The sequence below is a fragment of the Delphinus delphis genome, chromosome 7, assembly GCF_949987515.2.
Source record: "Delphinus delphis chromosome 7, mDelDel1.2, whole genome shotgun sequence".
NCBI classification, from domain to species: domain Eukaryota; kingdom Metazoa; phylum Chordata; class Mammalia; order Artiodactyla; family Delphinidae; genus Delphinus; species Delphinus delphis.
The window spans coordinates 43,988,949-44,277,306 of NC_082689.1; the positions used below are offsets into that span (position 1 = coordinate 43,988,949).

Sequence of the window (288,358 nt, forward strand, 5' to 3'; positions counted from 1 at the left end):
GTGGGTAGTGCTTCAACCCTCTAAACTGTGGGATTCAGTATATCTTAAAGATGGCTTTGAATGGGGTGGGTAGTGATAGGAATGGGTGATGATGGGGGGATAGGTAGACATTTTTAAAGGGCAACAGAGTGTTGAACAGGAGGGGTCTGGCCGGTGACCCAGTAGGCTGGATGTTGTTTGTGAGCACACCGGGCCTTCTAAAGTCCTTCACACATCCTTTCACTTCATGGCACACCTAGGAAATAATCTTGTCTGCAGGACCCCAAGTGGGGCAAACAGAGGAGGCTGCTCATGCAGGAGGGACTGGGCCCTTCCACCTTGGAGGGCAGAGGAGACCACTATGTACATATCTATAACTCATTCCGTGGTGTGAAATTAGGAAGCTCTGTTTTAATGTTCTAGCTAGCAGGTTTTCTTATCTACATTTCCCCAAACCTCCTGAGTTGTCAAGTCTTGCTCCTCAGGGCAGTGGGGAACCACCAGGACAGGGGCCTGGGGGTAATACTCAACTTGTCATAGTCCAGGAAATGGTGCTTAAAACTTTGCATCTCCCGGGCGGAACTCATCTTTCTGCTCCCAGCCTGCTTCTATGGTCTCTGACTGAGACAACGCCTCCTTCACATCCCACCCCACCCCATTATCGGGCTTTCACTCACTAGCAAGTCCAGCTGATCCATTCTGTCTTCTCTCTCAGATTCATTTTTTTGGTCCATCCCCTGTATTATTGTTTATTAATCAGTCTAATAATTGTATCTAGTCTCATTTCTATCTATGATGGAAAGATCAAGAAACAGTTTGAACATAATCAACTATACTCCAATATAAAATTAAAAAGTTAAAAAAAAAACAAAAAGAAGCAGTTTGATATTTGGAAGTAAAGAGATAGCAGATACCAGAAGAGTTAGAACGCACAAAGAATTTGCCCCTAGGGAGCAGGAATTGGGTGAGAGGGGGGTGGCACAAGAGACCGCTGTTTCTGTGACACAGCAATATGCCTCTACGAGCTAAATCTGGTCCACTTTCCACTTTGCTGCCATGGAGATGATCCTACATCACACCTCTCAATAGGTTGCTTGCTTAAAAGCTTTCACTGGCTCCTGGGTCCTATCGAGAGCAAGCTCCTGGGCATGGCTTTCAAGGGCTCTCTCCCCCTCGCATCTGTCAATCCTGCCCTCTCACACGTGACATGCCATTTTACCACACCACATCTAGTTTCCTAAATGCACAAACTAGTTTCATTCCTTTGTGCCTTTATACATGTTATTTCTTTTGCCTGGAGTATTCTCATGCTGCTGTGATGATAGCTAATGGCACGAGGCTAAGTGCTTTTTGTGTTTTATAGCTGTTCATTCTTATATCAACCCTGTGGTAGGATTACTGTTATCTCAATAAAGAATAAAACTGTGACTTAGAGAGGTTAAGTAATTTACTCAAATACGTAGCATATGGTGAGGCCAAATTTGAACCCAGCTATATGACTTCAGGACTCACATTATTTTACCTGTTCATACTTTAAAAACTTTTCTCAGACACTAAATTTGAGCAGGATTTAAATTGTAAAATGTTTTAAGAGTCTTCAAAGTACAAGGAGAACATATAAGTGAATTGCTTTTCATCTCAGAGTAAGCATGGAACAAAGGACAAAATTACAAAGGAAAAGTGACAGATTTGACTATAGAATTTTTAACTGCTTTCATCAAAAAGGCCCATAGAGTAAAATTAAAAGACAAGTAAAAATTATCCAAAAATGTGCAATATATATGAAAGATAAGAGAGTAACATCCTCATTTAATAAAAAGGTCTTACAAAGAAAATATAAATACCTTGTTTTTAAAAATGGGCAAAAATGTAAATTAGTTAAATCATGAAAGTAGAATGCAAATGGCCAACCATATTTTTAAGGGAAGTGAAAATGTAAAATGATAATGCACCTTCAAGTTGACTGAGAATAAAAGAATAGAGCTAGTGATTTGGGCCAGCGACCCTTGAGGCAGGATGTATGGCAGATGAGCAAGCTCAGTGCTGAGAAGGGCATAAATTGCTTCAGTGTTTCTGGAGGGCAATTTGGCAGAATGCAGTAAAAGCCTCAAAAATGCTCACACCCTTTGACTCAAAAATTACATTTCTGGGAATTCATAATGCAGGGATTGACAAATATTTTCTATAAAAGTCCAGATAGTAAATACTTTAGGCTTTGCAGGCCACATATGTCTTTCTTGCTTTTCTTCTTCGTGTGTGTGCTTTTTTTCTTTAACCCTGAAAAAACGTGAAAGCTATTAGCTTTCAGGTTGTGGCCTGAAATTGGCCTGAGGTTAGTAATGTGTGCAATGTTGACTGCAAGAAAGTTCATCACAGTGGATTTGGTAATAGTCAAAAGGATAAAGCAACTAAACGTCTGAGGATAGAAATTAGTTACAACCAGGTGTGAAACAAGTTTTTTTAAAGTTTTAAATGTTTAAAAAATTTTCAGAATGATATTTATTGCATGAGATAGTATTCATGATTTGTTAAGTGGAAAAATAAGTTTACCAAAGAATATCTATGTTATCCCCAATACAACATAATCATGTGTATATATGCATAGAAGAAGAGCTGGAAAGATATAAACACCCTAAGATGTTGATAGTGGTCTTGGGGTGGGAGTGAGATTGTAGATATTTGGTTTTTTTTGGTTGTATGTATGTGTTTCCAATAGTGAGTATGTATTGTTTTTGTAATAAGTAAAAATACAAGAAATTTTGCTTGGGCAGCAACAAGGCCCTTAGTTGTCAGTTGGAGAAAATCTTCCCCAAATTCATTTCCCCTCTCTCTGTGTGCTCCCTGAACACATCATGATCCTTCTTTTTTTCCTAACAAAATGATTCTTTTATTGCTTTTTTTTTTCATAACGATCTTTTGACTACCATTATTTACTTAATTGAAGAATGGTTAATACCTTCGTTTAGTTATGCATTCCTCTATTATTGGACATCTGGGTTCCCAGCATTTCACTATTGTAAGTATGCTGGTTATTTTCTACTTGCTGTCTGCTAGATCCATTTTCCTTCCTTCTCTGCCGGACTCTGTGCCTCAGAAGGCAGCACTTTCACAGACTATTTTCTCTGGGTTCTCTTGCCGGCTGGCTTCCGTTAGATTGACCAGTGGGTGATACCAAAAGCAGGTTGGAGAGTGGAAAATGGAAAAAGGTTGGGGTATTTCTTCCCACCTCTTTTGCTGCTGTGGGCCTCTAAGGCTCCGTAAGGCAGCCCCTACCGCTTTGCTAATTTGATCTCTTCCCCTTATCCCTTCAGTCCTAGCAGTGGTAACAGCTTCTTACTGTTGCAAGAGGCTGAGTACCTTCACATCGAATTGTTTCCCTTCACCCAGCCCTAAACCTAACCCAAAACTTATGTAAATAGTCAGTTCAATAAAATCTCTTCTGTCGAAACACCTAAGTGAAAGTTGGTTCCTGTTAGGACAGACTGATGTATTAAAAAACACTGGTGAGGGACTTTCCTGGTGGTCCAGTGATAAAGAATCCGTCTTCCAATGCAGGGGATGCAGGTCCCATCCCTGATTGGGGACCTAAGATCCCACATGCAGCGGGGCAACTAAGCCCCTGTGCCTCAACTAGAGAGTCCGAGTGCTGCAAACTACAGAGCCCACGTGCTCTGGAGCCTGTGCACCACAACTAGAGAGAGAAAACCCGCACCAACTAGAGAGCTCGCGTGCCACAACGAAAGATCCTGCATGCCGCAAAGAAGACCCAACGCAGACAAAAAAAAAAAACAACGCTGGTGAACATCATGGATCACAAATCTTTTATTTCTTATGCAACAGGCCCTGTATTCTCACATTTTACATCTGAGCTTTTGACTATTTGCAAGGTAATTATAGAATGATTTACAAGTTTCCTGAAGCAGGAATTTGAATTACGGTGAGGCCAGTGTTTGGGAATGTAACATTTTGACTATTGTTCTCCACTTCTCCAGACACGTTTTGAGAAGTAAGACTCCATTGCATTTTATTGAAGAAATCATATACTACAATATAGTGGTGTTCAAATTTTGATGTTTTCAGTGGAATCCATAAGAAAATATTCGTAAATATCAAGCCTAACATATAAATGAGATAACAGTCACATACAGATTTGGGGGAACCTTCTTTCTCATCTTTGAGGCAGACTTAGGACATCCCTGCAGAATTCCTGGGCCCCTTGGACCACATTTTGAAAATACAGATTTGGAGAGTCCAAGAGTCTGGAAGATATATCCTTCATAAATATCAAGTGTCTATTATATTTCTCTAGGTTAGATTCCTAGAATTACATGGTCAACCATATGACTTTGCCAATTGCCCTTCAAAACACTCTTCACTGTGAATGATGTTGCTTTCCTCATTACTGCATCTATTATCAAATACACACAAACAAAAAACATTTCCTAATTTCTCATCATAGTTTTAATTGCATTTTTATTATTTTTGAGAGTTTTTCTTTCCTCGTCCATTTGTCATTTGTATTTCCTTTTCTCCTCTTCCTTCCCACCTTTTTTTAAGCTGCCTTTTCATGTTCGACCACTCCTCTATTCATTCAATACATATTAATTCCTTATATCTGGGTATTATGCTAATAAATTTAAATGACAAACAATACAGTTATGCCTCTGCCCTCACGGAGCTCACAAACTAGCAATATTTGAGACTTACTATTTATCTTGTTTAATTCAATTAACAGTATAGTAGTATGGCAGCCCTTTGTCACTTTTGTTATGAATAATTTTCTTAGTTTGCCTTTTATTGAAGGGTGTTTATTATTTACAAATTAAAAAATTTTTAATGTAGTCAAATCTATGGATCTTTGTTTTTATGCCTGGAAAATCCTTTTAAAACCAAAGATCAGATCAATATTCACTTACATTTCTCCTGATATTTTTTACTATTTGAATTTTTAGATTTAAGTCTTTAATAATCTGGAAGTTATTTTGAGAAGCTCTAAACTGATTTCCCCCCACCCAAATACCTAAATTTTTTTTCTAATATCCAAATAGCCAATTTTCCTGACATCATTACTGAACAGATATCCTTTTCCCACTAATCTCTGATGACAAATACATCATGTATTAAGCTCTTTTATAACCTAGGCTATATTGGGTCCTCTGTTTTCTTTCATTCATCTGCCTTTGGATTACTGTGCCAATGGCAAAGTTTTTAATAGCAAATGGGTAATTCTCCACCAAAATTCACTCTTTCCAAATATTCAAAATATTTATGTTTTCAGATGAAATTTATTAACTAACTTCTTATTATAAAAGTAATGCATTATGAAGACAAGTTGTGGAAACTTTGAGCAAACATGAAAAAATATAAAGAATGAAACAAAACCCATACCAAATTCTATGACCATTAACATTTTGGAGTATAACTTCCCATCTTCTCTGTGTGTTTATGTATATGTTATTTCTACAAATGTTACTAAGCATACTGTTTTGTAAACTGCTGTTTAATCATCATATATGAGCATTTCACCATGTCATTAAATATTCCTTTGAAATATGATTTTTAATGACACATTAGCCGAGGCTTCTAGCATAAGGGTCGATGGCAGAGTGTCAGCAGGCAGCTCTCACAACCTCCTAGACTCAGTCATATCCTTTACTCAGTCATAGCAAACTAGCATTGAGGTCACCAATTGTTGTCACATGGATCAACATTGCATGCCTGCCACTGTCATACCTCACAGCTTGAAATCAGCTGGTGGAAACTTGAAATTGGTTTTGACTGTAATTCACTGGATTATGAGTTTTGGAGCATTTGCCACCTATACCTCATCTATTAAGCATGTGTAAAAATGACTCAACCATAAGATATTAGGTAGCTAACAGATAGGCAAAAATGTAGGTTACTCACACAAGAACTAAATTTGAATTGATTTAGTTGTAAGAGATTCCTAGCACCATATTGCACAATCTTATTTTTGTGTTCCTTTAAAACTCACTAACTAGGGCTTCCCCAGTGGCGCAGTGGTTAAGAACCTGCCTGCCAATGCAGGAGACACAAGTTCGAGCCCTCGTCCGGGAAGATCCCACATGCTGTGGAGCAACTAAGCCCGTGCGCCACAACTACTGAGCCCACATGCCCTAGAGCCCGTGCTCTGCAAAAAGAGAAGCCACCACAATAAATGCGTGCACCGCAACGAAGAGTAGCCCCAGCTTGACACAACTAGAGAAAGCCTGCGTGCAGCAACAAAGACCCAATGCAGCCAAAAATAAATAAATAAATAAATTTTTAAAAATCATTAACTAATATAACTCGTTTATACTTTCCCTAGAAAAGGCTGAACAACTCTCATGAAAACAAAGCATATCCATGATTTTCTTAAAGATTTGGGGGAAGAATCCTTAACATTTGTGATAGAATATTTAAAACTCCTTGAGTTTTTCTTAAATTGCAGTGCAAATTTACTAAACTATATAAACTAGGGAGCTTTGAGCGTGGTATTGAGGGCTACATGTAGCTGAGATCCCAAGAAAGCAAAGGGTAAATTTCTAGAACAAGTCATGCAGATATATTTATAAGCACTTTCCAATGTATGGGAACATAGGCTTATCTCTAACAAAGTTTCACCAGGCCTGAGTGTTTATCTTTACTCTCTCACACCCTATACACACAAACACATACACACGTAGTACATATACTTAAAACTTCATAAAATAGGAATTATCTTTTTTTTTCACTTACCTTTCCACAGAAGGGTTGCTTACTGAATTCCAAGATGTAAAATATAATAAATGCCAAAGCCTTGAAGTATATGGTTACTTAGGATCTGAGTTTCCCTCTGTTTCAAGGGAATTAAAAGCTGGAATCTGAGAGCAAAAGGCTCAGGGAAGGGACTCTGGATGGACTTGCCCTGTGCTTCATCTGAACACTTTTTTAGTAAACTGCCCAGCCCAGCCCCTACTGATTAGGTGTAGAATTCTCTGCCATTCAGTACAAAGTTTTTCCTCTGGAACAAGCATATTATCAATGAGTCATTTCCTCCAATTGTTAGACTTTCCTGAATATTTTCTTGTTTACTTAAGCCATCCATGGAAGACCTTAAAATCAACTTATGTTGGAGACTCCCTGATACTCTTTAGTTTGTAAAACAATTTCCTGCATATTTTGTTATCTTGAATATTTATATCCTCATTGCTTATTCCTTTTGTGTATTTTGCTTTGGAATACATTTGCCTAGTTTATTTTTAGAACTGCTAATTTTGTAATCTATCTTTTGGATATTACATGGTAAGTGTGAATATGACACTAATCTCATAGGGAAAAGTGCATTAAAATTCTTTAAACTTCTTAGGCATTCAAAAATAGAACTTTAAGAAGCTTGTTTAAAACATCTAATATGCAGAATCAAATTCTTTCCCAAAACCACACCCTCCATACCTCATGTTACCAAATTATTCTGGTAAAAACTTAAGCCAGGGCTTCCCTGGTGGCGCAGTGGTTAGGAATCTCCTGCCAATGCAGAGGACACGCGTTCGAGCCCTGGTCGGGGAAGATCCCACGTGCTGTGGAGCAACTAAGCCCGTGCGCCACAACTACTGAGCCTGCGCTCTAGAGCCCACGTGCCACAACTACTGAAGCCCGCGTGCCTAGAGTCCATGCTCTGCAACAAGAGAAGCCACCACAATGAGAAACCCGCACACTGCAACGAAGAGTAGCCCCTGCTCGCCACAACTAGAGAAAGGCCATGTGCAGCAACAAAGATCCAACGCAGCCAAAAATAAATAAATAAATATAAAAAACCCCACAAAACTTAAGCCAGCAAGAGACTGGAAAGGCAAGAGGAGACAAGAAGTAGATCTCTCATATGCAAATTATACTGTGTTTTTATTTTGTTAAGTAACTTCCTTCTATGATACATAAAGTTCATCATTATTTAGGTAATCTTAGGAGACAAATATATTTTGCCAATGGGGTTGTACTATTACTCCTAACACCTCACAACTTAAAAATAATTTTAGCTTTCATAATGTATTCACAGATATTGAACTTTTGATCCTAAATGCTTTTCACAAGTTTTTTCTTACAGAATGTACTGACACTGAAATGTTTACTGAAATGTTTGCTTATTGTGATTAATTTCGAGTTTCCACAAATGAAATGTTATAAATGGGAAGAAAACATTGGAAAATTAGAAAGAACATATACTTGTCTCCTGTTTTTGTTGTTGTTGTTCACATAGTTCTTTTTTTTTTTAAACATTAAAAAAAATACATATTTATTTATTTATTTAGGCTGCCCGGGTCTTTGTTGTGGCATGCGGACTTCTTAATTTCGGCATGCTTGCAGGATCTAGTTCCCTGGCCATGGATCAAACCCGGGTCCCCTGCATTGGGAGTGAGGGGTCTTAACTATTGGACCACCAGGGAAGTCCCAGTTCTTTTCGTCATAGATATTTTTCCTCTCCTTTTTTCACAAGAAAAGTTAAATATATTACCTGACATATACAGTTAAATTTTATCTTGGAAATAGCAACAAATGTGGTTCAGCTGATGCTTCTGTGAGGACCGATGAGTTAAATGAAAGTTGCAGACTATTGCTTGACACCAAGATGAGGAAAAGGATGCTAATTCCCAGTCACCATGCACTTCTCCACTGACATTTCTGGTCTCCTGCCCACCATCCCTTTAGATAGTCTTATCTCCTGGGTGATTACGGAGGTTTTGTCCGCAACATACTCCAGGGTCTAGGAGGAGATGAGTGTACAGCAGCAGCTGTCTCTCATTTGTTGTTGTTGAAGTCACAACTTAAAACTTGAAAAAAAGCAATCTTTGATGTTACCATTTACCATAAATTTTTCGTCAGCTGCAAATTATTTCCTACCTCATCCCTGAATCTTAAAAACACATATGAAACATTGTTGGCTTGCCTTGCACTGTCTTTTCGTTTTAAGTGAGTATATTGCTCCTAAATATAGGCAGAAATTTTACAAATTTCGATTGATCTTACCACTAATAACATAGGATGTGTTGTTTTGGTTTTTTAATTTAGGATTTGGAGGCCAGGGTCTCAAAGGAGGGTTACTGAGCATTGCAGCTGCACAGAACACTGATATTCACATTTTCTCTTTCCTTACCCTCTATCTTTATCTTCCATTGGGAAAGCGAACATAGCATTAAGCATAGTAGCAAGCCTCACCAACCAAACACCAGAACAATACAAAAGTGACTCTGAAAAGGACTCAGAGTCTTCCCATATGAGTGGAAAAGCATACTATTTTGACAGTCATTTGATTTTATTTCTCCTCCTCCAAAGAAATAGACATGCAAATAGACATTTGTACTATTATTATGTACCAAGGTTTACATTTTTTGAAAATACAGAGCTTTATAATATCAATGTTATATCTTATGCTGTGTATGTAAGAGTTATGCATGTATTTTAATTTTAATTGTTAAGGACACAGTTTTGCATGCAAAATCAAGCAATGTATGAAAGTTTTTTTGTAAGAAATCTGTTTTGGAGGCACTACCTTATGGAAAAACGTAAGCCTTTCAATCTTCTTTGATGCAATACATTCATCACCTGGTGGCAACTTACTAGAAACCCAGTGCATGTAGTAAAGAAAAAACTCACCCCAAAAGTATTTTGAGCATTATCTATAAAGAAAAATGTGGTAGGTTTTGTGTAATTTTTTAAAAAATAAACTTATTTTATTTATTTATTTTTGGCTGCGTTGGGTCTTTGTTGCTGTGCACAGGATTTCTCTAGTTGTGGCGAGCGGGGGCTACTCTTTGTTGCGGTGCGTGGGCTTCTCATTGCAGTGGCTTCTCTTGTGGAGCACAGGCTCTAGGTGCACAGGCTTCAGTAGTTGTGGCACGCAGGCTCAGTAGTTGTGGCGCGTGGGCTTAGTTGCTCCGCAGCATGTGTGATCTTCCCTGACCAGGGATCGAACCTGTGTGCCTGCATTGGCAGGCAATTCTTAACCACTGCGCCACCAGGGAAGCCCTGTAATTTTTTTATGTCCTTAAAAATCACTTTTATTTTTGTTACAAAACAATTATTTACTCTCAAGAGAAACAATAGAAAATATAAATAATAATAGAGAAGTAATGAGTCTCCCCTATTTCCACCACCAGCCAAGGATAACTGCTGCTAACATTTTGGGTATATATTCTTTTAGAATGTTTCTATGCATACACATACACATTTTTTTCTAACAGAAACCATCTTTGTTTTTGAAATTTCCTATTTTATTAATGCTCCTATCTTTATCAGCTGTTCTTTGAATCAGTACACTGGGCATGGATACTGGTTGATGATCTGAGAAAGAATCCATCATTGCCTGCCAAACCCACCTAATCTTGGAACTCATAAACATCCCCAGTATCCAAATAGATGGTTAAACCCCAGGACCTCATGATCCAAGGTGACCCATTTATAGCTCAAAAAAGTTAAACCAGGCTAATCAGATTGTTATGCTGAGTTCAGAAAATGAGAAACAGATGGGCCAGTTAGTAAGTTTGACAAAAGCAAAATGAATAAGTAAATAAATAATGATTTAAAAGCGATATTGTGAGATGCTGTCACGAAGTAGAGTTGGGCTCAAACAAACCAAAGCAAGTCAAAACCTCTTAAAAGTCAAGTTAGTATGAAGGTGTAGAAAAGATATAGGAAAGGATGTGGGGAGCCAGACAAACTGGCCATGTTTCAAAGTGATACTGATAGAATTAAAATCTGATTTTGTCATGTTTCTGCTTAAATACCCGTAAGGTAGCTTCATAGACCCTTTGTGATCTGATACCATCCTGTCACTCCTTGCCACTATCAGAATGCTGGAGTCATGTTTTGTTTCATCTGTGCAGAGTTTTCCTATATCTAGAACAGTCAGTTCTTCTGAGTGGCCTTCTCTGATTCTTAGACGATGACAGGTGGTCCTGCTATGTGCTTCCATAGCACCATGTAACCTCCAAGGCTGCAGGGCCCAACACCTAACACAGCACCTGGATCATAATAGGCCTTCGGTGACTATACAAAGCACCAAGAGAGAAGCAGACATTCCACAAGTCTGTGTGAGATTCCACGTGACCAAAGAAAGAAGGCAATGAAAAGAAAGAGCACCCAGATGTGGCTCATATGTAATCAATATTTAAAAGAAAATTTTTTTTAAAGTACTGGTTCAGTTGTTAAATTTAAATTAATTCAGTTCCTCAGTTGTACTAGACACATTTGAAGTGCTCGATAGTCACTTGTGTCTGATGTTGAACAATATAGCTATAGACAACCGTGAGAGTTTTTAGCAGCTAAATAAAAAGTCAAAAGTGGCATCCTAGGAAGATTTGTTATCAGTGAAATACAGAGTGAATTGAAGGATGTGAGAGAGAAGAGAGAGGCTAGATCTGGAATGAATTACATGTGGGACTAGAATGGTAGCAGCGGGATGTTAAGAGGAGTGGGCAAATCTGAGAGATGTTTCAAAGAAATAATTGGTATGCCTCGATGACTGATTGGCAATGAGAGAAGAAAAAACTATTCAAGAGTGGTAGCCAGGGACTTCCCTGGTGGCACAGTGGTTGAGAATCCGTGTGCCAATGCAGGGGACACAGGTTCAATCCCTGGTCTGGGAAGATCCCACATGCTGCGGAGCAACAAAGCCCACACACCACAACTTCTGAGCCTGCACTCTAGAGCCCACGAGCTACAACTACTGAGCCCGCTTACCCTAGAGCCCGTGCTCCACAAAAAGAGAAGCCACCTCAATAAACCCGCGCACCACAACGAAGAGTAGCCCCCGCTTGCCTCAACTAGAGAAAGCCCGTGTGCAGCAACGAAGACCCAATGCAGCCAAAAAAAAAAAAAGAGTGGTAGCCAGCCTCCAAACTGCCCTCAATGATCCTTGCCTCCTAGTATTCACACCCTGGTGGGTGTAGTCCCCTCCCACACCGTACTGGGGTAGTATGTGTGACCTATAGAATAAGGCAGTAGTGATGGTACATCACTTCCAAGATTAAGTTATAAGAGATATGGTGGCTTCCATCTTGGTGGTTCTCTCTTTTGGATCACTTACTCTGGAAGAAGCCAGCTGCTATATTGTGAGCAGCCCTATGGAGAAGCCCCTAGGGCGAGGGACTGAAGGCTGCCAACAAGCTTGTCAGTGAGTTTGGAACTGGGTCCTTCTGCCCCAGTTGAGCATTCAGATGACTGCGGTCCCAGCCAACACCTTGACTGCAACCTCAGCAAAGACTCTAAGCCAGAACCACCAAGCTAAGCCTCTCTCTGATTCCTAAGTCTCAGAATCAGAGAGATAAGAAATGTTTGTTGTTTTAAACTGCTAAACTTGGGGTAATTTGTAACAGTAATTGATAATTATTGCATCAAACCTTAATAAAAAGATGACCCAATTTAAAAATGAGCAAGAGATTTGAACAGCCACTTTACAAAAGAAGATAATAAGTATACGAAAAAGTGCTCAATATCATTAGATACAAGGGAAATGTAAATGAAAACCACAATGAGATAATACTATACACACACCAGCAGGATAAAATTTAAAAGACTGACAGCACAAAACTGTCTCTATACATTTGCTTATTCTAGACACTCATATTAATGGAATCATACAAAATATGGTTGATTGTGGCTAGCTTCTTTTCACTTTGCAGGGTTTTCAAAGTTCATCCATGTGGTAGCTTGTATCAGCAGTTCATTTCTTTTTATTGTCAAATAATATTTTATTGTGTGGCTATATCACTTAAAAAAATCCACCAGTTAGACATATGGGCCAACTTTTTAGTGATTATGAATAATGCTCCTATAAAGATTTGTGTGGATTATGTTTTCATTTCTCTTGGGTGTATATCCAGGAGAGGAATTGCTAGGTCTCATGGTAACTCTATGTTTAACCATTTGAGGGACTGTCAGACTTTTTTTCTGAAATGGCCATAGCATTTTACATTCCTACCACCAGTGTATTCAGGATTCCAAATTCTCCACCAACACCTGTTATTCTCTGTCTTTTTGATAGCCATCCTAGTAGGTGCGAAGTCATATCTTATCTTGGTCTTGATTGGCACTTCCCTGATGGCCAAGCATGTTGAGCACCTTGTCATATGATTATTGATCATTTGTACATCTTCTTTGGAGAACTGTCATTTTTTTTCCATAAATTTATTTATTTATTTTTGGCTGTGTTGGGTCTTTGTTGCTGCACGTGGGCTTTCTCTAGTTGTGGTGAGTGGGGGCTACTCTTCGTTGCGGTGCACGGGCTTCTCGTTGCGGTGGCTTCTCTTGCTGCGGAGCACAGGCTCTAGGCGCATGGGCTTCAGTCGTTGTGGTGCAGGGGCTTAGTTGCTCTGCAGCATGTGGGATCTTCCCAGACCAGGGATTGAACACGTGCCCCAGCATTGGCAGGCAGATTCTTACCCAATGTGCCACCAGGGAAGTCCCAGGAGAACTGTCTTTTCAATCCATCGTCCATCTAAAAAATAGGGCTATTTGCTGTTTTTTATTATTGAGTTGTAATAGTTCTTTACATATTGTAGATACTGGCTCCTTATCAAATATATCATTTGCAGATTTGTTTCCCATTCTATGGATTGTCTGCAACTAGAATTCTTAGTCCAAAATAATACAAACATTTTTGAGAAAGGTCCTGGGTTACATAATTTGCCCAAATTCACTAAACTATTCACTAAACTAGCACAATAAATGAGTGTGCTAAAGGCAGGTCAGGACCGACATAACTTGTGGGGCTTAGTGCAAAATGAAAATGCAGAGTCCCTTGTTCAAAATTTATTACAAGCAGAGCATTAAACCAAAGGTAGATTCCGTCTAAGCATGGGGCCTTGTGAGACACAGGTTACACACACATGAAGCTAGGGGGACAGGGAAGATTTTAATCTTGGGCTTGCAGGAAAGCCCTTGGTCTTTCCAGTAAACCATGCTGATGATTGTTCATTTTTTGTGCACGCTGAATGAGGGTGATGTCAAAAAGCAATTTCCCACAGCAGGTTAAAAACTGAATTGTAGGTCAGGAGTTCTTTCTGTGATGCCAGTTTGCCCTCTGTTCAATGGGTATTTGGATAATTATATTTGACTAGGTAGAAAGGTAATTTTTGACCAAAGGCTTGACAGTATATTCTCAGATGTTAACTTGCTAAGGCTAACTCCTTTAAATTCCCTCTCTCTGAAATTCTTCCCTGAATTCCTCCTTCCTGATAAATGTGTCAGTGGTTCAGTGGTGATGAAATGTTTGCTGCTGGACATCTGGGTGTATCTGGATGCAGAGGAACATTCTTCTGTATCTACATAATAGTTGATACTAGTGGTTGAGTTAAATTTGTTTCATTAAAGAGTAGGCTACTTTCTAGATGCAATTTTATGCTTTTGCTGATAACAGTAATTTTTAGTTTAGTTGAAGACATATATATCACCTCTTAAGGAGACAATTCTTGTCTGTCATTAAGGAAGATTGGGGAACTATAACTTTTCCAAAAAACCGGAAATATCTCAATCCTAATATGAAAGAAATTCTGCTATGTTAGGCTAGGAATAAATTACAGTAAATGTCCTCCTCTTATCACGTGTATTTCATCTGCTTGATTCTCAGAATAGAATACTAATCTTAGGGACTTCCCTGGCGGTCCAGTGGTTCGATCCCTGGTTGGGGAACTAAGATCCCGCAAGCCGCACACCACAGCCGAAAAAAAAAAAAGAATACTAAGTTTACTTTTTAAATGTTGTTTGGCCGCACCGTAGGGCATGCGGGATCTTAGTTCCACAACCAGGGATGCAACCCCTGCCCCTTGCAGTGGAAGAGCGGAGTCTTAACCACTGGACCGCCAGGGAAGTCCCAAGTTTACATTTTTAGTTTTAAAAAAGTCTTAAGATTCCAGAAAAGTATTTCCTGTCAGTCTCTGCTAGTCAAACTAAACTGTCTAGGTCACTTGGGTTTTTCCCAGGAGAGCCCCAAGCGAGCAAACTCTTCCCTCCGGTTCAGCCCGCCTCTGCTCTCTGACCTCTCCTTCAGCCCTGCCCCGCCTCGCCCACCGCCTGCACCCCGGCTCCGCCCCTCCCCAGGCCACGCCCCTTCCCACCTCCCATCTCCCTCAACCATTTCCTCAGTAGGTGGCTCTCGCCCCGCCCCTCAGCGACGCGCCGCGGTAAAGTCGTGCCCTAGGCCTCTCTAGCCCTCTGGAGGACTTGCAGTCTGTGTCTGGCGGCGCCGGGCGGCGGTGGGCGGGTCTGACGTGTGGCGTGAAGAGCCAAGCGAGCGGGCTGCCGGGTCGGGGTTGTTTTAGGTTCGAGTGTTTTGGCGATGGGGCTGCGGGAGATGTGGAGACTCATGTCGAGGTGAGTGAGCGAGCGGTCTAAGGGCAGGTTCATCGGCTGCGCTCGCCCGGGTGGAAAAGGTCAGGGCGGTGGGGACTGGCTGGCCTTGACGTTTCGAGTCGCCCTTGGAGGCGCAGCTGTCAGACCCGAGTTCCGACCCGCCTGGACCACCCTCAGCCCTCTTCTGGGTCTCGGTGTCACTCCTTCTAGCACCTTCTTTGCAGCATCACCTTCGTTTTCTGCCTCTCTGGCCCTTAATGCAGACTTGACCCCCGTTTCTTTCTTTTTTCAAAGTTGAGTAAGTTTGGGGGACACGCAGGGTTTCACCTTGGGGGAATTTTGTGGCATGTTTTGTGCTGCTAACAAACGCTCGTGCTTTGCCAGTTGTTATCTGTGCTTGTGGTGTGATTGTTGTTCAGCTGTGTCGCGTAGTTCCAGCGTTAGTGCAGCTGTCTGGAACTTTGAGGCGAGTGTTGCGGCCTCACAGCTTGGCTTGGGGGAGTATGTGTGCAAACGTGTTTAACTTTTGAAAGTGCTACTCAGTGCAGCTTGAGCTCAGCTGAGGAAATCTGGTAGCAATCACTGTAGGAAGTTAGGCTGGAGCAGTCTTGAGGCCTACCGCCTGCCCCCATGCATTACCAGGTTTCAGCTCAGGCTGCTTGAAGGGAGAACCGGCTAATTGCCTCACAGCTGAAATTCCTGGGGGGTTTTAGTCTTGGATTTTTCTTTAGGGCAAAGGGATGGGAGTGGTTTTTTGATTTAAGAATAGTTTCAGTTTTAGGGCAATGTGTCTAGTTGTTTTAACCTTGTATCCATGCACTTGGTTATTCAGTATTTGAAGAAAAATCGAAGAGTTGCTTTCCTTCTTCGTTGTTTTTTTTTTTTTTAGTACCTTGAAATTAGTTGTCTCTGTGCCTCTAACCAGCTCACAGAGGAACTTGGCAGATATAAAGAAAATCGGTACATATAATCAGTGCTGATGCTTTTTTGAAGCTGTGAGCAAATACCGCGTTAATTGAGAAACAAATTGGGAAGACATGTTAACTTTGTTAACAAAGTTAACAAAATTAACTGACTTGGGAAAGAATCTGTCATTCCCAGAGTTCAGATTGGCTTTGTTGCACGCGCAGTTGCAAGGTGCAGACTGATTAGGCGAGTCCTGGACTGGTTTGGGGGCTTTGATTGGAGATGCCTTTTCCAGGGCCAGCCCTGGAGTGGGTATTACCCTGGCAAAGCAGAGACCTGAGGCCAGTATCATCCAGTCTTGACAGCCTAATTACAAATGTACTAAGGAACAGGGTGCCACAGTTTTCTGAGAGGAACTAGGGCCCCTGTGCTGTGGTTGACATTGTTGGGCAGTCCTTGAACCCTGGCTTCCCTTGGCTTTTCTGTCACTGTCTTGCTTTCCTACTACCACTCCCCACTACTTATCTTGCCCTAGTGCCAATACAGCCCTTGGAATTTTTTGTTATTGTTGTAGTTCCCCAGTAAAGTACCTCTCTCTGAAGATAGCTCTCAAATTTGTATGTCTAACCTTGATTTATCCTGAGCTCTAGTACTAGTCACGACCACCTGAATGTCTCTTTTGCACCTCAAATATACATTTGCACATAAGTGCAACCCTTATTCCTCCTCTGCACTTTCAACTTCATAGCACTATCTATTCTTCTAGATTCCTAAAGTTATCTAAGTTCTCCCACACTCCCAATCCTTATCTCTTCCTGCTGATTTGAATTTGAACATTCCTTTCATTTATCACTTGTTCTTTTTGCAGAAACTTGATTAATGGACTTATCTCTTCCCAATTTGAATAGGTTCTGCACATGACTGCCAGATTAATCTTGCTGAAGTTTACTTCAGTGCCTTCCATTCCTCTGCTCAAAAGCTCTTAGAGGTGTTCTCCTACCTATGGAATTAAATAAAAAGTTCCCAGCCTGGGTTTCAAAGATTAGGCCCCAGTTTAGTTCATGAATTCGACAATACTTACTGTCCTGTTACAGCTCCTGGGAGATAGTGTTCTAGGCACATCTGTTATCCTGTAGCCAACCTGGACTACTTGTTCTTTTTTTTTTTTTAAAGATTTTTTTGATGTAGACCATTTTTAAAGTCTTTATTGAATTTGTTACAATATTGCTTCTGTTTTATGTTTTGATTTTTTGGCTGTGAGGCATGTGGGATCTTAGCTCCCCCACCAGGGATCCCAAGGGTCGAACCCACACCCCCTGCATTGGAAGGCGAATTCTTAACCACTGGACTGCCAGGGAAGTCCCTGGACTACTTGTTCTTATTGTTTTTAACTTCAGGTCATTGAAGTTCGAGGAGATCAGATGAGAAACAAATATTTAAACAAAAGTAATACCTAGTTATCAAGTCTGTTAAGTGTCTGAAAGGAAAAGAGAGCCAGGTTTAGAAAGGAAGAGGGGCTCAGGGAGCCTCTTCAAAGAGACTGATCTTTAAGCTGTTAATAGTGTTTATTCCCTTCTTCATCTCCTCTGTGTTGTGCTGAACTATATTGTTTTGGTTTGCTTCTTGGGCTGCCTGTCTTCTCTTTCTTTTACTTCTGTGTAGTTGTTTCTGAAGGCTCAATATTTGATTCTCTGTTATTTTTATTATTTTTTAGTCGAACAGTCACAAACCCAAATGCAGATGCCCAGAAGGAATGGTGCTGGCTAGGTGGCAGCAGTGGGGATTAGTGGGGAGCTAGTGAGCAATAGAGAACGCTCTCTCTAAAGGCAGCTTTCCAGCCTGTGTGTCGTTGCCGTTGTAGAGTGTAGACCCAGGGTTTCCAGAACTACCAGTTTGTCTGGAAAAGCTGGAAAGCTGCGTTTTTAAGTGAAATCTCTTGATTTTAAAGTGTCTGTCATTTTAAAACACTGCTAACCAAACACATTTGTAGGCTCAAGCAGCCTTCAGGCCATAGTTTTCAACTGTAGCTTTCTCACTTATTCCTCATAGAGAGCTTAGAGGTTCTCAGGCCTCAGTGATTGTCTATACATGTGACTTCCTGAAATGTCTTTAGTTCTAACTTTTCTTTCAAACTCCAGTCTTTCTTCTCCACTCACTGTTGAATATTTCTACTTAGGTCTCATTACAACCTCAAATTCAAAATGGAATTCATATTTCATCCTACAAACCAGCTAGTTTCCTTCCCAAGCTTTTCAGTACCTATTTCTCCTAGCTCTCCTGGCATGAAATCTTGTAGTCGTTTTTGGCATAATTCTTTTTCTTTTCCATTGAATTTTTACTTCTTAATAACTCAGTAAATCATTGCCTTGTTTCCACAGCTGGTGTTCATCAGTTCATGCCTGAGTTACTTGGCCTTGGACTTGATTTTCTGTTCTATTCACATTCTACCATGCCTAGTTCTGCTGTAATAATCTTCATTAAGTACTATTTTTATTATATCATCATCTGAAACAGTTTCATGAAAAGTTAATTTTGTAAGCCCATGTGTGCTTTATTGGATAATCAGAAATCTTCTAAACGATAAGGTTCTCATCCTTCTAAGACAGTCGTTTTTAGCAAGTATGAGGATCACCTGGAGGGTTTGTTAAAAATAGATTTGTGAGCCTTACCCCACAGTGTCTGATTCAGTAGGTGTGGAATGGGGCGAAGCATTTGCATTTCTGACAGGTTCCCAGGTAAACTGATTGTGTAGGTCCAGAAACCACACTTTCAGAACAACTGCTGCAAGCAGCCAAGTTGATCATCACCTGAAGGAAATAAGCCTGATAAAGTGAATTAGTAAATTAGTAGTAGCTGTAATGTGCATGTCTCTTCCCTTCCACCAGATGGCACTTTGGGAGTCAAAAGGAAGGAAAGAGACCATAAATTCAGAATTACTTGGAGACTCTGAACATGCAAATACATTTCTGAGATATAAAAGTTAATACCAGATTTTAAATAATAGCTGAGCATAAATCGGAACATATAGAAGGAATATGATTTATAGAATCTGGCAGGGAACTTAGTTGTACTTAGGTTTGTTTTCTATTTTGCTTTATAGTAACTGGTCCAGAGATTTTTTTTGACCTGTAAATGCCATACACAGTGGTTCAAACTTGCGTTTGGTAGGTTTACATTAACTTTTCTGAGTGAAATAAAATTCTATCTCATATATAAAACTGGGACTTGAAGCCAGGCCTTGTGTTTCTCTTTGTTTATTCTTTATGCTGCAGGTAGTACTTAAACTGTTACATGAAACCTGCCAATCTGGCAGCATCCTCATTAGCCTTGAACTGGCATTTGGGTATTGGCCATTAAGGAATTCAAAGTAATTCTGGATCTAAAGAAATTAGTGCTTAAATTTTTTGATACTTAATTTTTCTTTTAGGAAGTTTTTTGAGTTAAGTTGAAAAAAATTTTAGAAGTGGTGCTTTAGGGTAAGTATAGTTCAGATTTTAAAAGTCTATATGAAATCTCTATTTTAAAAATACCCCTAAATAAGAATCTGTCACTTCAGGTTAACTTTTTTTTTTTTGAAGTGGATCATTTTTAAAGTCTTTATTGAATTTGTTACAATATTGCTTCTGTTTTATGTTTTGGTTTTTTGGCCGAGAAGCATGTGGCATCTTAGCTCCCTGACCAGAAATTGAACCCGCACCCGCTGCTTTGGAAGGCGAAGTCTTAACCACTGGACCACCAGGGAAGACCCCCAGGTTAATTTTTATAAAGTATTGATTTTAATGACAACTTGTCTGAACTTTGGAATCTTTTGGGGAGCTTCAAACAAAATATCTATGTCTGTGTCCCATCGCCAGAGTTTGATAATTGGTCTTGGATGTGACTGGGGCTTTGGAATGTTTACAGTAGTCCCAAGTGATTCTACTGTGCAGACTAGTTGTGGAATTACTAGCTTAGGATAAGAATATTTTACTCGTGGTAAGGCAAATTCAAAATACGCTAGTCCAGGAATGTGAAGTGTGACTGACTTAAATTAGTGATTTTCCTCTTTTTTTGTAGTAGTATTCAATTTGAATGTAATAGAAAATGAAAGTAATACAAATTCTGAAAAGTAAGTTAGATTACAAATATTTTTATGAATTCAGTCAACTAGAATGTGGTTACAAGTGGTAACACTGGTCATATTGCCCTTTTTCTTAATGTCTCAGCTAAACTTTTGCCCTTCAAATAATCTCAAGGTATCCTTGAAAGATTAATAAAATTAATAAGTTGGCAGTTTATCAGGTCCATCAGATAGTATCTGTGTCTTTGCATATGTACAGCTCCTGTCAGGCTGCTGCTGCTACTACTGATCTCAGCTTTGACCTCTCTCCATATATCTTAAATCTAACTTCTTGTATCCCAGTACAGGTTTCCCCTGCTATCTGAAAGTAGAGCATTTCTGTGAAACCTCGCATAAGCCGAAATGGTGTAAAGTGAAAAGCAGTTATCTTATGACACATCTTGCTAATGGATGTACAAAACAAATTGAGATAAAGCACAGAGGCTCCCACAGTTCAAGTCTTTGGTCACTTGGTGCTGAGATGCAGAGTGCAGTTACTGCGGAAGGAGCTCAGTGGTGCCACTCTCACTGCTCGGGGTGCATGCTGCCTCTATAACATCTCGCTTCAAAACAAACACTGAACGCTCTTTTTGCTCTTCACCTTTTTTCATAAAAGTGATAATCCTCTTTGGATTTCATTGGATTAGTGAAAACAGGTGCTAATGTAGGTCTTTGGAAAAAGCAAAGTGGTGTAAAGCGAACTTTTTTTTTTTTTTCCTGTATGTGGGCCTCTCACTGTTGCGCCCTCTCCCGCTGCGGAGCACAGGCTCCCGACGCGCAGGCTCCGGACGCGCAGGCCCAGTGGCCATGGCTCACGGGCCCAGCCGCCCCGCGGCATGTGGGATGTGGGATCTTCCCGGACTGGGGCACGAACCCACGTCCCCTGCATTGGCAGGCGGACTCGCAACCACTGCACCACCAGGGAAGCCCTGTAAAGCGAACTTTTGAAAAGCAGGAGATGCCTATATCTTCCTAATTATGGTATTTTTATATGCATCTCTCTCACTAAACTTCGAGTTTCTCAAAGGCAAGAACGATGACTTTTGGGGAACTTTTTTAAAGACCCAAAGCTTAAAGATACAATTTGATGGATTTTCATGAACATACTCATTTCAGTGGCACCTGGATCAAGAAACAAGATAGTACCAGCATCTAGAAGCCCTCTTTATGCCCTCTCCAGTCACTACCCTCCCCCATGTTGCTTTGCTTTTACTTTTACTTTAATTAGAAAGTATCAATACACGAAGTACTTAAATGTACTATATTTTGAAGTCTATAGTGAACTTTTATATATGTGAACAGTCCTGTAACCATCATGATAGAAACAACTTCCAACACTCCATGTTTCCTCATGCCCCTTCCCAGTTTCCCCCACCCTCCACCATTCTTACTTCTGTTATTATTGATCACTTTTGTTAAGTTTTATCTTAAGCTTTTTATTCCTAGCCTAGCAAACACTTTTAAAATAACAGACTTAGAGTTGTTGTATTGTATTTGTTTTGTAGCCAGTTTTCTTTTCGTAACTTCTGTCATGACTGGTTTTCTATGTCATAACTATTATTTAAATATTTTTAAATACATATTTTTTTTGGCTATGTAATGGCTTTGTATAGATGACAGTTTTAAACAAAAGTTTAGATACTTTGTTTCCAGTTTTTTCCTTATGTAAATAATTGTTGCAGACATCTTTGTAAATCAAACTTTGATCGTGTCTGAAGTTTCCTTAATACAAATGCCTGTGAAATTACTAGGTCTAAGGGTTTGATCATTTTAAAGATTGTGGGTCCGTATTTCCAGTGTGTCTACTGGAAAGGCATTACCGATTTATATGTCTCACAGCAATGTTTGAGAATGCCTATTGCATCCTTATCAAACTTTTTTTAAACTAGCAGTTTTCTTTAACTTCTTTTATTTTTATTTTTTTTAATTATTTTATTTTTGGCTGCGTTGGGTCTTCATTGCTGCACGTGGGCTTTCTCTAGTTGCGGCGAGCAGGGGCTACTGTTCGTTGTGGTGTGCGGGCTTCTCATTGCGGTGGCTTCTCTTGTTGTGGAGCACAGGCTCTAGGTGCACAGGCTTCAGTAGTTGTGGCTCGCGGGTTCTAGAGTGCAGGCTCAGTATTTGTGGCACACGGGCTTAGTTGCTCTGCGGCATGTGAGATCTTCCCGGACCAGGGCTTGAACCCATGTCCCCTGCATTGGCAGGCGGATTCTTAACCACTGCGCCACCAGGGAAGCCCTTAACTTTTTTAAAAACTTTTTTAACAGTTTTAGGTTTACAGAGAAAATTAGCAGAAAATTTTGACCAATGTATAATGACAAGTCTCTACCATTACGACTGTACAGACTAGTTTCACTGCCCTAAACATCCCATGTGCTCCACTTGTACTTTCCTTTCTTCCTCCCTCCCCTAACCCTATGATATCCACTGATCTTTTTCCTGCCTCCATAGTTTTCAGAATGTTCTGTGGTTGGAAGCATACAGTATATAGCCTTTTCAGATTGACTGCTTTTGCTTAGCAGTGTGCATTTAAGGTTCCTCTTTTTTTTTTTTTTTTTTGTGGAAAGAAAGCTTGTTTCTTTTTATTGCTGAGTAATATTTCATTGTATAGATGTACCACAGTTTGTTTATCCATTCAGCTATTGAAGGACCTCTTGGTTACTTCCACATTTGGGCTATTATGAATAAAGCTACCATAAACATTCATGTGTAGGTGGACTTAAGTTTTCAACTACTTTGGGTAAATACCAAGAAGTGCAGTTGCTGGGTCATATGGTAGAAGCGTATGTTTAGTTTTGTAAGAAACTGCCAGATTTTCTTTCAAAGTGGCTGTACCATTTTGTGTTCCTACCACAACGCATGAGAATTAAACTTTTTTAAAAAATAATTTTTGTTTTAATAACTTTTCAAAGAAGCTAAAGCAAACAAAAGGGAATGTAGTATTTATACATTGAAACATGACTACCCACATTACTGTGTTCATTGTATTCTACATTTGTTTCAGGTTTAATTCATCCAAAAGGACTAATATCATACTGCAGCATTTGGTAAGTTTGGACTTTGTTTTGCTGGCATTATTAGATTATAATGTGCAATTTAAAATGTTGTTCTTAGGGAAGTAGAGAAATACTGGCAGATTTCATTGATCTTGGTACACTTTGGTTTCCAATTTTATAGTGTCAAAACTTGACTCATATAACTTGTTGGAGGTAGCATAGGTTATGGATAAGAGGATGGATCTTCAAGTCAGAATGCCTGGGTTTAAATAATGGGTCCGCTACTTAATCTTGGGCAGATTACTTGGTCTCTTTCAGCCTCCTTTTTTGATATATAAAAAATGGGGATAATAGTATCCATCTTAGAGTGCTTATGAATAATAAATAATTCATTAAAAAATCTAGCATAGTGCTTGGCATATAATAATCATTTTATACATGCTAGCTACTATTGTACTAGTAGTACCATTCCAAAGCTTAGATGGTATTAGTTGATCACACTGCAAGGAAGAAATGATTTTTATTCATTTTTCTGTATCTTTGCTATAGATCGAATCTAATTGCCAGTGTGTTGATATTTGGAGGTGGGGCCTTTAAGAGGTGATTGGGTCTCTAAGGCAGAGCTCTCATGAGTGGGATCAGTGCCTTTATAAAAGAGACACCAGAGAGATCCCTCACCTTTTCTGCCTTCTGAGGGAGGATGCAGCGAGTAGACAGCCATCTATGAACTGGGAAATTGGACTTAACCAGACACTGAATATGCAGATGTCTTTTTTTCTTTTCTTTTTTTTTTTTTTGCGGTACGCGGACCTCTCACTGTTGTGGCCTCTCCCATTGCGGAGCACAGGCTCCGGACGCGCAGGCTCAGCGGCCATGGCTCACGGGCCCAGCCGCTCCGTGGCACGTGGGATCCTCCCAGACCGGGGCACGAACCCACGTCCCCTGCATCGGCAGGCGGACTCTCAACCACTGTGCCACCAGGGAAGCCCTCTGCAGACGTCTTGATCTTGACTTCCCAGCCTCCAGAATTGTGAGAATTAAATGTCATATAAGTTACCCAGTCTGTGGTATTTTTGTTATAGCAGCCTGAACGGACTAAGGCACCCTCATCTATGCAGTAGGTCCTTATTACTTATCTAGTTTATATATAGTGGTGTATATGTGTAAATCCCAATCTCCCCATCTATCCCTCCCCCCTCACCCCCTGGTAACCATATGTTTGCCAAACAACTTTTATTTCAAAACTTCAGTAAAGTCAGAGCAAAATATTAACGTAAAGTCTAAAATTTTTCATTCCTATGGTCAGAAAAATTGTATTTTACCCATAAATGGTAATAATGTCAGTAACGGCATAAGTCTCTCTGTGTCTCTTCTTACATATTTTAGGATTCAAGTCTACAATACTAAAAATTTTTAAGCATTTACCTGCATCTCTTACTCCCTGGACAAATTTCTGAGACAGTAGACTTAAAATCTGATACCGAGATGTGAATGTGGTCCCTAAAGGATTAGAACAATGGCCTGGATATCATCATAGAATCATGTTATTGTACGATAATTCAGAAATTTCTTGGTTTAGCGTTTCTCAACAGTGTTTCTGTTAAGTGCTTTCAATAAAAAAGTTGTATAGTCAAAAAAAAAGACACTCTCATGCAGCCTGACAAGTACCTTGCATGTAAAGAGGACAAGTCACTCAGATACAGCACTTATGGTATTATGCCAGGTGCTATTCTAAGTATTAGCTCAGTTGATTCTCATAGTCTTACAGAGCAGATACTACAGGTCCTTTATCTGCAATTCTGAAACCTCAAAATCATAAGTTTGTGTTTGGTTTGGGGTTAGTTTGTGGTAAATGCATTTGATGGCAAAATATGATCTGAACATACTTGTGAAACTCTTTTTGTCCATATCCTAACTAGTGTTTAATACTCATGGTTTGGTGCAGAAGTAGTAAAGCATTTGGTTACAGTGTACTGAACCAGCCTCCACTTAGGATGTTTTATATACTATGTAATATGTACTGTGTTACCTTTCCAAAATCTAGAAAATTTTCTGAATTCTGAAATGCATCTGGACCCAAGGGGTTTGGGTAAGGGGGTTATGGTCTTATCCCTATTTAATGGATCAGAATTTAAGGGACAGAGAGGCTAAGTAGTATGCCCCAGTGTCACACATCTGGTAAACAGGAGGTGGGATTTGAATCCAGGTTATCTGGCTCCATAGACTACCTACTGCACTCTACAGCCTGTGGCAGAGTGAACACTAAGTAACTATTGCATAGTGTTTCTCAGTTCAGCCTACACAGAGATGGGCATATGAAAACTGGAATATCTTACCCTTATTTATTTTAGTCAGCTGATATACATGGGAGCTGAGGAATTTCCTGGAAAAGGAACTTAGAACAATGTTATTGTTCATATTTAGATTCATATTTAGATATGCGCACAAGTGGAATAGAAAGACATGACGGTCCAGATTCCATGGGGCTGTGTGACCTGGGGCATAAACCACATTGAAGAAAGGAAGGTAAACTGGACTCTCATCAGGGCCTGAAGACTGAATGGTTCTAGCTCCCAATGTTGGCTTTTACATGTGCTTCAGAGATTGAGAAGCTGTACCCCAAGAATTCCTCCTGTGACCCTTCTAAGAGAGCTGATAGAGCAAGAGCCTTTTTTACTTCATAGCGGAGTGATGGAAATACGCCATTGATGGCAGAACTGTAGGCAGCGTTATGAGAAATGGATAGGACTGACTTGTGATAGTAGTGTGACATTCCTTGTGACCCTTCAAAGATATTAGATGGACCTGAACCTGGAAAGGAGGCAAAAGTTCTGCATTTCTGCAGATAGTTTGTCAAGCTAATGCAAGCTAGTAGGACCTATTAATGAAGTCTCCTTTATATTCATAGGCTGATTTGGACATATTTTTACAACAAAAATATTCATAGAAAAATTTTTTTTCTTTTTCCATAATGTTTAAAACTCTTACACAGCGTTTAATTTAATATGCAGAAGCTCATTTTTTCCATATAATTTTGACCTGGACATGGAGAAGACTTTTTTCCATCAGAAAGTAGTTCTTTTCAGTATGAAGGTATACTGGTTGGACTGCATGAACTGAAACTGCACATGTCATTTCATGACAGCAATCATGTTCATATTCTGTATGTGCAGATGATCTAGAATCAGTATCAACCAATTTATAATCTATGCCTTTTGAACAGACATACATTAAGTGCTTGCTTTGTATATGCAAAGAACTTGACTGATGTCGACTTTGTAACCAGTGAAAGCTTACTGGAGTACAGTCATTTATTTGATCTGGGCCTTGAAGCATGACTAGGGTTTCAGTAGGTAGAGATGGGAAGTAGTGAGAGTTCATATAGTAACACTAAATGTGATTCTGTTATCTCCCTTTTGTAAACACAGTAGTTGAGGCTCTGAGACTAGCTTGTCTGAGGGTGTATAGTAGTAGTGAGTGGCAAAACTAATGTTTGAGTCCATCTGACTCCAAAATCTGTCTTCTTTCTATTATGCAATATGTTTATTCCTGTGGCAAGAGCTGTGAGATAGGAGAATGGAGGCTACACTCGGCTTTCTGAGTCTCCATTGTAAGGAGTGCTGTGCAATGGTGGGTCTGGAGAGTTTACCTGGGATCAGATGTGGAGAGACTTGAAGGCCATGTCAAGTAAAGTTGGATGTTTTTGAAATTAATGGCGAGTCATGGAACATTTTTGAATGGGATTAACAAGATTAGAATTGGGCTTTAGCAAAATTTCTCTGAACGCAGTGTGAAGGATAGACCATCTGGCAAAAATTCTGGAAATCTGCCGAAAAGGAAAATTATAATAATGCTGTATGGCTAGGGCAATGAGAGTAGAAAGTAATGGATAGAATCATTTTAGAACTAGTTTCTCTGGTATTTGGTAACTACTTCAAGTTGTTGGCAGAGAGGGGAGGAGAACAGTTAGGAATCAACACCAGCATTTTGTGCTTGGTTGACTGAGAAAATGGTGATACCTCTACCTGATGTAGGGAACAGAGGAGGAGAGACAGATTTGTTGGAGAGAAATTTCTTGGTAAATTTGGTTTTTAACAAGTTGAGTTTGGGGTGCCACGTAGGTACTCCTGTAATTGTAGCAGGCATTTGGAATAAGGGCCTGGGCTTCTGGAAAATAAAGGTATAGATGCAGGTTTGAGCCAGCTGTTTAGAGGTAATAATTGAAGATGGGAAGTAGCTGATATCACAGAATGTGCGAGCTAGAGCACAGCTGAGGACAGTTTGAGAGATTCTCTATAAACCATTTCCATATGGAGGAATTTACTGACCCAGTTTGAAGTCAGGAAGGATTGAGTGAAGCTTGAGTAATCAGCATTTATTAAATGGTTTTTGATTCTATGAATCGTACTTATATTGTGCTTTGGTGTCATATTTGTGTTATAATAATTTAAATTTAATGGCATTCTTTAATATTGGCTGGAAATGGATGACATGTCAAAATAAATCATATTCTGCAAAAGTTAGGATATTTCCCTGGGTATGTCTTTCAGTTGTTACTTAGTTCAGTGGCAGTGAATGTTACATATAGTGAAAGGTATGTGCTTGAGATTGGGATTTGGGTATCCACAGTGTGAAGCTTATTTTAGGCTTGTGTTACAGCAGGACTGCATTAGTAGAATGAAGGATTATTCATTCAGCTTATTAAACATTTTTTGGATACCTGCTATGTGTCACGCACTTGATTTTCCTCAGAGGAAAGGCTCATTTCTCTCAATGTTTGTGAAGTCTCTGACTGTGTTTTCCAAAATGTAACCTGAAAAATACAAGTCCCAAGAGATAGCTGTTCCATGAAAAATAAAAAGTTCTTTAATCAAGTGAGAACTATGCTGCTCATTGTATTTTAAAAGTTTACATTGCGTATTTGCCTATTAAAGACTGAAAAGTCTTATAGGAATTAAACTTTATATTGGTTTAAGTTTTTCCCAAGCTTATTTGACCATGGGCCATTTTCTCCTTCAACATAGATGCAATAAACATCTCTTTGCACACTTTAGGAAATATTGCTACTATGGATTTTGCCAGAATAGTTCCATATTCCAGCAGAGTGGATGTTCTAAGTTATTTTATTTATTTATTTTTAAAATTTATTTATTTTTGGCTGTGTTGGGTCTTCGTTGCTGCACGCGGGCTTTCTCTAGTTGCGGTGAGTGGGGGCTACTCTTTGTTGCAGTGCGTGGGCTTCTCATTGCGGTGGCTTCTGTTGCAGAGCACAGGCCCTAGAGCATGCGGGCTTCAGTAGTTGTGGCTCATGGGCTCAGTAGTTGTGGCTCATGGAGTCTAGAGGGCAGGCTCAGTAGTTGTGGCGCATGGGCTTAGTTGCTCTGTGGCATGTGGGATCTTCCCGGATCAGGGCTCGAACCCGTGTCCCCTGCATTGGCAGGTGGATTCTTAACCACTGCACCACCAGGGAAGTCCTCTAAGTTATTTTTGTCTCAGGGATATTATTTTGGCAGACTTCATGCATTCAATTCAGCACAGGGCTGTGTGTTGATGGTGTCCATGCATTTTAGCAAGTTTCCTTCACATATATGCATTGAATGGATGTTCTCCTTACCCCTTCTGTCCCACCCCCCCACCTCCAAATTTGGGTTGTATGAGAAGTTCATTTCTGACTCTAGTCTCTGTAATCTTTCCTAATATGAGAAATTTCTCTTCATAGAAGCCTTTTCTAGGTTTTAACTAAAACTTAATGATATTTTTGGAAAAGAGATTTTTTTCTGCAGAATTAATTAACATACATAAATGACACTAATACTGCAGACTTCATCTTTTTCCCTTCTGCTCTTTTGCGTGAATTTTTTTTTTTTTTTTTTTGCGGTACGCGGGCCTCTCACTGCTGCGGCCTCTCCCGCCGCAGAGCACAGGCCCCGGACGCGCAGGCCCAGCGACCATGGCTCATGGGCCCAGCCGCTCCGTGGCACGTGGGATCCTCCCAGACCGGGGCACGAACCCGTGTCCCCCGCATCGGCAGGCGGATTCCTAACCACTGCGCCACCAGGGAAGCCCTGCGTGAATGTTTTTGATTAATGCACCAATAGTTGTTTTCAGGTTTTAAGAAGGCCATGAACTTTTCAGGTGGGGGAAAAATATCCTTTGTTTATTAATTTTACCATTCTAGTGGCTTTTTTTTTGGCCATGCTGGGTGGCATGAGGGATCCTAGTTCCACACCAGGGATGGAACCCGCACCCCTTGCAGTGGAAGCGTGGCATCTTAACCACCGAACTGCCGCGGTAGTCCCTCTAGTGGCTTTTAACAGACGATTATGTAATATTCTTTGCTCAAAGTCTGACCCTCTGTAAATGTCCTGCAAAAATACTTCACCTAAGTGCTGGAAAGTCGATGCTTAAAAATATTCCTGCATCCATTGTAATAGCAAAAATTGTAAATTACCCAGTGCTAATCAGTAGGGGACTGATTAAATTGATATCTAAGAATGAACAGCTGTTAAAAATAAGTGGGTAGGATGAGTGTGCAATCGGCAAAATCCGTACTAGGAAACTCTATAGGTTAAAAGGCCTGGTTTTTTTCAACGAATTGTGAAGAAAAGAAAGGAATGGAGGCAGCACCTTTAGATTTTAAAAGACTTGAAAGATATATCCATTTAAAAAAAATGGATAGATGATGTTTATGGATGTACACTTTGTGTTTATCATAAAAACCAAGACAGTTGTTACTTTTGAAGGGAGGGTGAGGGCTATGATCGGAATGGGGCAAGTGGAGGGCTTTCGGTCTGGCTAGACAACGTTGGGTCTGGGATAGGATTTTACCCCAATAACAAGTTAGTAATTAGCTTGTTACTGTTCCATGGATGCTGGCAAAAGATATGCAACCCTTGAGTTAGAGACAAAGGACGTCGTTATTAGTTACCCAATTAGCAGCATTGAGCTTCAGGTTTGTTTTGGTTCCCTTGCTCTCCAAGTCCCACAGGGGTGACAGAAGGCCCAAATGAATGCATTCATATACAGTGGGTTGCACTACAGGACAGCAGTACTGAATTTGGGGAACCTGCCGGTTTGTAACACACTGTAAGCAAGCCTGCTCTCTGTCCCGGAGGGAGACTTTACATTTTCTTCAAAGTTTCTCGCAGCAAATACAGTCCTGAAAAATGACCCAGGTGAAGAGCATTCAGGCCCTTGGATCCATGAAATACACAGCAGTAAAGTGCAGGGAAGCCTCAGGACCCATGGTAGATGGTTTCTCCCTGTAGCCAGTCAGCTCATTGCAGATGTAATTAGTTAAGATGAGGTCGTACTGAAGTAGGAATTACTGGGGTAATTCAATATAATTTATCCTTATATAAAGGGAAAATTTGGAGACATATATACACGGAGAATGCCGTGTGAATATTGCAGTTATGCTGCAACAAGCCAAGGAATTATCAGAAGCTAGGAGAGAGGCCTGGAACAGAACCCTCCCCTAGCGCCTTCAGAGAGAGTGTGGTCCTGCTGGCACCTTGATCTCAGACTTCTAGCCTCCAGAACTGAGACAATAACTTTCTGTTTAAGCCTAAGCGTAGTTTGTGGTATTTTGTTGTGATAGCCCTAGCAAAGAAATACAGTTATCATGTTACATTTGTCAAAATTAAGAACATTGCTATGTTAGTATTAACTTTATACTTTTTGGATTTCACCAGTTATTCCATCAATTTTCTGTTCCAAAATCCAATCCAGGATACCACATGGCATTTCTTTGTCATGTCTTCTTAGTTTCTTCTGGTCTGTGACAGTTTATCAGTCTTTCCTTATTTTTCATGACCTTGGCAGTTTGGAGGAACACTGGCCAAGTAGCCTGTAGAATAGCCTCTAATCTGGGCTTGTGTCTGTTTTTTGTTGTTGTTGTTCTGTTTTTTCTTTTTTTTTTTGATGACTAGCCTGTAGTTAAAAGGTTTCTGGAGAGAATATCACAAAGGAAAAGCCCCTTCTCATCACATATCAGGGAGTATCTGTGGGTTTTGACATATGCCTTAGGGAGTACATGACATCCTCATGACACAGCTGGTGATGCTGACCTTTATCACGTGGTTAAGGTGGTGTTTGTTGGGTTTCTCCTCTCTAAAGTTACCATTTTTCCCTTTTCTACTCTGTTCTTTGGAAGCATGTCAGTAAGTTCAGCCCACAGTCAGACGGTGAGGGGGCTAAGCTTTACCTCCTGGAAGGGGGATTTCTACATAAATTATTTTGAATTCTTTTGTGGGTAAGATCATCTCATCTCCCCCATTGATTTATTCAGTTATATATATCAGTGTGGACTCATGGATATTTATTTTATTCTTTGGGTTATAATTGAACAGCACATTACTTATTCTGTTACTCACATTGTTTCAACTTTGGCCATTAGGAATTCCTTCATTTTGGCTTCTTGTGTCCCTTTGATATGACCTTTTCCTTTTAATTTTCAATTTTTTATAAATTGAAAATTACTACTTTCTGATACTGGAAGATGATCTCTGGCTCTGGAATCAGCCATTTCTCCAAGGAGCTCTGGTTGCCTTTATTGGAAAATTGCATTTAGAAATCAAGATCTGAGTCTGGGAATGCCCCTTGCTACTGGAGTGTCACGGTTTTCTCTTGGGGATAGAACTAGAGTAATGTATATATCTGTAGTAGAATACATATGCTGTATACTGTTTACTGTCCCATGTATACATAAATAGCGATAATGTATACATAAATAGCGATAATGTATACATAAATAGCGATGTGTTTCTGTGTTTATCCTCTGTTATATTAATATATATCCTCTTAATATATATTAAGAAAACATGTTCATACTGCTGTCTCTGACTTTAATCCAGTACCACAGGGCAGGCTTCATTCTAGCCTTCCCTTCTTGCTTGTCTCTAACTCTCCTCCTGACCAGTGAGAGCCTGGTTCTCACTGACCACCCTCCATTACTTGTTTTTTTTTAAAATTTTTAAAATACAGTATGTACCTTTTTAAAAAAAATTATTTATTTTTGGCCGTGTTGGGTCTTCATTGCTGCGCGTGGGCTTTCTCTAGTTGCGGCGAGAGGGGGCTACTCTTTGTTGCGGTGCACGGGCTTCTCATTGTGGTGGCTTCTCTTGTTGTGCAGCACGGGGTTCTAGGTGCGTGGGCTTCGGTAGTTGCAGCACACGGGCTCGGTAGTTGCAGCACACGGGCTCAGTAGTTGCGGCACGCGGGCCCTAGAGGGCATGGGCTTAAGTAGTTGCAGTGCGTGGGCTCTAGGGCGCACGGGCTTCAGTAGTTGTGGCACGCGGGCATCAGTAGCTGTGGCTCGTGGGCTCTAGAGTACAGGGTCAGTAGTTGTGGCACACAGGCTTAGTTGCTCCACGGCATGTGGGATCTTCCCACACCAGGGCTTGAACCTGTGTCCCCTGCATTGGCAGGCAGATTCTTAACCACTGGACCACCAGAGAAGTCCACATTACTTGCTTAACCTCAGTATACATGCAAAGCAGTTTTGAACAAATTTACTAACTAGAGCATTGGTTGACATACAGGTTTTTTTGTATATTTCCTTGCAGCTTGCAATCAAATGACTGTTTTCTAAAGTTACTTAGGTCAGCTTTCCTGCCACCATCCTCACGATTTCACTTCAGTGTGCTTGTCATACGTGTGTGGTTTGGTTACATTTATTTGCCACAGTCTGCATTCCATGTTGGAATCCCCTGACACTGGGTGATTTTTAAAAAATATATATAGTTTGTATACATTCAGATTCACTCTCTGTACATTTCTTTGGGTTTTGACAGATGCATAAATCATGCATTCATTACCCAAAGTCCATGCAGAACAGCCCCATCCCCCTAAAACTTCTGCTGTCCTTCCCCTCTGTAGGCAGTCACTTCGCCTGCTCCCCAACACTGACCTTTGTTATGCCCCTATAGTTTTGTTTTCTACAGAACATCATATGAATGGAATCATACAATATATAGGCTTTTGTGTCTGCATTCTTTCACTTGGCAAAACGCATTTAAGATTCACCTGTGCTGTTGCATGAACTGATAACGTAGTCCTTATCACTGAATAGTATTCCATTGTTTGGATATACCACAGTTTATTCATTTCCCTGTTGAAGAGCATCTTGGTTGCCTTCAGGTTTTAGTGAGTAAGAATAAAACTGCTACACCTGTTTGTGTACAGGTTTTTGTGTGAACATAAGTTTTTAATTCACTTGGGTAAATATCTAAGGGTATGATAGCTGGGTTTTATGGTAAGTCCATGTGTAACTTTATACAAGTTTACCAAATTATCTTCTGTAGTGGCTGTACCATTTTGCAATTCCACCAACGAAGAACGAGTGTTCCTGTTGTTCTGCATCCTTGGCAACGTGTTATTGTCTGTTTTTGGATTTTAGCCATTTTAATATGTATGTAGTGGTAGCTTATTGTGGTTTTAAATTGCATTTTCCTAATGAGAAATGATGTTGAGCATTTCATGTGTTTTTTTGCCATTCCTATATTTTCCTTGAAGCTCTTCAGTTTTTTTTTTGCCCATTTTAATATTGGGTTGTTTGTTTTCTTATTGAGTTTTAAGAGTTTTTTATACAGTTGACCCTTGAGCAAGGTGGGGGTTAGGGTCACTGATTTTCTGTGGAGTTGAAAAATCCGAGTATAATTTTATAATCAGCCCTCTACAACTGAGGTTCCTTCTCTGCTCCTGTGGATTTAACCAGCTGGGGATCATGTAGTACTATAGTATTTACTATTGAAAAACATTTGAGTGTAAGTGGACCTGCACAGTTCAAATCTGTGTTGTTCAAGGGTCAGCTGTATATTTTGTATGCAAATTCTTTATCAGATATGTGATAGGCAAGTATTTTCTTCTAATTTCTGGTTTGTCTTTTCGTTCACTTTATCTTTTGCAGAGCAGAAGTTTTAAATATGATGAAATTCAGTTTATCAATGTTTTCTTTTGTGGATCATGCTTTTGGTGTTGTATCCCATTAATCCTTAATGTATGGAAGGCACTGTGAACCAGAGTCCAGGGGTGTGGCCCTCATAAGTGTTCCTGTCCCTTCTCTGGGGGTGGGCTGCCTTTTTTCCCCCCTTTTCCTTTGTCCCCTGTTCCTTTTCTCCAGCTGTGATTGGTAAACACTAAGGTCAGTAGGCTATGGTTTTGAAGTGCTTCTCCCTTGGGATTAAGGGTCTTATTTTATAGGCCTCCATCCCATTTCCCCACTGTGTTGGGCCTCCACCAGAACCCTATGCTACCAGCTTTGAAGGCTCTCTCTCCCATGAAGATTTAGCCTTTTGTTCTGTGTGGAAGATGAGGGGAAAGGCTTTAGTTGTGCCTGCTGTTTCCCTCCCCCAGCCAGCACCACACGGGGGAGCTTTCTCTAGTCTTCCCTGGGAGAACCTGCTTGGGTTCCAGGAGGAAAAGCCAGCAAGAATGGGAGCTCCCCCCATGACTGTGACACCTGCCACCCCCAGGAGCTCCACACTATCACAGTTGCCCACACTTGCCCATACCTCTTTACCTCTAGCAAGTCATTAAAAATTCTAGTTAATCTTCCTTAGGGCTTCTGCCTGAGCTAAGCAAATATACTGGTCTTGCATCTCCCTGAAGGCACCTGTCTCTCCAGATTTTATTACGGGGCTGTTTGCCCTGTGACCTCCTGTCTCTGACTGAGGTCACCAAAGCCATTAATTTTCAGTCTGTTCACCTTTTTTTCTTGTTACAAGGTCAGGAGACGCATCTTTTCAGCTCTCAACATCTCTGAGCTGAAACCAAATAATAGAGTTTTAAAGGATTGTCTCTGATATTAGGTGATAATTTATGTGAAGTTGTTCAGTGGAAACAGTCATGAAACTTTTTGTGGTTTTTTTTGGGGGGGGACTGGCAAATCTGACTTGGTTCAAGCAAAAAAGAAATTTAGTTAGTATGGAGAGAGATGAAAGTTTATTAATACTTGTGTGTAACATGTTTGTATAATATGAAATCTGTTTTACTTTAAAATTTAGAATGATGTAGGTATCTGAAAAGTACAGCTTTTTAGTCTATCATCTGTCTTTTCATATGAGTAAGGGTTTAATCAAGGAAGTAGAACCACTGAGTATTGAAGGGGAGCAAAATAAGCCACTCCAAAATGTGCCCCTTGCCTCACTCACCATGGTGCGTGAGGCCCTAAGAACTGTATAGACAGGTTCTTCACAAGTATGTGCTTTTGTAAGCTCATTCTATAATCTGGCCTTAAACTACTTATTCTGCCTACTTTCCTATCACTCATTTTCTCAATCAGCCTTTATTCCACTCATGTTTAACATCTTAACATTTCCAGATATTCGCTGTTCATGTTTTAGAATGTGTTACTCTCCAGGATTTTCACCCCTCTTTTTCTTGGCATATATCAAGGACTAGCTCAAATATCACCTTTCTTTCCCCCAAGTTGTTGGTAGCTATTGTAGTCAGAATTATTTGCCCTCTCTATTCATCTTTGATTTCCAAGTACCTAACATATTGCTTGGTATACAGTAATAAAGATTTAGGAGTATTTCATAGTCCAAGAAATTCTAGGACTGGGTTCTATGTTATTTTTATTTTTTTAGAAACAAATTTTTAAATTAATTTATTTTTGGCTGCGTTGGGTCTTCGTTGCTGTGCGAGGGCCTTCTCTAGTTGTGGCGAGCGAGGGCTACTCTTTGTTGCAGTGTGCGGGCTTCTCATTGCGGTGGCTTTACTTGTAGCGGAGCACGGGTTCTAGGCACGCCCGGGCTTCAGTAGTTGTGGCACACGGGCTCAGTAGTTGTGGCATACGGGCTTAGTTGCTCCGTGGCATGTGGGATCTTCCCAGACCAGGGATCGAACCCATGTCCCCTGCATTGGCAGATGGATTCTGAACCACTGCGCCACCAGGGAAGTCCCATGGACTGGGTTCTATTTTAAATCAGTTGACTAAGTTCACTCAGAAATAAAAATTAACAGATTTAAGAGGTATATGTAGTTTGCTTTGGAATTGTCTATCTACAGAGTCCAAATAACTTTAGAAAACTTTGTCAGATGTACTGAGTTATCCATTCGATTAGCTAACCTTAACATTGTGTGAAAGATTTGCATTTAATATATGTTTTGTTGTTGACTTGTGATAAAAACTTAATGAATTTTATCCTAAAGTTATTCTTTGTTTACACAGAGAATGTCTAAGCACACAGAGGCAGCAGCAGAAGTCCTATTGGAAAGAAAAGGTTGTGCAGGAGTGATAACACTAAACAGACCAAAGTTCCTAAATGCACTGAATCTTAGTATGATTCGGCAGATTTATCCACAGCTAAAGGTTTGTAATTTTCTTAAAGCAATCATGTGGATCCTTCTGAAAGTATGTCCTTAGAGAGTATTTCTGATATTCTCTCCCATATAATCACTTGACTGTCTGGGATCAGCACCCAAGCCCCATCGCTTATAGAGTCCTCAGCGCTTTCCTAAGTGGTTTTCCTGGAGCACCCCTACTGACAGGGAGTTCACTGCCTCAGAAGACAGCCTCTTCCACTTTCACAAGGCTCCAAGTTTCTTCTTATGTTCTGCCCCTCTTTATTTTATTTTTCCAACCTGACGATATATTAGGCCCATATTTTTTCACCTTGGTCTCAAAGTTGTCGTGGCAAAGATTTCAGTTGCCATCATCAAACTTGGATCACAGAATGCACTCATCTAGCAACTTTGCTGGGATAGCCTCTAATTTATGTCAGAAAAGAAAATGAAGTTGGGATCCATTCTTCTGGATATGTTTTATAAAGCTTATGCCTTATGCTTTGTATATATCCACATACGTCTATATATACACATGTGTTTATGTGCATGTGGATATATCATTAATGAGTTTGTATTTATGATATGCTTATACCATCTTCTTTTACATTTGGATAGAAGTGGGAACAAGATCCGGAAACTTTCCTGATCATCATAAAGGGAGCTGGTGGAAAGGCTTTCTGTGCTGGAGGTGATATCAGAGGTAAAAACTTTTTTCCCTTCTCACCTAAATGCTTTTGTCCCCCAATAAAACTGATAAGGTATTAGCAAATTTTTGTGGTACTTTGTAATTTGCTTTACTTTCTAGAATGGTTTTTTGTTAAACTGTTAATACATTTTTAGTGTGGTTAGCTTAGAAAAAGAAAACATTTAAAGACTTACCTCTTGTAGTTAATAGAAAAATGAGAATAGCAGCTGTTTTTTTTAACTACATACGTGCCCTTCAGGTATCTTGTCTCTTTCCCTGAATCATCCTGAACAAAATGTCCAGTTATGGTATGTGATTCTGCTTTTTATTTTAGAATAGCTGTTATTAAGCAATTGTTTATCACATAAGCCTGCCAACCTGGCCATGTTGAGTGACTTGCCATTCTCCAAACATGACATGCTCTCACGTATTTCCATGACTTTGTGCTTTCCCATTGTTCATCATCCCAAAGCAAGAATGCACTTAATTGTAGTATTTATCCTATTATATTATCAATATTTTTTGTGTGTTTAAATTAACATGCTGAGATAAATAAAAAGATTAATTCTCCTTATCTTTCTAATTATTTAGGTCAATCTGTACATATTTAACTATTAAAAACAAAAGGTAAAAGAGAGAAGAAATGTTATTACCACTGGTTGTCAGTATTTTATATATACTGAAAACTTTTCAGTATTTATATATACTGAAAACATTTTGAGTTTTGTTTCTTATGGAATTGGTAGGTTCCTGGGATGGTTTTTTTCTTTGTGGTTTTTTTTTTATATTTTTTGTATTGTGTTAAGATGATAATGTTCAGGTTGATCTATTTACCATATTTATAATCTTATGTAAACCATTACATTTGAAATAGGAAGAAACAAACTTGATTCAGGACATAATTTCAAATATCTATTAAATTTAAAATAACTGAGTTTTAAAATTTCACTTTAAAATTTTCAGTTGCTTCGACTGACTTGTTAACTGAATCGTTTTATGAATTTGTTTTGCCCACTACTTAAATATTTTTAAAACATTGTTTTTCAGCCTGGAATTAATCTTTCCTCAAGAGCTGGGCTTTTGATCTTGTCAGTTTGCAGATGGGCAGAGCCTTATGTATTGATTTTAGCTTCTTCTGACTGAGCTATTTTTGCATATAGGCCTAACTTTACATTACTGTTTGGAAATACAGTTAAAAATTCTAGAATTATTCTAGTTCACATGTATAAGCAACAGATTTCAATTCTAGGAAATTTAGTTTCTTTTAAACATCATAGTCCAAGACAGTAAGTGGGCACTCTGAAAAATAAAATTTTTTTTGTAATTTATTTATTTTATTTTTGGCTGTCTTGGGTCTTCAGTGCTGCCCACGGGCTTTCTCTAGTTGTGGTGAGCGGGGGGCTACTCTTCGTTGCAGTGCGTGGGCTCCTCATCGTGGTGGCTTCCCTTGTTGCAGAGAACAGGCTCTAGGCTCACGGGCTTCAGTAATTGTGGCTCACGGGCTCCAGTAATTGTGGCTCATGGGCTTTATAGCGCAGGCTCAGTAGTTGTGGCACATGGGATTAGTTGCATGTGGGATCTTCCCAGACCAGGGCCCAAACCCATGTCCCCTGCATTGCCAGGCGGATTCCCAACCACTGCGCCACCAGGGAAGCCCTGACAAAAAATTTTTAAATGATGTTACTAAACATCATTTAATTTATATGGAACTGATTGGTTAGAATAAGATTAGAAGGAAATCTCAGAAGATTTCTGAGATAAAAGAGATTTATTCCACAGGCAGTGCAATTTACGCTCCTTTTCTTTTAGTATTGGGGAGAAATGAAAGATAATAGTTGAGGGTTTTAGGGGTTTTATCGGTGAAAGCCTCAGAATGACAAAACTAGATATCAAACCTTTTTTTATTTTTAAAATATTTATTTATTTGGCCACCCCATGTGGCTTGCAGGATCTTAGTTCCCCAACCAGGGCCTGAACCTGGGCCACGGCAGTGAAAGCACTGAGTCCTAACCACTGGACTACCCAGGAATTCCCCAAACCTTTTTTTTTTAAAAACCAAGAAAAAAAGTCAATATTTGGTTGGAACATTTTGAAGGAAGCTATATCAGAGTTCTGAAGTTAGTCTAAAAATCTATTAATAGTCAACAATTTTTATGTAACTCTTCCCCATAAAAGAAGTAAATGTATATATTATATATTTAATTTGTATTTTAGTAGGTAATTGTCATAGGACTTAGACAAGAAAAGCATATGAGCTTGAAGTGTATGGAAGAGAGGTTTGATGGTGGTTTTGACATTGACTATAGTAGGAGTATAGTAGATTGGACTGTGGAACTCTGGATAATAGAAAATTGCAATAGAAATGAAACCATTTGATTGTTATTTATTATCAAGATATTTACTGAGCACCTGCTTATTAAGACAGGCATTTGTATGCTGTAGCAGTATCTTTGAGAGGTTATATTTCCATTGATATTAATAAATAAGGACATTACTGTCTCATTTACCTTCTTAGCCTCACCTTTTACCATTCTCCTTTAGTCTTTTAAAACTACTTATTTCTTGATTTTATTCTTTCTTGCCTGTGTGCCTTTGTAGGTACTCCTTTCTCTACTCAGAACTTTTCACTTTTCAGAACTTTTCACATTTAGGAAATCCTTACCTGTTCTTCACATTTGGCTCAGAGTTCTCTCTTCTAGGAAGCCTTTTTTTAAATTATTTTTTTTGGGGGGGGTGCATCGTGTGCCATGCAGGATCTTAGTTCCCTGACCAGAGATCGAACCTGTGGCCCCTGCAGTGGAAGCATGGAGTCCTAACCACTGGACTGCCAGGGAAGTCCCTGGGAAGGCTTCTTTTAATTACATCTCTTACGCTCACATTCCCACGGCACCCAACCTTAGAGTGGGCATGACACAAGGAGTGTAGCTCAGTAGTCTGTCTTATAGTCTGAACTCCAGGGCAGCCGTCTTATATTGCTGTCTTGTTATCTACAGCACTGAAAACAGTGCGTGGTACCTGGTAGATGCTCAGCAAATGTTCCATGGTGAAATGAATGTGACAGAAGTATTTAACTAGATGGAATATATAGAACTCTGTGTGTGTGTGCATGCACATGTGCATATATTTCTTTGTGTGTATATGTATAACGTACTTTGTGTTAAGATATATTACCAAAGGAAACATGTATCCAGCAAACATTCATTTAGGTGCTACAGAAAATAGTCAAAAGAAAATGCATTTTGTACCAATATATAACTTATAATTTAAGTATAACACTTTGTTAGAAGTTCTGAATAAGAATTTTTGCCTTGAAGTTTTGACATTGGACTATGGATTTGGGGCTAACTATAGTATGTCCGTGGAATAGGTGACTTCAGAACCTTAACAAACCATTCTAGACTTTCCCCCTGGTACTTACTATCACATTATTTAAAATTTTTCTATTTGACTGTATTGACTGGAGAACACTTTTTGTAATTTGTAATCCTTCTTTTTTCTTTTTTTATTGTAGTGATCTCAGAAGCTAGAAAGGCAAATCAGAAGATAGCTCAGGATTTCTTCAGAGAAGAATATATGCTGAACAATGCTATTGGTATGTGTGCTCTGCTGAGAGCTTTGAAAATGGAATCAAGGCATAAGCTGCACAGTATGAATTGTTAAAATGTAATCAACAGACACTCTTGTTTAATCTTTTATATACTTTGTGCCAGGAATAAACTTGATTAAAGTAGTCTGACTGCTCATTCCAGAACAATTCATACTTGATTATTAAATAGGGTATACTTAACTACTATTTGCCATATAATCAATATGGAAACATGGATTCTGATCATATGGTTGGCTTTCTTGGAAAACAAAAAGCTTGGGTGCCAGTTTTCTCTATAAAATGAAGTGTCATTTTTCTGAATTCTTGAGGAACTCTGGGATGAAATTTCTTTATAGTCATCATTCCAGATTTCATTGGAAGTGACACAGTAGTTACATTTATCAAGCATGTGTTTCAAATGTTAAATTACAGGGAATAATATAATAAATACTTGTGTACCCACCAGCCCAGAATGAATAGACCACTATATTTTATTTTTGCTTGATGTTTTGAAATTTATTTAAATTAAATAGAATACTATGAGTTTTAAAATTATTGTTCTGTCTACTTCATTGCTTGCTTCAGTGCCATTTCTTTCTCTCTCCAGAAGCAACCAGTATCCCTCCTCAGAAGCAACCATTGTCATTAGTTTTTAGCACATCCAGTTAGACTGTACTTTATATTTTTACTACATATTTATGAACAAAAGTAGTATTACTTTATGTTTTTGAAATTTGCATAAGTACTTTCTTACTGTATATACCATTCCATAAGTTTTTGATAACATGGAATGGAACTGTTCTTATATTATTCAATTATCCCATATTACTTAATCTGTTCTATATTAGTGGTTATTTTAGATTATTTCAGCTTTTTACTAATACAGATTGTTACACCCTTATATGTACACCCTTAGTGCCCATGTGCAAAAATTTCTTTTCTACATGTCCTATCATTTTTTGTTTTTAAACTTTGCATGCTTTATATCTTATTGTGGTTTTAATTTGTACTTCATTGGACGCAGGTAAAGTAGAAGGTGTTTATGTTAATCATTTATATTTTCTTTTCAGTTTCATCCTTTGTTTATCTTTCTTTTGGATTGTCTTTTTCTTACTGATTTTATAGGTCTTTATGTATTCTGATTCTTCACTTTTGTAGATCATATATATTATAAATACACGTCTCTCAGTCTGCTACTTTATCTTTTGGTATATACAAGTTTTTGTTTGAGATGAAATGTGTTCTTTTCCTTTATGATTTCTGCTATTTGCATTTTAAAAATGCTTAATAACATGAAGGGTTTTAAGATGTTCTTTTATATTTTCTTTTAATAGTTTGTTTCTTTATACTTTACGTCTTTAAAGTGCTTGGAATTTTTTTGCATGTGACATCATCTAACTTTTACTTTTCAGCTAGAAAGCCAGAAGTTGTAATGCCTTTGATTGAATAGTCCTTGTTTTCCTCACTGGTTTTAATGATACTTCTATCATATATCAAGTTCTTATATGTGACCGGGTCTGTTTCTGGGCAACTTTGTTCATTGGCCTATTTGTCTGTACATATGGTAAAACTACAGTGTCAAAATTATTATAGCTTTAAGATATGTCTCTCTCTGATAGGACAAGTTACCCTTGTTTTCTTTCAAGATTTTCTTGGCTACTCTTGGACTTTTGATTTTTCAAATGAATTTTTTTTTTGGTTTTTAAAAATTCAAATGAATTTTAAAATTATTTTGATATTTAATAAGCTTATGCAGTCATCGCCATTAATCTGTTTTAGAACATTTTCATCAGATTGACTTTCATGTCCTTTCATAATGTTTTATAATTTTCTCCATAAAGAAAAAGATTTTTTAAGTGTTATTTTTAGACAGCTTATTTTTTTTGTTACTACATTTAATAGTAATTTTTCTTATTACATTTTCTAATTGACTATTTCTAGCATGTAGAAATGCTTTTGATTTTAGTATTTTGTTCTTACATCCAGCAACCCTGCTGAAATTTATTATCAGTTCTAATGATGTTTCTGTAGGTTCTCTTGGCTTTTCTACATTGGTAATTCTACCATCTACACGTAATTTTTTTCATCTCTTTCCAGTCTGTATACTTATGACTTTTCTTGTTATATTTTGGCTAGGACCTCTATTATAATGCTGAATGATTGTGGTGTTGTCTTATTTCTGATGTCCATGGGAGCTTTTAAAATTTCATTCTTTAGTATATAATCATTTTATAGACACTTTTTACCAAGTTACAGATGTTACTTCTATTCCAAATTTGTTATGGGTATTTTCTTTTGTTTGTTCAGTTGTAGTGGTCCAGTGCTTAAGCATCCACTTTTCTGACTTTTTCTCTTCCTCTCATGGGTAGGAGCTTACTGAGTTTTAGGATCAGCAGATAGAGTTTTTCTAGCTATGTTTTACAAATCATATAGCTCTTCCTACTGTGAGGCTTTATGCAGGTATTAACTCATAGCATGTTATGTGTGGCCCATGTTATTCCTGACTCAGAACAGATACACACACACACACTCACTCATAATCTTTGGCTGTAGCTTCCACACAGCTATTACCTCTGAGTTTATTTGTTTCTGGCACCTGAGGATTTCCCTTGTTTGGCTTTGAACTTGGATATACGTTGACAAAAAAATTTTTCTCTAGAATTTTTATGTCTTTGAGGTAGGAGTGGGGAGACGAGGCTGTTTCCCAGTTTAACTCAGTGAGCCACATTGAATGGAGAGCTCTCATTTCTTTGAGTCCATAATTCTACAGATCAGGTTTTACTTAGGATGTTTTATTCATTCTAAAAATTCATACCAGCGCTGTCCAATAGTACTTTCTGTAATGATAAAAGTATTCTGTTTCTGTGCTGTGCAATATGATCACTACTAGCCACACATGGCTCATGAGCACTTGAAATGGGGCTACTGTGATCAGTAAACTGAATTTTACCTTTGTTTAATGGTAATTAATTATAATCTAAATAACTACATTTGGCTATTGGCTACTATATTAGTGCAGTTCTATACTAAATAAAAGGAGAGGGGCGAAAACCTCTAAGCAGTTTGAGAAGAGTTTGGTAAAATGTTAATATACAGAGAGAAAGCCTTCCAGATATAATCTCTATACATTGTAATGACATATTTTAGTCGTTAAGGAATTTGACAGATTCTGGCTTTGTGTTCCTGCATCAATTAGCTTCTGATATTTCATATCTAAAATATATGTATCTGTAGCTGAAATGGTATATTTGTATGCATGTCTACTCCAATCAATAGAGATATTTGTTTCCATTGTTTCTAGGGAATTATAGTTAAAAATTGAGGGCTGTGGAAGTCCTTGTGAATATTAAATTAGAATTGTACTTCAGTGGCTCATTTGGCAGATTGGGAATATTTATAGAATTGCTAGATGGATCAAAACTGTACTTTTATATTGGTTTTTGGTAAGGAAGTTATATTTGCAACAAGCTGTAATAGAAGTACAGTGATTTATATTATGCTGTGCGCAACTTCCTCTTCAGAGGGAAAGGAACTGAGTAAAAGTTTACAGGATTTTTGAGCTGGAAGGAACTTCCGAGGCAAGTCTCATCATTTAATAGATAGGGAAACTTATCTATATATTATATACATGATATACACATGTATGATAGGCATATATACGTATAACTTACATGCGTATATGTGTATACACATATATATATTGAATTGCCAGTATATAAGCATCTAATGCCAGTATATATATTAAATATAGTTGAATTGCCAGTTAATGACAAACCTGAGACTAAAATTTGGGTCTTTTAACTCCCAGTCCTTGCTTTTTCCTGTATGCTGCACTTCTCTTTGTATCCAGATACTTCTTTAGATGTATAGAAGACAAATTATGTTCTTTAAAATACAACTGTGTTACATAAACATCAGTGGCTTATAAGGCAAATATTGTTTTTCTCAATAGTTGAGTTATATAGGCTTTCATCTGTTTCAAATTGAGGTGTTGAGTTTTTCATAATAATGAATAGATGATCAGGATTGTGTATGGACTGATGTTTTAAAAAGAACATATTTTATAAGCCATATGTTTAGTCTACTTTGATATTTCTTGCAAAAATTTCTTAGGGAAAATACTCAGAGTTCATGTAACATGTGATTTTTGGAAAAATAAAATGTATTTTAAGCATTGTAACTAATTACAGCTCTGTTTCTTTTAGATTCTTGCCAGAAACCATATATTGCACTTATTCATGGAATTACAATGGGTGGGGTAAGTAGACTGTTTACTCTTATCATTGTTATGTGAGCTGTATTAAAAATAAGTTAATTATTAAACAGAAGTGAGACAATGAATGTAATACAATAGAAGTTGAAATGAATCATGTTTGGAGCTTTGCAGGTTTGGGATATAATATTTGCTTCACCCAAAAAAATACGTTCTTAATTATGTTCTATGCTATTTCAGCTTCTTCAATTAGTAAGCTTTCTTAACTAACAAAATTGATTCTTTTTCTTCTTATGTAGAGGCCTTTTTCTACTTATAAGTAAACAGATTGCTTTCAACAGCTTCAGAAAAGAAACTGGAATGTTGAGGGTTTTTTAGACTCTGAATAGTGGAGATGTGGTTCCTAAGTTGTATCTACTGCACAAAATCTCACTTTAGTGAAAGTGTTTGGATACTTTTTGAAGTTCTCTGAAAGTGCATTTCTATCAGTTGACAAATTTGTAATAGCACAGATGCAAAATAAATAAATCTTAGATTTCACTGGCTTTGAATAGTTTTATAGGGAGTTGGAGAGAACATGAAATAATTACAGAAAAAGTGTTCCAATGTGTGGCACTGGCTACAACAAAGACAAGCCTTTAAAGAAGTGAGAGGTCAGAATAGGTCTTCATGGCAGGAAGAGGTAGGATTGAAGAAGGTAGTAGGAAGCTGAAGGGTGGAATTTCAAAGATTGAACTTGTTAAGTATTTCAAACATTTAGTCATTGGGAGATGTCCCCCTCTTTCTAGGAAAACCACACACTAGATGAAGTCTCTTGGGCACTTGGAATTGCTTAGATCTTTCTTTTTGAGTTTGTTTTATTGAAGTATAGTTGATTTACAATATTGTGTTAATTTCTGCTATACAGCCAAGTGATTCAGTTATACATATATATATATTCTTTTTCATATTCTTTTCCCTTACGGTTTATGACAGGATATTGAATACAGTTCCCTGTGCTATACAGTGGGACCTTGTTGTTTATCCATTCTGCACATAATAGTTTGCATCTGTTAATCCCACACACCCTATCCATCAGAACTGCTTAGATCCTGCACATCATTTTGGGAAAGGGCTTCCATTAGCACCTGTGGTTAGGAGCAGGATCAAGGGCAGTCTGTACCTCTCAGCTTGTGGCAGATACTGAGTGTGAGTTGATTGTGCTTTCTTTGTCAATAAAGTGCTAAGATGGGAAAAATAAGAGCTCCCTGAAAAAATTCTGCAGAACAAAAGGAAGGAACATAATCTGAAGCTTTGAAGGAAGAGCCCCCTGTGAATGTGAAAGGAACCAGAAAAAAATGAAAACAAACAAAAAAACATTGGGCATACTTAATAAACATGTAAAATGATGTGGCTCCAATGAAATAGGAAAGACAGCCCATAATTAGACAACAAGCTTAGATGAAAGGGCAGCAGGTTACAAGGGGGAACAGGCAACATAGGAAGGATGACTGGAAACTAAAATGCAATAGCAGAACCTGACATTCCACTTTGAAGGTCATAGATAAGAAGGAGTTGAATTTCATATTACAGTTAATGAACTTGTGTCTGTGGAGGACAAACTTGAGAAGCTCTCACCAAGAAAGGACAAGGATAAAAATGATGAGAACAAACATTAGTCAAACTCTAAGGGTGGAGCCCAGTCGTATGTGTTTTAATAAGTCCTCTAAGTGATTGAGTCATGTTAAGTGGGAACTAGTGCCCAAGACATCGATTGTATGTAATGAATTAACTGCATTCATATTTCTGCCCTGTGATTCTAGAATGGTACCAGTTATATACCATGCTTGGAAAAAGTGAGAAAATAGTTAAGTCTTTTGCAGTGATCTCTGGTTCAGATGACGAGCCCCTCAGTGAGAAAGGTTCTTTTATATTACATATTGTCAGCCCTGCCCCTAAAAAAAAAAACAAACAAACCTATGTGTCTTTTCTTCTATCAGGTCTGCCACCTACAACTCCCCATATGTAGTCTACATCTAATTCATCTTTAAAGACTGAAAGTTGTACCCTATATTTTTTAACAGTCTTAAATACCACTATGATTAGGTGTGATTTTTTTTCCTTCATTGACTCAGTGCATTCAATCTTTACTCCAAATTTGGCATTTATTCTTTATTGTCAGTTATTATGAAATATGCCCAAGTATATTAGATGGTCTATAAAGGTGAGGACTACTCTTTTTTTTTAGCATGCTCATAACAACTAGGGAATGCACAGTATATATTTAATAAATTGTTTATTTAAAAAACTCTGCTTTAAAAAACATTTTTGTAGCCTTTGAAGGAGTAAAATTTACAGACTGGAAGTGAATCAGTTCTTTTTTCTTGTAATGGGATTTTATATGTATCTTGGTTTTGAAGACTAACTTTTCATGTCTCATTTACAAACGTTGCTTAATATAAGACTCAGTGAACTCTAGCTTTTGAAAATGTAAGCCTCTAGATCTTTAGCTCTCAACCTTGGCTGCATTTTCAATCACTTGAGAGTCTTTCAGAAATCCTGGTGCCCAGGCTTTACTTACCTCCTGAACCATTAACCACATATTAGAGCAGGACTCGGGTATTTTTAAAGCTCCCTTGTAATCCCAATATGAAACTAAGGTTAGGAACTGCTGAACTTACTAGCAATTCCCAACTAGTGTATAGTTCAGTGTTAGCTGTGGACCTTTTTCAAAAAGGCAGTGGTTCTCACAGGTTAGCTCATATCAAAATCCAAGAGCTGGAAGGCAGTGGTTCTCCCAGGTTAGTTTGTATCAGAATCCAAGAGCTTGTTAAAAGGCAGACTCGGGACTTCGCTGGTGGTGCAGTGGTTAAGAATCCGCTTGCTAATGCTGGGGACACGGGTTCGATCCCTGGTCTGGGAAGATCACACATGCCACAGAGCAACTAAGCACGTGCACCACAACTACGGAGCCTGCGCTCTAGAGCCCACGCGCTGCAACTACTGAAGCCTGTGTGCTCTAGGGCCCACATGCTGCAACTACTGAAGCCCGCGCACCTAGAGCCCATGCTCCACAACAAGAGAAGACACTTCAATGAGAACCCCGCGCACCACAATGAAGAGTAGCTCTTGCTCACCGCAACTAGAGAAAGCCCGCGCGCAGCAACAAAGACCCAACACAGCCAAAAATAAATATAATAAAAAAATAAATAAATAAAGATGGACTTAAAAAAAAAAAAAAGGCTGACTCCTCTCACCCCCCCAATTCCAGTTTAGTCAGTTTGAAGTGTGGCCTAAGAATTTGCATTTCTAAAAGTTCCCAGATGATGTTCATGATGCTCGTGATAGTGGGGGTGCCTCACTTTAGGAACCACTGCCATAAAGTGTTGAGAACATGCAGTTTGTTAATTCAAAAGGCCTTTATTTTCAGAATATTTAGTATATTTTAGTATTATAGGTAATTGTTTTATGGATACGTTTTAAATCCTAATATAAAAGTATGAGACTAAGATAGGGCAAATATAGCTTACGAAAAGGTAGCCAAATAGTTTTGTTTCTGTCTTTATCTTGATTCTGATCAATGAATTGTTTCTTATAAGAAAGAATTATAAGAAAACTTGAACAATCCAAAAGATGGCGCCATAGAGCTTGATTTTTATTTAATTTTATTTTTTCTTTTTTACTATAGAAAAAAATATTTTTCCAGCAATGAAAATGACAGTTTTACTGTCTCTTGTTGTTTACCATGAAGAGTAACACAGCACTTTCTAGAGGGGATAACTAAATTCTATTATGTTTCAGAAATTCAAATGTTTACTTGATATTTTGGTATACAGTAAAATAAAAATGTTTCTGAGTGGTTCTCCACTTGGTTAATTAAAAGTATGTAAGATTATATCATTACAATGTTTTTGAAAGAGACGAAAAATTTTTTGAATAGCAATTTGAAAGAATAGTTCATTGTTTCCTAAAAAGGAAGAATTTTAATTTCCTTTACCCTTTATTTTAAAAATCTAGTCATATTTTCTCAAGTTAATATATAATGGAAAGGCAAATTTGCTTTAAAAGTTAAAATTAATTTTAAGTAGATATAGAACAGAAAAAATTCTTATTTTTATTCTGTATGTGTAGTTCTGCCTACATTTCCCTCCCAATTGAATTGGATTTAAAAAACTTTTACGTTTCTTTCCTTTTCCTTCTTCCCTTTCTTTGTCCCTTCCTCTCTCCCTTCCTCCCTTTTCTCTTCCCACCAATGCATTTTACAGTAGAAACAAAATTAGCTCCCCCAAGCCAACTCAAAATATGTTTACAATATGGTATTGTTTTTGTGTTTCTCAAAGTGTCCTAAAGATGCTGCAAGCAAAAGTGTTTTGTGATCAATATAATGTAAAATTAAAAGTTTTAAGGCATACTTTAGAAGGGGTATACTCTAATGAATAGAGAAGGAGTGGGAACTGGATTGGAAACAGTGAGCATATACAATCTCCAAACGACTTTTTGGGATACAAACCAGCCACGTGGAAAACTGACTAGTGCTCAGTTAAATGGGAGCTACTGAATCAGATTGAGTTTAGCCACAATTAATGTCACTGAGACATGTTCTTATGAGAAGAATTACTACAAAATGATGTAGTATTTGCATATAACCTATGCATATCCTCCTATATACTTTAAATCATCTCTAGGTTACTTATACGGTGTAAATGCTGTGAAAATACAATGTAAATAGTTGCTGTTGCACAGCAAAATTCAAATCTTGCTTTTCGGAACTTTCTGGAGTTTTTTTCTCAATATTTTGAATTCACAGTTGGTTAAATCTGTGGGTATGGAGGGCTGAGTGTATTTTGGATATTAACCCCTGATCAGTTATATGGTTTGCAGATATTTTCTCCCATGTCATAGGTTGCCTTTTCATTTGTTGATGATTTCCTTTGCTGTGTAGAAGCTTCTATTTGATGCAGTTCACGTTTATTTTTGCTTTTTTGCCTTTGCCTTTGGTGTCAATCCCCCAAATCATTGCCAAGACCAGTATGAAGGAGCTTATTCCTTATGTTTTCTTCTAGGAGTTTTATGATTTCAGGTCTTACATTCAAGTCTAATCCATTTTGAGCTGGTTTTTGTGTATAAAGTGAGGTCTAGTTTCATTTTTTTCCATGTGGATATCTGGTTTTCTCAACACCATTTATTGAAGAGGTAGTCCTTTCCCCATTGTATATTCTTGACTCCTTTGTTGAAAATTAATTGACCGTATTGTGTAGTTTTATTTTGGGGTGCATTCTCTCTCTCTCTCTCTATTTTTTTTTTTTTTTGGTTCCACTGGTCTATGTGTCTGTTTTTATGCCAATACCATAGTGTTTTGATGACTGTAGCTTTATAATATGATTTGAAGTCAGGAAGTGTGATGCTTCCAGCTTTGTTTTTCTTTCTCAAGGTTTCTTTGGCTATTTGAGGTCTTGATTATTCTGTATCTGTGAAAAATGCCATTGGAATTTTGACAGAGATTACATTGAGTTTATAGATTGCTTTGGGTAATATGGACATTTAAACAATATTCATCCGATCAGTGAGCACAGAATATCTTTCCATAATATGTGTCTTCTTCAATTTCTTTCATCAATGTCTTAGAGTTGTGAGTGTGTACCTCTTTCACCTCCTTGGTTAAATTTATTCTTAGGTATTTTATTCTTTTTGATCCAGTTGTAAATGGGATTGTTTTCTTAATTTCTCTCTCTGAAAGTTATTTGTGTACAGAAACACAACTGATTTTTGTGTATTAATTTTGTATCCTGCAACTTTACTGAATTTGTTTACTAGTTTTTAACATTTTTTTGTGGCATCTTTAGAGTTTCCTATATATAATATCATGTCATCTTCAGATAGTTTTACTTCCTTTCTGATTTTGATCCTTTTATTTATTCTTCTTGCCGAATTGCTCTGGCTAGGACTTTCTGTGGTGAATAAAAGTGGTGAGAGTGGGCATCCTTGTCTTATTTCTGATCATAGAGGAAAAGCATTCAGCTTTTCACTGTTGAGTATGATGTTAGCTGTGGGCTTGTCATATATGGACTTTATTATGTTGAGGTACATTCCATCTATACCTAGTTTGTTGAGGATTTTTATCATAAAAGAATGTTGAATTTCATCAAATGCTTTTTCTGCATCTATTGAGATGATCATATGATTTTTATCCTTCATTTTGTTAACGTGGTGCATCACGTTGATTTCACATATGTTGAACCATTCTTGCATCTCAGGAGTAAATCCTACTTGATCATGGTATATGATCCTTTTAATGTATTGTTGAATTCAGTTTCCTGATATGTTGTTAAGGATTTTTCCATCTGTGTTCATCAGGAATATTGTCCTGTAATTTTCTTTCCTTACAGTGTTTTTGTCTAATAAGAATGGTAGACATTCTTACTGCTAAGGCTGCTTGTGTAGATCAAGGTTACTTGATTTCAGATACATGAATATGAGACAGGTATGCATTGAACCTCTGATTCTTATTTGTTCTTTGTCGGTTTAAGGTGGAAGCAGCCAGTTGTTAACTGTGATGAAACTAGACCTGAAGCAAATGTGCAAAGATAAAGGATGATCAGTCAGGGACTTCCCTGGCAGTCTAGTGATTAAGAATTTGCCTTCCAATGCAGGGGGTGCGGGTTTGATCCCTGGTCGGGGAGCTAGGATCCCACGTGCCACCCAGTCAAAAAACCAAAACGTAAAACAGAAGCAATATTGCAACAAATTCAATGAAGACTTTAAAAATGGTCCACATCAAAAAAATCTTAAAAAAAAAAAAAAGAAAAAAAAAAGGTTGATCAGTCAGAGACTAAAGGAAGGTACTGCAGTGCAGTTGCCCTGGGAACTAAAAATAAAAGGACTATACTGACAGGCAAAGTTGTGTTGTGGAGAAAGCAATAAAATATATTAAGAGAGGAAGAATAATCAGATAAAAAAGGATATGGGGAATTCCCTGGCGGTACAGTGGTTAGGGCTTGGTGCTTTCACTGCCAGGGTCCAGGTTAGATCCCTGGTCAGGGAACTAAGATCCCATGGCGTGGCCAAAAAATAAGATATGAAAAAGAGCCTCCTTTAAGACTGAAGATTAATAACACGGCAGGATCTGTGAAAGGAAGAATAGAGAAGAAATTTCCCTTGGATTTCTAAGTGTTCAGAATATGTACTTATGTGCATTCATTTTCAGTTGTGTTCACTGTTGGCATTTTTCCAAGCCTGGATGGAGATCTTTTTCTTGATAGAGAAGGGAAGGTGCCTCCCTTTCCCCCATGGGATTCTCTCTACTTAGATTTCCTTCTGCTTTATTAGGGGAGAGTAAGGGTTGCATTTAGTTGCAGAATTTCTCATAATAGATTTTTAGGGTTATTTAGTTTCTCAGTGAGCCTTTTTCATAGGTAAGCATTGGGTTCTATTTTTCAATACACAATGGATTACCCTCTAACAAATGTTCCTATGCTGTTTAACTCCATCTCATTCCTTGTCTGTCTTATTAGATAGAGTCCTTTATTCTCTCCTTGCCTCTACTCTTTTAACCCTGGCTTTTAGCCCAAACATATCTAAGTAGAGAAGCGGAAAGTGCTTCCATTTACTAACCAGGAACTTGGCTTTACTGCCTGCCCCTGCCCCACCTCCATCCCCATTTTAAGGTATTGATTTGTGGGAAGTAGAACTTTTACTTTCCAGGAGTGTGGGTATTCTTGGCAACTTTCAGAGACTTGCAGATTCTCAGATCTACAGGGAGTTCTTTTCCATTTCCTTGGCCATTTCCTGTGGGCATATTGGTCAGGTTTTTGGTTCATTTCCTTTTTAAATGTGAAAGCACCCTAGGTTCTTGGTCAAGTGACAGGCACCTTTCCTCTGTGCCATTCGCATCCTGCCTCCATTTTATCCCCACTATGTTGGGTTGGATGATTTGTGGTCTAGAGGGCTCTGTGTCTTATTGAGGAGGCATCAGATTATTTCACAGAGAAGAAAGGGGCAGAGGAGCTCCTTTTGCCCATAAAATGAGCTCATTCTCCTAAGGATACATGGAGGTAGGAGATTTGAGACTAACTAGACGTTCATTATGATTTTAGCAATAATATGAGGTTGTTCTCAGCTATTTCACCCAACCAGCAAAAATTACTGGATGTCTGCTATGTACTAGATACTGGTTAGGCTCTAGGGGTAGAATAGTGAGCAAGATAGATATATTTTCTTTCCTTATGGACCTTACTGTCTTGTGAGGCAGGTACAGAGTTGTCTGGGAATACATAAGAGTACCGGCCTCAACTGTGTGTGTATGTCTGAGTACTTTAGTGATGGAGATGGTGTAGGGAAAGCACCCTGGAGGAAGTTTTATTTAACCTGAGACTCAAAGAGGAATCAGCCAGGGACAAACAAGGTGGGATAGTGGAGGAATGCGCTATGGTTGGTACAAGCGTGTTAAGGGGTTGATGCAGTGTAGAAGAAGAGTGTGTGAGTGAGAAGATAATAGTATATGTGAAGATGAGAGAATTCATGTTTGGGAAAGTTAAGTGTGCCTCGATTTGGGAGTATGAAGGAGATAGCGGTTCAGTTCTGAGGTTAGAGAGGTAAGCAAGAAGCCAGATCAGTCCTTTTAGATATAAGTTGTTTATCCTGAGATCAATAGGGAGAGCCTTTTTTTTTTTTTTTTTTTTTTTTTTTGCGGTTCGCGGGCCTCTCACTGTTGTGGCCTCTCCTGTTGCGGAGCACAGGCTCCGGATGTGCAGGCTCAGCGGCCATGGCTTACGGGCCTAGCCTCTCCGCAGCATGTGGGATCTTCCCAGACCGGGGCACGAACCCGTGTCCCCTGCATTGGCAGGCGGACTCCCAACCACTGCGCCACCAGGGAAGCCCAGGGAGAGCCATTTTAAAGTGCTTTTAGCCAGGAAAATGGCTTGAGTGGTGCATTTTAGACAGAGAACTCTCTTGTGGGAGGAACAGGTTGTAGGGAGGTTAGGATTGGTTGTAAAGAGATTATTCAGGAAGCTCTTGCAGGGATCCAGGTGGGAGATTATGGTGATTTTGAACTAGCATGGAGATTATGAAGGGGGGCGGAAATTAGATAGATTTAAGGGAGATACTTAGGAGGAGACTTGGTGGGATTTGATGATGTATTGGATGTGAGAGATAAAGGGGAGAAGGAGGCAAGGATGACTTCCAGGTTTCTAGACTGGGCAGTGGGATGAATGGTGGACTGTTTACTTAAGATTCGGGAGAAAGTGTGGCTGGGGAGTGGGTTGGGGAGAGTGAAGGGAGATGAGTTTAATTTGTTAGGTGTGAAATACCTGTGGGCTTATCCACGTGGGAGTGTTTTGTCTGAACAAAAGTGTTTTGTCGGTTATGCACATCTGGAAGTCAGGGTGCTGCTTGGGCAGGAAGTATAACTTTAGGACTTACAGAGGCACAGTATGCTCCAAAGTGTGTGCTTCTGCAACATGAATTAGCTCATAAGTGATTGGTAAATGGGAAAATGATGTTAGGATAATGCAAAAATTATATTGATTCATATACAGTTTTTTTCTAGGCAAGGGGAGATAGGATAGTGGCAGTAGATATATAATCATCTAGACAGGAAAAGAGTGCTTAATTACCTCAGTTGCTGTACTGTGAATAGGCATTCTCTTGTCTGTATTTTAAGAAAATTAAAAAAAAAACCCACACAAACAAATGCCTGTTTCTGGGTGGACCTCCGCTGTAAGGTGAACCCTCAACTCTTGGCACTTGGTGTTTAATGGAGGTCCCACTGGCTTATAGCTGCACTTAACACTGCTTTGTCTCAGCATGTGCCAGTCCTGCTCTGAATAAAGTATTGCCATTCTTTCCACTTTATTGTTGTGCATTTTAAATATCTACACTGGCATTCTCTGTTCATATTGAGCTGGTGCTCCTAATCAAGTCCCTGGCCTGCGACCATTTATTCTTTCTGTTAGCACTCAGAATACAAAGTTGCATAGGTTTTGAGTGGACTGCCGAAACTCTATTTTTCTTATAAGCTCTGTGCAGTTTTGTAGAGCCTGAGGATTTTTTTCAGTAACTCATCATGTTATAGCAGAGAAACTTGTATTGAAAATTTGTCAGTAGAAAAGATAATGCAAGGAAATGTGACAGAAATAGAGTGACAACCAAAGTAAGTCCAGAATGGAATACAAAAAAATGTTTATTGGCCAGAGGCAGAACAAGGAACCTATAAAAGACACTGAAAAAGGGGGGCCCAGAGGGGCAAACCAGAAGAGTGGACTTGTCATGGGAACCTTCAAGTTGGCTTTTGTGCCCCAGAAATCTTTGAGAGTTTCTTTGCTTTGTGGCAAAGAACCATATTCCAGGTTGTTTTGTACATTTTATTCAACAGACCTAAAATAGGGTGTTTTTCCAAGGCAGCCCTGGTTACTTTTAGTAGGAAATGATGGTTAGCAATAATAATCTGGGCACTAGTTAAGTTGGTAATTGTTTATAGGCCTTTTTGAAGAGCACTAAGAATATGTGTTTTATTTTTAAGAGAAAATAGGTCCTAGATCCTGAGTTCAGTACTTCCTATTCAAATTTAGATTCTTACTTCTTTGATATTTGTAACTTTCTTCTCATGTATGTTGAAAATCTTTATTTAAAAAAATAATATTAAGATTGTGACAAATTTGCTTTGTCCTAATGTGTATAATAGTTTCAGAATAACAATAAATGTTATTATGAAGAATAGTCACTTGAAATACTGTCTTTGCCCTATACCAAAATTTTTTAGTAACTTAGCTTTTTCATACTTTTCCAGAGTATTCAACTTGGTTCTCATGAAATAACTCTTTATTTATGACTGACGTTTGGTAAACTCTGAACTCAACAGATCAGAGAAGTATCAGGTATATCAAAAAGTAGCCAGAGGGCTTCCCTGGTGGCACAGTGGTTGAGAATCCACCTGCCAATGCAGGGGACAGGGGTTTGAGCCCTGGTCCGGGAAGATCCCACATGCCATGCAGAGTGACTAAGCCCGTGTGCCACAACTACTGAGCCTGCGCTCTAGAGCCCATGCTCCGCAACAAGAGAAGCCACTGCAATGAGAAGCCCGCGGGCACCGCAACGAAGAGTAGCCCCTGCTTGCCCAAAGACCCAATGCAGCCAAAAATAAAATAAATAAATTTATATATAAAAAAAAGTAGCCAGAGAGTAGCTTTCAGGATGCTAGTTAATATAGATATTAGTTTTACAGAGTTAAGGGAAATTGTTGGTAAATCTGAGGTCAATTAAGAGTATTCCTGTTATAATAGTTCTTCTTGTTTGAATATATGATATGAGGCAGTGGTTTCTTAGAGCTTCTCTTTTTAAACATCTATTAAATATGATTGGGATTGACATACACACTAATCTGTATAAAATAGGTAACTAATAAGAACCTGCTGTATAAAAATAAAATTCAAAAAATAAATATGATAGACATTTAAAATATAATATGTGGTATGTTATAATATATTGGGGGAATGTGATTATTTAGGCAAAAACCTTGAGCAGGAATCCAGGAGGTACGTAAGAGTTATTTCTAATTTATGTTTTGTTTTTTTTTAATTAATTAATTAATTAATTAATGGCTGCGTTCGGGCTGTGTTGGGTCTTTATTGCTGCGCAGGCTACTCTCGTTGTGGTGCACTGGCTTCTTATTGCGGTGGCTTCTTTGTTGCAGAGCACGGGCTCTAGGCACGTGGGCTCAGTAGTTGCAGTGTGTGGGCTTCAGTAGTTGTGCCTTGCGGGCTCTAGAGCGCAGGCTCAGTAGTTGTGGCGCACGGGCTTCGTTGCTCCACAGCATGTGGGATTTTCCCGGACCAGGGCTCGAACCCGTGTCCCTTGCATTGGCAGGCGGATTCTTAACCACTGTGCCACCAGGGAAGCCCTCTAATTTATGTTTTAATGTATGATGTACCAGAATTATATTTCTGCTCACTGGCTTTTTTTAAAATTGAGGTATAATTGACATACAATGTTTTAGGTGACAACATAATGATTTGATGTATATATATGTTGTGAAACCATAAGTTAACACTCATCACTACACATAATTGAAAAAAATTTTTTTTCATATAACTTTTAAGATTTACTCTCAGCAGTTTTCAAATATCTCTCTGATATTTCTGTTTAAAGTAAAACTGTACCTCCAAGGATGGTAGACTGTTAATTCATAAATAAATTAAATATTTCTACCACAGTTATTTGTTTCTGCTGAATATAATTTTTGTCCAAAAATAACATGAATTATATGAATCCAAAGCAGGATAATGTAAATGCTCTCTGTAGTCTATCAGAATACATTAATAGGGCTTCCCTGGTGGCGCAGTGGTTGAGAGTCCGCCTGCTGATGCAGGGGACACGGGTTCATGCCCTGGTCCGGGAAGATCCCACATGCCGCGGAACGGCTAGGCCCGTGAGCCGTGGCCGCTGAGCCTGCGCGTCCGGAGCCTGTGCTCCGCAACGGGAGAGGCCACGACAGTGAGAGGCCCGCGTACCGAAAAAACAAAAAACATTAATATTATGTAATCGGTATGTTAATACTATTAATATGCAATATTAGTCTGTTAATATTAATGTGAGAAGCATAATAAAAATAACTGTTTTTACTGGGTAGGCTGCTGATCTAAGGCATGTGGTCCCAGAGATACATTATGAAACTTATTTTATGATTATGATATTAACTTTTATACCATAGTGACATAATGTGTGATGAAAATCTATTTGAATTTCTAACAGAAATATATACCTAATTTCAAAGAACCATTTATAATCTTGAATGATGGTGAGAGAAGACTCTCATGTACTCACTGATACTGAGATGCAGTGTTCATTCTGGACAGGAGCTTACTCATTCTCTCTGATTAGAATTTAAATTCATGGCTCTTTGTGTGAGCATTTGTCACATCACCCCATTGTATGCCTTTCTGAGTTTGTTTTCTTTACTGTGGTTGTTGGCGCTGGTTACTCTGGAACATTTATTTTTATTTTCATTTGGCTCAAAAAGACTATTGTGAAACAATTTCAATTAGTAATATAGTACAGAGAACTCCAGTGTATCCTTCATCCACATTCCCTATTATTTCCGCATTTGTTTTATTTTCTCTTCTTCTCTCCCACATGTGTCTATGGATAATTCTTTTCTGAACCATTTGAAAGTTGAAGACATGATAATTCTTTATTGCTAAATTTTTCAGTGTGTATTACTTAAGAATAAGACACCAAAATCAGGGAATTTAACACTGATGTATTATTATCTGGAACATTTCTTTTTCAGGCACCAAATTAAATTGTTCTACATGTGTTTTTGTTTTTGTGTTGGGGGATTAATCTTGCCATTAGTATAAATCATGGAGTAATTGACTATATATTAAATTAACTTTAAATATCTGTATAATTATCAATTTTTAAAAATGTGCTTTTTGTCTAGAATAGTAATATTATCTGGAAATATAGAAGTGATACTCATTTCTAGTTACTGATAAGCATATTTGCATTTTGAAGGATTTAATTGTGCTTTTTAAGTAATTATAATGAGATCTTCTTTAAAAGCCTTAAAGCTATACCAGCCTTTTTCCTTTGTTGAACAGTGAAAACTCATCTAGCTCTAGTCTCTTAATTAAAAAAAAAAGTCTTAGATGGCCTGAGTTTTGCATTTAAGAATGCCAGACTTTAAACAAGTAGGATACGAGTTTGACTACATTCATATGTTCGGTTACTTATGCTTATCCATATTAATATTCTCTGTACTAGATTATAAATATGGATCAGATTCATTTTACTTTATCTTCACAGTGTCAGTACAGTACTGCAATGAAGATTGTTTAATAATAATCCAAGTAAAAAACAATGTCAGAATGCTTGAGACACCATAACTATAAGGCACAGAAGGGTTAAATGTAAGGTAATAGAAAAAGTGTTTACCAACACTAAAATAACTGATACAGCTATTTTAATATCAAATAAGGTACTATGGCAAAAGCTTTTACTTGATATAGGACATTTCATAGTTATAATAAACAGGTATGACAAATCAAAATTTGTATGTCCTGTGAATCTTTCTGTTGTGTATTTTTTCTCTTAGGCTTTAGTCATGTGGTCTTATGTCAGATTATTTCTAATTGAGTGCTGGTTATTTCTAAATGAGTTATTTCTACTTGAGTATTATTTGAGCCCTGATATGGCGTAATCTTCCTACCATCGTTTCTAGTAGGAACCTAGGCTAAGGGCACTAGCAATCCCAGATCATCTCAATCCCGTCAGGAATGGGAGTATTTGAAGCTGAGCATTTGAATCCAGGCCACCCTAACTTCTAATGTGTAACATTTTGGGGCCCAGTTCAGCAAGCCCTCAATTTCGGTTCTTATTCTCTTAGCAGATAGGGCTTAGTTCAGTCTGTTGAAAGCTATTCAGCTTTTCACCTTCTTAAGTTCAGTGTAGTCAGATTCTGAAAGTAATTTTAGTGACTCTAATCAGCTATAGAAAGATATTTTATAAATGCTTGTCTAAAACTCTCAATTTATAGCAATATGAAGCTGAACAGAATTGCTTAATGAGTTTCATAATGTACAGTATTACACTGAGAAACAATGGGAACAAACCTCTGCCTCTGTGAAATAACTCTACTGGTGTGATATTTTCAAACATTTAAAAATGTTTAATCTTGCAAAAAAGTAGAAAACCCTTAAAGGGGAAATAGACAAAACCACAATCCTAGGAGAAGATTTGAACATACTTCTTTCAATGACAGATGAAGCAGAGACATAAACAGTATATGTACATATATACACATACATTTTACATGCATGCACATGGTTTGAACATGGTCCAATAAACAATCCAATTAACATGGACTCAGTAACTGTAGATTTCATGTTCAATTCATGTGTGCATGGAACATTTACCAAAATTGGCCATAGAGTTAGTCTCAGCATATTCCAAAGGATTAATCTTACAGACTGTTCTCTGGCCCCAGTGGAATTAAGCTAGTAATCAATAATAGACAGAAAATCCTGAATGTTTGGAACATGTTTCTGCTACACTTTGAGGGTATGGAAGGATTACTTAAATTACACTAAATGGATTACACTAAATGTACCATAAACAAAAATAACCGATTCGATTGTGCTAAAATTAAGAAGCTCTATTCATTCCAAGACATCATTAAGAGAGTGAAAAGGCGAGCCACAGACTGGAAAATAGGTATTTGGAATACAGTCCCTTGTTCTCAGCAGGGGATTGGTTCCAGGACCCCCATCCGATGCTAAAACCCAAGGATGCTCAAGTCCATTGTATAAAATAGCATAGTATTTGCATGTAACATACGCACATCCTCCCATATATTTTAAATCATCCTTAGATTACTTACGATACCTAACACAGTGTAAATGCTATGTAAGTAGTTGTAAACGGTGTAAATGCTATGTAAATAGGTGTTGGTATGCAGCAAATTCCAGTTTTGTTTTTTGGAACTTTTTGTTGGAATTTTTTAGAAAATAGTTTTGGTCTGTGGTTAGTTGAATCTGCAGATGAGGAGCCATGAATATGGAGGGCTGACTATACATATATTTGACAAGAAATCACATGAAGGATGTAGAAAGAATTTCTACCTATCAATAAGAAAGTCCAATGGAAAAATGAGCAATAGATTAGACATTTCATAAAGAGAATATGCAGATGACCAAAACATGACAAAGCACTCAATTGCATTAATCAGCAAGAAAAGGAGAACTGAAACCACAATGAAATACTAACATATACTCACTAGAATGGCTAAAATATTTTCTATGTGAGTCTGTTTCTGTTTTGTAAATAAATTTATTCGTATTATTTTTTTAGATTTCATATGTAAGTGATGTATGATATTTGTCTTTCTCTGTCTCACTTCACTTAGAATGATAATCTCTAGGTCCATCCGTGTTTCTGCAAATGGCATTTCATTCTTTTTTATGGCTGGGTAGTATTCTATTGTATATATATACCACATCTTTATCCATTCATCTGTTGATGGACATTTAGGTTGCTACCATGTCTTGGCTATTGTAAATAATGCTGCTTTGAACATTGGGGTGTATGTACCTTTTTGAATTAGAGTTTTTGTCTTTTCCGGATATATGCCCAGAAGTGGAATTGCTGGATCATATGGTAACTCTATTTTTAGTTTTTTAAGGAACCTCCATCTGTTCTCTGTAGTGTTTGAACCAATTTACATTCCCACCAACAGTGTATAAGGGTTCCATTTTCTCCACACCCTCTCCAGCATTTATTATTTGTAGACTTTTTCATGATGGCCATTCTGACTGGTGTGAGGTGATACCTCATGGTAGTTTTGATTTGCATTTCTCTAATAATTAGTGATGTTGAGCATATTTTCATGTGCCTGTTGGCCATCTGTATAGAATGGCTAAAATGTGAAAGACAATTTCAAGCATTGGTGAAGATATGGAATACAAACTCATATTGCTGCTGGAGTAGAAATTGGTATGACTGCTTTGGAAAATTGTTTGATCTCGTCTTTTAAAGTTGATTGAATTAATACTCTGACCCAACAGTTTTACAACCCAACCAAAATGTATGTACTTATGCCCCAAAAGACATGTGTAAGAATGGTCATTGAATCGTTATTTGCAGTAGCCCCAAACTGAAAAACCTAACTAGCTATTCACAGTAGAATGAAAATAGTTTATTCATACAAAGGAATGCTGTACAATGAAAGAAATTATTGCTACACACATGAATAAATCTTGCAAACATAACATTGACTGAAGTCAAATAAATAATACTCTATGGCTCTATTTATATCAAGATCAAAACCTGAAAAAGTTAATCTCATTTTGTTAGAAGTCAAGATAGTAGTTACCTGAAGGATGGGGAGGGAGTAGTGGCTGACAGGGTGCATAAAAGAATTTCTGATAATTTTTATCTGGGTTTTGGTTACAAGGATGTGTTCATTTTGGGATAATTCACTGGACCTGTGTGCTAGCTGTTTGTACTATTTGTGTACTTTCGATTGTATATTATATGTCAATTAAGAGGAAAAAAAAAGCCAGTGTGGCTGACAAGAGTGAAAGTGAGGAAAGTGGAGAATGGTAGACCATAAGATCAGGGAGATAGAAAGGGACCAGATCACGTAGGGCCTTATCAGCCAGGATGAGGAATTTCAGTAATATTTTAATGGGATGGGGAGTCACTGGAGAGTTTTGGGCAGGAGAATGACATGAACTGATTTACATTTAATAAGTTTACTTGGCTGTTGTGCAGAGGATGGATTGTGGCAAAAACAGAAGCAAGAGAGACTAACCCAGGCACGAGATGATAGTGACTTCACCTAGGGTTGCAACAGTGGCGATGAAGTGGCTCAATCCAAGATATATTTTGAAGTTAGTGCTATCAAGACTGATTCATAGGGCTTCCCTGGTGGCGCAGTGGTTGAGAGTCCGCCTGCCGATGCAGGAGACACGGGTTCGTGCCCCGGTCCGGGAGGATCCCACATGCCGCGGAGCGGCTAGGTCCGTGAGCCATGGCCGCTGAGCCTGCGCGTCCGGAGCTTGTGCTCCGCAACGGGCGAGGCCACAACAGTGAGTGGCCCGCGTACCGCAAAAAAAAAAAAAAAAAAAAAAAAAGGAAAACAAGGTTCATAGATTAGATTGTAAGATCAGAAAGAAAGGAAAGAAAGGATGATGCTGAAATTTTTGGCCTGAGCAGCTAGGTGAATGATGGTGCTATTTGCTGAGATGGAAAAGACTGAGGGAGCAGCATGTTCAAAGAGAAATCAAGAGGTTTACTTGTGATGCATGAACATTGAGATACATATTAGATGTTTAGGTGGAGATGTTAAGTAAACAGCTAGATATAAAATTCTAGAGAAATCAGGGGTGGGAAAATAATTTGTCGTTAATGTTACAGTGCTTAAAATCTTGGGGCTCTTGGAAGAGATCACCTGGGGAATGAATAGAAAGAACAGAGTACAGGTGAAGTGGAGTAGAGGGATGATATCTGATCATTGGGGCAGATCAACATTTTGATGTCAGGGAGAAGAGAAAGAACAACTAATGAGTTAGAAGGAAAACCAGGAGAGTGTAGTGTCTCAAAGCCAAGTCAGGTGTTTCCTGAAGTAGAGAGTGAGCCACTGTCAAATGCTACAGAGATTTATAATTATGTGATAAATGAAATTTGACTGCTGGGTTGGGTAGGATGCAGGGAGAGTATTTGAGGAGAGTTAGGAATTGGAATAAATTTTACATTTGGGGAATGAATCTGTATAACCGGTTGTTAATATAATAAAACTTGAAGACTGAAGCCTTTTTAGTCTAGCAAAGGAGTATCTGCTAAGATTAATGGTTAATAGTATGTAATGGTAAATTTTGGAAATTTCAAGGGGGATTTAATATAAGCAACCTATAATGGATTCTTTTATATAAGATACAAAAATTAGATATGAATCTGCCATGAGAGTGCTACACCCCTTTCAACGTGGATCAGTATTTATGTCCTTAGTATCTCCAAGTCAGGTGGCTTGAATTTTCCCGGTCTTCATTTCATCTTAATTGAAAGGCATTTTAAATTGGCTCCTAATGGTACTGGTGTCAATGACCTCTTATTTGGAAAGCTTTTCATTAATAACTTCTTACTAAAATTTTGAAGTCTTTGACTTTGTTCATTATTTTATCAGCCATGGCTGAAACAAAATAACTGAATCAATGAACATGGGATCTATAGCTTCTACATGAAAGAGTACAGGGCTTATAAATTTCTTTCTTTCTTGAATTTAGGGGGTACGGAGGGCCCTCTGTAGAGAATTTGGGCTGTTAGTGGTTCTTTTGCAAAGGAATGAGGGTTCCAGAAGATAGAATGGGAATGACTATCAGGGAGAGCAGTGTTAGGAAAAAGCACACAGCAGTATTGGGATGAATATATTAGAGGCCAAAGGCCTAAGACAGCTATTGTGTGATGCTGAATCATGACAGAATCTGGGTCTGGTTCTAACTGAAAATGTGGTGAAGAGACCTTTTTAATTGAAAAGCACAGGCACTCACCCAAACCAGATCCAGAAAAGAGAAGGGAGCAGTTAAGAGACAAGTGCAGGGAACAAATGGGAATCCAAAGACAAAAACGCAACATAGCTTGTCTTCCTGAAAATTGAACTGCAAGTGTGGGCTTAAGGCAAGTTTGAGTAGTGCATTTACCTGTTTTTCTCTCTCCAGCTATTTCTGTTTGCTTTGTTCTCTGTGTTGTACAGGCTACATGCACTAAACAATCTAATAGAAGTTCTGAATAATGTGAAAAACATAACATAGGAAATGTATGTCACAATGTGAGCACAGACAAACTTGGATACTTTGTAAACACATGTATACCTCTTATTTTATTCAAATATATCTGTTGATTCAGAGATGACTGTTAAGTGTGTCATTTTCAGTGACATTCAACAAGTCAGAAACAGACTTTCAGCCAAATCTTTTTATTTTGTAACTTGTGTTTAGTAATGGATTTTTAAGAGTTAAATAGTTACTAAGTGTTGTATCTGAGAAAAATGATGTTGCTAATTTTATTTGATGAACTATGTGAATAAATAAAATGTGTTAATATTCTATTTAAGGCTACTGAAATTTGCTAGAATAGCTTGGTTATGCTTTTTTGATGATTGGTTCCACTAAGAATACTCAGTGGTTCTGGGAAGAGTCAGTAGTCTATAATGCTGCATCTAGTTTGAAATAAGAGATAATTGGGGAAGAGGACCTGAAGCATAACACAGGATACTAATCAAAAACATTTTAGCTAAAACAGATCTGTTCCAGATATCAGGGATACCCATGTACTTTTCACCCAGAAAGTTCTTCTGAAATTGTGTGGTTTAGGGTTTCCCTCCCGTCTATCTCCTGAAATTCCTTTAAAGAAATTCTTTATGAAGAATTATATATAATATATATTATGTATATCTTTGTATATGATATAATTTACTTGGTTTATAATGTTTGTGAATGTGAGGTTTTTTTTTTAACGCCCGCAGTATTTTTAAAACAATTTTTTGCCTTTTCCCTAGGGAGTTGGTCTCTCAGTTCATGGGCTATTCCGAGTGGCTACTGAAAAGTCTCTTTTTGCAATGCCAGAAACAGCAATAGGTAAAAAAAAAAAAAAAAAAAAAAAAAAAAAATTTTCATAATTACTTTTACAATTATCGTCTTTTGATACATTTCAGATTACAGTTATTGAAGGAATTGATGGAATCTTGTATGAAAGAACTTTTAAAAATAAATTATAATAGGAAGATACCTAAAAGTTTATATTAGCTCATACTTGTATCTGAAAACACAAAGGCAAGCATATTTAAACTGGAGACACTAGCGCACTATAGTCGATTTTATTTATTTATTCTTATTGAAGTATAGTTGATTTACAATGTTGTGTTAATTTCTGCTGTACATGTCTTTAATTTTAGATGAAAGATTATTAGAGGAAATATCTTGCATTCAGATCTATACTCCATTTTGAGTTAACTTTTGTATGTGGTGAGAGGTATGGATCAAAGGTATAGATCAAAGTTTATTATTTTGCATAGGGAGATAAAATCATTCCCACATCATTTTTTGGAAAAAGCTACTATTTCTCCACTGATTGCCTTTGCACCTTTGTATGTGCTGATCTTGGTGCCAACACCACACTGTCTTGATTACTGTTGCTTTATAGTAAGTCTTGATCAGGTAATGATAATCCTCTAATTTTGTTCTTTTTTTTTCCTTTCAAGTTGTTTTGGCTCTATAGATCCTTTGTATTTCTGTGTGAATTTTAGAGTGATTTTGTAAGGTTCAACAAAAAGGCCTGTTAGAATTTTTATTTGGATTGTCTAGGATCTATCAATTTAGGGAGAATTGATGTCTTAACAATGTTGAGTCTTCAGACCTGTGAGCAAGTTATATCTTTCCATTTATTTAGGTCTTCTTTAATTTCCCTAAGCCATGTTTTGTAGTTTTCAGTTTCTTATACATCTTTTGCCAGATTTTTCCTTAAGTATTTCATATTATTCAATGATATTATAAATGATATTTTAAAAATCTAGTTCTGATGTTAGTTATCAATATATAGAAATATAATTGAGTTTTGAACTTTGTATCCTGCAAACTTGATAAACTAACTTATTCTAGTAGGTTTTTTGTAGATTGAATTGGATTTTCTAAATAGATAATTATGTTGTTTACAAATAAAGTACATTTTACTTTTTTCTTTCCCATCTGGATACTTTTTATTTTTTCTTGCCTTATTCCACTGGGTAGAACCTCCAATACAATGTTGAACAGATACGTTGAGAGTGGGCCTTCTTGCCTTGTTTGGGATCTTAGGGGGAAAACGTTCAGTCCTTCACCAATTAAGTACGATATTAGGTATAAGTTTTTCATAGGTGCCCCTTATCAGGATGAGGAACTTTCCTTCTGTTCCTAGATTTCTGAGGGGTTTTATTAGGAATGGACTTTGGATTTTGTAATTTTTTTCAGCATGTGTTGAGATGATCATTGGTTTTTCTTTTTTAGTTTGTTAAGTGAGGATTACTTTGATTGGTTTTTTAACATTAAAGTAACCCTGCTTTGCTGGAATAAATCTCACTCTAGTATGATGTGTCCTACTTTTTATATGTTGTTGGGTTTGATACACAAAAATTTTATTTGGAATTTTTGCATCTATGTTCATGAGGGATATTGGTCTGTAGTTTTCTGGTAACATCATTTTGATTGCTTCATTTTGGTATCTGGGTAATGCTGGGTTCATTTCTGGAAAAGTTCAGTAGAATTGATTCTTCTTTTTCTTTTTTTTCATGTGTTTGGTAGAATTCACCAGCGAAGCCATCTAGGCCTAGAGTTTTCTTTGTGGAGAGGTTTTTAACTACAAATTCAAAATCTTTAATAGATGTAGGCTATTCAAGTTATCTGGGTTTTTTTGCACAAACTTCAGTAATTTGGGTCTTTTAAGGAGTTTGTCCATTTATTAGCATAAAATTCATTTCCTTATTATCTTTTTAGTATCTGTAGAATCTATAGTAATACCTGGCTCTCTCATCCTTTTTTTTTTGGTCATGCCATGCAGCATTTGGGATCTTAGTTCCCTGACCAGGGATCAAACCCGTGCCCCCTGCATTGGGAGCGTGGAGTTTTAACCACTGGACTGCCAGGGAAGTCCCTCTCTCATTCTTTTTTTTTTTTTTTTTTTTTTTTTTTTGCGGTATGCGGGCCTCTCACTGTTGTGGCCTCTCCCGTTGCGGAGCACAGGCTCTGGATGCGCAGGCTCAGCGGCCATGGCTTATGGGCCCAGCCGCTCCACGGTATGTGGGATCTTCCCGGGCCGGGGCACGAGCCCATGTCCCCTGCGTCGGCAGGTGGACTCTCAACCACTGCGCCACCAGGGAAGCCCTCTCATTCTTGATATTAGTAATTTGTCTTCTCTTTTTTTTTCTGATCACTCTAATTAGAGGTTTATTAATTGATCTCAAAAGAAGTTTTTTGATTTTCTGTTTTATTGATTTCTGCTCTGATATTTATTACTTCCTTCTACTTACTTGAAGTTTTATCTCCTTTCTCTAGTCTCCTAAGGTGAAACCTGAGGTCATTGATATGAGACCCAGGTATAGAATTCTATTCTGATGTTTAAATGTCAGTACTTTAAAGATTTTGCTACACCATCTCATTTATGTTGTTTTCCATGGGAAATCTGCTCTTATCCTTATCTTCGTTCCTCTGTAAATAAGTGTCTTTTTTTTGTTTTCTTTTTTACTTTCTCTGGCTGCTCTTAAGATTTTCTGCTGATCAGTTGTTTTGGTGTGCCTTGATCCCTTGATTATGACGTACCTTTTTGTAGCTTTCTTCCTGTTTCTTATGATTGTGTTTATTGGGCTAGTTAGGTTTATAGTTTTTGTCAGATTTGGAAATTTTGACATTATTTCTTCAGATATTTTTCTGTCCCCCCCATTTCCTTTTCAGGAACTCCATTTAAACTTTTGTTAAGCTCACTCATGTATTGTTGATTTTTTTTATTTCTTTTTTTTATTTTAGATATTTGCTATTCATGTGTTTTCAAGTTCGCTAATCCTTTCTTTTGCAAAGTCAAAACTGCCCTTAATCCCATTCAGGTATTTTTTAGCTTATACATAAATTCATCTAGTTTTCATCTATAGTAGTATCATTTGGGTCTTTTTAAAAATATATATTATTTTTTATTTTTTAAAATTTATTTATTTTATTGATTTATTTTTGGCTGTGTTTGGGTCTTTGTTGCTGCGCGTCGGCTTTCTCTAGTTGCGGAGAGTGGAGGCTACTCTTCATTGTGGTGTGTGGGCTTCTCATTGCAGTGGCTTCTCTTGTTGTGGAGCACGGGCTCTAGGCACATGGGCTTCAGTAGTTGTGGCATGTGGGCTCAGAGTTTGTGGCTTGTGGGCTCTAGAGTGCAGGCTCAGCAGTTGTGGCTCACGGGCTTAGTTGCTCCGCGGCATGTGGATCTTCCCAGGCCAGGGCTCAAACCTGTGTCCCCTGCATTGGCAGGCGGATTCTTAACCACTGCGCCACCAGGGAAACCCCTCTTATTTGCTTTTATATAACTTTTTGAACGTATGGTATATGTTTATTATAACTGTGTTGATGTCCTTGTTTGCTAATTTTTATGTCAGTTCTGGGTCAGTTTTTCTTATTTTGTTTTGTTTTATTTGTCTTTATAGATAATGTTACAACATTTCAAACTTTATTCAAACACGCCAGTGGTGGCAAAGAGCACAAACAAGTGACAGGCACGATTGCTAACGCCAGGATCAAAGGCCAGGAAGGAGCTCGGGAGAGCCTGTTGGTCCCTGCCTTCCCCACACCTTGCTGTCACTTTCGGGTTTTTTTTTTTTTTTTTTTTTTTTTTTTTACTGACATATAGTTGCTTTACACTGCTGTGTCAATTTCTGCTGTACAGCAAAGTGAATCAGCCATATGTATATATATGACCCTTCTTGTTTGTATTTCCTGCCCATTTCGGTCACCACAGAGCACTGAGTAGAGTTCCCTGTGCTATACAGTAGGTCCTCATTAGTTATCTATTTTATACATAATAGTATATATATGTCAATCCCAATCTCCCAATTCATCCCCCGCACCTTTTCCCCCTTGGTGTCCGTACGTTTGTTCTCTACATCTGTGTCTCTATTTCTGCTTTGCAAGTAAGATCATCTATACCATTTTTCTAGATTCCACATATATGTGTTGATATACGATATTTGTTTTTCTCTTTCTGACTTACTTTACTCCGAATGACAGTCTCTGGGTTTTTCCACGTCTCTGCAACAGTTCTGGATCAATTTTGATTGATTGTTCCATCATGTCATCATGGGTGGCAATTTCTTGCTTTTTTAGATTCCTGGTAATTTTTGACTGGATTCTAGACATTGTAAGTTTTACTTTGTTGAGTGCTGGATATTTTTGTATAGATGGTTCCCAACTTATGGTGGTCTGACTTACAATTTTTTTATTTTATGATTTTACAATGGTGCAAAAGCAATATACATGTAGTAGAAACTGTACTTTGAATTTTGACCTTTTCTTTGGCCGGCCATATCCGGTACCATACTCTCATGTGATGCTGGGCAGTGGCAGCAAGCCATAGCTCCTATGCAGCCACACAATCACAAGGATAAATAACTGATACTTAGAACCTTTTTGTTTTTCACTTTCAGCATAACAGTCAATAAATTATATGAGATATTCAGCACTTTATTATAAAATAGGTCTTGTGTTAGATGATCTTGCCCAACTTTAGGCTAATGTAAGTGTTCTGAGCTCATTTAAGATAGGCTAGGCTAAGCTATGACGTTTGGAAGTTAGGTGTATTAAATGCATTTTTGTCTTATGGTATTTTCAACTTATGATTTGTGATGGATTTATCAGGATGTAACCCCAATGTAAATTGAGGAAGGCTAGGCTAAGCTATGATGTTTGGAAGTTAGGTGTATTAAATGCATTTTTGTCTTATGGTATTTTCAACTTATGATTTGTGATGGATTTATCAGGATGTAACCCCAATGTAAATTGAGGAAGATCTATATTCTTATAAATATTCTTGAGCTTGCTTCTGGGATGAGGTTATGTTACTTGGAAACAGTTTGTTCCTTTCAGATCTTTTAATTTTTTTTTAAATTTATTATTATTATTTTTTTTAGATGCAAGGTTGGAGCAGTGCTCAGGCTAGGGCTAATTATTTCCTACTACTGAAATGAGACCCTTCTTTGCCTTCTACTCAGTGCCCCTACGAATCCTGAGTTCTCACAGTCTGATTGGTGGGAACAGGCACTATTCTCAGCCCCGTGTAGGTTCCCAGTACTGTTCTCTATAATCCTTTCCTGTGGTTCTTTCCATAACCTCAGGCAGTTTCTTCATACACATGTACTGATCAGTACCAAGCTGAGGACTTAAGGGAGACACTCTGCAGATCTCCAGAGTTTTCTCTCTGTGCAGCTCTCTCCTCTCTGGTCCTCTCTTCTGGGAATTCTGTCTGCCTCAGTCTCCCTGGATTCTTAGCTTTATTCCCCTCAAATCAAGGGCTGTTCTGGGCCTGGACATTCTCTCAAGGCTTTAAGCTGGAGCTTTTGTAGAGTTTACCTCACTTGTTTTCAGATATTCACAGATCACTTACCTTTATTCCCTGATGGTCCAGTTTGTTGAAAACTGATATTTCGTATATTTTCTATAGTTATTTCAAGTAGGAGAGTAAATTTAGTCCCTCTTACTCCATCTTACCCAACGTGTAATTCTCCTGGATGGCTACTTTAGATTAGATGGTTAAAGAGGTTTTCCAAGGAGATGTCCTTTAGGTTGAGATTTGAATGACAAGAGGGAAGGAGCTATATTAATATCTTAGAACAGAATACTGTGGTGTTAAGAAGTTAGTCTAAAGCAAGAATAAAGCTTTACCGGTTCAAGAAACCACATAGAGTCAACTATCTGAATCAAGGGCAGGAGTGTTATACTGTGCTCTTCAAGAGGTACACAGGGACCTCTGGTGAAGAGTTTGGATTTAAACCTAAACATTATGGGAAACTGTGGGAGAGTTTAAAGCAGGGAGTGGCATGGTCTGGTTTACATTTTAATGCCATCATTCTGTCTGCTTTAAGGATAATGGATTGTAGGGGGTGCAAGAGTAGAGAGGCTTGTTAGGAGGTCATTACATTAATCTAGAGCTCTGCTGTCTGATACTGTAGCCACTAACCACAGATGGCTACTTAACATAAATTAAATTTAAATAAATTCAGTTCCTCAGTTGCAAAGTGTTTAATAGCCACATCTGGTCAGTGGCAGCATAGATTATAGAACATTTTCATCATCATAGAAAATTCTATTGGATAGCACAGGTCTAGAGAGAGATAATTTTAAGCTTGGAGTAATATGGAGCTGTAGAGTTGGAATAGACTGGATAGATTTAGAAAATGTTTTGGAGTTAACTTGCTTGCTGATATAATGAATCAGGAATAACTCCAAGGTGTTTAGGTAGTGCTACTAGATGGATGAGGCCAGTTAGGGAAGGAACAGTATGGTTGGAGGGATGAGAATCAGGAGTTGTGTTTTTGCCATGTTATATCTGAGATGCTTATTATCTATGTGGCTAAATCTAGAATGCAGATTTGAGAGTTTGTATTCAAGGGAAAAAGGCATAACTAGATAGACAGATTTGGGACTGTATTGGTCTGCTAGGGCTACCATAACAAAATACCAAGACTGGGTAGCTTAAACAACATTTATTTCTCCCAGTCCTGGAAGCTGGAAGTCCAACATCAAGGTATTGGCAGGTTTGGTTTCACCCAGGGCCCCTGTCCTTGGCTTGTGGACAGCTGCCTTCTCTCTGTACTCACATGGCCTTTCCTCTGTGTGTGCCCTCAGTGTCTCTTCCTCTTACAAGGACACCAGTCCTATTAGATAAGACCCCCACTCTTATAACCTCACTTAACCTTAATTAACTCTTTAGAGGTCCTTTTCTCCAAATTGTCACATTGTCGGGTTAGGACTTCAGCTTAAGAATTTTGGGACACCATTTGGGACACAATTCCATCCCTAACAGGGACTGATCTGCATATAGATATTATCTAAAGCTATAAGAGCTAAGGAAATGCGTGTGTGGGGTATCGGAGAGCCTCAGATGAGGCCTAGGCACAGCAGTGGGCACAGGTCCAGCAAGGGAGGTGGAGCCAGTAAGGGGAACTGGAAAGAAGCAGCCATTGAGGCAAAGGGCGAAGAGGAAGAATGTGGGGCCCTGGAACACACAGAAGTGTTTTCACTTGGGCAGAGTGCTCCTGAGGTTCAGCAGCAAGGAATGGATATTGAGGAACAGAAAGATGACCAGAGTGGCTGGAGTATAGTGAGTGAGTAGTAAGAGATGTAATTGAAAAAGTGGTCAGGGGCCTTGAAGACTGATAAAGGTGTTAGTTTTTTTTTTAATTAATTAATTAATTTATTTATTTTTTTCGGTATGCGGGCCTCTCACTGTTGTGGCCTCTCCCGTTGCGGAGCACAGGCTCCGGACGCGCAGGCTCAGCGGCCATGGCTCACGGGCCCAGCCGCTCTGCGGCATGTGGGATCTTCCTGGACCGGGGCACGAACCCGCGTCCCCTGCATCGGCAGGCGGACTCTCAACCAATGCACCACCAGGGGAGCCCCCTAGGAACTTTTTGACAAGTAGAACTGGGAAGAATTTGAATGCTTCTATTTTTATCTGAATGAATTGAAGCAATTTTCAAATAGATAGGTGGATTATAAACCTAGAGGGTCACAATTGTTTAAGGAGCTCTTAAACACCAAAAAGTAGTGTACTGGCAAGTATTTGCATATATGCTGTTTTTAATTGTTGCCAGTAGAGAGAATAAGGGAATTTAAAAAATACTCATGGTTAAGAAAAGAGTAAGTGCAAGTGATTTAATTAGGTATAAACTTGTTCATTTAGTAGGACTAATGGTTATCACATCACTTTAAGTATCTTGAATATTAGATAATTGACTGTTTGGACATGGATTAAATGGTAATAATAATTTATCACATAATAGCCTTAGATTACATATATTTTTTCCTGTGCTTATCATTTGGAAAGAAAATATTGTTTCAGTCTTTACCTACATTGGAGACTCTTAAAAAGTAGTAGTAGAGATGAGTTATTTAAGTAATATTTATCAAGTAGTTATATCCAGAACATTGTGCCGTCATATCCTTTATTGAGTTCTATAGAAATGAAACATGAAAAATTTGAAAAGTACCCCAATTAAGTTAGCACGATTTATAGCAAGTCTTTTGTGACATTGATTGCATTGTATAGTACGTTGTAGTACTGTGGTATAGTAATAATATTTTTACTGTAGATTCAGACTCCAGAGAAAAATGGCCTTTGATCTCAAGTAAAGAGAGCTGAATTTATCTTTTTCATTTAAATCATTGTCTCTTTTTGTTTTTAATTACAGGGCTATTCCCTGATGTGGGTGGAGGTTATTTCTTGCCACGTCTTCAAGGAAAACTTGGGTGCTTCCTTGCATTAACAGGATTCAGGCTGAAAGGAAGAGATGTGTATGCAGCAGGAATTGCTACACACTTTGTAGATTCTGAAAAGGTAATTACTTGGATGATTGCATTTTGTGTTGTTTGGAATAGCTCATGGGGAGGCAGTATGAGTGGTTGAGATTACAGGCTTTGGTCTACATGGGTCTGAACCCTACATGTACCCTTAAAGCTGTGTGACCCTGGGTAAGCTCTCCAATCCTCATTTCCTCATATGCAAAATGGAAATAATTATATCTGGATCCAGGGCTGTTTTGCCTGGTATCTTCAGTGAATATTTTTTGATGAATAATTATAGTCTGTGTAAAAAAAAAAGTAATATTTTAAGAAAGTCTAATATATAAAAATCTGAATTTATGTATAAAAAGATAGGCTTTTGTAAAGATATTTTTGAAAGATTCTTTTGTTTGTTAGTTTCCCTAGTGCATTTAAAAGTTTGTAAAATATGGTCTTAAAAACTCTTCTGAAGGGTATCTGTTGTAAGGGATACATATTACTTACCTTGGTCTTAAAACATTTTTCTTAAACAGCATGGTCAGTTTTCTCAGCCCAGGATAGCACAGTGGCAAAGGATGTGCAGATGGACAGCCTGGTTTTAAATCTTAGCTTGAATTTATCCTCTTTAGCCCCAGTTTTCTCATCTCCACGTTGAGGACGGCAGTTTTATCATAGCAGTTGAAAGTCATTGTGTTAAATGTAACAGAAGGCCCAGTTCAAGGTGGTTTTGCCTTAGAACTCCCAGCAAGAGATTTGGGATTTTTCTGCTTCAGCTGGCTTAGCTCAGTCTTATTGGACTGGCTTGTGCCTGAACCACATGGGTGGGTGGAATACACTGGCTAATCTATCCTAGCTAATGTGCTCCATCCCTGGAACTGTGGGGTAAAGTTAGTTTCCCAGGAAACCCATGGATTTCTGATCTTGAGGTAGGGGTGTTATGGGATAGGGGAAGGAATGCTATTAAAATGTATGAAGTATACAAAGTTGAAAGTTGTCCCCTTAACGCTGTTACGAGGGTCTTCCATCACATTTGCCTGAATTTTCAGATATTTCTCTTTTTTAGATCTTTATGGGCATCCTTGGTCACATTGAGTAGGTGGCTGTCTCATTCTTCCCTTGAGCTGTAACAGGAAGCAAACATGGGTACTCCATTATTTGCCCTTGATTATAGTGGAATTTGGTTAAGGATGGGGGAGAGAGCTGATCCACAGCCCTTTCCTCTCTTAGTCAGATTGCCCAGTAATACATGCAGTGCATAGCCTACCATTTACAGGGCCTGTAGTGCATAACATTGGGAATGGGGCTAGAGGTGGGTACAAAAGATAAAAAACCCATCTGTATCATCTGACAGAGTAAAGTATGGAAAGTGTACAAACAGAATACAAAGAAAGGATTCAACGCATTGAATCCATTGAAGGAAGAGCTTACTTATAAGAAAGGACTGGAAGTTTTCTCATAGAGATTGCAGTTCAGCTGGGCCTTAAGATAAGTATTGTCAGGAGAAGTTTTTCTGGATAGAGGAGACTTTAATGAGCAAGCCCCATAGGGGTAGGAAAGCATTAGCTGTGTTTTAGAAACAGTAAAAAGTCCAATTGGCTGAGTGTAGGAAGAGGTATATGAGGGATATAGGGGGAAAGCTGTTGGAGGACAGAGGGAACGAAAAGTACCCACCGAACTGAGAAGGTATCTTGAGACCAAAAAATGAGGCAGGCGGCTCCATATAATCAGTGGATCAGTCTGTTAGAGGGTCACTTATGCTCAGGGTGGCATTGGGTGGACAGTGATCTGGCAGCATTCGCAACTGCACTCTGCACTGCTGAGGGGCCACTGGGATAGTTTTATAGTTGACCTTCGGGTATGGGGATATGTGCTTGGAAACAGGACATGCATTCCTAAATTGGGATTTATGAATGGGTAACTCGTCTCTCGGGCACTGGGAATACATACGTCAGTGAGAGTCTTCATCATTGTTTGGGGACTAACAGAGCATGGAGGCCACTTGGTCCTAATGATTATTAAACAATGTCTATTAACTATTGATACAAAGCCCTGATGACAGAGAAGTGATTTACCACACAGTACAGTCCTGGGAAGGGTTAGTGGAAGGACAGGAGGAACTGTATGGGCCCAAGATGGTGTCAGTTATGTTAATAGCCATACAAGAGTTACATGTGGCTATATTATAGACCTGTGCATTGACTATAGTAGCCATTAGTCACATGTGGCAATTTTCGTTAAAATTAATTAAAATAAAATTTATAATTGGGATCTTTAGTTGCAACACTACATTTCAAGTGCTCAATAGCTAGAGGGAAACAAAGATGAATGTCTCTATTTCTCCTCTTCAATTTCTTTTTTATTTATCCATTCCTTGCAAGGCAGCATTTACTTTATGGGAATGTGTGTGCCTTCAACTTCAGTGAAAATTGCCTTCATTGATTCAGCTGAAGGGTTGGCATCATAATTTTAAGACAAGGATTTTTAAAAAGAATATAAGATTTCTAAAGAAAAAAAATTCTGTGTTGCTGTGGTGTTTTAAATGTTTCCTTTCCCCCCGCCTGTAGTTGGGCATGTTGGAAGAAGATTTGTTAGCCCTGAAATCTCCTTCGAAAGAAAATATTGCAGATGTCTTAGAAACTTACCATGCAAAGGTAATCTTGTCAGTATTCTAACCTCAGATTTTAATTCATGGGGAAGGGGAAGTGACTGAAAAATTAGCAGTTGGTGAATATTATAGTTTGTGGATATAAATAAATGTACTGGGATTTATTTACTTTAAAGCTTGTTGGGAGTATCAGTGCTTCACAATCATTAGGATGGCCATCTGAGAAGATGACTTCTTTACATGCAACTACACAGCTTGTTTTCTCATTGCTGGTGAATTTCAGTGCATAGCCTTGTGATTGGCCCTTGCAAGGGCTTTTTACAACACACTGTGACATTTGTGTAATGGAGGTTCAGTGTTGATGCTATTTGTGGAGCTGCTAAAGTGAAACTCTGGTCTATATTGAAATACAATAACATACAATGCAGTGTTTTCTTTTAATTCCTTTTGTTGTCTAACTTAAATTCTCTTTTAAGAGCCAAGAATCTATAAAAATGCTACATGACTTCTAGTTAAACATGTTAGATGCCATATATGCTCCCTCCTGAAACCCCACTAAAATTGTAGTAAAGGAATAAGAAAGGCAGGAATCCACAAAGAGAAATAGAACAGAAAAGGAGACAGTGGCAGGCATGAGATGTCAGGATTTTGGAAGCTTGAAAGTGGAATGATGAGGGCAACTACTTTAGACCTGAGAACACCGAACTCAGTGGGGGAAGCCAATGAGAAATAAGCCAGTTCTTTCTGTAGACTCTTTGTAGGGTGTCAGCTCCCTTTGACAGGCCTCGCTGGCTAAGGGCAGGGATAGGTGAGGTGCTCTACTGAAAAGAGGCAGAACATATTAAATGGGAAGAATTTTGGCCTCCTTTCCTAGTTGGTTTCCAGAACTCTTACGTACCATCTATCTAAGTTTGGGCAGCCATAACAAAAATACCGTAGACTTGGTGGCTTAAACAGCAGAAATTTCTCACAGTTCTGGAGGCTGGAAGGTCCAAGATCAAGGTGCCAGCCTATTAGGTTCCTGGTGAGGAACCTCTTCCTGTTTTGCAGATGAATGCCTTCCTGCTGTGTCCTCACATAGCAGAGAGAGAAAGTGAGCTCTCTCAGGTCTCTGCTTATAAGGGTGCTAATCCCATCCTGAGGGCTCCATCCTTTTGACTTAATTACCTCCCAAAGGCCTCACCCCCAGATACTATCACATTGGGATTAAGATTTCAACATGAATTTTGTGGGGGCACAAACATTTAGTCAGTAGCACCATCCTACTCCCAAGCAGTTCATTAGAAGCAAAAGAAAACCTGTAGCTATTGACATTCGAGCACCCCTCTATGAAAAAAACATCCAGGCCTGATCATCTCATAATGCATCAGACAATTGATAGTCCCATAACTGCAATTGACATTACACATAAAGCTTCCTAATTTTAGTGCTTCACATAGAATAACAAGGATTGCCAGGCATTAAAAACCGGAGATTGGCTAAAATAAAAAATGTACTTGAAGGAAGTAGGCAGTGCAAGGAGAAGAAGGAACCCTAACAATTATAGGTTTGGTTTTTTTTTTTATCTTCAGATAAGAGGAAAATATTTCATCTGTGAAATAAGAACAGATGTTACGAAGAGAAATAGTTAAAGAATAAAAAGAAATTTAAAATGTGACAGCGAAATGGGGGAAAACCTCACAACAGCTTAGATTAAAATTGATGGATGAGGAAGACTCTAAGAGGATAATAAGGTGGAAAATGGAGAGAAAAGAAAACTTGGTATTATTCCAGGAGGTCCAAACCTGTTAGGAGTTTGTAACAGAGGAGAGGAAATATTTAGAGAAATGGTAACCTCCCCCTGACAAAATTACCCAGAACAGAAGAACGTGAGTACAGATTCATGGGCCCTGAATAGTTAGTGTATGAATATGAATACAGAGCATGTGAGCATTTCATCAGATTTTGTCAAAGCATCTGACAGTCTCTTACGTTGTCAAATTGGGTAAACGTGGGATGGATTATAGCGTGTCGGGGGTTGAAGTGCCTTCCCAAGGAGTTCTGTTAAATGTTTGGGTATTAGGCTGTAAGTGAAGCCGTCTTGGCCTTCTCTTAGTCAGTGTTTTCCTCAGTGATTTGGATGAGAATGTTGATGGTGTTTTGATCAGACTGATTTGAAACTAAGAAACTAAGTTAAATTAGGTAAACATGTTTGTGAAAAAAAAAACCAAGTTCAGAGTGATCTGTTTAATAGTAAAAATGTGAAATTTGATAGATGTGTTGGGAAACCCTCCATGTGTTTTCCTTTCCTTCTCACTACTACCACATTCACAACACTCCTGACTCCAGAGGTTGTTGGTTTTCCACACATCAGGCAGTTCTCCACGACACAAGCTGGGTGTCTTGTGATTCCTTTCAATGCTGACACTGTCTACCTGAGGTTTTCATCAGATCCCACAACTTAACGGGCCCAGTCCCACAAGTTGGACCCTGCTTTACACACCAGTCACAAATCCCAGGTTGTCACCTGTACTTCTCACTGACTGGCAATAAATTGGGGTTCTCATGACCCCCTCCTTGGGTTTGATAATTTGCTAGAATGACTCACAGATCTCAGGGAAACACTTAACATTTATTGGTTTATTATGAAGGATACGAATGCACAGCTTGATGAAGAGATACATAGGGTGGGGTCCAGAGGGGCCTCAAGCCCAGGAGCTTCTGTCCCCATGAAGTTGGGGTGAGCCACTCACTCTCCCTGCATGTTCATTAACCTAGAAACTCTCCAAACCCCATCCTTCGGAGTTTTTATGACAGCTTCATTATGTAGGCACGATTGATTCAATCATTGACATTGGTGATCGAACTCAATCTCCAGCCCTTTCCGCCTCACTGGAGGTGGAGATGGGGGAGGTGTGGGATTAGATAGTGGAGTATGGCACTGCAACTTCCCTTGGTTGGTTCCCCTGGCAACCAGCCCCCATCCTTAGGGCTTTCCTATAGTCACCTCAGTAACAAACAAAGGTGTGATTGAAAGGGGCTTGTTGTGAATAACAAAAGACAACCATTTCACCTTTATTTCAGGAACCGAAGACCAAAGACCATATATTGTAACAAAAGGTGATCTACTTAGGGATTTTCATGGGTTTTTGGGAGCTGTGAGCCTGGAACAAAAGGCCAAATATATGGACGGAGACCAAATACATATTTTTTATTTTAAATCACAGTATCACAATAGAGATAATTGTATTTCAGTCCAGGGTACCAAATTCATAAGTACAGGATGGGAGAAATGTAGCTTACAATGGCACCAGTTTTAAAAAAGTTTTAACTGCCCAGTGTCAATCACAGCATAATAGGATTGCCCCCAAACTAACCTAGAGTTAGGCCTGTTATTAAAAGCATTGTATCCAAAACAAGGGTATGCGGAACCTTGTTGTACTTTGCTATGATTCAGCCACGTCTGCAGCTAAGGTACATGTACCACACTTTAAGAATGACCTTGATAAACTGGAATTTGTACATAAGAAGGACCTGGATTGTGAGGGGACTCAAAACTGCACTGTGTGAGAAAAGATTAACTCAAGGGGGATTAACTAGAACTATAAACACGAGAGGGCTGATTTTTGGTTCAAAAAAAAATTTTTTTTTTAATCCTAATTATAGTTGTTCAAGCACTTATGAGTTCTTTTCTGAGGTAGTGTTTTTTTTCCCCTGGAGGTCAGTGCTGTGGGGATATCGGGGATATAAACCTGTGTTTAGACTCATTGCTATCATGGAAAGAAGAAATCGCTTACACATTGTAGTGTTTTTTTTCCCCTGGAGATCAGTGCTGCGGGGATATCGGGGATGTGGTAGGGATTTCTATATCAGACAGAAATTGGGGCAGGCTGACTTCTTAGGTCCCTTGAAATCCTTAAATTCATTGACACACTTTAATGATGACATAATAATATATAATGGCATACAAATAAAAATACAAGAACATTTTTTGCTGTTGATAGTTTTAAGAGCTATTCTGGAATAATACATAGTGTCTGAATTTTGAACATATGGTAGTAGTTATTTATGAGACTGGATGTAATTTGAGTGAAAGTTGCAATCTGCCACAAAATATATCATTAAATATGGTGAAAATTTTAAGAATTTTTAAGATTTGAGTTGCATCAAATTAATTAAAGGTTTTTATTTTCAAACAGTCCAAGATTGATCAAGACAAGTCTTTTATACTTGAGGAACACATGGACAAAATAAACAGGTACTTAAAGAGAGGTGTCAATTATATCTGTTCCTTTGGAAAGACTATATTAAATTGAATTTACTACTGACGCTGTAATTGTGCTGTGTTTGAGAATGCACCAAATTCTGAGATCAGATAATGCAGTGTTTTTTTTAGTTACCTTTGAAAGTAGCTTCCTGCCCACTCCTTCAGGGGGAAATAAACTCATTAAATTTAAGTAATCTATCATGCTGATTCATTTTAGTGCAAAACATTTCTTTAATGGGGAAGAGAGTGTAGAAAATAACAATTGAACTAACTTATCTTTTATCATTGTAAAGTCATCTTCTCTGAAGGTCTTATCAAGCTGATCAGCAAAAGGTTTTGTGCAATGATTTGAGAGACTGACAGACTGACTTAAACACAAGAGGAGAAAAACTGTTGGAAAATAAGGCAACTATCATTACGTTTTAGAAGCATCAGTTTTTGACAGTTAAGACATCATTTACTTATGTATGATAGATGCAAGAAAGCAGAAGAGAAAATGTAGGCTTTATTTCCCATTAGTGAAGGTAGACTGCAAACACCCAGAGAAACAATGTTCTATTTCATCATCCTGTAATATAGGTTGGAAATGTTTTCATTCTTGAAATAGGGTTTAGGGGAAGGCTGTGTTTAGACTCATTGCTATCATGGAAAGAAGAAATCACTTACACATTGTTGAAATCTTATGTTTCCCTTTCTTTCATAGTTGGTTCTCAGCCAATACTGTGGAACAGATTATTGAAAATTTACAGCAAGATGGTTCATCTTTTGCCCTAGAGCAGTTGAAGGTAATGTATAGATTGTTTCCGCCATGAGAGTGGTGAATTCTTGTGATAGGGAAGCCTCTGAGGGGTGTCAGAGCTCCGTGATGGTGACATAGCCCACTGCACAGTTTTTTTTCTGAACTCAGTTGAGCTCCAGAAAGTAGTTCCACAAAACCTTTACCTAAACCCAAATGCCTTGTCTACCTGCTGGATATTGATAACAAAGCTAAGCTGTTTTTAGGTCTTTTTGACTATGACAGAGAAGGACTTCATAAGCATGCTTCATCTCCAGTAGTCCTCCTTGTCTTGAGGGAGAAATGTTCAGGGGTGTTTTTATTAGAAGGGTTGGATCAATGGCGAACAGTCACCTTATAATATATTGCAGTTGTGACATTAGTCTGTAAGTTCTATTTAATGTGCAACACATCAGTATATGGTCTTTTTAGCAGTAGGTTTAATAAGAAAGTGATCCTTCCTAAACTAACAAGAGGCTCCATCTACAGCCATAGCCAAGTCCTAAGCAGTGTTTCTCAGTGTTAGGTACACTTTGATCTTTCTTCAACATGACTCAACTGGTAACAGCGGAAGAAAAGCTGTTTTTGTGTAAATGAGTGCATATTGGATACTGACATTCATGGAACTATCATGTGACTGTGAAACTTGGGGTACTTTAGACTTCTAGACAAAGGAAAGAAAATGTATGTTTCCTTTTACTAGAAAGAAAAGGTGGTTTCTCTTTATCTGGTAGTATTTTTCAATTTACAGGTATAGTTATAGCACTTCAGTTGTCAGGTAACTTACTGACAAAAAATTTAAATTAAATCTTACCTGTGAAGATGGAAACATTTCCTCATTCTTAAGGGAATATTAATTTGTCTCTTAGGATCTTATTTAGTATTGGAATTCTATTAACTTTCAAGGATAGGCATAAATTAGAGTAAGTAGACCAGCCATATATTTCCCTAACTCACAAAAGTAATGTTACTGTTAACAGCTTTCAGTAATGTTTGCATAAATGTAGATAACCATTTTATATTTCAAGGATTCTGACTTGAAAGTTGGTTCTCTTGTTTTCAGAGCAATATAGAAACCAGCATTCCTGTTTGTGTTTTTGTTTGTTTTTTCAGCAATAGGGTTAAGTATGCACTTAGCAATTTCATTTGAAAATAGTCATGCAGTACAGTACCTCATAGGCTATATATTGAATACTATAAAAGCAGTACAGATAAGCAACTAACCATATTATTTTAAAACCACTGGCCTACCCCAAAACTGAGGGATAGGACTCAGATGGTCTTCCAGTTTTCCTCCCATTTCTCTGGCGATATGTTTATTCTGCATTCAGAAGAGGGTACTTGGCAAGCCACCCATCACAGCTAGGATCAGCATAAGCACCCTCACTGGAAGGACCGATTTTCATTTTTATTCAGTTGACCTGCTCTGTTGAATGAATGTGGCTCCACAGTATTAGTATCTGCTGGGAGTAACATGATGTGGGGATCAGAAATTCCCACTGAGGCTTCCCTGACAGAGACTTAGAAATAGGGCTTCTTTTAATTATGTCAGCCAGAAACACACACCAAGAAACAACCCTGAAGGAGAAGACAGTTGTTAGTGCTTCAGTGACAGGTTTGCAGATCACATGTTTGAACAACTTTTAAAGAAGATTCTAACACTTGTGTCAGGAAACCTCAAGGATTGCTCCTGACCCTGTGGACTCTTCAGGGATTCTTGTCTTCCTTCTGCAGGTCCCAATGATCTAGTCTGTATTGATGTTTGAAGTTGCAACCATCTACTCCATGTCTTAGGGGTTCCTTTCTCTCTAGGATTGTCCATCGGGAAGGACCTAATCTTTTCAACATACTTGCTTATCATTAAATAAAAACATACAGTTTTTCTTTAATCCTTTCTTTAGATTTTTAACTGCCAGTCACTATAGGATAACATACGGGCTAAAAAAACTGACAAATATGGGGAAGTTGTAAAGAAGTTCCATCTTTACAACTGATGGAATTTTCGTAATACCTTATTTTATGGCTTCTAATGTCCTTTCTTAGATTTTCCTCCTAAGTTCCAATACACTTTTTTTTTCTTTTTTTAAATAATGCTGTGGGTCGGAATTCATCAAATCTCCTTTTAATCACTCTTTTGGTGTAGGTTGTTCATGGTGCCAAGCAATCCATGTAAACTAATGGGCTATTTAAATGCCCTGATGGGTAGCCTGTATTAGAGAAACCTTAACCAAAGACTCCCATTGCGGTGTTCTCGTGTGTGTGTGTGTGTGTGTGTGTGTGTGTGTGTGTGTGTTTGTTGTGGACAAATACATGTAACGTAAAACTTAACATCCGAACCATTTTAAAGTGTATATTTCAGTATTGTTAAGTATATTCACGTTGTTGTGCAATCAATCTCCAGAATATTTTCAACTTGCGTAACTGAAACTTTATACCCATTAAACAGTAACTCCCTATTTCCTTCTCCTCCCAGTCTCTGGCAACCACCATTCTGCTTTCCTTTTCTGTAGATTTGACTACAATGGACAGCTTGCATAGGTGGAATCATACAGCATTTTTCCTATTGTGACTAGCTTATTTCACTTAACCATGATGTTTCAGGTTTCACCCATGTTGTAGCAGGTACCAGAATTTCATTTTTTTTTAAGGCTCAATAATATTCCATTGTATGTTTATGCCACATTTTATTTATCCATCCATCTGTTGATGGGCATTTGGGTTGCTTCTACCTTTTGGGTCTTGTTAATATCACTGCTATGAACATGGGTTTACAAATATCTGCTTTTAATTCTTTGAATACATACTCAGAAGTGGAATTGCTGCATCACATGGTAATTCTATTTTTAATGTGTTGAGGACTTCCACACTCTTTTCCATAGCAGATGCACCATTTTATGTTCCCACTGACAGCAGTGCACAGAGGTTCCAGTTTTTCTGCATCCTTGCCAACACTTGTTATTTTCTGTCTTTAAAAGAAAAAAAAAAAGCCATCCTAATGGCTGGGGGGTGATAGCTCATTGTGGGTTTTTTTTGTTTTTGTTTTTTGGCCACGCCACGCGGCTTGCAGGATCTTAGTTCCCTTACCAGAGATTGAACCCGTGCCCTTGGCAGTGAAAGCGTGGAGTCCTAACCACTGGACCACCAGGGAATTCCCTCATTGTGGTTTTAATTTTCATTTCCCTAATGGTTGGTGATATTAAACATCTTTGCATATGCTGATTGGCCATTTATATTTTCTTTGGAGATATGTTTAAGTTCTTTGCTCATTTTTTAATTGAGTTTTTTGTTGTTGTTGTTGACTTGTAGGAAGTGCTCTCCTGTTTCAATCTCCCTTTTCTGGTAATGAGACTAGCAAGCTTGCCAAAGTACAGAAGGTTCTTCAGGGCCAATGAGAGAAGTATTTCTTTTCCAGAATTACAAGTGATGTCAGTAATCAAAGGAATCATGGTTAGAAGCGGTTGAGACGACCTCCCTTGCCTCAACTCTCAGCAAGGATACTAATCCAAGGAAGGAATTTAAATGGGTCACCAGTCCTTAGGAGGTCTGGGGAATGAAGTCCACGGCCCAGAGAGGCAGAGAAACAAGAGCAGAGAGCAGTGAGTCAAATTAGTGTCCAGGGAGGTGGTCCTGAGCAAATGGCCAGGGAAACCAGTGCTGCTTTTGACTTGTCTTTTAGGTGTTTTCTTGTTATTGATGTAGGATATCCTGCTGTGTTAAAGGCTTAGAGAGAGGGTGTATACTTTGCTTTTCCAGCACTAGAAAACTCCTATTAGATTTTTTGGGATTTCTTCTTTCTAATCACTAATGTGAGATTTATGTATTTTTTTATTTTAAAATGCTCGTTTCATGAAGAGTAAATGAAACTCAGTTTTTACTTGAGGAAGTTAACATACAAGACTATGACAGGCCTCTATAAAGAATTCATGCACTGAAAAATTGGAGGAAAAATAGGAAAACTAAGAAAGATAACCAGGGCATAGATTTTAAGAAAGAGGAGCAGCAAAGTATTAAAACGAGAAATTAAACTTAAAAGATTACTAATCTTTCTGTAAGCTTTGAGAATTACCTGTATACTGTACTATTTAAAAATAAAGTGACCGATATTCAAGAAAATTGCTACAGGAATTGTTCTGCTGTAAACAACTAGAAAACTGGACAAAACGTATGAAACAAGTATTTGTAGACATTGGACAATGCAGGCAGCACATGTGATTCCTGAGAGAAGGGAAACAAACAAGAGAGGCCTAAGATTGACTCAGCTTTCTTCCTGCAGGAGTTTCCAGAATATTGATCTGTACGTGTTATGGGTAAAACTCCACAAGAGCAGGGGAAGAGTCACAGGAAAGCAATAGTCTGAACAGTTAGCAAGTCTCACACAGGTCTGGGAAGTGTTCATATTCCCATCAGCCAGAAGATTTACATTTTAGTAGTGGGCGTAAATTAATACTAGAGTAATACTTGCTCTGAACTCCCAAGGTAATTCAGTGGGGAAAAGATAGTCTTTTCAACAAATGGTTCTGGAACAATTGGATATCCATATGCAAGGAAAAAAAAAGTTATTGACTCTTACCTTGCCCTTGTAGGAGAGAAAAAAATTCTCTATCCTCTTAGGTTCTCTGGCTGGGCCTAAGAATCAAACTGACATAGATTAACAGGAGAAGAGTATACAAATTTTATTAAATTTTTACATGTACATGGCTGTCTGTGCAAGAGAATGAAAACCTGAAGAATGACCAGAGCAGGAAGCTTGTATACCTTTTAGACAAAGAAACAATAAATTTGTTAAGAATTGACAAGGCAAATAACTTTTGGCTAGGAGTAGTAAATGGTGAAGAAGTAACTAGGAAGATAAGGGTTAATTTAAGAAGGTTAGTTTGTACAGAGTTCTTGGCCCCAAATTCCCTATCTCTGGTGATCAGAATGGCTTCCTTCCTCCTGGCACAGGGAGGGTACCTTTCACATGGGGGTTGTATCTCCTGCTTTCAGGAAGAAAAGGAGGGTCAGAGTGCCCTTCTTACACCTATTGTTTCCCAGGTGCCTTTAACTCAAAATAATCAATATGACAACATGGCGTTATCTTGGGGTGACATGCTTTGAGCTCCTTCACACTATATGCAATTCAAAATGTATTATGAACTTAAATGTAAGCACTAAAACTATACCACTCTAAAGGAAAACATAGGAGAAAATCTTGGTGACCTTGGGCTAGCTAAGATTTTCTTTTTAATGCAAAAAGCTGGAACTGCAGAAGAAAAAATTGATAAATCTTTATTATAATTAAACACTTTTCCTCTTTGAAAGACACTATCAGAAAAATGAGGAAGAAACAGATTGAGAGGAAGTATTTGTAAAACATGTATCTGATAACAGGACTTTAATCCACCACATATACAATATAAGAATGTAAACAGCACAACTAAAAATGGGAAATCTAGACATGTCACCGAAGAAGATACATGAATGGCCAGGAAGCACATGAAAAAATGCTCAAGATCTTTAATCTTTAGGAAAAGGCAAATTAAAACCACAGTGAGATATTGCTTTGCATCCATTAGAGTGGCTGAGATTTAAAAGGTTGACAGTACCAACACCAAATGTTGGTAAAGATGTGTAGCACTTACAACTCGCATATTGCTGGCAGGAACGCAGTTTGGCAGTTTCTTATAAAGTTAAATGTACACTTACTGTAAGATCCAACAATCCCACTTCTAGGGATTTACCCAAGAAAAATGTAAACTTTTGTCCACACAGGTGCTTTACTCACATGTCCATAGTAACTTTATAATAGCCCCAAACTGGAAACAATCCGATCCCTAATTGAATGAGTAAACAGATTGTGGTATATTCATACAGTAGAATATTATACTCAGCTATAAGAAGGGATGAGCTGATACATTAAACAGCTTGGATGAATCTCAGAAGCATTATGCCAAGTGAAAGAAGGCAGACACAAGGACTACCTACTGTGTGATTTTATTTTTATGAAATTCTGGAAAAGGCAAAACTGTAGGCCCAGAAAACAAATCAGCTGCCCAGGGATAGAACTGAGGGAAGTAGAACTCTTTGGGGTGATGGAAATGTTCTAGATCTTGATTGTGGGGTAGTTGTACAACTGTATACATCTATCAAAATTTATGGACCTATGCACTTAAAATGAGTGAATTTTATCATATGTAAATTACATCTCAGTAAAACTAATTATTTAAAAAATAAAATGATATGCCAAATTATGTTTAAAAAACAGTTTGACCTGTAGAAGTGGGCATTATATTTGCTGAAGGTACCTATTACACTGTGCAGTTAATTGCTATTAATAAGAGTAACTGAATGGCAGTGTTGATGGATGCATTGTTCCTTTGGGAAAGAGTACAATAAACCTTAAGGGGAAAATACATCCATCTATGTAGACAGGAAGAGAAAACAGTTTCCAGTCCACTGATGGAGCTTAGTGACCCTTAAGTGCTATCATGAACATTTAGGATATCATCAAACAGGAGTACCTGCATCTTTAGATACTGTCTTTACATTTTTTTTTAATTGTTAATGCTTTTAAGAAATTACCGGAAAAATCTTAAGGTTGCAAAAAGCACTCTTCTTGGACTGGTTCTAAGCCTTTTATAAGAGGAAAGAAATATTAGTGCCCATTTCTTTAAAACAATATGACCCTCCAGAATGGTGAAAAAATATTTAAAAACAAAAATATGTCTGTGAAGCTGCAGTATTCGGTGAAGTAGACCAACTCGTTTAGGTATTTTGTGTTTCTATTGTATTTTTGGTCAATCTGAACATTTCTGGAAAAGATTTATAGATATAAGTGCATAATGTATAAGATGATTATTTAGAAAAATATTCACAATTCATAGCAAAACATAACTCTTAACTACAGTTGATATAAACTAGTTAAAAAAATCAAAGACCTGTTTAACAGACAGGATATAACAGGGGCTTATGCCGCTTGGTTTTAAAATAACAGATGATGTGATTTACTGTGGCTTAAATTCTACCTTCTACTTAATTTCATTCAATCCCAAGGACAAATGCTAAGAAATAGTTCCCTTTTAAGCCTTAAAACAGCACAACAAAGCTTCGGGTATTTAGTGGCAGTGTTGAACACCATAGAAATGACAGTGTTATTCCATAAAGACCTCTACCTGCTTGTCCCTGTCCCCATTATGTGTCCTTTTCTCTCTACTGCTCCTGTCTTTTTGCTCTATTGAGTGCCATCTACAGCAGACTATAAGCTGCTGAGAAGCTTGCTTACTCCTGTATTTCCAGACACCTGTCACAGAGCATTTCACATGGTAGGTATGATGAATGAGTGGGTAAGGTGCTGTGCTGCCACTGAGTTTCAAAAGTGAAAATTCAGTACCTGTTCTCAGAGGGAGTTCACAATCCAGTGGAATAGACACATAAACAAAATACGGTAAGTGCTACTAAGCTAGAGGCTTGCACAAATTATTGTGGGTGTCCAGAAAATGGGGAAGGAGTCTTAAAGGCTTCACAGAGGAGACCTCTGAGCAGAGGATTAAAGATGGGAATGAGTTGTCAAGTGGCAAAGGCTATATCAGACAGAACAAAGCACATACTCAAAGGACAAATGTTAGGAGAATGCAGAGCTGGGAACAAGGAGTAAAGTGTCAGAAAATACGGCCAAAAAGATGATTGGAACCAGACTGTGAGGAGCCTTATTATGTTAAACTAAAGAGCTTGAATTCAGTGAATTTTTTCTGAGTGTGTATGTATTTTAAGAATTCATTTTTTTTGAAGTACAAGAAAGTTATAATGTATAGCTGAAAAATTTTTACAACATAAACATAACGAACACCCAGAATAAATTAGGCACTCGATATGTCTTATTGAGTCCCATCCCAGTCATTACCTCTCCCTCGGCTAACCATATACTGATTTTTAACACCATAGATTTTGTTTTTGAGTTATATATAAAATCATAGTTATCTGTCTGTCTTTTGCTCAGCATTGTATTTGTGAGGTTCACCAGTGTTGTATGTAGCAGTGGTTTGTTTTCATTGCTTTAAGTTATTCCATTGTGTGATATATCACATTTTATTTATTTATTTCTACTGTTCGTGGACATTTGGGGTTGTTTGTAGGTTTTTACTGTTAGAAATAATGCTGCTATGAACAATTTTGTCTGTGTCTTTTGTTAACAAAGATATGGATTTCTGTATATACCCAGGAGTAGTACTGAAAAGTCATCACATGTTGTTAAAAGATACACTAAAGCATATTAAGAATTTTGATAGGGCTTCCTTGGTGGCACAGTGGTTGAGAGTCCGCCTGCCGATGCAGGGGACACGGGTTCGTGCCCCGGTCCGGGAAGATCCCGCATGACACGGAGCGGCTGGGCCCGTGAGCCATGGCCGCCGAGCCTGCGCTTCCGGAGGCTGTGCTCCGCAACGGGAGAGGCCACAACAGTGAGAGGCCCGCAAAAGAAAAAAAAAAATTTTGATAGTTTTTTTGAGCAAAACTTGATCTAAATCAGGCAGCAGCAAAGCAGAAGTGGTAAGAAAAGCTCTACTGATACGAGCTTAGGGGAAGCCTTTTATGCAGAGGAGGTGGAAGCAAAGCAAGGAAATGTTGATTGGCTGTAGCTTAAGCAGTTGCTTTAGTTGGGAAAGGCTAATTGGCTATTTATGATTGGCTGTCCTTAGGTTTCGATTTTTAACCTTGAGGCATTACAGGCTTAGATTTTGGTTTGCTTACAGTCTACTAAAGCATTAAGGGCACCTCAGTTAGATGGCCTCTGTTTAATTTAAAGCATGTACATTGATCTTAGTAGTTACTGTCAAAAAGTTTTCCAATATGGTTGTACAAATTTACATTGGATACTAAGTTGCTCTACATTCTCACCAACACTTGATATTATCTGTCTTTTTCATATTCGTCATTCTGGTGTATGTAAAATAGCATTGCATAGTGGTTTTAATTTGCATCCATGATGACTAATGGGGTTGAGCATCAATTCATACCTTTATTGGCTGTGGTATCCTTCCTTGCGAAGTGCCTATTAAATCTTTTTTATTATTACTGTTAGTTTGTAGGAATTATTTCTATCTTCTGCTAATTAAGTCCTTTATCCAGTACATGTACTACATATATCTTCCTCCTATCTGTTACTTGCCTTTTTTCTATCTTAATGGTGGCATTTATTGAACAGAAATTTTCTGTTCAAAATGTGGAGAAGATGTCCTGAAGATCTGGGGCAGATCCATAACAGTCCATAAATGAGAGATTTCATTACAAACTCTTTACATTAACCAACTATAATGTAGAACAGGAGTTTGTTATTTTGGGATTTTGAGATCTGTTGTTTTAACTATGTTTATGTTCTTAACGGCCTTTTTAAAAAGTGATTGGATATACTATTTTAGATTTTTCTTAAGTTAAAAATCCAACTGTATAAAGTGTTTCTAATTATAGTATTCCTTAGTTTTTTATTTTCTAAGTGTCATTTGCCCTCGTAGAAAACATTGTTTCTACTCAAAATTGTTTTCTATATGCTTTCAAATAATTTGTTTTGACCTGTTTTGCACTGATTTATTTCTCTTGTGCCTTGCAAGTATTTTAAAGTATCAGCTATTCAAATTAAATAATTTTCTATAGTATAATATGAGCAAATGATTTATCCTTCTCCTCTGACCTCTATAATGTACATTGAACACTTCTTAAGTGGTTACTGTCTGTGGCTTACTTAAACTTTTATCTTGACAGCATTTTTAACGGTTCAACGAAGTTTTTACACTTAGTGAATTTGGTTTTTTAATGGAATGATTAGAAAGTTCATCTCATAATATGTTAATAGATTGGAAATATGCTGTAGCCATTTTTCAGAGGAGAGTAAAATTACACCCATTTGTATTTTTCCTATACCTTTATGTATTCTTTTGAGTTAGATGAAGAATAAGCTAATTTGTTGCCTTTAATTAGCTTCTTAAGCTCTCATTTCCTGTTCATTGTCTTTACCCTGTATGTAATGTAAGTCAGTATCAGCTCTATTTTTTATTGCATTTTTAAAAAGTAAAATGATCTAAATTTACTTGAATTCCTGTTAGTGTTCCTTCTTCTGAGATTAAAACTGGCAGGGCCTAGACTTTTAAAGAATGTTATACATGATATCCTTTTTTATAAAGGAAAGAACTCAAGAGATCATTTTCTAAGATCACTTAGTGAATCAGAGAAATAGTTGTTATAGCCCTTGAGTCAACTCTGAGTCCTACTTGGTAGAAGTTTTCTAATTGTAATCAGTAGGCTTGTTGAATACTGTTTTTCTCTTGATAATTCATGTCAGACTATATATTACTGAGTGTTCTGGCACTCCTGAGGAGAGGGTGAGCGGCATTATCCTGAGTTTTCCTTTTGTGGCAGATTTCCTAGGACTTAATAAATAAAACTTAACCAAAAGAAGGGTTCCTAGGATTCTTACCCAAAAGGCAGTGATTATAGTGCTCATAATGCTTTGAGTGCAAGGACCGTGTGCTGTTGATTATTGTCTCCCCTGAAGTGTCTAATGCATAATAAATGCTCAGTAATATTGTTGAATTGAGATGAGAATATGAATCATTTGATAAAAATAAAGGAAAAAAGAAGTTGGCTATTTGATATACAGGAGACAACTAATCTTTAAAGGGTCAGATAAATTGGTTAGAACACTGACCAGTGTTCCTCTAATACGCAGAAATGTGTCCATTCAGTTAGTTGTATGGGTGGGTGCAGGGCTGTATCCATACACATTTCTGGCTTAGCTAAAGATCCAAGTCCTAATCGTTATCAAAATTTCCAAAACAGTCTGTGTTCCCTTTATCATAAATGAAGCTATGTTAGCTCCTTTAATGCTCTTCCATCATCCCTTCTTTGATTCCTCTAACACGGGGGTCCCAAAGCCCTGGGCCGCTGACTGGTACCAGTCCTCGGCCTGTTAGAAACCGGGCCGCACAGCAGGAGGTGAGCGGCGGGCGAGCCAGCGAAGCTTCAACTGCTGCCTTCCATCATCCCCCATCCTTGGTGTTACTGCCTGAACATCCCCCCCACCCCGTCGTGGAAAAATTGTCTTCCACGAAACCAGTCCCTGGTGCCAAAAGGGTTGGGGACCACCACTGCTCTAATATGTCCCACTTCCTTGTCAAGGGAAACATCCCCATCTGTGGTCTTATTTCATCCTTTTCTGCCTACTCTAGGAACTAATTGCATCAGCCATCTCCCTCTTTCAGTGTCTTCAATTTTACCTTCTTGAGTTAGTGGCATATTTTCTTCTATCATTTTCAAAGCTTTCCTAGCCTTACAAAAAAGCCTTGCCTTGACTCTGTTTTTCCTCAAGCTACTCTCCTGACTTTGTCTTCCTCTTTGCCATTGAAATTACACAAACAAGGTTTTTTTTAATAAATTTATTTATTTTTGGCTTCATTGGGTCTTCGTTGCCACGTGGGCTTTCTCTAGTTGTTGAGAGCGGGGGCTCCTCTTTGTTGCAGTGGCTTCTCTTGTTGTGGAGCATGGGCTCTAGGCGCGTGGGCTTCAGTAGTGTGGCTCGTGGGCTTCAGTAGTTGTGGCTCGCGTGCTCTAGAGTGCCGGCTCAGCAGTTGTGGCACACGGGCTTAGTTGCTTCACAGCATGTGGGATCTTCCCGGACCAGGGCTCGAACCCATGTCCCCTGCATTGGCAGGAAGATTCTTAACCACTGTGCCACCAGGGAAGTCCCCACAAAAAAGTTTTTATTCACTTCTTCACCTGACACAATGTCCTCTCCTCCATCTTTGTTCTTTTTGACGTTTCTTCAGCCTTTGACCTTCTTGACTACTTCTATAGCCTCATATAGTATGAGGAGGTAGGCTTTGGAGCTGGCTGGCTTAGGTTTGGATTCCTGCTCTGTGTGACCTTGGACAAATTCATGAGTGTGGTTTCCTCATTTGTAAAATGTGCATATGTGTGAACATACTTGCCTGAGAGCTAAGGAAAATGTGCTCAATTCCTTCCCTTCCTTGATTTGCTTGCTTTCTGACACGTTGCACTATCCTGTATTGCCATGCCATTTATGAGGTGGGTAATATTTATCATCTTCATTTCACAAATGAGGAAACTAAGGTCAATCATGTAGGAGGCAGCAGAGCTGAGATTCCACCTCAGAGCTGTCTCACTCTGGGGTCCAAAACCTTAGCCTCTGTGCTGAAGTGCCAGCATATTGAGTGGTTGGAGACTACAGTTTCTTCTTCTATTATCTGTCTTATGAAAACATCTTTTAATATTTCATGAAATGTCTGAACCAACGGAGCCTTTGTAATGAAATTTTCTTCCCATTTTTTTTTCTAGTTTGTGTATATGGCACAAGCACAGACAACTGGGGACCTTAAGTGGCCTTTCTTATGAAATTAGTTGGTAGCCAGGTGAGGAAGTATGGCGAGAGACAGAGTTTTGTGTCTAGATGGCACATAAAGTACCAAACTAAGAATTGAGGACACAGGCAGTTAATCATAACAGTAGTACTGAGTGAGGTGCGTAATTGTGAGCTTGCACACCGCAGCCCTGTTGGAAAGGGAATTGTAGCTTCATTGTTTTTGCAGACCAGAAAAGATAGAAGGTGGCTGTGTCCCTCCCTGAAGTACACCTTTTAGCATTGTGAATGAAGTTCTTCTAGATCTTCATTGTGATAACATGAGCATTGCTCTGACCAGAGAAAACTACTGGGTTTGGAAATGAAATGGACGCATTACCTACTTGGCTATGGAAAGGATGGGCCCCCAGCACAGTATGTGGACTGCTGCAGGGTGCCATCATCCTCGTGGCCTGCACCCAGAAAGGTGAGAACATGGAGTAGGAGCTCTGTCAGGGCATTGAGTGGGATCGTGTCCATACAGCACTGAGCGCAGAAGCATGAGTTCCTGCGAATATGAACTAGATTCATAAAAGACTTAACTGTTTCTCTCTCCTTCTCATCTTCTCTTCAGCATTGTGGCTGTAGGTAGGGTACTGATCTTCCCTCAACTTTTCCTGTACAGTAGTCATCTATTTAAGCTCTGGCAACTGCTTGGTAAGATACTGCCCTACCCTCTCAGTCTGTTCTCTGAATCTGTTGCCAGACTTGAGGATGATACAGAGAACCTGGAATCTTGATGTGGGGAGAGTTCTTTGAACTCAAAAGTGAAATTCATACCTTTGAGACAGTCGCTCAACAACATGCCTGCAAACTATATATTGCAATTACAAAGGAAAGGGCAGGCCTCAGATTTATACGCATGTAATGGGACCTCCTGCAGCAGCTGTTGCATTCACAGCCATACACATGTATTGGAACATCAGTAATAACATCTTTAAATTCAGAAGGAGGTGGCATAGCACTGTAGCCAAGGAGTCAGGCCTATATTTCTTATTTTATCAAATATTTAAGTACTAGAGAAGACCACGTCACAATACCTTGAATTATTGTCTCTCTCTTTACTTCCAAGGTAAGTGGATTTATTTTTAGGTGAAGACTATAGTTAAGACACTTTTCTAGAGTCACAAAGTGGGAAGGAGGAGCTACTGTATTTCTACTCTTTCACTTTCTTTATATTAGAAAGTGAAATGTCTGTCCTCTGATACATTAGTGCTTTGTGAGATGTGTATTAGTTTTATTTAGGCCTAATCACTGCTTGCTTATTATGTAGTTGAGATGATAATTTATGTCAGGCAGGCTACAAAATGTCGATGTACTTTATTACTTCAGTTATGGATATAGGATTTCTTCCACTTGCAGAATGATCTGTTTTGTTGTACCGGATTAGAAAATTTTGTTCGGTGCTTTGGCAGGATTAGGCTAAGGCATAATCTTATTTTTATGAGACTTTGTTGTATGAAAGTATTGTTAAGGAGCAAATTTTAATATGATTTATATCAAAACTCAGCTAGTTTATCATAAGCAGGAAAGGAACTATTGGGCTAAAACTAGTAAATTTTTTCTCTAATAGGTAATTAATAAAATGTCTCCAACATCCCTAAAGATCACACTAAGGCAACTCATGGAGGGGTCTTCCAAGACCTTGCAGGAAGTATTAACTATGGAATATCGGCTGAGTCAAGCTTGTATGGTAAGAATTTTTCTTTGAAGTATTGTCATTTTCTAGTTATGAAAGTCATATATGTTCACTACTAAAGCATGTAAAATATAGAAAATTTATAAACAAGAAAATTGAAACTATCTATAAATCGACTCTATGAAAATACAACAGGCCAGTTAGCTTAAGGCACGTGGGAATATTGCTCACAGATTGTTAATAAGCCTTTATGAAACAGCAGTTACCTTTGCATGTAATTGTAAGAAGGACTCTAACCTCATGTGAAATTCAGAATAGAAATTTTAACCATTTTACAGGCATAGTCTCTGACCTTGGGCAAGAAGCATAAATTCTCTAAATCTAAATGCACAAAGAGAAGTTATTAGTCTTTTATATGTTTTAATTAATAGATTAGCATTGAAAATACCATTATAGATACACTTAAAATAGGCAATAATCACATAGAATATTATTGATTTCATGAAATATTTCAGAGTCATACTGATTTATTCTTACAGATGAAGTCTTTTTTTTAAGTTTTTTTTTTATTTTCTGTGGTACGTGGGCCTCTCACTGTTGCGGTCTCTCCCGTTGTGGAGCACAGGCTCCGGACACACAGGCCCAGCGGCCATGGCCCACGGGCCCAGCCACTCCGCGGCATGTGGGATCCTCCCGGACGGGGGCACGAACCCATGTCCCCTGCATCGGCAGGTGGACTGTCAACCACTGTGCCACCAGGGAAGCCCCCCAAGATAAACTCTAAAAAAAAAAAAAAAAAAAAATTATTTATTTATTTAGGCTGTGCCGGGTCTTTGTTGCGGCATGTGGGATCTTTCAGTTGCGGCATGCCGACTTATTAGTTGCAGCATGTGGACACTCAGTTGCGGCATGCAAACTCTTCAGTTGCAGCATGCACGTGGGATCTAGTACCCTCACCAGGGATCAAACACAGGCCCCCTGCATTGGGAGCACAGAGTCTTACCTGGTGGACCACCAGGGGAGTCCCCAGATAAACTCTTTTAAAGCAGAATTATCTCTTTTGTGTTATGTGTAGAGGACCCTTAGATTAATACGCTCATGGCCTAAAGGAAATATTATGTTTAATAACTAGAAAGCAGACATACCTAATGGTCTTCGATGTCCTGAAATAGTGAAGATATTCAAAATAGTTCATCCAACCATAAATTAAGCTCTATTAGTCATATATTGAGGTCACTCCATAGGATGTAAATGGCAGCTGAGGTCTTTTGTTTATTATGAGTAGGTACTACGCTAGGCACTTTACGTGCATTCTCTCAGTTAAATATTACACTGTCTGTAGAAGGCAGGTACTATTATTGTTTCCACTTTACAGATGAGGAAACAGTGGCATAGAAAAGTAAAGTAACCCGCCTAAGGTGGTGCATCTGTTAAGTGGCAGAGACATGGCGTGTGAAACCAGATGGTCACGCTCCTGACCCCTACCCAGTACACTTCACCCAGTCCCTGTTTTTCACTGTACATTTAGTGTACTGCCTGGATTGATTGAGTTCCTCCTTCCTTCATTCTCTCAGAAAATATGTTTCGCTATGTGCCAGGCACTGTGCTAAGTATTATGCTGTTGTATGTCCTTGTTCTCATGGGATTTATAGCCTCCTGAGGCTATAAAGAACAAGTAAACAAAATAAGTAAAATAATTACAAATTGTGGTAAGTGCTGTAGAGGAAACCTACACGGTTGGTGATAGAATGATGTGAGGACAAGAGGGAATGGGGGAAGCAAAGGGAAAGCTTTAAATAAGTAGGTCCAGGAAGACATCTTTGAGATGTCAGCTCATCGGTGACCTGAAGGGTGTGAAATGAGAATGTTGAAAAGCCTCGTGGGTTTCAGCAGGGGGTGATTTGGTTTTAGGAAGGTAATTATTGCTACTGAATGATGACGGAGTTGGGGAGAGGATTCAGAGTGGATGTAGAGATCAGATATGAGTTTACTGCAGTAATCCAGGTGCAGAATAGTAGTGGCTTAGACTAGAGTGGCAGTGGAGAGAAGTAAATGGATTTGAGACAAATGTAGGCGATAGAATTGATAGGCCTTGATGGATATGAAGGAAAGAACACATTTAGGAGTTGGAACTTAGAGGTGTGGGTTAGAGATTTAAGTCTGAGAGACATTAACGCCAATTAAAAAAAAGAACACTTTGGAGATTTATTTACTTAACAAATAAGAGTGCTTACCATGTGCTAGGCACTAATATATAGGTAAACAAAACAGAGACATCCCTGCCCTCCTGGAACTTACTTTATAGTGGGGGAGATAGACTATAAACAGATAAATTTGTAAAATATGTAGTATATTATTACAGGTGCTAAGGAGCACAAGTAAATCGGGAAGGAGGGTATGGAATACAGGGGGACAGGAGTTGAACTTGTAGATAGGAAGACCAGAGAAGACCTCACTGAGATGATGTTCTTTGAGTGAAAACCTGAAAGAAGTGTGGGAGTGAGCCATGCACTATCTGGAGGGCACCTGACGTACAGAGCTCTGAGGTGAGGGGTGGCCTTCCTGTTCTAGGAACTGCAGTGGGGCCTTGCTGATGGAGTGGGGCAGGGGTGGTCGGGGAGTGAGAAAGAAAGGAGGTCAGAGCGGACAGCATAGGGAAGGGCTGTGCAGAGCATACATGGCCATGGAGGTCTTTATAAGACTTTGGCTTTTGTTCTGAGTAAAATGGGAAGGCACTGGATGTTTTCTGAGCAGAGGAGGGACAGGATCTTATTTTTAACAGAATTGATCACTCAGGCACTGATGTGTTGAGTTTAGAGTGGATAAGATCATATAGAAGGAAAATGAGCAGTGGAAGAGAAAATGGACAGAGGTGGGAGAACCAGGAGAGCGTGGTGTCATGAAAGCAGGAGAGGAGTGTTTCAAGGAGGAGGGAACACTGCCAGAGCCTCTAGTAGACGAGGATAAAGGCATGCTTTGCGTTTGGCAATACTGAAGTTACAGATGATTTTGGCAAGCTATCTCAGGGGTGTGTGGAGGCAGAAGTTGCAGTGTGGTAAGCTGGAGGGGAAGTGAGTAAATGGGATGTGAAGAATTGAAGACTGTGTGCACAACCCTTTCTTCTTGAAACAGAAATAGGGTAGAAGCTGGGACTGTGGAATCAATTGAGATTTCCTTTGGAAGATACTAGAACATGTTTGTAAATGACTGGGAATGAGCCAATAGGGAAAAAGGATTATGTTGATGATACTAATAATAGTTAACATTTACTGAACACTTACTGTGTGTCAGATGCTGTGCTGGAATGTGGATTAAGATAATCTTAGGATGGATGTGTTGATATTACCATTTCATATAAGGAAACTGGGAGTTAGAGAAATTACTAGCCCAAGGTCACATAGTTACTGTGTAGTAGAGCCAGGAGGTGAACCCAGGACATTTGAACTGCATGCACTCAACCACTAAGTTATACTGCCTACATTGATGATGGCAGGAAAAGAGAGACAGGTGACCTTCTCAGGCTTAGTCCTTGAGAAGAGGGCATATGAATGGGAAGGCAGGGGAGGATTGGCCTTTGGCAGGGGTGGGTCCCTTCCTCCTTAGACGGGAAAGGGAAGGCATGTGCAGATGGCTGTAGTTGGGCTGCAGATGTTTTGGTGGGAAGAAGAGAATGTTCTGTCTTAGGGCGTCTTTTTTTCTTTTTTAAAAATAAAGTAGAAGGTTAACTCATTAGCTGGAGAATATAGTGTAAAGAGTAGAACTTGCTAGGGGAAGAGGTTGAGGGGACAGAAGACAGTTGAAGTCATTATCTTGCATTGGGGAAGAGAACATGGATTGTGAGGCAGTTTTCCATGCCTGTTTGAGATTGGTGATCATGAATTTTAAACGAAGCCAGTCACAGTTGTATGATTTTTCTGCAGTAAGATTTTAGCTGCTCGAACACAGGCAGAGGTAAATAGTAGGGTTCAGCTGGTGCTGAGATTTTGCCAAGATAGAATAAAGGGCGGGGGGAAAGGCTTGAGGGAGATAAGGGCGTTTTCAAGAAAAAAAAAATGACCGCATTAATGAACTGGGGAAACTGGGCTGGATGAAGAGCAGTGAAGCCAAAACAAATGGTGAGAAAGTCGCGTAGATCAGTGGAGCTCAGTTAAATCAGGGATTTGTAGCAGTGGAGATATTTGAGCAAATAAGAAAAGGAGGAGGTGATCAGAGTGGGTTCTCAGAGGTGGTCCAGTCTCTGAATGTCATGGCTCAGGGTGTGGCCACGGAGTGGGGGCTAAAGTGGCTGGAAGAGAGGAGATGATCAGGAATGAAGATGCCCAGAAATTCTGCATTTAATCTTGATTTTCTTTCAGAGAGGCCATGACTTTCATGAAGGTGTTAGGGCAGGTAAGTGACAGTTGTTTCCTTCCTGGCTATTATGGAAATAGGATTTTTGAGCAGATACTATTAAAGAAAAAAAAAAAGATGATGGTTGTTTGATTAGTGAAAAATCAAACTTTTATAAAAATTGCAAAGTGTTTTTTTTGAATATTACCAACTGGCATATGAGGGAAGACCAGTCTTTGAAACCAGTATTGTTTAAAAAATTCCAATAATGTGGCCACCGCTCCCTAATGTATATATAAGAGGTAATCATTCTCCTACAGTCACATGGACTCCCTCTGCTAAGTGCAGCATGAGTTTGTAAATTAATTCTGCTGCTGAAGCCTTTGCAAGGTACGTTTATTCTCCTGCAGAAAGGCCTGAAGTCCTCTCTAAAATTCCAGCTGTGTTGGACCCTACCATCCACCTCTTTGCCTGAACCTAGCAGTTAAACATTGACATTGAGAAAAAAACATGGCATAATTAGTAACATATGCTACTATTATTAATTTCTATTTTTGCTTATCATCTTCAAAGTAAGAATATTAAGAAAAAGCTAGTGAAGTAGTTGATTTTTTTTGTTCCTAGCAAATCTGCAACCATTTCTTTTTATGTATAAGTCCATATGCCTATAAATAGTAGCTGTCATTTATGTTGTATAAAATGAGTTCTTTCACTCTGCTTGTATTTTACATATCTAATTTTCTTATGTTTTTATTTATCACTTTAATATAGTACAGACTCTAGATATACTTTATCTGAATAAAAGGTTATGCTCTCTGAGCTGTAAGCTTCAATAAACACTGGTCACTGTGGTAGAATTCTCTTCATTTCTGGCATGATATAGTATAAGAAAGAAACAGATCCTTTCAGAGGACACGTGGAGTTGAGTCAGAGGAAATGGCTGTATGTTTTATAGAAAACATGCATTCATCCTACTAATTCCCTGCAAATTCTTGCTGCATGTGGATCAGAGCTTAGACCTCTGATTTTAGGAGGACCTGTGTGCTACTTGGATTATGTTGCTAAAGTATTCATTCATTATATGTTATAGCAGCCCTTCTTAAACTTAGAAAAGAAAGGTATTGTCTTTTAGATATCCTGTCAATTATTTTAAGGAAAAAGAGCTGAAACCAAGCAGCACCAAAGTTCTGATTCATAGCCCAGGTGCTTATCAAGCTACTTTTTAATGAAGAGAAAGTATGTACCCTCATCTTTCAGCATAACCTCTTTATTCAGAAAGCAGTATCTATTCTGGGTAAAACTGTTAACAGGTTCTTACATAACCAAATGTTTGCTACAATTTACTAATTATAAAGTATGTTACCGAATTAGATAAAATAAACTATCAAATTAGGGGAATGGCTGTAAAAACTTCTTACTTTTAACATCTAGAATAAACTTCTTCCTTTAGAAGAATTTACAGGAAAAAAATTTTTAAAGGATTATCTCAGAAGAGCTAGAGAGCTACCAACTGGAATTTGAGTGGGTGCCTCATGAAACCTGAAAAACCTGAGTTGTCTACACGGCAAGAACTTGTTTTATCTATGCTAGAATAAAAATTTTGTTAGTTTGAAATTAAATAACATGCAAATGTGATTAATATTCTCTTTCCATTTGACCTTCAGTGGACTGTCAAGGAGGTAGATAGCATTGACCCAGAGGGCTTTTAGGGAAGAGATTCTTGTAGAAAGAATGCTCCAGGATTGTTTTTATTTACTCTGTCCAGGGAATGTAAAACTTTCAAACTGGCAGGGATCATAACATCAGTGTTCAGTATCACCACTGATCTGACACTGGAATCCTATAGTTAGGCAGCCAAACCTTGAGAACCTCCAGTATCCACATTTAATTATGCATAAAGCCCCCTTCCCTCTACCTTCTGAGGCAGCCTACTGCCTTTGGTTCCCAGATTGCTTCTTTAACTATTTCGCCTTTTAGTGATTAACTCATTTTTTAAGGTTCACTGTAGGCTTTGTATGTTTAAATACTTTAATTCCCCACAAGAATTACGCACATTTTAAGCATGGCTGAAATTCCTTACCACAGCCAGACTAGGTACAGCCCTGTTCTTTCTTTTTTGTTTTTAATTTTTTGAGATAATTGTAGATTCAAATGCAGTGTAAAAAATAATATGGAGAGATCCTGCATACCCCTCACCCAGTTTCCCAAATGGTAACATTTGTATAACTGTAGTATACTATCACAACCAGGAAATTGACATTCTCCTCCCTTTTTAAAGGAGGTTATGGATTGATTGCCTCATACTTAAAATCCTGTGGGGATACTGTGTGGCTACACCAAGTGATGACTACACTGAAATAAGAGAAGCAGAGCTTCTCGTGATAACCTGAAGGTGGTCTGGTATTTTAATTCAGTGTGAGCTAGAAGATTCAGCAAAACAGTTGTATCCACATTTAATTATGTATAAAGTCCCTTTTCCTGTACCTCAAGTAAGTTTCCTCTCAGTTCAATGTGGAGGAGGTTAGAAGACAGATCTGCGCTCTACCCACTCTCCTGCCTTCCCTTTAAGCCACACCAACTCTGGTTTTACCTCTTTTATAAAGAGCTAAAGAGAGATTTCATTTATTATATTATTAGAAAAAGAAAAAAGAGTTCTAAGGCTTAAACCACTGGATTAGTTCAGCAGACTGTATTCAAGCTAGAGACATCAGGCTTAGCAGGTGAGGTCATCATCCAATTTTGTGAGGGCTTAATTTAAGGGGAAAAAGAAAAAGGAACACATACAAAAATTTCAACTTTGCAGAAAAAGATGTGCTATAGAAAAATATGCCTAGTCCAAGGTAGTTTGTGTCAATTCAGTAATTAAAATCTGGTAATAACCAAAGAGAATACTAACGTTTCTTATGTCTTGACAGTTTTAATAGATAAAGACCAGAGTCCGAAGTGGAAACCAGCTGATCTAAAAGAAGTTACTGATGAAGCTTTGAATAATCACTTCAAATCTCTGGGAAGTAATGATTTGAAATTTTGAAGAGACTGGATTTTTAAAGTATTATTTTGGAGCAGAGTTGGCAAACTATGGCACATGGGCCAAAGCCAACCTGCTGCCTTTTTTTTTTTTTTCATATATCCCTCAGCTAAGAATGGTTTCTGCATTTTTAAATGGTTGGAGAAAGAAATCAAAGACCAATATTGTGTGGCATGTGAAAATTACATGAAATTCAAGTATCATTGTCCATAAATAAAACTTTATGGGAACATGGCTTTACTCATCTGTTGACATATCTGTGGCTGCTTTGAGTAGTTGCAGTAGAGATTATAAGGCCTGCAAAGCCTAAAATATTTACTGTCTGGTCCTTTTCAGAAAAATTTTGCCAGCCCTATTTTAAAAGATGGGAAAATTTGAAGGTTTTAGATTCTTGAGTTAGTATATCTAATTGAAATGGGAACTTTATGTTTTGGCTTAGGGTATTGGTTTTTAATGTTGATTAAGTAAACTTATGTATAGGTTATAAAAACTAAAAACAATTTTTTTTGGATACTGTGTTAACACTTCATAGAATTTTCTCCATATATAAATCTGTTTTAAAATAATTATGAGTTTCTGTAGCTGAAGTGTTCCTTTTATAATGATAGAAATCTCAGGCAAAGAGAAAAGCTTATTATGAGGTTGTCTTTCCAGTATTATCGACTCAGCCTTGGCTTTTTCTGAAGTTAACCAGAATCTCTTCCTATGGGGAAAGTAAAAGCATTATTTCTTGTTGTTTAGAGTATTTGCTAATCTGGCAGAATGAGGCATTAGAAAACTCTAATCTCTAAGATAGAGACACTCTGCCTTCTGCAATTTACATCAGACTTTTGTGTGATAACAGTAATTTGTTCTTACACAGTTCAAATCAGGAGAAAGGACTTGAAAACAAGAGGACTTCTGTTCAAAATAGAAGTACCTTCAGTAATTGGTGCTGTTGACAAAATAAGTTTTTTTAAGGTACACAACTGTGGATGTTCCAGACTTGGAATGTTAATGTCTAGGTAAGAATTATTTTTAAATTAAAGATCAGCTTATGATTTACTTTATAGCTTGGTACAATTTTTCCATAATTCCAAACCCCTGAGAAACTAAGAGAACTTTAGTTTTGTGAAAGAATGAAAAGCAGGCAGAACCGGAAAAGACATCAAAGATTATATCCTGCACCCTTCTCATAGATGAGGAAATTGCAGTCCAGAAGGAATTGCTTTAAATTTTCTGTTCTCAATATACTTAACATGAAGCATTTTTCTTCCCCCCAAAATTAGGAACATATTTGGAAAAAAGATGCCATGATAATGAACATGTTTACATTTATATTCTTAAAGCTTCTAAATGTGGATGTGAATGATCTAAGAAAATACTTGTGTAAATGGACTTTTATTTTCTTTGTATTTGCTAGAAATGCAGAAAATGTTAAGTCCTTTATGTTAAAAAATTTGAAATCACACAATGGTGAAAAGCATTTGCTTGCTTCAATTAAATAAGGACTCATAACTAGTTAATTGCAACTAGACTTTTATTGAACAGTTAGGAAAAATGTTTTCACAAAAATATTAGGGAAAAAATATACCATTTCATAGCTAAGTCTTACAGTGAAGAGATTTGCTAACAAAAGTTGTGTTTTGCCAAGTAAGATGTAGGGAATACATCTGAGCCTGTGCCCACTGCTCCAAGGAAGACATGTCCAGTTTGGTCACACAAATACAGGATGGGGGCATTATGATTAAGCAAACAATTTATTTGTTAGAACTTTGTTTTTAAATTACTGTTCCTTGACATTATTTATAATTTGTCTCTAACTTTTGATTTCTCAAACTATATAATTACAAAAGTATAGTTCCCCCATCTCATACAATGCCAGTGATACTGAGTAGGATATATGAGTGTCATCTACTTCATTCAACATGTCTCTTTTTAATACTTATAAGGCAGTTTGACACAAATGATTCCTTTGGGACTAAGATAATTTTTATCCCCTTCAAAATTGTGCTTTAAGTGCTAATAACCATAGGTAGTTTGCAAAGAACTGATAAGGCAATGGAAAGTGGAGAACTGTCAGGTCAAAGGCCTGTGACTGAAAGGTAATAACTAGCTTTCAAAAGACACTGAACTGGGAAGGGAGCAGTGAAGCACATGTGTGGGGTTATGTGAGTTTTCTTAAATGAGGAATCAGCACATTTCTCTCTGCTAATCTGCTGCTTCCAGAGTTGCCCCCTGCAGGTTCTTTGTCATGCGGGTGGCACTCATCTGCCCCTCTACTGGATGTTCTTGAGGGAGAAGATTCAGTGGTTGGGCACATGTGAGTGTGGTAAAGAACGGAACGGAACTTGGCTACTGTGTCCTTCCCCTCAGATGAAAACACTGGAAACTCGTTTTTGGAGCCTGACGTGAGTGTTGTTTCTTGGGCCCTCTTTTCCCCATTTTCTTTTCCCTTATAATTTGGCCACTATTCTTATTTCTTCTGTGTTTGTGATCTAAGTTGGAACAAATGTTTCCCATTCCAGTAGCTAATAATTCTTTCAGTCTTCTGTTCTCCTTCCTTCTCAAGCAGCCCTTCTACTCTTTGTTCATGAAAGACCTTCAAAATGAAGTAAATCCAATATTTAAAGATGAAGGTATGTAAGAAATTGAATTATCGTATCAAAGATGTTCTCATTTATCTTGTCATCTAGGCCAAACTATATCTTGATAACAATCATACGTAGTATATTTGTTGATCCAGCTCTTTCCTGCCTGCCCCCAACTTGGTTTATCCACTAACTCACTGATTATGCAAGCCTTTGTAGTTCTGTGTCCATGGTTTGACATATTATACAGCGTACGTCTCCGTAAGTGTCTGTATGTCACAAGATACTATACTGTTAAAGTGAGTCAGGGGCAAGGGGGTGGTGCTCAGTGACAAAACCCTATTGCCATAGTATCAGAGAGGGTGGCAACAGAGATTAGACCCTTAGATACGGGTCTGGCAGGCCTGCCTGTATTTTACCCCTAGAAAATAGAGGCCCAGGGCAAAGGAGGAACCGGAGATCAAAATATTTAGATATAATCAAAGCCTACCAGTCTACGTCCCTATGTATGCTGAAAAATTTAGTGTGATGCGCTGCTTTTATATGGCTTTGTGTTCTCACCATAATATGTATTATCTTATATACTTACTTATATCTTTTAAACAGCAGTGACCTTGCAGCAAAAGTATCTGATGTAAAATATAAAATGAATGAAAAACGGCAACATCTAGGCTTTTGTCTGAATCATTAGTATAAGCACTCATAAACCTAAATTTTTCTTCATGAGCTGGAAATATGTTTTGCACTTTTTGGAAACTTTCTGTTCTTAGCCTTGTAACTTCAGATCCTTGTATAAACAGGGGTGGTGGGTTTTCTATTTTGTAAAGTTGCTAGATTATAAGTACAACAGGACAGTACAAACCCTGGGATTAGGTGAAAGTTAAATGACCAGTTGTCCAAAGGCAACTGAAAAGTGGCACACCACTCACTTCAAAAGAATTTTCTTTGCCAATTTACCTTGGAGAATTCAGTCTATTTGATTGTGGGTTTCAGAGTATAACTGCTAAAATTAGAGGTAGCAATTCTGCCTGCTTATAAGGTCATACACATTTATGTCATTAGAGGTCACAAGCCTTTTTCTGCCTTTCTTTAGATTTCAAGGACAAGGGTCTGTTGTATCTTAATAAAAGGATCTAATTGCATGGGCTTAAATAATTCCTATTCCAGTTAAACTCAATGTGTGGCAAATCTTGATGAAAAGATACTTGTAAAGATTCAGTCTCAATTATCTTACAAGTTACATCTTCTAGTACCTTCTTCCCCCTTTCCTGAATTTTCTGTTACCATTGATCTTAAACAGTACTTACTTTAAAAAAAAAAAGGCTTCCTAAAAAAGTAGCCAAATTTATGAAAATAGTATAGTATATGGCTATAAATGCCCCATGGGCTTTGTTATCATTAAAAATACACATGAGTATTCCCTTTGGAAGAGTATTTGATCTTTTGTAATAACTATAAATTCTCATGCATAATCTGGTCCCACAGTAATCTGAATGGTGATTGCCCATGTACCAGCCCCTTGCATCTGTGAGACAGTAAAGCTTAACATACACGCAGCACTGAGACCAGGTTCTTCTTTCCACCTTGCCAACTAGGGCTTCTATTACTTTACAGTTTTCTGGATTGCTGTTTATAAAAGCTCCCCTGCTTGTTTCCTTGTATAGTAATATCACTGGGCTACCTAATTCAATGCAATAAACATTGTCATGACTTCTGTAAATTGTATATTGTTAAGATGCTTATATGCAAAGCCTGAGTCATCCAGTAACAGGTGTGATTAGTTAGGGCCCTGAGGTTCAAGGTGATGGTTATGCTTTTCATCTACAAAAGTAAATATCTTATTAAGGACATAGTTCACGGTGGACCTCTTCCACATGGGTTGCTTTCTAATGCTTGGTCATTTGTGTTAAGAAGGGGAGGGATCCTTGACTCAAAAGATTTTGGCAAACAAGACCCACTGTTAACAGCTATGGCTTGAGTGCCCAGGCATTTCAAGAAAATCCTTTTCATATCTTGGTTTTTTTTTTGTATAAATTGACAAATATTTTAAAAGAATGTCTTTAAAATGACCATTTTGAAAACACAGGTTTTAAATAAATTAAATTCTTTAAAGAATTTTAAAAATTCTTATTTCTTTGGTGATGGCATTGTTGCCTCTGGAAGTGGTGTGACACAGCTGATTACTGTGGCACCAGAGGACTTACATTTAACCCTTTAATGACTAAAATCCAAGACCAAGCAGATAGAAATTGCTGTTAATGTAGAACTGCTTAAAACACTTCATTTTAGGTATTCTTAGACTCTTGATGGCTATCGAAATATTTTTCTTTACACCCAGATGGAGTTATTTGTATTTATTCACACCAGTTTTTGCTGTTGTTTCATGTATTTAAACTAGCACCAACTTTATCCACAGTTGGAGAAAGTGTCATCATCCTACACACAGCGTCAAGGCCCCTCACTCTCAATATATGGGATGTCATAGTACTTGAGGTGGTTGCCAGCCCACTGCTGCAAGGCATCACTCAAGATTTCCTGGGACAGGCGGTGTGCAAATTCAAAGACCACAATTTCAGGCCCTAGGGGTTCCTTCACTTCCTCTTTGACATTAACTAGAGAAGGCATCCTGAGTAGAAGTCTCTCTTCAGGCATAAAGTTTTCTTGACTCTCATGCCTCTTCTCACTCTCGAGTGTGGTGGGAAATGGGAAAGTTTGCTTTGATTTCATGCAGCCCATGTTATGAAGAGCTTTGACTGAGTGAAGGAAAGCAGTAGCAAAGACTACTTCAATAGCGTCTTTGGAAAACACCAAGCATTTGTCCACTTGATATTGAGCAGTGCTTTTCCTCTCCAGGCTACTTCAGAAATCAGTGTTCCCTTTCACCAATCTTCACATATAGTTTATCTGTCAAGAGAAGGGAAGTTTCATTTTGAAGTCATAGAATGCAAACTACTGTACGATTAGGTAGCAAGTAGAAACAAATCTTTACCACTTTCATCACTTGGAGGAAATGTAAGGTAACAACAGCTTTATCTTAATAGAAAGAAAAGATAAGATAATCATCTAAAAATGGCATTTAGAAATAGGAAAATGTCTTTTCAAGATCAGGCAAATTTTATAAAACTGACAACAAACTTTTGCTACCTTGGATTTATTTATGTACACCAGGGCTCAGCAAACTGTAGCCTTCGGGCCAAATTCTAGCTGCCTGTTTTTTCAAATATAGTTTATTTGAACATAGGCATGCTCATTTGTTACGTATTGTCTATGGCTACTTTCATGCTTTAGTGGCAGAGTTTAGTTGTGACAGAGACTGTGTGGTTTGCAAGCCTAAAATATTTACTCTGGCCCTTTGGAGTAAATATTTTCTGACTGACTGACTCTGATCTATACTGTTGAGGGAAACAAGCATATCAAAATTTGCTCCTGCCTCAAACATCATGAGCCTGCGTCCCTTGTTCACACATTTACAACTCAAAGAGCAGGACAGAATGATGGTCTTTCTTTACACTAGGGCCAACTCTAAACAACACAAGTTAGACATGGCAAAGCCACCTATTTTTCCTTCTAAATTAGATATTATGAAATTATGAAGCAAGGACAAGATGGTGGAGTAGGACGACGTGAGCTCACCTCATCTCACAAAAACACCAAAATCACAATTGCTGAATGACCATCAACAGAAAAACACTGGAAGCTACCAAAAAAGATATCTTACACACAAAAACAAAGAAGCCACAATGAGATGGTAGAAAGGGTGCACTCGCAATAAAACCAACTCCCATATCTGCCAGGTGGGTGACCCACAAACTAGAAAATAATTATCTCACAGAGGTTCTCCCACAGGAGTGAAAGTCATGAGCCCTACACCAGAACCCCCAGCCTGTGGGTCTGGCATCAGGAGGAGGAGCCCCCAGAGCATCTGGCTTTGAAGGCCAGTGGGGTGTGATCACAGGAATTCGACAGGACAGGTAGAAAAAGAAACTCCACTCTTGGAAGGGTGCACACAAGGTCTCATGTGCACCAGGAACCAGTGGAAAAAGCAGTGGCCCCATAGGATCCTGGACCAGACCTACCTGCTGGTATTGGAGGGTCTCCTGTGGAGGCAAGGGTGGGGGGGTGGCTCTGGCTCACTGTGGGGACAAAGACACTGGTGGTGGTAGTTCTGGGGAGTACTCGTTGGTGTGAGCCCTCCTGGAGGCCCCCACTTTCTCACCAAGACCTGGCCCCACTCAACAGACTGCAGGCTCCAGTATGGGGAAGCCTCGGGCCAAACAACCAACAGGATGGGAAGACAGCCCATCAGCAGATGGGCTGCCTAAAGTCTTCCTGAGCCCATAGCTGCCTGCCAGACACACCCCTTGACATGGCCCTGCCCACCAGAAAGCCTGCACAAGCCTCTTAGACCAGCCTCATCCACCAGGGGGCAGACAGCAGGAACAAGAGGAACTACAACCCTGCAGCTTGTGGAGTGGAAACTGCAATCACAGAAAGACACAACAACAGAGGAAAATTCCCATACAAAGGATCAAGAAAAAAGCCCAGAAGAACAACTAAAGGAAGTGAAGATAGGCAATCTACCAAAAAAAAGAATTCAGAGTAATGATAGTAAAGATGATCCAAAGTCTTGGCAAAAGAATAGAGGCACAGAACAAGAAGATACAAGAAATGTATAATAAAGAGCTAGAAGATCTACTAAAGAACAAACAGAGATGAACAATACAATAACTGAGAGGAAAAATACAGTAGAAGAAATCAGTAGCAGAATGAGGCAGAAGAATGGATAAGTGAGCTAGGAGACAGAAATGGTGGAAATCAAAGATAAAATATTGAAACAAGTGAAAAGCAACAAATAACATACAAGGCAATACCCATAAGGCTACAAGCTGATTTATCAGCAGAAACTCTGCAGGACAGAAGGGAGTGGCATGATTATATTCAAACTGATGAAAGGGAAGAACCTACAACCAAGAACACCCAGCAAGGCTCTCATTCAGATTCGACAGAGAAATCAAAAGCTTTACAGACAAGCAAATGCTAAAAGAATTCACTGTCAGACCAGCTTTGCAACAAATGCTAAAGGAACTTGTCTAGGCAGAAAAAAAAAAAAAAAGACTACAACTAGAAACAAGAAAACTACAAATGGAAAAGCTCACCGGTAAAGGCAAACACACAGTAAAGGTAGGAAATCATCCAACACAAATATGATATCAAAACCAGCAATCATGAGAAGAGTACAAATGCAGGATATTAAAAATGCATTTGATATTAAAAGACCAGCAACTTAAAACAATCTTATTTATATAGAGAGTGCTATATCAAAACCTCATGGTAACTGCAAACCAAAAATCTATGATAGAGATACACACACAGAAAAAAAAAGGGATCCAAACACAACATTAAAGATAGTCACCAAATCACAAAAGAACAACAGAAGGGGAGGAAAAAAGACCTACAAAAACAAATCCAACACAATTAACAAAATGGCCATAAGAACATACATATCAATAATTACCTTAAATGTAAATGGATTAAATGCTCCAACCAAAAGACATAGACTGGCTGAATGGATACAAAAACAAGACCTGTATATAAGCTGTCTACAAGAGACCCACTTCAGACCTAGGGACACAAACAGACTGAAAGTGAGGAGATGGAAAAAGGTATTCTATGCATATGGAAATCAAAAGAAAGCTGGAGTAACAATACTCAGACAAAATAGACTTTAAAATAAAGACTTACAAAAGATAAGGAAGGACACTACATAATGATCAAGGGATCAATCCAAGGATATATAACAAGTGTAAATATATATGCACCCAACATAGGAGCACCTCAGTATATAAGGCAAATACGAACAGCCATAAAAGAAGAAATCAACAGTAACACAATAATAGTGGGGGAATTTTCATACCCCACTGTCAACAATGGACAGATCAGACAGAAAATCAATAAGGAAACAAATGCCTTAAATAACACATTAGACCAGATGGACTTAATTGATATTTATAGAGCATTCCATCCAAAAGCAGCAGAATACACATTCTTTCCAAGTGCACATGGATCATTCTCCAGGATTGATCCATGCTGGGCCACAAAGCAAGCCTCAGTAAATTTTGGAAAACTGAAATCATATCAAGCATCCTTTCCAACCACAACGCTATTAGATTAGAAATAAACTACAAGAAAAAACCCTTAAAAAACACAAACACATGGAGGCTAAACAATATGCTACTAAACAATCAATGGATCACTGAAGAAATCAAAGAGAAAATAAAAAAATACCTAGAGAAAAATGAAAGTGAAAGCACAACGATCCAAAACCTATGGAACGCAGCAAAAGCAGTTCTAAGAGGGAAGTTTATATAGCAATACAATCTTACGTCAGGAAACAAATAAACCACCTAACCTTACACATAAAGCAACTAGAGAAGAACAAACAAAACCCAAAGTTAGTAGAAAGAAAGAAAGAAAAATCAGAGCAGAAATAAATAGAAACAAAGAAAACAATGAAAAGATCAATGAAACTAAAAGCTGGTTCTCTGAAAAGATAAAATTGATAAACCTTTAGCCAGATTCACCAAGAAAAAAAGGGAGAGAGTTCAAATCAATAAAATTAGAAATGAAAAAGGAGAGGTTACAACAGACACCACAGATATACAATAGATAATAAGTGACTGCTACAAGCAACTATATGCCAAAAAAATGGACAATCTAGAAGAACTGGACAAATTTTTTTTTCTCTTTTTAAAAAAGTTTTGGCCATGCCCCACAGCATGTGGGCTCTTAGTTCCCTGACCAGGGATCGAACCTGTACCCCGCTGCATTGGAAGCATGGAGTCTTCACCACTGGACCACCAGGGAAGTTCCCTGGACAAATTCTTAAGAAGGTAACAATCTTCTAAGACTGAACCAGGAAGAAACAGAAAATATGAATAGAATCACAAGTACTGAAACTGAAACTGTGATTAAAAAACTCCCAACAACCAAAAAAGTTCAGAACCAGATGGCTTCACAGGTGAATTCTATCAAACATTTAGAGAAGAGTTAACACCTATCTTTCTGTAACTCTTCCAAAAAACTGCAGAGGAAGGAACACTCCCAAGCTCATTCCACTTGGCCCATCACCCTGATACCAAAACCAGACAAAGATATCACACAAAAAAAATTACAGGTGAATATCACTGATGAACATAGATGCAAAAATCTGCAACAAAATACTAGCAAACAGAATCCAAGAACACATTAAAAGGATCATACACCATAATCAAGTGGGATTATCCCAGGGATGCAAGGATTCTTCAATATGTGTAAATCAATCAATGTGATACACCATATTAACAAACTGAAGAATAAAAACCATATGATCATCTCAACAGATGCAGAAAAAGCTTTTGACAAAATTCAAAACCCAGTTATGATAAAAACTCTCCAGAAAGTGGGCATAGAGGGAATGTACCTCAACATAATAAAGGCCATATATGACAAACCTACAGCTAACATCATACTCAATCATGAAAAGCTGAAAGCATTTCCTCTAAGATCAGGAACAAGACAAGGATGTCTATTCTGGCCACTTCTATTCAACATAGTTTTTTGGAAGTCCCAGCTACAGCAATCAGAGAAGGAAAAGAAATAAAAGGAATGCAAATTGGAAAAGAAGAAATAAAATTGTCACTGTTAGCCGATGACATGATACTATACATAGAAAATCCTAAAGATGCTACCAGAAGACTATGAGAGCTCATCAATGAATCTGGTAAAATTGCAGGTTACAAAATTAATACACAGAAATCTCTTGCATTCTTATACACTAACAACAAAAGACAAGAAAGAGAAATTAAGAAAACAATCCCATTGGCCATTGCATCAAAAGAATAAAATACCTAGGAGTAAACCTACCTAAGGAGGCAGAAGACCTGTACTCAGAAAACTGTAAGATACTAATGAAAGAAATAGAAGATGACACAAACAGATGGACCATGTTTTTGGATTGGAAGATTCAATATTGTCAAAAATGACTATACTTTCCAAGGCAATCTACAGATTTAGTGCAGTCCATATCAAATTACAAATGGCATTTTTCACAGAACCAGATCAAATAATTTCACAATTTGTATGGGACACAAAAGACCCCGAATAGCCAAAGCAATTGAGAAAGAAAAACGGAGCTGGAGGAAAATCAGGCTCCCTGACTTCAGATTATCCTACAAAGCTACAGTCATCAAAACAGTATGGTACTGGCAGAAAAACAGAAATATAGATCAATGGAACAGGATAGAAAGCCTAGAAATAAACCCATGCACCTATGGTCAATCAATCTACAACAAAGGAGGCAAGACTATACAGTGGAGGAAAGACATCCTCTTCAATAAGTGGTGCTGGGAAGACTGGACAGTTACATGTAGAAGAATGAAATTAGAACATTAACACCATACACAAAAATAAATTCAAAATGGATTAAAGACCTAAATGTAAGACCTGATAATATAAAACTCTTAGAGGAAAACATAGGCAGAACAGTCTTTGACATAAATTAAAGCAAGATCTTTTTTGATCTGTCTCCTAGAATAACAGAAATAAAAACAAAAATAAACAAATGGGACCTAATTAAACTCAAGCTTTTGCACAGCAAAGGAAACCATAAACAAAACAAAAAGACAGTCCTCAGAATGGGAGAAAACATTTGCAAACAATGCAACTGACAAGGGATTACTCTCCAAAATATACAAACTGCTCATGCAGCTCAATGTCAAAGAAACAGACAACCCAGTCAAAAAATGGGCATAAGACCTAAATAGACATTCCTCCAAAGAAGACATACAGATGGCTAAGAGACATATGAAAAGATGGTCCACATAGCTAATTATTAGAGAAATGCAAATCAAAACTATAATGAGATGTCTCTCACACCAGTCAGAATGGCCATCACCAAAAAGTCTACAAATAACGGATGCTGGAGAGAGTGTGGAGAAAAAGGAACACTCTTACGCTGTTGGTGGGAATGTAAATTGGTGCAGACACTACAGAGAACAGTATGGCATTTCTTTAAAAAACTAAAAACAGAGCTACCATGTGATCCAGCAATCCTACTCCTGGGCATATATCTGGAGAAAAACATGGTTCCAAAGGATACATGCACCCCAGTGTTCACTACAGCTCTGTTTACAATAGCCAAGACATGGAAGCAACCTAAATGTTCATCGACAGATGAATGGATAAAAAAGATGTGGTACATATATACAATGGAATATTACTCAGCCATTGAAAAGAATGAAATAATGCCATTTGCAGCAACATGGATGGACCTGGAGATTATCATACTAAGTGAGGTAAGTCAGACAGAAAAAGACAAACATCATATGACATCACTTGTATGTGCAATCTAAAAAAAAAAATGATACAAATGAACTTATTTACAAAACAGAAACAAACTTACAGAAAACAAACTTATGGTTACCAAAAGGGAAAGGTGGGGGGGGATAAATTGGGAGTTTGGGATTGACATATACACTACTATATATAAAATAGATAACCAACCAAATATTATGAAAAGCTTAGATTAATTTGAAATTAGCTTAAAAGTTTCTCCCCTAAATATCTTATTGTTTGATGTTTGGACAGTCAATAGGGTACAATGCTTGTGATGTACCTTCCAAACTTCCCACTGGAATGTTGTCACTGAATGAACTTATCTAAGATAAGACTTAAGGGTAACTAAAACAGTACAAACTTCACTGGAGGGAGGCCTAGCCATAAGAAAGTGCAGGCAAAGACTCTATAAATGAGGTTGTGATCCCTGACTATATCGTAGATTTTGGACCAAAAACAGCTGTAAAAATTCATGAAATGAAACTCCATTGATTATTTCTGAAACTACTGATCTTAAGGTAAAAACTAGCATGCATTTAATTTATTTCTTAATAGTTGATAAGAAGTCCAAAAAAGGTGACCTTTGTCCAAGTCAGTACTAAGTATTTTTTAGATTTCTTTAAGTTTTATCCAATTTCTCCCATAATATACTCCTTCCCCACCTCTACCACTTATAAGGATGATATGGAGGGTTGGAAAGGAAATCTAGCTCTCTGCTTCTGATTACCTTTAGTTCTATATGCCTTGCTATATGCTCCAGAGATGCATTTCAAAAAGGGCATAAGAGATGTGTGTGATGTACCTGGTTTACTAGACTGAACTCCTGGAAGACAGGAACTGGCCTGGTTGTGCACCTCTAACATGTAATGACTTAACGTAGTATCTGTTTTGTACTATGAGGGATTGTTAAGGGAACTGGACTTAGTTAACCTGAAAATGATTAGAATGCAATGAATGTCAGACAAATAAAAGTCCATGAGGAGAATCATGAGAACATTCTGTGTTTTCTAAGATCTTTGGTTTTGCAAAAGCAGCTTTATCTTACCATGACAAAAGTAGTGCCAGATTTGCCCTCACACCAAAAATAACTTTAAACCTGGACAAAATATATGTGGGCAGCTATTTTCAGACATTGAACAACAGCACAGGATTCTGATCCCCAAAAGAAGGGAAACATGATGTTAAACCCCACAACTGATCATCTTGAGATTCTGCCTGAGAATCTGATTCAAGCAGAGGGGCAATTCTGCTGTGCTACAGAGGAAGAGACTGAGATACTGAAGCAGGTGAAATTACAAAGGAGTTCAAGAGTAAAAGGAGCTGGAAGGGAGGCAGAAATTTGCATGGGGTCTCACTGAAGCTGAGCAGGACCCTGCAGGGCCTTCCTAGGGACAGACCCGTGTGTCCTTGGCCTCTAGTTTATAGAAAAGCTTTAGCCTCCTAGGCCTTCCCCAAGTGCCAAAGAGCAAATGCAGAAACAAAGGAAAACAGTCAAGCAAGACAAAATAATAATAGCTTAGCCATGAAACAAAGTCAAGGACCTTTAGTTCCTCTTCAAGGGATATAGATATATGTATATGTACAACTGAATAGATACATGTATATATATAACTGAATCACTCTGCTGTACACCTGAAACTAATACAGTGTTAATTAACTATACTCCAATATAAAATAAAAACTTTAAAAAAAGACAGAATATCCAACAACAAAAAAGAAATTTGAGACCACTTTAGGAGTGAACTTTAGAGCAGAGGTTGACAAAACTTTTTGTTAATGGGCTAGCTAATATATAATTTAGGTTTCTGAGCCATATGGTCTATGTTATACTACTCAGGTCTGTTGTAGTGCAGAGCCAGCCATAGCTAATATGTAAACAAATGGGCAATGGTTTTTATGTTCCAATAAAACCTAATTTATGAAAACAGGCAGCCAGCCCACAGGCCATACTGGGCTAAGTTCAAACAAACAGTTCCATTGTAACAAAGAATAAAATTCAATACCATTCAAAGGAAGATGGCATAATCCAAATTCCTATGGGAAGTAATATCCACAATGTCTGTCATACAATAAAAAATTACTAATAATGCAAAGAAGCAGGAAAATGTGCCCCAAGTTCAAGAAAAAAAAAAGTTACTAGAAACAGATCCCCAAATGACCTAGCACTTGGTAGTTAAGAGAACTCAGTAGAACTGTAAAGCAGCTATTTAAATAAGTTCAAGGACATAAAGGAAAAATCATAGAGTGAACAAATAGAGAATCTCAGCAGAGAAATGGAAATTGTAACAAAACACACAAAAAGTAAATTCAAGAACTAAAATGAAAAACTCACTGTGTGGGCTGTTGGGCATTGGAGAAGAAAGATTAGTGAGCTTGAACATCTATAGACATAGCCAATCTGAAAAAGGGGGAAAATGATTTTAAAGAACTTAACAGAGAAACAACTAAAAAGATAATGTAAGTATGACTTAAAAACAATGAGGCATTAGATACATTTAACCCAGAAGAAGGCAGGAAAGGATGAACATGGGAAGGAAAAAAAAATGGGACAATTAGAAATCAGCAAAGTGGCTGACTTAAACCCATAGATATCAAAAATTACTTGAAAAAAAATGGACTAAAAATTTCAATTAAAAGGCAGACTGTACCGCAAAAAAAAAAAAAAAAGGCAGACTAGTTAAATAAGATCCAACCCACACGAATGCAGTCAACTGATCTTTGACAAAGGAGCAAAGATAATACAATGGAGTAAAGACAGCCTTTTCAATATGTGCTGGAACAGCTGGACATTCACATATTAAAAAAAAAAAATCTAGACAGACCTAACACCTTTCCCAGAAATTAAAGTGCATCATAGACCTAAATATAAAGCAAACCATAAGACTCTTAGAAGATAACACCCAGGAGTTAAATCTAGAGAAATCTAAATGATCTTGGGTTTGGCAATGACCTTTTAGATACAACATCAAAGGCATGATTCATGAAAGAAATAATTGATAAATTGGACTTTATCAAAATTAAAAACTTCTGCTCTGTGTAAGACACTGCCCAGAAAATGAAAAGACAAGCCACAGACTGGGAGGCAGACTGGGAAAAGATATTTGCAAAAGCATATCTGATAAAGGATTGTTTATCCAAAATACACAAAGGAGTCTTTAAAACAACAATAAGAAAACAACCTGATTAAAAAATGGACACCAGATCTGAACAAACACCTCACCAGAGAAGACATACTGATGGCAAATAAGCATGTGAAAAAAATATTTAACATCATATATCATTAGGGAGTTGCATTTTTAAATGACATTGCGATACCACTACAACCTATATGAATGGCAAAAATCCAAAACACTGACAACGCAAAATGCTAATGAGGATGTGGAGCAACAGAACTCATTCATTGCTGGCGGGAATGCAAAATTGTACAGCCACTGTGGGAGACAGTTTGGCAGTTTCTTACAAAACTAAACATACTCCTGCCATATGATCCAGCAATCACACTCCCTGGTATTTACCCAAATGAGTTGAAAAACTATGTTCACACAAAAACTTATATATGGATATTTATGGCAGTTTTATTCATAATTGCAGAAATTGGAAGCAACCAAGATGTCCTTCAGGAGGTGAATGGATGAACAGTGGTCTATCCAGACAATGGAATATTATTCAGTGCTAAAAAGAAATGAGTTATCAAGCCATGAAAAGAAAAGGAAGAACCGTAAATGCATATTACTAAGCCAGAGAAGCCAAGCTTTACAACTGTATGACATTCTGGAAAAGTCAAAACTATGGAGACAGTAAAAAGCCCAGGGGTTACCAGGGGTTAGAGAGGAGGGAAGGTTGAATAGGTGGACACATAGAATTTTTAGGGCGGTGAACTACTCTGTATTATACTACAGTGGTGGATACGTGCCATTATACAATTGTCAAAACCCACAGAATGTACACCACCAAGAATGAACCCTAATGTAAACTACAGACTTTGAGTGATCATATGTCAGTGTAGGTTCATTGACTATAACACTCTGGTGTGGGATGTTGATAGTGGGTGAGGCTTGTGTGTTGGAGGGGGTGAGGGGAGTGGGAAGGGGGTAACTGTACTCCCTGCTCAGTTTTGCTGTGAATCTAAAACTGCTCTAAAAAAGAAAGTCTATTAAAAAAATCCAGCTATATGCTACCTATAAGAGATATACTTTAAATACAAATATACAGGTTGCAAACAAGAGGGTTGGAAAAGACATACAATGCAAACAAGAAGTATAAAAAGTTGCTGTGGCTGTATGACTATCAGACAACGCAGACTTCAGAGACCATTAGTATTACCAGAAATAGGGACATTTTATGTGTCAGTCAGGAGAAGACATGATAATCATAAATGTATATGTAACTAATAACAGAGCTTCAAAATACATTAAGGAAAAACTGACAGAAATAAAGGCAGAAATAAACATTACTCTCTCCGTAACGGATAGAATATTCAAAGGAAAAAATAAGGAATTCAAGTTTTGAACAACACTATGATGTCACTTGAGGTAACTGTCATTTATAGAAGACTATTCCCAACAACTGTAGGATACATATTCTTATAAAATGCATATAGAACATTCACCAAGACAGACTACACGATGATCTCAACAGATTTCAAAAGCTTGGAATCTTATATTTTCCAACCACCACAGAAGAAATCACAAGGAAATTAACATATATTTTCAACCAAATAATAGAAACCACAACATATCAAAAATTTTTAAATGCATCGTTAAAGTTTAGAGGGATATTGATAGATTTAAATTCTTGTGACAGAAAAGAAGAAAGGATTAAATCGGTGATCTAAGCTTTCACCTTAAAAAGCTAGAAAAAGAAAAGTAAATTAAACCCAAAGTAGAAGGAAGGGAATAATGTAGATGAGAGCAGAAAACAAAGCAAAGGAAAAGGGCCAATAATGGAGAAAAATCAATGGAACCAATGGTGGTTCCTTAAAAAGATCTAATAAAATAGATAAGTCTCTATCTAGTCTGATCAAGAAAAATGAGAGGACACACAGAACCAAGATGTGTGTAGGAAAAAGGACATTACTACAGATTCCATATACATTAAAAGACCAAGAAGGGAATATTATGAACAACTTTATACATACCAAATTACCAAAACTGGCACAAGAGAAAACAGAAAGTCTGATAGCTGTATATCAATGAAAGAAATTGGATTTGTACCTTAAACCTTTCCAAACCTTTCCAAGAAGAAAACTCCAGGCTCAAATGGCAGCTCTAAAGCTCTAAATTCTTTCAAACTTTTCAGAAAGAAATAATACCAATCTTACCCAAACTCCAGAAAATAGAGGAAGAGGATTCCAAATCCATTCTATATGAAGTCAGGATTTCCCCAAGCAAAGACAGTTCAAGAAAAGAACACTCTACAAGCCAATATCCCTCGTGAACACAGACCCAGATATCATTTTTTTAAATGGCAAATTGAATCCGGCATATATAAAATGGTTACTACATCATGACCAAGTGGGATTTATACCAGAATGCAATGTAAATTTTGAATGTAACATTCAAAACTCAATACATATAATTCACTGTTAATATAAAAAAGAACACCAGATGATCATCTCAATAGATGCAAAAAAAATTTGATAAAACAACCATTCATGATAAAAATTCTCAGCAAACTAGCAATAGGAGAGACTTCCTCAAACTAATGTTAAGTGTAATGGTGAAAGACTGAACAACTTTTTCTATGATAGGAACTAGGCAACAAAGTTTATTCTCACAATTTCTATTTCACAATTTTTATTTAATATTGTACTAGAGGGAAGAAAGAAATACAGAGTATAAAGGTCGTCAGAAAAAAAAAACTGCCTTTACTTGCAGATGACAAGACTGTATATGTAAAAAATCCTAAGGATTATATATGAAAAAATTACTAGAACTAATAAATAATTTTAGCAAGGTCTCATGATACAAAATTAATATATAAAAATCAACTGTACTTCTGTATACTTAGTAATTGAAAGATGAAGTTAGTGCCATTTGCAATAGTATAAAAAATATGAACACTTAGGGATACATTTAATAAAATGTATGAAAGAAAACTACATTGTATGTTGTATATGCAGTATGTAAATAATACAAATTGTTACTGAGAAAAAGAAACTAAACAGATAGTGTTCATGATCTCGAAGATAATATTGTTAAGATGTCAATTCTCCCCCAATTTTTATATATATTATATAAGCATATGTGTGTGTGTGTGTGTGTGTGTATATATATATATATATATATATATATGAGCACAATTCCAGGAGGCTTTTTTGTAGACATTGACAAACTGATTCTAAAATTCCATTCAAAATCCCAGCAGGATTTGTTATAGATATAAACATGCTGATTCTAAACTATATATGGAAATGTAAAGAAATGAGAATAGCCAAAACAATTTTGAGAAAGATCAAAGTTGGAAGACTCACATTAACCACTTTTAAGACTGATTAAAAGCTACAGTAACCAAGACAGTGCTATATTGGTGAAAGGCCAGACACACAAATCTATGGAATATAAGAGTCCAAAAACAGACCCACAAAAATATGGTCAATTGATTTTTTTTTTTTTTTTTTTTGCGGTACGTGGTCCTCTTACTGTTGTGGCCTCTCCCGTTGCGGAGCACAGGCTCCGGACGCGCAGGCTCAGCGGCCATGGCTCACAGGCCCAGCCGCTCCGCGGCACGTGGGATCTTCCTGGACCATGGCATGAACCCGTGTCCCCTGCATCAGCAGGCAGACTCTCAACCACTGCACCACCAGGGAAGCCCGGTCAATTGATTTTTGACAAATGTGCAAAAATAATTCAATGCAAAAGTAATTTTTTCAACAAATGGAACTAGAACAACTGGACAGCCACATGCCCCCCCCCCCCCCGCCAAAAAAGATCTATACCTTACCCTTTATACAAAAAATTAACTCAAAAGGAGTCATAGATCTAAATGTAAAATATAGGACTTTTACAAGACGATACAGAAAATATTCATGATATTGGATTTGGCAAAGAGTTTCTAGATACGACACCAAAAGCATAAACCATAAAAAAAAAATTGATACCCTTGACTAAATCAAAATTGAGAACTTTTGCTCTGAGAAGAACACAGTTAAGGAAATAAAAAGATGAGGCCCAGATGGGGAGAAAAATATTTGCAAATCATTTGCCCAAAAAATGACTTCAATCTAGAATAAATAACTATCAAAAGTCAACAGTGAGAAAGCAACCCAATTTTTAAAATGGGCAAAAGATTTGTACAGACTTTTCACCCAAGACATCATCTATGTATGGCAAGTAAGTACATGAAAAGATGCTCAACATACTGGCCTTAGAAAAATGCAAAGTAAAACCATGATATGGTACATCTGTACATCTATTAAAATGGGTAAAATTTTTTAAAAAATAATACCAAGTGCTGGTAAGTATGCAGAGCAACTGGAACTTTCTTTCATACATTGCTAGTGGGAATGCAAAATAAGCCACTCTGGAAAACAGCTTAGCATTTTCTTATAAAGTTGGAACATCCACTTACCATATAACCCAACCCACCTAGGTATTTAGAGAAATGAAATTTGTGTTCACATAAAAAGCTTTATGCAGATATTTATCACAGTTTTATTCATAATTGCCAAAAGCTGAAAGCAATAAAGATACTGATACCAACATCGATGACTCTTAAAGGTGTTATGCTGATTGAAAGATGCCAGTCTTAAAACTCTTTCATGTTGCATGATTCTATGTATTGCATAATGCATGATTCTGGAAAAGGCAAAACTATAGGGACAGATAACATGTGGCTTTTAAGGGTTAGGGTAAGAGGAGAATGTGACTACAAAGAGGCAGCAAAAGGGAATTTTTTTGGGTGGTAGAACCATTATATATCCTGATTGTCATAGTGGCTATACAAATCTATACATATATCAAAACTCAGAGAATTAGTCACCAAAATAAAGTCAGTTTTACTGTATGTAAATTAAAAATTAAAAAGGTATTTTCAAAACAACAATACCAGGACTTCCCTGGTGGTGCAGTGGTTAAGAATCCGCCTGCCAATGCAGGGGACATGGGTTCGAGCCCTGGTCTGGGAAGATCCCACATGCCGTGGAGCAACTAAGCCCGTGCTCCACAACTACTGAGCCTGCGCTCTAGAGCAGCGGTCCTTAACCTTTTTGGCACCAGGGACCAGTTTCGTGGAAGGCAATTTTTCCATGGACGGGGCGGAGGGAGAAGGTTCAGGCGGTAATGTGAGCACTGGGGAGCGATGGCGAGCGGCAGATGAAGCTTTGCTCGCTCGCCTGCCGCTCACCTTCTGCTGTGCGGCCCGGGGGTTGGGGACTCCTGTTCTAGAGCCTGCAAGTCACAACGACTGAGCCTGTGTACTGCAACTACTGAGCCTACGCACCACAACTACTGAAGCTCATGTGCTCTAGGGCCCGCATGCCACAACTACTGAGCCCACATGCTGCAACTAATGAAGCCCACGCGCCTAGAGCCTGTGCTCCGCAACAAGAGAAGCCACTGCAATGAGAAGCCCACGCATTGCAACGAAAAGTAGCCCCTGCTTGCTGCAACTAGAGAAAGCCTGCGCACAGCAACGAAGACCCAACACAGCCAAAAAACAAAACAAAACACAACAATACCATTATACACTCATTAGGATTGCTAAAATTAAAAAGCCCAGCAATGCCTAGTGTTGGCGAGGATGTGGAATGCATATATTGCTGGTGTGAGTGGAAAACAGTACAACCACTTTAAAGAACTGGACCCACCATTTTATTTCTAGGTATTTATTTAAGACAAATGCAAACATGTCTGCAAAAAACTGGTATACCAATGTCCAGAGCAGCTTTACTCCCAACAGCCAAAGCTGGAAACAACTCAAATGTCTATCAATAGGTGAATGGATAAGCAAATGGGGGATATATCCATAAAAGTGAGCATGGAGCTCCCATTCCTAATTCAGTGTTCTTCTGGGAATAACAGTTGCTGTAATAATACTTTGTCTGATCATGGCTTATAGTATTTAAGTGTTAAACATCCTCCCTCTCTTGAATTTATAGAACCTCCCTCCCCACTTCTAGTTTTGATGTTAATTCTGGCAAACAAAGACCAGTGTAGCTTCCTCCCAGGGTCTCTTGTTACTCTCTGCTCATTGTCCCAGTCCTTGACCTGGTCTCCATCAGCAGGCACATTATGGCTTGGAGCTTCCCAGGCTCCCAGAGACCACTACCTAGGACTAGCTGTCAACTCTGGCCTTCAGGTCCTATCTTGGATAAAACAACACTGATACATTCATGCCATTATGTAATCAACTGCTCCAGTAACTGTCTAATGGAATTACTCATCATCACATGCTTAGAAAAGATGCAGTTTCCCTGATAGAACAGCATTGGTAACCCCATATTTTTGTTAATCAGATTTTAATTCTGTGATTTCTGTTCTACAGAAGCCTCTTGAGATTTATCATGAGTAAGGAAGAGTGATCCTGAAAGGAAAGTCAGAGACAAAAACAAACAAAAAGTTTATCCTACTACTGTTCATGGTAGCAGCTATTCAAACACTTGACAGACATCTTAAAAGGCAATGATAGGGAGTTCCCTGGTGGCCTGGTGGATTCAGCGCTTTCACTGCTGTGGCCTAGGTTCAATCCCTTGTTGGGAAACTGAGATCCTGCCAGCCGCGTGGCGTGGCCATAAATAAGTAAGGAAATAATAAATAAATAAATAAAATTATAGATGTGAACTAATAAGGAAATGTGAATAAAATGACCTTTAAAAAAAGGCAACGATAATCCCAACCTGTATAGCACTGAAGAATAAGCTTTGTATAATTTCATTATCCCCTAATAAGATAGTTGATTCATCATGAAGAAATAAAGTTTCAACAATGTTAGCTAGTAATGCAAGTCAGTAGTTGAGCAGATTATATAATTGGTTTTCTTAGGACAGCATGTGGGATGACCTCTTCTAAGTTAATTTTTAGACTGTGTTATTCATCAGTCAGGTTGGAAAGTTACCATGGCTATCAGTTGAAGGTATGATACATTAATGCTGGATATTAGCCAAAAGAAGTATTTTGGCTCTCTTGTCAATGTAACTAGCTGATACAGAAGTATAAAATATTTTTTAAACACACTTTTGAAAAATACTGAAAATCAATTTATTTTATACTATAGTTTAAAATCTTAAGATACATAAAGAGCTGTCAGTGAGAACGTTCCTTAACCATCTAGCCAGTATTTATTGAGTTTCTACTATGTGTTCAACACCAATATCCATCAGTATAAGTGCTTTCAAAATTTATTTAACAAAATAAAATCAAAGGGAGATAGAGTGAGAATGAGATGACAACTTATTCAGGCTATAATTAGTGCAGATGCCCAGAAAGGATCCTTAGTTTTACCCTTGTCCTAATATGTGAAGTGGCCATTTGTTCATGCCACTGCCAGCAAAAATAAAATATAAAGATGCCTTTTCTCCCATCACTCCCTCCCCCAAATCCCAACACACATACATATATACATACACATCAGAGTCATACGTAAAGAAAAGACAGCCCCATTTACTTGGTTCCCTCAATGTTACTTTGAAGTCTCAAAGCACTGAGTATATAAAGAGTATATAGACCCTTCCCTCAGGAATGGGTCTAGCCACTACAGGGTCTTCTATTAGATCTTTCAAACAGAAGATGCAGTTTACTGCAGTCCATAGTTCATCTTGGAGCTGTGGACCACCGTCCTGTATACAGTGTCATCAGATTGAGCCTGGTTTGTAAGCTCCCTGGGAATATGCCAGGGAAGGTACCACAAAAAAAGCCAAAACTTGAATATGAGTGGGGGCCAGACCACACAGTTCTAGCAAAAAAAAGTAACTTCCAAACTCTGCTCTGGAAATGAACAGCCTGCTAAATCCCTGAAAGTCTTTCTTAAATATTAGATTAACAGAAATGCTTATTACTGTTGTCCTACTTCAGATAATCTTCTAAGCCTTTAAACAGGTTTTAAGACATTTTAAATCTCAAGTTATACCTTAAAATGGGCCCTAGCCCTGAATTAATGCAAATATCTATATAATATCGATAAAAACCACATTATAGTCTTTAAAAGCATAATGAATATACTGTCTTTCAAATTTCAATGTAGATGCAATTAATTAAAATGCGAATTCATTAAAAAATATAACTGAGTTCATTTAAAAACAATAACGGGGCTTCCCTGGTGGCGCAGTGGTTGAGAGTCCGCCTGCCGATGCAGGGGACACGGTTCGTGCCCCGGTTCGGGAAGATCCCACATGCCGCGGAGCAGCTGGGCCCGTGAGCCATGGCCACTGAGCCTGCGCGTCGGGAGCCTGTGCTCTGCAACGGGAGAGGCCACAACAGTGTGAGGCCCGCGTACCGCAAAAAAAAATAATAAAAAAAAATTAAAAAAAATAAAAATAACGAAGTTCCTAACAGAAGCTTTGTCGTTATTTGTTCTCTAATATTGGATACTAAGAGTATATTTTCCTTCTTGTAGGGGTCCATGAAAATTGGACAGTAAACAGAGGACTTTGTAATGGTAATACTGACAGTCACTGACCTAGACTATAAATTCATAACAGGATCAAATGACACCAGTTAAACTGGCAAATAGAAATGAACTCAAATTTAATACTCACAAAAAAGTAAAAGCTAGAAAATACAGCAAATGTGATTTTGGTCCGTCTGAAGGTCACCTCAGGGGCACTACTGTACAGTCTTTGGAAACTTAGTAGCTGCTTTCGTCCTCAGGCACACAGAACACATGCTGTGTGCAGCTGCTCAACACCAGGGCAGTCACAGGAGGCTCTTCATGAAGTCACATTTGGGGCCAAATTTTGTCAATGGAGAGGCAGAGAAAATAACATTGATAAATGAAAGGACGACCTAAGAGATTCTAATAAACCTGAGCAGAGCTGTGTGGTATGACTTCATCCGTAAACTGGGAATCTACCTCAGACGTTCATCATAAAAACTGTGAGCTTCTACACGTGAAGCACCTAGAATCGCCTTGGAACATGGAAGGTGTTCAAGTGTTCAGTAAGTATTATTTCCTTTCCTTCTCTCTCTTAGATTGTCCCCTAAACCTACTAACATCAAATTATTATTTTAAGTGCTTCAGTTATTATGTTTTAGGATTATAATTAAGGAAAGAGAATTAGAACCTAAGAATGCTGACGGTCATCTGGGAATTAAAGAGTTAGAATTGGGCGCCAGATCTAAGTCAGGGGTCAGTGCTTCATCTCATTTACCAGGTCCTCCGGGTAGAGAAGGGAAACAAACAGGCTTAACTCTGGGTACAAGTCTGGCTTCACCTGACCACTCCTATTTATGACTACAGATATTGAATTCAGTCTGCAGTAATTCCTCCAGCCCTGTAATCTAAATACTTGCAGGAAATGAAAAGTAGCTTCTGACGAACTAGTTGTAGAAAACCTGATCTAGATCACCACTGAGACTGTAAAACATTTAAACATTATATTCTGTACTAATTTCTCAGTCACGTCATGTCCTAACTAAATGACACAACTGTACTCATGACACATGAATTAAGCTCTGTAAAATTCTGAAGGCAGTTCCTTACGCAACTGTTGTTAAATGGAAGTGAGGGGTGGAGGGAACAGGGTAACGGTGTCAGAATGTTGCCTTTAGTTTGTTACAACTGGACTATTTAGATCCTGTAGCAGAAACTAGGTTATCTGAGCCCAAATCAGAACATGAAACTAATAAAACATAAAAATGAATGCTCAGTCCTCAATTCATTGTAATTTGAAAATCATGATCCACTCATCCTTATATACTAAGCCAATTACTTACTCCATAAACTCCTATATCACATTTGTAAAATGCTTTCTCTTTCAAAAGGGCTTTCTTATTTTTTCCCTCCTTATTCACACAGATATCTTCTCTTTAAAAACTGACCCACTCTTAAGTGTCTATCTCAAGTACACTTCTGTGTAAAGGCGTTCCCACTACCTAATATTACTCTGTCCCTCTCTTGGCTTTCCATAACATATTTATCTCCATCACTGTACTTTTCTCATTCTGCTTGTTTACAAGTCTGTGCCTAGACTCTCAAAGGCAGGAATATGGCCATACCACTTAAACTCTTTCTGAAAGAAGATGGGTAATAAGTAATTGTTTATCTTTGTATCTCACTTCTATATGCCTAGCATAATGAAGGGCCTCAGTAAATGTTAATTGATTTAAATAATTTAAGTCTAGATATTTTAAATAAAATTCCAGTCCTCTTAGAAAGAGAGCAACACAGCGTGTACAGCCCTAAGTTACAAATGATAACCAAGTGTCTGGGGCTTTTCAGAGTAAATTATCCATCTACCTCTGTTTCTGTTGAGCATATCTCATTTGCATTTTCCCTTTTCCTGTTTCCCTGGTGTCTTATAATTAATTTATACAACAGAAAGGAATTATTTTTCCTTATTTTACAAAATACATTGATGTATAACTCTATATGTAAACAGGTTAAATATCCTGCCTGGGGAAGCATGTGACCTTGATGACATTGTATGAGAGACCAAATGCACTGCCTGTTCTGAAATCCGTATCTTTTGATTCTAGTTTCAGGGATCTTGCTGCTGTATCACAGTGCCTTCCTTCCACATTTCATGACATGTGCTAATTCAAGTAAACTGCCTAATTATGGAACAATTTACTTTACAAACCCATTCTTCAAAAAAACTGTCTTAAAGTGGACGTGGTGCAATGGACACTCAAATACAGATGTTAGTAGTGCAAATTGGTTCAACAGTAGCATAACAATTCATGTTAAAAGCCCTAACCCAAATATCGCACTTTGAGAAATCTATCCTAAAGAAACAATCAGAGTTGTAGACACATATTTATACATAAAAATTTTCATGAAAGCCCTTTTATAATAAGAAAAGTTGAAAATAACCTGAATGTCCAACAATAAGAGGTTTGTTATCATATGTCTATATCCTGGAATATTATGGAACTATTAATAACTACAGCAGATAGTCTCTAAAATGGCCTTCAACAATCCCTGCCTGCTGGAATTCCCATGCCTTGTTTAATCCCCTCCCCTTAAATACAGGACTAATGACTCACTTCTACCAAGAATATAGCAAATGCCATGGGATGTCACTTCCAAGACTGGGTTTCAAAGAAACCATGACTTCTGTCTTGCATTCATTCTCTCACTGTAATGGAAGCCAACTGCTGTGTTGTGAGCAGCCCTACAGAGAGGCCCATAAAGCAAGAAATTGAAGGAAATCTCTCTATGGCAGTGTGCAAGGAAGGGATTGTCCCTCAGTTAAGCCTTCAGATAAAGACTATAGCCCCAACTGACAAAATGATTGCGAAAGACTTTGAAGCAGAGGTACTCAGTTAAGCCGTACCCAGATTCCTGATCCACAGGAACTGTGAAATAATTTTATGTTATTTTAAGTAATTAATTTTTTTTTTTTTTTTTTTTTGCGATACGCGGGCCTCTCACTGTTGTGGCCTCTCCCGTTGCGGAGCACAGGCTCCGGACGCGCAGGCTCGGCGGCCATGGCTCACGGGCCCAGCCGCTCCGCGGCATGTGGGATCTTCCTGGACCGGGGCAGGAAGCCGTGTCCTCTGCATCGGCAGGCAGACTCCCAACCACTGAGCCACCAGGGAAACCCAGTAATTAAGTTTTAGGGTAGTTCATGATACAAAAATAAATAATAACTTTAAAAAATATTTAGTAACATGAGGAAATGTTCACATGTTAACTTTTAAAATTACTGGTCAAATGGTTTATTTATCCATAGCAAAACAATTTAAAAACTCAGCCTGTTAATAACAAAAATATTGTTTAAAAACAGACTGTGTACTCACTATTTGTTATTCGAACTAATAATTTCCTACAACATTTCCATTCATTGAAAATATTTTCAAGACTGTTATAAGCCTGCCTTGTAATATCATACAATTTTAAGTATAATTATCATTAGCTAAAGAAATGACACCAAACATTGACGATATTACAATCTGCCTCCTAAAATATAGTAGAAAAGTTTACAAAGATTAGATTCTTCCAAGTCTTCAGAATTTATAGTTAATTTTTAAAAGCATAAGACTATAATGTACATGTATGATTCCAATTTTTAAAATATATATGGTTGAAAAAGAATAGAAAACAGGAAGACATCAACAGTGTTTCTCTTTGGATGGTGGGATTATAGGTAATTTAAATTTTTCTTTACGCTCTGTTTCCCAATTTTTTTCAAATGCATATATTATTTTTTATCATCAGAAATATCTTTTACAAAAAAGTCAAACTAATAACTCAATATAATACATTTTACTGCTTCAAACCAAGATTTAATGCTAATAAGAGACTCAACCATTTTGCAAAGAGACAGAATAGCACTGGACCCATAACAAGATCTAGGCGATAGCACTCAATTAGCAAGTAAAAAGTCAATAAAACTATAGTATATCTAATTCTTTTTTTTTTAAAAGAAGAAGGCTTCATGCTGAGTCAGATGAGAGTTAAATTAATGCAGGATTCAGAAGCAAGAACAAGTTTCTGAGGGGATATGATAGATGTGCTCCATAGCACTGGTTCCTAAAGGTCAGTGTTTACAAATAAATTAGAATATTAAAAAGCTGAGCAACTCCTGTATCTCTCATAAACTCAATATTTATCATCTGTGATCTACCTAAACATGCTTGAACCTTACATTCTAGCCCATATCAACTTTGGGGGCCATGTTTTTCTATATACAGTATAAAGTATGCTTTTTATTAAAGCTATATGTACGGGAAGAAGGGAAAAGTTTTTTCAGATTTTAGGATTTGGTAAGCAAAATTATTTTTTGTCAAGCCATTTCTCATTTCTCTGAGTGCAGACAGGTCATTCATCCAAGATCCTGACAAGGTTCTTTTAAAAAATGACACCTTAAAAAAAAAAAAAAAATGACACCTTGTTATTACAAAATACCAAACTTAAAAGGCTCCACTAAACAAAATGACTTCATACTCAAAATCAACACATAAAATCTTTTTCTCATAGAGTTTTCTTTGAACTTCACTGGGCTCAAGGAGAGAAATTTATCATGTACAGCAAACGTGTCATTTTGAGCTCAGAAAAGTCAGAAAAACCAACAGATTCTACCCAGAGTTCTTCACATAACTTTTGTCTAAAAAAAGGTAGAGGAATTTAATTGGCTATGTGACCACAGGAGTTTTTCTTTGCTTCTTTGAGACTCTGCTTCCTCATCTCTAAACTGAGGGTAATAATGCCTGCCCCAAATTCCTCTGAATAGTGATAAAGGAAAAACATAAAGCACCACAGAAATGCAGCAGCTATTCTGCTACTATTATTACTAAACTGATAATGAGGTAAGAGGAAGGATGAAAACACTGTGAAAAGGAAGGAAAAGATGACATTTGAGTAGATTATTTTGGGTAATTCACACTCCCTGGTTCTGAACAGTTCTTCCAGTCCCCTCCACAAAAGTCCACCCACAAGAAACACATCAGATACCCCAATCTCAAAACTTCCTTAAAGGTGGAAACCATATACTCCAAAACAATCCTAAAAAATGTAGATCCTTGTGGAATTACATTTCAGTATGAATGCATATCCCATTCCACTGGAATGGATGATGTATCTGTCAGTCTCTCTCACAAGCCCGTGAATTCACGGAGGGTAGACACTTTGCCTCACTCGAAGCCCGAACTTTAATAAGTAGTTTCTAATTCGAGGTTGGTCCGAAATACCTAACTCTTGCTCATTTTAATGGATCAAACAATCTTAACTGACATTTTTCTGAGCCACTAAATTTTATTTATCTCAATCGTCATTAAAGAATTTGAGAGGGATCACAGTTTGTCACGACAATGCATAAGGCTTGTTTTGAGCCAAAGGCAATTAGCTCTCTGCCCTCCACCTTTTTTGTCCAAAAGCAGGGCATAAATTCCCCTTTGTAAATGTTGTCTCCGTCTCCTATACCAAGAAGAGAACCACTCTGGAGACAATTCTTATCTGCAAAACAAACAACCCTTATTTATCATACATTTCCTAGCCACCCTCTCAGAACTCACTGTCATGCCAGAAGCCCAACCGCCTTTCCTCAGTCTAGCCCCTTTCCACACTGTATCACCCTTTGTTAAGATGATACAGAAGTCCGCAATTCTAACCATTTCCTTGAATCACGTTTCTTTGTGAACTCCCATGCGTACATAGGTAATTAATTTTTTTCTCCTGTTAATCTATTATCAGTTTGATCTTCAGGCCCAGCCAATGACCCTAAGAGAGGAGAGGAAGATGATTTTTTTCCTTCCCTACATATTCAAGATTAGTTAATCTTTACGTTATGTAGTGGAACCACCTCAAATATTTTAGAACAAGTAGGAGGCATAAATATTAAAAGTGTTAAGTGCTATGCACCAAATTAAATTCCAGGCAGTAGTACACGTAATTTTGAACGCTTAAAAGAACCATTATTCTTATAATGGAGACATGGAAAAACATGGTATCCAAACCCACTTGGACTCTGGGTCAAAGGACCAAGAATTTTGAAAGTTTTGCTATTTAAATTTTGGTAATTTTTTCATGATATATATACCAGACTCCTAAGGAGTCATTATAGAGTTCCTACTCTCTGTAGCTGATGGTATAATATTTCAGGGTGGGGAGTGGAGGTAAGGTGGGGCAGAGGTACATTTAATTTAAACAAAAAAGAGAGATATATGTATACACATTGCTGATTCACTTTGCTGTACAGTAGAAACTAACACAACATTGTAAAGCAACTATACTCCAATAAAAATTTTAAAAAATTAAAAAATAAAAAAAGTAAATAAGAAACCACCCCCCAATATTTTTTTTAAAAAGCCTTTCTACCTATTGGATATAATTTCTCACTAATCCAAGGAAACTTCCTCCCCCCTCAAGCTATTATCCTTACCGCACACCCCCATGCTCATTTTCTCCCTCTGGCCTTCCCTTAGGTTGAAAAATACCACCTGCCCCATATCTCCACCCAGCACCCTTTCCCCTCTTCCCTGCGTAAACCAAATCTGTGCCATTTTCAAGGCTAGGGGAATCCCCGTCTCCTTCAGGCAGACTTCCTGGAATTCCTCAAACCTTTATCCAGAATTCTTCTTGAACTCCTGTCCAGCCTATTTAATTTATAAATGCTGCCTCCCCAAATGAGATTAAAGATTCCTCAAGGGCAGTAGCCATTTCTCCTTCTGCTATTTTGCACAGAACAGTTCTCCACATAGAGGCACTTAATGAATGCTAATTAAAGTCCGGCTATTTATCAAATATCCATGTGCTTCAAAGTGTGTTAGATGCTGGGGATAAAACAGTGAACTACACGTAGTTCTACCTCTTTCAGGCACTTACAACAAGCAAAAGCCACAAAGTCCCAGTAGTATTAGGGCCAGTGTTTCGTTTAGCCAGTGTAATGTTCCAACTGCTCTGAATTAGAATAGTTCTAAGCTGGGCATTCACTCTCCAGTTCACAGGACTCTGTACACTCTCTTGTGTCTGGCACCCATACAGCTTCACTAATTTATGTTATCTTCAGCCCCTTGTGAAACATCCTTTATTTCACAACTCTTAATTTATAAGGAATAAATTAATTCTTAAAGTACAGACTCTTCCTATATCAGATACTGACTAGTTATTTATTACTCCCCAAACTTTCAACATTAGAATGCCATTCTATTCATATCACTCTTACTATGGAAAACAGGCTCCAGTTAAAAAAAAAAAAAATTCCAAATCCAAGGCAGATGGTATATTAATTAGAGAAAGAAAACAGAACTGCTCAGCAACTGTTTTGCTTTCTTAAAAGCAAATGATCTTTAAGCTGGAAAGGACAGAAGAAACCTCTTTAGGAGAGAACCAAGGTACAAGCAGAAGAAGTCACTTTAAAAGAATTCACGTCTTCAAAATCTGGTGAATTATATTCCAGGGAGAATTGGCAGATGTAAGCACAGAAATATTCTGACAGCCTCAGAAAAACATGGAGAAGGAGGGAAGTCTCAAGAGGCTAGAGACTCAAATACACTTTTCCCCACTAATTTTTTAAAAATTCAAAACTGAAGGAAAAAAATAGAATTCCTAGGCATTACAAACCAGTTAATTTGATACCAATCTGGCAAAATTCAAGATTTAATCAGAAAACGGGGAATATTTAGGGGGAAAAATACTGGGGATTTCAAGGAACTAGGAGTTTATTAAGAATCAGTAATTTTTAAACTAACATCATTTACTTTTGTGGTAGACCAGAGAATATTCAAGATCTTTAATTTAAGCAAAGCATTTGGTTAAAATTATTCCCATAATGTCCTTATGAAGAAGACTGACCTATGGGCTAGAACAGTTTAATCTGAAGGACAGTGCTAGCTGAGTTCAGCTGATTAATTTGTCTCAGCAATATCTACTGAGGGCCAAACAGATTCCCAACCAGTACTGTACTTGGCACTTTCAGTACATTACTTTGAACTCTAACAATTACCTGAAAGGCAGATGTTCCTAACCTCATTGTATTGATATGGAAAAGAAGTTTCTCAAGGTCAGTAGCCAGGCTCTAAAAGTCCAGGACTTTCTATGTGCCACGGGCTTCTAGATGTGCCACCATGGCAAAAAGACCTGTCCCATGTATTACCAATGACTCGAATGTCTGGTGAACAAACGTACCACATGTGCAGGTGACACAAAATCAGAAGGCAGAGTTAACATGATGAATGCCACAATCAAGATTAAAACACATCTAACAAACTGGAAACTGGAGAGAGGCTTAAAGTAATACAAGACAAGAAAAAAAATGTTCATATTCAAGAAATTTTTAACTGCATAATTAAAGAATGAATAAAGCCTACCTTGACAGCAAAGTGTGTGTGGGGTCGTGGTGGTGAGTGTTTTAGTCAACTTTGGTGTATTTACCACAAAAGCCGATTAAAAATTAGATGATTTTCAATAGCTAGTGGGAAGCAGCCACGTAGCACAGGGAGATCAGCTCAGTGCTTTGTGACCACTTAGAGGGGTGGGATAGGGAGGGTGGGGGGGGAGGGAGACACAAGAGGGAGGGGATATGGAGATATATGTATACGTATAGCTGATTCACTTTGTTATAAAGCAGAAACTAACATAACACTGTAGAGCAATTATACTCCAATAAAGATGTTAAAATTAATTAAACCAAAAAAAAAGTAAGAACATCAAAAAGAAATTACATGATTTTGTTTGAAGATAGGAATTCATTGCACTCTGCATTGTTCAGACTAGATTGAATTAATGCATTCAATTTTGGGCTAAGGATCTTTAGCACAGAGAAAGGTCTTAGGTAAGGAAGGAAACATTAAAGTGAATATTATTTGGTGAAGATAACTAACATTTACTGACTTCCGGGCAATTATGCTAAGTATTATGAACATTATCTCATTTGATTCTCACAACAACCCTACAGGTAGATGGAGTATATCATTATTCCCATTCTACAGATGAGGAAGCCAAAGCTCAGGGATCTGAAAGGCTGTCAAGTAAAGGAGACGAAAGACTTACTCTGTACCACCTAGACTTTTCATTTCTTAACAGTTTTTTGGTCATAGACTCTTTCAGATGGATGAAAGTTTTAGATCTTCTCTGCTGAAAAATTCTACATATAATTTCACGAGTTGGAGGGCTATTGGCAAAAGTAGGATTAATGAGAAACAGGTCCAAGGAAGCAGTTGTCAGTTCAGTGTAACCAAGGCCTTGCTAACAATAACAGAAAGGAAGGATACCTCACAATGCAGTGAGCTCCCTGTCACTGAAAGTGCTCCCTCAAAGTGTGGCTGGTCTGTTGGGAGTGCAACAGAGGGAATGTTAAAATGGATTGGAGGTTGGTCTGTGATTTTAAAGTACCCTGTTGTTATAAGATTGTGGGCCTAGTAAGTAATTTTTGTTTGATGGCAAAACAAAGAAGTTAAAAACTGAAGTTACTGTTTTAACAGACCATTCTGCTGAATACATCAGGCAGAATACCTAAATGTTAATGTTATTTCCCATCTATATATATGGTACCTATATCAGGTACTTGAAAACAGCCTCATCCAAAAATCAAAGGTATATTCAACTGTTGATCTTGATGTGACTTATACTTTGTCATAATCAAAGTAGACTCCTTATTCCTCTGAATTCTTAACTAAAATGTTCCCTAAGATAAATACCATAAATACCAGATCCTAAAACGATGGGGTCTTTGATGAGAACTTTTACTAGTTTATAATTTTTGTTAACCTAATTCCATAAAGGATGGGGAGGGGGCAGACGGGAAACATAAGAGAAACAAACTCCGATTGTTCTGCTCTGCTTCTCAGATCCCTTCGCTAACAGCTGAAGGATCTTACCGTCAACTCTGCTTTATTTCCCATGTGCATCATAATTCACCTCGAGATTCAGGCTCCCACCGCTCAAAAAGGAGCTCACACTTTGCTCCTGACATGCCATTCAGAGCACAAGCTTGACAGCTTGGCATACAAATTAAGTGTTCATAGGCAAATCTTCTACCTGAAAATCTTTACTCTTCAGGCAGAAAGGATCGGGTGGAAGGTGAAACTGCCAACTCATAAAGCAAAACCTTGAATTTGAGGGCTCAGAACAAGGTGGAAGGAGCGGGGGCCAAGTTCTTTAATTAGGAGCCGGAGGCACGAGGCTCTAGCCGAGGCAGCTGGCCGAGAAAGGTCCGGCTTAATCAAAGCCTCCTGTAACTCACAGGTTTCTGCCACTGAAAATCAAAAAAGGCAAAACTGACGAGCAGAGACCTACGGACACACACAGGTCGCCCACCTCCCAGGTGTTCACTTACTCTACACGTCGGCGGGCAGCTGCGCGCCCCTCGGGCGTCTGGACGGCGGCGGGGACCGAGCAGGCATCCGGCGCTCCTGCAGCTCCGGGGCCGGCGCTGCCCCGCGGTGGGTCGGCGTCTGGGCGGGCGGCGAGCTGAGGCCCGGGCCAAAGCGGAGTGCGGTCCAGCTGCAAGGGCAGCGCCGCCGCCTTCTCACCAGCGGCCGACTCAGTCAAGTGGCAGCATTTGGAGGACGGGGTGTCCTTCGGTCGCGCTCCGGGCTCCTCCTCCCGCCGCCGCGCCCGCCGCGCGCTCCTGGCGGATTCGCGCCCCGCACCCGGGCGACCGGCCCCGCAGGTGGCGGCCGAGGGCGCTCGGCTCCAGGGCGCGCCCTCCGCGGGCCGCACTCGAGTAACGGGCGGCGGGCTCAGCCACGGTCACGTCCGCAAGCGCCGGTCCGGGGCAGGGGCGGAGCTGGCCCGTGAAGCTGCTGGGTCGGGCCACCGCCCTCACGGCCACCCTAAATACACTACCCAGACTGCGGTCATTCCCCAGCCCGGCAGGAATTAGACCCCCAAATTTCGAAGAAAACATAAGCGAGCAAGTCACTTCACTTCCCTGGCCCCTGACGGAGCTCCCTGGGCTGCTAACCGTCCTGGGCTCTGCCCAGGTGAGAGGAGGTGCTGGTGTCTGGGCGGGGGCCTGCCGTGGGGTGAACCGGTGCTCCCGGCCCCCGCGCGGAGCCCATGTGCAGGTGAACTCGCGGCAGCCTCACCGAGGCCTTCCCATCTAGGGGTTCTGGCGCCCGGGTCCACGCTTAGCAGCCAAACCCGCTTTCACCTAAAACTCCACGCGGTTCAGGCGTAGGTCAGGGACTCTGCCCTTCCTAACTAGCTTGCACCCTGAGTATGCAGAGCAAAAGCGCTTGATGTAATTTTAAAATGACACATTCATTTGGTACTTCTCTATCCAGAAATACTGAAGAACATTTTCCAAACACGTTTCTCCTTAAAACACCACTAACAAAACATCCTTTTCTCGCTTTTTTTTTGGGCACTGAAGTCTCTATCTCAAAACATGGCCATTATTCAGTTGTGTTTCCTTTCGCATTCCACGTGATGCCTGTATCTTTCCAGCATGATTCCTAGCAATAGTAAAAGCCCCAAGAGAACTACAAAAGAACCATTATTTTAGTTGTGTTCTACAATGGATTAGTCATGCAAAATTCACGCTTGAAGAGACGTTGGTGTTAACTTCACCTGACTCCTTTACATTACAAGTGAGGACACTGAAGCCCAGAGTCCAGTGGCAAAACTAAATGTGAAAAAGAAAGACTGGAACCTCCACAGCTCACAGTCTGTAGACTAACATGAGGGTTAGCTCTCTAAAGGTATAACATAGTAAAGAATATGCTTAGATTGCAGAGGGATTGAGAAGCATAAATTATACAAAATCTAGTTCAGATATTTTTAGACTTTAAATGAATCAAACATTCCTGTTTATTACTATGCTTAAATTAACTAAGGCAACTTTTATGTACAGACAGTAGCTCAGAAATGTAATTTTGCTTCATGATAATATTAATGGATTGGAGTAGGCACATTCTGACAATCACAGAATGTGAATATACTTATATTAACTGTTTTGTCTGATCATTATCAATTTCTAATGTACTCCAGTTGACTATACTAAGATAAACAAGTATTTAGTTCTATATATTTCAGGCATATCATGCTAAATGATTATGATCAAATGCAAGGTTCCACCTTTAGGCCTAATTCTTCACTGAAGGTATCACTGCTTTCCCTCTCGCTTCGCACTTTAAGCTTTTACCAACCTAGTACTGCAATGATCCATGAGACCTCTGGGTTCCACACTGAGAGATCAGTATCAGTCTATGACGTGCTCAAGGTGAGAAAAGAGAAACTTAAAAATTTGTACTTTTACTTCCCAGTTATCAGAGCAGTAAAGGGCGAAGAATGAGTCTCTGGCGTCCACCAGAAAAGAAAGACCTTTTGGACACGTACATTCCTGTGTCTCACACAGTTCAGAGATAGGCTGTATCATCTTTACCAAGTATTAGTTCCCTGCGTCGGCCAGATTCAGGCCAGGCCCTCCCTCCACCATCCCGGGTCTGGCCAATACGGAGAAAAACCCAGGAGCAGCCCTCTCCTCTCTCTGCGGGTCTTCCCGGGCCGGTACCTCACTAGGACCCCGGGTCTGGGGCGGTGCTCAAAGGCTGCGCCGCGAAAGGCAAGGCTTCGCTGGGGCTCCTGGGCGGCCGGGTGTGTTTACCAGGCACTTCGGATGAACTTGGCCACAGAATATGCTTCTCCAAGCTCCTCCGAGAGACGGCCTGCTTCCAGCCTTAGGACATCAAAAGGTGACCGGGTCCTTGGCCTCTCCTCAGGACTCTAGGCCGTACTTCCGGTCAAGATGGTACTGCCTGTTAAGCCTCGAGGGAAGATGCCTCGTGGAAACGTGGCGCCCTCTGCTGCCGGAGCCCAAAAATGCTGGCTTTCCTCTCAGGCACCCAGCCAGGAGCTGGGAGTCAAGGCCCCATCGTTTCTGCCCTCCTATTATCCTCTCACCCTGGCTGCAGCAAGAGCGGAGGAGGTGGGTACACAGAGCTCCTCAAACCGATGGTGGCAGAGACCGACTGTAGGGTTTTGAAAGTGTGCGGAATACACCTTTTAAAAAGCTGGAGAGTAAAGTGAGAAAGAGCGGGAAGGACCCTGAAGAGGGCCTAATTCGAACGTGGTTAAGGTGAGGGTGCCTGCGCGATAGCAGTGTTTAATGTATTTTCTTTTTACCAGAAGAGCATGGAAAATAAAAATCATAAAACCAGTGATGAGAAAATACTAGAATTTGAACACAAGTGATCTGACACCACAGCCCATGCTGTTGACAGGGACGAGGTATACTGAGCTGGATTGAGGACTGCATGCCAATAGTAAACCTGCAATTAATGGGATTAAATCCAGGCGGCCCCCGCCCCATACGCTTTCCCTCCTAAAGAAATCCCATTTCCACTTCCAGCGCCCTAAAACTTCCACTTCCACTCCAGACAGGTCAGAGAGAGGGAGGTAGCTGACCCCCTCCACTGGTTTTTCTACTTAAACACTGAGAACCTCAAACTTCCATTTCTGCTTCAGGAGGACCAGTCAAAGCATACACCTCTGAGAGAAGCATGGAGGGCATGCCAGCCAGGTGGAGGGAACCTCCTCTTGAAAAGAACTCTAAGTAGTGAAATGATGAGACTCCGTCAGAAGGGATCTGGGCCCTGGGACTCACCTCTCTGCCACTAGGGCTCCTCCTAGCATATCAGTCAAATACCATCTGTTTTCTGATAGTGAAGTGATGAGGACAGGATAGGTGGATGGAAGAATCTGGGAGTGTTCACGCAGAGGCAAGAGCATGCATGTATGTAAGACAGTTATGAAAGTCACAGAAAAAATTTATAAAGAATAGAAAAACGACTGAGGAGATAGAAAAAATATATCATTATGATATACCATTATGGGGTATGAACCCTGATAGAATAGCACATGGGTATGATCTATGAGAAAACTCATTTTAACCTTTTGAATTTCATAATGATAAGGCTCTGTTATGATAAAGAAATTAATAATTTTGTTTTCCACATATAAAATTTGAAATTCTACCTCCTTTTTTCTCATACAGTGGTCTACTACTATTAGTGACAGTTTTAGGTGGTTGTGAGTGGAAATGGGATTTCTTTTCAAGGGGAAGCATATAGGGTGGTTTGATTTAATTCTACTAATTGCAACTTTACTATTTAGTAATCCAGCTCAATATTTCTCTCCTGTCTACTATAGGAAAAAAAACAAAACAAAACACTTTTAGTGTTTACTGGGAAGCAGAGCTATTTCCTACATATATTTTTCACTGATCCAGGTTTTATGTGCTATTTTTTATATGTTCAGGCTAAAATGGTTTCTCCAAAACAGTGAACTTATCTTGTATGTGCTAAGATTTTATCTAGATTATGCTGAGAGACCCAGATATCTCCTCTGAGTAGGTGACAAACACATTTTCGTGTCACACCCTAGACTAGGGTTTTAGGATGCAAAGCTTTAAAAATTCAGCAGCAGAAATGGCATATTGATTCTTTAACACTTTCCGTAGCCCAAGAGATATGAACATGTTTCTTGATGAAGAACTAGCTGTAGATACAAAAATGGTGTCATCCTGGACCTTTTCCTGCACCCTCTGTACTACCCACAGTTGTTTCTATGCCAGAGCAGCCTTCACAATCTTGCTGTAAACCTTAATCACACTGTTGTGAAAGACCTCTGTTTGTTTAACATTTGCCCAGAATCAAGGAAAAAATCCTCAGATTACCCGACCAGCTAAACAGGTAAAAATGTACACCTATGAGAGTTTCCTATTTTGATATTTTAATATATATCATGATATGTTTGAAAGTTCATATGCCCAAAATAAACGTTCACAGCTGTACTTTAGGCCATTCTAACCTTACTCATTACGTCACTGAAATGAGAAATGATTAACATTATCTTCCTCATATGGAAGACAGTCAAATCACCCCCTTGTACCTTCTCTTTCCTTGAGGGAAGGAAGTGTATTTAACTTTTTCTCATAAGATTTCCTTTATTCACATTTGCCAGGCTTTTCTAGACCTACTCTGGTTCTCCAAATGCAATTATATGTCTGGCAACCCAAATTAAGGGAACATTCCAAATAAGAGTTTAACAATGCCGAACATTAGAGTATTACAGAACGATATTTCCCTACCTTGTATTGTATAATCCAATTGTTTATTATATTAACAACTATTTAGGTTGACAACCATGCCGTAAGTCTATTTCTTTTTCCCACTTGTCTTGTTTTTCCTGAAGGTTTTTCTGCGTTCTGAGTTTAGGCCTTTAAGTTTACTGATGTGCATTTGTCAGTAAATAAGCTTCAGAGTAACCTATACAAGATCTGTCTGAAGATCTTTACACTAAACTTAATTAAATGCATTTTGGAGTCTATATATCTCTTGTAAAAGTAGATTTAACAGTCCCCAAAGAGGCAGAAATGTGTTGGAAATAAATGAACACCTTATTTTTTTTATTGTTGTTGTTTTTATGGTTATCTATATTTGTTTTCCCCTCTAGATTCTGAGTATCATGAGGACAGGAACCATGCACTTTATGTATTTTATGTGCTACTTATTTCTAGCACCTGGCATATGGAAGGCATTAAATCTTGTTGAATTAAATGTTATTTCTCTGTTTTGGTGCTTTCTATAGTTTCATCCCATTTCAAACAGAAAAAACATTCCTGCTTAGACCCATGAATCCAAGCTTCTGTAAGTCTTCTTTACCTACCTTTATTCTAACATTAAGATAGGGCCAACTTCTCTTGAAAGTGTAGATATAAGACATTGTTAAAAATCTGATAAATACTGCAGTAATCATTGCACCAACATTTATTATTTCAAATGTCATACTGTAGTGCATGTTTTGTTTTTTTACTTAGGGCATATGTGCCTTTCAATATGAATCACTTTCTATTGTCTCAATACCCTGGTTTATTAAAAACAATTTGTTGGGGACTTCCCTCGTGGTGCAGTGGTAAAGAATCCGCCTTACAATGCAGGGGATGTGGGTTCGATCCCTGGTCAGGGAACTAAGATTCCACATGCCACGGGACAACTAAGCCCGTGGGCCACAACTACTGAGTTCACATGCCTCAACTAGAGCCTGTGTGCCACAAACTGCAGAGCCCATGTGCTCTGGAACCCATGTGCCACAACTACAGAGTCCATGTGCCCTGGAGCATGCCACCACAACTAGAGAAGAGCAAACCCACAGGCCACAACTAGAGAGAAGCCCGTGCACCAAAACGAAGAGCCCAGGTGCTGCAACGAAAGATCCTGCATGCCTCAACGAAGATCCTGCATGCCGCAACTAAGACCCGACGCAGCCAAAAATAAATAAAACTTTATAACAAACAAAAAACAACAACAACAAAAAACCAATCTGTCCAAATTTGATTAAAATAGTTCAGTTTCCCCTGGAATTCTGGATTTTCACATATTTGTTTATTAGCTCATAATTTTAAAATTAAAGCCAAATATTTGATAAATATACCTTGAAAATAGGCATAGCTACATAAAGACAGTAGGATGTTTATTCTGGAGAAGCTAGGGGAATTAGAATAGATATCTAAGGGGTATTCAAATGGCTGAGGGGCTATACTTAATCTACATTGCTCTGCTGGACATTATTAGAAACACTAGGAAGAAGTCATGGCAGGCATATTTGGATTTGATTAAGAAAGGACTGTCTATTGGTTACAGCTTACAACAGAATGGACTGTTCAGCAAAAGAATGAACTTCCCCTTAAATCAGAAGTTACATGATCTATCTGGAATGTTATAATGGATATTTCTAACAAAAATAGCAAAATTCCACATCCTCTAAGAAAATCCCTCCAAAGCCAAGATTCTATAATCTTAGGAGTTGTTCTGCAGTATGAATACATGTGAACTTGGCCTTTGGACTGCATCCAATCCAGCACTAGAGCCATTATCTTGATGTCTTACTGTTTGTGCCGTCTACAGGGACAGAGAGACAGACCCCTGATGTGTCCTTGGCTAAGGAGGCAGTTTAGCGTCTTTTAGACATTCTTCCTTAAAAGCAAATCAACCAACAAATGCTGTATAAATTGGTACTCAAAGAATTCGAGCTAATTCAACATAAGAAACTGGCTATCTACCAAGGGATATTTTATGGCTTGTGATATTTCACTGAACAGCTAACCTCATTTGCTACAGTGCAGACCTACTATAACTTAGAGATAATAACGATAATTACTATTTATTGAGCACCTACTATGTACTGGGACCCACAATAGCCATCCACATGCTATCTCATTTAATCCTCATAATAAGATAAGGTAACTGTTAATATATGGTAGAACTTCAATTTGAACCCAGGCCTAAGTCCAAAGCCAGTGTTCCTTCTACTATTCTATATTGCTTTCCAACTTCTCAGTTGTCCACATAATGGCCTGTTCAATCTGGCCATAGTTCCACACAGCAGTCCTCCTATCCAACTCTTAATTCCTCAACTCTGATGGGCAGTATCTATTACTAAGGTATTGAGATTTGGAAAGAAGATGGGTTGTTACCAAAACTGATGAACTTGTGGTCATAGAATATCTGGCTTGAATATGTTGATAGAGGATGCATTCTGAACAACTATATTTTCCATGGCCTCTATATTTCTGGGCAAGGATCTATTCCATGGACTCTATGTTTCATATCACACATGCAATACCTACAGAAAGTCAGCTGTAGAGATAAGACAGTCATGAAATAACTAAAGAATAGCTATAATCAAACCAACTAGTAAATACATACTAGTGTATAGAGGACAGAATATACTGTAAAATGTAAATCATAAGAGGTCAGTGAAAAGTGGGTGAGTTTTGGCTAGGGTCATGAGACAAGCATAGAATTTTAATTGTTGAAAGAAGAGGATGGGTGTTCAGTTGATGCTATACCCACAGGGGTGGCAATGAGCTTGGAACACATATGAATGGGAAGAAAATGAATCTTTGAGAAATAGATAGCAAGGCATGGGGCCCACTGATGTCAAGCTAGGGTGATTTGTTTAGACAAATAACAGACAGCCGCTGGAAGTTCTTAAATTGTAAAGTGATATAATAAAAATTGTCCTTGAATAGAGTAGATTTAGGACTAATGTGGCAACTCTGAGCAAGTAGAGATTAGTAGCACAAGCCAATCATGTCGCACTTACCATAATGCCTGAGAGAATGAAAAAGCGTTCATAAAATATGTTTTGTTTTTCCCAAAGACTTACTTTTTCCTTCACAAACTTAGTCTATCTGTGGTTATTCTTGCCACCAACTACCAAGATCTGAAACTCTTAAAGCTTAATGGAATCACTGTACATTGAGTTTAAGTATTTCAAGTAATAGGAAATTTGCTTGGGCAAAAAAAAAAAAAAAAAAAAAGTATCTACCAATTATATATTTATAGAGTGGAATTGAGGAAAAACTGAATCACTCAGTCTGCTCAGTAAAAATAAGATAAAGTTTTTAGCTGAGTCTGAAAGAACTGGGAATTTAAGAAGAGAAAGTCTTTTGTTTTTAGAACTTTAAACTTTTTTTACAATGAACATTGATTACATTTGGAATCAGAAAAAAATCCAATAAAACAATTTTCATTTTGAAAAGAAAAGTTAACTAGAATAGTTTTGGGATACCTCTAAGAAACCATGATCATGTTAAGGGGTCCTTGTTTAGGAATTAGCTGCTAATACAGTTTTGCCACCTCTTTTAGCTTCATTTTCAGGCCTTGCTTGACTTTCAGTAAAATATTTTAGACAGTAGAGAGTTTCACTGTTTACCTTTTTAAAAAAATTTTATTTGCATGTTGTAATAGAGAATTAGAATTATTGGTGCAAGAGGCAATCTATGGATAATCTATGACCTAAACCAAAGGAGATAGGTGCTTTAAACCATTTCATTGCCTTCCGAGAGGTCCTCCTAATGGACTATTTGCTATTGAGCTAAACTGACCATCTCGATTTAAGGGATTAGCTTCCAATTAAAAACAGTTACTGGGGGTCCATCAGATATTTAAATTAAAATTCTTTCCCAGGAGAACGCTTAGCTCAGTTCCAGAAAGAGTTCAGTTACTGGGACATTACTACTTTATCAGATCTAGGATTACCCAGTCTTTATGTACAAGGAAGTTCAACACACATAATTTTCAGTCAACATCCCAGATTCCTAACCAGCCTGATCTAAGAACTGAGATTGACTCTACAAGTCTAATTTAAATAAAGAGACCAGAAAAGAGTGACTCTACCTAGGGTGAAGTACCATAGAGCATCTGTACGACAATTGCATCATCCCAGTTTTAGGCTTGGATCTCAGCTCCCATTTCCTCCCATGCATAAGGCCAAGAACACCCCTCCTATCACTGTGAGTGAATTACAACCTAAGCAGCTAGGCTTTAGGGTCTATTTCTGGGTGTGGTGAACCCTGCCCTTCTTGCCGCACTTATGCTCACCCCCCTCTTGATGTCAGCTTCTATGCATATGACTCTAGTTTTCAGTTTCTTCTTTTTTGGGAGGTACCTGGGAATTTCCGTTCCTTTTTTGTGAGGCCACTATACATTTAAATTTGTTATTTGAATTTAGCATGTCTGCTTGTTTAGAGAGTAATGAGTGGTGTTCAGTCCTCATTTTGCTAGAACTGGAGGTCCTCCTTTGCTCTTCACCATACTCCAGTCTAGCTTCTACCCCCACCATTCTAAGATGCCTGTTCCTGTCAAAGTCACCAATGTTTTCTGTATCATCAAAATCAATGGACATTTCTTAGTCTGTATCTTAATCTTTAGTGCATTCATAAGAGCTGACCAGTCCCTTCTTCCTGAAACACTTTTAGCTTATGTAACGCTGATTTCCTTCCTGTGTCTCTAGCTGCTCCTACTCTTCTGATTAATCTCTAAATATTGTTGTCCCTCAGGGCCTGCTGTAGATTCTCTTCTCTTCTTTCTCTGCAATATTTCTTCAAGGGAGTTTATCTATTTGCATTGCTTTAATATCTTCCTTATGCCAGTAACTCCCAAATTTACATGTCCTGCTTTGGATGCCTAACAGGCACCTCAAATTTAACATGTCAAAAACAGAACTCTTGATACCCGTTCTCCAAATATGGTCCTCCTCTGGTCTTCTCCAACTCAATAAATGGTAACTAGTGGCTAAAATCAAACTTAGGAGTCATTTTCAGTTCTCCTACTTGTATTTCCCCTCCTCCCATTATATATAGTTCACTACCTGTTACCTGGACTATCTCCTCCTCAATCTTATCCATACAACTGGTTCCCTCTCTCACTAAGTCCTAGCCACACTTGTCTCTCTCTCCACCTCAGGGCCTTCATACCTTCTATTTTCTCCGTTTTTCCTACTTTTTCACTTGGCTGTCTCCTTCACATCTTTCATGTCTCAGTTCAAATGTCACCTCTTTGGAGGAGACTTTCTTGACTAGTCTATCTTAAGGCAGCCTTCTCTCTATAACCAGCTACTCTCTTATACATCACACTGTTTATTTCCTTCATAGTCTTTATCACTACTTGAAATTACCTTATTTGTTTTTATCTGCCTTCTCTAGAACATGAGATCCATGAAAAGAGTAACTTTTAATAGTATTTAAACATTATCTACCAGTGCCTAGAATAATAGTAGCTGGCATACAGTAGGCACTAAAAATACTTCTTGAGCAAATAAAAACAAGATACTTCCACTTCCAATTATAGCAGACTAGTTTACATTATACCAACTCTCCCCATGAGAACAACTATAAAATTTGGATAGAACATAAAAAAAAAATCAAGACTGAAAGTATCCAAAAACTAGCAAGGCAGCCAAGCCTCAAGGAGCCAAGATCCTGATTTGAATAGAAATGCTGAGAAATGAGCCTAGTATTTTTGACGCCTTTGCAATTTGTAAGCAACAGCCTAGAGGCTGAGAATCTTTCATTCACCTCACGGAGTTTGGGAGTTGGAACTGCTGAAGAGGTACACTCCAGGAATAACCAGAATAAACCAGGAATAAAGTGAAAGTAAATCAGCTCTCACAAACTCAGTAAGCCCAGTCTTGATTAGCTCAATACATTATGTAGTCTTTCCTAGTCTAACAGACTGCAAAAGCATCATCCAGAGTCTCAAATTATTCCTAAAATTTTCAAATCACAATGTCTGACATTCAATTAAATATTACCACACATATTCTGAACACAAAGACCAAAGTAAAGACTAAGAGAAAAATGGGAAAAATAAGTAGATCTACAAGAGTTCCAAACACAGATAAAATAACTATGATTAATAAGGTCAAAAATAGAAGCCCACATAGAATCATTGTTTTAAATCAGATAGAAACTTTAGAACAGAAAAAGGCAATAACTAAAATTAAGAACTCAGGGACTTCCCTGGTGGTCCAGTGGTTAAGACTCCGCACTTCCAATGCAGGGGATGTGGGTTCGATCTCTGGTCAGGTAACTAAGATCCCACATGCTGCGTGGTGTGGGAAATAAATAAATAAAAAGTATAAAATTCAGAACTCAAACAGATAGACTGAATGCAGATTAAGGCACTAATAAGAGGAATAGTGAAGAGGAAGACTGGACAGCAGAAAATATCCAGACTGAATCTTCAAATATTAAAAAGATAAAAAATGATGAAAAAATGTAAGAGAATTATGAGACAAGATGAAAATATGTATCATAGGTGAAATTAGAGTCCTAGGAGAGGATAGAGAGAATAGGGCATAAGTGATATTTGAATAGTAATGGGAAAGCATTTTCCAAAACTGATGAAAGATATCAAGCCACAGATTCAAGATCCTCCATGAACACCAAGCAGGATAAAGTCCAATAAAATCACATCTAAGCACATAATAATAAAACTGCTGAAAAACAACAACAAACAGAAGATCTCAGAGGAGCAAAGGAAAAGATACATCAGCAATAATAGTGTTTACAGCTGTCTTTGAATAGAACTGATGAAAGCTAAAAGACAATAGAATGACAACATCGAAGTATTGAAAAAAACCTGCCAACATATTAGTAATTTTTCATCACCTTGGGTAGGCAAATATTTCTTAAACAGAATACAAAAAGCATATCCATAAAGAAAAGATTGATAAATAGTATCAAACTAAAAGTAAGAACTTCTTTTCATGAAATGATACCATTAAGAATGAATATGCATACCATATCATAGGAAAAGATATTTGCAATAAAGGTATCTTATACAGGACTCATGTATAAAATAAAAAGAACTGCAAGAAAAAGACATATAACCCAATTTTTAAAATGGACTAAAAACTTCAATGGGCACTTTACAAAAGAGGATGACTAAATGGCCAACAAACATATGAAAATGTGCTCAACATTATTAGTCACTATGAACTGCAAATTAAGACCAAAATAAGATACCACTAGACACCCATCAGAATCAAGAAAACAACAAATGTTAGTTAGGATGATAAGCAACTGGAACTCTCATATACTGCAAATGGGAGGAAAATTGGTACAATCACTTTGGATGATGTTGGGCATTATTACCTAAAGAAAAATATATGCTTATCATATGATTTGGAAATTACATTCCTAATAAAATGCATGCACATGTGCACCAAGAGACAAGAATATTCACAACATCATTACTTATGATAGCTCCAAAACTAGAAACGCTCATCACTATTAGAAGCACATCTGGCAATTACTGTGCACTCAATGAATCTAAGTTTTATTACTATTCTTTTTAGGCTGTGAAAGTCTTCCCATATTTTGTAGATTCCAAAAAACCTGCCCAGCTGAGAACCAAAAACATCTCAGAAATATCTAACTAAATATAATAATTGCCTAAATATAAATTTATTAAATATAATAAATGCCTGAATAAAATAATTATTACCTCAGGGATTGTTAAAATTTTATGGTAGAATTAATCACTGAGTTTTTTTTCTTCAAAGTACCAGAATTCTAACATTAGGCATAAATTAGATTCAACTTTATTTTTAGGAGGCATAAAGACTCTTTTCCCTATTGAACTGCAGAAATAAGTTTTTCAAATAAATATCTTGCAAAGAGGAGAAAAGTTTTTTGTTTGTTATTTCACTATGAATCACCAATTAACATCTTCTGTTTCACAGACAAAAGTTGGAAAAAATAACTTGAAGTTATCAGGTTCACAAAACTATCGTAAGTCTCCTTCAGCAGTTGTGAGCCCAACTGAATGGTTTCTGCATAGATCTTAGAGCCTTGCTTTTTCAAAGCCTCTCATGCTCCCTTTCTAAATGATGGATGAAAAAGATTTAATAGATGCAATCTTAATCCTAAGAAGCACTGGTTTAAAAAATGTATACACACACAATGCAAACTGGAACTTAGTATAATGTGATTGGTTAAAATTCTTACATATTCTCACTGAAAATGGGGAAACAAGGATCCACAGTTAGTGGCAAAGGAACTAGTCATAATCTAAATGATTGATTTGGGAGCTCTTTTCCCTATCCTTCCATTACATTTTATATATGTGTCCGTAACAAGAAATACTTAATTGTAAAGAATGGTTTGTATTTATGTATCCTCACTCAAATGGCAGAGATGATGTCTTTTCATTAGTATGTCCAATTCCTAGTTGAGTGCCTGGCATCTAGTAGGAACTTAAGATATGTCATATAGATGAAAACTAAAGGAAGCTATAAATACATTAGGGAGAACTGTGAATTCCAAGCCAAGATCTCAGATTTGTAAATCACAGGGCAAGACAAAATTTTGTAGGACTTGATATCCCCTGGATGACCTAATAGAAATCAAATCCTAAAACTGTAAAGTCAAAAAACACACCAGTTGGATGATGCCTACCTTAAGATGATCCAGTAATCTGTTTCAACCCTGGAACAGGCTTGCTCATATTTACCATAATGTACTCTCCTGTTAACTTTCTAACAGTATTTCCTTGTAAAATAACTTTTATTCTTTTCTTTCTAGTGGAATAAAAAAATAAATTTACTCTCAAATATCTGGACAAAGAGGCAAATACTTAAAATGATAAATTTACCATCACTGTTTTCCAGACTAGAAATATCTTCATTAAAATGCTTCCTTAAAATTTGCTCCCATGTGCCCAACATCTTAAGCAAGAAAAATCCAAAGGAATCCTCTGATATGTCTATCAGAACTTAAGTTTGGATTGTGTTTATTATCAATAAACCTTACACAAAACTCTTAGTCATCTTAGTTATTTTCCTGGTATTTTGTTAAGTAAGCATGGGGATCTTATCATTCCAATTTTACTGATGGAGGAATTAGAAGGCATAAAGCCCTCCTGCCTTACCTCTGCAGTCATAAATGTAGTAGAAATTACAGTCCAACTTGTTTCTCTCAGGTGTTGCCTTTGTGGCTCTATTAGCAATTCAGCAATTCTATTTTCTTTTCCAAAGCTTCTTTTCATAGAGTTCTAATTATACATTTCACTTCTGTATACGTTTCACATTTATGGCTTCTTTTCCTTCCAAAGATTTTCACTCCATTTTTTCCCAACTACTTCATTGCCTAGGGTGATTGAGAAGAATATTCTGCTTAAACAGAAAGTTATCATAGAACCACTATATGCATAACCAAGTTTTTAAAAAGTTATTGTATTAGAACAAAAAATTTACTTATATTACTACTCAGATTTTCAAAGAAAATAACTTCTCTATTTCCTGCAACCTATCCTATCCTAATTAATCTCCACTCCAACAGGGAGCAGCCTGAAGGCAAGGGTGGGATTTTGAGAAGTAACCATGTGTGATCCAGAGGAGTCTCTGGGTTTAAATCTCATGTCCTCTGCACCAGAAGGGAGCATCCTAGGTAGCAATGTGCTTGAAGAAACTTGATTAACAGGGCTGTCGACTAGCAACTAGGTTAATAACCTTAATTTTGGAATTGTTGATCTGAAGCCATTTCTTTTTTTCTGGCAGAGATTAGAGAGTAGAACCAATAGTCTTCTAAGGTCACTCTTGCTTCCTGAGAGCAAACTCATATCCTCTGATTAGAGGTCTTTTCTTTTTGGAGGCTGAGAGAAAAAATCACGTAACCTGTTTAACCAAAAGTAAGTCTGGAACGCACTCCTATTTTAATGCACTCGCAAATATTTTCTTATGCAACAAGGGAACACTTCCACTGCTCAGCCCCTGCTTCTGCACAAGCATCTGTAACAGGGAAAGTCTATATTGAGTTGCTGCATTTTTTTATCTCATAACTGATTCCTGCCCCCGGAGTCAAAGGCTGATGAAAGGTCAACAAAAATAAAAACTAATAATTTGTTTTAGAGTGAGTCTATCAGAGCTCTCCACAAGACAACATGACAATAGTAAAGAATGGAATGGTTATGTCTAGAGTCCACTGCTACTTGTTTAGAATATAGGCCTGAGAAACCCAGACGTGTTGTTTATTGAAAATAAATCTAGTATAATTTTAGATGGAATGTCTATTAAATTAATAGGTTGCCACTTGGTTAGAGTAAAGAAATGCATTTTAAATGCTGTTATAAACTACATTCTGGATTCAACCATATTGGACCACCCCTGTGGGGCTGATTTAAGGCAAACAAAATGACTAGTTAATATGTCACCATAGGAAGTGTTAGTGATCTTTTCAGGCAAGGATTTCTGGAGGTAAGGTCTTCAAGCACCAGCACCATTACTGAAATTAGTGGGAGCCTCTTCTAAAGAGCAGCTAAAATTTGGTTTCTTCTCTACAGCTGGCCCCCTCCTATTACAGCAGCTGACAACACGGGCAGACAGCCTTGGATATCCGGCTATTCCCGCAACAACTTTAGCAAGAATGAGAAAAGCAAGGCATGAGTCCTATTTTAGAATTATCCTCAGTTCTAAGCAGTAGCATCAGAAAATTACCCTCACTATAAACTGAAGATGGTTTGAGACATCAGAAAACCATTGACAATTGATTAAACGGTTTTCTCCTCTCATATTTGCCTGCACTTTTCCATTTTTTGGGCAGATGGAACAATATAACAACAATTCTATATGCCAGCCAAGCAGCTTCAACAATCAACATTTTACCAATTAAGTTTTGGTTTCTTCTAGCGTATTTCAAAGCATATTATAGATATCATATGACTTCATGCATAGACCCAAAGAAGTTATTTCCTCCACACATACACTACTGTACCATAAACTATAACAAATAGGGCTTGAAAACAACATAACCAAAATATCATCATTATAGCTAACAAAAACTACAATTATTCCCTAATGCCACATGAAAATATCCATGTCCAGTGTACCTGTTTGACCTAAATCTCTCTCTTAAATTTGATTTGCTCTTATTAGGATCCAAACAAGTATCTTACATAGCACTAGCTGAAATATAATTTAATTCTCTTTTTTAGCTATAACATCCCCTCCTCCTTTTTTCTTTGTTATTCCTTTGATGAAAAAATTGGATGATCTGTCCTGTAGAATTATTCACATTCTGTATATGTCTGTATGCATCCTATTCTGAACACACCATGTATATTTTTAAGAAAAAAGTTTAATTTAATTATAAATGTAAATATCAAGAGAACTGAATTAAAGTCCTGGTTTTGTCCCTAAATAATTGGGAAACTTCAAACATTTTTAAGTCTCTTAGAGACTATTTGCTCTATAGGATTTTCTAATGACTCATCTAAGAGCAAATGAAAGTGACATTTTAACATTCTTCATATGTCAGTATTTTATTAACTTTACTTTCACTTAAGAGTACAAGTGACTGGGACTTCTCTGGTGGCGCTGTGGTTAAGAATCCACCTGCCAAGGCAGGGGACACAGGTTCGAGCCCTGGTCCGGGAAGATCCCACATGCCACGGAGCAACTAAGCCCGTGCGCCACAACCACTGAAGCCCGCGTGACTAGAGTCCATGATCTGCAACAAGACAAGCCACTGCAATAAGAAGCAGGTGCACTGCAACAAAGAGGACCCCCCTCCCCCGCTCACAGCAACTAGAGAAAGCCCGCACGTAGAAATGAAGACTCAATGCAGCCAAATTAAAAAAAAAAAAAAAAAGAGTACAAGTGATTGACCAGAAATTAAACTAATTCTATCAGTTCTTTTAAGATTAAGCAGAAAAAAAATCAGTATGTCTTTCAAAGATGAAACCTTTTAATATTTTGATATATTTCCTTTCAATCTCATATATTTTATAGTAAATGTCTATATGCATATTCTATACAGTGGTTCTTATACATATGTATTTCCATAAGATGACTTTTATTTCACATAACATTAAATAGGATTGACTTTTCTACAATTACTGACTATAAATTTATAGAATTTAACTGAATGAAACTATATTTTCATTTAGGGAAACAATCTGGAACATGATATATTTCTTTCCGATTTAAAGCAAGTATGATTAGACTTTTATGTAACTGCAAATGGACATGGTGCATCATTAGGAAATGCTACTGTTATATTAAGAAATAAGTTAGTTATCCATGGGATTAATATACTTTATCTGTCTTGGAATCTTTCAAACATTTATCATCCCTCATGCTGAAATCTTTTGTGGTTATTATTTATTATCTACCTTTAATTTTCAAAGCCTAATCCTCTTAAAAATATCCCAAATGAATAAATAGACCTAATTACATAAAACACTTTGTCTTAATGTCACTTTACCTAGTCAGTGAAGGTCAAACACAAAAGTCTAGTCATATTTGCATTAAATGAGAAAGAATTATATCCTAAAATTCCAATTTGTTTCCTATTCCATGAGTCAACACACAAGTTTCATTTAATCATATCTTATAAATAACATGGGAGAAAACACATCTCAAAATATACCCTTTTGGCATAGGATATGGGAAGCTATGCAATTTTCACACAAACTATAAATAAAAGGTCAGGAAACTAATATTTAAGGGTTGGTATTTTGAAGTGGGAGATCCCCGAAGAAGAACATGGACTGATAAGTCTAGGACCATGGATTAAAAACACTTCTTCTAGGACTACTGCCATCAAGGCAGGTAGGAAAAACTGGAGTACAGCGTGGGTATAATAGAACAATGTCCAAGGGCAGTTCATGAATGAACTGGGTTCATCAACCCACGCCGAGGCTTTGAATACGCAGTTGTTTTCAAAGCAACTTAATTTAAGAAACAGAAGCTAAAAAGATCAAAGTAACCGGAGATTGAAAGTCATATCAAAACTTGATCCATAAAAAGATCAGCTGGTTCCTGATTGTCCTTCTTTAAAAGTTCGTGACTTTGAAAATGAACCTCCACTGTCAGAGTAACTGCCTGGATCTAAAGAAATATCTCAACTCTTGGGGCTTCCCTGGTGGCGCAGTGGTTGGGGGTCTGCCTGCCAATGTGGGGGACATGGGTTTGATCCCTCGTCTGGGAGGATCCCACATGCTGTGGAGTGGCCGAGCCCGTGCGCCGCAACTGCTGAGCCTGCGCTCTGGGGCCCGCGAGCCACAACTACTGAGACTGTGAGCCACAACTACTGAAGCCTGTGTGCCTGGAGCCTGTGCCCCACAATGAGGGAGGCAACCGCAGTGAGGGGTCCCCGCACCACAGCAAGGAGTGGCCCCCGCTCTCCGTGGCTGGGGAAAGCCCGCGCGCAGCAACGGAGACCCAATGCAGCCACAAACAAACAAATAAACAAACAAATAAATAAACACTATAAAAAAAATCTCAACTCCTAATTGAAACATTAACAGAAAGTGTTCAATAAAGTTTTATTTGCAATGAAATTCCAAACTCATACATTACTTCTGGTTTGGCACTGGCAAATTCCAGTTCATAATACCTTAATGTTTTCAGATAGAGACAGCAGTTGGAGAAGTTAAAGAACAATTAGGGCCAACAATGGCTCTTAAGAATAGATTACTGCAACTTGAATTTTTTCACATTTCTTCATTGGCTTCCTTGATACTTTCCCCTCCTGTGTATGGCAAAAGTCTGGTTTTGTGAGTCACTGAATTCAGCCTTTTCTCTTTTTCTTTTTAATTAATTAATTTATTTTTGGTTGCGTTGGGTCTTCGCTGCTGTTCGTGGGCTTTTCATTGCAGTGGCTGCACTTGTTGCAGAGCACGGGCTCTAGGCATGCGGGCTTCAGTAGTTGTGGCTCACGGGCTTCAGTAGTTGTGGCTCACTGGCTCTAGAGCGCAGGCTCAGTAGTTGTGGAACATGGGCTTAGTTGCTCCGCGGCACGTGGGATCTTGCCGGACCAGGGTTCGAACCTGTGTTCCCTGCACTGGCAGGCAGATTCTTAACCACTGTGCCACCAGGGAAGCCCCTTCAGGCTTTTTTCTTAAAGTGATCTCTCAGTCTGAGATATTGAATGTTACTGGCAAGGTCTACTACTTTACGTCATGTTGGCTAGAAGAATGTGGTTACAAAGCAGTCCCCAGCCAAGGACCTTAGGGACAAGAGAACTTGGAACACCAAGCTTCACAATACAAAGGGAGCTCAAAGAAATGAGTTCTACTCACAGCCAAATACGACAGAACTGTGACACGCTAGCAGCTCTACTTCACAAATCAAAATAGGTCATGTCCTGAATTTGATGGAAAAAATCCAAGCATCTCCAGAAATTGAGTCCAAATAGTTTAGCTCATAACCAAAGAGTGAATATTTTATACTCACAAAAATACGATTGTTAGAAAGTGAGAACACAACAGCTCAGCAAAATAGTATTCATCAACCTAGAACTCCCATGAACCACCTTGGAGGTCCTGCCCTGCAGCTCCACCACTGTCTCCAGGCCCATATAAAAAAACTCCCGAGACAAGTCCGACTGCCTGGGCCCCTTAGGCAGTTACAACACCAATAGAATTTGTACTAAATTGGGTGGAGGCCAATCACTGCTAATCGTAACTCTCAAGCAGAGGGAGAGAGGCAAGTACTCAATCCCAGCTAAAACCACCTACCTTCTCTAGTTCTTTTATTCCTGTCCTCTGTTTTCTCAGCCTGGTAAATCCCACTATCATTCTTCATCTCAGCTCCTTTCACTGCAGCCTTTGGAATCCTAATCCCCGTCTAGTCAACCTCCTACATCCTCATCTTATCATAGGAGTCTCTCTACCTCCAGGCCCTAAGGGAAACCCGGTCCTCCTCTGACGACAGCCCTTCTCCTGCAGCCCTCCCTCCAAAACCGATATAAGATTCTCTGCCCACACATGTCTCCAAACATGAGCATTTTCCCCACTTCTTGAGGCTTCTGCTGTGGGATCATACTCTCTGCTATGCTTCATCGCCCTTTTATTTTATTTATTTTCTTAAAAATTAGTTTATTTATTTATTTTTTGGTTACATCTCTCAGCTTGTGGGATCTCAGTTCCCCGACCGGGGATTGAACCCAGGCCACAACAGTGAAAGCCCAGAATTCTAACCCCTAGGCCATCAGGGAACTTCCTTCATCACCCTTTTAGATCAGCCTCTTACACACTTTCCCTTGTTCAGTGGGAGCTTGGGGGCTTGGTTTCACCCTTCTTCTCCACCCCAGTGTCTGCATAATGCTAGAGATGATGTTATCCATGGAGAACAGAATTTAAAAAAAGATAAACTTCTTTAATGATATTATAAGACTGTGGAGCTCCTCAGGAATTTATAATTTAATCAATAAAATTAAAAATAACATTACAGTTTGTGTATAACAAAATTCATTTAAAATATGTAAATATTTATACAGGAATGTCAAAAAATTCTCACTGGTTCCTCATCAATAAGTGAAACACATTTTAATTTGCTTCAGATTAATTAATGTAAGAAATGGTATGTCAGCACATTTAAGTGAAATTTAAGACCCCTGCTTGTCGAGGGGTCTGCATACATATTAAAATAAAGATTCAATTTAACTTCTGCTAAAAAAAACCTTTGCTTTCATGACCTGATGTTTACAGTCTTACATATTAAGTCTTAAATATCATCACCATACCTTCTCGTTAGCATTAACTTTTTAAGTTCTAGAGACACGGGGGAAATAATTTTGAGGTGGATTTATAGAAATATTATCATTGTTATGTCCCCATTAACTTAGTTTTTTTTTCCCACAATGGATATCACTTTCCTTTCCCTCAATCCTGCATGCTTATTTAAAAAATAATGCAATTAAAAATTAAAAACCAAGGTAAGTGGGCTTCCCTGGTGGCGCAGTGGTTGAGAGTCCACCTGCCAATGCAGGGGACATGGGTTCGTGCCCCGGTCCGGGAAGATCCCACATGCCGTGGAGCTGCTAGGCCCATGAGCCATGGTCGCTGAGCCTGCACGTCCAGAGCCTGTGCTCCACAACGGGAGAGGCCACAACAGTGAGAGGCCCGCGTACCAAAAAAAAAAAAAGTCAGTAAAAACCAAGGTAAAAATAAAAATCACAAAGAATCCACTCTTCTCCTCAGATAATCATTCTTTCATAAATAGCTGTATGGAATTAGAGGCTACATAATTTTTTTTTTTACCATGAATAGTAAATTTACTTCTTCCATAAGAAATAGTTACTTCATGTGTAACCCTCCATACTTTTATGGTATACAAACATATTCTAGATATATAGCATGCTATGGAGGTTGTGTGTATCTGGGAACAAAGTTTAGGGGGCCACTTGTTTTTATAATAATGTGATCTTATTATATAAAATTCTATATATTAAGATTTTCATACTGAACAGTATTATGAAAATCTCTCCAAGTCAACTGGCATAAAGGAGAAAATACAATGATTTTGAATATAATTCTATGAGGCCTTGGACAACTTTTTAAAAACTCTGTGTGTTTTAGTTCCCTTACCTGTAACATTATTACCACCTACTTCATCAGGTTGTTGTAAGGATCATATGACTGCCTCGCTCAGGGGAAATGCTTCACAGGAACCTCATTTATTTCTTTCAATGGCTGCGTAATACCTGATATACGTGTGCCATAAATACTTGGTCATTCACTTCCTGAGGGGCATTCACTTTGTTTTCAGTCTTTGGCTAGTACAATGTACAATAAACATAAGCATATACATACCTAATAAACATTTATATACCTAATCTAGGAGAGATTTTATTCCCATGGAATATATTCCTAAAAGTATTATTAATTTCAATAGCTAATACTGCATTTCTTTTCAAAATGGCTGAAACAATGACCATGTCCATATGCATGAGAGTACCCTTCTCCCCAGATTTCTTCAACAGCAGGTATTTTCACTCTCAGCTTTTGCTAATCTAACGGGTTTGAGAGGCTGTGTTATTGTTACTCTATTTCCCTAACTCCTGGCAAGGTTGAGCATAAATTCACATTTATTGGCCACTTGGATTGCTTTCTCCAAATCTCATTTCCCCATTTTTCTTTTTGGTCATTTATGTTTTTTCTCCATTAGTGAGCACTTTTGTATAGTTTAGATCTTCTCTATCATGTATATCAAATAATTTCCCCTAAGTTATCATTTCCTTTTTTAAAGTAAAGTTTTTATTAAAGCACAACATTCATTTCTTTCTGGTTTACATTTAATCTTTCTAAGTGGATTAAATTTTAAAATGTGTGTCTTCTCCTTTACAGCTTCATGGCCCTGTCTTGGTTACTCAACAACCTGAGGGATATTTGTGTATATATAAAACCTATTATTTCTTCTTTCTTTTCTTTAGTCAATCTGGAAGTTATCTGATATACTTTTTCCCAGATGAGTAGGTTGTTGGGTTAGCACTGTTTTAAAAATAACCCATTTCTTCCCTTTCAACTGAAATATCATTTTTGTTATACATCAAATATCTGCGTGTACTGGGATCTATTTTTGAGCTCTCTAATCTGTTCCCTGACTTGTCTCTTTCTAAGCCCAAACCAAAGCCAATAAGGAGGTCATGATATGCTTCAATCATATGAAGCAAGTCATTCTTTACTGGTCTTATTTACATTTATAATTCCAATAACCTTTAAGATCACTTTATCCACCCCCCATCTTATTCACATTTAAATTAGAATTGTATTACATTTGCTTAATTTGGGGAGAATTCATGTTTTTATGATATTAAATCTTTCTATCTAAAAACAGATAGTTTAACATCTTTGTATAAAATTTTTTCAGATGATCCATTGTTATCTTTTTCTCTTTTATAACTTGTTGCTAGTACAGAAAAAAGTAATTTATTTTTATCTCTCTACCTTAGGTCAAATTCAACTTTAGTATTTCAATGTAATTCTAAACCTTCCTCACTGTTCCAGCTGTCCTCGTTCTCTCCAGACATCCTTATTTCCTACTTCATTAAAAAAAACTCAGGTTATCAGCTTTCCAGACTCCTCTGTGCACAATCACCTATATTCATACCCATTCTTAACACCTTTCCTCCATTTAAAAAAAATTATTTATTATTATTATTTTTTTTGTTGCATTGGGTCTTCATTGCTGTGGTTGGGTTTTCTCTAGTTGCTGTGAGCGGGGTCTACTCTTCGTTGTGGTGCATGGGCTTCTCATTGCTGTGCCTTCTCTTGTTGTGGAGCACAGGCTCTAGGTGCATGGGCTTCAGTAGTTGTGGCTCATGGGCTCTAGAGCATACGCTCACTAGCTGTGGCACATGGGCTTAGTTGCTCCGAGGCATCTAAGAATTGTGGGAGCTTCCCAGACCAGGGCTCGAACCCATGTCCCCTGCACTGGCAGGTGGATTCTTAACCACTGGGCCACCAGGGAAGTCCCGTTTCCTCTGTTTTTGAAGGATGAAATTTGTTCCCTCCTCTTCAAATCCAGGCTTTATTGACTCCAAATCTTTCAACTTCCTTGAGGACCCTGCTCCATTAGTTATGCCCCTTTCTCTCCTGCATCTTCCACCTCTGCTTCTTATTTCTTTTCTTCAGTCTCTGTACTCTCTTAAATTCCGCTTTCTGCTGTGGAGAGGCTACTTTAATTCTCTTGGCCAGATTGTACAGCCAGTCAGCCATTTCCAACCATCAGAAATACATTATTCTGATTGTTAGCTTTTCTCCTATGCGCTCTTAACTTAGGCTAAAGCTATGGCTCTATCAGGTTAGAGTGAGAAGAAAGGGCAAGGGTCTGGCTTCCAGCACCTCCAAGTCCCCTCTCTCGCTCTTCTGTATTTGAGGCAAAGTGCAGAAGGAGGGGAGAGAAAAATATCTCCTTCCTTGACTGGGGAAAACTGCAGTTCTGTGTGTTGGGTGTCCCTGCTTCTGTGGCCAACACCCAATGGCCATCAGTGTTCTCTGGGGAGCACATGTTCAGATGCTGGCTTTCTCTTCTACTGCATGCACGCTTGCCATCTGGTTCTATAAGAATGAAGTCACTAGCCACTGCAGTCACTGACCTTCAACACACCCTGAAAAGAGTTCAGGGTGGAGAACCGGGATGAGGCACTCTGTGTTCTGGGAAAAACTGGCAGAAGAAGGCCTTCAGATAAATATTTTCAGGAGAAAATTTTATGAACCCAATTTCTTGTATCTTCTCATGCTTAGAAAAGCACTAAATCATTAACTAAGATATCTGTACCTTGTGACTTACAGCAACCTTCTACCGAGATGTGTGCTTGATTGCATGTACCCCCTTCACTAAAATCATATGTATACTGACTTCCCCCCTACTTTTTTAGAGCAGTTCCTCAGAGCTATCTGAGAGGCTATCTCCTGGGCTATAGTCCTCAGTAAGCCTCAAATAAAACTGAACTCATAGCTCTCACATTATGCTTTTTTTTTTTGCAGTCGACACATGGATTCTTAAGTAAGGCTTGGAAAAGCATCTCTCTACTGCACAGTTTCTTCATGGGGCAGATCTGCCTACAGGCATATATCTCTTCTCCATGAAATTTGCTTTGGCCAGTGGAACATACGAAAATGTGACTTTTGGGTTTTGTGTGCATGATACAGGTCATACTTCTATTGTAAAGCAAAACCGAGCCCTGTACTGTAAGCAAGATGCACTCCAGAGGCAATGCAATTCAGTAAAGATAAAACTAAAAGGATGAACAAACAAAAAGAAAGCATGGGCAGTGATTTTGATATCAGTGAGTACAGAACTGAAATCAAAAAGCAATTTTAAAAGACTTATTTTTTTTAATGCTAAGGGTAAGAATTCACAAGGAATATAAGATATGAATACCTATGTACCAAATAACTTAGCAGTAACTTTCATGAAGTAAAAACCTATAGACTATACAAGGAGAAACAGAAATGCACTACAAATAGGCCACTTTAATTTACTTTCCAATACAAAATATATCAAATAGTCACAAAAAAAGATACGAAAAGATGGAAATAATCACAAAAACAAAAGGGATTATAAAGCTACTTTGCACAACTCTATGAAAAATAAATAAATGGATAATTTTCCAGGAAAAAGTAATCTACCAAAACTTACCCCAGCAGATTTAGGAATTCTACTGAGCTTGATTTCCACTGAAATTGATAAATTAGGTTGTAGTAGCCTGAGCATAGTAAAGAGTATCAAGGTTAAACATTATAAGATAATACTAAAGTTGTATATTGGAACTGAGGGAAATCTTAAAGAAGTGGTTGCAAACTAGTTTAATTGTTGTTATATGTATTGCAAATACCTACTCCACCCCCTAAAAAGTGCCATTATCTAGTCTAACAGAGGAATCTTTAGAGAGTAAGTAATTCTAATGCTATTTAAACTGTCCCAGATCTCAGAAAAATGAAAACTTCCCAATTATTTTATAAATTACAACATTGATACTAAAACCTGATAGACTGCAAAAAGATGATGAATTATACTTATGAATATCATTTCAAAAAGACAAAATATTAATAAACAGCACTTCAAGAGAATAATCTGTCATAATCAAATTAGGTTCCTCCCTACCTCCTGTACAAGAATGTCAGAATAGTTCAATAGTACAAAATTTAGTCATGTATTTTAGCATATTAATAAATCCATAGAAAAAATTACGTTTATATATATAGTCATAGAAAAGGAAGTTGACAAAAACCAAATCCACCCTTGATTTTAAAAAAAAAAAACACACTCAAAATAAGAGTGGATGGAAACTTCATTTATATGATTCTACATATTATATCTCAGCCCTAAGGCTAACATACTTCCTAATGGAGAAACACTGAAGATATTCCTCCTAAAGTCAGGAACTAGACAAAGATGCCCACAATGATCACTACTACTTCACACTAATTAATTGCCTAATACTTCCAAAACCATAGAAAATTAAAGGTACAAAAATTGGAAAAAAATTTAAATTATCTCCATATTTGCAGATGGTATGATTGTACACCTGAAAAGTCCAGAGATAGCAAATGAAAATGACTACTAAAGAGAATTCATCAAGGTAGTAAGATATAAAATGGTTAATATACAGAAGTTAATCAATCAATTAAAATAACAATGACAGAAATAATGGGATAAGTAGACCCCCAGAACCTAAAGGAGAATCTTTCTAATACAAAGAACATACAAGTTAACTTGGGAGGATATGGAGAAAAAAGAACCCTTGCGCACTGTTGGTGGGAATGTAACCTGGTACAGTCGCTATGGAAAACAGTATGGAGGTTCATCAAAAACTTAAAAATAGAACTACCATATGGTTCAGCAATCCCACTCCTGGACATATATCTGGAGAAAACCATAATTCAAAAATTTAACATGCACCCCAACGTTCATTGCAGCACTATTTATAATAGCCAGGACACGGAAACAAGCTAAATGTCCATTGACAGAGGAGTAGATAAAGATGTGGTACATACATACAATGGAATATTACTCAGCCATAAAAAGAATGAAATGTCATTTGCAGCAACATGGATGGACCTAGAGATTATCATACTACGTGAAGTAGGTCAGACAGAGAAAGACAAATATATGATATCACTTACATGTGGACTCTAAAAAAATGCTACAAATGAACTTATTTACAAAACAGAGACTCACAGTCTTCGAAAACAAATTTATCATTACCAAAGGGGAAAGGCAGAGGGGGAGGGATAAATTAGGAGTTTGAGATTAACATATACATGCTACTATATATAAAATAATCAACAAGGACCTACTGTATAGCACAGGGAACTCTACTCAATAGTCTGTTATAACCTAAATGGAAAAAGAATCTGAAAAAGAATAGATATATGTATAACTGAATCACTTTGCTGTACACCTGAAACTAACACAACACTGTAAATCAACTATACTCCAATATAAATATAATATAATATATATATATAATATAAATATAATATATTTATAATATAAATAAATAAAATAAAAATTAAAAAGAAAACAACTTAAAAATAGAACTACTATATGATCCAGCAATTCCACTTCTGGGTATTTTTCTGAAGGAAACAAAAACACTAACTTGAAAAGATAGCCCCATGCTTATTGCAGCATTATTCACAAGAGCCAAGATATGGAAGAAACCTAAGTGTCCATTGATGGATGAATGGACAAAGCAGATGCTGAATAAATATTTTTATTTTTATTTTTACTTATAATAATTCAGCCATAAAAATAAGGAAATCCTGCCATTTGGACCTTGAGAGCATTATGCTGAGTGAAATAACTTGGAGAAAGACAAATATTGTATGACCTTACTTATATGTGGAACCAAAACCAAAACCAAAACCAAAAAACCCTGAACTCATAGATACAGAGAACAGATTGGTGGTTGCCAGAGGTAGGGGGTGAGGTGGGCAAAATGGGTGAAGGGGGTCAAAAAGTACAAACTTCCAGTTATAAAATAAATAAGTCCTGGGAATGTGATGTACAGCATGGTGACTATAATTAATACTGTATTGTATATTTGAAAGTAAGAAAGTAGATCTTAAAAGTTCTTATCACTAGAAAAAAAAAAGTGTAACTCTGTGGTGATGGATGTTAACTAGATTTATTGTGACCTCATTTCACAATACATACATATATTGAATCATTATGTTGTACACCTGAAACTAATAACTAAATGTTACATTTCAATTATATTGCAATAAAAAAATTCTAAGTTAACTTGGATTAATGTAAAGATGTATTGTGTTCTTTAATGGGAAGACTTAATATCATAAAGCAGTGTGTCATTTTTATAAATTATCAAGGAACAAACATAATAAGAATACAGATTATTTTCTGGAGCTAGATAAACCAATTTTAAAGTGCAACGGAAAAAAAAAAAGTGAACAAAGAAGAACAGCCTGGAAAATTCTGATAAACAGCAATAAGGGTACTACCCCTACCACATATGTAAACATACTATAATGCATCAATAATTAAAAGTATAGGATTGGCTCATGAAAAGACTAATCAAACAGAATAGAAAGTCCAGAGATAGACTTGAATACCTATGGGAATTTAGTGCACAATGAAGACTGCACATCAAATCAAACAGTAAAGATAGACTTTTTTTTTTTAAGATAGACGTTTTGATAAATAGTGTTGGGAAAACTGGGTAGCAATTTGGAAAAAAATAAAGCAGATTCCATACTGATGCAATGTATCAAGTTAAACAAATAGGTCCAAATGGATCAAACTTTAAATGTAAAAAAAAAAAGAAATTATAGAAGTATTAGAAAACAACATAGGTGGTTTTTATTATAACCTTGGGAAAGTATTTTATCATAACCATTTAACTATGACTCAAATTTTGGAAAGGCTAACAGTTAAAAGTAAACACAAATAAACACTTATGCATGTCAGAAATACACCATTAGCAGAGTTAAAACAAATATAACAAAATAGGAAAGACATTTGCAACTCATAGCATATACTGAATGCTTACATTCTCAACAGACATTAAAAACTTTTAGGAATAGAGAAGAAAAAGACCAACTTTTTAGAAAAGTAAGCAAAAGATATGAACGGAAAGGTCACAGAAATAAAACCAATAGCATAGCCACTAAACATATGAGATGGTGCTAACTTCACTAGTAAAAATGCAAATTAATATTACCCTGAGCTATAATTCCTCAACTATCAGATTGGCAAAATCCAAAAGTCTTATAACACACTGTTGGAGAGGCTATGGGGAAATGGACACTTTCAAACATTGCTGGAAGGTGTAGAAAATGGAATAACCATCAGGAAGGAATTTCTGGAATTATCTACCAAAATTTCAGATGAATTTACTCTTGATGTAATGATCTAATTTCCAGGAATCTCATACATATGTGCATGTATGTGTATATATATGTGTGTGTGTGTGTGTGTGTATATATATATATATATATATATATATACAGGCAGATATAGATATCATATATAACATACATATACATGTATGTACATGTGCGTGCCTATCTATATATCTGTGCTAATTTGAAATGACAGTTGTGCTAGGTTATCCTTTGCAGAATTGTTTGTAAAAGCAAAAGACTAGAACAGAGCATCCAGCAGTAGGGGACTGGCTGAATAAATCATGGTATATAAAAAACTGTGCATCCACAAGAAAGATTAAGGAAGAGCTCTATCAACTACTGACTTGGAGACATCTCTAGAATAAATTTTGATGTTAAAAAAAGCAACGAATAAAAGAGTGTATATTTTAGGCTATCTTTTCTATAAGAATACATTCATATTTGCTTGTTTTTGCATAAAGAAATACTGAAAGGACAAAAAATAAACTAATAAAAATGGTAATCTATAGTAGCTAGAGGAAAAAGGGTGAAAAGGCACAGGCAGGAATGAGACTTCTATAAATTCTTTTTTTTTTTTTTTTAATTTATTTTATTTATTTATTTTTGGCTGTGTTTGGGTCTTTGTTGCTGCACGCGGGCTTCCTCTAGTTGCGGCGAGCGAGGGCTACTCTTCCTTGCGGTGTGCGGGCTTTTCACTGCGGTGGCTTCTCTTGTGGTGGAGCCAGGGCTCTAGACGCACGGGCTTCAGTAGTTGTGGCATGTGGGCTCAGTAGTTGTGGCTCGCGGGCTCTAGAGGGAGGGAAGCCCTATAAATTCTTTTTATATATTTTGATATTTGAATCAAAAAATTAAAACTGATAAAAATATAAAGTTTTCTTAAAATGTGCTGCTGGACTTCCCTGGTGGTGCAGTGGTTAGGAATCTGCCTGCCAACGCAGGGGACATGGGTTCGAGCCCTGGTCCAGGAAGATCCCACATGCTGTGGAGCAACTAAGCCCATGTGCCACAACTACTGAGCCTGCGCTCTAGAGCCCACAAGCCACAACTACTGAGCCCATGTGCCACAACTACTGAAGCCCACGTGCCTAGAGCCCATGCTCAGCAACGAGAAGCCACTGCAATGAGAAGCCCGCGCACCGCAATGAAGACCCAATGCAGCCAAAAATAAATACATTTATTAAAAAAAACGAATCTGGTGCCAACTTTTAGAGCAAAGATATCTGGGTAAACTTTAGCAAAGTAACACAGTTTTAGATGATTACATGAGGAAATTACCAATCTTTACTTCCAATTTGCCAAACTTTTATTAGGGTATTTTACTTTTTAGTGGAAGGTGAGAACTTAAAAAACTTGACAAAATCAAATTTTAATGAAATCCTTTATGTCAGGTACTGAGGATACAATAAGAATACAAGTTCTTGCTCTCAAGGAGTTCAGACTTATAGGGGAGACCAAAAATAAGCATGTGATTATACAGCATAAGAGCACCAAGAGCTCTACACAACATGTAACATGCTTAACTACCTTCTTTGCTAAGGCAGTCTTCCTAGCAGAGACGGGAGACAAGCCAGACTCTAAAGGATGACTAGGAGCTTGAAGGGGATCCCGGGAAGTGGGGGCGTTTCAAGCACAGGCACCAGTAAGTGCCACCATCCGTGTTGCTTTCCTATTCTTACAGGATTAAATTTCAAGTTCATTAGCATCAAAGCAACCTTTCACAACCTGGCTCGTGCCCATCTTTCCATCCTCATATTCTACCACCCTGGAGGCCTGGACATGTGTAGGTGTGGTAGGAATTAGAAAGAAATTGCAGGCCGAGGAGTTTATTGGCATATGGGATGTCTCACGTGGGGTGGCCCCTGGAGTTGTGGATGTCAGGAGCTCTGAAGGAGTTGCGGAAGCTGAGATAATTAACAGGAGATAGCAGGAGTCTCGGGTAGAGAGAAAAACTGTGACCCAGGGGGACTACACTCAATAAATATTGCAGAACAAGGCCTACGTGAATGTGACTTCAATTACTGAGTAAGTACTGTGTTCCAAATGCTGTCCTCAGAGAGATCTTTTAAATGCATAAGTAGTGTTACACCCTTGCTTAAAGTCATTGCTTCTCATTGCATTTAAAATGAAAGCTCCTTCATCTGGACTTCACATTCAGGTCCCAAAATTCGGTCCCCAGCCTACATCTCTAACCACACTCTGCCTCTCACAAAGCCCTCTGCAATCCCCTCTGTCTGCAATGCCCTCTCCATCCTTCGCTCCATTGCCTAAAACCTACCTATCCTGCTGTTCTCACTTTAAATGTCACCTCCTAAGGCCTTGCCTCCTGACCACCTCTCCACCATCTAAATTATACCTCTAAAAACCTTTGTTACAACACCCTATATTTTCTTTCATATTCGATTTTGTAATTATGTGTATATATTCGACTTTCTTGCCTCATGAAACCACAAGCTCCACGAGAAAGAACTGTTTTGTTCAGTACTTAGAAAAGTGCCTGGCACATGGTAATCAGCAAAGATTTGTGAAAAGAATAAGTTTAATTTCCATAGCCTTGTAAGAATTATCCCTCTTTTTCAGATGTGGAAATTGAGGCTCAGAAATGTTGGATGATCTATCCAACATCTCAAAATATGGGTCCAAATCCAAATCTCATGATTCTAAATGCATGTTGTCTCCCAAATGAAGAAGGGCTTCTCATGAAAATAAGAAAGGTCTGGAAGTGGCCTAGGTGGCTAAAGTGGATGACAACCTGTCTCCTGGCTCTGGTTTATGAGATTATGGTATGGACAAAGAGCAGGCTCTGTTTGAGAGGGTTGGAAATGAATAAGGTCCAAAATAAAGATGCGATGGAATATTCTGTAAATAGGCTGAGGGAAGTGGGTTTGCAAAGGAATAGGGCTTTCAGAGGATCCTGTGGAATTGACTTAAGAGACTGGACGGCAGTAAGAAAATGAGCAGGGAGAGAGGGTGAGACTTCCAAGCAGCCACGGGGATCAAAGAATGGATGGATGGTTGACTGAATGATGTGAATACGTTGGGAAGTATCTGGGGACTCTGGAAATAAGCAGCTTGGACAGTAAGAGGGGCTGAACTATCAGGAGTATCCGGAAGTACTCAGCCAGTGTGAGGCTACAGTACTGACTACATTCCTTCTCGCTGGAGAGACTTCTCCACTAATATGGCCTGTCTGCCCCTCATCAAGTTCTGGCACAACCCCTGGTTCCTCTGGAAACTCCTGCTTCACTGCTATTAGCTGAGCTGTATCCTGCTGCAAGGACCAGGGGCAAGAAAATAAATCTCCATCAGCAGTGGAAGCAGAAACGGTGACTATACAAGAAGGCCAGGGATAGGTTTTTCAGGAGAAAAGTTCAAATTTGAGAGTTTCTGGGTCATGTTTAACACCACATCCTACGCTCTTAGAAGTGGGTGTAAATGTGGGTATAGTCCTAGACCACTCGAGAATGTGTCAGGTCTAAAAGGCACAGAAAGGAATGTTTTTAAAAATCACCAAAGCTCCTGACTTCATAAATACTCCATTGTAGTTAAAAAAAATCTATATATTTATGTTATATTCAGAGATGGATAAAAAGTAATAATATTAGGTTTATTGTGTCGATCACTAAAAAGCAAAATATCTAATATTAGAAGTTGTTAAGAAAAATTCTACCTTAAAACTGAAATCCAAACAATCCACAACAGATGTCCTATGAGGTGTGTAGAAATAGGCGAAGGCTCCTGAAAGGCGGCAGCAGCTGGCTCCCAACCACCCTTTGCCTAGAGACAGTTGCTAGGCAACACTAGATTTGCTCACAAATGCACTTTTTACCCAAGGATAAGTATTATGATAACACACACACTGCCTCCCAATCAATTTTTCTGCTCCTGTTTCATTAAAGGCAAGAGACTCTGGTAAACATTATTGATGATGGCTAATAGTCTCCTGGACACTGAATTGTGCTGGGCTCTTTCCTGGACAAAAACATTATTTTTGCCTTCTAGGTCTAGGGGGATTTAGAAAAGCCTGAAAGCCAAATATTTCCTTTGTTCTCAAATTCTTTGAGTCTGAGTGCAAATGCTGTCCAGGAAGCAGAAAGATGGAATAATGGATCTGAGACTCATTTTCTTTCAAGTTCTTTTGTTGACTCATAAAAAAACGAATACCGCCACTCAATTTAAACTCACTTTAAAAATATTTAGTAGACAGAGAATTTGAAATATGTAAAGAAAACAAAGATGTGATCGTTCTAGAATTTTAAGGTTTTACCTTTGTTTTGTATTGATGCTAGTGAAGTGCTCAGTAACACAACAATAAAAGGTGAGAGTATGATTGGCCTTGTTCTGAATGGTGCTCTTTCTACAGCCGCTGCCAAATCATTTATTGGATGTATTCCCATCACCTGCACTCAACACTTCTAAAACAAACATATCTTTTCCTCAAAGCAGTTGTGCTTCTAATATTCTCATTTTCGCTAAAAGCACCATCACATTTCTGGTCCTTCAGACTTAAAATCTTGGCGCTATAATTCCCTCCTCCCCATGTATTCTTCATGTCTAATGACCAAATCTTGCTTCTTATTCCTTTTGCTCTCTCTTCTACTGAGCCATCCTGTCTATTAATGATTTCCTTTATCACTTTATTCCATTTTCTCCACAAATATGTATATATATTCTGTATTCCTCACAGTTAAAGCTAACATTTTTTAGTCTATAATTGAGAGGAACCAATCTCAGCCCTTCAACTGTCCAACAAGCCTCTGCTCTAGTCACCCCATGCCTTCCTCAAAGTTCCTGAAACTTAGGAGACATGATCCCTGCTTTCCTCTGTCCCTCTCCAAACGTTTACCACTGCCTGTAAGTCTATTTTACCTGGAATACTCTTAATGCTTTTCTCTCTAATCATTCCCCAATTTAGTTATCCCATGAAACTATTCTAAATTCCCATTTCTTCCATAAAGCTTTCCTCAATTCTCCACATTCATACTGATAGAATGCCCTCACTAGTAACTTCCTTTAAAAAAAATTTTTTTTTAAATTGAAGCATAGTTGATTTACAATGTTGTGTTAGTTTCTGGTGTACAGCAAAATGATTCAATTATACATATATATTTATATTCTTTTTCATATTCTCTTCCATTATGGTTTATCACAGGACATTGAATATAGTTCCCTGTGCTATACAGTAGGACCTTGTTGTTTATCCATCCTATATATAATAGTTTACATCTGCTAACCCCAAACTCCCACCCCTGACCTTGGCAACCACATGTCTGTTCTCTATGCCTGTGATTCTGTTTCTGTTTCATACATAAATTCATTTGTCTCATATTTTAGATTCTACATATACTCACTAGCAACTTTCAAGTCAGTCAGTTGGCATCTCCATACATTCTAGAATGTTATCAGTCAAGAATCTTAACTCATAATAAGAGTTGATACTTACATAGTGCTTATTCTGTATCAAGCACTAATCTAAATACATATAATAAATTCAATTATTCATATCAACTTTATGAAGTAGAAATTATTATAATTCCTATTTTTGAATGAGGAAATTGGGGCACAGAGAGGCTATATAGTCTGCCCACTTAGTAAGTGGCAAAGTTGGGAATCAAACCCAGACACAATGGTTCCATAGTCCATATGCTCTAAACCACTAATCCTTACTATAGGTTCCTTCTAGTTCAAAAATTCCTACACATTATCTAGATCTGCCTCATAATTTGACCAAAGAGAAACCAAGGAGGAGAGATATTCAGTTACAAAAAGTTACACAAAGCAGCGTTTTTCAAAATTTAATGTGAATCACCTGGGGGTCTTTAAAATGTAGATTCTAATTCCGTAGATACAGGATGAAGACTGAGATGCTACATTTTCAACAAGTCCCCACGTGTTACTGATTTGACTGGTCTGTGTAGCTCACAATGAGTGACAAGAACAAAGAGAAATGCAAGCTGAGACTGGAACTCAGTTTTGACTTATTCTATCCACTGTTATCCCAAACATTATGCTAATAGGTAAGGAGGGAGAAAAATGTACCTGAGAGAATTTACTGGGAAAAAATTTACTTCATTTTGAATCACCTTCTTGCAATCATGAATGGCAAATAAATTTTATGATGCTTTTTTTCACATATATTTTAATTTTGTAGTAGTATAAAAAGCATTGAGCGGGCTTCCCTGGTGGCGCAGTGGTTGAGAGTCCGCCTGCCGATGCAGGGGACATGCGTTCGTGCCCTGGTCCGGGAGGATCCCACATGCCGTGGAGCGGCTGGGCCCGTGAGCCATGGCCGCTAAGCCTGCGTGTCTGGAGCCTGTGCTCCGCAACAGGAGAGGCCACAACAGTGAGAGGCCCGCGTACCGCAAAATAAAAAAATAAAAATAAAAAAAAGCATTGAGCTTGTCCAAGATTTATCATCCATAAATTCATTATTCACTTCTCTACACCCCATTGATTTATTGCTCTAGGTAGTGACTTGGGGATATGGTATTGAAGGAGGAAAGAGTATGTGGTAGGAAAACAGGCTTTCCAAGACCCAAATAAACTGGAGTCAGGATACCACTCATGAATATTTGGGCATTCATTCTGTTTTTTCCTCTGAATGAGCTTGCCACTGAGTTAGACTAGAAAACCAGAGTACCAGATGTCAATTTTTTTTTTCCAATAGGGGCATATATTTCCTAAGGGCTTCCTAAATAGTAATATGTGCCCCTGGTATGAAAAGTACAAGACAAAATTAAGCTTCCCAGATCTGGAAGGACTTACCTTGTGCAGCTAGTGTTAACAGTGGTAAATCCCTCTTTTGGGAAGCTGCACTAAGAAATGCCGGGAAATGTGGCCATTAAGACTTGCATTAAGTCTGTGTGACCTTGGCCAAATACACAAATACATCAGAAACTTGAGGACGGTGAGTGTCTATGTTCTCTTTCTAGCCATCTATCATCTATTTAAACCCATAAAGTGAAAAAAAAAAGGGAGCATGCCAATTCTTTTGATGTCATTTATATATATTATGTCCATCATTTAAGTAAAAACTACCTACTTTCCCCCTCTTTTTCCTACCACTCTTACCCTCCCCAAATCTGTGATTCTGTGTGTCAAAATATGTTTGCTTTGTCTTCCCTTACCTAAAGTCCTAATTCTGTAACTTATTCTAATGTATCCTTAAACAATTCTGTATCCAGGAGTTTTTCCTGAAGATCTAAGGTAATAACATTAACCACCAACTGAAGATTTTGTTGTTGTTGTTGTTAGAGAAGGACATAAAATAGAACATACTCCTTACATTTATTTTAGATATAGTTAGAATGCCAGATAAAATAGCTCTTTGAGAGCTGAAAAATAAACCTTATAGATTTCTCTCATACATGAGAACTAAGGCATTATTCAAGGATAAGCTTTTCTTAAAGGACACTATTAAGATGCTTTCAGATCACTGTAGTAGTTTATACATATTTATACAACATGATTTTTTGTTAATAAAATTTTAACTATAGAATGATACTTTCCAGTATACAATGTACCCTCATTTTTCATACATTACTTCTGGAGCACTTAATAAACCTGAATTATCGAAGACATTATTGTTTTAAAAAAGATTTTAAGGGTCATCAAAAGTATCTCATATCATATATTTTACATAGCTTTCAGTAATCCATTGAAAATCAATGGCTTTGAGACCTGCCATGTTGTTTTATTAATTTGCTTCCTGCTTCCAAAATATAATTAAGTGTATTGCGGAAGGGAGATTTATTTTGTTTCCCTAACAGTATTACACTAATTAATTTATAGAAAAGCATTTTGCCCCATGAACTTATTTTTTTAATTGAGGTACAGTTGATTTACAATACTATATTAGTTTCATGTGTACAACATAACTGATTCAAAATTTTTATAGATTATACTCCATTTATATTTATTATAAAATATTGGCTATATTTCCTGGGCTGTACAATATATCCTTGTAGCTTATTTAGTTCGTGCTTCTTAATCCCCTACCCTTATCTTGCTCCTTCCCTCTTCCCTCTCCCCACTGGGAACCACTAGTTTGTTCTTTATATCTGTGAGTCTGTTTCTTTTTGTTATATTCTCTAGTTTATTTTTCAGGTTCCATATTAAGTGATAACATACAGTATTGGTCTTTCTCTGTCTGACTTATTTCACTAAGCATAATACCCTCTGGGTCCATCCATGTTGTTGCAAGTCCCATGAACTTTTATTTTAGTAGAAATTGCCTTTAGAGTGCCATGTCAGTCACCATGATCTATATGTGACAGATTTCGCAACATACATCCTCAAAGAGTGGTAGAAAAAGAGAAAGCTCCCACACATAACTCATTATTCCGGCATTGATTTCTGCATTGATTAGAGTGGCTAATTTCTTGGCTCACCCCATTTAACTCAGGTCCTCATTTGTCCTTTGTAGAAAGCTGTTTTAAAGAGCACAAGAGAATCTAAAACCATTTCATTAGGGTGACATCAGAGACAAAAAAATCCTAAGAATTATGTAGAGGACATCATTTCACTGACTGAGATGGGCTTCATGCAGTCAACCCACTTCAGTAAGTCTTATAATCATGAGCTATCTGCTTGTGGCAATGCTATACAGTCATATACTCCAAACTCAGGAGCATATAAATTTGAAAGAATTAGGACATTTTCTGAAAAAGTATTTGAATTAAATGTGGAAGAGTTGAGGTGAAGAAAGAATTTAAAAGCTAATGATATTATCTCTTGATAACCCTTATGAAAGCACAAGACTGATTTTATCACATATGGAATAAGCAGACTTCACACTCAAATACCAAGCTTTGCCAGAAAAAGAAACAAAGAAAAAAATCACAGGTAAAGTTTTGCAAGTAAAATAAAGCTATATAAAAGGAAAGTTAAGGGATTTCCCTGATGGTCCAGTGGTTAAGACTCCATGCTTCCACTGCAGGGGGCATGGGTTCGATCACTGGTCAGGGAACTAAGATCCTATATGCTGCGGGTGTGGTCCAAAAAAACCCAGTTAATATAATCTAACAGAATTAGAGTGCTAGGGAACAAGGATGATCTGACAATGAAAATCAAGAAACAATGATTGAACTATTAATAATTTTAAGTATATGATTAAAAAGATTGATGAGAAATGAGGAATTGAGATAAGATTCAAGCAGACTTTTAAAATAAGATTAGAATATACAGTAATTAAAAGATTCAAATTGTCATACACAGATATTTCCTGGATATTCTATACTTTGTGTAAGAAAAGTGATCACAGCAAGAATAAAGACTCAGCATGATTGTATCAATAAATTTTTCCATATTAATGCAAACTAATATGAAATAGTAATTGATACAACTAGTAATAAGCATTTCTAAGAAATAAAAGCTACATCAAACTGTAAAAAACTGGGGGAATTCCCTGGTGGTCCAATGGTTAGGGCTCTGTACTTCCACTGAGGTGGGTCTGGGTTCCATCACTGCTTGGGCAACTAAGATCACACAAACCAAACCAAACCAAACCAAACCAAACAAGAACCCACAACTGTAAAAAGCTGAACATTATAATGAGAATGATATTTAGAATCATGTTACATGCAAAATTTAATTAATTTGGATTACAGAATAGTGTGATTTGAATTGCTTCAAACACAAAAATAAAAGCAACTAAAAGTCTGCCCTAAAATAGAACTGATTAAACAAGCAAATAAGGGAAATTAGTCCAACTAGTGTGAGAAGATAAGATACACTGGTCCCATCAAGGTCTTACTGCACCTTTTTTTTTTGATTTTTTTAAATTAAAAAAATTTTTTTCTTTTTTTTAAATTTATTTTTTATATTGGAGTATATTTGATTTATAATGTTGTGTTATTGCATCTTTAAAGAGAAACTAAGAGATGTGATCAGAAGTGTCAGACAAGGTAGAAAATGTTACATCAGATGAACAGCTTCAGGAATCCGATTAAGTTACCCTTTCTTCGTTTCTAGCCCACTTAACATGATTTGAAGGTCGGTCTACACAAGGAGGGCACCAGCACACTTGTCTGTGCGTTCATTCCCACTTTGAATTCAAATGCAGCATTCATCAATGGCCCAGCCACTTTTTTTCAATAACAAACTCACCACTAGGTTGCAGTCTTAGCTCAACAGCTCCTTTAAGAACAAACTACTATGTATAAAATAAATACGTTACAAGGATATATTGTAAAACACAGGTAACATAGTCAATATTTTATAATAAATATAAATGGAATATAACCTTTAAAAGTTGTGAATCACTATGTTGTACACCTGAAACATATAATACTGTATGGCAATTATACCTAAAAAAAAAAAAATTCCATCACAAGCAGTTAACCATTTAGTGGTTAAACACATAGTACTTCTCTCTTGTGACAAGAGCTGATGCAAGCCACATTCAGTTTATCAATCAGTTCACTGGCCAATCTAGATTCCGTGCAGATATATTGTTTTTCAAGAGCATCAAAACTCACAAATTGCCTATCAAAATGTTCTCACTCATCAGCAGGCAGCCTCCTTAAGAGCTTTCTTCCATTAAAAGTGCATAATCATGCAGCCAAAAAAAATCATTCTTTGGGTATTTTAAGCCTCTAGTTTCAACATAGGACAAATGGTTAAATAACAATATATAATTATCTTTCTCTTTGTTTCCATTGCTTGTATTGGGTCCTGAGACCTCCATGTAAGAGTCAGCCTTGCTGTGCTGACTCCTTTGAAAAGTCCACCTGTCTGTAACCATTGTCAGCACTTCCACTAGTAGTTTCTCAAACAACCTTCAGGAAATAATCATTCTTTAAACTATAAATTCAAGAATAAATAAATATTACAGAAAATTTATCATATATCCTCTTTAAATAACTATTATAGGCCATAGTCCAGGTAAAAGAGCGATGAGTCCAGGAGCAGGCAGTGAGATATGTGTGAATGAGTAAAGCATTGAGTACTTTATTATTGTTTAAATCCTCAATTACTACAAATAAACCCACTTGATCAGTATGAATCTGGAATTTAAACGCTAAATGATACAAATAGATATATGTCAAAGTGTGTTAAGAACCAGTTAAGTGTGTTAAGAACCAGTTATTGGTTTGTTTGGAGAAAAGATTGAGATATTGATAAACTTTAGGTAATGCCCTTGGTTCAGTAAGTTAGGGGTAACCACCAGAAGAATAAAAGTAGAATGAGTAACTTGCAAAACAGCAGAAGCACATTTGATTATACAATAAATGGTAGGAAAGGAGAAAAAGAAACAAAACTCAGGAAGAAAGCATGGTGTCTTTTACTAGCTTCCCTCAAAGAAGAGAGCCTGAATCAAGGTCTTGTATGCAGGCAGTTTACTTTGGAAAAGAATCCCAAGGAACATGAATAAGGGACTGACAAGAGTGAAACTGAGAAGGAGGGCAAGTCTACTTAAGAGTGCATTACTGAGTTGATCAGCATGGGGCTCAATCCACTAGGGTATTCTGAGGAGCCATGTAGAATGCACTTCAGAATTATATACCCAAGGGGTAGAAGAGAGGAACATTTATTCTTCAGCTCATCTGCTTCATTGATCAAGGGATACTCAGTTTTTAACTCATCTGAAATTCTTGGTTTGCCCATGTCACAGTGGTGGGAGGTTCTTGCAGGTGTCCCAGGCAGTGGTGGTAGAGAAGGCCAAGAGTAGAAAGCAGGAGATCCATAGTACAGCTGAGATAGCATGCTGTCAGGTTATACCTTTATGCAGGTGGTGGCTTCAACAATGATTGAAGTAAAAAGATGAGGCAAAAGATGGCAGCAATAATTGTAATGATAGTCATTGCAAACGGGTTCAACTCATTAGGTTAAAGAAATGCAGTACTATGTTATTTAAACTTCAAAGGATACATATCAAAATATTAATATACTCTGCCTCCAAAGACTTGACACTATCTATATTTTCTGACTCGAATGCAGCAAAATTAGAATGGAAAAATATTTACAATATTCACAAGGTTGTCCTCCTCCTCCTTTTTTGGTTATAGCAAAGTATATTACTGGATGAGTCCTTCTGTTGAAAAAAACTAAATATACTGGATACATAATTTTTGAAAATCTTCTTAAAATTAATGAAGAGCTGACAAGATTGTAAGAAATTAGCAGGCAAAGCCTGAAGGGGACAGAGGAACATAAGGAGGTAAACCAATACAGAGTCCTCTTTTGGCCTGAAGGTGTTTGCCAATCCCAGTAAATTTGAACTTTCATGTTGACAACTTCATTTGAATGAGAAGACCAGAAAAAAAAGAAGCTCAGTGTCAGATAAGGTGAGGAATCTAATAATAGACACTTCGCACAATGAGCTGGGATCTCAAAGACTTACTCTGAGACTAAGGGTTAACTAGAAACAAACCAGCACATATATGGTATTACAGTATACATTTCCATCATTGAGGTAGACCAAGGGACTTGATTCAATGTGGCCCTGTTATGGTGATATAATTAATGTTCCTAGGTATCTGGCAGAAGCCAATTCAAAACCTCTCTGGAAAAAATAACTATTCTAGATCTCAGAATTTTCTGTAATATTTTTTAAGTACAATGGCTACAAGGCAGCCAAAGATAACCAAGTTAATAAACAAAATACAACAAACAAGAACTGGGAAAAACAACAGACAAAAGAAACAGATTTGTAAACATTCAGATACCAGAATTATCAGCCAAAGGCTATAAAACAACTATGCTTAAATAAATAAAAGACAAATTTTGGGGAGAAAGTCTGCAGGGAAGAAAAACCTATAAAACCAGATAGATCATATTCAAAAGGAAGAAAACAAAACCTCTAGCACTGAAAAATACAATGTCCCAAATTAAGAACTCAGTGAATAGGTTAAATAGTAGATTACAAACAGCTGAAGAGAGAACTGGTATAAGATAAGGAAGAATAAAATACACAGAATGCAGCCCTGGGAGATAAAAAGATAGGATATATAAAAGAAAGGGTAACATATTTAAAGGATAGAATAGAAGGTCTAACATAATCAATTGGAGTCTCAGACGGAAAGAAGAGAGAGACCAATATTTTAAAATATAACTGAGAATTTTACAGAATTTATGAAAGACACCATTCTATATATTCAAGAAACCCAAATAACCAACAGGCAAACTTATAGCTGACTTGTACAGCAACAATGGAAGCCAAAAGGAAGTAAAATGGTATCTCTGCTACACTGAAAAATAATAGTCAAACTAGATTCAGCAACAATATTTTTCAAGAATAAAGACAAAATAAAGTCATTTTGTGACAAAAATGAAAGCATGTATCATCAATATACTCATAGTAAAGAAAATTCTAAAGCATCTATAGAAGGATGAAGAATGAAGAAAATGATAAGTATGTAGGTAAACCTATATAAACAATGAGTGATATACAACAACAGTAATAATGTCTTGCAAGGTTTAAAAATTATGTATTTTTCCTGTAATGGTGAACCTGGTAATTCCAATCAATGAGAACAAACAGAAAAGCCGGTATCAGGGAGCCTGTGAAGAATTACAGGGCCAAGGTCCAGGAAAAGAAGGAAATACAAATAGGAAGCCTGCTATCTGGAACATCTATTAATTTCTGAAGGATCAGCTAATAGGCTAAAAGCTGAAATGAACTTTTCATAGACTCATAGGGTTAGCAGCATAAAGACAAGTTCAAGCAATTAAGTGGTAATATGGGGCTAGTAACACCCCCAGCTTCAGGTGGCATCCCCAAATGCTACACTCTAGGAGTAAGTGAACTAAAATAGAAGAGCCAGTTTCAAATCACCTTAATAACTGATTGAATTAAAATAATCTGAGATCACTAGTACCTCTGGACACTTGCCTGCAAGGGTAAATCCTCTTTAGAAGAAAAATAGCATCATTCTGGCCCTCAAAATTTTCTACAATTTTTCATAGTCAATTCCAGCACTCAATCTAAAAAACAAGGCATACTAGAAAACATGCTAAAATAGTAAGAGAAATAATAGATAAATAGAAAGAGATATAGAGGATACAGATATTATCAGCTATGGGTACTTAAGATAACATTTAATCTTTTCAAGGAACTACAAAAAAGATTTAGAATTTTGACAAGGAACTAAAAACTATACAAAAGAGCTGAATAGAAATTCTAGAACTGAGAAGTACAATAACAAAGCAATGGATTGTTTTCAAGGCAGTTTAAGCACAGCTTAAGAAAGAATTAATGAACTAGAATACAGACCACAAGAAAATATCCAAACTGAAGGATGGAGAGAAAAAAAGAATGAAAAGTAGAGAAAACAGTGTGAAAGACAGAAATTACAGTGGAATAGTTTGTTATACATGTAATTGGAGTTCCAAAAAGAGAGGAGGGAGAAAATGGGACACAAACAACATTTGAAGAGATGATGGCTGATAATTTTTCAAAAACAAGAACAAGCCACAGATTCAAAAGAATGATGAAGTGAAAGCAGAATAAACATAAAGGAAACACAATAAGGCATATAATTGTAAAACTGCTAAAACAAGGGCAAAGAGAAAAAAAAATCTTAAGAACAGACTACCCACACACACACAGCAATACAATTCACAGCTGTCTTCACAACAGGAAAGAAAAAAAAAAAAAAACCAGAAGAGGGACTTCCCTGGCAGTCCAGTGGTTAAGATTCCGAGCTTCCACTCCAGAGGGTGTGGTTCGATCCCTGGTCAGGGAACTAAGATCCCATGTGCCACACGCCAAAAAAAAAGCGAGATTATTTTCCCCCCGCTCTGGCTGGTCACAGAAGATGAAGTCAGAGATACAAAGCATAAGGAAGATTTGATTTGTTGTTTCTGAATTGAAGATGAAGAAGACTGCATGACAAGGAATGTGGGCAGCCTCTAGGAGATAAGAGTGGTTCTGGTTGATAGCAATCAAGGAAATAGGACTTCAAGCCTACCATAGCAAGAAGAGAGGGCAGACATCAGAAGCAAGAAGAACTACAATCCTGCAGCCTGTGGAACAAAAACCACATTCACAGAAAGATAGACAAGATGAAAAGGCAGAGGGCTATATACCAGATGAAGGAACAAGGTAAAACCCCAGAAAAACGAATGAAGTGGAGATAGGCAACCTTCCAGAAAAAGAATTCAGAATACTGATAGTGAAGATGATCCAGGACCTCAGAAAAAGAATGGAGGCAAAGAAATGTTTAAAAATGACCTAGAAGAATTAGAGAACAAGCAAAGAGAGATGAACAATACAATAACTGAAATGAAAACTACACTAGAAGGAATCAATAGCAGAATAACTGAGGCAGAAGAATGAATAAGTGACCTGGAAACGGAACGGTGGAATTCACTGCTGTGGAACAGAATAAAGAAAAAAGAATGAAAAGAAACGAAGACAGCCTAAGAGACCTCTGGGACAACATTAAATGCAACAACATTCGCATTATAGGGGTCCCAGAAGGAGATGAGAGAGAGAAAGGACCTGTGAAAATATTTGAAGAGATTATAGTTGAAAACTTCTCTCACATGGGAAAGGAAATAGCCACCCAAGTCCAGGAAGTGCAGAGAGTCCCATACAGGATAAACCCAAGGAAAAAATGCCGAGACACATAGTAATCAAATTGGCAAAAACTAAAGACAAAGAAAAATTATTGAAAGCAGCAAGGGAAAAACGACAAATATCATACAAGGGAACTCCCATAAGGTTAACAGCTGATTTCTCAGCAGAAACTCTACAAGCCAAAAGGGAGTGGCATGACATATTTAAAGTGATGAAATGGAAGAACCTACAACCAAGATTACTCTACCCGGTAACGATCTCATTCAGATTCGATGGAGAAATCAATAGCTTTACAGACAAACAAAAGCTAAGAGGCATCAGCACCATCAAACCAGCTCTACAACAAATACTAAAGGAGCTTCTCTAAGTGGGAAACACAAGAGAAGAAAAGGACCTACAAAAACAAACCCAAAACAATTAAGAAAAGGGTCATAGGAACATACATATTGATAATTACCTGAATGGATTAAATGCTCCAACCAAAAGATACAAACTGGCTGAATGGGTACAAAAAGAAGACCCGTATATATGCTGTCTACAAGAGACCCACTTCAGACCTAGGGACACATCCACACTGAAAGTGAGGGGATGGAAAAAGATATTCCATGCAAATGGAAATCAAAAGAAAGCTGGAGTAGCAATACTCATATCAGATAAAATAGACTTTAAAATAAAGAATGTTACAAGACACGAGGAAGGACACTATATAATCATCAATGGATCAAGCCAAGAAGAAGATATAACAATTATAAATATATATACACCCAACATAGGAGCACCTCAATACATAAGGCAACTGCTAACAGCTATAAAAGAGGAAATTGACAGTAACACAATAATAGTGGGAGACTTTAACACCTCACTTACAGCAATGGACAGATCATCCAAACATAAAATTACTGAGGAAACATAAGCTTTAAATGACACAATAGACCAGATAGATTTAACTGATATTTATAGGACATTCCATCCAAAAACAGCAGATTACACTTTCTTCTCAAGCGCGCACAGAACATTCTCCAGGATAGATCACATCCTGGGTCACAAATCAAGACTCAGTAAATTTAAGAAAAATGAAATTATATCAAGCATCTTTTCTGACCACAATGCTATGAGATTAGAAATCAATTACAGGGGAAAAAAATGTAAAGAAAACAAACATATGGAGGCTGAACAATACGTTACTAAATAACCAAGAGGTCACTGAAGAAATCAAAGAGGAAATCAAAAAATACCTAGAGACAAATGACAATGAAAACACGACGATCCAAAACCTATGGGATGCAGCAAAAGCAGTTCTAAGAGGGAAGTTTATAGCTATACAAGCCTACCTCAAGAAATGGGCTTCCCTGGTGGCACAGTGGTTGAGAGTCCGGCTGCCGATGCAGGGGATGTGGGTTCAGGCCCCGGTCCGGGAAGATCCCACATGTCGCGGAGCAGCTGGGCCCGTGAGCCATGGCCGCTGAGCCTGCGCGTCCAGAGCCTGTTGCTCCGCAATGGGAGAGGCCACAACAGTGAGAGACCTGCATACCGCAAAAAAAGAAACAAGAAAAATCTCAAATAAACAATCTAACCTTACACTTAAAGGAACTAGAGAAAGAAGAACAAACAAAACCCAGAGTTAGCAGAAGGAAAGAAATCATAAAGATCAGAGCAGAAATAAATGAAATAGAAACAAAGAAAACAATAGCAAAGTTCAATAAAACGAAAAGCTGGTTCTCTGAGAAGATAAACAAAATTGATAAACCATTAGCCAAACTCATCAAGAAAAAGGAGAGAACTCAAATCAATAAAATTAGAAATGAAAAAGGAGAAGTTACAACAGACACTGCAGAAATATAAAGCATCCTAAGAGACTACTACAAGCAACTCTATGCCAAAAAAAATGGACAAACTGCAAGAAATGGACAAATCCTTAGACAGGTATAAGCTTCCAAGACTGAACCAGCAAGAAATAGAAAATATACACAGACCAATCACAAGTAATGAAATTGAAACTGTGATTAAAAATCTACCAACAAACAGGGGCTTCCCTGGTGGCGCAGTGGTTGAGAGTCTGCCTGCCAATGCAGGGGACATGGGTTCATGCCCCGGTCCAGGAAGATCCCACATGCTGCGGAGTGGCTGGGCCCGTGAGCCATGGCTGCAGAGCCTGTGTGTCCGGAGCCTGTGCTCCACAACAGGAAAGGCCACAATAGTGAGAGGCCCGCGTACCACAAAAAATAAATAAATAAAAATAGAAATCTACCAACAAACAAAAGTCCAGTACCAGATGGTTTCACAGGTGAATTCTATCAAACATTTAGAGAAGAGCTAACACCCATCCTTCTCAAACTCTTCCAAAAAATTGCAGAGGACAGAACATACCCAAACTCATTCTATGAGGCCATCATCACCCTGATACCAAAACCAGACAAAGATACTACAAAAAAAAGACAATTACTGATCAATATCACTGATGAATATAGGTGCAAAAATCCTCAACAAAATACTAGCAAACAGAATCCAACAATACATTGAAAGGATCATACACCATGATCAAGTGGGATTCATCCCAGGGATGCAAGGATTCTTCAATATACGGATATCAATGTGATATACCAAACTAACAAATTGAAGAATAAAAACCATATGATCATCTCAATAGAAGAAGAAAAAGCTTTTGACAAAATTCAACACACATTTATGATAAAAACACTCCAGAAAGTGGGCATAGAGGGAACCTACCTCAACATAATAAAGGCCATATACAACAAACCCACAGAAAACATCATTCTCAATGGTGAAAAACTGAAACCATTTCCTCTAAGATCAGGAACAAGACAAGGATGTCCACTCTCACCACTATTATTCAACATAGTTTTGGAAGTCCTAGCCACGGCAATCAGAGAAGAAAAAAAAATAAAAGGAATACAAATTGGAAAAGAAGAAGTAAAACTGTCACTGTTGGCAGATGACGTGACACTATACATAGAGAATCCTAAAGATGCCACCAGAAAACTACTAGAGCTAATCAATGAATTTGGTAAAGTTGCAGGATACAAAATTAATGCACAGAAATCTCTTGCATTCCTATACACCAATGATGAAAAATCTGAAAGAGATATTAAGGAAACACTCCCATTTACCATTGCAACAAAAAGAATAAAATACCTAGGAATAAACCTACCTAGGGAGAAAAAAGACCTGTATGCAGAAAACTATAAGACACTGATGAAAGAAATGAAAGATGATACAAAGAGATGGAGAGAAATATCATGTTCTTTGATGGGGAGAATCAATATTGTGAAAATGACTATACTACCCAAAGCCATCTACAGATTCAATGCAATCCCTATTAAATTACCAATGGCATTTTTTACGGAACTAGAAAAAAAAATCTTAAAACTTGTATGGAGACACAAAAGACTCCGAATAGTCAAAGCAGTCTTGAGGGAAAAAAACGGAGCAGGAGGAATCAGGCTCCTTGACTTCAGACTATACTACAAAGCTACATTAATCAAGACAATACGGTACTGGCACAAAAACAGAAACATAGATCAATGAAACAGGATAGCAAGCCCAGAGATAAACCCACACACCTGTGGTCAACTAATCTATGACAAAGGAGGCAAGGATACACAATGGAGAAAGGACAGTCTCTTCAGTAAGTGGTGCTGGGAAAACTGGACAGCTGCATGTAAAAGAATGAAATTAGAACACTCCCTAACACCATACACAAAAATAAACTCAAAATGGATTAGAGACCTAAATGTAAGGACACTATAAAACTCTTAGAGGAAAACATAGGAAGAACACTCTGACATAAATCACAGCAAGATCTTTTTTGATCCACCTCCTAGAGTAATGGAAATAAAAACAAAAATAAACAAATGGGACTAATGAAACTTAAAAGCTTTTGCACAACAAAGGAAACCATAAACAGATGAAAAGACAACCCTCAGAATGGGAGAAAATATTTTCAAACGAATCAACAGACAAAGGATTCATCTCCAAAGTATATAAACAGCTCACGCAGCTCAATATTAAAAAAACAAACAACCCAATTGAAAAACGAGCAGAAGACCTAAATAGACATTTCTCCAAAGAAGACATAAAGATGGCCAAGAAGCACACGAAAAGCTGCTCATCATCACTAATTATTAGAGAAATGCAAATCAAAACTACAATGAGGTATGACCTCACACCAGTTAGAATGGGCATCATCAGGAAATCTACAAACAACAAATGCTGGAGAAGGTGTGGAGAAAAGGGAACCCTCTTGCACTGTTGGTGGGAATGTGAATTGATACAGCCACTATGGAGAACAGTATGGAGGTTCCTTAAAAAACTAAAAGTAGAATTGTCATATGACCCAGCAATCCCACTACTGGGCATATACCCAGAGAAAACCATAATTCAAAAAGACACACGCACCCCAATGTGCATTGAAGCACTATTTACAATAGCCAGGTCATGGAAGCAACCTGAATGCCCATCAACAGACGAATGGATAAAGAAGATGTGGTACATATATACAATGGAATATTACTCAGCCATAAAAAGGAACAAAATTGGGTCATTTGTAGAGACGTGGATGAATCCAGAGACTGTCATACAGAGTGAAGTAAGTCAGAAAGAGAAAAACAAATATCGTATATTAACGCATATATGTGGAACCTAGAAAAATGGTACAGATGAAGTGGTTTGCAGGGCAGAAATTGAGACACAGAAGTAGAGAACAAATGTATGGACACCAAGCGGGGAGAGCCGTGGGCGGGTGGTGGTGGGATGAATTGAGATTGGGAATGACATGTATACACTAATATGTATAAAATGGACAACTAATAAGAACCTGCTGTATAAAAAAATAAATAAAATTAAATTTAAAAAAAGCCAGAGGACAATGAAATGATAGCTTTGAAGGGCTGGGAAAGAAATCCCATAACCAACTAAAATGTCCTCAAAAATAAACATTAAATAAGGACATTTTCAGAGAAATAAAGCTGAGAGAACCAGTCACCAAAAGACCCATTCTAAATGCAGAAGAAAAATGATACCATATGGAGGCTCGGGGACGTAGCAGAGAATGAAAAGTGAACAATAAAATATATGGGTAAATTAAATAAATTATAAATAAAATTGACTGCAAACACACAACTTCTTTTGAATAGAAAAGTGTGTGTATATATACATTATCTCCGTACATATATGCCTGTATATGTATACATGCATGCATGCTTATCTATATATGCATGTACATGCATATATATATATACACACATATATGAATGTATACTATGTTGTGTCTTTTAGTGAGACTCTTGCCCATTCTATTGAGTTGTCCCTCTCTCAGTAACTGATATAAACAAATTAAAGGGAACATCACGAGGAAAATTTCAAAATATTAGAACTGAAACGCTTATTAAGAGAAAAAGGGAGGAAGATGTAAACAGCAATATACAGAACAAAAAAGTTAAAGTAGACAAAAGAATAACAGATTTTTTAAATTATGAAGGAATACCATAAATGAATTAGTAAATTTGAAAAGTTGATGAAATGAAAACAAATATTGGAAAAAGATAAAATTTCAAAATTACCCAAGTAAAAGAAAACTTGAATAGACCAATAGGCTCTAAGAAAATATAATCAATTATTTTAAAAAAACTTTAAAAATTGGCTAAGTCTAGACTGTTTTACAGGTAAGATCCACAAGAAACCCATAATCTCCAATTAGTGGAAAAGCTCTTCAATTAATTTTATAATACTAGTATACTCTTTATACAAAAATCTAAGGATAGGAGAAGAAAAGGAAATTATGGGCAATTTCACATATAAACATTGATGCAATGTTTAAACAAAATATTAAATAATAGAATCCAGTGTGCTATAAATAACAACAACAACAATAGCAACAAAACATTATGATCAAGTAGGCTTCATACCAGGAAGGTAAAGTCTAAAGAAGGGAAGGCATATGTCCAACTCAATCGATGTAGAAAAACATTTTGATGAAGTCCAAAAGCTATGTATGATAAAAAACTCTTAACAAAACTAGAAATAGGAAGGAATTCCCTTACTTTGATAAAGTTATCTATCAAAAACCTATAGCAAGAATCACATTAATGGAAAAACTTAAAAAGCATTCCCTTTACATTCAGGAACAAGATGAAGATCCTCCTTATTGATACAGAACACTGTAGGTCCTGGCCAATAAAAGACAAAGCCAAAAATAAATAAATAAAAAGAAATAAGAGGTAGGCTAGCAAATTAGCATATCAAAATTTGTGGCATTCCACTTTCCAACAATTAGAAAATAAGATATCACAACAGTAACAAAAACACTAATAAGTGTCTCTACATAAATCAACAATAAATACATAAGGAAAATCTATTCTTTAAAATTCTCTAAAGGTTAAACATAAGGTTACAAGATTTTATTAAAATTTACAAGTAAGGCCTGAATAATTGGAGAGATGTACTATGTTTATGACTGGAATCATGACTCAGGCAGAAGTGAGAAGGAAAAATGTTATTCTAAATATAGGAACGTGAAATCTAAAAACATAATGTTGAATGAAAAAATAAACAGAAGTGAATTTTGTTCAATTTATGTAAAATTTATAAACAAACAGAAAGACTACACTATGTATTTTAAAGATATATATGTGCTCATTTACACACACACACACACACACACACACACACATACACATTCCTAGTATGAACTCTATTTCTTGATCATGAGGTGTTTTTTATACATACCCATATATTCTTTCTTTTTTCTTTTTTTTTTTTTTTTTGCGTTACGTGAGCCTCACTGTCGTGGCCTCTCCCATTGCGGAGCACAGGCTCCGGACGTGCAGGCTCAGCGGCCACGGCTCATGGGCCCAGCCACTCCGCGGCATGTGGGATCTTCCCGGACCGGGGCACGAACCCGCGTCCCCTGCATCGGCAGGCAGACTCCCAACCACTGCGCCACCAGGGAGGCCCATTATTTTTATTTTAAGGACAAACGTTAAAGACCAAGGGAGGCTTATTACTGCCGGCAGAAGTGCCTTAAATGGTGACCTAGTCTGGTCCTGAAAGACTTAATCTCTCTAAATACCTAGCTTAGTTTACCTAGGGTTGAAAGAGATGATGCTGGCACACTCACAAAGAATGATAATAAAAATCCTCCAAATGCATTTACAGTGTAATATCATACCTCTGCTTGTGTTTATTAATGCACTACCAGGTGATGGCTAATGGACAAGGGGCATGCCGAGGCTCAGTCTCCTATTTGAGATGATGTCCTACTCAGTAACCCGATTACCAGGAATGGGACACAGCCATGAGAAGGAATCTGATTTCGTTTCGCAAAGTAACAGACAGATTCCAACTCAGGTTGTGTTTTGTTTTCAAGGTATGCATTTTGACGAGGTATCTGGGTCACCTGCCAGCTCCCATGCATCCCTCAATTTGTAATCTCCTTGCTGTGTCCACACACAGATCAGACCTTTTCCTGGGCTCTGAGGGCTTCTCTGTCCTCCTAGAGATCTAAATCACCTGCCCTTACCATAGAATCAGAATCAATGCTTTCCAGTTCTTGACCAATTACCTTTAGAAAGATTAGGAGTCATAAAGAAATTGTTCTGATCTTGCATCCTGTCTTTGAGCTTCTAAGTGCTCTGCGAGTTAGACCCCGGGACACAGTGGAAGCCCCCTGCTTCAACTGGTGTGCCCCATATTCTTTTTTTTTTTTTAACATCTTTATTGGAGTATAATTGCTTTACCATGTTGTGTTAGTTTCTGCTGTATAACAAAATCAATCAGCTATACGTATACATATATCCTCATATGCCCTCCCTCTTGCCTCTCCCTCCCATCCTCCCTATCCCACCCCTCTAGGTGGTCACAAAGCACCGAGCTGATCTCCTTGTGCTATGCGGCTGCTTCCCACTAGCTATCTATTTTACATTTGGTAGTGTATATATGTCCATGCTACTCTCTCACTTCATCCCAGCTTACCTTTCCTCCTCCCTGTGTCCTCAAGTCCATTATCTATGTCTGCGTCTTTATTCCTGTCCTGCCCCTAGATTCTTCAGAAACTTTTTTTTTTTTTTAGATTCCATACATATGTGTTAGCACACAGTATTTGTTTTTCTCTTTCTGACTTACTTCACTCTGTATGACAGACTCTAGGTCCATCCACCTCACTACAAATAACTCAATTTCATTTCTTTTTATGGCTGAGTAATATTCCATTGTATACATGTGCCACATCTTCTTTATCCATTCATCTGTCGATGGACACTTAGGTTGCTTCCATGCCCTGGCTATTGTAAATAGTGCTGCAATGAACATTGTGGTACATGACTCTTTTTGAATTATGGTTTTCTCAGGGTATATGCCCAGTAGTGGGATTGCTGGGTCATATGACAATTCTACTTTTAGTTTTTTAAGGAACCTCCATACTGTTCTCCATAGTGGCTGTATCAATTCACATTCCCACCAACAGTGCAAGAGGGTTCCCTTTTCTCCACACCCTCTCCAGCATTTATTGTTTGTAGATTTTTTGATGATGGCCATTCTGACTGGTGTGAGGTGATACCTCATTGTAGTTTTGATTTGCATTTCTCTAATGATTAGTGATGTTGAGCATCCTTTCACGTGTTTGTTGTCAATCTGTATATCTTCTTTGGAGAAATGTCTACTTAGGCCTTCTGCCCATTTTTGGATTGGGTTGTTTGTTTTTTTGATATTGAGCTATATGAGCTACTTGTATACTTTGGAGATTAATCCTTTTTAATCTTCTCCTCAGGCCAACTTATGTGTGTAACAGAGGCTGAGGTTCGTTCTCAGAGATGGTAAACATAGCAGCACAAAGTCCCAGCATCCATTAACAGCAGTAAGACATGGTCAGAAGCATTTCATTCCCCAGCTTTATCTTCCTAAACATCACACATTACAACTTCTAGATCATTTTTGAGACCAGGTAAATTCATGGCAATAAATACTGATGCTATTTATGTTACACAGTCATCCTATATAAGAGAAGGAAATAAATTGTAATTTTTCTTATTATTCTACTAAAGTATCCACTACTGTATTTGTTTACCTTATTTGATATCATTGTTATCAATTTTCTTTATTGTAACTTTGATTTCAACTTACATCTGAGCAGAGTCCGGGCTGAAGCAAAAGGCCTAAAAGAAGCAAAGGGCCTTTAAAGAAAAAATACTTAATTCACTCCTTGATGTCTAAGGGAAAATAAATAGTGGACAGCAGGATGTGAAGACCACTGTTTTGTATGGATCTGGAAAACAATGCTCTCTATTCTCTGGGAGAATTTGAATACAGTGATGCCATGGGGAGGGTTGGCAGTTTTCTAGGTGATTTATTGTCTTACAATGTGATATTTTGTCTGAATATTGTCAGTTTTCAAGATAAAGGTAATTTTCATCTTACTGAAAAATGGCTTAACATTTCTTGGCCAAATACAGTCTCATTATGTGATATTTATGGGAGCAGGAGGTATGACTGAGTGGCCCAGGCATTCTGACGTTGGGCCACTGTATTGCTGTTATTTTCTATTGATCTCACCATACACTAGGCCAGTGGTTTTCAAAATGTGGTTCCCGGGTCAACAGCATTAGTATCACATGAGAACTTGTGAAAATGCAAATTCTTGGGCCCTACACCAGACCTACTGGATCAGGAACTCTGGAGTTGGGGGTCCAGCAATCTCTGTTTTAAGAGAAACCCCAGGTAATCCTGATGCTTGCTAAAGTTTGAAAGCCACTGCCCTAGGTCAATTATACCCTCAATATGTAGCATCCACGGTAGCACCAGGGAGGGCTAAATGAACCAAATTTTCTGATGCTGGGCTATTGCATTTTGTTATCAAATTTCCTGGGGCTCAGAGGGCAAGTCCACATCTTGAAGTTACAGTTTCATTAGAAGAAAATGGACAGTTCTACTTCGAGAACTCTGGAAGAGGAAGATCCTGGGATAGGTAATAGGGACTTAGGAGGGCACCCTAGTTTGTAGATGAGTGGGATTATTTCCTCCTCTCTAGCCTGGTGATTATGTGGGCCTTGGGGAGTGGAGGGAAATGTCTGCTCCTCTTAGGACAGAGTGGCCAGGTGAAGAAGAGTGCCCTGCCCAGTGGATGGGATATGGTGGAGCCACATCCCAGCAGAGGATTGGCTGGAAATGCAACTGTCCACCCCATGCAGAGGGATATCGTGAGACTACCGTCAGCAGAGGTGGTAGTATGGTGGTCTATTGAGGAAGGAGCCTGTGACAGTTTTTGGGATACTGTCAGAAAAAAACCTGAGAAAATAGTATAGAGGCTAAAGGCAGGTTGGCTGCTGCAGGCAATGTAACAATGTAATGTTGGCAAAGCAAATGAAGGTTATACCCACAGGCTGGGGAAACCTGGACACACATTCACACCTGCCGCATGGCCTCGATACCACAAACGCCTTCACCTCTTGTTTGCTGACCTCTGATTCTAACATTGACTGCCTGCTTTTCCTATATCTCACAACACACCTACCTTTTTCCCTTAGCCCTGGCACTATAATATATACAAATCAATGAGATTTGAAAGACAGGAAATATAATTTCACAGTTAATTCAAAGGTATTATAAAAATACATCTTATTAATACAGATTATTCCTCCATATCTCCTACAGTATTATAAACCAGCACCTATGAAGTAATCAGAAACTAAAGAAATCAGAAATCCCACATAAGAATTTTGAGAGAGATAGCTAGGCTTTGCCCTTTTCCAGTAAGAATTTGAGAAAGTGAGGCAAATTTCAGAGTCCCAGCCAACCTGTCAGGCCTCTTTGACTTTTGTTTGAGAGTCTGAATTTTATGTTTAACATTTTTTAGAAGAAACTATTTTCTTCTCCTTTATCTTGAAATGAGGCCTTCGTGGAATTGTACTGGGAATCCTAAGGAGTTGAGAAGAAAAACAAACAAACATGGATGGGCAATATAGTATCTACTACCTGCTCCATCACTTGCTTTCTATTCTCTCTAAACATCTTAATCCTCCATTCTCTTTCTGATCCCAACAGACCACTGCTACACATGTCTTATGGGTTTTATATCTAGGCTGCCAAGGGAAACATCTTGTCTGAGATCTTCCCTGACTTGTGCCCCCTAAATCCAGTAATTTCAATGACCTCAGCATTCCTTCAGGGGATGTACACATTCTACAGGGAGGGGTTGCCATATAGGCACCAAGAATAATTCCCAGCTAAATCATAGGGAATTGCATGTGGTCTTTCCAAACCTTTCTATAGGAAATATTTTTATAATAACAAATTTATCTTTCTTTATGTAACTGGAATTAATTACATTGGTTAATATATCTATTTGAGTAGTAAAATTTGGACAACTTCTCTATTTCGACATGGAGCAGAAACTGTATCACCGGAAGAGTTTAGTGGCAAATGTACTAGAATATCAGCAGAGAGTTAACTTGGGCAAGTTACTTAACTTCTCCAGGCCCTCATTTCTTCATCCATAAAGTGAGGGAATTGGACTCTGATCTTTAACAATATTTAATACTCATTAAGGTCAAGTCCAGACATAAATATTTTTGATGCTGTAAAATTCAATTTGATCTGTTCTTTTGTATCACCTCACATTGTCTAGTTGAGTTTCTTTGCACAGAATACTAATAAGTGTTACTGGATGACTTCTTAGACCATGTTTCCAAAACTGTGTCCTGGCATTGCTTTTTTGAGACACCCATGCCTGACTTTGTATCACTCTACTCTTTCAGCAATGTGCTTCTGGAACAAGCAGTACTCAGGCTGGTGAAGGATGAGGCTGGACATCATCCTGAAATCAAATAGACTCATCTAAATAGCCTACTCCTACTGGCAAACCAGCCCAATTCCGTATTTCTCAAACTGAAATAAAAACCCACTTCACTTCCTCCTCCAGCTTGAAGTCCTGAGACCAAGTACATGTGGATAAATAATAAGACAAAAAACAATAACAGAACAAGTTTAATGAAAACTTGTTTTAAATAATTGCCTGTTTCATGCCAGATGTTCAGTCAGATACTTTAAATATCTTTTTAATTTACTATATTAACAACCCGGCGAAGTAAATATTATTCTTCCCATTTTACAGATGAAGACATGGTCTCAGAGGAATTTGGTGACTTGTCAAAGGTCCCACATTAGTTAAGGCAGAATCAATTAGAACCCAAGTCAGTTTGAATGCTCTTCCCACTACATCACGCTGCCTCTCATGTTTTAGATATTGACTAATAAACATGCAATAGCCTAGACATTTGAGTAAAAAGAACTTTATTCCACATAAATATGGCCCTTCTCTTCAGTACACCTAGCTGTGGCCCACACCGTTGCCAAAGATTACTTAGCAGTCTCTAATTTCAACTCCTCTCTCCAGCTTATGTTTCTTGTTGGCAGAATAGTAGGATCTAGGAATAGAATCTCCTCTGTTGGGTGAATTTAAGCTGTTTCTCAGTGATGGTCACCACTTAACATTACCACAGCAAAAAACATACCTCCTGAGTTGCTAGACAGTTGTTTACCCTAAATCCTAATGAGATAACATGTTTTGGTGAACTATTAGTACTTTTTTTTTGAGACAGAGATAAAGAGTATAGTCACCTAAAAGCATTTTGTTGAACCGGTTGCACTTCTTGGATATTCAGGATGATGTTGATTGCTACAAGGTACTTTATTTGGACTGTGATTAGGATTTGCTCAGCTAAGGATTCGTCTGGATCCAAGAGCTAAAGACCTTATGGCTGCCAAATTCAGAATCATCCATGAATGTAGAAAATAGGTGATAAGGAGAGAGGCTAGACAATGTTTAAACTATCAATGTTCAAGAGCTAGACAACAGTTAGGAACAGAGAAGTCGACAGAAGTAGGATAGGACAAACAGGTATTGGACAGTCAGAATAAGGATTACGATAAGTACTTCCAGATAATGGCACAGATGGTTGGAAATGTAAGAAGGAGCTTTTCCTAGGGTAGGAATGACAGCAATTCAGTAAAACTGAGTACATTTTGTAAAAGTAAGAGTATATTTGGAATATATAAACTGGCAACCTCCAGTGACAAAATTTTCAGATATCCTTAGAGCTCAGTGCCATTTAGCTCCTCAGACCAGATACTATAGAGGCATAGAAGGCCAGTTAGATGTAAGCATAGAAATACAAGTCAATCCTAGTATGATGTTTCTATAGTTTTAATTTTTATGATATTTCCTATTACATACCTTATAAATAAGAAACATAATATACTCTTAAAAGTTTTTATTAAAATATAGTTGATTTACAATGTTGTGTTACTTTCAGGTGTACGGCAAAGTCATTCAGATATATATATATGTATATATATTTAGATTCTATTCCATTATAGGTTATTATAAGATATTGCTATAGTTCCCTGTGTTATACAAGTAGGTCCTTATTGTTTATCTATTTTATACATAGTAGTGTATATATGTTAATCCCAAACTCCTAATTTTCTCCCCTTTTCCCCTTCGGTAACCATAAGGTTTTCTATGTCTGTGGATCTATTTCTGTTCTGTAAATAAGTTCATTTGTATCATTTTTTTAGATTCCACATATAAGCGATATCATATGATATTTGTCTTTCTCTGTCTGACTTACTTCACATAGTATGAGAACCTCTAGGTCCGTCTGTGTTGCTGCAAATGAAGAAACATAATATACTCTTGCCTCTTTTGCTACAGCTTAAAAAGTTTATAAGTTAGGTGCTAATCTTGTCATACCATATGAATACTGCAATTAAGTTCCATTGTTCCTACTTATGCTCTTGCATTAGTTCTTTGTCATTCATTCCAGTCCTCATTCATTCAATGTTCAAGCACTTATTTCTGGCACTTTCTCTGTGCCAGGAAATCTGCTAGATGCTAGAGGAAGAGATGAGTAAGAGTAAGAGAGTAAGAGATGAGTAACTCCCCATCGCCAAGGAGTTCTATTCACTGGGATAATCAGATTCACAAACACATAACCCCGATACAGTGTGACAATGCTAGGGCAGAGATACACCTGCAGTTTGCCAGGATTTTAGAGACAGGAGTAGCAATGGCAACATTACTAGGAAGCCTTGAGGGTCCACTGAGAATGGAGACTGAATTTGCAGTGGCACCAACTCACTCTACTGCTAGAGAAAAACCACAAAATACATCAGTCATAAAGCAAGGAAACCAAGTGGATTTACAAGAGACCTAGAGATTTGCAAGGTATGTAGGGCAGGAAAAAAAGGGATCAAGAAATATGGGGTACTTTTCATGAAAGAGCTCAGTCTAAAGTAGCTAGGCAAGAAAGAAAGCTAAAAGAGGTCAGGGGAGTTTGCAGATCAGAAGAAAAGAAGAAGGATCAAAGAAACCAGAGGTCTCAATGAGATTTTAAGGGCCAGAACAGAGGGAGACAATGAATTAGGCATTTTGGTTCAATAAATCAATCAGCCCACAATCAGGGTATTCATAAAACTTATTACTCTAACAGTAAAAGGAAGTGAAAGAAATTACTAATCATTACTTTAGGCAGCAGGTGTAAACTGGAATGACCCTAGGATGCCCAGTTGCCCTGTCAATAATCCATACGCTAGACATTGTGCTAGGTACTAGGAGTAAGGTGGAAAACAAGGCAGAAATTGTGCCTATCATCATGGAGCTTGTAGTCATATAGGAATGATAAACATTGAACAAGACATTATTACTGGGATGAATGTTGCTGAAAAGAGAGGTGAAGGAGCCATGAGAGTTTATTACAGAGGAAACCAATGTCTTCCCAGAGGTCAGCAAAGGGTTGCTGAGATTGCAAAGATGAGTAGGAGTTTGAAGGTGGAGAAGTGAGGTATGAGTGCACAGGCAGAGGGAAGAACGTTTACTAAGGCCTTGGGATGGGAAAGAACATTACATTTGATTTCTAAATTCTAATAGATTTGTAAAAATCCTTATCATCTTTTTTCTTGTTGTTCTCTTATGTTTTATTCTCCTTCCTTCATTGCTTTGAACATTTTAAACATACCTTGTGGGCTTCCCTGGTGGCGCAGTGGTTGAGAGTCTGCCTGCCGATGCAGGGGACACGGGTTTGTGCCCCGGTCCGGGAGGATCCCACATGCCGCGGAGCGGCTGGGCCCATGAGCCATGGCCGCTGAGCCTGTGCGTCCGGAGCCTGTGCTCCTCAACGGGAGAGGCCACAACGGTGAGAGGCCCACTTACTGCAAAAAAATAAAACAAAACAAAACATACTTTGTAAACATTTCTTTCAGGTTGTTCTACTCTTTCAAGCTTTGGCTATTTCTTTCATCTGCTGTCTCTCATGGATAGTTGTTTGTTTTATGGTATGATTTCTAATTTGTGACTATGATGTCATTAGAAGAGAGTTCTCTATGGGGAAGTAGTCTACAGAGTGCTATTCTTCTGTCTCAACTTGAGCAAAAGAATCAGATTTCTCTTCAGGCTGATTTCCCAGATTCAGGTCCCTTCACACAGGGAATGCGATTTAGACTCTCCATCTGTGTGTGGCACAGACCTGGGGTTCTGATTTCTTGCAGGTGAGGTTTTCTCATTTGTGATCCTGGAATATTATAAACGTTCTTGTTTATATGGGCTAATGGGAAGAGTTCCCTTAGTCTTCATTTCAAAGTCAGCACAACCCTTTGTGACCCCCAGATTTATCTAAATAGCTCAGTTCAAGCTTTCCTCCTAGGGCCTGGAGCACGGACCCTCCCTCCACTGCAGTTAGTTGTTGGAACCAGTTCCAGCATGTAAGGCCTGTATCTGGTTCCAACAATTCTATAAGCTGTTTGGGCCTAAGAGTCTGCTTAGCACCCTGACTTGAAGTTTCCTCTTTAATTCGGACATTTGGGGGACTCTCTTGGTTTCAAGCTGAGCCACATACTTAAAGAAGTTTTAGCCATATTTTATTCTGTGTTTAGGCCAGAAGAGTAAAGAATTATTTTGCATCAGCTCATGTTATGATATGGTAAATCTGAGAAACTGTTTTAAAAAAGTATTCATTCATCCAAAAAATATTTATGGAGTACCTACGATGTTCTAAGGATTACAGGACTGAAAGGCAGAAAGTGAGGGGAGAGGGGCATGAGATAAAGAATGAGAGTTGTGAAAACTATGTTAAGAATCTGGATTTTTCTTGAGAGCAAAAGGGCAGCTATTGAAAGATTTTAAAATAAGTTTGCATTTTTAAAATGCATAGTGGAGAATGGATTGGAGCCCAAAAAGAATAGATGTGGGAGGAAGTGTTCATAGTTCAGTGTGTGATGACAGTGGCTTGAACTGGACAGTGAGGACAGATAAAAGTGAATGGACTTAAGAGATATTCAGGTATTGATTTAGTAATACTTGCTTATGGACTTAATTGGGGAAGGGAGAGAGATGAGTCAAATATCAATCTCAGGTGCTTGGCCTGAGTGTCTGAGTGGTTGTTAATGGCATTTAATGAGATAGAAAGTACAAGGATAAGGAACAAATTTGACGGAAAATATCTCAAGTTCAGTTTGGGGGATGTTGAGTTTAAGGCAGCAGACAGCCCAGTGGTGATATCAAGTAAGAAGTAGGCTATTTGGGTTGGGGACTCAGAGCATAAGTCTGAGCTGGAAATGAAAAGAAAACTGAATTTTGTGGAGTAGATGAAGTTCCCTGAGGAGAGAGGGTAGAGTGAGCCTAAAATGCACATGGAACCACAAAAGACCCCGAATTCCCAAAGCAATTTTGAGAAAAAAGAACAAAGCTAGTGGTATCACCCTCCCAGATTTCAGACAATACTAACTGTCATCAAAACAGTATGGTACTGGCACAGAAACAGACATATAGATCAATGGAATAGGAGAGAAAGCCCAGAAATAAACCCACACACCTATGATCAATTAATCTATGACAGGAGGCAAGAATATACAGTGGAGAAAAGACATCCTCTTCAACAAGTGGTGCTGGGAAAACTGGACGGCTACATGTAAAACAATGATAGAACATTTCCTCACACCAAATACAAACATAAACTCAAAATGGATTAAAAATCTAAGTGTAAGACCAGAAACAATACAACCCCCAGAAGAGAACATAAATCGTAGCAATATTTGGATCTTGCTCCTAAGGCAAAAGAAATAAAAGCAAAAATAAATAAACAAATGGTACCTAATTAAACTTAAAAGCTTTTTCATAGCAAAGGAAACCACTGACAAAAGGAAAAGACAAGCTATGGAATAGGAGAAAATATTTGTACATGATATGACCAAAAGGGTTAATATCCTAACTATATAAACAGTTCCTATAACTCAGTATCAAAAAACAACCAGTCAAAAAAAAAATGGGCAGAAGACCTGAATAGTCATTTTTCCAAAGAAGACTTACAGATGGCTGTTAACAGGCACATAAAAAGAAGCTCAACCGTCGTTAATTATTAGAGAAATGCAAATCAAAACCACAATGAGATATCACTTCACACCTGTCATAATGGTTGTCACCAAAAAGTGTCCAAATAACAAATGTTGGCGAGGATGTAGAGAAAAGGGAACTATTTTTTTTTTTTTTTTTGGCTGCACCATGCAGCATGTGGGATCTTCCCTGACCAGAGATTAAACACGTGCCCCCTGCACTGGAAGCACAGAGTCTTAACCACTGCACCACCAGGGAAGTCTGAGAAAAGGGAACTCCTGTGCATTGTTGGTGGGAATGTAAATTGGTGTAGCTACTATGGAAAACAGTATGGAGAAGCAAAAAACTAAAAATAGACTTCCATATGATCCAGCAATTCCACTCCTTGATATATATCCAAAAAAGTTGAACACACTAATTTGAAAAGATACAGGCACCCCAATGTTCATAGCAGCACTATTTACAATGTTAAGATATGGGAGCAACCCAAGTGTCCATCAACAGACAAATGAATAAAAAAAGATGTGACATATATATATATATATATATATATATAAAAAAAATATATATATATATATATATATAAAATGAAACGTTACTCAGCCATAAAAAGAAATTTGCAGCAACGTGGATGGACCTAGACAATATTATTCTTAGTGAAATAAATCAGACAAAGATGAATACTGTATGTTATCACTTATCTGTAGAATCAAAAACTATGAATGAATGAATATAGCAAAACAGGAATAGACTCACAGATATAGAAATCTAATGGTTACCAGAGGTGAGAGATAAGGGAGGAGGGGCAAGTTAGGGGTGTGGGATTAAGAGATACAAACTACTATGTATAAAATAGATAAGCAACAGGATATATTATATAGCACAGGGAATTATAGCCATTATCTTTTAATAACTTTTACTGGAGTATAATCTGTAAAAATACTGAATAACTATGCTGTACACTTAATATTGTAAATTAATATTGACACTAATATTGTAAATTAAATATACTTCAATAAAACAAAGAAATAAACAAAAACAAGAGAGTGTGGACTGAAAAGAGAAGAGGGTTTGTAATCCACCTTGAGGAATTCCATCACCTAATGGTTGGGTAGAGGTAAAGAAGAGCCAAGAAAAGAACAGCTGGAAGGAAATGTTATATCAAGGGTAGCTTTTTTCTCCTAAAGGAGGAATGGAGGGGCTTCCCTGGTGGTGCAGTGGCTAAGAATCCACCTGCCAATGCAGGGGACACGGGTTCGAGCTGTGTCCCACATGCCAGGAGCAACTAAGCCCATGCGCCACAATTACTGAACCTGCACTCTAGAGCCCACAAGGCACATCTACTGAACCCATGTGCCACAACTACTGAAGCCTGCACGCCTAGAGCCGATGCTCCGCAGCAAGAGAAGCCACCGCAGTGAGAAGCCCGCGCACCACAATAAAGAGTAGCCCCCATTCACCACAACTAGAGAAAGCCCACACGCAGCAACAAAGACCCAATGCAGCCAAAAATAAATAAATAAAATAAATAAATTTTAAAAAAAAGAAGGAATGGATTGAGAATATTTGATGATAGGAAGGACATCAAAGAGAAGACTGAAGTCACTATGAGAGGAAGGACAACTGCCAACATAAAGTTCCTGAGAAGCTGGAAGGGGATAGGAATTGAGGGCAGAGGTAAAAGAATTGGTCTTTGACAGGGGGCAGCACTGTAGCAAGAGGGAAGGAAGACAGAATGGGGACAGATGCAGATAGTTTTGTAAAGTTGATTTTTGAAAGGTTGTAGTAGTTCTCTGATAGTGTGTTACTTTCTGTGTAAAGCAGAAGGTGAGTTCATCTGCTCCCTGTAATATGGTAGGCAGAAGGGCAGAGGCTTGAGGAAAGTTTAAGATTGAACTGACTATAAAGACACACTGGGCTTTCCAGGGAATGTTGACAGCTCAGAAATCTGCTAGTTTATATGACTTTTCTCTACTAGTGTTCTTCAGTCTAGGTACAAACACAGAGAAGACAGGTAGCTGGATTCATTCAGATTGGGCTTTGTCAGCTTGAGGCTTTGACAGGTGCCACAAAAAGACAATGAAGTAAGGTAAATTAGAATATTGACAGGAAATTGGCCAATATGATGGCTTATAGAATATACACTGGATAAGGGAGGAAACTAAATATAGGAAGGAGATGATGAGAGGAAGATAGTAGAATGGTGCTAGGGTCTGAATGTTTGTGTTCTGCCAAAATTCATATGTTGAAATTCTAACCCCTGGATGATGGTATTAGGAAGTAGGGCTTTTGTGTGGGGGGGGTGCTTAAGTCATGAGGATGGGATCCTCATGGATGGAATTAGTGCCCTTATAAAAGAGACTCCAGAGGGTTCCCTAGCCCCTTCCACCTTGTGAGCACAGAGAGAGGAAGTGCCAGCTATGAACCCAGGAGAAGACTCTCCCCCAACTACGCTGGCACCCTAATCTCAGACTTCTAGCCTCTAGAACTGTGGGAAATAAATTTTTGTTGTTTATAGGCTACCTGGTCTGTGGTATTTTGTTACAGTAACAATAACAAAGACAAATGGTCAATGTACTGAAAGTTGCAAGTGAAGTAGTGGTAGATCCAAGTGAGCAAGCCAAAAAGATCAGAGTCTACAAACTAGAATGTGAAGTTTCTAGAAGTGGTTTCAAAGGTGGAACTTTCCAGTGATGAGTTCCAGAGTTTGAATCTGGGAATGGTGGCTGTAATAGTCAGGATAATATAAGCTATTCTGTATTAAAAGATTGACTCCAATCTCAGATAAAAATCTCAAGTAAAACAAAGCTTTATTTATCACTCATGCTGTTTTATTTTGAAGTGCTGCCATTTCAACATATAGCTTCCAGGTTTCTACGGCAGGGGATGAAAAAACTGTACTGAGTTCTTACACGCTTTGGTCTGGAAGCGAAACATGTCACTTCAGCTCACAATCCTTTGTCCAGAAGTAGTCATATGGCCCCATCTATTTGCAGTGGGGCTGGGAAATTTAAAAGAGCACATGGATATTTAGTGAGCAATAAATGTCTCTCCACAGTAGCTGAGATGGATGAAGGAGGAGATGATTAAAAATAAAGTGATTACGGAATGTCATCCTTGATGATTGCTGGAGTGTGGTAGAAAGGAAAACTGAATGAGGGGCTATAGCCTTCAGTGAAGGGGGTGGGCAGTTCCAAGCTGGTAAATGACAGCAATGAGAAGAGAGTTGAATGGTGAGTCTTAAAGAAAAGTGGGATTTTTCCCTGGGTGGAGAAGCAAGTGCCAAGGAGAATGCACGTGGAAACGATAAAGAAATTTATCACTTGGGCAACAGGAATCCAGCCATTCCATTAGACCTCATGGGAGCCAGGACTATTGCTCAATAAAGTCTTATGGAGAGATAAGAATTGCCACCCAGCTGATCTTCATAAACATGGAATGTTGTTTGGGTAGTAGGAAATTATTTCTGAATATTAATTGATATTTTTCCTTGTATTTCTTTCTCCCCTTTTGTGTTTGTCCCTATAAAGAGCTAGTTTGTGCTCACTGCCTCAAGGTAAGGATTGTGGCAAGGTGGAAAGCAAAGGACCTGAAACACTACTCTTAAGTTCTAGTCTACAGATAGTCTAGGCCATGACAAGAATGGAAAGGTGTGGGGGGCAGAACAATGGCTCCCCCAAAGATGTCCATGTCCTAATCCCCAGAACCCATGAATGTGATAGGCTACACTGCAAGGGGGGAAAAAGATTGCAGATGAATTAAGATTACTAATCAGCTGACCTTAAATTAAGGAGATTTAAATGTAATCACAAGCATCTGTGAATACGGACGAGGGAGGCAAAAGAGTCGGTGTCAGACTTATGCAGCATGAAAAGACCTGACTGGCCATCACTGGCTTTGGAGATGGAAGGAGGCCATGAACCAAGAAATGTGGGCCATCTTTAGAAGCTGGAAAAGGAAAAGAAGTGACTTCTCCCCTACTGCCCTCAGAGGGTACACAGCTCTGCCCAAACCCTGATTTTAGCCCAGTGAGACCCATTTCAGACTTCTGAACTCTAGAACTCTAAGATAAATTTGTGCGGTGATATGTTACAGCTGTAGTAGGAAACTAATACAAAGGGCACAGAAAAAGTTTTGAGAGTTGTAAGTTTGAGGAGGAAATTATCTGGGAAGAGGAAAGATCAAGCAGTATCAGAGCACAAGCATAAATCGAACATGGAGATTAGTTAATAGCAGAGAGAAAAGCCAACATACAGGCAGGCAGCAAACTCCCTGAAACAGGGTTATGTGATCTGTGCTTCGTACCTGGCAACGTGCAGGGAGACAGCGAGACCCCCATGGAGAACGGCTGTGTGCTGTTAGTCAGAGGCACCTTAATTAGCTTCAGGAAGAGTTCATTTTATTTTGGCCAATAGTACTTTGTCCTTTTTTCCCGTGTTATACCCGTAATATTCTTTTTGTTTTGTGTGGTGATTTTGTGATGTGCTAACCTGGCTAGCTGAACTAAATTTCTTGGGTTTCCTTTCCTGTAGATTAGCGTGGGCCCCAAGAGAAAGTCTGTTGTTTTTTTTTTTTGGCCACTGCGGCCTGTGGAATCTTAGTTCTCTGACCAGGGATGAACCCATGCCCCCTGAAGTGGAAGTGCGGAGTCTTATCCACTGGGCCACCAGGGAAGTCCCCCCAAGAGAGATTCTTGTGGGCGATGTGGAGGGCAGAGGGAAGGAGCAGCTCAACTGCGGGTCACTTACCTTCTGGCTCTCCTCAATGGCGTGAGGCCCAGGACGCTGCTTGAAACGGCCTCACCTTCCTCTGGCTCTTCACTTCTCCGAATCCTGCGCCAGGTGTGGGTGTTTGCTCCGTGAAGAAAGACCCGGCTTCTACAGGCCACGCCCCCTACCAGGGGCAGCTGCAACAAGAGCTGACGCAGGTTCATCCTGTGGGCTCCGTCTCAAGCTGCGGGTTCTGGCTGGTTCTTGCTCTCTCCTACATTATATCCATCTTTCCTTCCTATATGCCTGCCATGGACTTCAAGTTCCACGTTCAGATGTGAAGACAACAGCCTTACAGAGACTGCTTAACTAGCTCCCCCATTAAGCAAGGTCAAATCCCTGTAATAAATACTTTCAATATGATATGATATAAGATAATGTATATGACAGGTGGCCAACAGGCACATGAAAAGATGCCAAGCATCTCTAATTATTAGAGAAATGCTAATCAAAACTACAATGAGGTATCACCTCACACTGGTCAGAATGGCCATCAGCTAAAAGTCTACAAATAATAAATGCTGGAGAAGGTGTGGAGAAAAGGGAATTCTCCTACACTGTTGGTATGAATGTAAACTAGTGCAGCCACTGTGGAAAACAGCATAGAGGTTCCTCAAAAAACTAAAAATAGAGTTGCCATATGATCCAGCAATCCCACTCCTGGGCATATATCCAGAAAAGACGAAAACTCTAATTCAAAAAGATACAGGCACCCCGATGTTCATAGCAGCACTATTTATAATAGCCAAGCCATGGAAGCAACCAAGTGTCCATCAACAGATGAATGGATAAAGAAGTGGTACCTACATACAATGGAATATTATTCAGCCATAAAATGAATGAAATATTGGCATTTGCAGCAACATGGATGAACCTAGAGCTTATCATACTGAGTGAAGTACGTCAGACAGAGAAAGATAAATATTATATGACATCACTTACATGTGTAATCTGAAAAATAATACAAATGAATTTACTTACAAAAGAGAAACAGTCTCACAGACATAGAAACCAAACTTATGGTTACCAAAGGGGAAAGGGATGGGGGATAAATTAGGAATATGGGATTAACAGATTCACACTACTATATAAAAAATAAACAACAAGGATTTACTGTATAGCACAGGGAACTGTATTCAATATCTTGTAATAACCTATAATGGAAAACAACTGAAAAAAAATATATAACGGAATCACTTTGCTGTACGCCTGAAACTAACACAATATTGTAAATCAACTATACTTTAATAAATAAACAAGATAATGTATATGTATACAGATGCCCCGCTCCTCTGAACCCTTGAGTTTCCATCATATTTGTTTCTGATGTTAACCAAAAATTCTTTTCAACTCCTACGATTTGTAGGAATTATATTTAGTGCCTCTCATGGATTATTACCCTGGTCATTTACTCTTTTATCCCTCACTTTCTCCAAATACTATTTTTATTGGATCAGCAGAATGTGAATGACTCATTCAGATAAAGTAATCATTTGTTTCCTACTTAAAGCTATCTTTAAAACGCCTCTCCTCACCTCTCCTCTAACACCCTCCCAAAAGCCTTGAAAGGATCATTCAAAATACATAACGGATACAATGCTAAAAAGGAACCAGTGATCCATGAATAAATTATGAATAGTGACAGAAGGCAATGTTTATGATTCAGCTCAATAGACTTTGCTGGCAAGAAAACATCCTGTAATTAATCCTTTGATTGCTGGAAAACATGGTTCACAATAAAAAATGAAGTAATCCTGCACATACAGCCAGAAACATAAGAACAAACACTTGTAAACTTAGAACTCCACTTTCTGGGCCCACTTTTAAACAAAATTTAAAACTGCATGGAAAGAGTGGGAGATTTGATAGTCAGATAGGCCGGGGTTGAAATCATGGTTCTGGCATTCTGTAGCTCTGTGATTTTAAGCCGATGATTTAACTGTCAGAAGCTCAGTTTTCTTATCTACAAAATGGCAGTAATAGTATCAACCTCATAGGATTGCGGAAAAGATTAGAGATAATATGTAAAACTCCTGGCACATAAAAGGCACTTGGGGTCACTACCTTTTATTATTAAACACCCCAAATAGCACATGCATCCCCTTTGTTAATACCTTTGAAAAATATATATCTCTGAAAATGATGTCCTAGAAAATCCCTACAGGTTAGTGCATATATACTTTCCAATTGCTTAAGCCCGCTCATCTTACTTTCCAGCCGCAAGATCCACATTCACCCAAATTTTGTCTACAGAATCTGAGGTCAAACTAAAGCAATGTAGGAGCTTGCCCTCTTCATGGCTGGGGGAAGATGGAAGCTCTTGGCAGGAATTAGAGCTTTAGAGAAAGCAAGGCCCTCATCCTTAGTCAGAGAGCTGCTACCTAAGTAGCTGCACTGAGTGCCCGGTCACCAGACAGGGGAAGGCAGAAAGAGGGCAGGCCCTTCCTGGCCCAGTTTGGAGGTGAGTGGGTGAGTAGATGGCTTTCCTCTCTGACTGCCTCCAGATGTTTTCCCACCTTCTTCTGTAAGTTCCCATGGTCAGGTTGCCAAGCCAGGGGAATCCCAAAGTGAAAATACACTGACAGCTGTGTTTAGAATCTACTAACAACACAATGAGACACAGGGCCAAATCTGACCTGGAGATTACAGGAAACTTATCCCCAAAAGACTGAATGAAAATGAAGAGATCACATAAATTAAAATGACCCCCAAATAGAGTGAAATTCTGGATGAAGAAAGGAAGACATGAAAACAAAACATTATCCTGTTGCAGACAATAGTTTAAAAAAGTCTGGGGCCAAGGGTACAAACCTTTACTTCTATAGCCTTAAACAAAACTCTATTTCCCCCTAACTATGCTACAAGGCATCCAAGAATATTTATTTTCTGATTGTTGCCACATGTATTATTGTTACTTTAGGTTAGGATTTAATGACTTTTTAAAAGCTGTAAACATGCCCTGATATGCATATCTGTACATATATGTCTACCTATATATATATTTCTACCTATGGTTTGAGGTTTCTGTAGATGTGTGATCCAGAAGAGCATCATCTTTATGAATAGAGACATTATTATAGTCTTAAAAATGAAAAATTGACAACAAAGCCTTTCTAGCAATGAGCCCAATGTTGCCGGGAGCCGTATAGGAAGTGCCTTTGAGTCTCAGCACGGACGAGCCTTTGAGTCTCAGCACGGACGAGACCCATAGTGCCAAGCAAAGCTGGTGCTGTCAGGTGTAAATATGGAAAAGCAAAGTTCTCGTTTGCAAAGCTTCCTGCCTCCTGGTGGCTGGTGCCGTGTAATTGGTCTCTCTTGCCCAGTGCTGTAAGCTGGGCCCTCTCTGGAGGAGAAACCTGGGTTCCCGAAGACATGTGATCAGAGCCGGGGCCCCGCCAGTTGGCGAAGGAATCCCAGGGCAGGTGCTGGGCGTGGAGGCCACGGGGGCATAGGCTACCAAGGTGACAGAGAACTGACCTTCTCTGGGGGCGCTGCACCTCGCTCACTCGCACACCTCACATCTCCTTGCTTGGCCCCGGAGGATGGCTGGTTAGCCAGAGACGGGTAAGATTCCTCAGGGAAGGAACAACCTAAGACAGGCACAGTCGCAGAGGGGCCATCAGGAGAGAACTTGGGGGCCAACAGAGGTGGGGCATAGACCCTCACCCCCCCAACTTTGCAGGAGCCTGAACCCTCACCCCTTTTGAGAGAGGTCTCTTGTCCCCATGGCTGCTTCGCTTCCCACGCCCAGCTCAGATGGGAACCCAGGTAGCAGACCAGAGACCTGGCCAATGGCAACTGCTCTTCCACCGCAGCAGGGCTTTGTTTCCCATTTCCTCCGTGAACCACAGCTTTTCTCTGTGTGGAAGCAAAGCTTTCCTCTGTGTGGCTCCCCTTGTCTTCCCCTGCTTTTGCCTAAGGTGATTTTTATAGGATTGCTATTGGTGTTGGGAAAAATGTATAGTTTTTATGCAGGGGTTTAAGAAAGACCCCAATTTAGGGTAAAAATCAAGAGAAGGATTATAGCTACTTTGGCTCCTTTAATGATTATATTTGTTGGGGAAATATAATGGTGGGAACATTTCTGCAGCAGCTTTGTACTTTAAAAGAAAAATTGCAAGAGTTATGGCCTCCCAGTGGAGTTATAAACATGCTGGGAAATACCTGGGTATGGTGGCAAGGTTTTATGCAACAGTGGGTTTAATCAATGAGTTTACGGTACAATGTCCGCTCCCATGGTTTTTTAGAAGTATAAAAAATAATGTGTATTGTTTTGATTATAAAGGTAGAAGAAAATAGTCTATAAATATTTACAATTGTTAAAAGAATAATGTGCTTGAGTTTGTGCTTTAAATAGTTGGCTGATTGAATAAAAACATATAGGTACAAGAACATTTAATTTTCTAAGGAAGATGATGAAACCGCAGACTGTGTTCCTGACGTAGATGTGACCAACATGTGACTAACCACAGGAGAAGAAAGAGACTCTGGGTGATGGGAAAATTACCTAACCTGTTTTAATCAATCTGCTGATGTAAATTACCTTTGTTTTGTGGCCTATGTGGGGGAGTTTTTGGCGTGGAAATGAAAATGTTAAATTTGAAAATGAGATCACTTTATAGTATAAAAGCTTTTGGAATCTTAAAAATAAATTTGTCAGATCCTTGCACCCAAGAAGAGGTGTCTTGAGTTCTGTCCACGCCGACTCCGTCCTCCCCTCTGGGTGAATCCTGTTCAGCTGGGGCTGGTCCTCGGCACAATGTAAGTGAAATTCTATTCACAGAAGTTACAATTAGACAACAGAATTCTGCTTTTAACAGCCAATCCTCCCCTCTGATCAGGTACAGAGCTATCTCCGGAACAAGGAGACAACATTTTTATAGATCAGACAGACAATGAGTTCTTAAAAGGCTATTACTCTGGGTTGTCAAGGATTTGGAGGACACAGCCGCTTCTGAATATTCCTGCTAGACACCTAAATCAACATACCTTTCTAAAGGATAATTTGGAAAAATGATTCCAATTCTTAAACATGTATTTATTAAAAATATATGTGTGTGTATTTACAAAATGATTTACCATCAAGGATATGTTTTGAAATGCTATTATGACAGAAATTTCAAAGAACCTAAATGTCTTACAATAGATTATTGATTAAATAGTCAAATAGTACTATGATACAATACATATAGTCATTAAATAATCATGTATAAGAATATTTAGTGACTTGGGAAAATATTCACATTGTAGTCAGTTAGTTTTAGTTATTTACTGAGTAGATAAACCAAAATGTTAACAGTAATTATTCCTAAATGAAGGAATTATGAATGATTTTTATTTTATTGTTGTACTTTCTATATTTTATAATTTGCCATGATGAATATGTTATTACTTCAAAATCATATTCTGTCAGATATTAAAAACCATTTTAGAAACCCAGAATTTTAAGCGTATTTATATTTGTTTATGAAAATTATTCAAAAACACATAAGCTATAAAATAATTTATGACAATAAATTTATGGAATATATTTATATTTGCATTTATTATTAGAATCATGAAATCGTGTAGTCAAAAGGGATCATAGGGATAGTCTGGTACAAAAAACATTTGGCCTCTAGAATTTTAAGAGACATAGTTTACACCATCGATTAGGCTGTTGTAATCACCAATATACGTTATGGCCTCTTTAGTCCTTAAAATGGTTTCACTTGGGCCATTCGTGATTTTTTTTTAATAAAAGAGGATAAACTCTACTAGTTTGATAAAAATAAATTATCTTTTACTTTAAGAGACAGAAACAGTTTCTTACCTTGATAAATAGGTCACTTGTGACATATTTCAGTACAGCTTGAATAAATTCCTTTGAATTGTTATCAAAATATCACAGCATTAGGATTCCGGTGAGATAACAGACTTTCTGAAATAAATTCATATATAAGATGTCAAAATGGAAATTCTGCCAATAATTTTTTAGTCTTTTAGAACTAAACTTAAAATGAATTTCTATTTCCATCCCTGAATGCAAACGTACACCACTGAGAGGTTATCTGATCTACACATTAAAAGATTTCTTTTTAAACGTAATACATGGTTGAATTTTCATAGGCATTTTCTATACTTGGAAATACTAGGCAAAAACTCAGTTCTCAATTATGTGGGTGGTTCTTCTACCAATGTGGTAGCAACTGTACAGTAAAAATACCCAAGTCTTTTCACAGAGGATATATCTTTATGACACAATTTTATTTTTACCTACTAATTTTATTTTTATTTTATTTATTTATTTTGTTTTTGTTTTTTTCTGCCGTACGCGGGCCTCTCACTGTTGTGGCCTCTCCCGTTGTGGAGCACAGGCTCCGGACGCTCAGGCTCAGCGGCCGTGGCTCACGGGCCCAGCCGCTCCACGGCATGTGGGATCTTCCCGGACCGGGGCACGAACCCGTGTCCCCTGCATCAGCAGGTGGACTCTCAACCACTGTGCCACCAGGGAAGCCCTATTTTTATTTTTAATATGTGCCAGGTACTGTGCTAGATGCTGGGGATACATCTGCAATAGGACAGAGTATATTCCTATGGGCTAGAGTGTATTCCTAAAATCAAGCAGGCAATGAGATTATAGTGTGCTGAGTACAACACTATGCTAAGGGAAGTGCTAGTGCTAGGAGAGAAGTTGGATGGGACACTGGTAGAAACCCTTTGCAGGACCTGTTCAGCTCACACACCTTTCCCTGGGAACTGCCTTCTACCTTTGCATCCCAGCCTTATCTATACTATGTACCTCCAACCCAGGCCACGGATGACTGGACAAGAGGTACACACTTGACCCAGGCTGGAACTCCTCCGGAGTGAATTTTATCAGTTAGCTGTGGCAGCTAAATAAGTATGATCACGTAAAATCAGAACCAAGGTGGTAGTTTGAGGTTATATGCAAGTGGAGAGAAGAAGGCTGCCCTGCAGAAGTCTGGAGAGGACAGTGGACTCAATCCACTTGGGAAGAAGTGCTTCCAAGATGGCTCACTAATGTGGTCAGCAAGTTGGTACTGGCTGTTGTCAGGAGACCTCAGTTCCTCCCCACAGCGCTGCTTGAGGAATGGCAACTGGCTTCCCCACAGTGAGCAATCCAGGAGACCCAGGTAGAAGCTGTCATGCCTTCCATGACCTTGTAGCAGAAGTCACATACCATGACTTTCACTGTATTTGTCACCAGGTCATCCCTGATTCACTGTGGAAGGAGACTACGGAAGGCTTTCCTTACTTATTAACAGGTGGAAAGAAACACAATGATCTGCCTAGACCAGGACTTTAAAATAATAATATTGGAAATGGCAGCAGTAGCCAGTGCTGCCCCTGAGAGGCACAATGTCAATCTTTCTCAAAGAGGCAGGCAGGTATGTACGAGAAGCGAAATGGGAGATGAGGTTAAATGTGCCTACCATACATTTGTAAGAACTATTTTGGGCTAAGCAGTGTCGTGATAAGGGTGCCACATACATCATGCCAACGGACCAGAGACATTGCGTCTCATGGTATAAGAAGTTAACTTTCTTTGGTTCCTGGCACAATGGAGCCATTGTCAGGTTTTGCACAGAGTTTGGGGAGAGGCCTTAGGGAAGACTCAACCCCTCTGGAGTAGTCCTAAATTGAATCATAGCTCTAAAGAGTCCTAAGATTTAGGATTTAAGACTAAGGACTTAATCCCAAAACTTTCTGGGAGTAACACTGACATTGTTGGATGCCTGCCTTTCAGCATCTCAGACACAGTGATTGATCTCTGACTCTCTATGTTATATGTACAGTCACTATGTTTTCAGAGCAAAAACATATGGTATAATCTGACAATGGACAGGGTACTTGAAATTAGAGCTGTCATTGAAATTCTTACCCTACTCTTGGATACATGAACTCGTCCTTTTATGTATATAGCAAAATAACTATGGGGGAGTATAACCAATGAATAGACTTCTAGAATTCTCAGGGATGGGTGGATTCTAGAGAAGGTGAATGCATTTTCTTAGGTGTTCATAGATTTTAAAAAATAGGATTGAATTTTGTGCTTTGTTTTAATATAATCTCATATATTTAAAGAAATATATACTATTTTAAATTCATCACAATTTTAAGAGGTGAAAAATCTGACATAGCTAATTAAAATAAAATAAATTCTCCTGAAGGACCTCTACATCAATGGAGGTAAATGATCTCCTGTGACTGGAAAATTAAATACAATGAAGGAAAAGAAACAGAAGAAGAAAACACTTGCAGTGGGTTTTCTGAATACATTTGAAGATCACTTGAGATAATACCTGGGTGCAGAGAGGGTCTGTGTGGCCTCAAACAGAAAATCAAGACAAAGGGTAGATGTGATGTCCAGAATAAACTACATTAAAGAGATTCAGACTTAGGACTCGATGGGACTATAGTGACCCCTGCTGGAGCCTATCTTTTTATTTTTAAACTCAAGAACCCAAGTCAGGGCCTGTGTAAGGATAATTACAATTTTCACAGAATAATTGAGTTTGAAAGCTGGAAGAAGGCTTAGAGAGCATCTAGCATTCTCTCTTTATTTCATAACTGATGAAACAGGCCTTTAGCCCACAGAGTTTAAATGTCTTGTTTTAGGTCACAGAGCTGGGATTACCGGGAAATAAAGACATCTGCCCAGTTCTTGGGCCTGTTTATACAAGTGGAGTTTTCTGTCACAACAAATAAAAGTATCTAAAACACACAAAATGAGGAGGCCAAGCAAAATCTCAGGAACTTAAACTGACTTTAAAATAAACTATTCACTTGATTTGGTTAGCTAAGACTCAGTTTTGCTGAAAAGAGAAATTTCTAATCCATACTAACATGACATTCATTTTTTTATCTTTCCTCTTTGGGCTTTATGAGCTTATACAACATCATATCAGGATCAAATGTATTTTTGGAATGTTAAGTTGTTCTGTCCTTCACTAGGTTACCTATGTTCCCCACCTCGGCTGTTTTGGTACATTTGAAATATTACTTTGGGCTTGAGTATGCTTTTTAAGTCCTTGCCTGTTGTTCATCTGTAAAAATCTCCTGCTATTATACTAAGAAAAAGGACAAAAATGAAATCACAAATATGGGAATTGTTCTTACACCAGGATTCTCTGGAAAGCCTGACTCTGACTCTTACCTTCTACTCACTGCGCTGGGGTCACCGGTTCCTGAGTGCTCTGCTTCTTCATCTTTCTCCCTTCAATCAACACCTCTCTTCCTCCACTTCATAAATCAGAGCTCCCAAGACATATCATGACCATAGGGTTTGTGCATTCATTCTCCTATTATTGTACTGGGAGGCAAGTTCCTGGTCCCTGCTTATATTCTTAGGTAGTATGGGCAAAGCCACTTTTCTCCTTCTACATTTTTAGTTCTGTGATCTTTAAATGAGTACAATACTGGCTATATCTACTTCAGTGTTTCAGTGAGGTTCAAATAAGATAAAGTATTTGAAAGAGCTTTGAAAAACAAAGAATTATGTATAGGATAGTTTCTGAGATATTATTTTTATTATTTTCTTTGTAATTTTTTTCTTCTCCAACTATTCAAGCAGATAGCCAGATTCTTATTTATTTATTTTTTTTAACTTGGGGAATTTTTTGCATGGGGCAAACTTAAGCTATCTGAGGTTTAAAAATTTCCTCTTATGTTTTATAGAAAAGATTATGCTAGGGACCCTGGCAAAGGAAGGAAGAGGAGGGATTTAAGCAATGAGAACAAGATAGAAGTTTGTTCCATTCAGACTAGAAAGGGTATAGAGGCTTATTGCTTTCACACCGTACAGCCTGCTCTGAGGCTGCCCCTGAGAAGGTGGCAACACCTCAGGGTAGAAGACTTCATGATGTAGATATTAAAACCTGACTGTCGGGCTTCCCTGGTGGCGCAGTGGTTGAGAGTCTGCCTGCCGATGCAGGAGACGCGGGTTCGTGCCCCGGTCTGGGAAGATCCCACATGCCGCGGAGCGGCTGGGCCCGTGAGCCATGGCTGCTGAGCCTGCGCGTCCAGAACCTGTGCTCCGCAACGCGAGAGGCCACAACAGTGAGAGGCCCGCGTGCCGCAAAAACAAACAACAAAACCTGACTGTCTACTCTGCTTGTCAGAGAGATGGACAGAAGTAGAAATCTACATCGGCTAAGGAATCAGGGGCTTGAAGAAACAGGATTAGGAGATTGGTTAAAAGGAAGTCTGAAGCAGAGTTATACAGATGGACCTCTCAGAGTGGGCAGCGTGAGGATATTTGTGTCGTATAAAGAAGCTTACTAAAAGGTATCCGTTGAAAAAGATCCTCAATAATCAAGTAAACGGTATGACCAATCTTGTGGATATCAGTCACCCTGGTGCTTGATAATGGGCCTGGCAAGAGTGTGGGCTCAAGAATATAGGCTTCCCTTCACCCAGGCTGATCTGGCTACTTACTCTCATCAACATCAGAAATCCACATTGAGCTCCTAAAATGGCATCGGTTCTAGGACTTGTCAGCCACCTAATGGCAGACGGATTACACTGAACCTCTATTGTCATGGAGGAAAGACACCACGTGGATTTGGATTTGCCTTCTTTGCCTATAGTGTTTCTGCTAGAGTAAACTGCTTTGTTTACTTTCCTAGAGCCCCATAAAATATTTCTTTTGACTAAGGAACTCCATTAAAAGAATAAGAATTGGGGGCTTCCTTGGTGGCACAGTGGTTGGGAATCCGCCTGCCAATGCAGGGGACATGGGTTCAAGCCCTAGTCCGGGAGGATCCCACATGCCGCGGAGCAGCTGAGCCCGTGTGCCACAGCTGCTGTGCCTGCACTCTAGAGCCCGTGAGCCATGACTGCTGAGCCCACGTGCCACAACTACTGGGGCTCGCGTGCCTAGAGCCCGTGCTCCGCAATGGGAGAGGCCACGGCAATGAGAGGCCCGCGCACCGCAACGGAGACTGGCCCCCGCTCGCGGCAACTAGAGAGGGCCCGCGCCCAGCGGCGAAGACCCAACACAGCCAAAAATAAATAATTTTTTTTTTTAAAAAAAGAATAAGGATTGAAGACATGGTTTCATGTCCATAGGGAGAAGCTGCCTTGATAGAATGGTGGAATGATCTATTGACAACCCACGTATGTTACCACTTGTGGGACTGGGGAGCTGTCCTCCAAGTTATACTGAATTCTCTAAGCCAGCAACCAATATATAATGCTATTTCTCCCATAGCCAGGCTAGTTATAATATAGAATTATAATGAGTTGTAGCCCCTTCATTATAACTGCTAATGACCTAATCACATAACTTTTATCTCCAGCCCCACAATGTTATGCTCTTAGCTTCCAAGGGAGGAATACTTCTAGGAAACACCAGAAGAGTTCCACTGAATGGGAGCTGAGACTGCCACATCAGCCACTTGAGTTCTTCATGTCATCGAACCAGCAAGCAAAAAAGGGGATTACTGTATTGGCTGGGGCAATTAATTCTAATTATAAAGTAGGAGAAGGGTTAGTACTACACAGCAAAGGGAGGGAGGACTATGTCTGGAAGCCCAGGGATTTTCTGGGCAACTCTTAGTACTCCCATGTCCATGGTAAAATCTACTAGATTAGAGCAACCCAAGCCAAGCAAGAACCATTAATGGTTCAGCTTTTTCAGGGATGGAAGTTTAGGTCACCCTAACTGACAATCACAACTAGCTAAAGTATTATCTGAAGACAAAGGGAACAGGGGAAAGGTAGTGGACGAAGGGACTTGCAAATACAAACTATGGCCCATAAACTGTGTAGAAATAAGGACTATAATCATCAGGCATATATTTTTTTTCTTTTCCTTTTCTTCCCTGAAGTCTTCAGTATCTGAATCTAATTATGGAATAGGCCTGGGTCTGGAAGCCATGAGAAGTAGTGAGCTTGACCTTGAGGAGATTCCTTAAACTCTGACAAATCGACTACCTCAGGTAATATTAAAGCAGGTTATAAGGCAAAGAGAGACTAAGATTATCAGACAGAGGAGGAAGGATTGCTTCTATTGACAATTAAGACTCAGTGGGATGTGGCGATTCAAGGCAGCTGGATTTGTTAGAACTTATCCACGTATTCCCGTTCTCAGGATCCCACTCTCCTAATCAATGCCTAGAAAGCCTGCATCGTAATGCATAAAGTTGCAGAATCAAACTTAGGTTGGTCTTTTACGTACCTCAGCCCCACTGGTACAAGAAATAAGACTTTCTTTAGGTAGTCAAGGAAGATTTTTGATTCTCTGACAGTGCCCAGAATTAACAATGTAAATTTCTGATTCTGTCACTTCCTTTAAATAAGCTTTCCAGTGCAATCAGAACCACCCCACAGCTCTTATAATTTCCACTGTAACAGCCACGAAGTCTCCTAAATTCTTGTCATTAAAAGGCACCCAATTCCAGGAAACAGTGTGATCATTTGAGGAACATTTTGTCACTGCAGCGTAATGGACCACCAGTGTCCTGTCTGCCACTGACAGTGAGATCACTACTGATTTCAAATCTAACCTATGTATATGTTAATGTACACTATATGCTCATATTACATGCTAGGTTGCTTGGGAGGAAACGGGATACAAATGAAGGAAAGAAATGGGCCCTGACCTCAAGTATGTTGTGATCTTATAATCAGTAGCTAAAAGAGTTCTGCTAAACTCTGGAAGGCAAAACAGCATTCTTTGAGCTGCTTCGTTCCCTCTCGCTAGATGACCAATGGGCATAATATTTGTTAAGCTGAGTTAGAGAGGAAAGAAGCAGTTTCTTTGAGTCCCAAGTAGAGACTCATATTTCTCATAGAAATAATGTTGTAAATGATGGCTATGTTTACACACTAATTCTTCAAAGCCTATTGGTCCCAAAAGGTTATTGAAGTACAGTGCTATTTGTATATAAAATATAGTCTATTTCTGGCAAAATTACGAATAAGCTTTAAGTGAATAACCAGGAAGCCTAATTACCATCCAGGCATTGTTTCTATTGTAAAATATATTTCAGATCTAATATAAAACATTAAGAATATTCTTCCCCTTTCCCTCCCACCTAAGCATACATACCATACCCTGGCATCTGAGGCTAAAAGGGTATCCTCCCTTCCTGGTCACCTCTCAACAATGCCATGTGGCCTGACAGTTAAGGAATCATCCCTGCTGGCTTGGGGAGCGATCGGCAGGGGTCACAGGAGGCAGAGAGGGCCTTCTCAATGCACTGTGCGCAGACTGCCCCCCAGTACTAGGCTACCAGAGGCAGCGTTCACTCCATTTGTTCCAAGATAGAATCCTCTTCTCAAAGACACCTTTTACTTCTTTCAGAATCAGTACTTGACAAAATGCTAAATAACTTGCCAAGGGCCACTCAGCAAGAAAGTATCAAAGCTAAGGTTCAAAGTTGGCCTCTCTTACTCCAAAGCTCACATTCCTTCCTCTGTGTTATTTAGTACTTTCTAGGAAATACACTCACTTTAAAAATAGTCCACCAGACCCATTTCCCACCAATTAACCCTGATAAATGAAAGCATGCCTTACCTCAAGCTTCCTATTCACTTTTGAGAGTTATGGTCTCAAAGCAGACAGCACATTAAAATCACCTGGGCTCTATTCCAGGCCAATTAAATTAGAATGGGGGGGGTAGGGCTTTTTTTTTAAGTTCCCCATTTTAGTCCAATGCACTCCCAGGTTTGAGAACCAGTGGTGTTTGAGTATCAGACCTAGGCTTGAAGTTGAGAGCTATAATATGCTGGCTGTTTTAGCAAGGTACTTAGCGTTATATTTTTAAAAAATTCATGCATGTTAGAGAGAATGTATTTGAGCACCTCACATTGTGTCTGGCAAGTAGTAGAAACACAATAAATGGTAGCATTAAAACTGGACACTGCTATAGGGAAAAGAAAGCGGGGTTGGAGTTGGATAGAACTGATTTCAAATCCAAGCGTTACTATTTTTAGTCTTTCATAAGTTAAATATTCTGTGGCTTAGTTTCTTAGTTTGTATAACAGTTATAATAATTCCTATCTCATAGAATTGTGAGAATTAAGTAAAACGTTTGTGAAACAGCTGGCACATTCCTTCCATTGTCTGTAATCTATGCTAGTAAAACAGCCATTGAAAGCAGTTACAGAATGTTCCTTAAGTTTAGAAATATTCTGTTTTAGATGTGGAACTGTATACATTCTGTGTTTAGTACAACAAATAACAGTGTAGATTCTGTTTATTCGATACTATTCCATACTCTGCTATGAAGAATAAAGCATCAAGATTTGAGGATCGGGTATGATAAAGGGGCTTATTGAAGAGAGGGCAGGTGGAGCCCATGGGGCCAATGAGCTGGGACAGAAATGCAGGCATCTGGACTCTTCCATCCATGCTATGAGGAAGAGCTGCTACCCGATCCAAGCACAGATCGAAGTGGCCCAGAACACAAGAGGGGAGCCAGACTAGACTGTCATGACGGCCTTCATGAAACTGGGCCTGGAACAGCCGTTAGCCGCGTATGTCTCAGCGCTGTCAGTGCTGCCGTAGGGGGCTGCAATCAACATGGAACGTGTCAGTGGTGTTAAAACAAACATCCCTGCTCCAACTTGAGAGCAAAGTCTATAAATAGTAGATCTGGACATGGCTCACACCAGACTCTTGTGTAATTATTTGTCTTCACGGGATGTGCCTGGCACAAAGGGCTAAGAAGTCTGGAACGGTGCCCGACATATACAAAGTACTCAATAATGCTTCTTGAATTGAACTGACCTGTGTCCTCTGCCTGGGACACTTTTCTGACTGGAACTAGACGTTACGATTTATTGGGTCCTACCAACTGCCTGGCCCTGTACTAGGCACTTTATATAGAGATCATCTCATTCATCTGGCAAATCCTTGCCCATCCTTCAAGATCTAGCTCAAATGTCACCTATTCTGTTAAACCTTCTTGACTCCCTGAGGCAGATCTGTGCTTTTGCACTGACAGCTCTTTGCTCAAGCTTCAGAAGAGCACTTACCACCTTCTACTTTAACATATCTGTTTACAAGTCTGTCTTCCCCACTGGAATGTGAGGTCATCAGGGGCATCACGTCTTTATTACTTTTTTTTGTTACTGGTACTTAGCACAGCATCTGATGAAATTAATTTTCAAAACTCGCTTGCAACTCTGCTGACTAAATAATGTCATGCTGAATACATTTGTTTTTTAAAAAATGACATCCTTCTACACATAGAGCCAGCTGATATTTTTATATAACTGAGGAAGAAGGACAACTTTTTATATAACTGAGGAAGAATGAATTCTGAATCACAGAATTTGAAATGGTTAAGAGTGAGATCTGAGGCCTATCTGCACACACCAGCTGTGAGAATCAGCACCTCACAGGAAGTGCCTGATATGCTTCCACTAGCACCTTCCTTGGGACCATATTGGTGTTCTCAGGATATCTATAGTACCTGGTAACTGTCTTCTGGCAGGACCTATGGGCTGCAACAAAGAAAGAGAAACATGAGAGGATTTCTACATAAACACACTAACACACACACACCCCTCACTTTTCATTAAAGCATTATCACCTGAAATCTTAAACTCTAGTTATAAAATGGAGAAATAACACTTGCCTTATAGATGTAGTGAGGATTAATGAAATAATGTATATGAAGTATCTGATTCAGTGACTAATTTATTGCTAGCTAAAAAAAGTGGTAGCTATTTTATTATCCCTCAACCAAGAAATAGTCTATTAACCTTCCAGCTTTCTGACTCCTTTATTGCCATTGAACAGTGTGGAGCTGGGAACTTATCAAGAAAAATTCCTCGAGTCCCAGATGTTTGACATGAGCAAGTGGTTGAGTGATGGTGCCATGTAGTGAAATGGAGAGGACTGGGTGGGGAGGAGAGTATTGGTAACTGGGCATGTTAAATTGGAAATTCGTATCAACTATCCAAAAGGGCTGTAACAGACTGTTGAATATGAGTCTGGAGCAAACATCAGCAAATATTTAATATTAAAGTCATAGGATTAGATGAAATATCTATGGAGAAAGCATACATATATTAAATGTAACTTTTCTTTTTTTCATAGTTATAAAATCTGTTCTAAATTTTGCTTTTTCTACTTAGTATATTATATTCATCTTTCTACATCAGTATATACACATAGATTTGCCTGGATATACTACAATTTATTTAATTTATTTTTAATTATTGGACATGGAGGGATTTTCAACTTTTCAATATTATATACTCTACAAATATTTTTGAGAGTTTGTGCAAGTTGATCTGAGGGGAAAATCCTAGAAAACATAATTGCTGGGTCAAAGGGCATGGCACATTTAAAATTTTGAAAGAGAATGTCAAAATGCCCTACAAAGTGGATAAAAATTAACATTTACACCCCCACCAAGAGGGAGAGAGGGGGTTATTTTCCATTGCTATTCTAGCACTTGAATGAGAAATGGTATTTCACTGACATTTTGATGTTATTCTTACTTATGAGTGGGGCTGAACATCTTTTCATGGGTTTATTGGAAATTTGTATTTCTTTTTTGTCATTTTTCTAATGGGTTGTTAACTTTTTTCTTATTCTTAAGGGTAACTGAAGGTAAGAGAAATTTAGCCTTCTTCCCCTCATAAGTGTTTCATTTCCCCCTCTTTGTAATGTCTGTCTTCCAAGGGGACTTCTACATCAGGCCACATTTGTTATCTGGTACTGTACTTGCCTTCCTGCTGTAAACAATTAGAAAACAGGATAAAATATACAAAACAACTCTTTCAGAAACTGGACACAGACAGAATAAGACTGTGATCCCTAAGAGAAGGGAAACAAATGAATGATCCATAAAATTGCCCTGGAGGCACATTTTGGATCACAATACGGAGAAGTGAAGCCAAGCCAAGTACAATAATCTTGCTAAGTTGGGGAAACAGATATCAGAAACAGGGGAGGCAGAGGACGCTGGATGTTGTGGGGTGGGGTGCCAGAGAGGAGGGAGCTATTCAAAGGAAGACTCCAGAAATCTGCACAGGGTTCCCTTGAATCTGAAACAGGCTGCAAATAAATAGAGTTAAACTTTATGGGCCAGGCAAAGAACAACCAGGGAACTGTAAGTTGAACACTTCTGCAAGGTCACAAAGGGCTCCAAGTTCTGACCAGCCAGAGTAGAAGGCTTGTTGAGTATCCATGGCATTAAATGACCTCAAATAGGTCATATGTTCCTAATTAGATTAAACTAGGCCTGGACTAAAGGCTACTGTAGACCCACCCTAGCCAACTTGAAAGTCAGCCTCAAAAACATCAAGCTGATCTACAAGTAACTTACCTGCTTGTCTAAACCAACTTCAACACTCATTAAAGAAAGATAATGATATTTAGACACTCTATAACATAGCATTTACAATTCCCTACACCCAATAAAAAATTAGCAGACATACAAATGTGCATGAAAATGTGACTTAAAATGAGGAGAAAAAAACAATAGACACACACAAAAAAGACATGGATGATGGAATTTGGAGATAAGAATTTTAAAAGTCATTATAAATATGCTCAAAGTTTTAATAGACACACACAAAAAAGACATGGATGATGGAATTTGGAGATAGACACACACAAAAAAGACACACACAAAAAAGACATGGATGATGGAATTTGGAGATAAGAATTTTAAAAGTCATTATAAATATGCTCAAAGTTTTAAAAGAAAACATGAACATAATAAGGAAAGAAATGGAAGATATAAAAAAAAACCAAATGGATTTTCTAGGGATGAAATACAATATCTGAAATGAAAACGTCATTTGAGGAGATTAATAGATGATTAGATTAGACACTGCAGAAAAAAAAAAATCAATGATCCAGAAAGATAGCAAACAGCTGTCAAAACTGAGGCACACAGAGAAAAAGAGAGTGAAAAATACATTAACAGAGCCTCTGTGACCTGTGGGACAACATCAAACTGTCTAATTAATATATGTACAATTACAGTCCTAGAAAGGAATAGGGAAGAAAAAATATATGAGTAATAATGGTTAGACTTTTTCCAAAACTGATGAAAGCTCTAAACCCCCAAATCCAGAAAAGCCAATGAACCACAGGCAGAATTAACAGAAAGAAAACCACATCAAGGCACACCATATTAAAACTGCTGAGAACCAATGATAAAGAAAATGTCTTAAAAGTAGTCAAAGAAAAAGACATACTACATACAAGAACAATGATAAATATTACCACTGATGTCTATCAGAAACAATGCAATGTAGAGGACAATAAAAGGACATCTTTAAAATACTTGAAGGAAAATAATGGTAATAGAGAATTTTACACCCAGTGAAAATATCCCTCAAGAATAAAAGTGAAAAATGCCTTTTTTTGAGACCAAAAAACCCGGAAAGACTGTTTCACCAACAGTCCTGAAGTAAAACAAATGTTCAAAAAATGTTTTCACGCTGAAGGAAAATGATTTCATATAGAAACTTCAATCTACACCAGTGATTCTCAACTGTTGACAGTTTTGTCCCCTGGGTAACATCTGCCAATGTCTGGAGACATTTTTGGTTAGCATGACTTGGGGGAGAGTTATTATTGGCATCTAATAAGTAGAGCCAGGGCTGCTGCTAAACATCCCACAATGCATAGGACAGCCACCCACAGCAAAGAACTATCCAGCCCAAAGGGTTAATAGTGCTGAGTGTGAGAAATCCTGGTCTACACAAGGGAATGAAGAGTGCTGGAATTAATAAATATATGCATAGACATAAAGACTTTTTAAATAAAATTAATTGTTAAAGGCAAAAATAGTAACAATGTATTAGGGAATATATAACACGGGTAGAGGTAAAATGCATGACAGCAACTACACAACTGGATGGGACAGGAGAAATGGAAGTACATTGTTATGAGGTTCTTACATTATACATTAAGCAGTAAAATATAATTAATTGGAAGGTAGACTGTGATAAGTTAAAGATGCATATTATATAACTCTAGAGCAACCACTACATAAATGAAACAATCAGGCATAATGAATAAATCACTAAAAAATACTTAGTATGAAAGAAGATGGAAAAAGAAGAAAAATGGAACAAAGAACAGGTGTGACAAATAGAAAACAAATAGCAACGTGCTAGACTTAAACCATATTGATAGCTGCATTAAATGTAAATAATCTAAATATTCCCAATAGAAGGCTAAGGTTGCAAGATTAGATTTAAAAAGCAAGACCAAATTATATCTGGTCTACAAGAAACCCACTTTATTTTATTTTTGTAATGTTTTTCTTTTTCTTTTCTTTTTGGCTGCACCACATGGCTTACAGGATTTCAGTTCCCCGACCAGGGATTGAACCCAGGCCATGGCAGTGAAAGCACCAAATCCTAACCACTAGACCACCAGGGAACTCCCAAGAAACCCACTTTAAAAATAAAGACACAGATAGGTTGAAAGTAAATGGATGGGAAAAGATACACCATGCAAACACTGATCCTAAGAAACCTGGAGTGGCTATATTAATACCAGGCAAAGCAGATTTCAGGACAGGGAATATTACCAGATATAAAGAGGGACATTTCATAACCACAAAAAAAGTCAATTTAATTAATCACGAAAGCATAACTATTGTAGATATGTATTTCATCCAATTACAGAGCTTCGAAATACATGAAGCAAAAATTGACAGAACTTCAAGACTCCTCTCCTAGTAATTGACAGAATAAGTAGATAGAAAATAAGTAAGGTTATACATAACTTAAACAACCTACTTGACCTAATTGACACCTTGAACCCTAAACTCAACAACAACAGGATACACATTCTTTTCAAGTGCTCCTGAAACATTCATCCAGATAAACCATCTGCTAGGCCATAAAACCAGCTTCAAAGAATGAAAAAGGATTGCAATCATACAGAGTATGTTCTCTGATTAGAATAGAATTAAACTAGAAATCAGTAACAAAAATATATTTAGAAAATCTCCAAATATTTGGAAACTGAACAACATACTTGTAAATAATCAAGAGGTCAAAGAAATAATCACAAGAAAATTGGAAAATATTTTGTATTGTGCATGACTTTGTTTGATGTTTTCTTTGCCATGCTGAAATTTAAACTTTTATCTGGGCACATTTACCAAGTTACAATAGAAAAGATTGATAAACAGGCCTAGCTAATTTTAAATTTCATCATGGCAAAGAAAACCTCAAACTAACTCATGGACCTACACATCCTTGGACTATATGATATCCAGTCCAAAATTTACATTATGGTATTTAAAAAACACTCACATTTTACTCTCATACTGTTTCATTTTTGAGATTTAAATTTTTGATGAATATGAAATTGTTCCTATCTTCCTGGAGATTACAATCTAGTGGCCGGGGGTCCATGTGGCTATATCTGTCCCAATGCCAATACATAATCCATCTATTTAATGGCCTAACTTAAAATGACACTTTTATCACTTAAGTAGTTTTCTTACATGCTTGTGTCTATTTTTCATTCTTTTTTTCTGTTTCACTTCTCTTTTTATTCTTCTATAAATACTGTGCTATTTTAAATTACCGGTCCTTAAAATGTTTTCATATCCATTAGTGCTAATTCCCTCTCATTCCTCTTTCTTATCAACATTTACCTAGCTATTCTGAAATATGTTACATTTAAAAATTAACTGATGTTTTAATTGGAAATTACTTTGCACTTATAGACTAAAGAGAACGACATTTATACATCATTGAGTCTTCCTATTCAAGAACAGGGTATGTCTTTCCATTTATTATTTGAGTTGTAATATTTTCTTCATATGGAGCAGTGGTTTTTTACCCTGGTTGTACATTATAATCACTTAGACAGTTTAAAAAAATACAGATGTTTAGGCCCCATCAGCAAAGGCTTAACTGGTTTGGTGTAGAGCACAGGAGCTCTGTATTTATTAAGAGCTTAACCCCAGTCAGGGTTAAGAACTAGCAAGGTAGGGCCTGCATACTTCTAGCTGAAGTCTCTCCTTGGGTGTTTTCACTTGCCTTGGCTTAGTTTTGGCTGTTATGTTGAATGGCATCTTTTTTGTTCATTATATTTTCTAATTGACTACTTTTTGTATAAAGAAAATCTATGATTTCAGAGTGCATTAGTTTTGTAATATACCACCTTACTGAATTTCATATACATATTTTTGTCAATTATTTATATTTTATAGGCATTAAATTATACCACCTGCAAAAATAATGACAACTTCGCCTTTTCTTGTCCTATATGTATGCCTTATTCCATTATCTTGTGTATTTGTGTTGGCTAATAATGCCAGAAAAGTAACAAGTAATAGTTACGGCTGAGGGTATCTTTAGCATACTTCTGATTTTAATGAGAATATGCATAGTGTTTCATCATTAGCATTAATGCTGGTTTATCACTTCGAGAAAATATCCATCTACTAGTATTTTACTGAAAGTTTTTAAATAAGGAATGGTCCTAATTAAAGGACTCCTATTTAAACTCTATCAAGGGCTTTACAGGAATAAATTAAGATGATCTTGTTTTTTCCCCCTCTTTCTAAATACCTAATAATATGTTGAAAGAGATTTCAGATATTGAACCTTGTTTGCACTGCTGGAATGACTGGTCTTCATTACAGTATATTGTTCTTTCAATGTACTGCAGAATTCTACTTGCTAATATTTAATTTAAAATTTTGGGTCAGTTTTCTTTTCTTGCTTTCATTGCCAGGTGTTAGCATCCACATTAAATTTAAATTAAATTTAAATTTAATTTAAATTTTTTGGTGTTAGCATCCACATTAAATTTAAATTAAATTTAAATTTTTTGGTAAGCTTTCTGAATTTATTTTTACTCTTTAATTTACTAAAGTTCTAGAACAGTGGCTTTCAGGGTATTTTTATTGTGACCCAGAGTAAGAAATGCATCTTTAAAAGAAGATCTGGCATAAACACATGCACTGTAACAAAAGTTTCAAATAGTAATACTTGCTCTATGAGTATGCACTCTATAGTATTCTATTTCAGTAAAAAAAATGCCTATCTCAAAACACTATTTTGAAAAATACTGTATGTCATTTGAAGAATCATCTATACACTGGTGCTTTTCAGAGAGTAGCTCTCTGGTAATTATTCCATTTTCTTCCTCGTTTGTGTTTTTTTCTAGACAATCTATATATTAATTTCACACAGGTCTTCAAATTTATTTGCATAATAATTTTGCAGTATACTCTTTTAATTCTTTAATTCTCTCACGGAGTCTGTATATCATTTCTCTTTCTCCTTTCTGATTTAGAATATTTGTGCCTTCTTTGGAACTTCTAATATTGACTGGCTTAGCTAGTGTATTGGGTTTTTTTTTTTCTCCTTAAGGAAACAGGCCATAGGTTCATATTATCAGTTCTACTGCTTTGCTGTTTCTGATTTTACCTTTTTATTTCTCTTCTGCTTTTTAAGGTTTAATCTGCAGTCTGTTTTGTAGTTCATTTTCTACTTTTTTGAGTTACATACTATGTTATTTTTCTTCTTTCTTGTGTTCATGTTTGAAACCATGACTATCTGAACACAGCGGTCATATTCTACAGGTTTTGGTGTGTAATGTTTTAATTAGTATTTTGTACACATTCTGTACTATCAGTTTTATTTCCTCTTTATACCAAAGGTTGTTTTAAATAGTTTTCATATTTCCAAGTAGTGGAGATGTTCATTTTTATTTTGGTCATTCGTTTTTTTGTTAAATTTCATGGTTTTCAGAAAATGTGGTCTGGATTATTTCTAATTTTTGGAATTAATTGAGGGGTGTGTGTGTGTGTGTCTGTGTGTGTGTGTGTGTGTGTGTGTATGCAGGCCAATGTATAGTCAATTTGGTAAATGTTTCATGAGCTTTTAAAAATAAGATTGATTTTCAGTTAACAGGATATCTATTTCATCAACCTCACTGACTTCACTGTTCAAATACATCCTTACCAAATTTTGATGGCTTGATTCATGAAGTGAATTAAATTAGGCCACTACTATTTTGTTTCTGATCATCTTTCTTGTAGTTCTGAAGTTTTTCTTCATGTATTTTTAGTATAATATTATTCAGTGATTTAAGATTTATGAAAGGTATATCCTTTCTGTAGACCCTTTACCATCATAACATTTCCTCCTTCATCTTGTATTATACTTTCTGCCTTAAATGTCATCCTGTCTGACTAATATCATGAGCCCAGCTTTCTTTTTGTTAGCATTTGCTTGGCAGACCTTTTCACACTTTTTTCTCTCTAGTTTTCTAGTCATTTTGCTTTAGATCTTCCTCTGTGTACATCATATATACCTATCCCTCCCTTTACAAAAGTTAAATTTATAAAGTTTCAATTTAAAAAATATATCTAATACAAATCAGTATTAGTGATATGAATATTGTTAGGCACTACTGGTATTATTGTTATTAGATATTGATAATGATTTTAATATTCAGTATATATTAAGCACTTACTTGGCACCAGGCACTGTTCTTGGTACTTTACATTATTATCTCATGTAGTCCTCACAACTTGACTAACATTTCCATTTTGCAGATGAGGAAATGAAGGTTTCCTAATTTGTCCAAAGTCAGAGAGCTCACAGTTACTGGCTGGCAAATGTGTTTATTTATTCATAGGTTTTGGAGAGGGGAGGTTTTATAATCTTGTTTCCAGTCTCCTATTTATTCTCCACTTTGTACTAGTAAGTATCCCATGTACCTACCATTCCAGCTACACCCAAGAAATGGTTGGTTTGGCCCTTAGTCCATACTCTATTCCATAACTTTGCACTTGCTCAAGTGCTGTTTATAACTATTACCCACTCCTCTCTAGGGGTAGGGCAATTTTGTACATAAATATACTCAGCGCCTACCCACAACCAAACAGTGAGTGTTAAATAAATATTTGATGAAATGAAATTCTAAGCAGAGTCTTTACCACATTTTATCAAGCATTTAAATTTCACCTGTGCTCCAAACCGATGGATACCAAGGGGGGAAAGCAGCGCGGAGTGGGGCGGGGGGGGGGGGGTCGGGAAATGGGAGATTGGGATTGACATATATACACTAATATGTATAAAACTGATAACTAATAAGAACCTGCTCTATAGTACAGGGAACTCCACTTCGCTGTACAGTACAAACTAACACAACACTGTAAAACAACTATACCCCAATATAAATAAATAAATAAATTAATTAATTAATTTCACCTGTTCTCTCATTGGATTTCTCCTCTGAGTCTGAGTGATGATGGAAAATATTAGATTTATTCATATTTAAAATTAAGGTAGAATATTTGATTGTATTACAGTGGATATAAATTCATTGTACATGTAAAAATGTCCAATATTTAACACAGATTTTGATTCTTAATAATAGTAATGCCTTACTTATGGATTTTATCAGTAAATTCTGGGATGTTATAAAAAAAGAAGGAAGATATATAAAATTGAATTCAAGGTTTAACCTGAAATCCCTTAGAAAAATTTATAGTACAGGTGATGTAGTTCTTAGAGCTCCCAGCAGGGGCCAGAATGTTCATGTTTATGGACATTCACATTAAATGACAATGTTTTTACTGTAATTCAAGATTGTATCTATTTTTAAACCAATAAGAAAGTCAGATAGAACTTTTTATAGTTAAAATTACTAAAAACTTCTGACTTATTAATTTAAAATTTCAAGAATGTAAATATATAATTCAAAATAGCGAAAAATGAGTTTGACAGAAGTAGTAATGTTCTGTAACAAAAGGCTAACCCCTAATATTTGAGCAAATAGGTATACGAAGTACTTTTAGTCAGTAGACACTAAAACCCCTACACTAATTGCCAAACTCAGGTCACTGGGTCTTTCAGTTGCCAAGCCAGACTATGGACTGGGTCCAAGAACAAAGGGCACCACTGTGGCGTTGACCCAGGAAATTGGGCACTGACCCTATTTGTTAATTTTAGAATATTAAAAAACTTCCTAACTCAATATAAGAGAAGTACTGGTGCTTCCAAAGTATTTCAATGCAAATTGCCTTTGTGAATCAAATAAATTGTTTTTAATTTAATTCTAATTTAAGTCATGTAACCTTTCTCTGGACCTCAGTTTCTCCATCTGTTCAGGAGTACATTAGATATGATAATCTACTAAAATTCAATTTTTTTTTCCTTAGACAAAAAGCATCTTTTTTTTCCTGTCTCTAGTTCTTGGCATAGTCTCTGTCACAAACCAGGTGCTCAGTAAATGTTTAATGAACAAATAAATGAATAAATAAACAAATGAATAAACTTTTAGAGAGGTCTTTCTAGGAATTTACAAAAGAATTTGGAAACAGAATGCCTCTGAAAGCCAATCTTCTGCGAATTATGAAAAACAATGCTTTAGGCAATTCCAAGGAAATAAGAAAACATTTTCTGAATACTCTTGAAAAGAACTGAATTCTTTCATGGCTATCACTACTTCCAAGTCACTAACTGAGTAAAGAGGGAGTTAATTTTTTTAAAGTGTTTTAAGACTTTAAAATCTAACTCTAAAACAAATTAAAACATTTTTTTTATGTGCTGAAACATATTCTGTATTGAGTCAATGGTTTACAAAGTTCCCCCAGAACAAAACCCTGAAAATTGCAAGATTTTCTCTTGGGGAGTGGTTGTTTGCTGGAAGGCTTATCTTAATAATAAGGGAGGGTAAATATTTCAAAACTAAAGGTGTAATTGTGCCAATTCAATCTATATTGTCACCTGCTCCAGAAACCATGTGCTTGTTCTAAGATAAATAAAACCATCATGAAGGAAATCAGTCATCAAAAATAATGAAAATGAACTTCTTATACTCAGTTTCTCATTTGTAAATTTTTAAAATTTTACTTCATTAAACTCGGGGACAAATGTATAACTGCAGGCAGAAGTTTCTGTGCCTTCTTAATCCAGAGAGGTGGGCAATGGTGTGGAAGTTTAGACCAAAAGTGAGCATGTAGGGGCTTCCCTGGTCGCGCAGTGGTTGAGAGTTCGCCTGCCGATGCAGGGGACACGGGTTCATGCCCCGGTCCGGGAGGATCCCACATGCCGCGGAGTGGCTGGGCCCGTGGGCCATGGCCGCTGAGCCTGCGCATCCTGCGCATCCGGAGCCTGTGCACCACAACGGGAGAGGCCGCGGCAGTGAGAGGCCCGCGTACCAAAAAAAAAAAAAAAAAAAAGTGAGCATGTAGGTATAGCAAATTTGAAAGCCCAACTAGAGACTGCTATATATTATATCAAGGAATCTGAGACATCCCTGCATGCTATCTCACTGCATGTACATTCAACAAAAACAAAAATAAAATTCAAGTCCAGTAAAAGGGGCTAAAATTAGTGAATCACGGGCTTTTTCCAGACACCAGCCACTGCCTTTGGGCAAAGGACTTAAGTACCTATGCTTACTTTCTATTAATAGAATAAAGAAATTATTTGAGCCAGGTCCTCAAAGATTGAATAATGTAAAGATTCATTCTCAAGGAAAAACAATTTTTTCGAGAACTCTCATAGATAAAAGTCAACCCCTATCACTTTAGATGACACTTGAAGCCAACTTGAGTATAGTAAAAAACTCAATTGTAAACACTTTTGAAAATAACACTGTAGACATTGTATTTGTAGCCACTGTATAAAATGAAGACATCAAAAATAGAAGGTGGTTATCTGAATGATCCAGAATATACATCAAAAACTACGTTTTATAAATGATACAAATGAACCTATTTACAAAACAGAAAGAGTCACAGATGTAGAAAACAAACTTATGGTTATCAAGGGGGAAAGGGGGGGAGGGATAAATTGGGAGATTTGGATTGACATATACACACTACTATATATAAAATAGATAACTAGTAAGAACCTACTGTATAGCACAGGGAACTCTACTCAATACTCTGTAATGACCTATACAGGAACAGAATCTAAAAAAGAGTGGATATATGTATATGTATAACTGATTCACTTTGCTGTACAGCAGAAACTAACACACCATTGTAAGTCAACTATACTCCAGTAAAAATTAATTTTAAAAACTAAGTATACATTTTGAAATTACTTATGGAACTCATAGACACCCCTGGGAAGCTAAGGTTGGTTGGAAAGAGCATTCTGGGAAATAGGTTGATTTCTGGCCCACCTGGGTTGGCTATTCAAGGAGCTATGCCTTGGGGTAAACTGAGGCAATAAACTCTATCCCAGTTTCAGGGGAAAATGCCTTCTTGCTGGTATAAGGAGAAAGCAGGGAGAGAAGGAGTGCTTTACAACAAAGAATATGGATAAGGAGGAGACTGTAACACGTATAATCAGTTCACAGTCTCCCTACCGGGTCAAGGCCAAGAAGATTGTTCGGCCTTTGCCTTGCCTACACAGGCGCACACACACACACACACACACACACACACACACACACACACACACACACAGCCCTTTTGAGATTTCTTTTCTGCTCTCTGGCTGCTTTTGACTCAATTTGAACTAAATAGAACCTGTGTTGGGTAAGGGCTCTGGTAGTCTTAAATAGTGGTATCACAGCAAGCATGGTCACTCCCTAGCAAGGTCTTGTTAATAGCTACACAGTGTCTCTGCATAGTCACAGATCATTGAATGCAAAAGTTCCAGTGGAATGTTCGAGTGTTCGGTGCGCTAGCACAGAACTGCTAGAGGTGGCAAGGACACACAGGGACCTCCCAGTACTGGTACTCTCTACGAGGGCGAGTAAGAGGGAACACAATAGAAATGTTATGAACCACAGAGCAACCCGAAAACACAACAAGAGCCATTTAGAAAGTCTATAAATATAAACATAACAATATATTATGAATATAAAACTATACCTACTGAAAAATTAGAAAGTAGAACTTTCTTGTATTTAAGGAGACATTCATTCATTTATTGGTTCAGTTATCAGTAAACACATTTGAGAATTGTAATAATCTATATAATTAACACTAAGTCTTTTGAGTCTAGTCTCTTTTCAATGGAAAAAAGAGGAAGCAAAATTATAACTTAATTTTTATTCTTTGTATTTCAAATGTATAATGAATAAACTAGAGTTCCCACTTTGGAAAGGAAGGAAGAGAGAAAGCACATTTTGAAGCTTTCCTGAATTAATACTACCTCTAAAGGACAATGGAATGCAAACGTTTTGTTAACTGGGACATTATTATGACACACTGCCATAATATGGATGTTATCACCTCAAGACTGACCTGAAAACCAACTAAAGAAATCCCTCAAGACCAGATTGCAGCCTACACCCTAGAACAGACAAATGTTGTGCAAATGTCCTCTAGAGAACCTACAAGTTAGTAGTTGGTGATTATAAAACAATAAAATTTATATTTCTGCTCTTGGCAATAATTATATATCAGTAAATAAATACAGTGTCTAAAAATAACCATGTTTGAGGTCTCATTAAAAGTACAACCATAGGGGCTTCCCTGGTGGCGCAGTGGTTGAAAGTCCGCCTGCCAATGCAGGGGACACGGGTTCATGCCCCGGTCTGGGAGGATCCCACATGCCGCGAAGCGGCTAGGCCCGTGAGCCATGGCCGCTGAGCCTGCGCTTCCGGAGCCTGTGCTCCACAGCGGGAGAGGCCACAACAGTGAGAGGCCCGCGTACCGCAAAAAAAAAAAAAAAAAAAAAGTACAACTATAGATATTAAGATGAGAGGACTTCAAGTTAGAGGGGAAAAAAATTCAACTGAAGCAATATAAAATGTATTACTTTGGGGGAAAGTGTGGTCTGGGGATCCCTGGAGTGAAGACCCTTTCAGAGAGTCTGTGGAGTAAAAACTATTTTCATAACAATGTTAATATTTTCTTGCTACTCTCATTTTTTCTTATATGTATAGTGGGGTTTTTCCGAAGGCTCCGTGATATGTGACGGCATCATCACTTTGTCAGCAAATAGAATATATGCTTGCATGTATCTGTATTCTAACATTTCTCATTTTTAATTTATAATACGTTAAATATTGATAGATATGACCCACACAAACAAAAGCTTTTGAGGATCCTAAATAACTTTTCAGAGTAAAGGAATCTTGAGACCAAGAAGTCTGAGAACTACTGTTTTAGGTGATACACCTCAAGTTAAATGGCACAGCTCATCAAATTTCTTCCTGTTTTATATTGAAGAGACTAGATTGTAGGCTTCACGAAGACAGTGACTGTTTCTGTCTGGCTCACTGTTTTCTCCTCAGAATCTAGCATGGTACCAGGCACACAATAGGCATTAGAATGTTTCATAAAATAATAAATGAATTAATACAGTTAACACTCAAACAGCACAGGGGTTAGGAGTGCCAACTGGTCTTCCAGTTGAAAATCTGCATATAACTTTACAGTTAGCCCTCTGTATCCAAGGTTCTTGCATCTGAGGATTCAACCAACTACAGATGGTATAGTACCGTAGTACACATTTAGCGAAAAATGTGCATATAAGTGGACCCTCTCAGGTCAAACCCGTGTTGTCCAAGGGTCCACAGTACATACATACATGCATACATGCATTCATAAGTGAAGGCCTTGCCAAATGACTTATTCAAGGTCACATAAAATGTCAGCAACAAATCCAGAACTATATTCCAGATCTCCTGTCTGCTACTCCTATACTGTTACTCCCTGGCTCAAGGATACTTTTGTTTTTGTTCACTTTTGTTCTGTAATCAATTGAAAGCATGGATAATCAGGTATTGCCACTGTGAGATGACTACCTCTCTCATGCTGTTATGTGAGTTGAGCACTAGACAATTTTTTTCTGGCCTTAAGCATAATCAGAACAGTGTGTTACCAAAGGGCTATCATCACAAGGAAGTGGCAAGAGTGATCAGATAAAATACAACTTTCTGGTTTTTTCCCACAGCAGAGTTGAATTTTTCATGATTCATTCTTATTCTAATTCCTAGTCTCCTCCTTTCTTTGGCCACATCATTAAACTTCTGGCAAGCTTTTACGTTAATGCACTCAGTAGTTCCCAGACTGCAAAGAGGAAAACCATAAATGTTTTTTGGGAAATATGCCTTGTACTCTCAAAGTTGTTTTGAAACATCCCCCCTGGTATTTGTAAGAGAGAAGAGAGAAGTTTGCTTCCTACCTTACTTATGGTTACAGAAATGTAAGGCCCACCCAGTATAAAGAAGCACAGTGGGAAAGAAAAATACAAGTCTTGTGAAGAGGTGAACTGGCCACCTAAATTGACTCCTGTGAGAAACTGCTTTCAAAGATGGCAAACCTAAGACAAAGCCAAAAAGCTGGTCGGCCATGCCCTCCCATCAACTAGAAGGAATTCTCTACTCACTCATCCTAATGACACAGTCCTGTCTTCACGAAAGCAGCCAGAGCCAGACCTCCAGCAGTCAGACCACGGTGAAGGTTCCTACTGCTGGCGAACCTTCCTGCTCTGGGGCCTTGGGAAGGTTGCTGTCACTGACACTGGAGAAGGCGTATATGTTCTTGAAACTTCTTGAGAACCTCTTAACTCATTCATTACTGATGTCTAGAGGCGTTGATTGAATATAGTTGATTCTCAATATTCATAGTAGTTACGTTCTATCAAGTCACTGCTGACACTGAATGAGTGATTACTGAGCCACTGCTCCTAGGGGAAACACAAGGTTACATCCTGTCAGCATCTGGTCACATTTTCGTCAACCAATCAATGTATAACCTTGCTTTAGGTGCATTTCTGTTTTAAAATATCTTAGTTAATATATATTGCTGATTAATTAACATTGGATTCACAGCCAAAAGCCCTATAACTGAAGCCTGAACAAAGCTTACATAACACACATATTTGTCCATAAGGAAATTTTTTCCCAAAGTTCTATCACAACCTTCTTTTTCAAAAATTGTGGTAAAATACACATAACAAAATTGACTATTTAACCACTTTTAACTGTACAGTTCAGTGGCCTTAAGTATACTTACACTGTTGTGCTACCATGAGCAACAGCCATCGCCAGAACTTTTTGATCTTCCCAATTGAAAACTCTGTATCTATTGAACAGATAGATGGCTTTCCCCCATCACACCCCACCCCTCCTCCAGTCCCTGGCAACCACCATTCTATTTACTTTTCATCACAGCCTCCCTGTGCCTAGGAGCACAGCACTTCAGCACTATGCTTGGGGGCCACTTTGAACAGCAGAATCACCCCCAAAAAACATGCAAAAATGTGAAAAAAAATGGTGCTATATAGATTGCAAAAAGGGCACTTATTAAGCATGAGTGCTGAAACAAGGCAGAGAATTGCCTTGGTTGACCTGAACTGGGATCCTGTGTGTTGGAAGCCTCAAATTTTTTGCTGCGCTGTGCATGTGCGTGAATGACTACAAAAGCGCCATGAGTATTGATTACGGAGTAAAAAATAAGTTTCGGCAATGAGACAAATTTGCAAACATGGAATCCGTGAGTAATGACATCGACCACGTGGAAATGACCACCTTTGTTTCCTCTATTCCAGGTAGTAAGAATAAACAGCTGAAATGTGCCTTGTGATAGGGCTGCCTTAGAACATTTTACTAGAGAGCTAGCCTACATGAATTGATAATTGGCAGCTACAAACTGAAGCAGTTCTAGTTCATGTGGAGGATAAATTTAAGCATAATCTCAAACCCCTCTGCATGAAACAAAGACCAAGTACTCAAGTACTAGTTATCAATCACTTACTGTGTGACAGGCAGAGTACTCAGCAATTTACATGTATTATTGAATTACATCCCCTCCAAAACTCTATGAGGAAACTGAAGGTTAGAGAAGTTAAGTATCTCATCCATTATTACATAGTTAGAAGTGGCAAAATTGAGATTTGAACTCAGGTCTATCTGACTGCAGAACCTGAGGTCCCAACTGCTATGCAATTCTAATAGAGTTAAAAAACAAAAAAGATTTGATTTACTCAGAAGTATATAGAAGCATATGTTACAATCATTATAACATTACAAAGATTTATATGCTGAAAAATAAATTTACCAAACAAATAAAACTTTATAAGCCTGATCTAATACTGCTCCACAACAAACAACACCTGAAACCTTTCAGGGCATCTGGTTTGTGTCTGGTTTTCCTTAATCTTTAATGATGGGCAAATCTAATGCATTATGTAAGGCCATTTTTTCTCAAGAGATGTAGATACCTCTTAAGAATTTGATGAAAATGCATTAACTTTTCAGGCTACTGAGTTGCATTTTAGTGCACTGAGGCAGTAAATTAGTGTACAATGTGCAAAAGTAGTGACCTAAAAAAATGAATATTTGATATGAACCACTGCATTCTCTTGGAAAAATAGTAATGGATTAACTCTCTCAGGAGTCCTTAGCTTCCCCAAAAGAAGTAGGAAGAATAAATCTCCTGTGGCCTGGAAACAGCTTCTGTTCCTCGCTGGCTATGTTTGTTTAGCTTTTTAATAGTTCATTTGATTAGATCTTGTGGCTCCCAAAGCTAAGGTTGAGAGTTTGATCCCTACAGAGGCCACTTAAATTTAGAGAACAAAAAGCTCTATTCTCTGCTCCCAGACCTTACCCCAAATCCCTGCCAGGTGTCTGCCCTCTGGTCAAATGAGAAACTGGCAAAGGGGTGCAAACCTAGCACAGTATTGGGAAATAGAAAAATGGGCACCCTTTATTATGGTGCTCCTTTCCTTTTATGTGTCCACAATATTTGGATATAATTTATAGAGAGTAGATACTATGGTTTTTCTTTTAACCCTGGAAATCTGAGGAAAACTTCATTACCAGTCATAAAATTCATTATCTTAAGCTTATTCTAAGTTCTTCTAAGCTTATTCTAAGTTCAGATAGCTGACATTATCCTCTTGGTAATAACGAGAAAAAACATCCTCAAAGCAATATTAATCTGCAACTTTGGGATAGGAAATAATAGTAATCAGTCAAAAACTGAACACAATTTTCATATGAATAAAAGATATTAAATTATTTAAAAATAATTTCATGAGCAGTTTAATATTAAAGTAAGTATGATTTTCATTATGTGTTAAGAATTTATTCAGGAAAACAAGTTTCTCAAATTATAGCCAAAAATCTTTTACTAGTATCACTATCTTAACTTTAAATTTAAATCTGTATTTCCCTAATTACACAGTACTAAAAATAATTTACTACAACAAATAAAAATCCTTTTACTTCAAATCCTTGCCTAAATAATATAAAATCATTTTATTTTTTGAGGAAAAGACATTTCAACTTTTTAAGTATGAAGTGTAAATTAAGATTTACTTATTTAAATTATAATTTTAAAGTTTCACATATAAAGATGAACAAGATCTAAGTGTAGTTTATATTATTGTTAAAATAGATTTTAATTTTTCAAATGTCACATATATCTTTCATTATTTGTAGATTTATTTCTTTTATGAAGTAGTCAAATGAATCAGCTCACCCTTGACTGTAACAAAATACTGTTTGGTGACTTGTGACAGACAGGGTTTTAACCTCTGACAGCGAGATTCATTGTGGAGCAAGAGCCAATCATAGATCCTGACGACACTTGTCTCATCAAAGTTGGAATATAAAAAGCCACTTGGAATACAGTATAAAAGATTCACTGGTGTGGCAAGTTGTCTCTCAGACTGTGCAGGCATTAACATTTTGCTTGGCATTACTCAAAAGCAAAAGAAAAGTAAAAGGAAGAAATAAGAACAAGGAAAAAGATTGTATTGATTTTAAAATCATGCAAAAACTGCAAATCTATGTTTGTATTTACCTATTTATGCTGATTGTTGCTGGTCCAGTGGATCTGAATGAGAACAGCGAGCAAAAGGAAAATGTGGAAAAAGAGGGGCTGTGTAATGCATGTATGTGGAGACAAAACACTAAATCCTCAAGACTAGAAGCCATAAAAATCCAAATCCTCAGTAAACTTCGCCTGGAAACAGCTCCTAACATCAGCAAAGATGCTATAAGACAACTTTTGCCCAAAGCTCCTCCACTCCGGGAACTGATTGATCAGTACGATGTCCAGAGAGATGACAGCAGTGACGGCTCCTTGGAAGATGATGATTACCACGCTACGACGGAAACGGTCATTACCATGCCCACAGAGTGTGAGTAGTCCTATTAGTGTAGAGCAACAGTTCTGCTGACTGTTGTTCTAGTGTTTATGAGAAACCGATCTATTTTCAGGCTCTTTTAACAAGCTGTTGGCTTGTATGTAAGTAGGAGGGAAAAGAGTTTCTTTTTTTTCGAGATTTCATGAGAAATATACTAATGAGACTGAAAGCTGCTGCATAATTTGTTTCCTTAGAGAGCTAAAAGGCTAAAAATAAAATGCTTGCATAGCATTAATGTTATACAGTTTAATGTGACAACTATAACATGCTTATGCTTTCACAGCTTAATACACCAAGGTAAGGATTGGGAGATACTACAAGCAACGTGAAAAACTTGAAATTTTTTAACTACATGAAATTTCATAACTGCATTTGGTTGTCTGAAATATGCATTTATAATAACAGGTTTTTTCATAATAAAGAGAACTGGAAAGAAATTTGTAGATGTTGAAGCCTATGTGGGCATTTGCTGAACACCTAGAATGACTTCTGTTATTCAAAACTATTTCTCACAGTGTCTTTATGTTCTTCACAAATTAGAGTTATCTAATTTTGAAAGCTATTACAACACTGGAAAATATGAAAAAATATTTTTTATAAATTTAATGTATTACTAAGAGCAATGATGAAGTAAACATAGCATAATAATAATCATGAGCTAATTATCAGAAAATGCTAAGAAATAAACATTTTAATTGAGTAGGCTATGGCTCACAAAGTCCCACTTATACCTTGACCATGGTACTATTGTTGAAAGTACCCGATCTGCATATTTCCAGGCAGGCACATGCTTAATAACCTCCTAAAGTATTATTTTACTCTTCATAGGAGGGAGGACTATTACCTGTAGTATCTACATTGCTTCTGGAAGATAATATACGTCATACCATTCCTGTTGCAGGCAGTTCAAAACTATACTCAAGGAAAGTGGGACAGGCACCTTAACAGAGAAGGCATGACAAGAAAGAGTTTTGTGCCATATGTCTGTGATCTTGCTTTATAGAGTGGTTTACCCACTTTAAACTGGACTCAAAACAGTTTCAAAATACTGTTTTTCTTATTAAGTAATTAGGTTATAATGCAACGAATAATTTTCCTTTAAGACTGTGCTATCAGATAATCCTGGAGTAGATCTGCCTTATTTATAAACAATCTTGGAAAACCAAAAGGAAAGAAATTTCTAAGTGCTTCTGCTTACAATGACAGCCTGGCCCTAAAGACAGTGTTTTCTAAGTTTTGAGATAGCCTGAATGCAACATTTAGATTTTGGTGCTACTTACCTGCTAGTTTTGTTCCTTTAAAAGGCTATCCCAGCACCCAAACATAACAGATGTACTATATTTTCTACTAATTCCTGAGGCTCAGTTGCTCAGTGTCTTGTCCCCAGGTAATTCAGGCCTGGGGGAAGGGTTCCTTCTTCCAGACTGATTGGTACAGCTGCTCAGTAAGTGTAACTACTCAGATTCCCAAAGAATTCTAAGTGGATGTTCCTCCACAGTTTCTCTTGTTCTCTCTAATCATCATCATCTTAAAATTTCATCCACTTTTCATTCCTTAATAGAATTTTCCTTAGTCCACAGTTCTCTGGAGAGGAAGTAGGTTCCTCCTAAACAGCTGAAAAAACATACATCTAAGAAAATCTGAAAAGCTATAGTAATTATTTTATTTGATAGTTTTCTGAGTTATGAATGAAATTCTACAGATTTTTTTTCATTTTAAAAGACTAAATGTGCACACATTATTCCAATAAACATGCTCATTGATTAATATGGAGGACTTCATGCATCTGTCATGAAAAATGATTTCAGTAACTCTTTTTTTTCTTATTCATTTATAGCTGATCTTCTAATGCAAGTGGAAGGAAAACCCAAATGTTGCTTCTTTAAATTTAGCTCTAAAATACAATACAATAAAGTAGTAAAGGCCCAACTGTGGATATATCTGAGGCCAGTCAAGACTCCTACAACAGTGTTTGTGCAAATCCTGAGACTCATCAAACCCATGAAAGACGGTACAAGGTATACTGGAATCCGATCTCTGAAACTTGACATGAACCCAGGCACTGGTATTTGGCAGAGCATTGATGTGAAGACAGTGTTGCAAAATTGGCTCAAACAACCTGAATCCAACTTAGGCATTGAAATCAAAGCTTTAGATGAGAATGGGCATGATCTTGCTGTAACCTTCCCAGGACCAGGAGAAGATGGGCTGGTAAGTGATTACTGAAAATAACATTCTAAAAACCTTATGTTTTTATTCATAATGTGAATGAATAGTAGTGGAAAACAACTACCAATTTCCTATGCTCATAAGCCGGACAAAGGTATCTTACCCCGATGGTAGCCCTGTACCCAATAAAAGTAGGTGTCCAATTTCATATCCTATGAAACACTCTCTTGATACTTTTAGTTTGCATGAGGACTTAAAGAAAAAAGTTACACCATAGTCCTTAACTTCTTAAGGAATTAGTTTGAATTGGGAATGAAATATAAAGTGCTTTTCATTGATGTGTTATATGATTATATAAATAAAAACATGAAGTCTTCATAGTGGATTCTAGGACATACCCAAAAAAACATTTTTTTCCCTAGAAGAGTGCCAAAGGTGTTAACATTTTTTTTGGCTTAATAAAGTGGAAAAAATAAACTCTAAAAATTATAATTGAAATAAAATGCTTTTAATTATAGCAACTAACTAAATACAATATGTTTAGACTTATATGCTATTACATATAGTATATTTAAGATCCCTCAAGATAAATGTTCCTTATTTTCTAGGCTGTTAATGCACTGATGTATATGTGGATTACTCTGTGAATTACCCCTAATAAAATTTAAAATTTCGGGGTAGTTAACCTGTACCAACAAGCTTATTTCTGAACTGTCTTACTATTCTTCTGCAAGAGTTTACTTAGGTAATGCCAACTAATTTAATATCAGGTCAAACAGAAGACAATGCCTTATATATTATAAAAATTAATAAAAACCATTTAAAACCTAGTATAAATTTAGAGTTACTCACTCTTCTGGCTTATCTATGCTTGTGTTTACTTCTGTTTTCAAAAACTTATTTAATGTGACCATATCTTTTACTTCCATTTATTGATATAATTTACAACAAAAGATTATACTTGTAAGCAATGTGTTAGCTTTTCAGTTTTTAAATGGTCTTGTTTGTAAAGAATATATAATTAGTAAGTCATATCTACTTTAAATGAAAACATATTCTTTAAGAGATTATACAATTTTCCAAGTGATCTATTTTTCTTTAAATATGCTACATAAAATGTTACTGACTCCCAAAATGATGTTATTATTTTTTATAATCTTAAATACCAATAATTACCAGGTCTATTTTGATTTTGATACAGGATAAAAACTACTATTAATTATTTAGGAATGTGTTCTTTTTTATAGACAGCATTTTAATGATCAAAGTTGGTGATGTGACAGAGGTTTTATTTATTATTAAACAGATGGTTAATAAGATGTATTCCTCAGACTTTTCCATATAAAAGGAAAAATGTCTCAAATGCATGAAAAGATTGGGGTGGGGGAAGGATTAGCAAATTATTGTTTAAATATCTGAACAGCAACATTTTTCAGTGAAAGAATAAAGGAAATATTATCGTATCTTCTTCTGAATCTGTCCCTCCCTCTCTTGGAGTTGGTTGTTCCAACCCAATATACCTACCACTACCTTCATCACCCTACCTTCCTTTTTCCCATTACAATCTGTACAGTGCTGGGTGGTAACTATTTTGGTTTGGTGTTAATATCCAAGGATCCCTGAATAAGATCTAGTGAATGGAGGATGGATGAGTATACCTATCCCTCCAGGAGTCATCAGACATATTTAGCCACCATATTTAACCAACAAGTAGGAAGAGAGAAGCTAGCTTTTCCCCTTCCTCCTTTCTTCCCTCCTCCCTCTCGCTTCTGCTCCATCTCTCCCTTTCTTGCCATCAATATTTTCAGAGCATCTATTATGTGCCAGGCATTCAGATACTCAAACTGGGGAAAACAAGAATAAGCAAGACAAAGATTTGACCACAGGGGAATCTGTATTGCTGCTATAGTCTTTTGAGCCATAAGGGAAGTATCAAGCCTAGTATAAACTAAAATTCCTTAATGCTGTGGCAACATTAAAACATAAAAACAAATGTGGCAGAAGCAAAATGATTAGTTTCTTTCTTCAACAACGACTGCTTGAGGTAGGAAGGTGTTTCAGGATCTATTACTAACTCTTCTTTCCTTTTCATACAGAATCCCTTTTTAGAAGTCAAGGTAACAGACACACCAAAAAGATCCAGGAGAGATTTTGGACTCGACTGTGATGAGCACTCCACAGAATCTCGATGCTGTCGTTACCCTCTAACTGTGGATTTTGAAGCTTTTGGATGGGATTGGATTATTGCACCTAAAAGATATAAGGCCAATTACTGCTCTGGAGAGTGTGAATTTGTATTTTTACAAAAATATCCTCATACCCATCTTGTGCACCAAGCAAACCCCAGAGGTTCAGCAGGCCCCTGTTGTACTCCCACAAAGATGTCTCCAATTAATATGCTATATTTTAATGGCAAAGAACAAATAATATATGGGAAAATTCCAGCCATGGTAGTAGATCGCTGTGGGTGCTCATGAGATTTATACTTGTTTCATAACTTCCTAAAAAGTGGAAGGTCTTCCCCTCAACAATTTTGAAACTGTGAAATTATGTACCACAGGCTGTAAGCCTAGAGCATGCTACAGTCACTTACGCACAAGCTACAGTATATGAACTAAAAGAGAGAATATATGCAACGGTTGGCATTTAACCATCAAAACAAATCATACAATAAAAAGTTTTATGATTTCCTGAGTTTTTTAACTTGGAGATCAAATTCCATTTATGTTCATATATATCACAATATATGCAGGTAAATGAAAGCAATTCTCCTTGTGTTCTGGTGAATTAAAGGAGTATGCTTTAAAGTCTATTTCTTTACAGTTTCATTTAATATTTACAGAAAAATCTATATGTAGTATTGGTAAAATGCAGGATTGTTATATACCATTATTTGAATCATCCTTAAACACTTGAATTTATATTGTATGATAGCATACTTGGTAAGATAAGATTCCACAAAAATAGGGATGGTACACCATGTGCAAGTTCCCATTCCTATTCCGATTGATATAGTACATTAACAATTCATGCCAATGGTGCTAATACAATAGGCTGAATGGCTGATGTTATCAGGTTTATCAAATAAAATACATTCAGTAACGTAATGTTTCTCCTTTCTTCAGGTGCATTTTCATACTCCTCCAAATGGGGAATGGATTTTCTTTAATGAAAGAAAAATCATTTTTCTAGAGGTCTGGATTCAATTCTGTAGCATACTTGGAGAAACTGCATTTACAAGGCAGCCAAAAAGTATTCATTTTTATCAAAATTTCAAAATTATAGCCTGCCTTTGCAACACTGCAGTTTTTATGATGAAATAATGGAAATGACTGATTCTATCAATATTGTATAAAAAGACTTTGAAACAATTGCATTTATATAATATGTATACAATATTGTTTTGTAAATAAATGTCTCCTTTTTTATTTACTTTGGTATATTTTTACAGTAAGCACATTTCAAATTAAGTATTAAGGCACAGAGACATTTCATGTATGACAGAAAAGCAAATGCTTATATTTCGGAGAAAATTAGCTGATTAAATGTGGTCTTAAAACTCCATATGCTAATGGTTAGATGGTTATATTACAATCATTTTATATTTTTTTACATTATTAACATTCACTTACGGATTCATGATGGCTGTATAATGTGAATGTGAAATTTCAGTGGTTTACTATCATTGTATTCAAATCTCAACGTTCCATTATTTTAATACTTATAAATATTATTAAGCATACCAAAATGATTTAACTTTATTATCTGAAATCAGAAAAATAAACTGATGATATCTTAAGAATTGTTAATTTTATTTTATAATTTGATAATGAATATATTTCTACATATATTTACTTCTATTTTGTAAATTAGGATTTTGTTAATCAAATACATTATACTTATGACTAAGTAAAATTATTTCCTACATCTAATGTGTAGAAACAATATAAATTATATTAAAGTGTTTTCATGTTTTTTGAAAGACACAACAGTTTTATGTTATAATGATTAATTCTGGATTTTTGGTTTTCACTTTATTGTAAAAGTTTAATGATTTAGCACAAAAGTTTGGTTTAGAAATTTTAGGTCTGCTACTCTAGTTTCTCATGAGTGAAATTCCTGTTAAATTGGTTCTGGTCAAGTTGCTTTAAACATACAAAAGCAAGGGCTAGTTACATCTGTTTCATTTCTCTTTATCTTGACCTGAAAACTATTTATATGTTTTCATAGGTTCAATTTCCAAATGCATTGCAGTTGGCAAGGGTATATGGTCCTAGAGTTACAAGTTCTACTGAAGCCACAGGGACACAGGGAAACTGCATTTTTTTCCTAGCACTTAATGATACTGGCACATTTATCTGAGTTTTGGGGGCACAAATTTTCAAACTGAATTGAAAAATAATTATAAAGTGCCTAGAATCCATCCCTGGCCAATTTAATAGCTTAGCTCTAAAGCAGTGACTGTGTCTAATGGGGGAGGCGATTAAAATTTTGTTTAGTGTTATGGTTCTTAAATAAATAATTTATAATTATTATAACCATGAAATATATTACAGCAATTTACACTCATACAAACGAAGTGCAGTACTTTTTCTAATTCTGATACTGACATATTTAACACTGACAAGGCTGGAGCTGTAAGGGAGTTGCCCCTGTGCGGGGAGGAGCCAGCTGCGGTGACGGGGTAAGGCCACTTTTCAGTTGCACATATCAGAACATACTTCTTCCAGGGCCATGAATATACATGACCTCAAAGTCTGGATCAGCAGGCCCATTAACACACCTTAGGCTCTGGAGCACAAATAACTGGGGACCTTGATCCCTACACCCTCCGTTTCCAAGGACCCAGTTTCAGGACTCCCCAACCTTTATATTCACCCTTACCATGGAGCCCCAGGATCACATCACTAACCTCTCCATTTGGTGGCCCACTTCAAAACCCATATGACCATGAAAGAAAGCATCAGGACCAATTTGTTTTGTGACAAGACCTAGGCATTTCTTTTTCTATTTTGCCTAGGTCCTAAGAATGGCAAAGGCGCTCTGCTTTTCTGCCTATGGGCATGTCACTTTCATTTTCAGCACCCCAAGAATATTCACTTGTGATATGTGACACTAATCCCTGAAATTTTTAGAAAACATTATGTAAAGTTCAATGTAGTATCAGTTTTAATATTCTGAATGTTTTGTAATACTTCTCATACTTCCCACAAACCTATGTTAGTTAAAAAAAACACAGTAAAAAATAAAAACAAACAAAAAACCCTTTCAGACTCTATGGTTCCTTTTGTATTCAAGTTGGTTTTCGCACTTCTGTAGAAAACTTTATTTTCTTAAAATAAAAAGGCAATATTTTGACATTGACAGTAGCTAGATTAGAACTCAATTATTCTATACCCCAAACGAAAACAAATCTATTTCACTTTAAACCACCATATACTCATTTAAGAATGTCAATGACCCTTTTGGGTCTTGTGGGACACTCTCACCAGGAAAAAGAAAACTCACAATTTTGCATATAATTTCAGGGAGCTCAGGGTCTTTTTAGAGCTCATTCATAGAATCTAGTTTATTTTCCTTCTTAAGATAAAAATTATGAAGTAATAAAGTATACTTATAAGGGCCTGCTTCCCAATTAATTAGTTTTAATCCTTAACCAATTGAATGTTTGAAAAGGAAAATAAGTATCAAATCAGCCTGGATGTCTTAACATGGCTAAAGCACTTGCTAATTACCAAAACATTCTATGTTTCTTTTTTTTTTTTTTTTTTTACGGTACATGGGCCTCTCACCGCTGCAGCCTCTCCCGTTGCGGAGCACAGGCTCTGGACGCGCAGGCCCAGCGGCCATGGCTCACGGGCCCAGCCGCTCCGTTTAGGCTAAAATGTGATAAGCGGCACGTGGGATCCTCCCGGACCAGGGCAGGAACCCGTGTCCCCCGCATCGGCAGGCGGACTCTCAGCCACTGCGCCACCCGGGAAACCCTCTATGTTTCTTAAAGATCATCCAATCATCAACTGGCAAGTCTGTGATAGATTAAACTAGACAACTGAATAAAAAGCACTTCAAATTATGAACTCACATTCTTCTTATGTGTCAAAACCAAAATCATAAATCATCAGGGCTTCTGATGTCTGGATGTCAGAATTAGGAGGGTATGAGATGATAATATTTACTGAGCACCAGATTTGTGCTAGGAACTTTCCTGACACACTCAATGTAGGAGACATTACTGTCCCCAGTTTACAGAAGAGAACTCTGAGACAATAGGAGGTACCTCAGTGGCTGGTCTGAATTTGAATTCAGAGCAGTTCAACACAATGATTCATTGCTCTGGTTACACCAATTCTTCAACAAGTCCTAATGAAAGAGTGAAACTATATTTTTTAATGTGTAATTTGTAATATACCCTTATATATGTTCAGCATTGGTTTCTGCAAATGTTGTGTGGCTGCATTTTAATAAGGAAGGTTAGAGTTGGTATTATGAGAAGGTGGAAGAAGAGCAGGTGATTAGCAAAGCAGAGAAATGTACAAACAGATAGAAGTGGGTCAATGTCATAGGATGTGACAGATGGAATAGACCTTAGAGATCATCTAATCTACACATGACAGAACTGAGGTCTAAAGAGAGGGTAGCCCAAAGTCATAAAGTGAATTGGTTCAAAAACTGAGACAAGAGTTCTGAAATGCTAGAGTAGAGTGGATGGTGGGTCAGAGTGAGAAGAATGATTCCAAAAGACAAAATGCAGGAGCGCTAAAAACAAAAAAAAAGCTCTGAGCCATGGTTTGTCAGCTGGGGAATGTCAATACTGGGCACTAACTAAAAGTCCATAGGATTATAACAGTTCACATCTATCTTTTATCAACCTGGAGATTATCTTGGACAAATAGACTCTAATGGGAAATCTATGGTAGTATGTGATTAAAACCACTACTTTACTGTGTACAGTAATACAAATTGAAATAATAATTAATAACTTTCAAAGTCCCCTCACATTAATGATGTAATTTTATCTTCATAATGCTGGAAGTATTATTATTATGCCCATTTCATAGAGGGAACTGAGGTTAAATTAAATTAATCAAATTGCCCAAACAAATGTAGCATTTATATTTGTACATTAATTATATAACAGATAGAAATAGTGAGCTTCCCTGGTGGTGCAGTGGTTGAGAGTCCGCCTGCCGATGCAGGGGACATGGGTTCATGCCCCGGTCCGGGAAGATCCCACATGCCGCGGAGCGGCTGGGCCCGTGACCCATGGCCGCTGAGCCTGCGCATCCGGAGCCTGTGCTCTGCAACGGGAGAGGCCACAGTGGTGAGAGGGCTGCGTACGGCCAAAAAAAAAAAAAGAAATAGAAATAGAAATCAAATAGTTACACTTGTTTGATCATTCATTCCAATACTACTCATTAAAAATGTAGCATGATAAAAAAATTCCATTTAAAATATCAAATGATCACTTTAAAAAATAAGACACATGGATACTATCCAGTAATATAACTAAGAAATTAAACCATAGGCTAAAATGTGATAAGCAAGTCATGACTTGCCTGGCACATGACGTATAGTGTTGAAATTTCATTTGCATGGTCATTCAGTTCCAATTTACACACTGCAAAACATATCAAATTAAACTATACTAATTTTGGTCATCCCTGAGTACGATGTCGAGCAATGCGAAGTGGTACTAAATTTAGTTCATTCATGCCTAGGTGGAATTTTGCAGAGGAAGTCTTTGAAAAATTAATACATTTTCATTAGATAGCATTCATTTATAGCAAGATTATCTTTATTACAATTTAAAACACTAGATAGAGGGATTATTTACATATATTTTACTAGATTACCTACCAAAAACTTCAATGAATACCACATCCTGTCAAGAACACAGGATGTTCTTGAATGTAAGACTTGACATATGAAACTGCCTAATTTATCCGACAAGCATAAAATGTATGTGTAATAATAATGATAGACAACTCCCTAATCCTCTGTTACAATGGTTGAGTAGTTCACTTCAGCTATGGTTTAACATTACACTAAGTATTCCTGATACAGAAATACACAGTTTGGCAATGAAGCAAAAAAATACATATTAAGTTTTCATTGATTATAATTTTAGATTACTGTAAGATAGAAAAGTTTTTTTAACAGTATGATGCTATTATTTTTATTCTATAATAAAGGTGATTATTAAACACACATTTATTTACTTTCTTGAAAACTTGACTTTAATAACATTTTCTTTTATTAGTTCTGCATACTCACTATAGGCAAAACACTATTCACTGGGATTAACTTACAGAGATCTAAAACATATTCCCAGATTCTGATCTTAATGAGATCTGTTGGAGAGTTCTCCTGAGAAGGACCAACAGATAAACTTGATTCAATTAATCTTAAAGGTAAGCTTTACACCAAACATATGAAGAGATTAACCTACTAATTCACATTTTTAATTTGTCTTCCTAACCATTCAAGATTATTCGATTAAGAAAACTTTCTTCCTATAATGTTATGTTCTTTTTTTTTTTCTAACATCTTATGAAGGACCCTATTCAGAACAAAATCTGATTATGCGGTTTTGGCCATGGATCCTCCACAAGACTTTCCCAGATCCGCTCCCACGGACACTAACTCTGACTAAGAAGCCAAACGTCTCTTGGCTCTATTCCCATGGAACTCAGAATTTTGGCATTACCTCTCCACTAGCCAAAAACAAAACATGTCAATACAGGAACGTCCGCCTACATCATGACATCAGATCCTCATAATGCTGAGATAGAACTCTGAAAGTGAAAATCAAGCATAAAACACCAATTTACTGAGCACACTAAAGTGACTGTGGGAGAAAACCCAAATTGTTAAATGGAAACAATCAGGCAGTCATTGAGGCAACTGCTTGGCTTGAGCTGCAAGAATATCTTCCTGAAAAGCTGCATACTTCTCAGCAACTCAAGAAATGGCATGAGTTATGTGGCTGCCTGCACCCTAAGTAAAGGATTCTACTGAGGAAACTTAGCCATCTTGGGCTCTGAACCAGGCCAGGTGCCATGGGACAGAAACTAGAGCAAAAAAGAACAAATGACAGTACTGCTTCCCACTTGTAGATGTTCCCTGGCAGCAAGAAATTGTCCCAGTAAGTCTAAAATCTATCAGGACCTATGTCTTATGCGTTAGTGAATTTAAGTTCCTTACAGCTCCAGAGTCAGAAAAAATTCCAAGGAAGTTGCATAGGACTGATGGGAAGCTAGCTAGGTTCCCATCTACTCAGGCCAGGATGCTTCCCTGTGACTGAAATACCTTGCACCAACTGGGACTCTCCTGGGTGAATAGCCCTGCACTGCAGTGCCCGCAGAGCTCTCTCCTTTGCTGACAGAGGTGGGTAGACTGTAAATAGTGAGCCCCACCGTGCTTTTGCCAGAGGTTTGAACAAAGAATCCTGGTATTGGCCAAAGAGAGAAGTGTCATTTCAGAATTTGTGCCAAAGGCTGGAATTTGGCTTTATATCTGTTGGTACAACACGTATTGTGTTGACACAATGTATCTGTTAACCAGGTACATTAACTGGTTAGTGTCCTTGGGCCTCATATATCCTGTTCAGACTGGCAAGAAATAAACTGCCTGTTGGACCTTGGACAAGAAGCATGAGCATTTACTTACAAGGGAAAAGCGCATTACATAGATATTAATATCTCCATTTTTAGAATGATGAAATTGAGGTTCAGAGATGATTGTAATTAAATGACTAAGACAGGTGCATACATGATGGGAGAAATACACATACAAATGTAGAACTAACACAACATTGTAAATCAACTTTACTTCAATTAAAAAAGTAAAAATTAAAAAGGGACCTACTCTCCTTGCTAAGCAAGTAAGTAAATAAATAAAACTAAAAAGGGACATACTATATAGTATGGGAAACTATACTCAATATTTTGTAAAATATAAGGGAAAAGAGTCTGAAAAATAATATATACATAGGAATATATATATAAGTATATATATATAAAAGAATATATATATATAAACTGAATCACTGTGCTGTATACCTGAAAGTAACATAATATTGTAAATCAACTATACTTCAATTTAAAAAAGATAAAATAGAATAAAATAGCCAAAAAAACCCCCAAAATGTAGAAGTACAGTTTTTCAGCTATTAGTTCAGGTGTGAAAAAATGTAATTTTCTACTTGTTGTAGAACTGACATCAGCTTTTACCTCAAGCCCATTTGTGCTGTATCACCATTTCTACTTTACAGAGGCACTGTCATGTCAATGGGAACTGCTCTAATAATGCTTGTCATGTCCATGGATCTCACCCAGAAAATGATGAACGATATCCCCTTACCCTCAAGTCTCCAAACTCAGAGGAGGAGTGTAATGTGTCTCTCTTCTTTACGTCCAGCTCAGCCTATGAAGTAGGGCATCAAAAAAGATCACTGTCTAAAACTTCTCTCTTCCCATCAAATTCACTCCTATCATAAGCTCATGAGATCTTTATGTGAGAAGATATAGGAATAGGTTCCAGCTATCTGGATCTATTTAGTAACACTTTATATTTCATACCTGAACCCTAGACCTTTGAACTTAAAATTTTGTTAAATACTACTATCTTTTTTTTTCCTGATTCTGATCCGAAAAGTACCTCCTGGAAAAATGTAACCTTTTAATAAATCACAGTGTTCATTCTAATAATAAAAATGTAGATTAAAAGTACATACTATCCTTTCATCTACAAATGTACTAAATTTTTATGTTAATATCTATTGTTATTAGTAAGGTGATCAGCAATGAACACTCTAAATAATATTGCCTAGAGAAAGGCCCTGACCAGTTGCCTTCCAATATTTAACAAGATCCTTAAAAGGTTCTCTACAGTAATTTTACTTCTAAAATTTTATGCAAAGAAAACAAAGATGCAAATGTTTATGTAAAATCACAATGTTATTTACTATTTTTTAATATTGGAAATAATGTATCCAACAATAAGGAATGGTTACATTGATTATGATAGGTAACAATAGCATATTAAAATTTAAAGTCAACCTGAGGGCCCAGTAAACACCAGGAGGATGAAAGAGAGAGGGAGAAAGAATCTAAGTCTTCACGGATATTACTGAGGTTCTGATCTTACTTTACCTAGAGCTGCCTTACATCTGGACTTATATGAGATAATTGATTTTTCTACTGTTTTAAGCCATATTTGAATTGGGGTTTCTATTATTTACAGCTGAAAGTATTCCAAATAAATAAACATGTGTATAGCATATGTGTACATACATGTATCAGGTATATATGATTATCTTTAATTCTGATATTGCCAATTTGTACCCTGTAGAGGTTGTACCAATTTATATTTCTATTAACAATGTATGAAGTTACCTATTTCCGCACACCCTCATCATTCCTAGTTCTAGTATGATAGGTAAAAAATGATCACGATTTTCACTGCATTTTTCTTATTTTGAGTGAGGTTATTAATCTTTTTATATTTAAGGATTATCTGTATTTCCTTTTCTGTTAACTATTTGCTTTTATCCTTTGCTTATTTTTTCTATTAGGTTGTTAATATTAAAACAAAACCTATATATATATGTTCTTAGGAAATTAGCTACTATTGGGGAATTCCCTGGTGGCCCAGTGCTTAGGACTCAGCACTTTCACTGCCGGGGCCGTGTTCAATCTGTGGTCGGGGAACTAAGCGTTCACAAGCCCCAGGGCCCAGTCAAAAAAAAAAAAAATTAGCTACAACTATTTCTTCCCAGATTTTCATCTGTCTTTTGACTTTGTGGTTTCTTGTTTTTTAATGCAGAATTTAAAATGTTTGTATGATGTTACATATTTTAGTCTTTTTTTATGGTTTCCAATTTTTTTCTTTTTCTTCTTTTTGGCCGTGCCACGTGGCTTGCAGGTTCTTAGTTTCCAGACCACGGATTGAACCTGGGCCACGGCAGTGAAAGTGCTGAGTCTAACCACTGGACAGCCAGGGGAATTCCCTGGCTTCCATTTCTTTTGCCATACTTAGAGCTTTTTACACTATGTGTTTATATTTTTAATGTATCTTATAATTTCTTCTAATCCATTTATGGCTTGTTATTTACTTTTGAATTCTTTAATCCATCTCAACTCTTATTTCATCATAGTGTGATGTAGGAATCCAATTTATTTTTCTTCAGATGACTATCCATTTGTCACCATTTACAATACTATCTTTCCCCTAGTGATTTGAAATGTGGAATGGTGCTAACTGGCCACTTACCCTGACCACATGGATCCTTAGAGGCAAAAAGTCATTTTTATAGAATTTAGCAATAATAGAGGATGCCTAGGGTCAAATCAGTCATCCACTTGAAATCTAACTACAATCAGTACAGATGAATACGAAAACTAGCATGACTGATGATAACAGGTTTTCTGTCCAGTCAAAAATGACCAGATGTATTCATGCATATTCATATTCATGCATTTATTCCATCAAAATTTTTAAGAGTCTGGTATTGTCATATTTTAATTCCTGCTTCATTTTAGGTGTGGGACATTTAGCCCACAACAACCAAGTCTATCCAGGACAGTGTCCCTCACCTCTCCTGAAGCTAAGAGCCCTACTCTCCAGGGAAAAAGTATACATCCCTCCTCCCCCAGTCACAAAGACTTCTCAGTCACACCACCCAATATATCATTCAGCCTCCTGAAGGAGCAATATTTTTCCCTCCACTGTCATCAGAAGAGGAGGGCAAGAAAATTATTCAGAATGTCTCTGGTACTTTTCCTCTGAAATAACATAGTAATTCTGTTCATAGTTGTGTGATATCCTATCAGATTTTACCCATTCATTGAGTCCTAAATACTACTGTAGGAACTGTAGAGAGAGGAGAGGAGAGGAATAAATCATGCTTCTTTTTCGAGGAACTCACAGCCTAGTGAGAGCAGAAAAGCACACAGTCAACTTTACTAAAATGTGACAAATGGTTTACACAGGGTGCTGTGGGAGAGAAGAGGAAAGTCATCTCAGCCACACTGGGAGTTCACCGAAGACTTAAAGGAGAAGGTGACATTAGCAATGTCTTTAATAATGAATAAAAGTTTGATGGATGAGTAAGGAGAATAAGATAAGTGAGAAAGAAAAAGGAAGAAGGGCATTCCAAAGCAAGGCCCCCCCCCCGCAACACACATACACATGAATGCAGGCATGAAAGAGCATGATGCCTTCCAGGTCCTGTGAGTATTTCAGAATGGTTGGAGGGATAGGGCCTTGGGCAGTGAGAGACAAGCAATGAGGCCCTAGGGGAAGACTGAATAGACTGAACCAGGACATGCCTTGTATGTCTTTCTTTGGAGTTTGTACTTGATATTGTCAGTGACGAGAGCTAGTGAAACATTTTACATAGGGAGCAACATGGTTAGAAGTGCCTTTTTTTTTAAACTCATTTTTTTTTGAACTTTGCAACAGGTTTTTTTTTTTTTTTTTTTTTTTTTTTTTTTTCGGTACGCGGGCCTCTCACTGTTGCGGGCTCTCCCATTGGGGAGCACAGGCTCCGGACGCGCAGGCTCAGCAGCCATGGCTCACGGGCCCAGCCGCTCTGCGGCATGTGGGATCTTCCCGGATTGGGGCACGAACCCGTGTCCCCTGCATTGGCAGGCGGACTCACAACCACTGCGCCACCAGGGAAGTCCTGCAACAGGTTTTTATTTTTGCTTTATATCTATTACAGTGTTTGAAACCTAATGAAATACATTTTTTCTTCAAATTTGGATGTGTATATAAATAGCATTTGTCTGGACTCAGCACACTCAATGCCATGGTTTCTTGGCCTGTACCTGCTCTGAAATCATCAAGCTTTGTCTGTCTACCCACAGGTCCTGAGAACACGGAAGACAAGAGCCAGAGTAAAAAACCCACTTTAAATAAGGTATTTACAATTTTTTGTGCCAAGGTCTCTCCCTTTCAATGTCAGATGAAGCCTATATATCCCTCCTCAGAATAATGATTTAAATTATTTTTAATTGTTTAAATAAATGGTTTAAATTATAATATATAATTATATATATAATTATAAAATATTTTAAATGTGTCATATAATAAAATCTGATAGCACAGAAACTTACTAAAATGAATAACAACATCTAGTAGTTAGTTGAATAACCATAATAATTGAAAAGCAGTGACATGACCGAAAGGAGTTAATACCCCAAATACATAAACAATTCATACAGCTCAACATCCAAAAAACAAACCACCTAATTAAAAAATGGGCAGAAGATCTGAATAGACATTTTGTGAAGAAGATATACAGATAATCAAAAGGCACATGAAAAGATGCTCAACATTGCTAATCATCAGAGAAATGCAAACCAAAACCACAATGAGATATCACCTCACACCTGTCAAAATGACTATCATCAAAAAGCCTGGAGGGGTGGGATAGGGAGGGTGGGAGGGAGGGAGACGCAATAGGGAAGAGATATGGGAACATATGTATAACTGATTCACTTTGTTATAAAGCAGAAACTAACACACCATTGTAAAGCAATTATACTCCAATAAAGATGTAAAAAAGACCACAAACAACAAATGTTGGTGAGGATGTAGAGAAAAGGGAACCATTGCACACTGTTTGTTGGGAGTGTAAATTGCTGCAGCCACTATGGAAAACAGTACGGAGGTTCCTTAAAAACCTAAAAATAGAACTACCACATGATCCAGAAATTCCACTCCTGGGTATATATCTGTAGAAGATAAAAACACTAATTTGAAGATACATGCACCCCAAAGTTTATAGCAACATTATTTACAATAGCCAAGATATGGAAGAAACCTAAGTGTCCAGTGACAGATAAATGGATAAAGAAGATGTGGTACATCTATACAATGGACCATTACTCAGACATTAAAAAAAAAAATGAAATTTTGCCACTTGCAACAACATGAATGGACCTGAATGCCACTTGCAACAACATGTTTAATGAAATAAGTTGGACAGAGAAAGACAAGTACTGTATGGTATCACTTGTATGTGGAATATAAAAAATACAACAAACAAATGAATATAACAAAACAGAAAAACTCACAGGTATAGAGAACAAGCTAGTGGTTACCAAGGTGGAGAGGGAAGATAGAGGTAGGGGATTAAGAAGTACAAACTACTATGTATAAAAGAAATAAGTTACAAGGATATATTGTACAGACAGAGAATATAGCCAATATTTTATAATAACTTTAAATAGAGTATAATCTATAAAACACTGAATCACTATATTGTACACCTAAAACTAATAAATTTGGAAATCAATTATGCTTCAATAAAGATAAATAAATTAAATAAATAAAAGTAGCGATGAGCATACATGAGATACCTGCAACAGCTACAATTTGATATGAAATATTTGTGATTTATGTTGGTGACATGGTGATAGATATTATGAAGAGTTTTGTGCTTTCAAGCCTATATTCAAAATGGAAAGAAATACTAAATTTTAATTAAATGTGAGCAAAAATAAAGATATAATTTTTCCCATCCAACTCTCAGATCCTCTGAATTCTACACAATAGTATAAATTAAGGAGCCTAGGGGTGGAAATAGGGACAATGAATTCAATTAGAAATCTATCTGACTAGTCTAGAGGAGAAGTGATGATGGTATGAGTAGTAATAGCTAACATTAATTGAGCAATTACTATATTCCAGGCACTGTTCAAAGTGCTTTATATGGTATTTCATCTACAGACTTAGGGCCATTATTAACCTGTATTTTACAGGCAAAGAGACAGAAGAACAGAGTGCTAAGGAAATTTATTCAGTTCACACAGCTAGTTAGTAGCAGAACTAGGTTTTGAACTGGGATAATTTGACTCCAGAACCTCACTCTTATCCACTACTGGGGCAGTAGAAATAGTGGTAGAAAATGAATTAGAAGCATATGGGAAATAGGATGGACAAGACCCAGAGAAGGAGGGAGAGAGGGGAATCTACAGAGAAGTCCAGGTGAAGTGGGGACATTGTAAAAATATTTGCCACCCATTTTTTTTCCTTCTTGGTAATTCTTCCCTCCCCTCACCCATTTAGTCACTAAGGGTAAATCATGAGGCTGAGGATTATTGCTCCTGGAAAAGTCGAGAAAATACTAAAATTGAGATATGATATTATTTTTTTTCTGGACCAAAGGAGAGAGAAAGGGAGTGAAAAGGGAAGAAATCACATCCAAATACGCTTGCTCCTTTTGGGGGTCAAAAATTGGCTGAAAGAGGTAAGTAGAGTAGAAAAATCCAGACAAATCTGAGAGAATCAAAGAACGTTGGGGCTGGTGCCCTGATTCCTATGTAGCAATGGAAAGTCAGAAAGTTTTAAGAGAATTCCTCTGCTTGACATGGTCCTATATCTAATATGATGTCAGAGCAGTTGAGTAGCAATGACTAAGAAGGTACCTAGACTAAGGGCATCCACATTTGATCCTGAACTCTCCAGATAGTTTGTGAGAAAGTATCCAAGAGTCACCAGGTCTCCAGGGGAGGACAGCTTGTTGAATGTGCTGCTGGATTGGTTGCTAGGTAGAGATGAGGATGACAAAGTACAGGGGCCTCTTAACTGAAGTCAATAGTGCTGTCATCAATAACACGTGTCAGAACAATGCTCCAAAAACCAGGTGAAAACAGCAATATATCAGTGCCCATACATACAGGATGCTCAGTCACCAGGGAGCCCAGCTAAATTAAAGCAGATGCATCAAGAGGAAAAGATGAGGCCCTGAGACCAGGCAATACAAACCATGTAAAGAAGAAGGCTAGGAGGGAGGATCAGAAAACACTCTTTAATGCCAGGAAGCTGGGTGAGCTTCTCTGCTCAGATTCATTTAGAAAAGCAGAAAAGGGGGAGGGGGAGAGCCTTTCTGAAGTGAGAAACACTGAAAAAGTAATAAGTCCTCCCCAAACCCTAAATTTTTTGTGATGTCTAATTTAGTTGTATTTTTAAAATTGTGGTAAAAAAAACCACATAACATAAAATTTACCACCTTGGCTTCCCTGGTGGTGCAGTGGTTGAGAATCTGCCTGCCAATGCAGGGGACACAGGTTCGAGCCCTGGTCTGGGAAGATCCAACATGCCGGAGCAAGTAGGCCCGTGAGCCACAGCTACTGAGCCTGCGCATCTGGAGCCTATGCTCTGCAACAAGAGAGGCTGCAATAGTGAGAGGCCCGCGCACTGTGATGAAGAGTGGCCCCCGCTTGCCGCAACTATAGAAAGCCCTCGCACAGAAACGAAGACCCAACACAGCCAAAAATAAATAAATAAATATTTTAAAAAAAAAATTTACCACCTTATACATATATACAATGCAATATTACTCAGCCATAAAAAGGAACGAAATTGAGTCATTTGTAGAGACGTGGATGGATCTAGAGTCTGTCATACAGAGTAAAGTAAATCAGAAAGAGAAAAACAAACATCATATATTAACGCATATATGTGGAACCTAGAAAAAAGGTACAGATGAACCCGTTTGCAGGGCAGAAATAGAGACACAGATGTAGAGAACAAACCTATGGACACCAAGGGGGGGGAAGTGGCGGAGGTGGGTGGTGGTGGTGGATGAATTGGGAAATTGGGATTGACATGTAGACACTGATGTGTATAAAATGGATGACTAACAAAGACCTGCTGTATAAAAAAATAAATAAAATTAAATTAAAAAAAATTTACCACCTTAGCATTTTTAATTGTGCATTTTGGTAAAGTTAACTATATTCACATGTTATGCAACGATCTCTAGAATTTTTTTTTAATCTCATAAAAACGGAAACTATACACATTGAACAACTCCCTATTCCCATCACCCTCCCCACCACCACCACCTACAACCTCTGGTCAACACCATTCTACTTTCTGTTTCTATGAGTTTTGAGTACTTTAGATATGTCGTATAAGTGGAATCATACAGTATTTACCTTTTTTTTTAAGTCTTTATTGAATTTGTTACAATATTGCTTCTGTTTTGTTTATTTGGCAGCAAGGCATGTGGGATCCTAGCTCCCCGACCAGGGATCGAACACGCACCCCCTGCATTGGAAGGTGAAGTCTTAACCACTGGGCTGCCAGGGAAGTCCCCAGTACTTATCTTTAAAAAGCCTAAAAATTGCCCTAGAAAACAGGTAACTTTGATTGGCAAGCTTAAGCATTTTCCATCATTAGAAGGAGAGGAGGTTTAAAAGCAAGATGAGATCAGTTAAAGAAAATAACGAAAGCTACATCTCTTCAACCCCAGTTTCTGACATTACAACTCTAGCCCACTAGATGTGGGGTCACATCACAGACCCTAAGAAAGAAAGTGATTCATCAAACTCTGGCGCTTGACTCTCAGGCTCAAGAGCAGCATGAATATCACTGAGCCCTGTCTCATGTGAAGCTAACATAGCTCCACTATCGTTTTTTCAGTCCTTTTAAACTGTTTTTTAACTCCCACATTACTAGCTGTAGGTATTCCTTCTACCCTTGCTTTGGAATTCATTCTCTAAATATGTCCCAATTTACTGCATTTAAGACTTTAGCTGTCTCTGCCTTCCCCCTCAAAAAGTCTCAATACTTTGAAAATGCAGTGTCCAAGCAAAGGTCCAAGTTCCCCATAGGATTTTTTTCCCCCAAATTTCTGGCCCTGGCCTCAGGATGACTTGGATCTCTAAGATTTATAATCACTCTATGTTGCAGATGTAGGCTGTGTCTAAAATCTTGGGCATCCTAGAGAGGTTCTAAATGACTACAGCATTTGGTGTAAATAAATATTACTGTGGGACTGTGTCCATCTTCCAGTCTATGTAGCTATGGCAAAGAATCAGATCAAGTCTTAGAAAGCCAATCAAGTCTGATTACTCTGTGGGTAGACTTCAAGGATGTCTGATCCCTGGGGGTTGAGTCATTTCAGGTCTCACTGGAACTTTCTCTCAGTTAAAGGAATCATTTGGCCTTCTCTGAAAATAAAATGAGACTTCATACCTTCTTAGTTGACAGTTGCATTGTGCTATGGATTTCAAAGATAGATATAATATATAAATGTTTCTTTTATAAATTGCCAAAATGTATTTAATAGCAGAGAGTAATTCCTGTGCATTTATACTGCAGATTAAATAATGCTTCACGTTGCAGTTCCAGCAGTTTTAATTTTATCTGTTATGTTTAGAAGGTACACTAGATACAGATCTTGCATAGGGTCTTATGGTCTGTAGTACTCAAGTAATGGCAGTTGAAAATGAAATTTTGCTAATAATAATACATCTGAATCCATTCTACACCATACCAAAGGAATAACTAAATAAAGCACTTTTAATTTTCTAATAAAATTGAAAATAGGTCAGTCTTAAATCCAGGACCTTTCAAAACTTTGGTGACAAAAAAGAAATACTGTCAAGAATCTGGAACTCTTGACTTAATCAAATTATTTCACCACGTCAAAGGATAATGTACTAGGATGCCACTGTTTACACTTTCTTTCCAAAATACTTAATGAAAATGATAGTTTTTAATGTAAAAAGAACCTATTTTAACGCTACAAATAAGGCTTGTTTCTTCAGTGGCAGCTTCATTTAACCAGAAAAATGAATCTTCTGGGTTCTGCAGTCTTGTAGGATATAGCCTGATGCAAGCCCTGACTTTCCTAAATCCAAACACGCTACAAAGATCAAGTCAGCTGCGCTGTGCTGTGGCTCACCGCCACATTGTGATTTGGGGAGCACATAGTTGGCCGGGTTGCACTGTGCTCTGTCCAAGACAACTCTAGCCAGGATCTTGACAGCAGTAGGCAGCAATATGTCTTGATAGTTGCCTCAGTGAGTCTTATTGCTTGGAGTAATAAAAATAACCAAGCACTTCAGATCAAAGATTTATTATAACAGAAATGTAAAACTCAAAAAAATTAGATAATTTTCTTAAACTTTTGCACTGAAGTGCACTGAATTTTTCACTGCAGTGGTGTGCCCACTTTGGAAAACAGTTTGTCCATTTCTTATAAAAGTAAACTTACTCATCCTATGAGCTAGAAATTCCATTTACCCAAGAGAAGTAAATACACATATCTACGGAAAAGCTCAAATGCGAACATTCAAAATTGTTTCACTCATGATAGCCTAAAACAGGAAACAACCTCAATGTCCATTACCTGCTGAAAGGATAAACTAATTGTGGTACATCCATAAAACAGAGAACAACTGAACAATGACTGATACATGCAGCAACGTGGAGGAATCTCATAACATAATCTCTTACGTTAAACGGAAGAAGCCAGACACAAAAGGCTCCATACTGTTTGAATCCACTTATATTACATTCTAGACAAAGGCAGTATACTAGGAACAGAAACAAATCAGTGGTTGCTAGAAGGTGAGGGTGGGTAAAGAGATTGACTGCAAAGTGGCGGGAGGGAAATTTTTATGGTAATGGAAATATTCTATATCTTAAACACATGCACAACTGTGTATGTGTGTCCCAACTCTTCAAACTTTACACTTTAAAAGGGTACATTTATTTTATACAAATAAGACCTCAATAAATCTGCCTTTTGGAAAATTGGGTAGGGACAATGAGTTGGGGAATAGATGAAACAAGACTGGCCATGGGCCGAAATGATTAAATCTGGGTAATAGGTCACTGGGGATTCACTAAACTATTCTACTTCTGAATATGTTTAAACTTTTCAATAATTAACAGTTAAAAATTTTTTTGCACCATAGACTGCTAGGCTTGTGTCACTTATAGTCCTCCAATCATCTTGCCCCACTTTTCCCTGTGCCAAAGAATAAAACTTGTGGAACCCCACACAACTGATCAAAGAAAAAAGTCCATTAGCTATTTTTTCAACATTTGTATATGTATATATACAAATACATATATATACACGCACACACACACACACACACACATATATACAAATTAACAATCATGAAAACTACCTTAAAAGACACAGTCAATTAAATTATGGTCAGGATTTTTTAAATTAAGTTCATTAGAGGCAAAAATACGTAAATACACCTCTATATTTATTGCTATAGGTCTTTAAATTTTGTAAAAAAGTTTATTTATTTACTTATTTATTTTTGGCTGCGTTGGGTCTTCGTTGCTGTACATGGACTTTCTCTAGTTGCAGCGAGTGGGGTCTACTCTTCATTGCGGTGAGTAGTTATGGCTCACAAGCTCTAGAGCACAGGCTCAGTAGTTGTGGCACATGGGCTTAGTTGCTCTACAGCATGTGGGATCTTCCCAGACCAGGGCTCAAACCCGTGTCCCTGCATCGGCAGGTGGATTCTTAACTGCTGCGCCAGAAGGGAAGCCCTAAAAATTTTTTTAAGTTAGTTGATTTAAAAAGTTTTATTGAAACATATATTTCTTTTTTTCATTTTTACATTTTTATTGAAGTATAGTTGATTTACAGTGTTTCAGGTATACAGCAAAGTAATTCAGTTATACATATGTTTATCTATTCTTTTTCAGTTTCTTTTCCATTATCGGTTATTACAAGATATTGAATATAGTTCCCTGTGCTATATAGCAGGTCCATGTTTATCTATTTTATATATAGTAGTGTGTATCTGTTAATCCCAAATTCCAAATTTATCCCTCCCCGCTTTCTTCTTTGGTAACCATAAGTTTGTTTTCTATGTCTGTGAGTCTATTTCTGTTTTGTAAATAAGTTCATTTGTATCATTTTTTTTAGATTCCACATATAAGTGATATCATACAGTATTTGCCTTTCTCTGTCTGACTTACTTCACTTAGTATGATAATCTCTAGCTCCACCCATGTTGCTGCAAAAGGCATTATGTCATTCTTTTTTATGGCTGAGTAATACTCAGTTGTATGTATATACCACATCTTCTTTATCCATTAATCTGTTGGACATTTAGGCTGTTTCCATGTCTTGGCTGTTGTAAATAGTGCTGGTATGAATACCGGGGTATGTGTATCTTTTCGAGTTAGAGTTTTCTCTGGATATATATGCCCAGGAGTGCGATTGCTGGACGATATAGTAACTCTGTTTGTAGCTTTTTAAGGAACCTCCATAGTGTTCTCCATAGTGTCTGCACCAGTTTACATTCCCACCAACAGTGTAGGAGGGTTCCCTTTTCTCTACACCCTCTCCAGCATTTATTATTTATAGACTTTTAAAAATATTTATTTATTTGGTTGCATGGTGTCTTAGTTGTGGCAGGTGGGCTCCTTAGTTGCAGCATGAAGTCTCCTTAGTTGTGACATGTGAACTCTTAGTTGTGGCATCCATGTGGGATCTAGTTCCCTGACCAGAAATCAAACCTGGGCCCCCTGCACTGGGAGCACTGAGTCCAATCCACTGCACCACCAGGGAAGTCCCTATTTATAGACTTTTTGATGATGGCCATTCTGACCAGTGTGAGGTGATACCTCATTGTGGTTTTGATTTGCATTTCTCTATTAGTGATATTGAGCATTCTTTCATGTGCCTGTTGGTTATCTGTATGTCTTCTTTGGAAAAGTTTCTATTTAGGTCTTCTGCAAATTTTTTAATTGGATTTTTTTTTAAATGTTGAGCTGTATGAGTTGTTTGTATTGAATATATTTTGGAGATTAATCCCTTATTGGTGACATCATTGCAAATATTTTCTCCTATTCCATAGGTTGTCTGTTTTGTGTATGGTTTCCTTTGCTGTGCAAAAGCTTTTAAGTTTAATTAGGTTTTATTTGTTTATTTTTGTTTCCATTTCTCTAGGAGTCGGATCCAAAAAAAATATTGCTGCAATTACATCAAGTGTCCTGCCTATGTTTTCCTCTAGTAGTTTTATAGTATCCAGTCTTATATTTAGCTTTTTAATCCATTTTGAGTTTATTTTTGTATATAGTGTTAGAGGATGTTCTAATTTCATTCTTTTACATGTAGCTGTCCAGTTTTCCCAGCACCACTTATTGAAGAGACTCTCTTTTCTCCATTGTATATTCTGGCCTCCTTTGTTGTAGATTAATTGACCATAAGTGCCTGCATATATTTCTAGTCTTTCTATCCTGTACCATTGATCTATATTTCTGATTTTGTGCCAGTACCACACTGTTTTGATTACTGTAGCTTTATAGTATAGTCTGAAGTCAGGACACCCAATTCCTCCAGCTCCATTCTTCTTTCTCAAGATTACTTTGGCTTTTCAGAGTCTTTTGTGTTTCCACACAAATTAAAAATTTTTTTGTTCTAGTTCTGTGAAAAATGCCATTAGTAATTTGATAAGGATTGTACTGAATCTGTAGATTGCCTGGGTATTATGGTCATTCTAACAATATTGATTCTTTCAATCCAAGAACACAGTATATCTTTCCATTTGTGTGGTCTTCAATTTCTCTCATCACTGTGTTATATAGTTTTTGGAGTATAGGTCTTTTGCCTCCTAGGTAGGTTTAAACCTATCTAAACCTACCTACAGGACTTTCAGAATTCATCTATGTATGAGACAAAACATTTATTTATTTATTTACTGAATATTTATTTTTATTTTTTTGGCTGTGCTGTGGAGCTTACAGAATCTTAGTTCCCCGACCAGAGATTGAACCCAGGCCACAGTGAAAGAGCCGAGTCCTAACCACTGGATAGCCAGGGAACTCCCACAAAACATTTATTTAAATGCAACAGAAATGAAAAGAATTAAGCTGTAATTATTCATGCAATCATTCATTCAATATACAGCTCTTAAGTGTCTACTACATGTTAAACACATAGTAATAGCTCCTTCAAGGAACCCATAAATACAAAATACAACCAGCTACAACACAATTGCTGAGTGTGTGGAAAGAAAAATTAATACTACCTAGAGTGCAGAGTGGATATGGTTGAGGAGAGATGGTGAGAGGACCAGAAAAGAATCTACAGACACTCTAAACCTAGAAATTTGAGCTAGAATTTTACTTGGCCGGGAGAGAGGTGTGGATGGGAGGGTAGGGAAGAAGGGAGAAAGAAAGGGAGCAGATTCTAGAGAGATATGAAGTCAGAAGCACAAAGCACATCTGGGGACTGCTTGGAGTAATTATACAGAAGCAGCAAAGCAAAACTGAATAATTCATTTATAATCAGCCCAATCTGTCACTGTCAAGTCCATGAACTGTGCAATTTATAAGTGCATATTGCTAATGAATTCATGAATTTATTCCACAGATAAATTGGTTTTGTCCCATGGTCACAAGATATGTCCACAACTCTTTTTTTTTTTTTTTTTTTTTTTTTTTGGGGTACGCGAGCCTCTCACTGTTGTGTTCTCTCCCGTTGCGGAGCACAGGCTCTGGACACACAGGCTCAGTGGCCATGGCTCACGGGTCTAGCCGCTCGCGGCATGTGGGATCTTCCCGGACCGGGGCACGAACTCATGTCCCCTGCATCGGCAGGCGGACTCTCAACCACTGCACCACCAGGGAAGCCCTGTCCACAACTCTTGTCAGCTAGTCTATGAAAGTATGATACTAACCTTGAGGCAAGACTCTGGATATACATTTATTGCCTCTGTTGGAAAACCAATGAAAACTTCATGCCATCATTATTTTTGCCTCTGAATGCATGTATTTAAGATTTGTTCTTCTTAGCCTTTCCTTAGCATTCTGGAAGGAGCTGTAGAAGGAGAGAATAATTTGCTAGTTAAATTTAAGAGACTACATAACCACTAACTAGGAGTACTACTAAGTCACTTCCTAAGCAATCATGAGAGTAGAAACTTGCAACTGACAAAATTATTAGATTAGCATTAAAGTACTAATTGGCTTCTTTGTTCCACCCAGCTAAAATCTTGTTGTTGGCAGGGTTGAGACTAAATTCATGAATATAGCCCCGCATACCATCATGCTCCTTTACTGAGGAAAAAGAATTATTTTCACTATATGATACCAGTGAGGATGAACACTTTTCTTTCTCCTCTCCTTCACCCGCTACCAACTAGGGAGGATTAAGTGGGCTGGTTTTATTTCTGACACTCTATTATCTAAAACAACAATCTTTAAATGACAAATATTAACTACACTGGAAGACAATTCTTTCAGTAATATTTAATTATGAATGAGGTAAATTCTTAAACATTTAAGAGCATCTTGATGCTTCTAAATTAAATTCCAAGGAGAGAATAAATTAGAGGAATGAGTCTACTAATCCCTGTAGGTGATAAGAAGTAGCAACTTGATGCTTTGTATTATTTGATGGTTCAAAAGATAGACAAAACATTTCACCAACAAAAAAAACCTCAGATGTATTAATAAAGGACTCTACTGTGAAAAACCACACATGGTCAATTTTAGGAGTAAAGTAATCTAGTCAAAGGAGCAGGCCCAAAGACACTTTTCTACTACACAAGCACACTTGAGCCTATTTAAAAAGGAACATTAGTAGGGGTGAAGAGAGTTCAGGTCAGTTAGTCCTTGGCACCTCAATCAAGATTGCCAGCATAGTTATCAATTAATGTTGCAGTGGTTTCAGTAATGCATACACGTGTCAAATAGGAACTATACTGAGCCTGCCACTTCATTTTACACACAATCCTGAACACCTGTCAGGTCGTGATGATTTTTCAGTCAGTACTGACCCAGGATACATTTTAACAGGTGACAGGCTTTGGATCAAATTACCAATTCCCTGAGGCATCCAGTCCTCCCAATCCTAAGTATTTTTGGCATGATTTATATGTTCTTTAGCTTCCTTTATAATGTAATTTAGAGTTATGTCAATTCTAGTACTATTCTTGAAATGTGAGAAAATGCCTAGTGTTCAGTTTTTTAAATCTCCTTAACAGAAAACTATAAGCAATAGGACATAAAGGAAAAACAGTGGTTTTTTATTATTGTTTTAATACTCTACTAAACAAAAGCAGGCAGTTCTTGCTGGTCTCATAAATTAGATATGAAATTTCAGCAGTCTGAATTTAAATGTCTGAAGACTGCTGATTTATAAAGATAAGGTAAAAACTAATTATCACGGGATTCAAGACCCTTCACAATCAGATTTTGGTTGCTTTCCCAGACTTTACCTCTCTATACTGACCTTCCCTACTGCACACCTCATACAACTGACTACTCAAGTACACATAATTTCCAGGAAACACTGATCATTTCCATACCTTCAAGCCTTTGTTAATATTACTCCTTCTGCCTGAAATACCTATCCCCACTCTGCCTGGCAAAATCCTCAAACTTCTTACCTCTCACTTCTTTTGTTTCTTAGCAGATGAAGATAACCTGTACACCATGAGGAAAAGGGTAGCCAGTGTCCCCCTTTTGTACATGCTAGAGAACTGAGTTATCCTTGATGACATTATCCTTTACTGCTCCAAATCTAGTCTATCACTGAAACTTGTTAGTGTTCTTAAAATCTCAGAATCCATTCACTTTTCATTTCCACTGCAATCTAGCTAAGCAAAGCCACCATCATATCTCGCCTAGACAACTACAGGTAAGATTAACTGGTTTCTCTGCTTTTATACTTCTCTGTCTCCAAATGCAAATCCAGAAGGCACCAAAGTGCCTCTTCCAAGGCTGATATTGGAAATCCAGGTTCACAATCTAGGCATATTGCAATGAGCCAGATGTTAAACCTAAGTTAGTAAATCTAAATTTAGCACATCTATAGGAGGAGTTTGATGGAAAGCTAAAGTCTATGTGAGGAGCTGAAAGTAGTTATGGGGAACTGGTAATTTTAAGTAGGTGTGAGTTTGAATAAATTCCCAAGACAGAACTGGCTACCTGTCACTTCCACAAATGTCTAGATGAGTCTTCTTGCAGAAGTGGTATCTGAATCCAAAAGAACGCCAAAGGAAACAATGTGGTGAGAGACAAGAACAAGGACATACTTGGGGGACCCTAATATTAAAGGGATAGGAAGAGAAACCAGAAAGCTGGCAATAAGAGAAAGAGGGGAGGCAAGAAAGTAGTGTGTGTGTGTATTTATTTTTATTATAAAATTCGATTATTCTAGAAGGCCTAGATAATAGAATTCTAGATTAAAAAATATATACTGAGGTAAAGTAAAAAATATTTACTTAGGTAAATATATACTTAGGTAAAGCTGGCATTTGTGTATGGGAAGAAGAAGGGCTATAAAAATCAGGGGCAGGGGTATTATTAAAGAAGCAAGTACAATAATGCTGGCATGAGGTGATTCTGTACCAATAAAATGGTAACTATATTTAAATATTACTGTATTTGTTATATACATATGTAGCATAGAGGATCTTAGAAATAGAACTCTCAGGCATGTTATCCTATGAACATGCTTTTCTGAAGGATAAACAGTCTTTTAATGAAACAAGAGATAATTTTTAAAACTTTTTCTAACACCTATAAAAACCATACAATACAAAAAATAAAAAATAGAAAGTAAAAATCATCTAGAATCCCTCCTACATGGCCATAATGTGAACATTTGGGTAAACATTCTTCTAAAACATGTATATTCTTCCTCTCCGTCTCTGTCCCACCCCCACCCCCCACCCCCCGTGCCCCGCATACACTCTTTTACGTATATCGTAGGGGTCAGCAAGCTGGTTGTCTCTTTTTGTAAATGAAGATTTACTGGAACACAGCCAATGCTCCCTTGTCTACGCATTGTCTGTGGCTACTTCCGCACAACAACAGGAGAGTTGAGTAGTATGACAGAGACTGTATGACCCACAAAACTTAAAATATTTACTGCCTGGCCTTTTACAGCAAAACTGTGCCAAACTTGATAGGCAGAATCATACCACACATGCTATATTATAACCTGTTTTTTCGCTCACAATATATCATTAATATTTGTACAGATCAGTAAATATAGATCACCATTTTAATGGCTGCATGGAATTTCATTATATAAAGGAGCCATAGTTTATTTAATAAATTTCTACTGATGGCTGTTTAGAGTTCTAATTCTTCTATATTATAATCGATGCTGCCACAAAACCTGTACATGGACATCTGACCACACTTGATTGTCTTCTTAAGGTAAATTCTTAGAGATAGGATTGCGGGGTCAAAATCTCCATATATTTTATTGATACATTTGATACATTTTTCCAACCTGCTTTCCAGAATAAATTGAAATAATTTTCATCCTTATCACTAGAGAATGAAAGTGTACATTGTTTCTATTCCCTTGCCAATCCTGAGGATAAGCAAGTATTTTGAATCTTTGGAAAAAAAAGATATATCAGTTGTTTCCATTTGTATTGTTTGATTCTTATGAGGTAAAATATCTTTCATGAATGATTATTGGTCATTTATGCTTCTCTCTTTGTGAATTATGGATTGCATTACTTTATATTTACATAAAAATGTACTTCATTTACCTTGCCAATTTTTCTGTTGGAGCATTTTTAAACTGATTTGTAAGTGTGCCATATGTTAAATGATTCAACAAATATCTACTGAAGATTTAGAGACATAAGGGATATGGCTATACTCCATACAAAGAGGAAAATAGGTATGGTTCCTGCCTTCACAGTCACATCTAGTAAAGAAAGGAGCTGTCATTTTGTCTGACATATAAAACGCAAAGACATTCCTAAAATTCAGTGAGTTGTTTTATAAACATTTCCTAGGAAGAGCAACATCCTGAAAAAGTCAAATCAATTCATCTGACAATTAATCTAATCGTGGGAAACCTGGCTTTTCTCTAAAGCCTGTACATTAATTAAGAATCCTACTGATCAAGTTCTTAAAAGTTCCTAGCAAGTTAATGCTAGTTTTTTGCAGTCATAACAGTCATTTTTTTTCATTTTTCTAATTCTTATATACCCCAAACAATACAGAAAAAATATAAGGGAGAAAGTAAAAACCACCTAAAATATGCTTTTATGTTTCTTTTCACTTCTCCTCACTAGTTATCGTCACGTCTGAAGCATATGGCAGGGAACGAGGATAATCAACAAGCTAATCAAAGAAAGGGAAATTAAGAAAAACCAGAAAATAAGGCAAATCTGTGCAGAGAGCAGCAGAATATAATAGAACAAGCACCCTCTGCTCCTGAGGTTTCTTCTGGGGTTACGAAAAACAGGCAGTTAAGAATTGAATTTCATACACAAAATCACATTTTGAAATTCTACAATGCTTGGTCTGATCATTTGCTATAATTTCACAAAATAAAAGAAATAAAAATGCATCCTCACATTTACATGTATAGATTCTAAACAATATTGTTACACATGAAAGAATTTAAAGAAATTCCATTCTTTCATTACCTGTTATAAAACTTAATAGCAGGCTACCATCTGCTTATAGTTCTTGCAAAATGTATAAGGGAAATTGATAATCAAACACCACTGATGACAGATATTTATATCAAATTCACATAACTATTCCTAATTATAAATATAGATATACATTCCAGGATTATCCACAAGTATGTACTCCTATTAATACTTATTGCAGTTACATATGCACATTGAAAGGAGATATGCCCTTTCACCTTTCATGTACTACTTAGAAATATTAGAGTATCACCAGCTGCCATAAAGGTCACACTGAATTTTGGGTGCTAACTGTGGCAGACTTATGTACATCACTTTATTTAAAAATAAGGGTGTTGTTTTAAATCTTCATTATAATCTAATTCCTCCTGCTTAAATGGAAACTAAAATAAAGTTTAGTAAGAGGCCATGTTTATATGTACTCCTCCCTCTACGAAAAATGTGATTGGTATATACAGCATGCGAAACCTGATAGAAAAATTAGTTAGCTGAAACCTCAGGTCAAGTCTGATCTCTAGTACATAGCACCACATGATTCCCACTGACTCTATTAAGAGTAGAGCATTGTGCATGCATGTCCCAGGCTTGGATTTGGAACATAATGTGGCATGTGGGGTGAGGGCAAGGGTTAGGGGGCAAGAAATATTACTCTTTTAACAAATGGTGTTGAGTATAAAGTTAATGCTAAGGTACATAATCTTTCCAAGGGCCAATTTAAGTACTTATATTTCAGTGCGTGCAACAACATTGTTCCCAAATTCTAATCGTGGAATTTTGAACCTGGGTTACACTGAAGTTTATAGTTGAAATATATATAAAGGATGTAAGTAAATTAATATGTTTCATTGAAAAGTAAAATTTCTCATATTTTTAGAAAATTAAGTAATTTAACATGAAAAAATTCATTAAGTTACAGCTACGCTATACTGACTCCCCCAAAATGCCATTTGCTTTCACATCTTGGTGCCATGGCTCCTGCTTTTTCCTTTCAACTGAATTTCCTCCAATATTCTCTGTTTCAAAAGCCTTTTCAGTGCCTAAAATATAAACCGTTTCCTCTAAGAAGGCATCCTCTTTCTGTCCTCCAAGCTGAATTTATTCTTTCCTCTGTCTTCTTTCAGGACTTTACCTGTAATCTCTATTCACCACCTAGTACGTTATGCTTCAAGGCATAGTTTGCACTTCAGCCCCTCTTGCTAGCTTGGCTTACAAGTAGTAGATTGTAAACTACTTGAAAGAAATGGTTTTCTTAATTTAGGCATTCTGTGAAGTGCACACTAAATGACCAAAATGTTCATTCAATTTAATTCAATAAACCTTTACTAAGGACCTGCTGTGTGTAAGACAGTATGCCAGTGTGCCAGGAACTTTTCATTGACACTCAGCTCCTACATATTCACACTTCTGTATTCCCCCTTGAATCACTGGGACTAGTAGCTTGAAAATGACATTTTCCAAAGCCTATTGCCAAGTCAGTTCTGGTTAGATTCTGTCATTTGAAGGTACTCACATAAGATCAGAAGGCAGGAATTAGATAGGAGCCATTCCTTTGTTTGTTTCTGGCAGCTGTAAAGCCTCCCAGGTATAATAAGGCCATTAGGAGTGTGGGCTCCCAGTCTCTGTTAAACACAATCTTTCCTCTATGTTCCTCTCACCCTTTGAACCACTCCCCTATATTAAAACCTTCTATGTTGAAATACCTAACTTGTTTTCCTAACTGAACTCTAACTAATATAGCTGGATACCAGGGATGCAAAGATTTCACAGCCAGCTAGAGTAGGAGATGACAAACTTTTTCTGTAACAGCAACTTAGTAAATATTATTTTAGGTTTTGTGGGCTACATATTGTCTCTGTCATATATTCTCCCTCTCTCTCTTTCTTAACAACTCTTTGAAAAGTTAAAACCAATTAAAAAACAATAAATTGTTCTAAAAAGAAAAATATTTAAAGCTATTCTTAGTTCCAGGGTATATAAAAACGGGGAGCAGGGGGCTGTGGGATTTGGCCTGTTGAATGTAGCCCACACTCCTAATGGCCACATCAGAGGACAAGAGGATCTGAAGGTAACAAGGGGCCAGATTCTGAAGCACCTGTGTGCCCTGCTAAAGATTTTGAACTTTATCCTGTACTAAATAGTGGGTGACTGAAAATTCAAATTTGCAAGTAGTCCAAATACTTTTAGAATCACTCTAATATTAACATAGAGTATTAATAAAAAAGAGATAAGACTTGAAGCAGTGAGATTAAATTTGATGTTGACACCCTGAATGGATATTTGAGAGATAAAACTGATAGATATTAGTGACCAGTTGGATGTGAGAGCTAAAATGGAAAGAGGTGTCTAAAAAGAATATACCTCCACCCTGGACAATTGGATAGAGAGAGTGACGTCAAAAGTAGAGACTAGAAATACAGGAAAAGGAGCAGGTTTCACATCTAAGATAATAAATTCTTTTTCTGAGATGTTAAATAAGCACTGAATACAGAACAACCAAGAGAATATGCCTAATAGAAGGTGAGAAATATGTCTAGTAAGATTGAGCAAAAGATATAAATTTGGCAGGCACTAGTGTGCAGAGGGTAGCTGATACACTGGGGACTTCAACATTCCAAGGAAAGGCTGAAGATGGAAGGTAGAAGGCATAAGAGGTTTTATGAAGACAACCAGGAGAGTAATATATTTCAAAAGAGAAGATATGGTGGCTAAGGAAGATGGTAGTGGAAATCTGAATCACAAAACCTCCCTTCCTTAAAAAACATAATAAAATGGATAAGAGCAAAAGCAAAATAAACCAAAATTAAAACAACCAAATCAGAAAAATATATACCAGTAGCACTCAGACTAAGAATGACACAAAACCTCATACTATAAAAATGAATAATTATTATCCAGATAAGAAGAAAGAAGATTCTAATAACTAACAGTTGGTAACAAATCCCACTGCCATACTTGGCACAGGAGGAATAAGATGAGTGGGTAAACTCTGAAAACTCTCACCAATACTTCCTAACTTGAAGGGACGCAAATTGAGAGGATTATTATACAACCAAAGGAAATAGCAGAATATTCCTTTTGCAATACATGCCACTCCCCACTATCAAAGATAAATAACAGAGAGATAAGGGGAATTTGGGGATTTGCCATTTTGGTGTTTCTTTTTCTGTAATTTTTAAAAATATCTTTATTGGAGTGTAATTGCTTTATAATGCTGTGTTAGTTTCTGCTTTATAACAAAGTGAATCAGCTATACATATACATATATCCCCATATCCCCTCCCTCTTGCGTCTCCCTCCCACCCTCCCTATCCCACCCCTGTAGGTCGTCACAAAGCATCGAGCTGATCTCCCTGCTCTATGCTGCTGCTTCCCACTAGCCATCCATTTTTACATTTGGTAGCGTATATATGTCAATGCTACTCTCTTTTTTTGATTGTGTGTGTGTGCATGTGTGCGTGTGTGTACACGCACCTGCATGCACGCACTCCAGAAAGAGAAATATAATGACCAGAGCTAACTACCTCTAGTAATAAACAGTGATTTGCCAGATAAAGAAATAAAAACAAGAAATACTAAGGGGACAGCCCTTGAAAATAAATCTTCATCTGATAGAATGAATAGCTGCGTACTATAATGTACTAATAACATCTTTAACCAGAACCCTTAGGTTTTTGCTCATCTCCAGAAATGACTATCCTTGTTAGAATCAAAAGTTTGACATTTACCCTGAATAGGAGATTATGAAATCCAAAAGATTTCTGTCTAGGTAAAGTAATATCTAGTACAGAATTATTAATTAATTACCAAAAAAAGAATAGAAAGTAAATAGTAGAGAGTAAATCCAACTATCATGATTGTCTACAGACACAGCTAAGTATTCTCTGACCACCCACACCTCCACTTTGAACAGCACAAATGAAAAGGAAAAAACTTTTTTCGTAAATGAGTGATGAACACATGGAAGTTCATTATATTATTTCCCAAACCCCTCAATTCACGAATTAAAAAAATGTAATCAGATGGGATATGAGCCACAAATAACCTGCCTTCAAACTGAAGTTCTATGGGAAAAATATAAACATGGCCTTTCGAAGTGGGAAGGAATTGAGGGATGAAAAGAGCACAACTGCTAGAAATAAAGGAAAACTTATGGAGGGAGGGAGAGGAAAGAGGAAAGATAACATGCAATAAACAGATAAAAAAATACATTCTGAAAGTAAACATCCCTCCAGGAAACAGAATAAAATTTTCAACAAATCTCTCATATTAAAGAGAGCATGAAATCTGTAAAGTAAGAAAAAATTTAAAAGATCATAACACAGTCGAATTAGGTTAGAATGAAGACTGATGAGCTAAGAAGAGGAACTGAGGATGAAAACAATAATACTATGGTACTAATACATAGAAATACTAAGATTAAAATAGATAATACTGTAAACTTAATTGCTAAAGAGGAGGAAGGGCTTTAAAAATTGCCAAAGAATGACGGAAAAGGCAGAAAAATCAAATCAACTATAGAGAAAACAAACACACGTCTAATAGAACACAAACACACATTCATTAGTGAATGGGGGAAAAATGGGTTGAGGTTTTATCGTAGAGAACTTCAAACACAGGGCAATAAACCTGCGCTTCATATTATACAAGAAATGAGGATACACTAAGTAATTTGAATGTGTGTGGAAAGGGTAGAGGTGATAGGGAGGGTAGTTAAAACTAACGTGATAAGAGATGTATGTTAACAACAGTAAACTGGCAGATGTATCAGAAAAGACATGAATTGGAGGTTGGAAGATCAGTTAAGCAGATGGTTGAATTTAATAAATTTGTGTGGTTTAAAAGAATAAGTGTGCTTGGGCTTCCCTGGTGGCGCAGTGGTTGAGAGTCCGCCTGCCGATGCAGGGGACACGGGTTCATGCCCCGGTCCGGGAAGATCCCACATGCCGCGGAGCAACTAGGCCCGTGAGCCATGGCCGCTGAGCCTGTGCTCCCCAACAGGAGAGGCCACAGTAGTGAGAGGCCCGCGTACCGAAAAAAAAAAAAAAGAATAAGTGTGCTTGACTTTTATTTTGCCTTGCTTGGTAGTTCCTTATTTGCCCAGACATGGAAAAATCTGGGCCAGTTTCATCTTATCTATAACCTACTGATAAATGATTGGACCTTGTAGAAAAGTATTTTCCAATGCAGTTAGAATAGTTATTTGGATCTTCAAATCTTACTTAGAAACTAGAAAAGTCCCCCAACCAATCTCAACCTTGTATTCCATATTAGTAATAAGTATAGACAGAAGAGATAGCAATGTAAGAAACAGTTGGGAAGAAGTAATTATATTCAACCCAAACTAAGATGTGCAATTCAAACAGAAAGATACAAAAAGAAGGATTAATTCTTAAATAATTGCAAATTCTCTGGTTTGCAATGCTGCTGATTCCCTGGTTTGAACACAGAACTGTAATTTCTCTAGACATTCATCATTTTAAAGGGATTATAAATATATTTAGAGATTCTCCTTTACAACGAGGCAAAAGATACATAGGTATAGTACAAGAGTCTAGGTTAGAAATAATGAAGGATTGGATTATTAGATGTATGTGGGATTAGAACCAGAAGTTTATAGTTGACTCTAGAATCAATCTGACTGAATTCAAGTGCACATTGGGGGTTCTTCAAGCCTAGAATAGGACCTAAACAAATGATATGTGTGCACTGATCTTCAATGACATAATTTTGAATATGCCTCAACATGCTTTTTCTTAGGACATGCAGTCTAGATATACTTAGTACAGTTTAGCATTGCATAGCATTTGTGCCCATTCTACAGTTACACAAGGTATATATAAATATGGCTTTATTTGTACCCTCGTACATAGAGAAAGAGCTGGGCATCTTGAAAAATTAATATAAATCAGTTTTGCAAATATTATCTTGGTTTCTCACTCAAAAAGACTTTTAAGATTCCAAGTGTACATTAGCCAGGTAACTGCTTGATCTAGGCTCATATCCCTAGGAAGCCCACATTTACCAGGATGCTGTCCAGTGACAACAGCTCCAGTAGGAACACCATAGTAGTCAGAATGATTCCCTCCCATCTCTTGCTTACACACACATGCCATTTACATTGGCATGACATCAAATACATTTACTACTGTATCTAGTGCCCCCTGGAGGATATCTTGGATTTTATAAGGCAACAATAGTATAGATTTACAGGTATGGGTAAATTATCATAAGGAAAAATGGGTATTTTTCCCTCTTACTTTGATGGAGTTTTGACAGCCTCTCAGAAAACATCTAAAAATTACAATTACAATTAAATTAGAAAATGTTATAACCTAACTAATACAACTTCATTTAAAGCTTTTAAAATACAAACCAGGAAATATATATACATTACTTACAGGATAGTAAATATGATCTTTTGAGGCTCTGTTTATGCTCCAAAAGAAATCTAAGCAGCTTTTCTTTTTCCTTAAATTTCTGATAAAATAATCCTGTTAAAACTAAAGAGCTAGTTCTAGTATGAGAAATTTAAATTTTAAAAATTTGACTTTTTAAAATAAAAAGAGAATATTGGAATAAAAAGAGAAGAATTTTTCTTCAAAATGATTAATACCTATAGTATTTCTCAAGCTTTCCCATCAAAGTATCTCTTTTTTCTTCTAGTTTTACTGAGGTATAATTGACATACAACATTGTATTAATTTTCGATGTACAACATGATCGTTTGATCCACTGGAAAATGGTTATCACAATACATTTTAAGTAAAATGTTAGGAAATACAACACAGCAATGTTTCAAAAGAACAGTACTCTATCATCAAGTAAGTTTTTTTTTTTTGCGGTACGCGGGCCTCTCACTGTTGTGGCTTCTCCCGTTGCGGAGCAACAGGCTCCGGACGCGCAGGCTCAGCGGCCATGGCTCACGAACACAGCCGCTCCGCGGAACGTGGGATCTTCCCATACCGGGGCACGAACGCGCGTTCCCTGCATCGGCAGGCGGACTCTCAACCACTGCGCCACCAGGGAAGCCCATCAAGTAAGTTTTAATTCCAAGAATACAAGGATCGGGGGCTTGCCTGGTGGCGCAATGGTTGGGAGTCCGTCTGTTGATGCAGGGGAGGCGGGTTCGTGCTCCGGTCCGGGAGGATCCCACATGCCGCGTAGCGGCTGGGCCTGTGAGCCATGGCCGCTGGGCCTGCGCGTCTGGGGCCTGTGCTCCGCAACGGGAGAGGCCACAACAGTGAGAGGCCCACGTACCGCAAAAAAAAAAAAAAAAAAAAAAAAAAAAAGAATACAAGGATCAAGAAATCTATTAACATAACTTCTTTTATTTTCACATCTTTATTGGAGTATAAATGCTTTACAATGTTCTGTTAGTTTCTGCTGTACAACAAAGTGAAGCAGCTATATGTATACATATATTCCCATATACCCTCCGTCTTAAGCCTCCCTCTCACCCTCCCTATTCCATTCCTCTAGGTTATCACAAAGCATCAAATTGATCTCCTTGTGCTATGCAGCAGCTTCCCACTAGCCATCAGTTTTACATTTGGTGGTGTATATATGTCAATGCTACTCTCTCACATCATCCCAGCTCCCCCTTTGCACCCTGTGCCCTCATCCGTTCTCTGCATCTATGTCTTTATTCCTGCCCTACCACTACGTTCATCAGTACCACTTTTTAAAATTCCATATATATGCATTAGCATACAGTATTTGTTTTTCTCTTTCTGACTTACTTCACTCTGTATGACAGATTCTAGGTCCATCCACCTCACTACAAATAACTCAATTTCGTTTCTCCTTATGGCTGAGTAATAATATTCCATTGTACATATGTGCCACATCTTCTTTATCATTCATCTGTCGATGGACATTTAGGTTGCTTCCATGTCCTGGCTATTGTAAATAGTACTGCAATGAACACTGCGGTACATTTCTCTTTTTGAATTATGGTTTTCTCTGGGTATATGCCCAGCAGTGGGATTGCTGGGTCATATGGTAGTTCTATTTTTAGTTTGTGAAGGAACCTCCATACTGTTCTCCATAGTGGCTGTATCAATTTACATTCCCACCAACAGTGCAAGAGGGTTCCCTTTTCTCCACACCTTCTCCAGCATTTATTGTTTGTAGATTTTTTGATGATGGCCATTCTGACCACTGTGAGGTGATACCTCATTGTGGTTTTGACTTGCATTTCTCTAATGATTAGTGATATTGTATTTCTTGGCCACCTATATGTCTTCTTTGGAGAAATGTCTATTTAGGTCTTCTGCCCATTTTTGGATTGCATTCCTTCTTTTTGTGACATTGAGCTGCATGAGCTGCTTGTATATTTTGGAGATAAATCCTTTGTCAGTTGCTTCATTTGCAAATATTTTCTCTTATTCGGAGGGTTGTCTTTTCGTCTTGTTTATGGTTTCCTTTGCTGTGAAAAAGCTTTTAAGTTTCATTATGTCCTATTTGTTTATTTTTGTTTTTATTTCCCTTACTCTAGAAGGTGGGTCAGAAAGGATCTTGTTGTGATTTATGTCACGGAGTGTTCTGCTTATGTTTTTCTCTAAAAGTTTTATAGTGTCTGGCCTTACATTTAGGTCTTTAATCCATTTTGAGTTTATTTTTGTGTATGGTGTTAGGGAGTGTTCTAATTTCATTCTTTTACATGTATCTATCCATTTTTCCCAGCACCACTTATTGAAGAGGCTGTCTTTTCTCCATTGCATATTCTTGCCTCCTTTGTCAAAGATAAGGTGACCATATGTGTGTGGGTTAATCTCTGGACTTTCTATCCTGTTCCACTGATTCATATTTCTGTTTTTGTGCCAGTACCATATTGTCTTGATTACTGTAGCTTTGTAGTATAGTCTGAAGTCAGGGAGTCTGATTCCTCCAGCTCTGTTTTTCTTTCTTAAGATTGCTTTGGCTATTCAGGGTCTTCTGTGCTTCCATACAAATTGTAAAATTTCTTGTTCTAGTTCTGTGAAAAATGCCACTGATAATTTGATAGGGATTGCATTGAACCTGTAGATTGCTTTGGGTAATATAGTCATTTTCAAAATATTGATTCTTCCAATCCAGGAGCATGGTATACCTCTCCATCTGTTTATGTTATATTTGATTTCTTTCATCAGTGTTTTATAGTTTTCTGAGTACAGGTTTTTTGCCTCCTTAGGTAGGTTTATTCCTAGGTATTTTATTCTTTTTGTTGCAATGGTTAATGGGATTATTTCCTTAATTTCTCTTTCTGATTTTTCATTGTTAGTGTAGAGGAATGCAAGAGATTTCTGTGTATTAATATTGTATCCTGCAACTTTACCAAATTCATTGATTAGCTCTAGTAGTTTTTTGGTGGCATCTTTAGGATTGTCTATGTATAGTATTCATTGGCAAACAGTGACAGTTTTACTTCTTTTCCAGTTTGTACTTTTTATTTCTTTTTCTTCTCTGATTGCTATGGCTAGGACTTCCAAAACTATGCTGAATAATAGTGGTGAGAGTGAACATCCTTGTCTTGTTCCTGATCTTAAGAGGAAATGCTGTCAGTTTTTTACCACTGAGAATGATGTTTGCTGTGGGTTTGTTGTACATGGCTTTTATTTTGTCAAAGTAGCTTCCCTCTAGGCCCACTTTCTGAAGAATTTTTATCATAAATGGGTATTGAATTTTGTCAAAAGCTTTTTCTGAACCTATTGAGATGATCATATGATTTTTATTCTTCTTTTGTTAATATGGTGTATCACATTGATTATTTTGTGTATATTGAAGAATCCTTGCATCCCTGGGATAAATCCCACTTGATCATGGTGTATGATCCTTTTTTTTTTTTTTTTCTGTACGAGGGCCTCTCACAGTTTTGGCCTCTTCCGTTGCAGAGCACAGGCTCCAGACGCGCAGGCTCAGCGGCCATGGCTCATAGGCCAAGCTGCTCCACGGCATGTGGGATCTTCCTGGACCGGGGCACGAACCCATGTACCCTGCATCAGCAGGCGGACTCTCTACCACTGCACCACCAGGGAAGCCGTTATGATCCTTTTAATATTCTGTTGGATTCTGCTTGCTAGTATTTTGTTGAGGATTTTTGTGTCTGTGTTCATCGGTGATATTGGTCTATAATTTTGTTTTGTGATAACTTTGTCTGGTTTTGGTATCAGGGTGATGGTGGCCTCGCAGAACGAGTTTGGGAGTGTTCCTCCCTCCACAATTTTTTGGAAGAGTTTGAGAAGGACAGGTGTTAGCTCTTCTCTAAATGTTTCATAGAATTCACCTGTGAAGCCATCTAGTCCTGGACTTCTGTTTCTTGGAAGATTTTAAATTACAGTTTCAATCTTATTGCCTGTGATTGTTCGGTTTATATTTTCTAATTTTTCCTGGTTCAATCTTGGAAAATTGTACTTTCCCAAGAATTTGTCCATTTCTTCCAGGTTGTCTATTTTATTTGCATATATTTGCTTGTAGTAGTCTCTTATGATCTTTTGCATTTCTGAGGTGCCAGTTGTAACCTCTCCTTTTGCATTTATAATTTTATTGATTTGAGTCCTCTCCCTTTTTTTCATGATGTGTCTGGCTAAAGGTTTAACCATTTTGTTTATCTTCTCAAAGAACTAATGTTTAGTTTTATTGATCTTTGCTATTGCTTTGTTTCTATTTCATTTATTTCTGCTCTGATCTTTACGATTTCTTTCCTTCTACTAACTTTGGGTATTTTTTGTTCTTCTTTCTCTAGTTGCTTTGGGTATAAGGTTAGATTGTTATTTGAGATTTTTCTTGTTTCTTGAGATGAACTTGAATTGCTATGAACTTCCCTCTTAGAACTGCTTTTGCTGCATCCCATAAGTTTTGGATTGTTGTGTTTCCATTGCCATTTGTTTCTGGGTATTTTTTAATTTCTTATTTGATTTCTTCAGTGATCTCTTAGTTATTTAGCAGTGTACTGTTTAGCCTCCATGTATTTGTTTTTTTTTTTACTGTTTTTTTCCTGTAATTGATTTCTAATCTCAGAGCATTGTGGTCAGAAAAGATGCTTGATAGGACTTCAGTTTTCTTACATTTTCCAAGGCTTGATTTGTGATGGAAGATGTGATCTATTCTGGAGGACATTCCGGGTGCACTTGAGAAGAAAGTGTATTCTTTTACTTTCAGGTGGAATGTCCTCAAAATATCAATTAAGTCTATGTGGTCTATTGTGTCATTTAAAGCGTGTGTTTCCTTATTTATTTTCTGTCTGGATGATCTGTCTATTGCTGTAAGTGGGGTGTTAAAGTCCCCCACAATTATTGTGTTACTGTTGATTTCTCCTTTTATGGCTGTTAGCATTTGCCTTATGTATTGAGGTGCTCCTATGTTGGGTGCATAAATATTTATAATTGTTATGTTTTCTTCTTGGATTGATCTGATCATTATGTAGTGTCCTTCCTTAACTCTTGTAACCATCTTTATTTTAACGTCTATTTTATTTTATATGAGTATTGCTACTCCAGCTTTCTTGTGATTTCCATTTGCATGGAATATCTTTTTCCATCCCCTCATTTTCAGTCTGTATGTGTCCCTAGCTGTGAAGTGGGTTTCTTGTAGACAGCATATATAAGGGTCTTGTTTTTGTATACATTCAGCCAGTCCATTTCTTTTGTTGGAGCATTTAATCCATTTACATTTAAGGTAATTATCGATATGTACGTTCCTATTACCATTTTCTTAATTGTTTTGGATTTGTTATTGTAGGTCTTTTCCTTCTCTTGTGTTTCCTGCCTGGAGAAGTTCCTTTAGCATTTGTTTTAAAGCTGGTTTGGTGGTGCTGAATTCTCTTAGCTTTTGCTTGTCTGTAAAGGTTTTAATTTCTCCATCAAATCTGCTATAAACTAATTGGTATAGGAACTGTTCTTTAATTTTTTTGAAATAAGGTAGGAAAAAAAATTTTGTTAGATGAAATTAGGTGATGATTGATTATAAATGGAATAAATAATTCATCAGATTTACTTAATAAAATAGGTTTTAAATACTTTGTCTAATATTACAAAATGTGAAAGAAAGTAGGTGAAAGTCTTATTGGTGAGTTTTATCTAATGTGTTTTGAAAAATTTGGTAGCACCAAAAAAATTTTTTTCAGTTACATTTTAAAAAGTCAGCACCAGTAAACTTAACTGCTTTGGCTTTTCAAAGAGCCTTTTCTTTTCTGCTACTGACATGTCCTAGGAATAAGTAATGAGAACAGCTAGAATTTTTAATGCCTAACTGTATAAAATCACTGTTTTTAGCTTTCAATATTTCTTATTAATGCTTTCCTTGCTTTGCTCCTTTTGTGTACATATTAACTGATAACAGCTGGGTCATGCAAAAGTCACAGTCCTTAAATGGAAATCATCACTAGTCTCACCATGCTATTCTATGATACATATGCATTCAAAACATCCCAACTTGGGCCAAAATACCACACTCCTAACCCACTTTTTACCCATAACATAAATAGAGAAGACAGAGAAATTCCCTGTGGATTGTGGTAACTTGATTAATCATTAAAACTAAGTCCTCCCATAGACTTCCTTGGTGGCGCAGTGGTTAAGAATATGCCTGCCAATGCAGGGGACACGGGCTCGAGCCCTGGTCCGGGAACATCCCACATGCCGTGGAGCAACTAAGCCCATGCGCCACAACCACTGAGCCTGCACTCTAGAGCCTGCAAGCCACAACTACTGAGCCCACGCACCTAGAGCCCATGCTCTCCAACAAGAGAAGCCACCACAATGAGAAGACCACGCACTGCAACAAAGAGTAGCTCCCACTCGCTGCAACTAGAGAAAGCCCATGCGCAGCAACAAGGACCCAAAACAGCCAAAATTAAATTAATTAATTAAAAAAAAGAAAAACTAAGTCCTCTCCTTTGCTCAGAGCTTAGAGTGTGAACCATTTATGTGTGTGCTTTTGTAAAGTGAGACAAGGGCTGTTAGGAACTCAGGCAAGTTCACACTCAAGTTAATCTTTGCAAATAGCTGCAAGTGGAGAATCTGGAAATTGATTCTTTTTAAATGATCCATGTCTTTGTATCCCTAGAAAGTTTTCACATCTCTAATAGGCACCCTACCCCAGCTTGAAGATTCCTGATAAAGTGCATTTCTCTCCTGTGGTAAAATGTATACTGTGTTGTGGTTATCTGATATTTTCAACCAAATCATTGAAAATTTCATAGTAAGATCTTGCTCAGAAGGTCTGCTTATCTAAATTCTTATATTAGGATCTCTTCCTAATACATTATACGAATCCTGTTCCCCAGAATTCTGCTTCCAGCTAGCTTTTAAGTAGAGCTGCTCACTGAGTCATCTACTTTGAGAAGGAAGTTGTGGCTTGTTGGCTCATATATTTGACTGTGAGTCTGGGGGAGATCTATCTCAGAAAATGTCTATTACTCAGTTATGCTCCAGAAATGGTGTCAAGGAATGCTAACTCTATAACTGCAATTCTTCCAATTCTCTGATAGAATCTTTTCACAGATCAATCACTCATTCATCTTATAAGTGATAAGAACATTCTGCTATATTTATTTTTACTTCTAACTAGACATACTGGAATGTTTAAATGGTCATCCTTAGATAATTTTAGTGCTCATTTGCACCTACAGTGGATGATAATAGAAACTCATATGTACTGAGCACCAGTATAGTACATCAGATATTATAAAGAAAGAAGGCTAAAGGGACAAAAATTCAGATTAGAAACAGTGTCTGCCTCCTTTCTTCCCAATCCCAACTAAATTGACCAAGGAAAATGTAAAAGTAAGGAAAAGTTGAGTTGGCGCTTAAAGCTAAGGGAAGAATACCAGATGCTACAAATGTTGAAAATATTTGGACTTCTAACCTAAAGGAGGACACTCAAGAAAGCTTGGCATTCACTTCCACAAGAAAACAGCATTGCCTTTTGAGAATACAGGAAGGTACACACTAAACGCTACAGTCATCTCTTCTAATTTAGGAGTATCGAAAGGAAAAACCATGAGATTAATAGGGAACATGCCCTACAATGAAAAAATATAAAGACTGTGGCAGGACTTGGTAGGTACCAGCATCTGGTGTAAGTAGAAGTCCTGTCCTAACGGGACATTACTGTGGCAGAGATGGGAGTGGAAGGAGGTTGAGGAAAAGGTGGTGAAATTAGTCCCAGAGTGGCAGACCTAATACCTTAAGCAACTAAACCTAAAGCAGTGTCCTTTGACTTGAACCCACCAAAACAACCAATAAAAATCAGTGTCTCTCCCTCCCCGAAAGGGATACCCACTCAAAATTTTGCACTAGAATAACCTCTTCCTCTTCCTCCTCTTCCTCTTTTTGCATCTGCTGCTTCTGCTGCTGCTTCTTTGCTGGTTCTGATTCCTCTGCAAGGGAGAGAAGTAGAGCACAAATGCCCTGAAGCCCATAATAAAATAATTACAATCATATGATATAATCACATAATCATATGCTCTAAATGGAAATCAGGTGACATCTGGGGCAAAGGTATGTAAAACAGGTGCTTTGTTGCTCTCAAAATAAAAGGATGAATAAACATAAACAATAAAACAATATGGTTTAAAAGAAAATATTTCTTGATACAAAAGAAAGAATATTATTCCTTAAGAGGAAGGAAGGTACACTTTTGAAACAGATCTGTTGAAGAATTGCAATAAGTGATAAGGTAAGAGATATAAAAAGGAGGAGATCATAAAAGGCCTTAATGGGTCATTGTAAAGGTTTCGACTTTTATTCTGTATTAGATTAAAACCAGAAGAGGATCTGGAGTAGAATACTGAGATTATCTAACTTACATTTGCACATACTCACGCTGGCTGCTAGGTTGAATGTACTGATACACTGAGAATAGACTCTTCCACAAGAATGGAAACAGAGAGATGGATTATATGTCACTGCAATAACCCATGCCCAAAAAAAAAAAAAATGATGACATCTTGGACCAGGTTAAATCAATGACAACTGTGAGAAGTGATCAGATTCTGGAAATCATGAAGTTAGAGTTAAAAAGATTCGGTGGCATAATAGATCTGCGGTGCAAAAGTCAATTAAATTTATTATATAACTACTAATAATAGCTTGGAAGACAATTTTAAATGGAATATATTTCTTTCCCCAGTAATTCTATTTTAGGAGTTTAATCTATGGAAATACTCATATAAATCCCCAAAGATATACTATTTGCAATAGCAGAAATTTGGAAATCATATAAATGTCAAAAAAGGAACTGTTTAAATAAATTATGGTAGAATGATATAAGTGAATAATATGTAAATATTCTGAAAAAGCATTAGCTCTATAAGCACTGACATGGAGGAATATTAATAAAGGTTAAATTAGAAAATATGGAAGAAAAATGTTATCTACATAAGTGTCTTCCTAAATATCCAAAATGAACTTTAAAAAATTGTAAACTAAAAAGGGGTCAGTAAGGAATCCAGATGAAAGAGCAAATTACAAAAGTCAATAAAGTTCTTATTAGAAAATGTAATGAGAGATATCATTTTCCATTTTTAATTGCAATTAAAAACCATCACATATCTCAGGAATAAAACTAACAAGAAACACTGAATACCTTTAAGAAAACAAACTAGGAAACTTAATGAATAACCTAAAAGACCCAGGACTCCAGGAAGATGACAGTAATGGAGCAATGGTGGCATAGTTTTTGAATATTTCTGAATCCCCACATGAAAACAGAAAGAACAGCTAAATAGAAAAATTAAAATCCTATGGACACTTATCAGAAAATTGGGTGACAAAGTATTCCCAGAAAACCCAAAAATCAAACACTTGAGGACAGACCTTAAGACCCGTAAAAATTTGGCATCTATGAAAGTAAAGACAGAGAGAAAAATAAACCATCTGATGGATCTGAGAACCAAAGTAAACAACAGGTATTCAATGGAAAGTGGTGAGTCAATCTGAGAAAAGCAGATAATGGGTGAATACAAGGGGTCCATGATAAGGGCTGGAGCTGACTAGTCCTACTGATTCATAAAATGGAGCTACTAGTGTTGCCTTCTGGGATAGTTCTCCACACTGAGGAGAAACTAACAAGACTAAGGATATGAAAAATAGAGATGAAGAAAAGAGAAGGTCCAGATAAAAGCAGAGGGAGGGGTTTCTGGCTATCGTCTACTGATGAACTCAGCAAATACTCTACCCAAAAAGTATCTATAAATCTGGAGAAATTTACAAAAATAACCATTTCAGTACTTTGAAAATCAAACAAAGACATATGACAGTCTGAGAAGCATTTTTATGCTTGTAATACTGCTGAACTTCAGGTAAGAACAGTGGGAATCTGTGGTGTTCTGGTCTGAGGCTGCTCCTACCACATCTCCTGCCTTGATCTATGAGGAAGTTCTGCCAGATGGGGCAAGTTCTGAGGACTGGCAGCTTCTCTGCTACCTTCAGTGGGGGACCACTTGATTTGGAATGCTGGATGATGCCCATGATAAGTGGTACTGCTGATGGAAGTGACTTCCAAAGACTGACCAGTGGGAGAGGGCAACAGCTTGACTCTACTTGCCTAAGGTTGTGGTCCTGGTTGGGGCAAGCATATTATTGACTGAGGATATATATATATATATTTTCAACAAAAACAGAAAAATATGAGACATACAAAGAAATAGGAAAGTGAGATCCATACTTAGAAAAAAAGTAGTCACTAGAAACTATGTCTAAGTGTCCTCAGGTGCTCCAGATGTTGAATTTAACAAAGATTTTAAAGGCGCTACTATAAACATGTTCAAAGAACTAAAAGAAACCATGTATAAAAGAATTAAAGTATGAAAACAAAGAATCAACAGACAGAAATTCTTGATATGTATACAGAAATTATTTTTTAAAAAAGAAACAAATAGAAATTCTGGAGTTGAAGATTACAATAAATAAAATAAAATTCACTATAGGGGCTCACCAGCATATTTGAGATGGCAGAAGAAAAGATGAGAGACCTTGTTGATAAGCAATGGAAATTATACAATCTGAAGAACAGAAAGAACAAGGGTTGAAGAAAAGAAAATAGAGCCTCAGAGACCTGTGGGACAACATCAATGGTACTAACATACATGTAAAGGGAGTCCCTGAAAAAGTACAGAATAAAAGGGCAGAGCTCACCAGGAATTCTGGTCTGAAGTGTCGGTGCAAGGCCTCTGCCCACGGCAACCTATGAGCAAGTGAAACTAGAGGGAGCACAAAGGAAAACACAAGGTACTACAGACCTGCCTCTCTGCCCTGGAAGCATGCTTGCAGCCTGTTTCTCCAGGCCTTCAGACTTGGGTCTTGGACTGGAACTAAACCACCAGCTCTCCTGGACCTCCAGATTGAAGAGGTACTTCTCAGCCTCCAAAACTGACCATGTGGCTGACGGGTGTCACAGCCGGGTGTCAGACCTGAGCCTCTGAGGTGGGAGAGCCAAGTTCAGGACATTGTACCACCAGAGACCTCCCAGCCCAAGTAATATCAATTGGTGAGAGCTCTCCCAGAGATGTCTGTCTCAACGCTAAGACCCAGCTCCACTCAACGACCAGCAAGCTCCAGTGCTGGACACCACATGCCAAAAAACTAGCAAGACAGGAACAAAACCCCACCCAGTAGCAGAGAGGCTGCTTAAAATCATGATAAGTTCACAGACACCCCAAACACACCACTGGATGCAGTCCTGCCTACCAGAAAGACAAGATCCAACTTCATCCACCAGAACACAGGCACCAGTCCCCTCCACCAGGAAGCCTGCACAACCCACAACCCACCAACCTTACCCACTGGGAGAAGACACCAAAAACAATGGGAACTGCAAACTTGCAGCCTGTGAAAAGGAGACCCCAAACACAGTAAGTTAAGCAAAATGAGAAGACAGAGAAACACACAGCAGATGAAGGAACAAGATAAAAACCCACCAGCCCAAACAAATGAAGAGGAAACAGGCAGTCTACCTGAAAAAGAATTCAGAGTAATGATAGTAAAGATGATCCAAAATCTTGGAAATAGAATGGAGAAAATACAAGAAATGTTTAACAAGGACCTAGAAGAACTAAAGAGCAAACAAACAATGATAAACAACACAATAAATGAAATTTAAAATTCTCTAGAAGGAATCAATAGCAGAATAACTGAGGCAGAAGAACAGATAAGTGACCTGGGAGATAAAATAGTGGAAATAACTACCACAGAGCAGAATAAAGAAAAAAGAATGAAAAGAATTGAGGACAGTCTCAGAGACCTCTGGGACAACATTAAATGCACCAACATTCAAATTATAGGGGTCCCAGAAGAAGAAGAGAAAAAGAAAGGGGCTGAGAAAATATTTGAAGAGATTATAGTTGAACTTCCCTAATATGGGAAAGGAAAGAGTCACTCAAGTCCAGGAAGTGCAGAGAGTCCCATACTGGATAAATCCAGGGAGAAACACACCAAGACACATTAATGAAACTATCAAAAATTAAATACAAGAAAAAATATTAAAAGCAGAAAGGGAAAAACAACAAATAACATACAAGGGAATCCCCATAAGGCTAACAGTTGATCTTTCAGCAGAAACTCTGCAAGCCAGAAGGGAGTGGCAGGACGTATTTAAAGTGATCAAAGGGAAGAACCTACAACCAAGATTACTCTACCTAGCAAGGATCTCATTAAGATTCGATGGAGAAATTAAAACCTTTACAGACAAGCAAAAGCTAAGAGAATTCAGCACCACCAAACCAGCTTTAAAACAAATGCTAAAGGAACTTCTCTAGGCAGGAAACACAAGAGAAGGAAAAGACCTACAATAACAAACCCAAAACAATTAAGAAAATGGTAATAGGAACGTACATATCGATAATTACCTTAAATGTCAATGAATTAAATGCTCCAACCAAAAGACATAGACTGGCCGAATGGATACAAAAACAAGACCCGCATATATGCTGTCTACAAAAGACCCACTTCAGAGCTAGGGACACATACAGACTGAAAATAAGGGGATGGAAAAAGATATTTCATGCAAATGGAAATCAAAAGAAAGCTGGAGTAGCAATTCTCGTATCAGACAAAATAGACTTTAAAATAAAGACTATTACAAGAGACAAAGAAGGACACTACATAATCATCAAGGGATCAATCCAAGAAGAAGATATAACAATTGTAAATATTTATGCACCCAACATAGGAGCACCTCAATATATAAGGCAAATGCTAACAGCCATAAAAGGGGAAATCGACAGTAACACAATCATAGTAGGGGACCTTAACACTCCACTTTCACCAATGGACGTATCATCCACAATGAAAATAAATAAGGAAGCACAAGCTTTAAATGACACATTAAACAAGATGGACTTAATTGATATTTATAGGACATTCCATCTGAAAACAACAGAATACACTTTCCTCTCAAGTGCTCATGGAACATTCTCCAGGATAGATCATATCTTGGGTCACAAATCAAGCCTTGGCAAATATAAGAAAATTGAAATCGTATCACGCACCTTTTCCAACCACAAGGCTATGAGACTAGATATCAATTACAGGAAAAAAACTGTAAAAAATACAAACACATGGAGCTAAACAATACACTATTAAATAACCAAGAGATCACTGAAGACATGAAAGAGGAAATCAAAAAATACCTAGAAACAAATGACAATGAAAGCATGACAATCCAAAACTTATGGGATGTAGCAAAAGCAGTTCTAAGAGGGAAGTTTACAGCAATACAATCCTATCTCAAGAACAAGAAACATCTCAAATAAACAACCTAACCTTACACCTAAAGCAATTAGAGAAAGAAGAACCAAAAAACCCCAATGTTAGCCAAAGGAAAGAAATCATAAAGATCAGATCAGAAATAAATAAAAAAGAAATGAAGGAAATGATAGCAAATATCAATAAAACTAAACGCTGGTTCTTTGAGAAGATAAAGAAAATTGATAAACCATTAGCCAGACTCCTCAAGAAAAAAAAGGGAAAAGACTCAAATCAACAGAATTAGAAATGAAAAAGGGGAAATAAAAACTGACACTGCAGAAATACAAAGGATCATGAGAGATTACTACAAGCAACTACATGCTAATAAAATGGACAACTTGTAAGAAATGCTCAAATTCTTAGAAAGGCACAACCTTCTGAGACTGAACTAGGAAGAAATAGAAAATATAAACAGAGCAAACACAAACACTGAAATTGAAACTGTGATTAAAAATCTTCCAACAAACAAAAGCCCAGGACCAGATGGCTTCACAGGC

General features: G+C 37.7%; 3 protein-coding genes across 7 annotated transcripts; 2 read left to right on the plus strand and 1 right to left on the minus strand.

The window, feature by feature from the left end:
- Positions 1-15,175: 15,175 nt before the first annotated feature.
- Positions 15,176-102,844, plus strand: HIBCH (3-hydroxyisobutyryl-CoA hydrolase). 5 transcript variants are annotated; one of them, XM_060016432.1, is made up of 15 exons: positions 15,176-15,324; positions 19,865-19,961; positions 23,313-23,355; positions 36,479-36,619; positions 37,210-37,294; positions 40,791-40,871; positions 45,071-45,123; positions 65,108-65,186; positions 73,520-73,665; positions 76,175-76,261; positions 80,394-80,452; positions 81,165-81,246; positions 95,192-95,311; positions 99,613-99,646; positions 102,502-102,844. In XM_060016432.1, the coding sequence occupies exons 4-15, from the start codon at positions 36,482-36,484 to the stop codon at positions 102,615-102,617; spliced, it is 1,080 nt and encodes a 359-aa protein (XP_059872415.1). In that variant the 5' UTR covers positions 15,176-15,324; positions 19,865-19,961; positions 23,313-23,355; positions 36,479-36,481; the 3' UTR covers positions 102,618-102,844. The 5 variants fall into 5 exon arrangements, with proteins under 5 accessions (XP_059872415.1, XP_059872412.1, XP_059872411.1 ...); XM_060016428.1 differs by lacking the exon at positions 19,865-19,961 and adding an exon at positions 24,152-24,334 and having other exon boundaries at positions 15,188-15,324; XM_060016429.1 differs by lacking the exons at positions 19,865-19,961; positions 99,613-99,646 and adding an exon at positions 24,152-24,334 and having other exon boundaries at positions 15,180-15,324.
- A 4,571-nt stretch (positions 102,845-107,415) lies between these two features.
- C7H2orf88 (chromosome 7 C2orf88 homolog) lies at positions 107,416-136,721 on the minus strand. The gene is made up of 2 exons (XM_060015611.1): positions 136,428-136,721; positions 107,416-108,088 (listed from the first exon to the last, which is right to left on the minus strand). Exon 2 carries the CDS (start codon positions 107,918-107,920, stop codon positions 107,633-107,635), a length of 288 nt encoding a protein of 95 aa, XP_059871594.1. The 5' UTR covers positions 107,921-108,088; positions 136,428-136,721; the 3' UTR covers positions 107,416-107,632.
- A 99,664-nt stretch (positions 136,722-236,385) lies between these two features.
- MSTN (myostatin) lies at positions 236,386-241,410 on the plus strand. Its single transcript, XM_060015612.1, has 3 exons — positions 236,386-236,758; positions 238,602-238,975; positions 241,030-241,410. Exons 1-3 carry the CDS (start codon positions 236,386-236,388, stop codon positions 241,408-241,410), a joined length of 1,128 nt encoding a protein of 375 aa, XP_059871595.1.
- The last annotated feature ends 46,948 nt before the right edge of the window (positions 241,411-288,358 follow it).

Coding starts and splice junctions, on each gene's coding strand:
- HIBCH (XM_060016428.1), top strand. CDS start 15,290: ATGGGGCTGCGGGAGATGTGGAGACTCATGTCGAG. Junction 73,666..76,174: donor ACTTTGTAGATTCTGAAAAG/GTAATTACTTGG, acceptor CCCCGCCTGTAG/TTGGGCATGTTGGAAGAAGA. Junction 99,647..102,501: donor TCATGAAGGTGTTAGGGCAG/GTAAGTGACAGT, acceptor ATGTCTTGACAG/TTTTAATAGATAAAGACCAG.
- C7H2orf88 (XM_060015611.1), bottom strand. CDS start 107,920: ATGGGCTGCATGAAATCAAAGCAAACTTTCCCATTTCCCACCACACTC.
- MSTN (XM_060015612.1), top strand. CDS start 236,386: ATGCAAAAACTGCAAATCTATGTTTGTATTTACCTATTTATGCTGATT. Junction 236,759..238,601: donor CATTACCATGCCCACAGAGT/GTGAGTAGTCCT, acceptor ATTCATTTATAG/CTGATCTTCTAATGCAAGTG. Junction 238,976..241,029: donor GACCAGGAGAAGATGGGCTG/GTAAGTGATTAC, acceptor CTTTTCATACAG/AATCCCTTTTTAGAAGTCAA.